This window comes from Mustela erminea, chromosome 12 (assembly GCF_009829155.1).
Source record: "Mustela erminea isolate mMusErm1 chromosome 12, mMusErm1.Pri, whole genome shotgun sequence".
Classification (NCBI taxonomy): Eukaryota; Metazoa; Chordata; class Mammalia; order Carnivora; family Mustelidae; genus Mustela; species Mustela erminea.
The window spans coordinates 84,236,553-84,524,910 of record NC_045625.1 but is presented as its reverse complement, the minus strand read 5'-3'; the positions used below and the strand labels follow the sequence as shown (position 1 = coordinate 84,524,910).

Below are 288,358 nucleotides of genomic sequence, written 5' to 3'. Positions count from 1 at the left end.
ACCAACCAGGAGAACGATGGTGGGAGACTGGAGTCAAGAAAATGCTGGAGATGGGGGTGAACGGTTAGATCTAGAGTATCTTTTGAAGTTTGAACTGAGACCTTGCCACAGGATGGACTTAGGGATGTAGAGAATTAAAGATGAGTTTTGGATTTCAGGCCAGAGCGACCAGATCATGGTCACTATCTGTTTCCAGGTTGAAGAACATTAGCAGAATGAGAGCGACTTGGAGGACAGAGCTGATAGGTAACCTTTGAAATCTTTTTTTTTTTTTTTTTTTTTAATATTTAATTTATTTTTTTTTAATTTTTATTTTTTTTATTTCCAGCATAACAGTATTCATTATTTTTGCACCACACCCCGTGCTCCATGCAATCCGTGCCCTCTATAATACCCACCACCTGGTACCCCAACCTCCCACCCCCCGTCCCTTCAAAACCCTCAGATTGTTTTTCAGAGTCCATAGTCTCTCATGGTTCACCTCCCCTTCCAATTTCCCCCAACTCCCTTCTCCACTCTAAGTCCCCATGTCCTCCATGCTATTTGTTATGCTCCACAAATAAGTGAAACCATATGATAATTGACTCTCTCTGCTTGACTTATTTCACTCAGCATAATCTCTTCCAGTCCCGTCCATGTTGCTACAAAAGTTGGGTATTCATCCTTTCTGATGGAGGCATAATACTCTATCCCCAGGGGTACAGGTCTGTGAATCACCAGGTTTACACACTTCACAGCACTCACCAAAGCACATACCCTCCCCAATGTCCATAATCCCACCCCCTTCTCCCAAACCCCCTCCCCCCAGCAACCCTCAGTTTGTTTTGTGAGATTAAAAGTCACTTATGGTTTGTCTCCCTCCCAATCCCATCTTGTTTCCTTTATTCTTCTCCTACCCACTTAAGCCCCCATGTTGCATCACCACTTCCTCATATCAGGGAGATCATATGATAGTTGTCTTTCTCTGCTTGACTTATTTCGCTAAGCATGATACGCTCTAGTTCCATCCATGTTGTCGCAAATGGCAAGATTTCATTTCTTTTGATGGCTGCATAGTATTCCATTGTGTATATATACCACATCTTCTTGATCCATTCATCTGTTGATGGACATCTAGGTTCTTTCCATAGTTTGGCTATTGTGGACATTGCTGCTATAAACATTCGGGTGCACGTGCCCCTTTGGATCACTACGTTTGTATCCTTAGGGTAAATACCCAATAGTGCAATTGCTGGGTCATAGGGCAGTTCTATTTTCAACATTTTGAGGAACCTCCATGCTGTTTTCCAGAGTGGCTGCACCAGCTTGCATCCCCACCAACAGTGCAGGAGGGTTCCCCTTTCTCCGCATCCTCGCCAGCATCTGTCATTTCCTGACTTGTTTATTTTAGCCATTCTGACTGGTGTGAGGTGGTATCTTTGTAAGACCTCCAAGCAGAGACACCGAATCAGTCTGTAAATATGGAGCTCGGATGAGAGCTGGCCAGTGATACAAATTCGAGGGTCAGTAGTCTGAAATGACAGGAACAAGAAGAATACCACGGTGGGACAAATAGGGGCAGCGGGAGGAATTAAGGATGAAACTCTGAGCCATCCCAGAAGGTGAAGCACATTTCTCAGCCTGACTCCACCTGAGTGTAGGAAGCCCTGATGATCCTGCAGCTATTAATGCCCACCCAGCCCCTGTTTTCTGGTTCTTCTGGTCTCTTCTAATTCCATGAGGGTCCCAATAATTGATTCCCAAAACAAACGAAGTTGGAGAATGGCTATTTGGAAACGTGATTATTTATAATGGCTTTTGCAAGAAGAATTTCTGTCCTTGGCTTTAGAGGATCTGGGGGTATTGGGTGGTGACTGTCAGATCATGCTCCTTAATGAACTTACATGACCTGCGAGCCTGACTTGTGTAGCGCGCTGGCAGCTCCTTAAACTCCCCAGGCCTAAGTGGGCTCAGGCTCTAGTTCTGAGAGCTGGAGAGGTGCTTCCAGTTCGAGAGAAGAAAGATTGTAAGGACTAAGAAGCACAAGTCAACAGACTTAGAAGAAAACACAGATATGCAAATTGGTATTAAAGCGTGTCACATGAGAATGGAATTAAAGCACAGATGAAACAAAATTATTCTGCCCAAAATGGGTTTTATGGACTCATTAATTCATCCAATACTTGATTTTCTGAGTAAGCTGTAGACTAGAAAGTCAGGCTGCTCAATTTAGCAAGCAAACATACAGGACCCTGGGGAACTGGTAGGTCACCTAGCCAGAGAGAGAAACTTAAAACCAGCCTCACCGCCAAGTGGTTCTGACCTCCTTCTTTATATTAACTACATATTCTTGTTTTCTGTATTCTTGATGCTCTGACATCCAGGACCTCAATACCAGAAGAGGAACTATCCCTCCCAGGGTCAGCTAATCCCTAGAGAGAGCTGAGCACACCTTTCATATGCAAACTAACCAATCCAGAGCCCCATCTAGAACCACTTCCACTCTCCACTGTGCCCAGATCACCCCAGGGGCAGGGGTAAGAAGGAGCAGCTCCTCTGCCCAGGAGCCCACGGAAATTATTCTACCTAAGCCCTGCCTTGCCCTTCCAATGTCAACCACAGTAAAGACTATTGCTTCCCTGCTCTTTTTTAGCTCCTGGCCAACTCTGGAGCCCTCCAAAGTATCCGAGCAGGGAGCAGTGAGCTTCCTCCCTTTGGAAACAGTGGGAAACCATCTCTTCAATGGTCTCCTGATCTGAATAAGCACCTGAATAATAATAAAACCTCTTTTAATAATAATTAATAATAATAATAATCAAAACACTCTTCCTCCAGATGCCTGGGGGGCTCCGTTGGATAAGAATCTGCCTTCTGCTCAGGTCATGATCCCAGGGTCCTGGGATCAAATCCAAATGAGGGGAGTCCTTACTCAGCAGGGAGCCTGCTTCTCCCTCTCCCTGCCACTCCTCCTGCTCCTGTACACGCGCTCTCTCTGACAAATAAATAAAATCTTTACAAATATAACATAAAACACTCTTCCTCTATAAGTGTTCAACAACTACCCTGGAGGGGCACCTGGGTGGCTCAGCAGGTTAAGTGGTTAAGCATCTGCCTTGATGATCTGGGGTCATGATCCAGGGTCCTGGATCCGGCCCTGCGTCAGGCTCCCTGCTCAGCGGGGAGCCTCTTTCTCCCTCTCTCCCTCTGTCCGGACCCCCTTTGTGCACACGGGTGCTCTCTCTTTCCAATAAATAGAATCTTAAAAACAAACAAGCAAACAAACAAAAAACCCTACCCTGGAGTGACTTTAAAACAATAAAATGTTTTCTTTCTTATCCAAAATAGTCAACAAATTAGAAAATTTTAAACGTCAGCTGAAGTTGAAAAGTAGTTCCTTAGACGCTGAGCAGACACACTGAAGGCAAAGGGTTCTCAAAGGGAAAATGATTTTGGAAGATGGAGAATCTGTATGAACCTGCCCCCAGGAGGGTTTCAGAAAGGTTTGCAGACCTGCCCCTTTAAGATCATTGGTGGTCCTGCTGCTCCATTTTACCCACGAAGAGATGAAGACCCAGAGGAATCAAGCTGATGTCCACAGGTATAGCAGGCTGGTGAGGGTCAGAGCCAAGAGCTGACCCTAGACTGTCTGAACGTGCACATCTAGCCGCAAACCACCTTTCTGTCGTTAGTAAGAAAGATGCTGAGCTGACTGCCTATGAGCCTCACAGCACATTATTTAAAACTGACTCTGAAAAGCAATAAAAAAAAAAAAATCCATCTTCCCTTTGAGACAGCTTGCCCAAAAGGCTGCACTTCTCCAAGTGTGGTTCTGAGACCAGCAGACCAGCAGCATCAGTATTCCTCCCGGACTCGTTTTAGTGCCAACTACATCCTAACCTAGATCCACTGAATCAGAAAGTGGGGGTATGGAGCCCAGCAATGAGAATCCGGATCCTCGGAGCGATTCGATGCATGTCAAGAGCAGCTCTCCTAAGCGTGCTTAGCTCACTGTATCAAGAAAGACTGGCACCCTTATCACAAGGCTCCTGAGAACCTTTTTTTAAACTGACTCCGTGTGTTTGTTTTAAAAGCGATTTCTAGGTAAATCCTAGGGATGACAGTGGAGACGGAGTTATAGGCATTCTAGAAAGGAGTATGGTAGCTGAAGCTTGGTACCCATCAGTGCTCAAAGACCTCGTATGGTACCTACAGTTCCAATCAAACCCTCGGAAAAGGAATAAAACCTCAACAGAGACCATGTCATTCTAGTATTTTAATTCCAAAAAGCCATAAAATACACAATTAAAATCAAATTCTTGTATTTTAAGTTAGCTGACTTCTTCCTTAAAGCCCACACTCTGCCAGCCCTCTGAATTGCCCCAAATAGAGTCCCTTTCTTTTGGGTCTTTGAGCTCCCTGAAGACAGTAACCATGTCTTGTTTCTTTATGTACCTCTGCACCAAGACCAACGCCTGGCTCCCATTTGATGCTCAACAAGAAACTCTCAAACATAATTGCAGCCTCCAATCCCAGATGTTCCACAGCCTGTTGTAAATCAAGCCATGAAATTAGCATTTTTTAAACCCACATTTACCTTTGGTTACTTTCTGTCCCTAGGGAAGGGAGTAACTGTAGAATTCACAATTTAACTTGGGGAGAAGACCATTCCTTCACAGGACACAAGCAAAGTTCTGGCCAAAGACCTTGATTTATTGGGCACTAGGAGAATCTGATCACTACATATTTATAGCAGTAGCTAGAGATAAGTACATTCGGAAAGTGCTACTGAAATGTATTTCCTTCATTTCCTTGACAGCAAAAGGAAGCAATGAATGCTTTAAATCACAGAAAATATTTAGAGTATAAAAGACAAATGCAAGTCACATCTCTCTCAACACACAGAACAGCCACTATTTTATGAGGTTCACCAAGAGTTTGTGGGAAACTTTGATCCCTCTTCTGGCTGCTTCTAGAAGAATCCATGAAGACCCAGTTCATTTACCAGGCACTGGTAAGAAGTTATCAACTAAAGAGATAAATCTCTTACTAAATGGATAGTCACTGCTTAAAGACAGGTTTATTCTTCATGCTTCTCTTACTCTTTAAGGACTTAAGATTCTTAAAAGGAACTAGCTCCCTGCTCATTTCATTCCCCTTGATTCACCTGTCCAACCTTTGAAACCACATATGTTAAACATAAAATGGGACTTCACTCTGAGTTCCACTGTTTTTATGTTTTCATGACAAAAAAATTCAAACAATATTGAAATATACCAAAAAAAAAAATTCTGGACCCTATCACTTTAAGCTCTTAAACTCAAACTCTTAAAAACTCTCAACAATTTAGAATGCACCTTCTAGTTTTTTCCTACAAATTGTGCATGTAAGCTTTTTCAGACACTGTATATATTTATGTACACTTATTTTTCAAATACCATTATATTTGTCAACAGCATCATGCTTTTTTCCTCACACATTTTATTTTAAAAACGAGATTTTTTTTACACTGAGGTTATTCCCAGCTTTCACATATAATTGAAAAAGAGCGTTACGTAAGTTTAAGGTACATGGCAAGATAGTTTGATCCCTGTATTAGCTTATGCAATGACTACAATAAGGTTAGTTAACACATCATTCTTCTCAAAGAAATACCATTTTTTTTGTGGACAGAACATACAAAATCTACTCTTAACAACTTTTAAGTATTCAGTACAGTATTAACTACAGTCACCATACTGTGTATCAGGTCCCCAAAACTTACTCATCTCATAGCTGGAAGTTTGTACTGTGTGACCAACATCTCCCCATATCTCCCAGAGCTTGGGCCTGGCAATCATCACTGTACTGTTTGTATCAGCTTGTCATTATCATTAAAGAATAGGACAAGTAACCACAAAATTTGCGGTGCGAATTATATGTGGAACCCCCATATTCCACATATAAATGAGATCATATAGTACTTGCCTTTCTCTTACATCTCACCTAACATGACATCTCCAAGGTCCATCTTTTGTGTTGTCCCAAAAGGTAGATTTCATTTGTTACGCCTGAATAATATTCCACAGTAAACTATCACCACACCTTAACCATTCATCTGTTGATGGGCGCTAATGGTGTTTCTGTATCTTGGCTGCTGTGGATGATGCTACAATGAACACAGGCGTACAGATCTCTTCACGGTCTGGTTTTCACTTCCTCTGGATTTTTATACAGAAAGTGGGACTGCTGGGTCATATGGTAGTTGTATTTTTAATTTCTTTTTTTTTTTTTTTTGAGGATCCTCAACACTGTTTTCCATAATGGCTATACTAGTTTCCCTTCTGAACAGAGCACAAGGATTCCCTGTTCTCCTACACTTGCCAACACTCATCTGTAGTCTTTGTCTTCGTCATCTTAACAGGTGTGAAGTGGTATCTCACTGTGATTTTGATTTCCACTTCCTGATCACTAGGGATGTTGAGCACCTTTTTGTGTATGTGGTGGTGATCTGTCTTTTGGGGGGGAAATGTCTATTCAAGTCTTCTGCTCACTTTTATTTTAATTACTTGGGTTGGTTTTTGTTTGGCTATTGTGTACATGAGTTCCTTACATATTTTGGCTATTAACCCCTTACCAGATAAATATTTTCTCCCATTCTGCATGTTGCCTCTCTATTGTTGAATGTTTCTCTTGCTGTGCAGATGCTTTTTGGTTTGGTACAGTACACCTCTTTTTTTTTTTAATTTCTTTTCAGTGTAACAGTATTCATTGTTTTTGCACCACACCCAGTGCTCCATGCAATATGTGCCCTCCTTAATACCCACCACCTGGTTCCCCCAACCTCCCACCCCCCTCCCCTTCAAAACCCTCAGGTTGTTTTTCAGTGTCCATAGTCTCTCATGGTTCACCTCCCCTTCCAATTTCCCCAAACTCCCTTCTCTCCATCTCCCCATGTCCTCCATGCTTTTTGTTATGCTCCACAAATAAGTGAAACCATATGATAATTGACTCTCTCTTCTTGACTTATTTCACTCAGCATAATCTCTTCCAGTCCCATCCATGTTGCTACAAAAGTTGGGTATTCGTCCTTTCTGATGGAGGCATAATACTCCATAGTGTATATGGACCACATCTTCCTTATCCATTTGTCCACTGAAGGGCATCTTGGTTCTTTCCACACTTTGGTGACCGTGGCCATTGCTGCTATAAACATTGGGGTACAGATGGCCCTTCTTTTCACGACATCTGTATCTTTGGGGTAAATACCCAGGAGTGCAATGGCAGGGTCATAGGGAAGCTCTATTTTTTTTTTAAAGATTTTATTTATTTATCAGAGAGAGAGGGGGAGAGAGCGAGCACAGGCAGACAGAACAGCAGACAGAGGCAGAGGGAGAAGCAGGCTCCCTGCTGAGCAAGGAGCCCGATGCCGGACTCTATCCCAGGACGCTAGGATCATGACCTGAGCCGAAGGCAGCTGCTTAACCAACTGAGCCACCCAGGCGTCCCGGGAAGCTCTATTTTTAATGTCTTGAAGAATCTCTACACTCTTCTCCAAAGTGGCTGCACCAACCTGCACTCCCACCAACAGTGTAAGAGGGTTCCCCTTTCTCCACATCCTCTCCAACACACGTTGTTTCCTGTCTTGCTAATTTTGGCCATTCTAAGTGGTGTAAGGTGGTATCTCAATGTGGTTTTAATTTGAATCTCCGTGATCGCTAGTGATGATGAACATTTTTTCATATGTCTGATAGCCGTTTGTATGTCTTCATTGGAGAAGTGTCTGTTCATATCTTCTGCCCATTTTTTGATATGATTATCAGTTTTGTGTGTGTGGAGTTTGAGAAGTTCTTTATAGATCCTGGATATCAACCTTTTGTCTGTACTGTCACTTGCAAATATCTTCTCCCATTCCGTGGGTTGCCTCTTTGTTTTGTTGACTGTTTCCTTTGCTGTGCAGAAGCTTTTGATCTTGATGAAGTCCCAAAAGTTTATTTACGCTTTTTTTTTCCTTTGCCTTTGGAGACATATCTTAAAAGAAGTTGCTGTGGCTGATATCGAAGAGATTACTGCCTATGTTCTCCTCTAGGATTCTGATGGATTCCTGTCTCATGTTGAGGTCTTTTATCCATTTTGAGTTTATCTTTGTGTACGGTGTAAGACAATGGTCGAGTTTCATTCTTCTACATATAGCTGTCCAATTTTCCCAGCACCATTTATTGAAGAGACTGTCTTTTTTCCACTGTATATTTTTCCTTGCTTTGTCGAAGATTATTTGACCATAGAGTTGAGGTCCATATCTGAACTCTCTAATCTGTTCCACTGGTCAATGTTTCTGTTTTTTGCCAGTACCATGCTGTCTTGATGATCATAGCTTTGTAGTAAAGCTTGAAATCGGGTAACGTGGTGCCGCCAGTTTTATTGTTGTTTTTCAACATTTCCTTAGCGATTTGGGGTCTCTTCTGATTCCATACAAATTTTAGGATTATTTGCTCCAGCTCTTTGAAAAATACCAGTGGAATTTTTATCAGAATGGCATTAAAAGTATAGACTGCTCTAGGCAGTAGAGACAATTTAACAATGTTTATTCTTCCGATCCAAGAGCATGGAATGGTCTTCCATCTTTTGGTGTCTTCTTCAATTTCTTTCATGAGTGTTCTGTAGTTCCTCGAGTACAGATCCTTTACCTCTTTGGTTAGGTTTATTCCCAGGTATCTTATGGTTCTTGGTGCTATAGTAAATGGAATCAATTCTCTAATTTCCCTTTCTGTATTTTCATTGTTAGTGTATAAGAAAGCCACTGATTTCTGTACGTTGACTTTGTATCCTGCCACGTTACTGAATTGCTGTATGAGTTCTAGCAGTTTGGGGGTGGAGTCTTTTGGGTTTTCCATATAAAGAATCATGTCATTTGCGAATAGAGAGAGTTTCACTACTTCATTGTCAATTTGGATACCTTTTATGTCTCTTTGTTGTCTGATTGCTGTTGCTAGGTACAGTCTACCTCTTTATTTGCGCTTTTGGTGGCATGTCCAAGAGATCATTGCCAAGAACAATGTCAAGGAGCTTTCGTCTTGTGTTTTCTGAGGTTTCATTTGTTCAGATATCACATTTAAGTTTTTAACTGATTTTAAGTTAATTTTTTTGAGTGGTGTAAGATAGGGGTCCAATTCTTTTCTTTTGTCTAAGAATATCCAGTTTTGCTCATACATTTAAATCTTAATAGCCCCAGTCAAGTTGAACTCCAAAAAAGTCATATACCAACTTACAGCTCCATGGACTGTGGGTAATACCTCCTTTCCTCCACACTGTCATATCTGATGGACACATGAGAGGTACCTTACTGGTACTTTTAATTTGCATTATCACCCAAGCTATTGGTTTATTTTTCCCATTAATTTGTAGAAATTTTCTTCTATCAGCTCATAGTGTTACCTGAACCCTCTTGGGGTTTTTCTTGGCATTTTAAGGCTTATTTGGACCAGAAACATCTATAACTACGTAATATTCTCATCTGGAAATGTAGGCATTTTTTATTCAGGACTGTTTTTGCTATCTTTCTAGAAAATTATCATTTTCCTCATGTAAGCCTTACATCCTCTAGTTTATTTCAAGATATTTGAGGGATTTTTGCTTGTTTTTCCTGTTTTAAATGGAGGGTTTTTTTCTGTTTTCTAATTAGTTTTTGTTAAAATGTAAGAATGCCATCAGTTTAGATATATTAATCTTCTACTTGGGCCTCTTGAACTCCCTCTTATTAGTTCTAGCAATTGCTAATTGGTTGTCCAGGATCTTCTTGCTATACTGTCAGCTGATATGTAAATGTAATTTTAATCTTACCTTTTCCCCCACCCATTGCATTGACAGTTACCTCCAGAAAAATGTTGAATCCTTGTCTTATTCTCTAATGACAAGATTTCTAGTATTTCTTTAAGTGTGTTGCTGACTCTAGATTTCTTATATATTCTTTTTTTCCAAATAACATTCCTTCTATTCTTAGATTACTGGGTGTTTGTTTTAATGGGAGTAAGTGTTGAATTTTAACAAATGCTTGTTTTATGTCTAATGTGGGATCAAACAGTGAAGTACACCAAGAAGTTTCCTAATGGTAAAACTTCTCTGTATTCTTAGAACATGTTTGCACTGGCTTCTGACTCAGTGAGGATGTCAGTATAGGGTAGACTTGAAAAGAGGAGTTGAGGAGAAAATTCTCCACCCCACATTTGGAAAAGTGCATTTCTCAAGACTCAAGGAAGGACCAGAGTCTGCAATTAGTCTTCCTAATTATACTGATTTCGGCTATATGGACTCTCCCATCTCCATGTCTTGGAGTAAAGCTGAAATAATAGGTCATGGGTCTACTTTACCATTAAATAGTGTGATCTTGGGAAAAACAAGGGGTAAAGTAATTGCCACTAGAAAACTTGCAACAACAGAAACCATACCAAGGGAAAAAAATCACTCAACTTAGAACACTGCTTGCTTAGCTCTCCTTGGTACCATAACCAATACCTGTGAAATCTTACCCCCAGAAACATTCTATCCCATCTTATTCCCTATCACAACTCTTCTCAGCATGAAGCTCCCAATGGAATTAGATTAATTTCTAATCTTAAGTAATCAAAACGTAAACTAGTGATGAAAGGATGCTGTTAATTTCAGAGGTGATGGGTTCAGAAATGTAGGCAGAAAAATGACCCCAGGGTACTTCTTCTCCAAAGCCAAGGAGGTGAAACAATCATGGGAGATAACACCTTGGGACAGGTTGGGCTAAAGTAGCCATATGTAGCAAATTAAAACACGAATATTCTATTTTGATTGACCCATGCAGTATTTGGCTCACACTACTTGTATTAAAAAGAAAAAAATATATATTGTTCACATGAAACTCAAATTTAACTCAGTGTCCTATGTATTCCAGCTTATGCTAGAGTAATTAACTTGTCTGAGTTTCCTACCCTGGTCCTATCACTTAGTATCCATATGACCCTAACAGGTTAGGAACCCAATCTAAGTCCAGTTTTCTCAATGGTAAAATGCATTATATTGAGTATTAAATTATTTGAAGCACAAGAAATACTCAGCACATCCCTTAGCATTTAGGAAACACTCAAAGGCAGACAAACCTTAAAGTTTAAGCAAGTTACACTAGGATGTTCAGGATGTAGTCACAAAAGTACTAGAAGAGTGGGGTGCCTGGGTGGCTCAGTGGGTTAAAGCCTCTGCCTTTGGCTCAGGCCATGATCCCAGGGTCCTGGGATCGAGCCCCGCATCAGGCTGTCTGCTCAGCAGGGAGCCTGCTTCCCTTCCTCTTTCTCTGCCTGACTCTCTGCCTACTTGTGATCTCTGTCTGTCAAATAAATAAACAAAATCTTTAAAAAAAAAAAAAAAGTACTAGAAGAGGGGGTGTCTGGGTGGCTCAGCTGGCCAAGTAGCTGATTCTTGATTTCAGTCTCAGGGTTGTGGGATCAAGCCCCGTGTCAGGCTCTGTGTTTAGCCTGTAGTCGGCTTGTCCCTCACCTTCTACTCTTCCTCCACTATTCATATTTGCTCACTCTCTCTCAAATAAATAAATCTTTTTAAAAAAAAAAAGTATTAGAGCAAGGGGTTAGGAGATGTGTTTTAGTCCTATGTTTCAAATTGGCTGTGTGCCCTTAAGCAAGTCCTTTAACCTCCCTGGGTCTCAATTTTCTCATGTATAAAATAAGAAGGTTGAATTAAATGGTCTCTTCCCACTCATAAGAGTCTCTGATTCCTGAACCCCTATTGCTTGGACTTTGGAGAAGTATCAGTGTTGTCAATTCCCTTTAAATGAATTCTTCCCATGGAGCCATATGTGATTAATATCTTTTGAATACCACTGAGAGTAAAAATATGCTGAGTTGATATTTTAGTAGCGTTTGCTTTGAGGAATACAGGTGCAATTGGTCATACTTGTTCGCAGACAAAAGTCCATGTGGTTTCATGCACTTAAGGCTTCACCTTAAGTAATAAATCAATTCCTGGAGCCTGAGCCTTATTCGACACCCTGAATGCAAGTTACATTATCTTCAGCATTAGAGCAATATGGTATCTTGGTTGTCACCGTATAGTGGTTTATGGCAGACAGAGGAATAAGTTGTAGGGTTTCCAAATAAAGAGCCACAATTTCTAACAAAGCCAGTATTCCTAACAAATACTACCCAGAAGTTTTACTTCAAATTAGAGTTAATTTTTTCCCTCTTTAAGCCACTGAAAGGCTTTTGATGTTTACGGAGGTATTGTTACTGTTGTTCAATAGGCCAACAAGAAACGATTGACTTATACAGCTGAAGAGCCATTTAAACCCATGTGCTTCTGATTTTCAGAACTAAAAACCACCTTCCCATATATCATGTCTATAGAGGACGCCAAACATACACATGTACATGCAATGTCTCCATCAAAATTATTATGGAAACATTTTCCATTTTTTTGAATCGTATAATTTAGCACAAGAAGGAAACAGGGATCTAGTCTACTGTTATTTTACAGATAATGAAAATCAGGTTCAGAACATTTTGATGAATTCTCCAGTATCAAAAAGTACAAAATGCACCTTGTCTCTGATGTGCTCCTTAATCTCATACACTCTGATCAGCAGCATTGAAGTTGTTAGTCACCAGATGACTAGTAAGAGTTTCTGCTGACCCTCTGAGTAGCTACTATGCTAGGCTACTAGCACTATGCTAGGCACTGGGATGTTGATCACGAATAACCCAAGGTCCTGTACTACTTCCTATTAACTGGAAAGAATCACTAAATCAAACCACTTGTTCACATCCACGGCAGTCCTATGTCACGGACTCCAAGGGTACTGTGGCTGTGAGTTCCCAGAGTTCATGGGAAACCACTGGAAACAGCCTTCCAAAGCATTATTTGAAATCCTATTCCTGAATGCCAAGTTTACTATTTCAATCGTTTCTCCTGAAACCATCATTTATGTTGTGGGCATGTGTCCAGGTAGCCCAGCAGAGTAGGAACAAACATGGCTTCCACTCCCAAACATGTTGCCAACAAAGTGGGTCAGTTGGACTAAATGACTCCGCTTCTTCGGTTACCAGCTTCCTCATCTATAAAATGAAGAGCTTGACCCACAGGACCCCAAGTCTCCTGTAAATTACAATAGTCTAAATTTCTCCCCAAAATGCAACATATACAGTCAGAACAAGGGTCAGGAAGCAGTCAGTGGGGCTCTGAATGGAACTAGACAACCCCGAAGCTCCTCCTTGGGACACTGAGGGTATGTCATGTAATTCCTTCCAAATCTCATCCCAGAAAGGAGTTCTACAATTAAAGAATGTTCTTAGGTCTAAGCAAATATGTGTACCTCCTTCAAGACCCCAGAAGGAGTTCGGGACTTATTAATGGCACAGGTGATGGGGAGAAGGCCGCTCTCTAGACAAGCCACACTTTACATCTCACTTCAGCACCTAGCCAACTGTGCTGAACTATCATATCATCCACTCTCTTCAGTAGGGGATTTTGAAGCTGTTTTCATTGTTCCAAAGATTTATATTAACCTAATGGGGGAAAACATTGCTCCTGGACAGCAAGCAACACCACCCCCAGATTACAATAACTATACCATGGTGCAAGGGCACAATTTGCCAGAACATTTTCCTCTTTGCATTACTATTCCAGGAAGGCATGTGATGTTCCCAGCCCTTAACTGACCCGGACCAACAAGTTCTTTGCATCCTACTCCAAGCAACAGCCAGTTTCATTGTGTCAGCCTAGCGCTGCCTCTGCCAACCAGAGACAACCGTATTTCACAATGAGGAGGCTGGATTTCTTGCTGGCTGCTCTTAGATCCAGGCTCGGAAACCCTGCTGATGGGGAACCAACTGTCTGTGCTTCATTAAAAATGTCATCCTCAAAAACATGGGTCTAATAGCCAAACACACCACTCTGAAGCCGCCAATATCAGGTGTTATTTTAATAACAAACCAAGTCTTTGCCACAAGATTGACAGTCCACTTTTCTTAGTGGACTCTCTTGCTCACAGGCAAGAGAGACGCGTCTTGGCCTTGAGGTCAGGGAACCTGATTCAAGGCCAGCTCTAGAAGCAAGTCGCTTTGTGACTTTGCAGGAGTCATTTTGCTTCTCGGGTCTCAGTCTCAGCCTTAAGAGTCAGGCGACATAATCTCAAGGACTCCCCCCACCACCTGCTCCGGCACGAATGTCTTATGATCGCACATTCTTTTCTCTCCGTCGCTGGCCAATTACCTGCTTTGGAAGATGTATGAACTGTCTTAGGCCACGGGGGTACGATATAACACACTCCTGATGAATAAATCAACAGTCCTTCCTTCCCTTTGCAGTAACCTCGCATTTGTTTCTGCCCCTCTGGCCATGGAGGATTCCATGGGAGCAGGTGTCCACAGTGGACCAGCAGGGCAAATCCTGGAGCTGGGACCCTGACATTGGCACGCTCATCAGTTCTCCAGGTGAACTGGAATCACTGTTCTGAACCTTCCTCGTCCATAAAGCCACAAATGACAGTCTTCTGTGAAATGATGTCACTTCACACCCCAACACAGGACACAAGGATGTGGTGGCTTGGGGTCTACCAAAGGGCTTGGCGGCTTTTTATTACTCGTCCTTTCCCGCTTGCCCAGGACTAGCTACATAATTTTTGGTACCCAGTACAAAGTGAAAATGTCACGTCTCCTATTTTTAAAAAGTGGGGGGTGAGAAGACAAAGCATTAACATTTCCAAAATTAAAGACGTTTTCTTTCTGTGGTCTTTCTCTTGACCGACCATGGTATTCTTTATTTGCTACTTGAGGTCATGCTCCCTTGGACAGGGAGAGTTGAACCCCACATCGGCTCTGGGGGAACTTGGAGCAGGCACAGCTGCTGGCTGCCAGTTTCCCCCTTCCGCCAGCCTAGGACCAAAGTGCCACACCACAGACCCGTTCTGGGAAGTCAGACTGGGCCCTTCCCCTCCCCACAACCTGCAACCCCAAACCATGGTGGTTGGGCCACCCCCGGGGCCAGGATGTGCTAGGTATCTGGATCCGGGGTGGCCGAGAGGCTCACCCAAGATGAGGAAAACGCACCATGTCATGCTGGCAGACCAGGGCAGAGACGGCCACTGCTATGCCCCACCCCAAAATGTGGTAGGGCCCATGCACTTACTCTAATCACTCGGGCCCCCGCTGGGGCAGGTGCACAGTGCTCCCTGACTGGGGGAAGAAGGGAGGGTGCGCCAGGTGGGCCGTGGAACCAAAATGTGGAAAGCAGGTGGCCAAGATTCTTCCCTTTTAGGGAGGCAGGACCAAGAGTCAGCCACCACACCAAGCTCCTAGCACACACTCTTCTGTCCCACTGACTTCACTCACAGAACACAAATTCAAAGAAACTATTACTCCCAATCATCCCTCAAAACCCATGAGGTCATCACTTCTCCTGTGAGGTCTTTCCTGCCTGCTGTATACCAGGCAGCCGATTATACTCTAACGCCATATTATCAAACTTTATTTCCATTTATTTCAGCCTGTCTTCCCCACGAGCCTAAGAAATTTCAAAGCCAAGTCTATAGTTTATGCACTTTTTATACCCCAAAGCATAGTAGGTGCTCAGCTCTCAGTCTCTTCCGGACTTTGCAGCAATCAAGTCCTGTGTTGCCTTGATCACTGCTCACCCCACGGGTATCTACTGATAAAGTCTGCGGCCAATGAATTCAGGGTCTCTTCTCTCTGCTCCATCAGGCTTAACAGGTCCTTTCTGTTGAAGTGGCCTTCCTTTCCTCTTGCTAGCACAATATATTCCTCAGAGGTCTGGACATGACTCCCACTTGATTTCCATTTCAGAGTTACCCCACAGCCCCTAGTTTCCACTCTTCAAGCTTGGCACACCTGTTCTGAAAGTGCTGCCTGCTAAGTACATCAGCCACCGTGTAGGTAATTCCACAAGGCACAGGGGCACTCCTGCACATTTCCATACCACATACAGGAAACAACTTAGACTCAGGAAAGCCAGCTTAGACCAGGGCCATCACAAAACACAACTCAAAGGGACAAAGCATTCGCAAAGTCTAAGCATATGGTGACCTGTGGAATTGTGCAGTGCACAACCTGCACAGCTATACTTAGTGTCTGTGACCCAGGTCTTCCTCTGCCTAATCCCACCATTGTGACTGTTTTCTCTGACACAAAGGGTGTCTTATCCTACATATCTGTTTACTACAAAACTCCTTCTTTCCACTTTCAGTATATTCACTCTGTTCTTTAAGATTTTAACCTTGGTTGGCAATGAGGCAGTCAGTGTATGGTCATAACCCAAGTGATTAAATGCTTTTCTGCTTTTGCCTACTTCTTCCTCCCTCCCACAGACGTCCATGGAAAAAGAGACAAATGTTTTTTTCTTCTGACTGTACTCCCTCTACACTGTGTCCTTTGCCTTCATGGGGCTGCTAGGCCTTAAGAGCGAAGGGGCAACCTCTCTGCATTACAAAGATAATGTCCAGTCTCCAGTCTCAGTTCTTAATATGCCAACAAGGACATTGAGGGATTCTCTAATACTGTGATACCGAAGCATACTATTATACTCGAGACTAATAAAGTCTTACTCTGCATGTCAGAAACTGCTGAAAGTTACCCTAAGGCATAAAGGTAAGCCGTGAACTATGACCAGCCTGCCTGGGTCCACGTTATAATTGTACCTGCCTTGGAAGGCTGCAGTGAGGACTGAATTAGCATATGTGAAGCACAGAGAGCAGGCCCTAAGACCCACCAGTCCCTAAGACCCACTGGCAAGCACCACAGGTGCCTTGGCTGCTCCTACAGACTCTTTCTCTTCCCAGCTCTGCCATCACTTCTCCATCCATCAAAGGCGAACAGATGCCTGTGGCAGGATAGAGAACCGGCTATTTCAAATAATGTTGTTCTTCTACACACACTACGTACCATGGGAGAGTTAAAAAGCAGTGGCAGGACAGAGACATCTAATCCTACACAACAGAGCTACTGTAAGAACTTTCTTCCACTGCTACCAAGAAGCCAAGAATGGTCTAAAAGGAGAACTAAATTATGCTGGCAAAGACCATCTTGTCAGGATGTTCACTGAGGCCCAGATCTTTCCACGGGGTGGAAGTCAAGACACGCAATACAAAGAATTCGATGGTGGGGGTAGCAGGGTCTGAAACAGACGGCAGACGCTTCCACGGGACCGTGCTGGTGGGTCTTTAGTTTCCGGATTGTCTGTTGTGATTCCTCCTTAGAGAAAGATGGTGTCAAGCTGGGACATTCGTGCCCCTAGGAAACCTCACTTTGAAACAGATGCAAGTGGATTCTTTTCCCATAAACCCCAAGGTGCAACGTGTCTTGTGCCAGGTGATGGATTAGAATTTTCCAGCATGGGTTTATGTTGTCAGTCCCTATCCATACAGCACCCATCAGAAGAGATTAGTCTGACATTGTCAGGATTCTTGTCCAACAATCGGAGTTCAGAACTTAAAAGTCTGCTGCCTTGTCTTATATCAACTTCACTGTACAGAAACTGGGAATCAACAGAGAACTGCAGACAGACTCATCTGACACCAACTTTCAATTTGACAAAGAAAGCCTTTTGAGATGTCACTGCATTGAGGTAAGAAAACATGTCTTTTGTCACTTGGACCATGTAGATGTGGACATTCAAGTATTCGAAAACCTCCTGGTAAAGTTCCTAGTTTCTCAAAAGAAGAAATTATTAACTCATGAAGGAGAGAAATTTCACTTTTCACCAGCTTAATCCAATGTGCTTTACAGTATTTGATACTCTCATTCATGTCATTCTTAGTCGCACCTCCACCAAGAGCAAGTGAAGTCCATTCCTGTACCAACACAACTTGGGTGTCTTGTTCCCCTAAGTTCCTTAATCCCTTGGAACTTCAGGAGGTGAACTCTGGCTTCTTGAGGAAGCTTATTTGGGTCATTTCACAAGCTTCTGTCCAGACATAGCCTCAGAAAAGTATCTTTTATTCTGGCCACAGGAAAAACAGACACTGCCCTTGGCTGCTAGCATCCTGATCAAAAGTCAGCCCTGGGGTTTTGATCTGGTTCAATACCATACAGCATTGAAGACTTCTTGGGGGGGGTGGGGGCACCTAGGTGACTCAGTAGTTAGGCATCTGCCTTCAGCTCAGATCCCAGAGTCCGGGGATCAAGCCCCACATCAGGATCCCTGCTCAGCAGGGAAGTTGCTTCTCCATCTCCCTCTTACCTGGCTTGTGTTCCCTCTCTCGCTCTCTCTCTCTCTCTCTGTGTCAAATAAATAAAATAATCCTTTAAAAAAATTTAAAAACCTTTTATGGCTTTTCTGCCCACAGGGTAGGGAATAACCTCCTTACCCTGCTCTAGAATGCCCTTCGTGATCCAACCCCTGCCTCCAACTCCCAGTGCTTCCCACCCCATCCTGCCAGGATTCCTGCATTCCAGCCAGTGGATTATAATATCCAGCAAGTGGATTATTTTTCCTCAGACATCTCCGTGGTCTTTAGGAGTTTCTCACTCTTGTTCTCTCTACCTCAAGTTCCCTTCATCTACTTCTTCAGCATAAAGGTTATGTCCTCCTCTGTCAAGGTTTCCCTTAACTTCCCTCCCAAGAATAGGTGTGTACACAGACACACACACACACACCCCTCTCTCAGGTGGTTAGCTTGAATGTCCTCCCTGTCACCAAAGCTCTTGCTGAAGCCTCTGATACAGTCACCACACTGTGCTGTAATTTTCTGTGACTCCCTGGGACCTAAATAAGCTAAATAATAACCTAAATAACCTAAATAAGCTGAATAATAGCTTATTTATCTTTAACCCCCAGCACCCAGCAGAGTACCACTTGGCATTCATTCAAAACATTTCTTGGGGCACCTCGGTGGGGGGGGTGCTCAGTCAGTTAACCAACTCCTGATTTGGGCTCAGGTCACGATCTCAAGGTCAGGCAATCAAGCCCCATGTCCGGCTCCATGCTCAGCAGGGAGTCTGCTTGGGATTCTCAGTCTCCCTTTTCCTTTCCCTTTCCCCCTCCCCATCCACTCACATGAGGGCACACACTCTATTTCTCTCACTCACTCATTAAAATAAACAAATCTTAAAAAAAACCTTTCTTAGCATCTAGGGGCATCTGGTTGACTCAGTCAGAGGAGCATGTGGCTCTTGATTCCAGGTTCATTAGTTTAAGCCCCACGGTGGGTGTAGAGATTACTTAAATAAAAATTTTAAAACATTGTTTAGCATCTGTGATAGGCCCTGCTCGGGTCCTTTCTCAAGCCTGAAGGCTCCACAGTAGATCACGTAAATCCCCTCTTCGGGACCACATGTGCAAGAAATATTTGCCTAAACTGGACAACAAGGCAACTGTGGAAATCCTCCAGGCTGAAAGTGATTTCAGGAATTGCTTAGAGTCACCCAACTCACATTGTAAAGATGACAAAACTGGGGCCCACAGAGAGGAAGCAACATCCTCCAGATCAACATGGTGAATTCGTGCCAGTTCTGAGACTGTAACACACATCCCGTGGCTCCTACTAGGTACAAGGTTTTCCCCCCTCATTCCACCGGAATCCCTCCTTCCAGGATTACTGAGCCACTTCAAAATACTCCATCTGTCCTTATGGGATGAAAATACTCTCCAGATTCAGAAGACTGTGCTTCCTATTCCACAGTCACTTCCAAACAGGACAACAAAGAGTAACATGCCGATCAGTTAAGGTCACCAGGTGTACACCAAAGCAACAGACCCTGGATGGTAGAAGACAAAGAAGCGATTGAGAGAATACAGGATGGCTCAGAGAACTGCCAGGAAGAGTGCACAGTCAGGCTCAAACAACAGGCAGGAACAATCGGAGTGATGCTGTGGCTGGCCCCAGCCAGTCCCTGCCCTGGGCGGCTGGCCCCACTGCTGCAGCTGCCCTGGACAGCGGTGTTGCTACAGCCCTCCGCTGCTCCCCTAAGTTCTCCCCTTGCCCTCCACCTTTTCTAGATATGATCTCTCAGGAGAGTGTCTGATAGGCCTAGCTTATGTACACTGGGTAGGTCATGTACCCAGGCCTTAGGGCCAGAGGAGGGAAGCCCTTGTTACCAAATGTCATATAAAGGATACACCCCGCCCCCAGCTTAGTGGCTTTAAGAGTTTATTATCTCTTACATCTCAGAGGGTTGATTGAGCTCAGCAGAGCCTCTCTTGTGCAATCAGATGTCAGCTAGGGCTGAGGTCATCTGAAGGGTGGACAGGAGGGACATCTAAGGTGGTTCCCTCACATACTAGCAGTCAATCCCGGTTGTCAGCCAGAACAACTACACATGACCTCTCAATGGTGCCTGGGGTTCTCACAACACAGTAGCTGGTTCTCAGAAAAAGCATCCTGAAACCAAGCCTTCCAGGAGATAGAAACACTCCCACACTGGAAGGCATGATTCACGGGGCTCATCGTTTGAGACCAGCTATCACAAAGAAAAAAATCAGGATCTGATTCTTACAGCTTTGACGGGTATGGAGGGCACATAGGAAATGATCAACAGAAAAATAATGAAAAGCCATTTCATTATGATAACTAAAGGATTTCTCAAGGGCATAGAGTTTCCAATGTATTTGTTAAAAGATCAGCCACAGGAAGTCAAAGCATCATCATAGAGAAGAAGCACGCTAAGTCTATTTTGAGCAGGAATTAGAAAAGCCGTCTGCACCCCCTCCCTTCAAAAATCAGGACTCTGAACAACTGCCCCAGCTTGCTCCATGCAAAGCCAGCCCTCCTGCAAGGCCTGCTGGGTGTTCGTGTTTGTCCTGGGGAGTCTGAAATCATAATCAGGGAAGCCTGTACCATCTGCTTATGGACGACAAAAGAGAAGAGAACAAACATGGAGGGGTGAAGGAAAAATAGAAAAGAGGTAATTTTATTAAATTTTATATATTTATAATTTTATAACAATGGAAACATTATCAATATTGTTTTCTTGGAAAAATCTGTGTTTGTCATGAAAGTCATCAAGGTGGTATTTGGAAGAAGCTATCTGGGAGGAAAAAATTCTGTGTATCCCTGTCACCCAGGATCACTTTCTACTCTACTCCCAGTGCAATGGAGTTTCCTGGCCCAAGTGAAGCTATACTCCCTTTTCTGTGATGACTGGTCTATGGTTGTTCATTCAAAGAACATTTATTTGATGAGAGCATTGTGGATTCCCGGTATTGTTCTCGGTCCTAGGGGAAAGGCTAATGAGTCAAATGCCCTTGACAACCGGTTAGAGAAGGAATATCTGTTCAGGGGACACTTCTGATAAAGATTCCTGCTGGGTTTACACATATCAGTGAAAACAAATACATGAGTATGCCAATAATAGCTATTTAGGATAATAGAATATTGCCTTCATCAAGGCTGAAAGTTTCTAAAGGAGAGCCCATCTGAAAAGATACTTTCACTATGAGTTGAATAATGTCCTCTAGAAAGATGTGAAAATCCTCACCCCCACTATGTATAAATGGGATCTTACTTGGAAGTGGGGTCCTTGAAAATGTTCAAGAAAAGATGAGGTCATTAGAATGATGACTGTGTCATTACAACAAGAGAAAATTTTAACGCATCGTCAAGCACAATGCGAAGACCACATGAAGACACAGGGAGAATACTACCTACAAGTCAAGAAGAACTTGGGCAACCAGCAGTTGGAGAGTCTCTCTCTTAGCCCCCCAGAAGAGCCAGCCCAGCCAGTATCTTCACATGTAGCCTCTGGAGCTATGAGATAATAGATTTCTATTATTCCCAGCCACCCAGTGTGTGGTATTTTGTTATGGCAGCCCTGGGAAACTTCTAGAGTTTTCATCATAAAATTTTGTTAAATCTTGGTAAAGATAAGGGGTTTGTCGTGTTTCGTTTGGGGTTTTTGTTGTTGTTTTTTGTTTTGGGGGCTTTTTTTGCTTACTCAACAAGTAGCTATCAAGAAAGCAACCTGAAAAGCAAAATGTTGGAGGTAAAAACAAGAGAGAAAGATGGGACAGACCAAGAGGAAGACCAAAAGCTTTATAGTTCATATTAAAAGTGTTCTCAAGGAGGGGCACCTGGGTGGTGCTGTTGGTTAAGCATCTGACTCTTGACTTTTTTTTTTAATTTTATTTATTTATTTTTGGAGAGAGAGAGCACTTGAGTGGGGAGAGGGGCAGAGGGAGAGAATCTCAAGCAGACTCTGCTTTGATCATGAAGCCCTAGCAGGGCTCGATCGACTCTTGACTTCTGCTTGGGTTGTAATCTCTGGGTCATAGGCCTGAGCCCCACATCAGGCTGCGCCCTCAGCATGGCATCTGCTTTACACTCTGTCTCCCCCTGTCCCTCCTGCTTATGTGCTCACACTCCCTCTCTCTGTCTCTTTCAAATATATAAATTTTTTTAAAGTGTTCTCCAGACAAAACAATTTCAATATTTTAAGAAGGCATAGGGCCTTGTTAGATTGTGTTTTAGAAAACTCGGTGTCTCAGTGTGCAGAAGGGATGGACTCAAGAAAAACAAGACCAGAGGCAGGAAGGCCAGATAGGACACTCCGAAGACGAGCTAGACAGGCCATGATGATGGCTTCAGTAGGGTGGAGCCAAAGAAAATGACAAGGAGAGAAATATGAAATACATTTAAGAAGGTGAGTTAATACAATGCAGTGGCTTATAGGTCATGAAGGTGACAACGTCAAAAATGACACCCAAATGTTTGGTTCTCATAGCTGGTTGGGCAGAAACCCACCTTTATTATTACTATTTCTGCACAACTGGTATGTTCTCTGGTCCAGTGCACAACAGGAGACCCTACTGCTGGACCAGACCTATCATTCACAGCCAGGATCCAAGTCTCCCCCTCTGGGGCATACAAGAGGACCTCATTTTTCACTGTCCCTCCCAAAACCAATTCAGAGCAAGAGTCACCTCTATTGACCCATCACAGCCTGGGGTCACGTGTGGCCCACCTGCCCTAGCATATTGCACAGAAGCTAGACACAGAAGTCTGAGCTTTGATACCTGCCTTTAGCATTGCAGGACCTCGGGCACATTACCCAACCTCTTTGTGCCTGTTTCCTACTGTAAAAAGGTGGTGATGTTACTAACCTCAGAACTGATGTTAGTAAGTCAGTCAATATACACAGAGTGACTCACACTTAATATCCAGTAAATAAAATTAATCAGTGTTGGTAATATGATGAATTTGATATTGTTGGTATCACTAACATAAAGCTTAAGTTCCCAAAAGCTGATCAGTAATGAAGTTTATCAGTCTACTGTAAAACTGTCAGTCTAACATTTCCAGTTGTCTTTTCTTTATCTCCTTTTATTTTTGTATTAACATATAATGTATTGTTTGTTTCAGGGGTACAGGGTCTGTGATTCAGTCTTATACAACTCAAACCACTCACCATAGCACATAGCCTCCCCAATGTCCATCACCCAGCCACCCCATTCCTCCCACCCACCCCCCACTCCAGCAACCCTCAGTTTGTTTCCTGAGATTAAGAGTCTCTTATGGGGGCGCCTGGATGTCTCAGTGGGTTAAAGCCTCTGCCTTTGGCTCAGGTCATGATCTCAGGGTCCTGGGATCGAGCCCCGCATCGGGCTCTCTGCTCAGGGGGGAGCCTGCTTTCTCTGCTCTCTCTCTCTCTCTGCCTGCCTCTCTGCCTACTCGTGATCTCTGTCTGTCAAATAAATAAATCTTTAAAAAAAAAAGTCTCTTATGGTTTGAAAAATGAAACAAGATGGGATGAGGGAGGGAGACAAACCAGTTGTCTTTTCTTTAAGAATTATTCTGTCTCTGTGATTATGTCCTTTCTATTTGGTCAGAGTTGGGGTTGTAAAAATATCCTTTCCCTTTAAAATATATGACGACAGCAGTGGTGCCTGGGTGGTGCAGTTGGTTAAGCATCTAACTCCTGGTATCCCCTCAGGCCATGACCCCAGAGCTATGACCCAGCCCTGCCTTGGGCTCTGCACGCAACACAGTCTGCTTGAGGTTCTTTCTCCCTCTCTACCCCTCCCACTTGTGTGTGTGTGCACTTTCTCTAAAATAAATACATTTTTTAAAGAAATGATGGTTGTAGAAGACCGCTGATTTTAATTATGGACATTAAAAAACACCCAGAGTAAAAATTGGCAGCCCTAGGTCAATCACCAAAACAAATCTGATATCTTACTCTACGAATTCCCGATGTCTGGGGACCCCTGATAAAGGCAACATTAGCACGAGGAAGTGAACATCACCAAAGCTGTACTATAGTGAGGAAGTGACACCAGATGATAACTCAAAATCAGATAAAGAAATAAAGATCAGAAATAGTTAAAAAAAAAGTTAACCAATTCAAATACCTATTTTCTCTCCTTCCTTCCCTCAGCTTTTTCTCAAGATCATATAAAATAATTCTAACAGTGTATCAATAGGTAACTTATATAGACATAGTATGTATACCACTAAAAGCATAAAGTATATTTTACTTAAATTAAATATAAACAAGATTTAAATAGTATAATACCCATCTGACAAGCCACAGAGCCACAAACAGGAAAACCATTCAAAAACCTGTAATTTAAAAATTCAGGGAATGACTATGTTACACTAGAAAAATCCACTTAATATGAAAGGAAGTCAAGGATAAACAGAGCAACAAAGATGCATGAGGTACAGAAGAAACAAAAATAGCCCATGTAAATCTGACCTTACTCATAACATTAAGTGGAATGGAACTCAACTGTCTAATGAAAAGGCAGAGAATACCAGATTAGGGGTATTCTCTGATACAAAAAATCATGATCCAGGGATGCCTGGGTGGCTCAGTGGGTTAAGCCTCTGCCTTCGGCTCGGGTCATGATCCCAGGGTCCTGGGATCGAGTCCCGCATCGGGCTCTCTGCTCAGCGGGGAGCCTGCTTCCTCCTGTCTGTCTGTCTGCCTCTCTGCCTCCTTGTGATTTCTGTCTGTCAAATAAATGAATAAATCTTTAAAAAAAAAATCATGATCCAAACAGGATGTCTACAGGAGACACACATCACTTTGAGAGATACAAACAGGATGAAAGTTAAATAATGGAAACAGATATACCATGGAAACAGAGACCATAAGAGGGTTGGAGTAGATGTACTAATATCAGACAGAGTGGACTTTGTTGTTTTTTTTTAAAGATTTTTTTTTTTATTTGACAGAGAGGCAGGCGGGGTCGGGGAGGCTCCCCACAGAGCGGAGAGCCCAATGTGGGGCTCGATCTCAGGACCCTGAGATCATGACGTGAGTTGAAGGCAGAGGCTCAAACTGCTGAGCCACCCAGGTTCCCCTATTTTTTTTAATTTTTTTAAAGATTTTTATTTATTTATTTGAGAGAGAGAGAGTACAAGCAGGGGGAGGAGGCAGAGGGAGAGAAAGAAGCAGACTCCCCTGAGCCCGATACGGGACTCGATCCCAGAACCCCAGGATCATGACCCGAGCCAAAAGCAGATGCTTAGACTGACTGAGCCACCCAGGCGCCCCCAAAGTGGACTTTAAAACAAATTTGTTAGAGATAAAAACATTTCCTAAGAGTTAATCCATCAGGAAAATATAACAATTATAAACATATGTGGACCTAAGAGACCCAAAAAATACACACATTGGAAACGAAGGGAGAAACAGAAAACAAAAGTGAGAATTGAAGCTTTCGACACTCTTCTTTCCGTAATGTATGGAATAAGTGAAGCGACTATGGAAGAGGAAGAAGACTTTCAAGTCATTATAAAGCACCTAGACCAACAGACAGCTACAGACACCCTCAGCACCACGTCCCACAACCACAGAATACACATTATTGTCAAGGGTACCTAGAACAATATATCAATTCGTAGAACAGTCTCCAGGAATTTTCAAAGGACTAAGATCATACAAAATGTCGACTCTAACTACAGTGGAATTAGAAATTAACAAAAAAAAGTTTGAGAAACTCACAAATATGCCAATATAACACCACACTCCTAAAATCAACAATGGTGCAAAGAAGAAACCACAAGGGAAAGTAGAAAATATTTTGAGATGAAAGGAAACAAAGATATGACATACAAAAATGTATTGGACACTAACACAGTAGTGCTTAAGGGGAAATACATAGTGGTAGCAGACTATATTTAAAAACAACAACAAAAAAAAATCAACAATGTTAGCTACCACCTCAGGAAACTAGAAGGAGAGGTAACCAAACCCAAATTCAGTACAATGAACAAAATAAAGACTAGTATAGAAATGAGTAAAAAATTTTAAAAATAGAGAAAGATCAATGACATTAAAAGATATTTGGGGAAAAAACAGATTTTACAACCCTTGAGCTGGACTGACCAAATAAAAGAAGACTGGAAGTACTAAAATTAGAAATGAAAACAACAAGAGCCTGACTGACAAAAATAAAGAGGAATTAAGAGAACTATGAACTGTATCCCAACAAACTAGACCACTCAGATAAAATGGACAAATTCCTACAAAGATCCCCACAACTGAAACTTTATTGAGAACCAGAAGATGTGAAGAGTGTGAATTATTAATTATAAAACAACCCACAAAGAAGAGCCCAGATCCAGATGGCCTCGCTGATAAAATCTATCCAGTATTTAACTATTTACACTAATGCTTCACAATCCCTTCTGAAACACAGTAAGAGGGAACACTGACCAACTCTGTCTATGAAACCAGTATATCCAGATACCGAAACCAATACTAAAGATATCACAAAGAAGAAAACTTCAGGCCAGTATTCCTCATGAATATAGGCATAAACATCTTCAACAATATACTAGCAAAATGAATCCAATATACAAAAAGGATTATATACAACAATCAAGTGGGATTTAGCCCGTGAATACAGGATTGCTTAACATCCAAAATAAATATAACACCACAATCAATAAAGAAAAACATGTACGACCATCTCAGTAGATGTGGAAAAAGCAGTGACAAAATTCAAAATACCTTCATGTTGAAAACAATAAACAAATTAGAAATATAAGAAAACTTCCTCAGCCTGATAAAGGGGATCTACCAGACAATAAAAAAAAAAACCCTATCATTTTTACTTACTTGTTCATAATTAAGAGTGAAATACTGGATGGATGCTTTCCCCCAAAGATTAAGATGAAGACAAAAATGGTGAACAACTTCTACTCAACACTGTACTGGAAATTCTAGCCAAGGAATTTAGACAATAAAATGAAATAAAACGAATCCATATACGAAAGGAATTTAACTATCTGTATTCATAGAGGACATGATCTTATGGGAAGAAAAATCCTACATAAGCCACAAAAAAATCTATTAGAACTAATGAATGAGTTCAGCAAGTTTGCAGGACACAAGATCAATGTATAAAAATCAGCTGCATTTCTACACAGCAGCAATGAGCAAACAAAACATGAAATTAAGAAAATAATTCCATTTGCAATAGTATCAAAGATAATAAAGACATTTAATAAATTGAATCCAAAAAGTACAGAGCATGTATTCTGAAAAATTCACCCTGCTGAAGGAAATTAAGAAGACATAAATAAAGGGAAAGGCAATTGAAATTAGAAGACATAATATTGTTACACATGAACTCAATACAATCTCTACCAAAATTCCAGCTGGCTTCTTTGCAGAAACCCACAAGTGATTCTAAAATTGATTTGGAGAGGCAAGCCACCCAGGATAGTCAAAAGAATCTTGGATAAGAACAAAGTTGGGGGACACCTGGGTGGCTCAGTTGGTTAAGCAGCTGCCTTCGGCTCAGGTCATGATCCTAGCGTCCTGGGATCGAGTCCCACATCGGGCTCCTTGCTCAGCGGGGAGCCTGCTTCTCCCTCTGCCTCGGCCTGCCATTCTGTCTGCCTGTGCTCGCTCTCTCTCCCTCTCTCTCTGATAAATAAATTAAAATCTTTAAAAAAAAAAAAAAAGAACAAAGTTGGGAGAGTCAGACTTACCAACTTCAAAACTTACTACCAACTTACAGTAGTCAGTGTGGTGCTGGCGTAAGGACAGACAATGTGTCTGTTCAGTGGAACAGAACTCATAGTCCAGAGATAAGTGGTCACATTTATGGTCACCGGGTCTGAAAAGAGTACCATGTCAGTTCCACGGAGAAAGGATGATGGTACAGAGATAACATGGAGAAAATGAAGTTGGACCCTCATCCCACACCATACAGATAAAACAGATCCAATTAGGGGCGCCTGGGTGGCTCAATGGGTTAAAGCCTCTGCCTGCAGCTCAGGTCATGATCTCGGGGTCCTTGGGATCAAGCCCCACATCAGGCTCTCTGCTCAGCAGGGAGCCTGCTTCCTCCTCTCTCTGCCTGCCTCTCTGCCTACTTGTGATCTCTGTCTGTCAAGTAAATAAATTAAATCTTTAAAAAAAACAAAAAACAGAAAACCATATCCAATTAGAAAATACTTTAATTGGTCATTTCATTAGTTCCTAAGGGTAATAGAAATCAAAACCACATCAGGCCTATTAGGATTACTCAGATTGAAAAAGACATAACAGTAGAAGGTGTCAGCAAGGATACCAAGAAGTTAAAACCCCTGTTCATTGCTGGTGGGAGGACAAAATGGCACAGCCGTGTCGGAAAACGACGAAAGAGAGTCACCATGTGACTCAACAATTTCACTCCCAGGTACACATCCAAGAGCCATGAAAACATATGTCCACACAAAAACTTCTATTTTTTGTTTATATAATGTTTATAGGAGTATTATACCTTTTTTAAAAAGATTTTATTTATTTGAGAGAGAGAGAGAGAGCACGAGCAGGGGGGAGGAGCAGAGAGAGAGAGAGAGAGGCTTGTTGGACTCGATCTCAGGACCCTGGGATCATGACCTGAGCAGAAGGCAGACCCTTAACCCACTGAGCCACCCAGTGCCCAGGAATATTATATTTTGTTTGTATGATGTTTACAGGAGTATTAACAGCAGCCGAAAGATAAGGACAACCCAAGTATCTACCACCCGATGAGTGTAAAATGTGGTACATCCATCACGGCAATGGAGAGAAAGGACATGTGAACACATGCTCCAACTTGGACGAACCTTCACAACATTAACACTGGGTGAACGAAGCCACTCACCAAAGGCCATGTACTGTGTAATTCCATTCCAATGAAACATCCTAAATAGGCCAGCCCACAGAGAAGTTATATACCCGGATATAGATAGATCTAGATATAGCTTGCTAATGGGTAACGGAGTTTCTTTTTGAGGTGATGAAAACATTCTCAGCTTCAGTTGAGGTGATGGCTACACACTGGATATGCTAAACAATATTGAATTACACACTTTAAATCGGAAAATTGTACGGTATCTGAGTGTTACGGACTGTTGGTGTTCCCTCGAAACTCCTAGGCCATACCCTGACCCCCATGATGGGATCAGAAGCAGAGCTTGTGGAAAGGATTTAGGTTGAGATGAGGTCATGAGGGTGAGGCCGTCAACGCGGGAACGGTGCCCTTCTCGGAAGGGAGACCAGAGTGTGCATGCTCTCGCTGCTAGGTGAGGACACAGCACAGCAGGAAAGCTGCCTTCTGCCAGACAGGAAAGCTCTCACCGGGAACAGAATCTGATCTTCCAGCCTCCAGAACCGGGAGAAATAAATGTTTGTTGTGTGAGTCACTCAGTCCGTAAGATATGTTATAGCTGCCTAAGCTAAGAGCATGAGTAATCGCCGTTAAGATTTTTCTTTTTTTTTAATGGACAAGAACCACTTGGACAGAGACAAAGGAGGAGACTGTGTCCTTTTCAGAGAGTTTCCAAGCAGAGACACGAGACAGAAATACCCAAGGGACCGATGAAACTAGCAGGCAATTAGCAAGGAAGCCCAGTAGCAGGAAAGGTTGGAAATAGAAGTTCGTGTCACAGACTTGGAGGCCCTGAAATGGCAGAACCCAGAGAGGTTCTGGGTCTCTTGTCCGTGAAGGGGAGCAGGTCGCTGATGCTTTCTCTCCGCAGTATTTCCTCCCCCAAACATACTGAGCACTTTGCTTTTGAAGGCCTAAGATCTAAAGACGTAACGAGGGTCAAACGGTCTTTCAGAAATAGAGTAAAACAATGTGCCTACAAACGAGTACATTTCCTGTAGTTGTTTGGGATTTATTTATTTTCCTTTTACACAGTTGCCCGGTCTTCTAAACGGTACCTTTCCCATACGGATGCCACGCCTGAACCCCTTGCTTTGAGCACGACACATTTCCTTTGCACTGCAAACGGCAGAGACAAAATATCTGGCTGAATGAAAGAGATTTTCTCTCTATATTCTCTTTCTGCCCTGCCCCCAGTACTAAGCTAGACTATATTGGCTTCATTTTCTTTTACCTCCCCTAAGAAATACCACCAGTCGTAAATATTATAGCTGTCCTCTAGACTCTGGCTGACATTTCATGCAAAATTCATTTTAGAGAACATCCACCTTTTTGTGATTTATAACTAGAGTGTTAGGGATTTCAGAGAGCCCACGACTTGAAATACTACCAAACAAAGACCTCACCTTGTCAGTCACTGTGTGCTCTTTTTCCGGTGGGTGGTGGTGCGTTAGAAACTTATTGTTCTGAAATTAGAAACAGAACAGAACAAAACCTCTGTGTTCTTGTGGAAAGGATTTCACGGTCATTATGTGAAAGATAGAGACCAAAGTGCCCGCCTGCCTTGCTATTAACCTGAAGGCTGAACGTTTCAGTGTGGGAGGGAAATACAGGACCTCAAGGGCAGCCCAGTTTTTTGAGAGGGGAGAAGACGCAGCTAGAGCGAACTCAGTGGAGGTTTCCCCACGAGTCGCCTTCCTAGGTGCCCAGGTGGAAAGGCAGGGGTGGGAATGGGAAGTGGATTCTGGAAGCTCAAGTCTAGGACTTCTTGTTTTCAGTTTGGATGCTAAACCACGTTCGCTTCTGGCTAGTAATTAAGTCTCCTCCAGCACAGTCCTTACTTGTGGAATGGAGATCATCGAAATAACCTATCTTATACTGCACAGAACATTAGTCTGGAGGGGAAAAAAGTATAAACATCCCAAAATCTGTACGAAGAAGCTACGGCACCCAAGGAGGCTTTGAGCAAGGCTAACACACGATTCAGGAGGAGTCTGGGGAGCAGCGGGATTACTTCCGTGCACCCCAAGTCCCCCCTCACCCACAGAGTTTCAAAGAGAGTTCCTATCAGGACGTTCCGAACCGCAGGCTACGCATGTGCTCTCACATAACCTTCCTCACCTTGACCTGTCACTTTAAACATTTCGCCACTGAGAAAAGCACCCGCACACCTGCAGTGCAGGGCGAACACCTCATTTCCCTACCAGAAAAACAATCAAGCAAATTTAACTGCATGACCTCAGTGCATCTCCAGCCACCGCCCAGCGGCCTGCTTATTTGTCCCCGACCTGCCACGAGATGTAACGTGTCCCTGCCCGGCCAGTCCAGCTAACAAAAGCCCCACGTGCTCTGGACGCGCGCTGTGTCTGCGAGGCCGTACCAGGCGGGGTGGCTTTGTGACGCCGAGAAGGAAATCTCTTTACCCCTCATTTGTTAACCCCCACCAGGCCCCATGCACGGGGCCCCGGCACCCAGCCCCCACCCCTCTGTCCACACATCCTTCTCACCCACGTCTATTCTTCTTTAAGATTTATTTACTTATTTTAGAGGGAGGGAAGGGGTGGGGGGGAGGGAAGGAGAAGCTCAACCAGACCCCCCGCTGAGCACGGAGCCAGGGCTGGATCCCAGGACCCCGAGATCCTGACGACCGGAGCCAACATCGAGAGTCAGACACTTAACTAATTGGGCCACCCAGGTGCCCCTCACCCACATACTTTCAACCATGCTGTCTTACAGGGGTTCTCTGGGTGAGGTTCCCCCAACCCGGCAGCATTAACATCACCTGGGAACTTGCAGTAATGTGAACTCTCAGCCCACACCCAAGACTTCTAAATCAGAACGTCTGAGCAGGACCTAAGCATCCACGCCTGAGAAATCCTTCCACTGGACTCGGATGCCTCCTCCAGTACAGGAACCACCGGGCCAGTTAATCACATCCACCCAGACCCTCGTTCCAGAATGCTCTCCTATTGAGCTTACCGCCCCGAGATCACTGCAGCTCAGCTTAGCTGGGAGAACCGTTTGCCCTTGTAAAGCAGTCCCACACCTGCTCAGAAGTCTAAAGCTATTTGGGTCATGCGGGGTTTGGGGCGGTTTTCCTGGTTTTGTAGTTGGGCCAGCACGCATGCTACGCAGAGACGTCGGGATCCCGTCAGGAGGGAGGCGGCGGACTGGGAGCCTCGCGTGCCGCTTCTCTGAGCACTAGGCCCAGAGTCATTTCTTGGGGGTCTTGCCATTTTGAGCATCTTCTCAGCGAGCTGTGGGCCTGGGCAGTGAAGAGCGGAGGAAGCCTGTACTCTGGAAAGCCTGTTCCATCCACAGGCGTCACCTAGTGGGCACTGCGGAGAGGGAAGTGGCCTTGGAGGCCCCAACAGGCTCCCATCCGGAGCCCGGGCTGCAAGCCCAGACCTCGCTCTGCGGCGGGCCTGAGCCTTCTCCTCAAACAGCACGGAGTCGCCAGTGTTCCCGGAGACCATGGCAAAGTATGTAAGAACACATTTTAAAGCCCATGTTAAAAGCAACATCTGACAAGTTTTACACCCCAACTTTCGGATTCCAGAAGGAAGAACTCTCACATCTCTCGTTCGGCTCGAGCCAAACGCCAGCCCTGGTTTTCTGTCAGTATTCGTCCTGTAAAAACGGCTAGATTCGGCTGGCCACTGTGACCTGGGTTTTTTAGGATGCTGTGACCTCTCTCCAAGGTGCCCTGACCCATCAACCCACGACCCCTCGGCCCTTGTGACCCCTAAACCTTGTGACCCCTTCCACCTCTCCCCCCTGCTTCTGCGGCTGGCTCCAGCGGCCGCCCAGACGTCTCCTCCGGGACTCCTCGGGCTGCAAACTGGTTTCACAGCGCTCTCAGACTGGACTCCAGTCGTGTGGACGAGGGTGGAACAGGCTTGAGTGATACAGCGGGGTTTAGTGGGAAGCCCTGGTGCGGCTCTCCCCACAAAGGTGAAGAGGGGACGTCAGTATGGTCACAGGCACGCCAGGGAACCGGCGGGGGGCGTCTGTGTGCTGCCGCATTTTCCTCAGGGAGGGCCACAGGCCACACTACCAAGGTCAATATTCAGAGCACCAAGGTCCCCTCTTCCTGCTCCAAATTTGCAAACTAGGAGCAAGTGAGCCCTTTCCTGTGGAGGTGGCTAAATTTTAGCAAGCCAGAATAGAGTTGTGACAAGCCGTTACTGGGGGACAGGGTGACCCCCTGCATGATGGAGAACTCTAGAATGATCAGCAGGAACCCTGGAAACAACCTGTGACCCGGAGTGCGGCAGCGTTCAGTGAAAGGAGCGCAGGTTGGCACAGAGGGGCCCGGGGGCCCACCGCAGCTCTATGCTAACTTGGGCAAAGGACTTCTCCCGGCTTCCACGTCCGGGGGAAAGTTACCTCGCAGCACTACTGAGAGGACAATACATGCTTCATTAATGGTGTCTCTTATCTTTAGTAGTTACACATGGAGTATTATCAAACACAATATTAAATACGAGAATACCGATAAGATCAATCCTAGTAGTCAGACTCGGGAAAAGAGGGTTCGCAAGTGCCTTTGCAAAGCTCTGTGAGCCCTTCTCCCTCTCCTACCCAGACGCCTCGAGCTGTTCTACTTATGCCCTCAAGTTGGCCCCATCCCTTAGATTAGCCATTTTAGTGCTTTAAATTTTAGCACCTGTTTTTTTCACCAACCCAGCAGAAGTCATAAGAGGCAGGAGGAAAAAAAACAGTCGTAAGAGGCTTCAAAGACAGCTGTGAGCTGTGAACTCCCCCATTCCTGGGCACCTCATTCCCAGTGTTTCCCCATCTTTCTGACCTCCTGCCTCATGTTGAGCCCCAGAATGTGTTCCTTGGTTTCTGCCCTAGGTCTGGGCCCTTCTGGATCCCACACACGCCTGGGTCTGGCTTCCCCTCTTTCACTCCCAGCCTTGCCCCAGTTTTCCCCGTGTCGAACCCAGGCCCCCCTCTATCCAAGCTCTGGATATAATGTGTACCAGAGGTGGGTGAGCTCTGCCCCCAGGCTGAGCGGACAAGCGACAACAGGGCGGGAAAAGCAATCCTTGGAGAAAACATGAGCCCAGTGACGTAGGCGTAAGTCCCCCCTCTCTACAGTCCGCTGGTATGAAGACTGCAGAAAGTTAACCCGACTCCAGCACCAGCCAGACAGGCCCCATCTCTCCCCTCTCTCCCTCCATCTCCCTCAAGCCAGCACCTCACTCGTATGTCCTTGGAGCCATTCACAGGGTGCCAAGCCCACAGAGCCAAAAGAAACCATCTGGTCCACAGTAATGAGAAGGCTGTTCCTAGCATCCCAGAAAACGCCAAAGGATGGGGGAGACCTGGCCTGTGCCCAAGAGATGTTTGCAACATACCAGAGGTATGATCAGCCTAACCAAGTCTGAGTGAGGACACAAATTATGGAGGAAATACTTTATATGAGATCAATTACGGTTGCGTAGTTGTTAAACCCTACGGCAACTGTGCTCCAAATGTGGCTCCCAGACCGCCACACCGGCGTAGTCTGAAAACTTGTTAGAAATGCAAATGTTCAGTCTCCTCCCACACCTACTAAATCAGAAATCCGGCATGGGGCAATCTTTGGTTTCACAAGGCTTCCAGGTGATTTTGATGACCAGTAGACATGAGAACCCACTGCTCTATAGCCAAGTGTCTCCAACTTGGCGCTCCGAACATTTCAGGCCAGATCGTTTTGGTTAACTGTGCCGTCCTGTACACTGAGTCATGTCCGTCCCTGGTCAGTCCCCACGAGGTGCCCGTAGCAACCACAGCCCAGTCGTGACAATAGAAACCTGTCTCCAGACAGGATGAAATGTTCCCAGGAGGAAAACTACCCCCAGTTGGGAACTATTGCTGGTGTGACTGGAATTATTAGAGACGATAGAGTTAGAGAGTATCCGTATCCGTGCCCAGGGCAGGAGTATATAGTTAGGATTTTCTATCATACTGAACAGAGACAAGCATCTGCAAAGACTCCCTCAAAACAGCAGATCAACGCCAGCTCCTAGAAAAGCTCTAGTTCCTGGTTATCTCTGAAGTATGGAGATACAGATGGTTTACTTTAGTGTCTGCAAGTTTGTTTTGTTTTCAGCTGTTCCACGCCAAGTATTAGAAGTACAGCAAAACCAAGGCCTTGAGCACTGCGATGTTTTTTCATCCACATACTCCTTCCTTTACTTCAGTGTAGCAAGGATAGGTAGGAGCCTGGAGTGTCATTTGTACTTTCTGGCCAAATCTGCTCTCATCGGACATCCAGAAGGTAACTCGCATTTGTGTATGGTGACTTATAAGTTACCCACTGCATTTACAGGTCTCCTCTTACGGGTTATCCCAGTAATTCTTCAAAAAAAGAGTTTGGAGCCCTAAGTTCCCTCTACCCTTAAGTTTCAGATCTTATGTTGAATAATTATTTCAGCCATTTCCCATGTCCAACACCAGGATCATTTTCTCCATCATGACAACTAAAAAGCTTTGCTGGTTTTGATTGCCCAGCCCCTAGAAGGCACATAGCGTCTGGCCCGGAGCATGGTCCCCAGAGCAACCGCCCAGATACCACCTCAGGGTCCCCTGGGACCTAGGTGATCATAGGGAGATGCCCCAGGTGATTTCTATGCATAGTCAAGTTTGGGGATCACAGCCTTGGACCACCGAACTGGTAATTATCTAGAGGCAAGCGTCAGTATCTCATTCACCTCTGCACTCCCCCATCACCAGCACATTTGGCATTTGTACAACATGCCAGAGTCACCACCACTAGTCCTGTTGAGAACTTACAGTTCTGAAGGCCTTCCCAAATGGTTTTCACGGGGCCCACATCAAGGTGAAGTCGCGGCTGCCTTCCTTCCAGACGCGGTAGAGCGGAATCTGCCCCCTTTCCCCTTTAGTTTCCGAAAGCCAACTTCATGCCTTGGCTTGCGGCCACAGCGCCCATTTCAACACTCTCACGAGACTCGTGCTCGTCCTTGCAAGGCCTCTGCCTGCTCTGGGGCCACCTGGGTAAAGCAAAACCCTCTCCCACCGCCACATCGTTAATCTAATTACATCAGCAAAGTATAACGTGGCATACATACAGGTTCTGCGGGTTAGGACAAGGAGAAAAAATGGAGCGTGAGGAGGGTGCCTGGGAACTGCTGTACCTATGACAAGAAATGTTTGCTGACTTGGATTCAAATGGAGTAAATTGACCTTCGGTGGCTCACTGCTTCCCAGACTCCGACTTTCTCTGAAACTCGGAGCTTCCCGCAGGTCAGTCCACCTCTGTCTCCTCCTCTGCCCTCCTGCCTGGCCCACGGCGCCTAGAGCTGCTCTGCCCTGCTCCCTGCCCTTCTGCCATCTCCAGAGACCTTGACCGTCAGCGCTCATTTCTCCCACTCCTAGCTCACCTGCCCAGGCTTGCTCACTGGCCACTGCCTATATTTCCGTCTTTTTTGTCTTCTTCCCACTGTCTTCCCCGGGATGCTGATGCCGGCCACCAGTCTGCTGGCCCAGCTACCCTTTTACCTCTTTCAAATCTTCCTGAATGTTCATTTCTTCAAAAAAGACGTTAAATGTTAACTTCCTGGTTAAGACATTGCTTCCTCTACTTACTCCCCACTCAAGCACAAGAAAAAACGAAAAAGAGAAATCACGAATAAGTATGCTCTTTCATATTTACAGAGCACAGGTCCAAGAAGATGCTCAGGAACATGGGATCTGGGCTTCCTTAGCCCATCTGCATCATGGCCAGTGAATTCGCAGACGAAGACAACGTTAACCTCTGGCTGAGAACAGACTGAAAAACTTGTCCATACAAAGACAACCAAAGTTCACTTTCCGGATTAACCTCTTAATGTGTCTTTGGCATGAATCAGTCCATCTGATTAGTTGGTCACCGCATGGTTCCCAGGGGCAATGCGGTACAGAAGCTAGAATTTTCACTAGGAAATCTGGAAAGCATGCTATCTCCTGGGAGAGGCCAAAGGGTGATGACAGGCTACGAACTCAGAGGTGAGATGGAGCTCGAGAGATACAAGGAGAAGCGAGGCTCTGTCCTCAGACACACAAACAGCAGAAGGGGTCTCCCAGAATGACTCAGAGAAACAACTGAGCCAAAGCGAGTAAAAGCAACCTCAGGTTTCAATCTCCCACACACATTAAAATAATAATGACAAAAACTACAAAAAAGAACAATTGAGTTACATGAGAAGAATAAAAGAAGGCAGACTCACAGTTTTGCCCATGGTGGCCTCACCACCTTCCCCTGAAATCACTAGAGGAAGAACAAATTTAAAAGCTGGAGCAGACATATTCCACCTTACTAACAAAATCCTAATTAATTTGGGGTAGCAATATGCCCAACAGAAACATTTCTCAGCCACGTTTGAAGCTATGAGTGGCTAAGGGACAGCTCTGTACATTGAGATATAAACAGAAGCCTGCTGAAATTTTCTGGGAAAGTTTGCTTTTCTGACATAGATTGACCTTTCCTCCTTGTCTTTTTCCATTTCCCCAGTATTTCCATTTCCCCAGTGGTGGACCTGTAGCAGCTATATTGTGCACATGACAGAAAAGGGCAAGAAAATGCAGATCTCAGTACTAAAATCCTTTAGCCACAGAATCAATAACTTCCTACCTCTAGGTTTCCTGTTGCATTAGGGAAAAAAAAAATCTGTAATTTTTTTTAAGCACATATTATGTCCATTCAGAGAGTTTTTCTTCCTTGCAGCCAAGGAAGCTAAAAAAAGCCTCAAAATAAAGCTAGAACTGGCCGTGGGCAAGTTTGTACATTAGGTAAAAAAAAAAAAAAAAAACACTTTTTGATACCTTTCCAGCTTCACTTATGAAGTCCATCTCCTTCTTTGTGCTATCTCTTCCCTGAAATGCTCAAGTCTCAAAGATTTTAGGGCACTCCTGGAAAGCACCCCTCTATTAGATTCCAGTGCATGTTCTAGGAGACCATTATACCCTCACATGATTAAATTAATCTCTAGCATTTCATAGTGTCTAACAATGGTAGAAATTTATTTTACTTACATTATCTCAACCCTAAAACAAGTCCTTAGAGCAGTAATTTTCAAAATGTGGCCCTTGGTCTAGCAACATCAGCATCACCTGCAGAAATGCAATTTCTTGGGACATGCCCGAGATGCACTGAACCTAGAACTTTGAGGGCAGGGGCAGGAATCTCCGCCTTATCAAACCCTCCAGGTGATCCGATGTGTGCTCAAGTTTGAGAACCACTGCTGCAGGGGATGGTGCACATTTTTCAGAAAAGGAAATTGAAGCTTTTGTGGGTTACATTAACTTATCAAAGGCCTCCCTGTAATGTGTTGGAGACGGGCCTTTTGACGCTAAGCTCAGAGCTATTTTTACTGCATCCATTCAGACACATTCGTCAACTGTCTCATTCTAGGGGGAGCTGTTATTTTGGGGAAAAAAGAGAAAATCTTACAAACTAATTCTCTGTAGAGTATTTGCATCTGATAACATTTTGGTTTGTCCTTCTCAAGGGAGTTTTAAAAGAACTACAGCTCAAGTCACCATGGAGCTCACACTTCACACCCATCGGGATCACTGCTAGCAAATAAAACAAAACTGCACGAAGTAACAAGTGGTATAGAAGGATGTGGAGAAACTCGAGCTCTTGTGCACTGCTGATGGGAAAGTATCATGGAACAGGTGCTATAGGAAACAGTATAGTAGTTCCTAAAACAATTAAAACGGAATTACATAGTACATGTATATACAATATTTTATATAGCGGGATCATATGATCCAGCAGATCCAGTTCCGGTTCTAGATATAGACCCAAAAGAACTGCACACAGGGACCAAAGAGATGCATGTATATCAATGTCCATACCAGCATTAGTCCCAACAGCCAAAAGGTAAACACAACCTGCGTGTCCATCAACAGGTGAATGTGTGAGTAGAACGTGGCACATATATACAGTGCAATATTGTTCAGCCTTGAAAAGAAAGTTGACACAGGCCACAGCACGAAGGAACCTCGAGGACAATTTGCTAAGTGAAATGCACCAGTCACAAAAGGGCAAATACGGTAGGATTCCACTTGTACGCAGGACCCAGAATAGTCAAATTCCTAGAGACAAAAAACAGAATGGTGGCTTCCAGGGCCTGGGGGAGAGGGAAGTAGGGAGTTATCATTTAATAGGTACAGAGTTTCTGTTTTTCAAGATAAAAAGAATTCTTATGGGTAATTGGTAAAGATGGTAACACATTCTGCATGTGCTTAATGCCAGCGAGCTGAACACTTAAAAATCATTAAGGCTTTTTATGTTATGTGTATTTTATGTTATGTGTATTTTATCACCATTTTTAAATGTATTTTAAAGAGAAAAAAGGAGAAATACAACTCAACTTACAAAACTCCTCTTCACTTCTGATAAGCAAAGTGTTAGAGATAAACAGTCAGGGTGACTTCCTTGATACCACTTAAACCACACCCCGAAAAGTAATTTTTTCTACAATTTATTTATTTATTTGACAGAGATACAGGGAGAGAGAGAGAGCACAAGCAGAGGGAGCAGCAGGCAGAGAGGGAGAAGCAGGCTTCCTGCTGAGCCAGGAGCCCAATGTGGGACTCAATCCCAGGATCATGACCTGAGTGGAAGGCAGTGGCTTAAACAAAATGAGCCACCCAGGCACCCCCAAAAGGTAATTTCTTAGAGTTTATTGTTATAAAAACATCGAGTTGGGAAAAAAAAAAAAAAGTCTTAACAAGGTTGAAACTGTTAGGCTTGGCATATAGCATTCTGAGTAAAAGTAAAGATAAAACCCTCTATTCACCAACAAATGCCTTACAAACCAGAGAACCAACAAGGAGGTCTCTGCTCCTAAGGAGTTAGGGTTAGCATTAGCTCATCTCAGGGACAAATACACCCACCAGGAAGGCTACTGATCCATTCTTTAGGTAAAACAGAGAAGGCATAGGTCAAACCTTGTTGCCAAAATCTGTCAGTGTTTTTGACAAAGGGCCATATTTACTAATCCCCCCCCCATTTCTTTTCAATTCTGAAATAATGTCATACTTACCAAAAAGATGTAAAAATCATACAGAGAACTTACAGGTTCCCTCCACTCAGAGTCATAAATTTTCACCCTATTGCCACATGACTTATTCACATCTTTACTTACGTCTTTTCTGACCCACTGGAATGCCCCCTTTCCTTAATATGTTGGCATATATCTCTTAGAACAAGAATATTCTTTTACAGTCCTGTAGTAGTTTGCCTAATTCAGGAAGCTCAACACAGATACAATACTTATTCTCGTCTACTCCGCAATCCAGTTTTGCCAATTGTACCCATTACACCTTTCGTCACGTTTCCTTCTCCAGTGCAGGATATCATTAAGGACCCCATACTGCATTTTTTTTTAATTTATTTGACAGAGATCACAGGTAGGCAGAGAGGCAGGCAGAGAGAGAGGAGGAAGCAGGCTCCTTGCTAAGCAGAGAGCCCGATGCGGGCCTCGATCCCAGCACCCTGGGATCATGACCTGAGCCGAAAGCAGAGGCTTTAACCCATGAGCCACCCAGGCACACCCCCCCTAATACTGCATTTTGTATCTCCTGTCCTTTCAATCTCTTGAAATCTGAAATGGTCCCTTCGTCTTTCTGCAGGGCCAACTATTATATCAAACGCTCCTCCATTCGGGTTCTGCTGATGTTTCCCTGAGATGGGTTTGGTTGCCTATGCGCAGCCAGAACACTAACGCAATACAGCCGCAAAGCATCCTATCTACAGGCACACAAGCCCATCTTTGGTGGTACTAACTCTTATTACCAGGCCAAGGTGCTTTCCAGCTTCTGCACTGTGTACTTATTATTTTCTTCCTTTGCACCTAGTAAATAACCCATGGAGAGACATTTTAAGACCATGCAAATGCCATGCTCCACATCACAATTTACATTCTGGATTTAGGATGCATTAAATGATTCAAGCCTAAACCAATCTTTGCTGTGATGGTTGCAAAATCAGGATTTTTTCCAACTACATGTTTCCCTTTGAGTTTATCAGCTGGCATTTTTGCCTTAAGGAAGACGACTCTTTTTCTCTCCTATTTTGATTTATCTATTTATTACTAGTACAGACTTGTGGATTCTTATTTTATTCAATGGATTACACTTAATTACTGTTCTTAGTTCTTTTGAAGCTCAACTTTTTCCAGATCTGACCTATTCAGGCTTGTTTCCATATCCTTTGACAGGTCCCCATCATTTTTTACGAGGACGCCTTTACTTTCTGGCATAATAACATGCTGTAAGCTCATCTGTACCTACACTGTTCCAGTCCTGGGATCACTCACTTCTCACTCATTTTCCTTTCTCCCAAATTTGTAACATATTGAGATGGAATTGTTTTCTTCTGTGTCTGATGACAAACTGGCTTTCATTTTCTTGTCTCTTTCATATTAGTGTTAGAGATCTTTTAAGGACTCCAGGAGGGTATGTAGGAAGGACGTGCACTTTGGGAAGAGACCCGAGTTGGAACCCTGGCTTCCTCACTTGTTAGCTGCAAGAACTCAAGTTAGTTAACTTCTTCAAGTATTTGTTTCCTCGTCTTTAAAACAGGGATGTGGGGGGGGTAGAATGTGCCTCTCAAAGCATTATTACGAGGCTTAAGGGACATAACATAACAGCTTTGAAATGACCAACTGCTAAATTGTCTACTGCAGGATCTGACATATAGCAAATAATTGCAAATAATTTGCAATAAATTTAGGTTACTTTTTACTCTTTCAATCACCGTACTGTACAATTTTAATGGGATTCTCTTCTACTCAATTCAGTTGTTTCCAATGAAGCCCTGGAGAACCACAGATCATCAGCTCCAATATTATTTACTGAAATTTGCCCATAATCTCCACTTCCCCCATTTAATCTATCAGGATTCCTTGGCATTATGTATCTGTCCTTGGCATAGGACAGATACATAATGATCCCACCTTCTCTTCCCTTCCTTATGCTCCTTAGAGTGAGAAGCAATGTGGTATTGAGGATAAAATTCTCTTGCTTATCAAAGAACATAAGAGACAAAGCATGTAGTAGTAGTAATGAATTAGAAAATAAGATGCCATTTACAATAGTAACAAAAATGAAAACATATCTAGGAATTTTAAAAAATGCATATAGCTTGTGTAGAATAAACACTAAAAAATCGAATAAAGGACATAAAGGAAAGTCTGAATAAATGAATGAAAACGCAATTATTCGTTTAGAGAATGACATATAGAAGTAATGATGTTAGCACTCCTCAAACAAACCTAGACATTCAAGGCAATCCCATCAAATTTCCAAGGAGATTTTTTTTTTAAAGAATTCCATGAACTTATCCTAAAATTTATATGGGAAAGTCAACTCCCACCAATAGCTGAGGCCATTTTGAACTAGATAACAAGGAAGCGTTACCCACTACACCAGACATTGAGACATACTACAGATCCACAAAAACAGCTTGGTTCTGAATCAGGAACAGGCAAATGGGCCACTGGAAAAGAACAGAGTTCTTAGAGGTAGGGCCACAGATGCACGGGAACTCCATCTCAGATGAAGTCAGTATCATAAAACAATGGGCAAAGGATAGATGTTTGTAAATTGTGATGGGAAAAGTGGATCCCTGTGATGAACCAAGCTAAGGCCAGACCTCAAGCGTGTGTGAAACTAGTTTTTTGTTTGCTTCCAATGGATTTGGACATAAATGTGAGGGCTAAACTTATACAGATAATGTGGAAGAACTATGAAGACACTAAAAGAAACATAAAGAAGATTTTAAAGAAAATGTGTAACACTATGTTTTTTATAGAGGGGAGGAGGAGGACTTGTGAACAAGGCCCTAAAAATACAAATGCTAAGATAAAAAATTAATGAATTTGATTCTGCTAAAATAAAGATCACCATAGACAAAGGAGCTAAGACATGAGAGTTTGGGGGAAAGTATTTGTGACTTACAAAACCAGCCAAGAACTCAATGCCCATAGTAGGAAAACAACTTCTGAAAATCAATAAACAAAAAAAATGGGAAACCCAATTATATTTTTCTTAAGGGGTTTTATTTATTTATTTGATGGAGAGAGAGCACACGAGCAGGGACGGGGCAGAGGGAGAAGCAGGCTCCCCTACTGAGCATGGAGCCCAATGCAGGACTCAATCCCGGGACCCTGAGATCATGACCTGCGCTGAAGGCAGCCACTCAACTGATTGAATCAACCAGTATCCCTGGAAACCGAATTTATAAAATGAGTAATGTATTGAATAGGTAACTCTCAAAAGGGATGCTCAGGTAACTGATAAGAATATAAGGAAATACCCACTCTTCAGTAAACAAGGAAATTCAAACGAGAACAAGACTATTAGAATGGAAAAAATTATAAAGTAGATAAGTCCAGAGATGACAGAATGTAGCAACATGGAAACTCTGGTATACTTCTGAAGAAACTGTAAGCTTTATAGTCATTCTAGAAAACTGTGTATCCTCCATGACTCCAAAATCCCATTCTGGTCCTCTATGTCACAGAAATTACTGCACAGCTTTACATGGGCATCTGTATGAGGTCATGTTGTGTTCCTGGGACTTGAAAGCAACCTAAATGTCCATCAGTAGGGGAATAATAAAGTACAGTGAATGATAAATCAGGAAAAAGTATTCAATGGAAAAAAGTCTCTTCAATAAATGGTGCTGGGAAAATTGGACAGCTATATGCAGAAGAATGAAACTTGACCATTCTCTTACACCATACACAAAGATAAACTCTAAATGAGTGAAAGACCTCAGTGTGAGACAGGAATCCATCAGAATCCTAGAGAAGAACACAGGCAGCAACCTCTTCAACAATTGGCCACAGCAACTTCTTTCAAGACACGTCTCCAAAGTCAAGGGAAACAAAAGCGAAAATGAACTTTTGGGACTTCATCAAGATCAAAACTTCTTCTGTGTACCAGAGGAAACAGTCAATAAAACAAAGAGACAACCCACGGAATGGGAGAAGATATTTGCAAATAACACAACAGATAAAGGGCTGATATCCAAGATTTATAAAGAACTTCTCAAACTCAACACCCAAAAAACAATCAAATCAAAAAATGGACAGAAGACATGAACAGATACTTCTCCAAAGAGGACATACAAATGGCTTACAGACACATGAAATAATGTTCACCATCATTAGCTTTCGAGGAAATTCAAATCAAAACCACATTGAAATACCACCTTATGTCAGTTAGAATGGCCAAAATTAGCAAGACAGGAAACAACATGTGTTGGAGAGGATGTGGAGAAAGGGGAACCCTCCTACACTGTTGGTGGGAATGCAAGTTGGTGCAGCCACTTTGGAGAACACTGTGGAGATTCCTTATGAAATTAAAAATAGAGCTTCCCTATGACCCTGCCATTGCACTCCTGGGTATTTACCCCAAAGATAGAGATGTAGTGAAAAGAAAAGCCATCTGTACCCCAATGTTCATAGCAGCAATGGCCATGGTCGCCAAACTGTGGAAAGAACCAAGATGCCCTTCAACGGATGAATGGATAAGGAAGATGTAGTCCATATACACTATGGAGTATTATGCCTCCATCAGAAAGGATAAATACACAACTTCTGTAGCAACATGGCGGGACTAGAAGATATTATGCTGAGTGAAATAAGTCAAGCAGAGAGAGTCAATTATCATATGGTTTCTCTTACTTGTGGAGCATAACAAATAACATGGAGGACATAGGGAGATGGAGAGGAGAAGGGAGTTGAGGGAAATTGGAAGGGGAGATGAATCATGAGAGACTATGGACTCTGAAAAACAATCTGAGGGTTTTAAAGGGGCAGGGGGTGGGAAGTTGGGTGAGCCTGGCGGTGGGTATTAAGGAGGGCACGTATTGCATGGAGCACTGGGTGTGGTGCAAAAACAATGAATTCTGCTATGCTGAAAAGAAATAATTTTTTTAAAAATGAAATTAAAAATAGAGCTACCCTATGACCCTGCAATTACACTCCTAGGTATTTACCCTAAAGATACAGATGAAGTGAAAAGAAGGGCCATCTGTATCCCAGTGTTCATACCAGCAATGGCCACAGTTGCCAAACTGTGGGAAGAGCTGAGATACCCTTCAACGGACAAATGGATAAAGAAGATGTGGTCCATATACACAATGGAATATTACTCAGCCATCAGAAAGGATGAATACCCAACTTTTGCATCAACATGGACGAGACTGGAGAAGATTAGGCTAAGTGAAATAAGTCAAGCAGAGAAAGTCAATTATCATATGGTTTCACTTATTTGTAGAGCATAAGGAATAGCATGGAGGACATTAGGAGAAGGAAGGGGAAAATGAAGCAGGGATCAGAGGGGAGAGGAACCATGAGAGACTATGGAGTCTGGGAAACAAACTGAGGGTTTTAGAAGGAAGGAGAGTGGGGGCAATGGGTTAGCCCTGCCATGGGTATTAAGAAGGGCACGTATTGGGTGAAGCACTGGGTGTTATAGGCAAACAATGCATCAAAAACTAATGATGTACTCTACAGTGACTAATATAAGATAATAAAAATAATAATAAGTAATAACAATAAAATAATGCAGTGAATGCAGTGAATGCAGTGATGGTTTCCAGGGTTTGAGGGGAAGAGGGAGGGGGAGTTAGTGTTTAACAGTTGCAGAGCTTCAGTCGGGAAGATGAAAAAGTTCTGGAGAATGATGATGATGACTATGGAAAATGTGGATGTACCTAATGTCCAAAGTGGTCTACACATAAAACATAGTAGAAATGGTAGATTTCATGTTATGTATATTTTACCAAAAATTTTAAATTATTTTTTAAAATAGAGTAGATACACACTACGGAATATCTTGCAGGAGTTAAAAATACTGAGCAAATTGTAGTTATAGCCTCATGATATTAAAAACAGGACGGAACGACAAATTAAAAACACAAACATGTCACAGGCAACACTCCATAACTTACTAGCACATATACATTTTTAAATACTCATTATCAACACATTAGTTTGGAAGCTTGTTAGTTTGGAGAGAGGACTGGGAACAGAGGTTGGGGATTAAGGGGAAAAAATAATAAAACAAGAGGGGTGTTACGCGGGACCGATGATGAATGACAAGAAGATATTATGAACTGAGAAGTTTGCACCTTCAGCTAAAAAGAAATGACATCATACACGTGAAAACACTTTGAAAGAACATAAAGTTTAACAGTTTATGGTTTATTATTTCCTTCCTTTGAAGAAGAATGAAATGAGCCAAAAAAGATTTGACTCCTAATTTTTTTGGATCTTGAGTGAATTCTGAAAAAAATGGTGATTTACACATTGGCTAAGCATCACACGTTGGAAGTTCATCTGTATTTTACGAGCTTTTAAATATTTCCAGTGATCTCTCATTACCACAAATTTCTTCTTTCCTCTCTTTTATATTCTATTCCACCCTGAGCCAGATGAAGAAGGGGGTCAGACAGGAGTTGCCTGGAGTGCTAGTATTTAAGAGGTGCTAAAAATATCACTAGAATGATGGCAAGATGGAAAACATTATTTTTTTTTTCCTAGTACTCCTATTATGGAGAGCACTTTGCAAGATTAGAAGGAATTCAGTTATAAATTGTGTGGGGTGGGGCTGTGTGGGTGGCCCCTCTCCCAGAGAGATACACAACTAATAAGATGAGTGATTTAAACTCAGGGACGCAAGGCCACACTGTAGAGTTGTGCACAACTCCAGAAGATGTCATTCACATATGACCACAAGATGGTCCATGGCGGCCTGTTTAAACAGCCCTCCTTTAGAGGGTTACCTACTTGGGGGAACAAATATCCCACTCGGTCAGAATGCAAGGCTTCCGTATCCACATCGGGTAAGCACATCTGGGGCTAGAGTTGAACTGTTTAGGAAAAGAGAGGACGTGCTGAGTGCTATCAAGGCACCAAGTTTTTTGATGGGTCGGAGAGTCACCTGTTCTTTGCTGGTTCTACTTCCAAGATGGAATTACTGAAGTTCCTTCTTTTTAGAATGTTGAAGCTTGATCGTCACTCCCATCCTGGCCGGGTCTTCAGAATTTAGCCATGTTCGTCATCTGGCCACCCTTCCCTGAGTGGCAGGAAGGGGTAGATGCAGCAGATGATGCACAGAAGACGGTTGTTAAGGGGTCCTCGGTGGATTCCGTTTGCGAATGGGGTAAGGTTAGCATGGCTGTACATACAACCAACCAAGAATCTTCACCTGACCCTACAAAAGGATATTTTTGAGAAGAGGGACAAGTCTTTATTTAACCCTAATTCTTAGGAAAGAGGGTTGGGCCATTACTAATTTCTAAAGGCATTTTGGGGATACCAAGAGGATTGTTTGCTCCTGTGTTTCTTTCTTTGTTCAAGCTTACCTCTGTGGGATGTTTGGCAATGGCAACTCTTTCAGCTTCCATTCTCAACTTAATTCCACACGATTTAATCCCAGGTGTAATGTAGGCATTTTTAAAAGTATTTTCTGACTGCTGAAGAACAAATTCGGACTGCATTTTTAAGAATGAATTTGGGCTGTATTTTCATACATCAATAAGAAATTTTCCTTAAAATGTCCCTTTTTCTTCTTTGCTTAGTTCATATATAAGCTGTTTAATAACTTGGATCATGCATTAAGCAGTTCACAATATTATGCCCATTGACTCTTCAGAAAGAACTTGAAGCAGAGACACTAAGCCAAAGCAATCTCTTCTGGTGACGTGTCCAGTATCCCAGACTTTCATGTACCGACCTAACAAACCTTCACTGAGTGCCAGGCACCATACCAGGGGCCGAATATACTTGTTAGGACCCCGCCCTGGGGGAGTCTGGAAGTAGCGAGATCTAGCAGAAGCAGCAGCAGTTTAAAACCAAACCGTGACCTCTTCCAGCCTCCTCTGGCTGTCATCCCTTGGGGAAAGCCACTGCCCCGCCTTGGTAGGAGGAAGTTGAACCAGATTGCTTCAAAGATAATGTCCAGCTTCTAAATGGGAAGTTTTGAGTGAAACTTTTTTTTAACCACCTTTCTTATATGTAATGAGTTTTTTAAATTCTTCTTTTTGTTTAATTTTATGTATTTGACACAGAGAGAGAGGGTACACAATCAGGCGGAGTAGCAGGCAGAGGGAGAGGGAGAAGCAGGCTCCCCGCTGAGCAGGGAGCCCTATGCGGGTCTCATCCCAGGACCCTGAGATCATGACCTGAGCCACGCAGGCGCCCCTATATAATAAGCTCTTTAAAGAAAAAAAAAAAAAAAGGCACCCACATTGGAGCATAACCTAAGCATTGTACACACATTATTTTCTTACTCATCCACCCAACAGTCCTCTGACATAGGCTCAGAGACGCACGCTGTTTGGGGGAGAAAACAAAGTACCTTCCCCAGGATTAGCAGAGGCTGGGTCAGTTCTGCGACAGATCTGCAAAGTTCACATTTCCTTTACCTCCTAAAACTGCCTCTGATCTTTGTCCCTAGTTACCTGCAGCCCCTTTTCCAGGTCTCTACCTGCGACCTACCAGCTGCCACCTCTTGGTGTTTCAGTTTTGTGCACTTTGACCACTTATTTCCACTCTGAAATGAACAACCTCCCCAAGAGGATCTGTTCGCCTAGTGCTCCCGCCAACAGAGCCAGCCCCGCCCCCCAGGGGGAGTGACCACTACCCAGGATGGGCGGGGTGCCGGGATGACGGACAGCCACGCTGCGCATGCTCCCCGAGGCTCTCCCCACTGAGCCACGAGAGGCGCTCTCGTAATTCACACTCCCCATTTGGAGTATAGATGCTGAAGTACCAGCATTATCCATCTGTTCCCTTGACTTTTTAACCAAAGAGTGTTAGTTTATTGCTGAGCTTAAGGATAAAAGAAGCACAAAATGAAAGTTGGGTTGTTGTGGGGTTTTTTTTAGGTTTCCTCCCCAGTAAGTACAATCAGATGTGGAACTCTCAGAGCCCAATGCTAGGGGGATGCTCGCTTCACTTTGCCTCTCAGTTTATCAGCTCGTTTTTTTTGCGGCAACACTTTTCATCACACGCACACACACACACACACACACACACACACAAAACCGAAGGGCCCTATACAAATATTTTTGTGTGAAATGCATCAAACAGCCCCATGTTGTGGTGCCAGAAAAAATAAAATAAAACAAAACAGGAATGATACCGAAACTGATTTATGAGGCTTTACAGGGAAACAACTGTCCTTTCATCTCTGGATACAGTTTATCTCTGGCCCTGGAGAACTCGCTGGAATTCTGGGCGAAGGACACCTATTCAGCAATAATCCATCCAAGACCTGAGGAGCTCCATCATGAGCCAGAGATCAAATGCCTTTTATGTCCTTTCTGGCCCAGGATTAAAACGGCAGACCTCCTATATTTTAATGCACAAATAAAGAATCGATCAGGGGAATCTGCTGCCTCAGCAAACACTTTCATCCAAAAGAACAAATTACTTGTGATATAAAATCCGGTGAGTGTCTCTGTTGAGCATCTCAAAGATGAAGAGATGGAATGAGTCTTTCCAAAGTTAGTCGGGTAAATGAATGACTAAGCAGTCTGACATGTCTTTTCAAGGGGAAAAGAAAATGTCAAAGTGCTCATGTTCACCCCTGGTTCTAAGAAATGTGTATTCCTATAGGATGCACAGCACAAGAAATTTCTCTGCACCTTTCCCACACTTTCTTCTTTGGCCAAAAGAATCTTTTGCCCTGCATCCAAGATTTGTATGTGGTCTCTGGGTGTAGCACCCAGAGTCCCACCGGGTTTTTTGCACTTGGAGGTCAGCACAGAATTATATCAGGTGCACAAGTTTGTTTTTGCAGGAAATACAGAGGTGCCCAGGCACCTGGAGAGAACAAAGACCAGCTCATTGTGAAGGGCACCGAATGAGGGTCTGCCTGGCTCAGGTGTCTCTTTTCTGGTCTCTAGTAGCCTTGCCTGTCCCTTGTGTCTTCATCTCCCTGCATGAGGTTTGCTGGTTCAGGGATGGTTCTCTGCTCGAGACTAACCAGTCAGAGCTCTTTCCCAGACTCTTAACAGAGACAAGAGCAGGCATTCTGCATTCTCAGGGGTAAAAGCTATGGAATGTATGAAAGGGACATGGTCTGCAGTGGGAGACCATGGAGAGAAAGAGTGCACGCTCTCACATGGAAGAGAGGGAGAGGGAGAAGCAGGCTTCCCACTGAGCAGGGAGCCCAACACAGAGCTCAATCCCAGGACCCTGAGATCATGACCTGAGCCAAAGGCAGTCACTTAACTGAATGAGCCACCCAGGCGCCCCTATGCCATATCTTCTTTATCCACTCATCTGTCAATGGACATTTGGGCTCTTTCCATAATTTGGCTATCATTGATAATGCTGCTATAAACATCAGGGTGCATATACTCCTTCAAATTAGTATTTTTGTATCCTTTGAGTAAATATCTAGGAATACAGTTGCTGGATGGTAGGGTAGCTCTATTTTCAACTTTTTGAGGAACCTCTATACTGTTTTCCAGAGTGGCTGCACCAGTTTGTATTTTCACCAACAGTGTTGGTGAAATCCTCACCAACACCTGTTGTTTATTATGTTGTTAATTTTAGCCATTTTGGGGGGCTCCTTGGTGGCTCAGTGAGTTTAGCATCCAATTCTTGATTTTGGCTCAGGTTATGATCTCAGAGCTGTGAGACTGAGCCCCGGGCTGGGATCTGCACTGGATGTGGACATGGAGCCTGCTTGGGATTCTCTCTCTCCCTTTACCTCTGCCCCACACTCTCACTCTCTCCAAAAAAAAAAAAAAAAAAAGTAGCCATTCTGACTGGTGTGAGGCGATATCTCATTGTAGGTTTGGGTTTTGTTTTTTTTTTTTAAGATTTTATTTACGTATTTGACAGACAGAGATCACAAGTAGACAGAGAGAGAGGGAGAAGCAGGCTCCCTGATGAGCAGAGAGCCCAGTGCAGGATTCGATCCCAGGACCCAGAGATCATGACCTGAGCCGAAGACAGAGGCTCAACCCACTGAGCCACCCAGGTGGCCCTCATTGTAGTTTTGATTTGAATTCTCTGGCCAACCCCAAGCATTCTAACACATCTCCCAATTCAGACTCCTATAAGCAGGAGTTGGGGCACAGATTTCTTCTCCCAGTTCCTATCAGCTTATGGAGGGTGGTGGTTCTGCAAGGCTGAACTTCCAGTTCACACCATGGGAGTAAATAAAGATGTCCTAAATCCACAGCATTCCCAGCCAAAATTATTCTAACTAGACTGAATTTTGAGAACAAGCGTGAATGGATCATGAATATGTGTCCCTCATACTCGTGCCCCCCTTCATTTCAGTGAAATTTATTTCGTATTTTTAGGGTTTGAGTCTTCCCATGAGTAAGAGACCTAAAAATTAGAGCAATAGTCTGGATATGAGGTTTATTTCCATCCTCTTCTCACTCAGGAACATCTAGTGTCTGGCCTTATCCTAACCCACGCTTCACCTTCACCTTGTGCGGAAGGGGATTTTCAATCACTAATTCATTAGCAGCAAGTTTGGTACTGAAGAAATGGAGTTCTTCCTCCTCTCTCTGCCTGCCTCTCTGCTTACTTGTGATCTCTGTCTGTCAAATAAATAAAATCTTGACAAAAAAATTTAAAAATAAATAAATAAAACAGCACAGTCTAAGAAAATCTGTCTTGTTTAAAAATCAGTAGTATGGGCGCCTGTGTGGTTCAGTGGGCTAAAGCCTCTGCCTTCAGCTCAAGTCATGATCCCAGGGTCCTGGGATCGAGTCCCGCATCGGGCTCTCTGCTCCGCAGTGAGTCTGCTTCCCCTCCTCTCTCTCTGCCTACTTGTGATCTCTGTCAAATAAATAATAAATTTTAAAAAAATCAGTACTATGTTTGGAAGGGAGGAGGGTGATGGTGGACATCCATATGTCAGGAAAATCTTCCTCAATCTAAAGGTGGGTTGTAAACCAAAAAACTTTTTTATGAAAAAGGCAGGTTAGAACATGGCATATAGCTGCCAGGAAAATCCATTTTTGGAAAATTACCAACATGGAAATAGTAACTATTTCAAATGAACTTATATTTATTGAGTACATCCAATATCAGACCTATTTTAATATATGACACGCCTGTAATGTATATATAACTATTTCCACTTTATAGACAAGAATAAAGAATCATAGACTATTAGCTGCTTGTACAAAGTGGTACAGAAAGTATATGTGTCCTGGGGCGCCTGGGTGGCTCAGTGGGTTAAGCCGCTGCCTTCGGCTCAGGTCATGGTCTCGGAGTCCTGGGATTGAGTCCCACATCGGGCTCTCTGCTCATCGGGGAGCCTGTTTCCCTCTCTCTCTCTCTCTCTGCCTGCCTCTCTGTCTGCTTGTGATCTCTGTCTGTCAAATAAATAAATAAAATTAAAAAAAAAAAAAAAGAAAGTATATGTGTCCTAATGAGAGGTTTATGAAAATTCTTCCCTTAGTTCTCTTACTTGAACAGAAAAGCACGCTACTCCATGTCCTCCATAGCTCGCTGGTGCGTGAGACCACAGCTGACCACCCCTAGAAGAACCAAAAGGCAGGTGGGGCTCTGAAGTTAAATCTGCAAACTCGAGCTCAATCATTTCCCAGTGATGGGGGAAAGTGGTAGGAGCTGCGAATGATGAAGATCTCAATTTTGAAAGGAGTTTGATGCCATAATTAAATTTTAAAATGGCCACAGCAGGGCACCTGGGTGGCTCAGTCAGTTGAGCATCAGGCTCTTGATTTTGGCTCATGCCCTGCTCTCAGGTCATGAGATCGAACCCCACAATAAGCACATGATATTGATTTCCAGTGTGGAACATGAGAACATCACCAATTGGGAATCAATTCAGTTACTAAAGAAGGGTACTGATCATCTTGCAAAATAATGCCAATATTCTATACGCCCTTCAATAGTGGATGATTCACACAAACTATGGTACCTCCAATTAGAAGAAAGAGAACAGATATAATATGCTGATACTGGATGTTCTTGTAGATATGTTATTAAATGGAAAAACAAGATGAAGAAGAATCATTTGATACTATTTTCATAGAAGAGGAAGAAGAAGAATGTCTACCTGTAATTTCTGTATATACTTTAAACAGGGGGAAAATATGGTGATCACACCTAAAGGAATGAACTGGGTGGCCAAGGGACACGGGTAAGAGGGCAAATTGTCATTGTATACACTTCCTTATGCTTAGGAGTTTGAACAATGGGAATGTATTACATATTAAATTTTTTACATTAAATTCACAAAAGAATGTATTGATTATCTACAGTGTACCAAATCTTGTCCTAGAACTTGCTGGCCTCTTTGAATATTCTCTTTTCTCCATTCTTTCAATTTCTCTATCTCTTTTGCCTGTATCATTTATTTGAATATTAATCATATTTGCCTCATATCTTTCACTTGCCTGGAAATGGTTTAGGGAAGTTGAAATGTTTATTATTTAATATTTTAAATACTTACATATTACCTATTAAACTAGTTTATTGGTTACTACAAAGAGACATCATTTTAGTATTTAAAATTTTTTCCTTTGTAAATGTTGAGAAAGAAAAACAAAATTGGGGGCATCACGTTGCCTGACTTCAAGCTTTACTACAAAGCTGTGAGCACCAAGACAGCATGGTACTGGCACAAAAACAGACACATAGACCAGTGGAACAGAGCAGAAAACCCAAATATGGACCTGCGACTCTATGGCCAACTAATCTTCAACAAAGCAGGAAAAAATATACAGTGGAAAAAAGTTTCTTCAATAAATAGTGCTGGAAAAATTGGACAGCTATATGTAGAAGAATGAAACTCCACCATTCTCTTATACCACACACAAAGATAAACTCGAAATGGAGAAAACACCTCAACATGAGGCAGGAATCTATCAAAATCCTAGAGGAGAATGTAGGCAGTAACCTCTTCAACATCGGTCACAGCAACTTCTTTCAAGACATATCTCCAAAGACAAAGGAAACACAAGTGAAAATGAACTTTTGGGACTTCATCAAGATCAAAAGCTTCTGCACAGGAAAGGAAACAGTCAACAAAACAAAGAGGCAACCCATGCAGTGGGAGAAGATGTTCACAAATGACACTACAGACAAAGGGCTGATACCCAAGATCTATAAAGAACTCCTCAAACTCAACACACACAAAACAGATAATCACATCAAAAAATGGGCAGAAGACATGAACAGACACTTCTCTAATGAAGACATACAAATGGCTAACAGACACATGAAAACATGTTCATCATCATTGCCATCAGGGAGATTCAAATCAAAACCACATTGAGGTACCACCTTACACCAGTTAGAATGGCCAAAATTAACAAGACAGGAAACAACATGTGTTGGAGGGGATGTGGAGAAAGGGGAACCCTCTTACATTGTTGGTGGGAATGCAAGTTGGGGCAGCCACTTTGAAGAACAGTGTGGAGATTCCTTAAGAAATTAAAAATAGAGCTACCCTATGACCCTGCAATTGCACTACTGGGTATTTACCCCAAAGATACATATGTACTGAAAAGAAGGGCCATCTGTACCCCAGTGTTCATAGCAACAATGGCCACGGTCGCCAAACTGTGGAAAGAACTAAGATGCCCTTCAAAAGACGAATGGATAAGGAAGATATTGTCCACATATACACTATGGAGTATTATGCCTCCATCAGAAAGGATGAATACCCAACTTTTATATCAACATGGACAGGATTGGAGGAGATTATGCTGAGTGAAATAAGTCAAGCTGAGAGAGTCAGTTATCATATGGTCATACTTATTTGTGGAGCATAAGAAATAACATGGAGGACATGGGGAGATGGAGAGGAGAAGGGAGTTGGGGGAAATCAGAGGGGGAGACGAACCATGAGAGACTGTGGACTCTGAGAAACAAACTGAGGGTCTCAGAGGAAAGGGGGTGAGAAGTGGAGTGAGCCTGGTGGTGGGTATTAGGAGGGCACATATTGCATGGAGCACTGGGCGTGGTGCATAAACAATGAATCTTAGAGCACTAAAAAATAAAATTAAATTTCAAAAAATGTTTTTTCCTTTACTTTAGGTCAAAATTTCCATCTCTATTCTTTAATGAAAAGTCAGTTTTAAATTTCACTAGGTACACACTAATGCTTTCCCCTTGTGAAACAAAATGATAGATTAGCATCAATATTAAAATTCCCACTGCATCACTCACCTTCATTGTGAATGAAATGTGGTAATTATTACCAAGTTGGGCTGTCCTTCTACACTATTCCTGTGCTTCTGCATCCACATATGTGTAACCTAGCAAACACCCAGCGTGGTGTGGGTGGGGGGTGTTAACCTACATATCACAATCTATGTCTTGTCCTGCATTATTTTTTTACTCAGTAATATGTCATCATGCTTGCACACACAGGTCAAGCTCAATTTTTTAAAAGTCTGCACAGGATCAGGGCGCCCTGCAGGCTCAGCTGGCTAAGCAGGTGACTCTTGATTTCAGCTCAGGTCATGATCTCAGGGTTGTGGGATGAAGCAGGGCATCAGGCTCCCAACTCAGCAGGGAGTCTGATTCAGATTCTCTCTCTCCCTCTCGCTCTGGCCCTCCCCCACTCACGGGCAGTCTCTCTCTAAATAAATAAAATCTTTTAAAGATAAGTCTATACAGCATCTTATAGTTTGGGTAAACTATATTTTCACCCATTTCTTATTTGTGGGCATGCGGAAATTTTTTCTCAATCATTTTGGTCTTAAATCACACTGCAATGAACATCCTTGTGGCCATGAGTATCCCTCTCTCTATTTCCCAGTGCCTAGTCTACTGTTAGCAACAAAGTAGGTTCTCAATATACATTTGCTGATTTGGTGACATTTCTCGGATGTATTGATCTGAATTTAGGTGCAAACAAGTAGCCAATAATTGTGTAAAATGATTGTATATTTTCATTTTAGTTTAATATGGCATTTTTTGAGGTATTAGCATGCTACAGAATCCTAATTACACACTAATATTTCTCCTAAGAAAACAGGATTTGGGATCAGGTAGGTTACCTGTTGAACATTAGCCATAAAACTACTGGTGGAACAGGTTATGCTTTGTTGACATTATTCCTACTAAATGGCACAGTTGCTTTGAAAAGTTCCTCATGGCTTTTCATCAGAACACATTCAGCCGGACTCAGACATGTTCTCCTCACTCCTCGATTCCCTAACTTTTCACTTTCATTTCAAAGTCTAATCAGCACAGTGGAGTCCTTTGCACATGCTAACTATTCCCAACAAACAGTCCTGCATTAGCAAAGACGGCCTTTGGACCCAGGTCTGAGAAAGCTTGTTTCCTTCTATGAGAACTGAAAATGAGAACATACGTGGGTATTTTAGGCAAAGACTCAGGCCAGGCAGGGGAGCGGAGAGTGAAGGACTCAGGCAGGGGGAGGAGGAAGCAGTGGGTTGGGGAAGGAAAGCCTGAGCGGAGCAGACTCCTCTGTAATGACTAGCCCCAACGAACTACCTGGTAGCTCACTTCTCTGGGAAATTTAACTGCGCCCATGGGACTACAAAGCAAGGGTAGAGGCTGACATTCCAACAAAGAGGCTAATAGTAGGAGCCCTGCATATAAGTCACCCTATGTTGATTGTTCCAGGAACCCAAGCAGAGCAGGGCTCTGCTCTGTTCAGACTCTCTGTTTCTGCTGAGGACTGGGCAGCACAGCCCTGACATTCATGTGTGAGCAGAACCATCTCTGGTCTTGGATGGTGGCAGCAACAGTGCAACCCCAGGGAGAGAGAAGTAACATTCTTACAGGCAATTCTTATTTCAAACCTAGCAACTGCTTGGGAACATAAGGCCTGATATGTAGACCGAGGGCCCTTGGAAAGAGGTCTTCAGAAATGGTGCCATGTCTACCCAAGAGGAATGAAAGACAGGTTCACACCAAAACTAGATCATGAATGTTCATAGGATAATAGCCAAGGTTCATAGCCATGAACCATAGCCACGTCTATCAACTGATGAATAAGCTGAAGTCTTATATCCATACAGTGAAATGTTATTCGTCAATAAAAAGGAATGAAGGACTGAGATGCCACCACATAGATGAACCTCGAAATCATGAGGCTCGAGGAAAGAAGCCAACTGCTGAGGACCACATACTGCATGGGCACATTTATACGAAATGTCCGGAATAGGCAAATCTATAGAGACAGAAGTAGATCCGTGGTTCTCTAGGGCTGAAGAGATGTGAAAGCTGGGAATGACACTTAAGGGGTGCGGGACTTCTTGGGGCTGGTGAGAATGTTCTAGAACTGGTGGTGGTGATGGCTGCACAACAAGCCCATAAATTATAAACTTCACGTGGGTGGACTGTATGGTATACGAACCGTATTTCAATAAAGCTGTTTAAAAAAATTAAACTACAGGGGTACCTGGGTGGCTCAGTGGGTTAAGCCTCTGCCTTCAGCTCAGGTCATGATCTCAGGATCCTGGAATCGAGTCCCCATCGCGCTCCCTGCTCAGTGGGAAGTCCATTTTCTCCCTCTGCCTGCGGCTCCCCCCACGCATTCTCGCTCTCTTTAAAAAACACATAAATACATACATAAATAAATAAAATATTTTTAAATTAAAGTACAAATCACCTGACTTCAAATCCACCACGCCCTCTGTCATCCCAGCCTGATTCTTGGGTCCTGACCCCTGCGGGGGCTGCTTTGCCACATGAGATGCGCAGTGGATCCTGATGCCGAGGGGATTATGACCAGGGATGACAGGGTAAGGTGGCCACAGCTGCAGTGGCCAGCCACCTCGTCTGCAGTCGGCCTGCTTCTGGCAGGGTGAATGTAGCCATCCCTGCTCCCAGGTAGTCTCGTGAATGTTCCCCCACCGCCCCCATTTGGCTCTGAACACGTTTGCATGTACACATACGTGCATATATAATCGTTGTGTTCCTTCCTGTCTTTCTCCCTTATCAGGTAACAGACGATGTGTTGATTTTATATCATAATAGTTAAGCATTGTTAACTTGACATCAGAGTGTTTAAGTTACAGGACATCAAGAAGAGTAAATCCGCGTCCACGGACTTCACCGCCTCCTCTCAAGGAGGGGTTAGTCTGTCTCTGACTGTACACGGGCTAGAGGCATCTTGTTGGACACAATTAGGACCTTCTTATCAACTTCATTTAGAGATTAAGTATATTTTGATGGGACACAGGTAGATGCCAGGCTGGCAGGGGTGGATTTGTGATGGTTAATTTTGTTTGCCCACGGGGCTAGGGAGCCCAAGATTAAGTATTATTTCTGGATAGTTTGGTGAACTATCCAGATAAGCATTTGAATCTGCGGACTCTGCAGAGGAGACTGTCCTCCCCCTGTGTAGGCGGACATCACCCGATTCATCAAGGGCCTGAGTAGAACAAAAGGCAGAGGAAGGAGGAAGGTGCCCAATCTTTCCTGCCTCACTGCTGCCCCGAGACACATGGTCTGCAGAACACATGGTCTGCTCTTCCCCTGCCTTCAGACACACCTGTATCTCTGGCTCCCCTGGTCCTCAGGTCTCCGGACACAGGTTAGGTTACACCGCCGGCTTTCCTAGGATTCCAGCTCGTAGCTGACAGATCATGGGACTTCTCAGCCTCCATTATCAGGTCAATCAATTCCTCATAATAAATTTCCCCATAAATCAATATAGATTTAGGTAGATGCGGGAACATGCATTTCCTACTGGCTCTTGTCTCTGAAGAACTCTGGCTAGGACAGGTAAGCAGTGTCCGAGCTCAGAGAGACCCACCATCTAGCTTTGCAGATGAGAAAGCTGCTTCCTAGGGAAGCAGAGGGATCTGTCTGTGGGCACAAAGCTGCTTAAAGGTGGACCTCATTCACGTTTTCCAGCAGTGTGCTGGGCCCTGGGGATGTAGTGGTGGGCCAGCCCACACACAGACCACACTCCATATAGATTACAAGGCTGTCAGTGGGAATTCAGACCCCTAATTTGGCATATCTTTTTCTTGAACCCAATCATCTACTGCCAGAATGTCCCCAAGTCCCCCAACATGTGCATTCAATTGCAAATGAACTAGTTCATACTCCTCGCCCTCATTCGGGATCTCCTCCAATTTCTCAGAGTGTTGGTCTGCCAGCACCTATATCAGAATCATCAAAGGGACTTGTCCAACAGACATTCCTACAAGTGGCCAAGAGACACATGAAGAAATGCTCAACATCACTCGGCATCATGGAAATACAAATCAAAACCACAGTGAGATACCACCCCACACTGGTCAGAATGACTAAATTACACAACTCGGGAAATAACAGATGTTGGCAAGAAAGGGGAACCCTCTTACACTGTTGGTGGGAATGCAAGCTGGTGCAGCCATTCCAGAAAACGGTACTGCGGTTCCTCAGAAAGGTAAAAACAGAACTAACCTAAGACCCAGCAATTGCATTACTAGATAAATATCCAAAGGACACAAACATAGTGATTTGAAGGGGCACCTGCTTGCCAGTGTTTACAGCAACAATGTCCACGATAGCCAAACAATGTCCACGATAGCCAAACTATGGAAAGAGCCCAGATGTCCATTGACAGATGAATGGATAAAGAAGATATAGATAAAGATATAGATACATAATGGAATATTACTCAGCCATCAAAAAGAATGAAACCTTAACATTTGCAACGATGTGGATGGAACTAGAGGGTATAATGCTAACAAAATAAGTCAGTCAGAAAAAGACAAATACCATTCACTCATATGTAGAATTTAAGAAACAAAACAGATAAACATAGAGGAAAGGAAGGGAAAATAAAATGAGATTAAAAACAGAAAGGGAGGCAAACCATAAGAGACTCTTAAGACTAGGAAACAAAGTGAGGGTTGCTAGGGAGGGGGTGGGTGGAGGCTGAGGTGACTGGGTGATGGGCATTAAGGAGGGCATGTATCGGGCTCTCTGCTCGGCAGGGAGCCTGCCTTCCTCTCTCTCTCTGCCTGCCTCTCTGCCTACTTGTGATCTTTCTGTCAAATGAGTAAATAAAAATCTTTAAAAAAAAAAAAAAAAAGGAGGGCACGTGGTGGAATGAGCGCTGGGTGTTATACCCAACGGATGAATCTCTAAATTCTACCCCTGAGACGAATAATACACTATATGTTGAGTAAATTGAATTTAAATAAAAAATTTTTTCTAAAAAAAGAATCATCGAAGGTACTTGTCCAAAATGCAGATTCCTGGTCCCATCCCCTGAACCAGAATTTCTGGAGCAGCATCGAGAGTTTGCCTTATTAACACAAACACCAAGTGATTTTCATACACCTGAAAATCTAAATACCTCTACTCTAAGGGTTCCAGGAGGCTTCAGTGTAGGGTAGAAGGTTACAGTTTCCAACTCTGTTTGCCTTCCACTGATTTTTGCCTGATACTCGCTGCTCTCAACTCATTTCTTGAAGTCCATATAACCAGAGGATGGAAAACCACCCTCCTTTCCATTCCAAGCCAAGCATTATCTGCACAGACTTGTGTATTTACTTCTTTTTCTGAAGACTTGATTTATTTATTTGAGAGGGAGAATATAAGAGAGAGAGCATGAGCCATGGGGAAGGCAGAAGCAGAAGAAGAAGCAGACTCCCCACTGAGCAGAGAGCCCGATGTGGGACTCGATCCCAGGACCCTGGGACCATGACCGAGCATAAGGCAGACACTTGACCGACTGAGTCACTCGGGCAACCGTGTATTTACTTCTTATAAAGACCTAGGAATAATGAAGATGGAGGAGGGCGGTCAAGCAGAGTATAGGGAACAAGAAACAACTTAACTCTCAACACCACACATCTTTCATTAATTGGCTGTAACCACCAGGGGAAGAGTAGATCATTGTTTTCCCGATGTTACTTCCTCCCCTCTCCCTTGCCCACCAGTGGAGGGTTATCCCTACATGGGGCTTTAGGTTTGGCCAAGAGATTTGCTCTGGACAATAGAGGGCGATGATACATATGCAAATAGCTCTTAATATCGCCAGTGGAAATGTGTTTGGAAAAGGGAACTTGGGTTTACTGTTACTAACTAGCTTTTGACCTTGAGGGTATGGGTTGAACCACATGACCCAGCTAAGGTCCCTTCCAGCTCTGAGGTCTGAGCCTGTATGTGACGCACACGACATCACAGGGGAGACTGCCCACTGCAACAGAGAGGGGCGTCATCACTGTAACATGAGACCTGACCTGGATGTAGCATGAAGTACGACACAGATCACAGATAAACTCTGGTCTGCTACCAGGTGATCTTGGCCTTTAATTCTTTCCTAAGGAACCCCTGTTTCCCCATACCTTGATCAAGGAGCGCTCTCTGAGCCGCAGTACTGAACAGCTCTTCCCTCCACTCAGAGGGAAACTGAGGGCCAGTATTTGGGACAGCGCCTCTCTCCTCAGCTTGTGGCATCAGCTCCACCTCCCAGGTGTCCCCGTTCTCAGCCTCCTTCCTGCACCTTCTGTCAGTACTCTGCTCCGGCACCTTCATTCAGTCTGAGTCATCAGTGAATTGGAGACTTGTCAGAATCTTCCAGGATCTTTTCAGAAACACCTTGTCCCAGGTCCCAAATCTACTGCACCAGCATCTTCAAGGATGAGCCCCGGGAATGGGAGTTTTGAAAAGCCTCTTAAGCTATCCTGATGGTTGGCAAGGTTTAAGGACTAAGTTCCCTCCCAGAGCAGAAACCCCAGCCCAGCACGTGCCTGTAACAACTAATCTGGCCAGTCCATTCCACTCCTGAACAATGTCAAAGTCAGAAAGATCTTCCCAAACCTGAGGTTATCTGGCACTTGTCCGTGCCCCTATGAATTCCATTCTGTGAAGCTACACAGAGAAAGCTTAACTCTGCTCCCAAAGAAAGACTTCAGATACGAGAAGGTAATTGCTGTGCTCTTACTCTCGTGTGATGAGATTTCCAGATCTTAGTCACAGCTGTACTTGTTCCCTGGATATGCCCAGTTGACCACTGTCCTACGTAGATTGTTGTGCCCAGCAAAAATACTGGTCTGACAAATATAAAAATGTGAGGGTTGACTTTTAAGTATTACCCTTCCTGGGGATACATGCTTTGTATCAAAGTTAGAGATTTGGGAATTCTCCAGCCAAAAGGGAAACCGGAGGATGAGTTTGAGCTTGTCAGTGCTCCTCCAAATCCTCCAGTCTTGGCTGGGTAATGATCTGCTGGTGCCAAGACATGCCCTAGGGGAAGTGTTCCCTACCTTGGGGGCTGCCTCAGCTCTTCTCTATTTTCATTATTCGAAATGAGAAGCAGCACTGACGCAACTCAGAAGGGGATCCTCGCACAGCGTCCAGAATACCTAGAGCGACATACATCTCGGTAATTCACAAATCATAGGAGATGAGGAAGTCTGCCAAGATACACACTTTCCTAAACAGAGAAGCAGGAGGAAAACAGCACGATCCTGGGGTCATGAGAGGCATGACTTCAGTTCTAAAAAGCTTACCTCCTGCCCCTTCAAAGCAGATACCATGCCCCCAGTCCTAAGGCCAGTTCATGCTTGTTGTAACGCCTAAACACCCTCTTAAAGAGAGGCCACCAGTCACTCTCGGATTTGTAAAGCTGTTGGACAGTGTCTTCCATACAAGAGGCAGGATATCTGTGGCAGTAAATTAAGAACCAGCCCAACCCTTATAATACAGAAGCGAAGTGCAATGATGTTTTCCCCAGATCAGGGCTGCCCCAGAGTGAGGACAGCTCAGATAACATTGTCTGCCAACCCCCATGAATGGAGCCCTTCCCTAGGGAAAGGGGAGAGGATTCATGACAGGCTGAGACGCCACAATGAAACTGGGTGGCATGTTCTTTGGTTTAAAAGAGTAAACCCGGTTGGCAGGTTGGTTCTTATGGAAATGAAGTCAGTTAGCCGTGTCGCCTCGAGAACACCTATGTCCCTGGGCTTGTACCACAGAGCTAGAATAGTCTGCCACACCTGTGGCTTTGAACCATCTCTCCTAGTGACTAATTTCCCAGTCACTCCTGCACAACACAACATGATGTGTCCTTCCATCAAGACTCAACAAAGTCATTTCTTTAATTGAAAGTACTTTATGTCTAATCAAAACCTATTCACTTTCCACAGCAATGACCCAGCCAAGAGCGAGAGAGAAAGTAGCAGGCAGCGCATGAGGGTATGGATTTTAGAGTCAAAGGAAAGCAAAATCCTTGGGCAAATTCTTGAACCACTCAAGCGGCACTCTCCTTATTTGTGTTTGTAACCCTTAGGACTTTAAAATGACTTAGCACGTCATGAGTAAATAAATAAATGTTAGCTAACTCACTGGCCCTTGTGCCCACACACATGTCTGCATACATTTACGGTCCTACACATCCTGCTAACACAGATCACTTGCTGGAATAAAAATCGAGAGATCTGCAAACTTGAACGATTCACACCCCATCTGTGGGCCACAGTGCCCTCGTCAGCACAGTGAAATGTGGTACCAGGTCACCTCCAAGAACCTGTCCAAGATGGGGAGCCCAGCAGTCTGAGTTGAATTCAAGGTTCACCTCTCTATGAACGGGCATGGAATGTTTTCCACGACAAAGCACTGAGTGAAAAGGGCAGGATGCAAAGCTGTGCATGTGACGTCTCCCACCCATGCCCTGGGGTCACTGACTATCTCAGCAAAGACAGATAAGGAGCTGGCGTGGTAGGTGCCTCTAGAGAGGGGATACAGAAGGCAGGAAGGAACTTAGCCTTGTTCGGTATAACCTTTGTGGGCTTGAGCCATGTGCATTCTTTACCTATTTTTTTTCAATAATTTAAAACCTAGAAAAGATTCAGTTACGAGTAGATACAAAACCTCCACTACTTATAATAGGGCATTTCTACCTACCTGTAGCTTGCTTTTTAAATAACTTCTGGGGTGCCTTGGTGGCTCAGTGAGTTAAGCCTCTGCTTTCCGCTCAGGTCATGATCTCAGGGTCCTGGGATCAAGCCCCACATCACATTGGGTTCTCTGCTCAGCAGGGAGCCTGCTTCCTCCTCTCTCTCTGCCTGCCTCTCTGCCTACTTATGCTCTCTGTCTGTCAAATAAATAAATAAAATCTTTTTTAAAAAAATTAAATAACTTCATATTTATTATCATATTTAAAAATTCCGTGACACAGGCTGCGGTTCCATAGAATCTTAAGATGAAACTTTTCCACCTTAATGATTAGCCCTTAAAGCCATTCAGTTCTCCCTGTAGGCTGGTTAATGTTAGGGGCGTTTGCTGAGACCCTTCTCACCACCATACCTTCCAGGGAATGCCATGGGTCAAAGGCGCAGAGAGTCATTTAATTATGGATCAGGGACGTGACATACATTTTCTCACGTAACCCTCGCGGCTGTAATTTCTCCATCACGCAGACAAAGGAAAGGAGGCTCACGAGAGGAGGCAGCTTGCGTGGAAGAGCCGAGTTTTAAACCCAGGTTTAACTTGACGTGGCGCCCATACACATTCCGACTTACCAGGCCGCCTCCTGGAAGCAATGCAGGAAAGAGGCTCCCATTAAAGCACCCGTCACTTAGGTGAGTAGGGAAAGAAGACGGACTAGAGCTGCCGCTGCCGTGAACCTTGTCTGTTTCCTGGCACAGGCTCTTCAGCTTCAGGGTAAACTTCTTAAAACACGTCCTCTGGTTCACGCCTCTGAAGTCCCCTGACAATTCAGATCTAGTCTACCTGAAGTGGGTTTTTTAAAGAGTCTCCTTCCGGAGGAATAACGCTCCAGATGGAGCCCACGCTGCAGAGACTGGCCGGAGCCACCACAGCCCGGATGGCCCCGAGGGTCTTGCTGCCACAGGACGCGCATGTGGCCCAGGCGGGACTTAAACTCAGGCCTGGGGATGCCGAGGTGGCTCAGGTGGTTGGGCGTCTGCCTTGGGCTCAGGTGTGATCCCACAGGCCTGGGATCTAGGCCCATGGGGTTTCCTGCTCGGTGGGGAGCCTGCTTCTCCCTCTCCCTCTGCCACGTCCTCCAAGCTTGCGCACTCGCTCTCACTCTCTCTCTCTCTATCAAATAAACAAATAAAATAAAAATAAATTTTAAAAAACTCAGGCCTGGGCGCCTGCGTGGCTCAGTGGGTTGAGCCTCTGCCGTCGGCTCGGGTCGTGATCTCAGGGTGCTGGGATCGAGCCCCGCGTCGGGCTCTCTGCTTGGCGGGGAGCCTGCTTCCTTCTCTCTCTCTGCCTGCCTCTCTGCCTACTTGTGATCTCTCTCTCTCTGTGTCAAATAAATAAATAAATAAATAATCTTAAAAAAAAAAAAAAAAAAAAAACCCTGACCAACCTTAGTTTCACTATCCACAAAAAAAAAATTACATTAAAAAAAAAAAAAAACCTCAGGCCTTTTGACTACCAAGTCCTTATGGCCCACTTCATCTACTCCCCTTGTCTTACAGAAGGAAAAAGATCTGAGGTCCAGAGAAGCAAACGGACGGAGAGGAAGACCCGCGTCAGCACTGAGATCTCCCGCCTCCCCGGCCCGAGTCCTTCCTCCTACACCAAGACGCTGCCGTGAGCATGAACCATATTTCATATCTCCGAGACGGCATAAGATACTCGTCCCATGGGTCTGGCATTCGGCTCTGCCCAGGCACTTCCCAGATGTATGGTACCTGGCCGGGAGCTTCACTGCTCTAAGCCTGTGTCCTTACGCGGCAAGTGAGGGACCGATCACACCTACTTCACAAGGTGAACTTTGTGTGGATTACAGGGAATAACGCATGCAAAATGCAAACAAACACCAAGGAACCACAGTAAGTCTTGGCATCTTTACTGCTGTTATTGCCTAACTTTGAGAGGGGAGAAGATTTTGCAAAAAAACATGAAGCATAGAGATGCTTCTCCTGAAGTAGACTCTGGGCTCGTGCAGTGCAGGGAGCATGTCCTGCTCCTCTATGAATGAATGTGGGAGAAGGATTTATTGTATTCTAAGAGCCCGCTACACCCGGGATTCCAGTGAGGGGCTTCACAGGTGGTTTATACCATGGGACTCCCCACAGAGACCAGACGCGGGCATCTTAACCTATAAGGCCTGGCTGAGAGAAGACAGCAGGAATTGGCCAAATTCATCAGCTCCCATTCTTAGGTTTGAATGAAAGGCTTAGAGTAGGAGGCGACAACAGATGGTAAAGAAAAAAGCCAAAAGAGGTGCATGGAGATCTTAGTAAAGAGAAGCCGTGATGGAGAGGCCCCTGGGTGGCACGCCAGACATCCCAGTCGGTCGAGCATCCGCCTCTAGGCTTCAGCTCGGGTCCCGATTTCATGGCTCATGGGACCGAGCCCTCAGTTGCGCTCCCCACTCAGAGGGAGTCTACTTGGATGTTCTCTCCCTCTGTCCCTTTCCCCCACTCGTGCTTGTGTATTCGTTCTCTGTCAAATGAATAAATAAATCTTAAAGTCGGGGGGGGGGGGGGCGCGGGTACTGGCGCCTGAGTAGCTCAGCCAGTTAAATGCCGACTCTTGATTTTGGCTTAGGTCACGATCTCAGAGTCATGAGATTGAGTCCCATACCCGGCTCCGGCTCCGGACTCGGCAGGTGTCTGCTTCTCTCCCTCTTCCTCTCCCTCTGTCCCTCCACAACCCAACCCCTACCCCTACAGCTGCTTGCAAGCACGCATGCTCTCTCTCTCTGAGATAAATAAGTCTTTAAAGGAGAAAGAAGCCATGATGGGAAGGAAAATAGAGAAAATGCAGTGAGAACCAGAGGAAAAGCAGATGCAGACAAGAGACACTTCATGGGAATAGAAGCACCCTCCCTCATCAGGAGAAATCACACCCAGCTGTTGGTGACCCAGAGCCAAGGACAAGAGCTGATGCTCATAAACAGTTACCATCTCCTGCACAAGATGCTAGCTGGCACAGCAGACCCTCATGGGGGTAGGCATCCTGGCTCCTCTGATTTCTCTGCTCCAACCTCCTTGGAACATGGCAGCCAACCTCAAGGTCAAAAGACGTCACTAGAATTTCAAATTCCGGGAATAAAGACACCGGAAGAGAAAACATCCAAAGGGGCTTCTCCCCGTCGTTGGGTAGGGATTTCCTGAAGCCATCCAGGGCTAGGCACCTGTATCTTGAGGGCTGTGGCTGATGCAAATGAAGCTGGAAAATGCTGCCTGTTAGCTGGGCATGTCAGCAGTCCCAGTGGAACCAGGGCTCTGTTACTGAGGAGGAGGAGCCGTTATCGAGCAGCAGCAGCTTCTGCCTTGGCCACAGGTCATGCCTTTACCCGCCGAGGGACCATCAAGGAAGTAAGTCTGCTCTACCAGGCTGTACCCCCTTCCAGTGCCCAGACCACGTTCCAATCTTTGTGAGACTTGCTAAGTATCAAGATTCCCATCTTCCTTATTTCTTTACCTCTCCTTAAAATAAACTGTTATTTTTCAAAATAAATAGGTCTGGGGAGTTTGGGTGGAATTTTTTTCTGTTTAAAAGAACCTAAATAACACAAGCCTAGCCTCAGGCATGTATCTGGCATGCAGAAAATTCTGTCGATGTTTACTACACTGAACTTAATTCCATGAACAATGACATAATGACAGAGCTCTGTGGTTTATGCACCTGCTGTCTGCACATCCTGAGCTTTATCTCAGAAGACGCTGCTGGGCTTTTTGCACTTATTTCTCCCTGGGATTTTGCCCATGTTTTATGCACAGTCATCATCACCAGCAAGCGTTTGGATGCTTTCTGGCTTGTGGATCACGAGTTAGTGCATACATTGGTGAATGAGGGTCCTTTGTTGATTTTAGGGCTGTCACCAAGCTGGAGTTTTTAGCAGATTGAAGCAACTGAGGCCAAACCCACTATTTTCCTACAAGGAACTCCTGAGTCTACAAATTTCATTTTAAGAGCTCTGATCAAGGGATGCCTGGGTGGCTCAGTCAGTTAAGCATCTGCTTTTGGCTCAGGTCATGATCCCGGGGTCCTGGGATCAAGCCCCGCATCGGGCTCCCTGCTCAGTGGGGAGCCTGATTCCCCCTCTCCCTGCTGCTCCCCTGCTTGGGCTCGCTCTCTTCCTCTGACCATGAAATAAAATAAAATAAAAGTTAAAAAAAGAGAGAGAGAGAGAGAGAGAGAGATGCTCTGACCAAAATAAAAAATAGAGGGAAAATACAATAGAGCTGAGTCACATCCAACCAACCCAGGCCTGAAATGAGAGGAAATGACCAGGGACTCTCTCCAAGGAGGGGACGGAGGAAGTGGGCAGTGAAAGGGCTGCCGGCATTCACAAGGAGCAGTGGACAGAGAATTAGCGAGTGTGATCTAAATTCATCTCAAGATCCCCCGTTTTTGAAAGGCCTTATCTCAGCTGTCTCACATCCCAGAGCTCAGTACTCCCGGCCCACTGTAGGTCCTAGTAAATGTTGAATTAAATAAAACAGTACTCAAGGGTAAGAATCGGATTTATAGACTGATCCACAGAACAGAGAGCAGAACTTCTACTTCACCATGCTTGAGCTGACTCCGACTTTATCGAAATCAGTAATCTCAAACCCCTTTTGGTCTTTTTAACCATATTGAACAAAATTTTCCATCAAAATTGACCAGCTATTAAAGTAGCTGAAGCAGAGAAGACACTTTCGAAATTCATTATTTGTTATCATTTAGACAATAATCTGAATCCAATTAAATCCCAAAATTTCATATATGAAATTAATTTCATTCAAAGCAAACCAATTACTTATATTTGTAATAAGACTTTCCATGTCATAAAACCTCAAAGACCCTCAATAAATTCAGATTCCAATAAATGCTTTTTGGAATAAAAGAAAAAGACTCAAAACAGATCACATGGGGAAAAAATCAACTAAGGGAATTTACCCAGTCTAGACTTTTTTTTTTTAATTTCACTACTTAGATTGGGATTATACAAAATAAAGGTGCAATGTTCTTATTCACAATGATGTTAGATGTAAGATATTCATGAGTTCCTTCTTCGTGCCATCTTTTAAATTAAAAGAACAAATTGGTGGTGGGATATTCTAAAAAGTTTGCCTGGGACAGAAAAAAATACCACCAGTTATATGTCATAAAATGAGGAATTATTGGAATTGAAAAATACTCTCCTCATTCAGCAAACACTTCTTGACTCCATTGTGTGGTCGGATGTGGGACACAAAGATAAACGAAGCTGATTCCCTGCTGGCTACTTCAACGTCATGCTCGATGCAAGGTTTCTTCCTGTGCCCCACATGAAGGCCTCCACATGCATTCAACTCAAGGCAGACCAGTCCATTCATGCACAACTCAGACTGCAAGATGGTCTCCCTTTTATTGAGCTGTATTTCACTTCTCGGGACATACTCTTAGCTCTGCTTACTTCTTCGGGAGACTCCCAGTGGACCTGAATTAAGAAATGCATTAATATGAAGACACAAATCAAGTGCTTTTTCCTTAAGACATCTCTTCTCCAGGTCATCACCCCCAGTGTCCTTACTGTCTGTAGTTAGACAAGATGTCAAGGTCTTCTGCCATCTTCATCCCTGGTTCCACTCCTTCTATGGAACCGAGTCCAGCGATGTCCCTTTTAAAAATATAATGCCCGAGGGTGCCTGGGTGGCTCAGTGAGTTGAGTGTCTGACTTTGTCTCAGGTCATGATTTCGGGTTCCTGGGATGGAGCCCTGCACTGTGCTCCATGCTTGGTGGGGAGTCTGTCTTTCCCTCTGCCCTTCTCCCCCTGCTCATGATCTCTCAAAAAAAAAATTTTTTTTTAATACGTAATGCCCAGACCTGGACATAAATTCCCAGATGTGATGTGACCAAGGGCAGTGGAGGAGTGGAGAGGAATAATAGTTAGCATTCCCCTTGATCTGGAGACTCTATTAATGGAATCCAACTTTGCATTAGTAATTCCTTACAGCCATGACTCATTCTTGGTTCCTTTTGAGCTCTGTGATCCCCTATGACTCCCAAATCATTTTCACATAAACTAATGTCAAGTCAAATCTCCCTCGACATATAGTTTCATAATTGGATGACAGTTGTTTTCAAAAGTCAGATATAAGATTTCCCATTTGATGTACAGTCCCAGTATAAGTCCAATTCTGCTATCAACATAGTGGTCCGACTTCCCAACTTAAATGTTTTCTACGTATTGATAATATACCTTTTATGTTTTCATTTGCTAACCAGGATCCAGAACAAGAAGACCCATGGGTCATAAGACTAAAAGCTTTCCTCAAAATTGGCATTGATTTGTTACTCAATGCTTTTAGAAAGTAGCTATTCAGTTACAAATCCACCTGACATCACGGTTTTCCATCCACAATTCCCTACCATGAAAGATTTTGTTAAATGCCTTGCTAAAATGAGATGCATTTGGTCTATGGCATTCCTTTGATACCTCTCTAGCAACCCTGTCAAAAAAGGAAATGCTATTAGTTCAGCTTGACAACTTCCCAACATCTCAGGTACCTTCCTATGCTAACTTAAGATGGCGCTCCAAGAAAACAATGTAGTGACGGCTGATGAAAGGAGAAATCCTCTGGGTCATGCCACTTACCAATACCAAATGATGTTCTCGTTAGTAAAATGAAACTTCAGCGCTTGCCAGCATGTTATAGTTACTGCTCTAGGTCTCACCTGGGGTAAATTAAGTCATTTCTCCTGTTTTCTTGTTTGTTCTTAAAAAATGCATATAGCTTTTCGTCTGCTTGCCCATATGAAGTAATCACACCTTTTCCCATCCCCTAGCTTGTTTCTTCAACAGGGACTTTGGAGGGAGAATAACTCACCTGATCGGCGAGTCTGGGACTGGGAGAGGAGTATGGGTAGCTCTGCCTATTCCTCTGCCCTTCCTTTTAAGAGCCAACTTGTGTGCAGGGAATAGAATCGGTCCATCACGCTCTGCATGCAGGAGAAGTGTGGGGACCACTGCTGACTATTTCTAGGCAGGTCATTCTACTTAATCCTGGAGCTTAATAGCAGAAGATCCATCCCAGAGATCAGTTCGGGAAGTCTTGCAAGTCCTTCTTACTGTAACCATAATCAGCAATAAAGGTAGCTAAGGTATATTCTAATCTCTAAATGCCAATCTTCTGTCTTATTTCTTGATCAAACTCCAGGCAAATAATAGAGGTGCTAGTTTTTAAGCTCTTCCAATATCCATAAGGAAATATTTGGATAGGGAGTCCCCAGCCAACGATGCCTGTTAGATGGGTCCCATATCAGGGCAGAAACTGTTCCGTTCAAACCACCCCGCTCTACCGTCACTCACTGGAAGCAGCCAAGGAAAGTGTGGCCTTGGCCTGAACACTGCAGTAGCCTGAAAGGCCTGACAGCTGGGGCTGTCAGTCAGTTATGCCCAGTAGACTCTCTTTCTCATTTTTTTTTAAGATTTTATGTATTTATTTGACAGAGAGAAATCACAAGTAGATGGAGAGGCAGGCAGAGAGAGAGAGGGAAGCAGGCTCCCTGCTGAGCAGAGAGCCCGATGCGGGACTTGATCCCAGGACCCTGAGATCATGACCTGAGCCGAAGGCAGCGGCTTAACCCACTAAGCCACCCAGGCGCCCCTCTTTCTCATTTTTTATCCCAATGGTTCTCACAACTCCATGGACCCTGTGTGTGTGTGTGTGTATGTGTCTGTGTCTGTTATTTTATGAAGTTACGACAGATATCCAAATATTTCTACATAGAGATACAGCCAGTCTTACAGGTAACATTTTTATATATATAAATATACATATATTATGTAGTATTATATATAACTATATGTAATTATTTATGTATATATAATTTATATCTGATGTACATATAATACATATTATATAATATATACATTACATATGATATATATTACATTTACATTAAGAAGTCTTAAAAACAGATTAGACTACATCAAGTCATATTGTATACTGGGGAAAAAAATTTTCCAAATCTCTGTCCACATACACAGAGATGAAATTAAACTCTTTATATGGCCACTTGACAATCTTACACAGAATTTTTATGTATGAGGAACAAAAGAGTTAAATATGAATGTGCTCTGTAACTTAGCAGGCACTAAATGCATGCTAATTAGTATTATGAATATTCACTACCACACCAAATGCCCACCTATTTCCAGCTATCTCTATCTCTAAATGTGTTGATAGATATAATAAGTTAAAAACCAAAATAACTAAGGGTCGTAAAGTGTGATAAAAGGTTGGTACAATCATTAAAATAAATACAAGTGGACCAAATTTTATTATTTCAGGATCCAGCCATCAAAAGAATTATTGGTCTTACAAACTGGATCCTAGAAGGAAGTAAGCCTGAATTCACAGATCTAGAATAGGAATTTTTTAAAGTTTACCAAAGAGTAAATAAAATCAGGTAGGCCAGTAAGAATTCTAGTCCCAAAGGCAAACCTAGCCTTGATACTAAGCAATGCCATTATTCTACATGGAATTGTGGCTTCATTTTTCTTCTTTATCTTGACCCTCAGCCATTTCTTTGGTCTTTAGCACCCCTGAGACTTGGGAGAAGGAATTCCAGGAAGTTTCTTAATACAAGTTAATACAAGTCCTTCATTTCTCAATTGGAATTAAGGTTTTAAATGCAAACGATGTGATAACACATGCACTTAAAGCACATCAGAAAGTGCACATCTGACATTGGAGGCTTTGGGTGGAGTTGTGTTGCCTTGGGAGGGAGAGAGGTGGTCCACACACTGGGGGGTAGGGACAGGATTGGGGTGGGAGGGATGTGTACTTGAAAAAAATGTAGTTCCTGAAGATGGGAAGAAGATGAAATCAGGAAGTGAGGACTGAGTGAAGAGATATTTGCACCCACTCTCACAGCAGCCCTATTCACAAGAGTCTAAAGATGGAAGTAACCCAAGTGTCCACGGATAGATGAATGGACAAACACAGTGTGGTGTATACACACAATGGCGTATTAGTCAACGTTAAAAAAGAAGGAAACTCTGACATATGGTATAATATAAATGAACCATGACATGAGATAAGCCCATCACAAAAGGAAAATAGAATGATTCCACTTAATAGGAGGTACCTAGTATGGTCAAACTCATAGAGACACAAAGTAGAATAATGGTTTTCAGAGCCGTAGTTGGGGGTGGGGGTGGGAGAGTTATTGTGTAACTCAGAGTTACAGTTCAGAGTTTCAGTTTTGCAAGATAAAGGATTCTGGAGATGGATGGGGTGATGATTGCACAACAGGGTGAATATATTTAGTATCAATGGACTGTACCCTTAAAAATGGTTACAATGAAAAAAAATGGTTACAATGGTAAATTTTAGGTGATGTGTGTTTCGCTGCAATCAAAAAAATACTTTGTAACTGAACTAAAAGATCTTCTAGTTTAAAAAAAAAAAAAAGGAGAAAGGGAAGCAATTTGTCTCCATCAGGACTATGCCTAGGTCCTACTTCTTTCTGCCACCAAAGGGTTAAGAAAGGACTTTTTGGTTTTTTTAAGAATAGTTTTAGCTTCATGGCAAAATTAAGAGAAAGGTACAGGGATTTCCCATATTCCCCCCCAACCCCAACACAGGCAGAGCGTCCCCCACTAACAGATCTTCCTCCAGTGCAGTGCAAGAGTCACAACTGATGAACTAGCATTGACGCTTCCTAATCACCAAAGTCCATGTTCCCACGTGACTCCCTCTTAATGTTGTACAGTCTGCAGGTTTGGAGGGAAGTGTTTTTTCAATGAGTCACTTATATTAAATTATTGATGATAACTCCATTGCATTAGAACTCAAAATCCACAGAAGAGTAGATTAAACGTGCATTGAAATAATCAAAATGTAAACATTTGCTGCTCAAAATGTGGGCTACAGACCAGCAACCCCAGTATCTCATGGGGGGGGTGGTTAGAGAAGCAGGATCTCAGACCCTTCCCCAGACCTACAGAAAACAGATTCTGTATTTCTCAAGATCCCCAGGTGATTCACTGGTTCATTCAAGTTTGGGAAGCAGTGTTGGAAACTATGCATGACTACAAACAGAGCAAAGAATCATAATGTTTGACTGGTTGAGATGGAAGGAAAATGTGTCATTAAAACTGGATCGCTTTGTGAGTCAAATGGAGGAGAAGGTCCATATTTTACTCTTCTTTACCTTCTTAAAAATAATGAAAGCCAAATCCATTTACTGCCTTGAACATAGAAAATGCTTAAATTGAACCACAAGTCTGATTTGATGTCGATGACAGTGCTTGGAAGGTTCTACAGAATCAAACAGTAGCTTTGATCGAAGTGAAATGATGGTAGGACGTAACAGGCCAAGCACAAATCTTTCACTGAGTAGCTGACGGTAGGTTTGAAATCCCAAGAACTCATCATTAGAGCAGAACTAATGCACGATACAATAATATTATCATTACTTTAAGTACTGACCCTTATAAATGTTCAAGAACAATAAAATTCTGACCGCTGGTGGGGTAACTGGGTGGCTCAGTGGGTTAAGCATCTGACTCTCGGTTTGGGCTCAGGTCACGATCTTAAGCTCCTGAGACGGGGCCTTGTGTGGAGGCCCTCCTGGAGCCCCGTCTCATCTCTACATAGGGCTCCACGCTTGCTGGAGAGTCTGCTTCTCTCCCTCTGCCCCTCCCCAGCTCACATGCTGGCTCCCTTTCTCTCTCTCTAACAGAAATTAATAATCATTAAAAAAAAAAAAATCTGGTCACTGGTAACGTGATAAAAACCGCCTATACCCACAGCCAATGGGATTCACTTAATGAGACTAAAATGATAGAAAAGATGTCCCAAAATGTACACTGAACACAAAGGGGGAGAGGAGGAATTGGCCAATGTTAGTATTCAAATTATTAAAATAGAGTAAAAAAAAAAGAGAGGAAATCCATGTTTGGATTAAGAAGGCCTTCTCCTTGGGATTTATTTTTCCCTGTTGGGATTTTTTTCCTGTGAGTTTACTCTGATGTGTTTTCCCCATTACCTCGGCAGTAGTTAGGTTGAATGCTACGTTTACACTTCACACCAGACACAAAAAACAAATTCCTGATAGGAAGACAAAAATCAACAACTCTCTGGATAAAACAAAGATGGCTGGAGGAGCGGGAGGGGTGGCTGAAGTCAGATTCTGTCCCAGACACCAGCATTCGTGACTGGAAAACATATTTCCACTTAATGATGATAATCTCCGTCATTGTGAGCTCTGTCCTCTTTCATTTTCTTTCCCTCTGGCAAACTGCCATTTGCTCTGGCTTTTGCCATAGTAAGAATAAGTAAATTTGACTCAATCAAACCACATATTATTTTACAAGAACAAACTGGAAATCAATCTAAGCCTTGGCTTGTTGTTTTTGAAATCGATTCTCATTTTAAGCAAGAATTCAGAGAACCCCTGGAGGTTTACATGAGCTCATCAGTAGCAAAATCATTTTTAAATAATTTTAAACGTTTTCCAGAGCAAGAAACTCTTTAAAATGCCAAACCTCTTGGCACATTCCACATGCCCAACGAGTGTTCTTGCTCCCCAAGTGACAGGAGAACTGGAAATAACAACTCACTCCATTGCAAAACCAACGGTGGGTTGTCTGGCTCTGGATTTTCGGGGGTGAAATGACTGTGGCATCCTAAAAACTTCATTTGGGGTTTGCAGATGAGGTCTTCAGAGATAAATTTAATACTCTCATTTTATCAATCATAGAGAACAACAGTTACTAACATTTTATTGAGCAAAACTAGAAGGTGGTAATAAACTCAAAAATGGAAGGGTGGGGTTAAGACTCCAGAAGTCACCCTCATGCTGTGAAGACTGAATGCCAGCTTCGGCCACTGTCAGCTGAAGCGATCTGAACGTGATTTTGTTTAAAGCTACGCCGAAAGCCTTTGGCACTGGTGACAATGTGGGAGCATCAAGCTGGACACGGAAGAGTCGTGACCGTGACCCCCTCTCGGTGTCTGCTGTCTCCGGTCCTTAGGAAACAGTGAAATAACAGAGCTGAGAGGGGTTCAACCGTACAGTCTGATGACAAGTGAATCTGCTCTGGGAGCGCTAGCTGCCTAGACGGCCTAGAAAGCTCAATCTGGAAAGGAAGCTTGAGGACCCAGATACACCTCCCGTCAGGAAACTGGGATGCCAAGAGCTAAAAGACATCCATCCCGAGAACTCAGATCACCATAAAAACAAGACCTTAAACTTGATCTTCCTGCAAATTAATTCCACTTTGTCCCATCACGCAAAATTATGATTCTAGAAACAGGCAAAGCTGTTCTATGCTCCTTAAAGCTATTTTTTGCCTCAATTTTGAGTAGCTATATTTACACAGCCTCTAAAATGCAAAACTAAGGCACTATAAGCTATCTCCTGTGGCCCCCAGGGACCACCACTGGGAGCATTTTAAACTATGCAGAATCACAGAAAAACAAGGAACATGTTTCATGGACACTAGTTTTTCTTATAGACAGAGACAACTAGGTAATTCTGCAAATACTGGGTCTTTGAGAAGACAGTGTCAACTTTATTGCTTTTTGAAATGCGGTGTAAAGCACGGAACTTTACAGTTTGCACGTAAGCAATTTCCATCTTTAGGTTTAAATATATTTATGGGAGAAAAAGTACATGCATATGAATAGATATCATTTTTTAAATCATCACCTTTTACATTAGAAATTTCTTTAGACAAACATCTTAGCTTTTTTTCTTTAAAAAAAAAATTAGCAACTGGTAAGAACCCTCTGAGACGGCAGAAAATCCAGCTTTCCCTGTAAGCAGCCTTTCACTGAGAGACGTGAGTGATGGCAGATGAAGGCCTCTTAAGAATAGACTCAACAGAAAATGACAGCGGCTCATTCACAGACAGTTTTGTTCCGACTTGTTTGGCTACGAAAAGGTCTTTGGCGTATCTGTCTATTGTAAATGTGTACCTCTGCTTCTCCTTGACTAGACACTCCCTGTGCTTCTTAGGGACCTCTTCAAAGGCCTCTTTGACAAATGGTGTTTGCAACTCAGGACCTGATTTGTCATGAAGAGTTTGCTGGAATAATGAGTGGAATGGATTATGTTTAAGTGGTAGAGGGTGCCTGGCGCTTTCTTTGCTGATCTTGGTTAAGACGTCCCCTTGAGCCGCCAGGGAGTCCGTGTCAACAAGGGCAGAGAAATTCCGTCTGGGTAGGGAGAAGGCAGACCTCTCGGGGATGGCCTGGTGACCCTGAAGGTCACTTCTCGAGGTCTGGACCTCCGCAGGGTGAGGCAGCAGCAGCGAGCCTTCTAGCTTGGGGGGCGTCAAGTCGTGTTCTGCCACAAGTCCGTCCTGGACCCGCACTCCCTTCAAGTCCCAGCCGCTGCTGGGCTTCAGGGCTTGAACCGAGGTGGTGGTGTTTAGCAGGCATTGCTGATACAGAAGAGTGTCGCTGATGGGGCCACACTTGGGCCAAACTAAAAATCTCGAGGACAAGGGATACTGCCTGTAAGTCGCGGCCACACTGACGTTGGAAGAGATGAGCTCCATATTCCCAGACCCTGAATACTGCATGGTGAGGTCAAGGCAGGTGGGCAGGAAATTGCAGAAGTCTTTGTTCGCCGGCTCCACTGGGGTGGGGCTGTAGGCGCTTTGGTAGGAGCTGTACTCGGGTCCGTGCCCCAGGCGGCTGGGCAGGAACAAGGCAGTGGCTTGGGACGCTTCCAGCATCTCCCTCTCTTTATATTCTCTCTCCAGCATAATGTTCTCCAGCTCTTTATCGGCAAAGGCCCGCCTTTTCCGCATCCGGTCACTAACCGGGGGAGGTAGGGGTAAGCCCCCTCCCACATAAGTCTCGGCTGGAATGGGGCGGTAGCCTAAAACGAGCAAGCATTGCACAGGGAAAGAGATTAACATCTAGGGAAGACAAATCTGGGAGCTGAGAAGGCAACAGAAACACCGCAAGTCGGCAGAACCAGAAAAATTCACAGTTCCAAAACACTCGTCTTTTACACAGAAAGCAAAAGTGTAGGCTCAGTTTAAAATAAGTCTCTCCGGGGAGCAGGGCAGCGATCCTGTAACTTTCTTTATTGTTCTGTCATTACGGGTGTGTTTGTTTACCTGTCCAGGCACACATCACTGGCTGAAACTGTCATGCACTTCCCAGACTCCTACATGTTAAGGGACAAGTCTGCCCATCATCTTGCTCAGTCAATGCTTTCTTACTATCCGTGTCATCTTTCTCCACAGTAAAAAAAAGATCTCTATTCCTAAAGCAGACGGCACGGCTATTTTCTAAAGATGGTTCATTACATACACATTGTTACAGGTGTAGAATAGTCCCAGGAGAGCTAGGGAAAAAGAGAAAGTTACAGCAGATTAGTGGGGAGAAAGAGAGAAGGGACTTAAGGAAACAGAGAAACATAGAAAATTAAAAAGAGCTGTTAACTGGTCGGACTCGACAGTGATTTCAGCAGGCCCCTCCCAAAGGCTAGAGGTAGAAACAAGCAAACAAAAGTACAAGCAGAGAGGACAGCTGCAGCTACATTGAAAATTACTGAACTAAAACATTCTTCCCAAGGTCTGATCACGCTGGCCAGATCCCAGAATGGCTGAACAAGCGATCATTAGAATAAAAAGTCAGTGCACATTTTATGAATAAGGACTAAGTATTCAAAACAACAAAACAACAATGAAGATGAACATGACATAAGTAGGATTCCTGGCACATAAAATACTTTGAGTATTTCACTAACCCTCAGGACTGGCTGCTCTCAGATTTGTTTGAAGGCTCCCCTGGGATGTCTGCATTGACACAGTGACAAACCCATCGTCCTCATTTGCAAATAAAATAAAATTTGAATATTAATGTTTCCCTCTCTCTGGTAGGTTTTGCCAGGAAGTTATTTACTTGAATTTACTATTCCATTTAGCCCTCCCACTCCTTGAGCTGCTTTGGCACCATTTCAAGTTATCCCTGTGGTCCCTATGGCTATAAATCTGTTTACCCAGTTTGCAACCAAATTCATTTTTAATGCATGAGAAACCATTCTAAGGTCAGAAGTATATGGTACAGAGTAAGACACGAACAAACTTTAAAACCTGCGTAGAACCAACTCCGTTCAGAAGCCACGTAAGAAAAGAAAACCAAAAACAAAAACAGAATTCAAATATATACTTTAAAAAAAAGCCTGCTTTTCAACCCAAATCTTATGAAGAGACAACGATTAGAACAAATATAAACTTTCCTTTATTTAAATGATGAAAGGTAGTCAATATATTATCAGATCAATAAATAAATTCTATTCCCAGAGTGGCTTTTTAAAATCAGCAATAATCTAAGAAGAATTCATGTATCCCCAGGCTTCAGACATGGTAGAGAGAAAGAATTCGCGCTGTTCAAATTCGACTTCAATCTCCACTTTCCTCCTTGGATTCAAAACCTCTTCCCAATTCTACAAAGTTCACTGTCAGAAATGGCCAACTGAGGTGCACAATAACCACAATTACACAGCTTCTCTGGAGAGGAATACAGTACGATGAAAAACAGTGGTGTTAGAGGGTGGATGAGCCCGACTAGAGGTCTTTACCTGCGTGGCTAGCTGTGACCTCCTCACTTGACTGACTCTAGCTCCAACGACAACCAAAGAAATTTTTTAAATTGATTTCCTTCCTCACCCCGTTATCAGGTGACAGTGGATCTTTGCACACCCCTCATGCTAGGGCAAATTTCAGACACACTCCATGTCCACCCCTTCACTATTAAGCAAACAACAACTACTAAGCAGACAGCAGAATTACCGGTGAAGAAAACCTCAGGAGGGATGTGAGATCCATTTTCCCACAACCTGATTTCCTCCCCAGAGCAAAACTTCCTAATAAAAAGCACCCTCCCCTCAGACTGCTCCTTCACAGGTTAATAAAAATGCCATATGTGTGAATAATCCCTCAGAACTTGGTTCAAAAGGCTGAAGAGTAATTCTGCATTGCTTTACCTTCTAAAATGCTTTTGGCCAGCAAACTGGGCGCCCTGACTTGCCTCTGATACACGGCTTTGCGCTCGAAATTATTCTGCTTCCCGGAAAGTCCCTTCTTGTCCTGTAAACACAAGAAACATAATCAACAGTGGCCTCAAAGAAATTGTGGGATGGGAGGGACTAATAAGTGGCATCAGCGACCCCTCCCAGCTAAGTATATTTACTTCACCATCCCATGTCAAAAATGACTCTCAACTAATTTACACCAGCACCCCTTAATTCCAGGACAACGAGCTGGAAGCTCTGTCTGAGGCCACCAACTTCAACTGATGGGGAGTGGGGCAGATTTTCCCTGGGTCCACTTTGGCTAGATTCACCCCAGATTCATCCCACAGCCAGAAATTAGGGGACATCCCACAGGAAGGCAAAAGGAGCCAGGCCCTTCTCGCCAAAAAGTAAACGCAAAACTCTGGGAGAGGGGACCCCGCGCAGCTTCCCTAACTCTGAGCTCTCCGTGCGCAGGAACACAAGGAAACCAGAAATCCGAAGTTCCAGAAGAGCCTCCCCCGTAAAGAAAACCCTGGCTCGGTGCGAGGCAGCAGGGATCTTTCCTGCGGGCGCCTCCTTCCCCTGGCCTGCGTGGTCTCATCCGTAAAATGGGCAGCTCGTGGGCCTCTCTTAAAGGGCCCGTGACAGCGGCAGCGCTGAGCGCACACGCCGCCGCGCGGCTCCCTGCCCGAGACCTGCACTGAAACGCGGGGGCGGACAGCAGAACCGGGGCCCTGCGGCCACCACCGTCCTCCTCCCCCCAGCAACACCAAAATAAGCCTTAACATTTAAAAGATTAAAAAAAAAAAAAAAAAAAAAAAAAAAAGGCTTTCCCACAAAGTTCCGAACCACTTTACCACTTTCAAGGTCTCTCCGCCTGCTTTTAACCCAGAACTTCCCCGGGCAAGTTCCCCCAGCGATGCCCGCGGCCGCGTCTCCACCCCGCCGGGCTCCGCGGGCCGCGGGGAGCAGAGAAGCGCCCTCCCCGGCCTCCCCGGGAAGCGCCGGGCGCCGCGGCCCCGGGGACGGGGAGCGGCCGCGTCCCTCCCCGCGCCCGACGCCCCCCCCCCCACGGCGGCCCGGCTCCCCCGCGAGGCGCGACCCCGGGCGCGGCGGGTACGCACCTCGGTGGCCTGCTGCCTCCGGAGCGCCACCTGGGCGGCCATGACGCGCTGGCGCTCCACCACCAGCAGGCAGTTGGCGCACTGGCAGTCGCGCCAGCGGCAGAAGCGCTTGTGGCCCTTGAGGCAGGACACCACGCCGTGGTTGCGGCAGCGCGCGCACTTGGGCGTGCGGCTGAGCTTGCGCGGCTCCGCGCCGCCGCCCGCGTTCGCGCCGCGCTCCGGGGGCCGGGCCGGCGCGGGCGAGGCCTGCGGCGCCGGGCTCGGCCCCGGCCGTGGGGCCCGCGGCTGCTCCGGCCCGCCCGGCCCCCCCGGGGACGCGCCCGCGTCCAGGCCGTCGCCCTCGTCCTCCGCGTCGTCGTCGTCGTCGTCGTCGTCGTCGTCCTCGCCGTCCGCGTCGGCCGACGGCGGGCTGGGCCCGGGCGGGGTGGTTGGCGGCGGCCCGCGGCCGTCCTCCTCCAGCTCCAGGCTCTCCACGTCGATCTCCCAGTCCCCGGCCGCCGGGCCCGCCGCCGGCCGGTCGGCCATGGCGCACTGCGCTCCGCTCCGGCCGACGCTCGGTGTCCTCCCGCGCTCTGCGGAGACACGGAAAGACCCCGAGAGGCACCGACCGCCGTCAGGCACGGACCCTCGGCCTCGGGCCGCACGCTCCTGGTCCGCCAGCCTCGGCCCCTTGGAGACCCCTGTTCTCTACAGGTCCCTCACTTCCACACCACAGCGCCGTTCTTGTATCTTCAGGGCCCAGAAATCCCCAACCCAACAAGGTTTTTATCTAGTGATGCTAAGTGCTCTATGAGCACCTGACCTTTAACCACAGACCTCTGGCTTTACACCCCCTCTCGGGACAAGTCCCTCGGAAACGCGTTGATCACACACACCAAAGTACTGTGTCCAACTAGGCCGGCCTAGTCCGCTCGCCGGGCTTCCCCACGTCCAACTGCTATGGCCATGATGAACAGGACCACGTCCATGGGAGAGTCCTTTTCCTTTAGACCACAGGGGCCCTTCAGACGCGGCGAAGTACCGCCCTACACCTTTCAAATGCCTCTCAAAAACAGGGACCCCATTTTGAGCTTGGAAAGGTCCTTTCATGTCCCCCACCCCCAGCAAATAATCAACTCAAAGCCAAAATTGTTCTTCTGTCAGATCCCCATAAGGACACGGGGCATGGAGCTGCGATGCTCTTCCAGTATCAATAGGCTGAGCCGCGCAGGGCTGAGCTGCAAGGTCTCCATATCGACATCAGGCACGGTTTGCACGTACAGGCAAGACATGCACGTAAAACACAAAAGATAAGAAAAGGGGATATTTGCCCTCCCTGACTCCCCAGCAACATCACGGCACTCACCAAGACTCTGAGGCCCGGGCCAGCAGCCGAGGCAAAAGTTATCCAGCCTTGGGACCTGGCTCTTGGGCTGCTGGCAGTGCTTGCAAACAGAAATCGGGTTCGCCACACCCTGCCACGAAATCGGGGGCTGACAGCTGGAGGCCTGGAGCCCAGTGGATGGGGAGCAGGGGAGAAGGGTAGAGAAGATGAATCAAGTCCTCAGCGGCCTCGCTCCGCACATCCCGGACTCTGCCAAGTTCTAACCGGTCCTCCGCACCCCCGAGCGCTTCACCCCGCTAAAGCTGCTTTCGGCTTCCTCTGACCCAGTCTGGGCGGGAAGGCTGGGCCGCCCTGGCCTGGCTCAGATCTCGGGCTCTAGGGGCGCGCGGGCGCACGCAGCTGCGTGCGGCGCAGCGCCCCTTGCTGCAATACTCAGCCTCTGCTCCCCTTCCTAGTATTATCGGCTCCGGGCCCCGAGCTCCGCGCCCTCTAATTGGACGGTTGTCAGGCGGTGTGCACGCTGATTGGCCGAGGCGCGCCGGCCTGGCGCTCTCCGCCTCCTCGCGGCCGTGGCGCCCCTCCCATCCGCGCTCCTCTCGAAAATGCTCCCGCGCGGCGTTCGGTGCAGCCGGGTCTTCGGTCCCAACATTACCTCCGAAGTGTGACGGCGTCTGCTGGGCTGAAGTCGCCATTTATCCCGCGGACTATAGGAAACAAGCAGAAACACACTCTTACGGATCGCATTGTTCGCAGAGAAGACTACAGCCAAGCCAGCGGTCAGAAAGGCTGGTGTGGATCTGCACGTTATCAGCATCGCCAGTATCTCCGCGCCTCGGCAATTAACCCAAAGCTGCGCGCGGAATGAGGCCTCTCCAACCCGGTGCGCTGCGGCATCCTACTTTCTCCTGCAACACTAACCCACGATACCTTGCACACACACACACACACACCCAGCGCCAGGTTGGCGGACAAATGATCTGTGGATAGTTCTGTGGCCAGCGCCGCTCATCCTTGAAGTGCAAAGTAGTTAACTCATTAACTTCCACCAAACCCGTGAGGTCGGCAGATGGCCAAGGCACCCACGTCACGTACCTTTTTCTCCGCTGTCAATTACTGTTACCGTTGATGGGGCGGGGGGATACATGCTATTAGGAAATTTAAGTGCAATATACCCAATCCAAGCATGTTTTTAAACGAAGTTGTTTTTTTAAAGGATGACTTTTTAGTGTGCATGGGAGCACTTATAAAGAAAAAAGAGAGACTTTCTACCGTCTGCCTCAAAAATCCCTTACACAAATGATTAATAACAATTAAATTTCCAACATTTTCGAAGAATTAGTCCCCTATTTCAACGTTACATTTTATTTCTTGAAATGAATTTAAAAGCCCTTAGACCCAGTTCTGGGAACACCTTTAAATACTCAGTGCATCTCAGGATCGGTTGAGGAGAGACTGGGAAAGCGCCACTGCACTGGGCACATAGTAGGCCTGCGGTAAGTATGTGTAAAGGAAGGAAATTGCTGAACTGATTCTAGCGTCTCTCTTCTCAGAGCCCGTGGAAAGAAGTTAACCAAGTTCTGAGCGGTGGAAAGGAGGCAGTTGATTACTGTCAAAGTAACGCGATCGGCCGGCGGGACGCGCAGGTACTCTCAAGAGCCTTTGGCGGAGTTGCAGAATTCTTTCCTAGTAACTAGACACTGGGATTTCCCTTTGTGCGGGTGCTTCTCCCCGAAGCCTTTCGCGATGTCCAGGGAAGGAACCAGAGCATCCGTCCTGATTATTGCAGTGCGCTGCTCAGTTGCTCTGGGGCGTCTCAGAAGGTAAATCAGGAGCTGTGCGCGCTCAGACACGGGACAAAGCGTCACGCAGACCTTTCGTGCCTCTCTCTTGGCCCCACTAATAATAACACCAGTGAGTTTTATTACCTTTTTCGTAGTTTCTTATATTCGTCTAAGTGCATTTGTTCACTTATGTTAGAGCGTTTGAATTCCTGACAACAGAAATGTGTTATTTTCCCCCATTTTTTCCAATGACGACTCTGAGGTTCAAAGAGGAGCCCAGTGGTCTCCGGGAGAGCAGTGGACTGGTCGGCCTCTTCTCTGAAGTCACAGAATCTTCGCAGAGCCCTTCCCGACCCAACCACAAAGACTCACAGTGGGTCCGCGCTTTTTGTTTTGTTTTGTTTTTAACTTTATTCCCCGGCTCCTGGTCTGACACTTGTACCTGGTGTTAAGAGCAGCCCTCCTATAACAGGACACAGCACGTTTTTACCAACTATTCTGCGACTATTCCTGCTAGACACATTTCTGCTTTTGCAAACAGGCATTTCAGTGCTTCTCCCCCGTGACCTGAAAGTGAAGGACAAACCTCCACCGGAGCCAGCGGCGGGTGCGCGCAGTTGGCTCCCTGGGCTTTTATTTCATTTATGGCTTTTAGGGGGGTAGTATATGAGGCCATTAGCCCTTCACTAGTTCTTTTAAATATTAAGAAACAAAATCAAGAAAGAAGGTTTGCTAATGTGGGGTAATAGATCGAGGGGAAGGGGAACTCGGAAGGAATGGGAGGGCAAAGAGGCACTGAATGGCAATTTCCTAAACACAAAATAAACCAGACAAACAGCCCTTGAACTAGCTGGGAGTTGTAAAAGCTGCTACATAAGGAGGAAACAAGAGGGATTTGTGTACAGTAAATCATGCGGGCGAACCTAGGACTGGAGCTGGGGACTGGGGGTGTAGGAGCTAGTAGGGCCCAAGGACAGTGGCACCGGCTCCCGGGACTCGGAACAAACCGAGAGAGCAAGGTCCTGAGAACGTGGGTCAGCAGGACCGGCCTCACCAGCCCCGAGATGGGGAAGGCGGTTCTCCGGCGCTTGCGGAAGGGACCTGCCCACAGGTTTCTGGTGGATGGGCCCAGAGCCCTTACTTTCTCAGCACTCCCCCAACCCTGGCAGAAACCTGCGAGACAGCCTCCATACCTCCACACCTCCCTGCCCAATTCCTCGAGTCCCGCTCCACCCCACCCCTACCTGTCCACCACCTTCCCTGCACCCCCATCCGCCACGGGAAGGGAAGGCCCGCAGCTGTAATCGCAATCCAGTTAAATTACACTCTATTCCCTGGCCCCGAATGCCCCACCCCCCTTGGGTATCCCAATTCCAACAATCGCTTAGAAGTGAAGTATGTGGGAAGGGAGTGGGGAAAGGGGTGTTTTTATCTTGGGATGAGCTTCAGGAAGTCTGAGGGACTCCGATATTAAACAAGAAATTGTCTCCATTTTTCTGGGAAAATGAAAAGAGAATCTACGGTTGCTCAGAGTGGCGAGTAAATAAACCGTGCGGAAGCAGCAGGAGCAGAGAGCCCGGGCTCTAGACGGGTCGGTCCACTGACCACGTGATCTTGGTCACTTCTATCTCTGCGCCTCAGTTGCCTCATCTGCAAGATGGGAAGAGAGGCTTTCCCCGGCAGTCTTCACCTAGCCAGAACAGCTCAACCAATGTTCGTTGGTTGGTTCTGGGCCCGGCGGCGGAAAGGCGGTGGGTATGCTCGACGGAAAGGCGGAAAGGCGAGGGGCCAGGGAATCCAGATTCCTTCTCCGGGTTCCTCTCTAAAAAGGAGTCAGGCCAGGAGTCTAGGACCTGTTAGGTGAGGAAGCAAGTCCCTTGCCTGGTAAACCACCAAATTACCAAGTGCAAGTCCGAGTCCCTCTTGTAAATGACAAAGCAGCGGGGTCGCCGGTGACGCGGCGGGTCTGGCTTGGTGGGCGAGGCCCGCAGAATCTCCTTCTCTCTTAATTGCTCAGCTCCTCTCTCGGCTTCCTTCTCCCTTGCCCCCCAAATCTCTCTCACCCTAACCCCTGCAACCACCTCCCCCCCATTCCCGCACTGCTCGGACCTACCCGGTGCGAAGACCCCCTGCCGCAAGTCCAGCAACAGAACTTTAACAAGAAAGCGGAAGGGAGGGAGGGTCATTTTCTTTTTTTTTTTTCCTTCCAAAACCGCTCCAAAAAGAAAAAGAGGGAAGCGTGTTTCGGATCAGCCCCGGCTCACGCGTGGATCCGCTGCGGCGCCCCCCGCCCCGCTGCCCGCGCCCGCGTCCCGCCCGCCACGCGCAGTGTCGGGCCCGCGTGGCCACGCCGGCTTGGGTGCGACTGGGGGGGCGCTTGGCTTCCCCTGCCAGGCCGGCCGCCTCTCGCCCGGTTCCTAGAGCCCTCGGCCGCCGGAGCGTAGCGGGCCGTGGGCCGGTTTCCGGGCGGTGTCTGGGCGCGGGCGATCCGGCTTGGAGGCCGAGCGCCGGGGTTTCGGAGCCGGCAGAGGGGGCGTCCAATGCGGGCTCTGCCGCTCCGCGGCTGGGCGGTAGCGAAGAACATCCTTCAGCTCCCTCTGCGCCTCCCTCTCCCCAACTCCTAAGTGAGGTTAACCTTAAAGGACAGGACACTGCAGATCCCCTGGCTCGGCGACCCGGCCCTACTGACCCCGGAGTACCTGGAAGTTGTTACTTGTGTCAGTTTAGGGTTGTCATTTTAACTCCGCGAACCAGCCCGCAGGAAGCGCGAGGCCCGGGGAGATTCCAAGCCCGATCTCCTCCGCGCCCCGCCCTGCCCCACTTTCCTGCTTCCCAGGCCTGGAGACCAAGCTGGACCCGGGAGGACCCCGGCCCTGCATCACCAGCCTGAGACGCCGCCCGCTAGATCAGCCTGCCGCGAGCGCCTGGGGTGGTGAAGAACGCTTGAGACTTCTGCTGGGGCGGGTTATGGCTCTGGTTCCTCTGGAGACGAACTCGAATCCACCTCCTCTCGCGGGAAGCTACTTTTAACATTGTATCCTCTCACAACTTTGACCGGCTGTGGACGCAGCGAAATAAATAATCCCAGATGGGATTGCAGAGATATGATTTCCCAATTTGCCTTGCGTAATCAAATATACGACCTGTCACAACAAGCAAGGGGGCGGGCGGGGGGCAGCTTTCGGGAGATAACTCTTCTCCTTTTCCTTTTTCCGCGAAAGAAGCTGAACAAAAGGACAATGCGATCTGGGTTCTCCTCCCTCCTCCGCATGAAGCAGGGTTTCAATCACAGGCATATGAAACCGAGAGGGACATGACTAGTCCAGAGAGGAAAACTGAGGCTAAGAGAAGCGCATGGGATTTGCTAGGGAGGCACACAGTGGCCGCCCAGGACCCACGGGCCCACAGTAACTTCTCAGGCTCCACGGTGCCTCCACACAATAAAAAAATAAAAAATAAAATAAATAAAATAAACAATGCCCTTTGCAGCGGGTGTGGCGTCTGATGCAATCCTCCCTCGCACATCTGAAGGATATCCCTCCCACCCACCCAAGTATTATCCTCTTTGCTGGGAAACGGGGCTCAGTTCACTAGAGGGTCACGTAGCAGCTAGAAGATGAGGCAACCACAGACGACCTTCACTCCTCAGTACCCATTCCAAATGGTGGGGAGGGGAGGCACACTCCAGAATGGTGGCGGAGCCTTGGTTCTGCCCCAGGGGCAGTGCCATGCTATAGGGAAGGTCACCAGGAGAGGAAACTCGGCCTGTCTCCTGCTCTGGAGCTCCCACTACCCCCAGGGGACCTCATGATTAACTGAAACAGCTCACCCTCAACCCTGAGACCTTACACACACCCCCATCCCATACTGGGGGTTAACATGGGAAGGGAGCAGACTTTAGCCACGCTCAAATCACTCTCAATATTTTCCCCACCGTCCAACTACACCAAGGAGAGAGAAAGCAAGAGAGAGAGGAGGAAGCAAAAGGCAGGGAGGGGTCAGGCACTATGGCGAAAATTTAATTTCATCCATGTGTAGCAGGCATTGGGCAAATTTTTTACCTTGCTGGGCCTCAGATTCCTCGACTAAAAAGTGAAGGAGTAAGATTCAGTGGTTTCCAGATTCTCTCTCAAACCTTAAAGGCTCTAACAGACTGTCACTTCTGTTGATGGACTCGTGAATAAGACATGAGGAAAGTCCACAGAGGACAAGAGGAAGAGGAGGAGGAAAAAAAATAGAAACAGGCTTCACTGTTAGTTCTGACATCTTGGTGGCAATTCTGCTGCACCATACTTCTAAGATTGATCCTGTCTGCTCAAAATGCAGGTCAAAAATGTGAAAGCAGTGGGGGCACCTGGATGGCTCAGTGGGTTAAAGCCTCTGCCTTTGGCTCAGGTCATGATCTCAGGGTCCTGGAATCAAGCCCTGCATTGGGCTCTCTGCTCAGCGGGGAGCCTGCTTCCTCCTCTCTCTCTCTCTGCCTGCCTCTCTGCCTACTTGTGATCTCTGTCTGTCAAATAAATAAATAAAATCTTTTAAAAATGTGAAAGCAAAACAAAAAAAAAAATAAATAAAATAAAGCTGTCAACTAGTCAAAGAAGGGAACATGGAGTAGTTTCAAGAAAGAGTTAATTCCTAGAGCCCAGATCCAATGAGGATTCATTCCGGTGACAAAGAGGGTACTCACAATTCACAAAGGTTCCAAAGTAGGATGTTAAGCAAAAACTTACAGGCCATCTAAACAGGCCTTCCTGGCCCTGTTCTGTGTGATATGCTCACTCTCGGGTCTGAGTATTAGCCCCAGGAAGTCTCTCTTCTCTCCTGGCAGGAGGCATCCTCCTAATTTCTACCAGAAACATCCTATGCTCAAGCTCTACCCCAGCCCGGCAGAAGACCCTGACAGAATGTCTTGCACAGCTCAGATGCACTATGATGTCTGCTCTGGATTGGGGGTGGGGAGGGAGTGGAGAGGAAGAAAGGACCAAACTGCACTGGGCTCTGTCTTGCTTCCCCGTGGCTGGCGAGCGACTGACTGTCCGTATTCTCCAGTGACTGAAGTGTGAGTCCCGAGCCTCCAGCCTCGAAGCCAGTTGGTGAGAACACCGACACCTCTACAAAGTACTTGACTTGGCCTGAGATAGTTCTGGGATTTTTTTTCCCCGTCTGTGAAATAAGTGGGGGGTGGGGGTTAGTAATGCTAAGGAACTTCCTGTTCTATCCTTGGTTTTGCCAATTAAAGTCACCCTTGACCTTGAGCCATTCTCCTCACCCTCCCTCCTGGAGGCTTCCATCTGTTAGTTTGCAAAATAAAAGACCTAAACTTAAAACAAAACACCCCTAAAGCTATGCCCCATTTTTTTTGTAATACTTCTAGGTGGGGTGAGAAAATGGGAAAGGCCTGTGTGGGGGGAAGGGGGGGAACAGGGAGAGAAGAAAGCCCCGCCTGAGGGCGCACCCCTTATAACAAAGTGCTACATAAACTTTTAAGAGCCCAGAGGAAAGAAATACTCTCTTTGAAAACGCTGACCCCACAGAGCAGGCCGGTGTTTAAAGAAGGGAGATGAGTTGTTGGAAGGGGGCAAGAGAGGGGGAGATGTCACCGGCATCATACTGATTTCACGCGGCAGGAACACAGGTGCGCGACCCTCCCGTCCCTTCGTTCCGGCCACCAGGCCCCCCCTTGGCCCTCCACCCCTGCCCCATCGTTTGCAGAAAAATTTATTGGTGAGGTGAGGCTGGGCTAACAAAAGTGCATCCCTCGGCGCTCCGGGCTCCGGAGGAATGCTTTGATCCTCCCCCAGTGTCTAGCGACCCCCAGGCGGTTGCAGTGTCAAACGCCAGTGACCCCCGGCGCGGGGTCTCTGCCCGGAGACGCAGCTTGGGGAAACCAGTGGCAAGTTCGTCCTCCCTGAGGCAAGAGGCCGCGAGGGGGCGCTGTGGAGCGGGCACGTGGACCTGAGACCCCGCCTACCCGGAGGCCGGGGTCCAGACCTCGGAACCGAGTGGCACCCAGGCACCCCCGACGTTACATCTTACCCCCGATCCCGCCCCGACCCGTCTGCTCTTCGAGGAGGGTCTGTGGTCCTAGGGACAGTGATCGGGTCGTAAGTTTGGACGGTCACTGGCAGAGGATGGGAAGACGGTGGAGGTCATTTGCTTCCCTGGGGGTTCCGATTCCTCTCCCTCCAGCCTTCCTTCAAGCGTCTACTGGGAAGAACAGAGTCCCGGGAGGATTTTGCCGGGAAGGAAAGGAGACGAAGGAATCGCACTGACGGAGGGTCCAGGTCAGATTCTGTGCTGGGCAGACCCTTCCGACTCGGCATTACTGACTCGTCCACAGCTCCTCATTTTACACTTACCGGGAGCCAGTCGGGAAGGGCTGTCCCAACCAGAGTACAAGGTTAGGACAACAGAAGCCAGGTCTGAATTTGAAGCCCCCCCACCCACCCATTTAGCACGCTCCCAACCAGAGTTAGTCAGAGGGGCCTTAAAGAAAAGGGACCTAGATCCCAGAGGCTTCTGCAGGAAATGAGCTCCCCACGTGCCCACGTGCCCACATGCCCAGGTTTTTCTCCCAGGAGAAGCCAACTTGATCTCCACAAACACAAATTTGGCAAGAAGGGCCCCAGCCCAGAGTTCTCAGTCCTTCTCTCTTCCCATACTCCCCGGCTTCCACCTTGCAGCTCTCTCCCTACAGACAGCCCCTGAGGAACAAAGAGCACTGTCAGCGAGGAACAGATGTTCAGAATTTGGCTTTGTGGCCAGTGAGGAAGACTGAAGTTTGGTGATAGGAAATGACCCAAGACACCCACATAATGCAAACGTTGACGGGAAGCTGCATAACCAGCCTGGGCTCCAAAAGCATAGAAGACCACAAGTCATTTCTGGAACCCCAGAGAAGTTTTAGACAAGTCATTTAACCTAAGCCTCCGTGGCTCGTTTGTAAATGGGCACAATAAATATTTTTCTTTACCTACTATCAGTGGTTACTTAAGTTCAAAAAAAAATTGGAATTCTTTGAAGATCACAAAGTGTTTTCAGCATTAATGAGGTTCTCCTTGTCTGATTTTGCTCACTTTCAAATCAGGATGATCATTCCTTGGGTAGCAAGTTAACAAGATCCAATAAGATGCTGTCTGTGACAGGCCAGAGAGGGAAGTGACAGGTGCTGCTTCATTCATGACTGTTGAAGCAATGCCCTTCTCTCAAATTAAGCTGCCATTATGTTCCTTCATCCACCGAACTTAAAAATCCAGTGCCTTCCCTCTCTTGTGGCCAACAGGGAACCAAGCTAGGGAGTGTAGATTTCTTTATCCCTGTGGAATCACTGAGCAGGAACTACTCCTTCCATTTTGAGAAGCAGGAGGGATGCAGAAAGGTAATAAACCTAAATAAACAGGTTGACTCGAAAACTTTTCATTTCTCCTCCAAAGAAATGTGCTGTTGTGTGGGGAAGGACAGGTTCACCTTCCACTCTCTTATCTCAATCAGCTACGGCTGGTTTCCAGCTGCAACTAGACGCTGAGCTGTGTTCTTCCCTTCCTCTTACTTACACTTGTAGCGATGGAAAAATTTTAAAGAATATATAAAAGCAGGCCGCGTAGTAAAATGTCCATTAGTATAATCCAATTGTATAATATCCATGCTATCCATATAGCCATTTGGATATACAATATCTATATATCCATTAGCCAGATTCAGCAGCTGTCATGGACCATTCTTTCTGCCCCTCCCTGCTCAGAGGATGCTTGAGAAAGTCGACTGCATTTTTGTCCATTAGAGCAGCAGCCCATTGGCTGAATCGGTATACCAAGGGGATGGAATTTCTTGGACCTCAGATTTGATATTTTCTAGAATTCACAACCTTGTGACAACTCATTCTAGCAAAATACTATCTGGGCACCCGGCTTGATGCCAGGGGACTGGAGACAGAGACACAAGTGGCAGAAGTGAACCATGCCGCTAGATTCGAGAGTCTAGAAATTGAATTCCATGCAGCCTGATTTGCTAACCAATGTGGAGGAGCCCTTCTCAAACACACAGCCATTAATTACTCCCTCAGAGCTTTAGGGCTGTTACCCTGTAAGGGCCTGGGAGCAGTTATTTCCCAGAGAGCTTACCTCCCCCTTGGTTTTCAGACTGTGCACCTGCTGGGCTCCTCCCCACTCGGGGACTTGTACTCTGCCCACTAATGAAAACACATCCTGAGCCCAAAGGCTTCTTTGCCTGCCCTGCCTTTACCTAAACAGACACCCTACCAGGGAGGGTCTCAAAGAACAGAGGTTTCTTGTTTTTTTCTTCTCCACGGTGTTTTGCTTCCCACTTGCACTGTCCGTGCAGACATCTGCCTGCTTAACTTTCATCTACCGAAGAGTTACAAAGTCAGTAGATCCCTGCTTATCTCTTCCAAAAGAACCAGGTCTGGCCTCCGTCCACAGAACAACGTATGAAAGCACATAACCAACTTCCAGCTCGGCACTCCGTAGAGTCTTCCCAGATGCTCTACGTCATTTGGCAAATCTATAAGGTAATAAATATTGATGGCTCCCTTGCATGTGGTGTTAAGATTCGCTCAGCCACATATTTCTTTTCTGCACTCTTTAAAAAATATGTCACTGGAGTTGTCGTCCTGAAAATTGTTTGTACTCTCGTGTCTTTATGTAAATGTCAACCAGATGCCGAGTTTCATTGTCATAGTTTCCTTTTGCTTTTATTTGTCTCTGTGGATTACTGGTGTTTGAAACATCTTTTAAGTCTTCCTAACATGCCAGTTCCTGACCGAAGATAAACTTTTTATATATATGTATGTATGAACTTCCTTGCTTAATATATTTTCATTGTCCTTTCTGACCACAGGACCGCAGTTCCTGAATTTCAAGCATTTTTCAAGTCAAGACACAAGTTGAGTAACCGCCTAATTGAGTGTAGCTTGCAGTTCCTGGAATGGTGACTTTTCACACCACAGAAGGGACCTGTCGATTACGGCCTTTCCCCCGCCCACATTCGGTTACACACATGCCTTCATTCAAAGCCCTGTTTTCACTCCTTTCCAAAAACATTTTCCTTCTGGGGAGAAATTTTTCATGCATAAACTTAGCTCAACCAGTGACTTTTCCTAAAGACAAGCCTGAGAACACCAATTCTTAGTTATCTGAGGGAGGTAGAGTATACACTGGTTCTTAAACCTAAATTTGTGGATGCAGATAATTAAAAATTGAAAGAGGAGAAGAATCAATGTGGTTAGCCTGCCCTGAGAAAGACTCTTGAGTCCTTTGGCGCTTACCAAATTAACTCTGTAAGAGCAAAAAGTGGTTTCAAAATTGTGTTAGGTTATAGATTCTGCAACATGACAGAAGAATTTCCATTTTTCTCATGTTCCATAACTGTAAGTGAGCATTTACTGTTACGGGGGTATGCATATTTGGTAGGCTCAGATAAATGTAATTTTGTTACCACTGCTACAAGAAAGGTTTTTATTGGTTTTCTTTTTTTTTTTTTTTATAACGCTTCTGTTTAAAAAAAAATAAAAAAGAAAGAGAAATAAAATAAATTCTGATCACCCTGTGCAGTACACAGAAAATAAGTATCAGGAAATTTTAGATTATTCACTTCAAAATCCACATTGTGTATAAATGTTCTGGAAAGATATGAATTCTTTTTTTTTTAAGATTTTTTATTTCTTCATGTAACAGAGAGAGAGATCACAAGTAGGCAGAGCGGCAGGCAGAGAGAGAGGGGGAAGCAGACTTCCTGCTGTGCAGAAAGCCCGATGCGGGGCTTGATCCCAGGACCCTGAGATCAAGACCTGAGCCGAAGGCAGAGGATCAACCCACTGAGCCACCCAGGCGCCCAAAGATATGAATTCTTTCTTTTTTTTTTTAAAGATTTTATTTATTCATTTGACAGAGAGAAATCACAAGTAAGCAGAGAGGCAGGCAGAGAGAGGAGGAAGCAGGCTCCCTGCTGAGCAGAGAGCCCGATGTGGGACTCGATCCCAGGACCCTGAGATCATGACCTGAGCCTAAGGCAGCGGCTTAACCCACTGAGCCACCCAGGCGTCCCCAAAGATATGAATTCTTAAGTGTGGAATTTAATCTAGAAATTTTGAGAAATCTATCATAATGACATCAGCCTCACATTTGTGTTTGTATTTTTGTAAAGCATTAAAGTTTTATTAACCAAGTTTTTGGTACTTGATATAAATTAGAAATAGCGTTTATAAGTTTTCTGAAAGTATAATTTGCTTTTGCTTCCATTGTAAAATTGATCTCTGAAAACTACAAAGCTAATTAAACTGAGGAACAGTATCTGTGGTGCATGGTTTGGGGAAGGAGACTCGCCCCAGAGGTGCTCACCATTTCATCATTTCTGTTTCTCATTGTCTGCAACATGGTACATGCAAACAGACAAAAGAGGCTACTTCTGGATTGTTCAGTAGTCACAGTATTCTCACAAAGGAAGTCGGGAACGTAATTTATCACGTGCGCCGGAGTTTTTCAGGAGTGACAGACAAGAGATTTTTCGTGTGATGCTGCTCGCTTTATGCTACTGTGTTACATGATAGCCATCCTCAGGGACCCTGGTCCCAGTCCTACCTTGGTTTTGAGTCTCACCCAACCAAGAAGTAATTCATCTCAATCCAAGTCAGCCCTACTAAGCTTCAGTGGCGTCACGGTGACCTGTGGGGCAGCTGCTTACAGAAACACCAGGATGGAGGGGAAGCCACTGAGCATCCTCTACCACGCCCTGCCTCCACGAAAGCAGATCTTAATGGGCTTCAAAAGGCATTCCTGTGAATCCGTTTTTTCCCTCTACTTAAATTCCTACCACCCAATCTACTTAATTCTGAAAAACACTGAAAGAGCGCCCTTCCTTTGTATGCAAGGACTTCTTTTTTACTCATCTGTCAGCAAAATTAAAGAATGCTCAGGCCATATGGGACGGCTCTCCAAGATTCCACGCCAGAGCTTGATGATTGTAACGTGTTTGAGATACAGTTATATCCATCACTTCCTAAAAGAACAGCCAGAGGACAGTGGAGGCCATGAGCTAAGTAATTCAAAGACTCAGACTGCTCTGCCTCTATTCGGGGAGTCAGGGAGCGGGTCATGGGAGCGGGTTCTTGTCTCCAAACAGACATGAACGGAAAATTCTTACCAGCATAAGCAAAGCCCACTAACCTGATAGGGTCTCGGCCACCAGCACAACATTTATTTAACACCATTGTTGTTCCTTGCCAGTGGAGGAGTGTCTAAGCTAAACCCATCTGTGAGCGCCACATAAGACAGCTGAAACCGTTTTCGGGAGGGGGTCCCCCTCCATCTGGGCACTGGGGACTAGGGATGTGCCGGCGAAGTGAACTCATCTTGCTAAACATGCAGCCTGATGTAATTAGTGTTTATAAGACATTATAAAACATTAAATTTAATGCTCACAATATCTTTTTTTAATGTTTATCAAAGCCCAGAACCCAGGTTGCGCTCTCTCTGAAAACCAATTTTAAAACAGGGGTTGAGAAAGGTTTTAAAAGACTAGATTTCAGGTGCCTGGGTGGCTCAGTGGGTTAAGCCGCTGCCTTCGGCTCAGGTCATGATCTCGGGGTCCTGGGATCGAGTCCCGCATCGGGCTCTCTGCTCAGCAGGGAGCCTGCTTCCCTCTCTCTCTCTCTCTCTCTCTCTGCCTGCCTCTCCATCTACTTGTGATTTCTCTCTGTCAATAAATTTAAAAAAAAAAAAATCTTTAAAAAAAAAAAAAAAGACTAGATTTCACCCTTCTTATCTAGTGAAAGAGGCCACGAGCCATGAAAGGACCAAAAAGCTAAATGTTAATAAAAGGAAGATGAAAAGTGATAGTAGAGCCTAGATAATGACCAAGCTTTCTAGCCAGCCTCTGTGGGCTCAAGGGTTTATTTTCAAAGCCAGCCTTCTTCCCTGGTGCATGGCTCTATCTCCCATGCCCTCGGCCTGGCCTGCCTCCACAGCCTCCTCTGCGGGCAAGCCGCCCCGCTCAGCCCTCCCGCACACATCGGCAGGTGCGTCACCAGGCGACACTGCCACCGCCCGCTCTCCGAAGCCATCACTCCCTCCTCCGTTGTCCCCGGACAAGGCCACCCGCCCTGATGCTTGTCCAGTTTGCAAAGCCATCCACAACCTCAATCCCCACTGTGGCTGTGAGAGTAGCCAATGCGCTCTCACAGTCCTGCTGGTGCTCACCGATGCCTTTGCTCTATCCTTGAACTGGAGCCGGCGCCTCAGTTCTCCACCCAACTACCCTATCTTAAGGATTTGCTCAGATCCCTGTTTTAGGAAAAACCATCCCTGCCCACCCTATCCAAGAAATCCTTTTCTCCTTTGACCTCCCATTCACCTTAATGTCTATGTCCTTTATAATCTACCATTGTGCATTTTTAGTTACGTTTATATTGTTTTATTTAGTTTTTACCATTTTGGCCTGAGTCATTTTTCCAAATCTAGGCTGTCAGCTTCTTAGAAGTAGGGTCCATATCTGAAAACTCGTTTCCCAATAGCACCTAGAACAATACCTTAAAAAAATGCCTGGTTAGTGGATATTTGTTGATTGAATGACTAATTAAGCTGTTAATTTGTGAGAGGCAATTAAAAGTCTCTCAATTAATTTAACAGATATTTACTGAGTACTTACCATGTGCTGAGCCCAGTTCTAAACCCTGGGGACACCAGAGTGAACAAAAATAAGGCTCCCAGCATCATGAGGGAAAGAAGGACAATAACAAATAAACCAGAGAGCCGCCTGGGTGTCTGACTTCGGTTGAGATGATGGTCTCAGGATCCTCGGACTGAGCCTCAAGTCATCCTGCTCCCTGCTCAGTGGGGAGTCTGCTTCTTCCTCTGCCCCTCCCCCCGCTCATTCCCTGCTCATGTTTCTTTCTTTCTCTCTCAAATAAATAAAATATTTTTTAAAAATAGAAAAAGAAAAAAATAAAAATCCAGAAAGCACATAATACAGCAGATGGTGATAAATTACATAGGGAAGAAAAAGCCCTGAGTGAGAAAGTTAGGAATGGCTGCAGGAGTGCTGTCTTATATACAAAGCCTCACAGAGGAGGGGCATTTGAGCAGAGACCTAAAGGAAGTGTTGAAGATGTCTGTGGAATACCATTCCAGCTGGAGAAAATGACAAGTGCAAATGTCCTGAGGTAGGACTGTGTTTGGCTTGTTTAAGGAACAAGAAGTGGCGAGTGCACCTGTATCAGCGTGAGTAAGGGAGACAGTGGTGGTGCACAAGTGTTTGAGACGTGGGGAGGGTCAGATCATACAGAGTCTAGAGGACCTGGGTCCTCACTCTGATAGAGATAGGGAACCCTAAATAAACAGAAATGTAAAACACAAACTCAGTCTGTAGCATTCGGCATGAATGCCAGTGTCTAAGATCAGACCAGCACTCCAGCTATTTGTGTAAAACAGAAACACCACAACATTTATAGGGCACCCACCTGGACCAGATGCATGAATGGATTACCTAATTCATATCTCAAAACAGTGCTTTGAGTCAAGCATTATGTCTACTATTTTTAGACTTAAAGAGTTTTAAGAAACTTGCCCAAGGTCACACATATGATAAATTAGTGGGGAGAGGGGCATTCAAACCCGGGTAGATCTGATGCCAGAGCCCAATCCCTTCACCACCACCTGTGGAAGTGGCAGAAATCTCCAACATCTACTACCTTTGCAAACATGCTCTTGAGTACAGATGATTTATTTATAAGATAGTCAATGTCAGGGGTGCCTGGGTGGCTCAGTGGGTTAAACATCTGCCTTCAGCTCAGACCATGATCTCAGGGTCCTGGGATCGAGCCACGAGTAGGGCGCTCTGATCAGCAGGGAGCCTGCTCCCCCCTCTCTCTGCCTGCCTCTCTGCCTACTTGTGATCTCTCTCTCTCTCTCTCTCTGTTAAATAAATAAATAAGATCTTTAAAAAAAAAAAAGATAGTCAATGTCAGCTGTATGAGCATCTCCTTTTACTGCACTTGACATTTGAGAATCTGGATGCAGATGTTGGCAAGGGGCACTAAACAGGTAAGTGATAATTTATCTGCCATTAATGTGTTACTAGACGTCCTCTCGTGGAATAAAGTTGCATGAAGGACCTGAGGGTGACAGCTCTGTATTGAGAAGCCCTCCACGCCCTGCGACTACAGCCTTTCCACTAGTCTGGACAATACCCACAGAGCCAGATACTGACCACACCTATCCCCCAGGGCAGAGATTCTCGACTTCCAGAACAGATGACAACCACCTGCGAAGTTCTGGCTCTTTCTTCCCCCTCCAAAAAGAGTGCTTACTGCTGCAGGTGCTGAATCAACAGATCTGAAGGGAATACCAGCCGCTCTGATTGCCCACTGAAGATTAAGAGTCACTGACCTATCCTTGTTGATGCAAAAGCTGGGCATTCATCCTTTCTGATGGCTCAGTAATATTCCATTGTGTATAGAACCACACCTTCCTCATCTGTGGGACTAGAGGAGATTATGATAACTGAAATAAGTCAAGCAGAGAAAGTAAATTATCATACGGTTTCACTTATTTGTGGAACCTAAGGAATAGCATGGAGGACATTAGGAGAAGGCAGGAAAAAAAGAAGGGGAGACATGAACCATGAGAGACTATGGACTCCGGGAAACTGAGGGTTTGGGAGGAGAGGGGTGTGGGCAGATGGGTGAGCCCAGCGATGGGTATTAAGGAGCACATGCATTGCATGGAGCACTGGGTGTTATACGCAGACAATGAATCATGGAATGCTGCATCAGAAACTAATGATGTAGTGTTTGGTGACTAGCATAACATAATAAAATTTTTTTAAAAATGAGTTTCCACCAGCAAAAAAAAAAAAAAAAAAAAAGTCACTGACCTAGAGGCACAAGTGTTCTATTAGAGCCCTGATATCCAGAGAATTTGTCCAGCTCTGACTTCGTAATTGAAAGGCTTATAGGGCAAATATTGATCTAACAAATTCTTTTTTTTTCTTTTTCATTTTAGAATCATAAAGCATTGTGTCATTCAGATGAACTTCTAGACATAGTGTTTAGACCCAAATATGTCACAGGAGGAGTTACGGACAGGTGGTCTAGTAAGCAAAAAGGGAGTAGGAAGTGTTGTCACAGCAAAGAGAGGTACCCACTGGCCACCTGGATCCTAGAATCATCAGGAAGCCGTGGTGAAACCATATGATGATTGTCTTCCTCCAACTGACTTATTTCACTTAGCAGCATCCCCTCCAGTTCCATCTATGTCAATGGAAATGGTGGGTATTCATCCTTTCTGATGGCTGCATAATATTCCATTGTATGTCTGTAACACATCTTTATCCATTCATCTGTTGATGGACATCCGGGCTCTTTCTACAGTCTGGCTATTGTGGACATTGCTGCTATGAACACTGGGGTACACGTGCCCCTTCCTTTCACTCTATCTGTATCTTTGGAGTAAATACCTAGTAGTGCTCTTAACTCGGGAAACACACTGAGGGCTGCTGGAGGGCAGGTGGGCAGGGGAGGGGATAACTGGGTGATGGGTATTAAGGAGGGCACGCGACGTGATGAGCCCTGAGCGTTATGCACAACTGATGAATTACTGAACACTATATCTGAAAGTAACGATTTACTATATGTTGGCTAACTGATTTTAATTAAAAAAAAAAAAAAAGGAAGCAGCGGCAGTCAGAGGCGGGATGACAACTGGGTCTCCGTCCCTGCTCCAACTCACATGGCCAGTCTGTGGCTGCCACGATCATGGCACCGTGACAGGGAATCGGAAGGGGGCAGGCCAGAGCAGAGTGATGGATTAGCAACATCTGTCACGAATGGGCCGTGCAACAGCCCAGCTTATACGACAGCCAACCGGGAGACCACGGCAGAGAGAGGCATCCGACCCAAGCCCAGCAAGGAAACGAACTGGCAAGAAACAGTAGCCCTGATATTTAGCAGGTAAAAAGCTACCTATGCTCTGCTTAATCACAGGGGTGTGCCGACTGAGATCTCAAGAGAAAGCCCAGTCTTTAATATTACTTGTTCATTAGCTAATAATGTTCATGTTTCAGAAGAAGGGTAAACTGAATTATCACGTGGTTTATGAAACAGGTCATGGTTAATGAAGCTATGTTTTACTGCAGTCCCATGGCTGGATCAAAGCCACCAACAATGAGCAATTACCAAATCGCCAACGTGCTGACGCCACAATTCTTAATGGCTTGTTTATTTAACTGTTGGCTACTGTTTCTCTTAAGAGCTTTTAGCTTCTTCCTCCAATGTTTTCTGAGCCTGACAGTGGGACACTTTTTGTTTCTTTTTGTCTTTTTTTCCCAAATTTTATTATTGGTTTAGTATTTTCTTGAGTGGCCAACTTGTTGGACAGTCAAATCCCTCCGCTGAGGATATGTGAAAAACATGCTACTGTTTACCAGCAACCTGATCTTTAAAAATATTTAGGCAGGGAGGACACAAACAAGCCGTTTTCAGGTCACCTTTCTCTGTCTACACAATACAAGTCTCAAGACTGTTTTTATTATTTTTCTCCTATTTGTACAAAACAATTTGGGGTGCCTGGGTGGCTCAGTGGGTTAAGCCTCTACCTTCAGCTCAGGTCATGATCTCAGGGTCCTGGGATTGAGCCCCGCAATGGGAGAGAAGCAGGGAGACTGCTTCCCCCTCTCTCCGCCTGCCTCTGTGACTACTTGTGATCTCTCTCTCTGTGTCAAATAAATAAAATTTTTTTAAAAATTTGTCATATGTAATATTTAACACATTATAATATTTTAGATGGTGCATAGTTATTATTTTCTTTCATATAACTATTAAGTATATATGGATTTTTTAAACAACATTGAACGTCTTACATTCCGCATAACTACCATTTTCCCTACGTTACGTGTTGGGCGTACTTCAACATGAAAAGATTTGTTGATTGTGGAGGGACACTGAAGCACAGCTCCCGTGAGATGTGTGCTCAGGCGAACATCTCCTCATTGTGCTATAGAGTGACGAGACATTAAGAACTGGGAGACACTTAGGAATCATTTACTCCAGCGGTTTTCAAACATATTTTAGTGTAAGACCCCTTGCTATCCAGGAGAGCATCCGAGAAGGCCCCAGAGTGAAACGCTCAAGTCCAGAGCAGCCCTGACTGAAACAGGAGTGAGGACCCTGTGTTTCTCGACTTCCCCAGCCCAGCCTGGTAGTCTCTAAATCATGGAAACTGAGGAAAGGGGGGATTAGTCGGATGCTCTCTTACGCAGGACTTGTTTGCTGAGCATTTCAACACCAGACAGCAGACGCTTTATCGGGTTTTCCCTGGATCGTCCCTTTATGAGGGGTCCCGAAAGCAGGAATTTGCCACATTTTATATACCAGCCACTGCTAGAACATGAGGCTCCACCATGAATGGGCTCTGAACATACCCTTCCTTTTCTGTTTCTGAAGTAGTTTATAAGTTTACATCCATAAAACTTCTTAATGAGAATAATATTATCGGGGAATAACAACCAATTTGACAGACAAGTTATGGGCCCTATTGTCATATTAACCTCAGCATCTGTTTATCAATTTTTTTTTAATTTTTTATCCATTTACTTGAGAGAGAGAGAGAGGGCCCGTGGGGAGAGAGGGAGAAGCAGGTTCCCCGCTGAGCAGGGAGCCCGATGCGGGGCTTGATCCCAGCACCCTGGAACCACGACCCGAGCCAAAGGTAGACGCTTAACCAACTGAGCCACCGCAGTGCCCTGTTTCTGCATCTCATCTCGATTGTAAGACATTCAGATAGGATTAAGCAAGGGCTATAAAGTATAAGCAAGAGGTAATTTTTTAAACTTTTTAATCGACCTGGAATTTATATCCAGTGAAAGATGCCACGATTGAGTGTACGATTCAATGATTCACGTGTATGCCCACGTAACCAACACCCCAACGGAGATGCAAGTGCATGTCTGTCTGACTGCCCTCGGGGTGACAGAGATGCCTGATGCTGTGTGCAAGTAAGCCGTTCTCCGAAAGAAGTCTTGCTGAGAGCCTCGGGAGCCAATGACCAGGCAGGGGCCAGAAGTCCCAGTCGGAACAGTAGCCCAGGCGGCTGGAGAAGTAGTCCTGGTCCAGCGCAGCCGGAGAGCCCCACACCACCCCTCCTGGAACTCGGGCCCTGTCTCTGAATCCCAAGCACCAAGAGGCCAGTGGGCACCGTGCTTATAATACTGCACAAGGGCATTTTTTCACCCAATGGGGCAGGTCTGGCCAGAGAGAAGAGGCCGGAGCTCCGTTTCCCAACCTGGGCTCTCGCTGGGTCAACAGCAAGACTGTTAGAGAGGGTAACCCGAGCCGGGTAATGTGCGTAGGATCTGCGGCTTTATTGTGTCCCTGCTATGTTAATTAGCACTGGAAGCATGATGGATGGGCAACACGTGTGCGCTCGGACTCCGAAACCAGCGCTGAGAGTTCGGCACCCCATTAGTTACACGTCACAGAAACCCAGGGGATGTTTACTCTAGAAAGAGGATCACTTACAAGAGGGAAACATGCTAATTCATTCCTGATTCCGTCTGGGGAGAGGGACACCCCACCGGCCTGGGAGTGGTGTAACCTGTCATCCAAGACAGAGACGCAATGAGAGCCTGGCGGGAAAACCCAGAAGGCCCCGGCCCCCCGGCCTGGGAACCCTGAAATCTCAAATCCTCACTTGTTCCTACATGAACCCTCTGAGACAGAAGTTCCGAGAAGGCTCTGTGTTGACATTTCAATCCATTACCCCGTTCCAGAGGCAGGGAATCTGGGGCCCGATGGCCCCCACACCCTTGCGGGGCCACAGGGAGGCTGCTTCCCTCCCCTCACACCAGGTTTTAGGCCGGCTGCTGCCTCTCAGGCCTGGGCCAGCTCTGTGCACCTCCACCTCAGCCTGACAGGAACCAAAAGAACTCAGGAAGGATGTCGAAAAACCTGGCACTCCTCGAGGCACGTGATTAATACAGGCCTGTTTTTGTAAACTCCGAGCACGCTGGGAAGACAAATTTCAAGTTCCCTTTCCATGGTAGGGTTCCAGAGTTCCAGTATGTCAAAGCCATTGTGTCCACGTGAGAAAATACAGTAGTGGCCAACAAAAGTTTTTTTGGAAGTGGCTAAAATGTGAATGACTCACTGGTGCTTACTTTCGATTACCCCGGATACCTGGAACGTAGTATCGCCTGGGAACAGGGAATACGTGTCGATACGTTTGGGCAGTGGGGTGCGGGGGAACGTCCCACAACTGCCCGGGGATGGACGGACGCCGCCGTGAGGTGCAGGGCCTGGTAGTTTCTGGGGTGTGAACATTCCCACCACGGCCAGTCTCAAGCTACGACCCCGGCACCCCTGAATGTAGGGGCGGGAAGAGGTGTTCACACGTGTTCCTCACACGCCAGGAGGGACAGGCCCCAGTACGTGGTTGCAAGTTATGTGAATGCTTCTGAATAGAGACCATCCTTGCTCCTCATGACCTGTAACACTGGCCCTCTTCTTCCCTCCGTTACCGTCCACACATCTCGGCACAGTAGGTAAGGGCTTGCGACCCAAGTCAGCATATCTGGTTCAAAGCCCACCTCTGCTGCTGTGAAACCTACTGCGTCTTCCTTTGCCTCTTCCCTCATCTGTAAAACTGGGACTTTTTATGGACTTACTCATTCATTTAGAGAGCAGGGGGTGGGGGGAGAGAATCTTCCAAGCAGTCTTCCTCCTGAGCACAAAACCCCATGTGGGGCTCGATCCCATGATTCATGAGATCATGACCTGAGCCAAAACCAAGAGTCCTACGCTCAACCAACTGAGCCACCCAGGTGCCCCCAAATTAAGATTTTTTAGAAAGAGGTTCTCCTCTACAGGGATGCTGTGTGGATGAGATAACTCACTTAGTACACTCTAACACAGTGATATTCAAACTTCAGTAAGCTACAGGATCACACAGTCCAAGCACTAAAACACGGATGGTTGGGCCACACCCCCAAACTTCCCAATTCGGTGTCTCAGTTAGGGCCTGAGGATGTACATTTCTAATAAACTTCCCGGTGGGGTCTAAGTTTAGATTTGTAACAAATTCCCAGGTGATGACGACATGGTTGGACCAGAGCCCACACCTGGAGAACCATCCATAGGTTTCAGCATGGTGTCTAAAACCCATTTCATACTGACTGTCATTACTGTCAATTTCAAGAGGTCAGAGCCTTTACCCATAAATAAGGCAAAGAGACCCCAGGTCCTTCCTAAATGAGCAAACTACCCCAAACGGTTCCTTAGGATCTAAGAAAAACCTCAGCTCCCCTCAAATAAGGAATAGCAGGGAGGGCATTCACTTTTCTTCCTCTTTCCATAAGTAGCTCAACCAATCCTCCCCACCTGAGTCTTCACGATGGACCAGCACCAGGCAGGAAGGATCAGGTAGGGCTAAAAGGCACATATATTAAAGAACCAGGAATCAAAATTTGGATTACTCCCTGAGGACACCAGCCAAAAGGAGAAATCCCTAAAGGGCAGCTGTGCTTCCATCCGGCATGCCAGCTGGCATGACTGTCTTTAAGTAGCTGATCCCACATATGCCTGGCCAGCACTTGTATTAACTGGTGAGGACGGGGGCTGATGGCGCAGAGCTCTTAGCAAACTTAGACATGACCAATTCTTGAGCGAAGCACAGAATTTATGTTCTGTGTCACTCATTCTTTTTTTTTTTCTTCCCAGGTTTTTGCTTTTATTTTTTTTTAAAGATCTTATTTATTTATTTATTTGACAGAGAAAGAGATCACAAGTAGACAGAGAGGCAGGCAGAGAGAGAGGGGGATGCAGTCTCCCCACAGAGTAGGTAGCCGGACGCAGGGCTCCATCCCAGGACGCTGAGACCATGACCTGAGCCAAAGGCAGAGGCTTTAACCCACGGAGCCACCCAGGCGGCCCCCACCCAGGTTTTTGCTTTTAGTAATGAATTTGATTCTTTTACATTTTGGTGGAAACCTCAATAAAAACAAAAAGCAAAACAAACCAAAAATATATCTTGTTTTCCTACCTCCTTTGTTTAATAACTTTCCAGTTCACCTTTAATTTTTTTCTAGTTTTTACCTGCTTTATTTTTTTTTATAAATTTTATTGTGTTATGTTAATCACCATACGGTACATCTGTGTCCCTCATTCTTCATCAGTCTTGCATTGTGAGTCTCACACGTCAACAACTCACAATTACGTGACATCTGACACTCACCTCTCATTACAATTACTAATTAATTGCTCTAAGCCCAATACGTTCTCCATATAACTGAGAGTGGAGGTACCAATGGCTAACCCTTCATGGTTTTTTAGGTCAATGATACGAGTAGCTCAAATAATTGTGTGTTGCTAATAGATGTCACACAAGCCACAGCCTGGGGTCAGGCCATAGGGCAACAGTAGCTCAATATTTACAATAACATCAGGGAAAGTCAGATTCAGCAACTGAGGAAGAGAATGTTTACGCCCGCCTGGTTCCCATGTGAACTCTCTGGACAGCGGTTCCCGGCGGCTGGGGAGTTGGCACGCATGCTCTGTTTGATGACGGAACAGCTAGCAACTTCCCTGCTCTTCACAGGGAGACCACAAGAAACACAGAATAGAAAACCCAGATGGGAATCCCTGGGGAGGCACGTGCTTCAGGATTTTTTTCAGGACTGGCCTTTTGGAGGCTCAAGTATTCTGAATTTTGGATATGCCCAGAAGATGCCTGACCCAACATTTCCACCTGATTTTAATATGGCTCATTCGCATCCCTTTCGTGTAGCAGTTGAGCATGCGTGTGGGCAAAGTCTGCCACTGCACACACACCCCCTAACACAACCCTAGAAGCCAGCTTTGCCCGAGCCCAGAAGCACAGACTGTATCCTTCCTCTTTTTCCCCGGTTTTGCTTAGAAGGTAGTTGGTCCCTGCAAAGGCATTCCACCACGGTAATCCTCCTCTTTCCTCCGACAACGCGAGCCGGCTGCTGTCCTTCCCTCTTGCCGTCGTGAGTCTCCACACAGGGAGGATGAAAGAAGGAGAAAGTGAGCCTCCGGCCTAGTTCCTCCTAAATCCCACTGAACAAAAGCACAGTGCCAAAGGTACTGGAACTGCGGCATGCCCTTCACGCTAGGAACGAATTACGTGACCCCAAAATTCCTAAAGTAAATACGGAGTGAGGTGTGAATAGCCAGAAAAATAAAACTAGAGACATTTTCCCAGCTCATGCACTGGGTGCCTGTCTTTCCCCTGTGACTAGTATTTAAGTTCTTACAGCTTATAAGCAAAGAAGTCACCGGAAAAGATCAACAGATTTGATGACCTGAACATTAAAATAATGGAGGAATGGAAGGAGGGAGAGAGGAGAAAGAGAAGGAAAGGGGAAATAACAGACTAGGGAAAACATTTGCAGCAAACAGGATAAAGGGTTAATATCTTAAGTAGATAAAAATGTTATTTACTTGATAACAGAAAAGAGAATGAACAGAAGTCACAAAATAATAAATATAATGAGTAATGGATATAGAAAAATGGCCTCATTGGAAATCAAAGAAATACAAAATTTTAAATATCAAGATACCATTACTCATCTAATAAAGCAGCAAAAAAGAATGTGATGTCAACGCCCAAAGCCAGTGGTGTGAAACGGGCCCCGAAACATTGCTGGGGGTATCCAAAATTGGTACAACCCTTGAGCAAAGAAGCTTAGAAACCTATCAAATGCCATAACATTGTTTATACCCTCTGACGCAGAAATCCTACTTCTGGAAGGAACTAACACAAAGGAAAGAAAAAGCTACATATACAAATATATTGAAGGCAACATTATTTATAAATTTTTTTAAAGGGAAGCCACCCGAAAGCCCAGCAATACAGACCAGCTAGGTAAACTACGGTACATCCATCCATTTATTCAAAAAACAACTTTTTAATTTTTAAAAAAAGATTTATTTATTTCATTTTGGAGAGAGACCCTCTGCATGAATGGTGGGAGAGGCAGAGCGAGAGAAAGAGGGAGAAACCTCAAGCAGGCATGAGTGCTGTGCTGCCATATCATCTCATCTTTGAGATCTTTGAGATCATCATTTCTCATCTTTGAGAAATCTCAAGCAGGCGTGACTCTGTGCTGGGCGTGGAGCCCGACAGGGGGTGGATCCCAGAACCCTGAGACCCTGACCTGAGCTAAAATCAAGAATCGGATGCTCAAACAACTGAGCCCCCCAGGCGCCTCATTTATTCAGCAAACATTTAATTATCCCCCATGTACTAGTCACTCCTGCCCCACTCTCACAGTCTAAGAGTAATCAGTAACAGATAAGGAAGGTAAAAAAATACGTTGAGATAATTTCCCTTTAAATCAAGAAAAGTCAGCCTTCCACAGACCCCTGGTATGTCTATTACACCCAGATCATCGGGGAATAAAACGCCCGTATCCTGTAAAAATGGTCATCCTCGGAAAGATAAGGGGTAGTAAGTGCTGGCAAGGATGTGGAAGAAAAGGAACCTCGTGCGTTGTTGGTGGGGATGTGAATGGGCGCAGCCGCTGTCGGAAACAGCACAGAGGTTCCTCAGAACATTCAAAATGGAACTAACCTATGATCCAGCAATCCCGCCTCCAGGTATTTATCCCAAGGGAATAAAAGCAGAACCTGGAAAAGATATCTGCACTCCTGTGTTCGTTGCGGCCTTATTCACAACAGCCAGGAGATGGAAAGAACCTAAGGTTCCACCAGTGAATGAACCAATCAAGAGATTGGGGTACGTGCATTCAATGGAATACGATTCAGCCGTGAGAGAGAGAGAAATCTTGCCATTTGCTACAACAAGGAGGAACCCTGAGGGCATGATGCTAAGTGAGAGAAGTCAGACAAAGATGAATCCTTCATGAGATCACTTACATGTGGAATCTAAAAAAGCCAAACTCACAGAGAGACTAGACTAGAATGGTGCTTGCCAATGGCTGGGGAACAGGGCAAATGGAGAGATGCTCAAAGGGAACAAAGTTTCAGTTACAAACTGAGGAAGTGCAAAGCAGAGCAAGGTGATTCTATGTAACAATACTGTATCACATACCAGAAAGCTGCTAAGAGAGTAGCTCCTCAATGTTCTCACCACAGAAGAGAAATGGAATTATGTGATGTGACAGAGTGAGCTAACCTAGGGCAGTGATCATTTTGTAATATACACGTGTATCAGATCAATAGGTTGTACACCTTAAATGTACAAGTTATATGTCAATTATATCTCAATAAATCTGGGAAAAAAATAAATTTTAAATCAAATGCTCGGTATTCATATCAAGGAAGTTGGTGGCCCTTGTATGGGGGCTCACTTGACTATTTAAAGGCATTTGATGAGAGCCTTGGGGCAATCATGGGAGACAGAGGTGCCAGGGCCCCCTGTGCCCAGAACTGATAGCCCACCGCTTTAAAGACTTGAACTTAAGTGTTGTACTGGAGCCCCCAGGCCTCAGCAACCACTTGCCTTCAAAGAGCCCTATAAACGTTTATGTGATGCCTGGGTGCCAGGGGCAGTAGAGATGATGGACAGAAGCAGGTGATGAAGCAGTGTTGTTCCTTTTCTCAAATGCAATCTCTCAGCCTTTCTGCTGTGCGTGCCACGGTCCCTCTAGGTCTCTGGAGGCATGGTCGGAGGGGAGCAAGCTTGTACTTGAGGGAGCTGGTTTGCTTCAGATCCTGGGCTGTTGGGCTTGGCCACGCCAAAGAGAGCTCCCCGGGCTGCCCTACTTGCCACTTGCCTCTGACGCAGACCCATGTCCCCGACAATACGATTAGACACCTGCCTCCCGGAATCATGTAAAATGCCTCCCTCTAAAGAAACCACTTCTCTGGGACACCTGGGTGGCTCAGTCGGTGAAGTGTCTGCCTTCAGCTCAGGTTATGACCCCAGGGTCCTGGGATCGAGCCCCGCGTTGGGCTCCCTGCTCAGCAGGGCGTCCGCTTCTCTCTCTCCCTCTGTCGATCCCCCTCACTCATGCTCTTGTTCCTCTTTCTCAAATGAATAAATAAAAAAATAAAATAAAGGAACCAGTTTCCTACCACTCCTTAACACTGGAGATGTTTTCCAAAAAGGGACAACCTTCATTTCACAATCAGAGACAAGGCTTAGAAGTGACACCATAATAATAACAAATGAAGTATCAAATATAGTAACTGCCGTGGCCCAGCTATTCTGTGTTTTGCATATGCAATTCACTTACTGCTCATAACAAGCCTGTAAGGGAAGTAGTACTACTTTCGATCTCGCTTTCTAAATGAGGGAATGTAAGCTTAGAGTAACATGCCAACACACGAGCCAGATGCCTTCTGACCCAGCAATCCCATGGCTGGGAGTAAATTAGCCCACAGGAATGAAAATCTCTATACACAAATACATGTGCGGAGGCATTAGGGGGATGGGGAAAGTCGGAAGCGATCTGAAGAGCGTAACAAGTGGAAGACAGCTAAGTAAACGCGTTCATGTATTAAGGGATTTGAACTCAGGCAGGCTGATTACATTAACCAGGACGACACCGTGCCTCCTTAGAAAGAGACCGACTGCAAAATTTACATCATGGGTTAATGACTGATAGACAGAGGCCGTCCCAAAAGCAGGGGGAGACACTAATGCCTGAGAGATGGGATGTGGGGTTGGTGACCAGGATCCAGGCTCAGGCAATACATTTTACTCATGTCTCGGTTCTACGTATACTAGGTCTGGGAGCCCAAAGTCCAAGTACCCCCTCCTCTTCCTCAAAATAAAAAATGAGCAGGCACTCATCTAGGTACCGACCTATCTTAAGAAAGAAAGAAATGAAGAAAGAGAGAAGTGTTCATCTATTTTGTTTCTTAAATTCCACATACAAGTGAAATCCTCGGTATCTTTCTCTGACTTACTTCGCTGAGCACTGTGATACCCTCTATCTAGTTCCATCGAGGTCACTGCAAATGGCAAGATTTCACTCCAAGGAAAAATAAAGTAGGATGAAAACTGAGAGGGAGGGCAAACCATAAGAGACCCTGAACTCTGGGGAACAAACAGGGTTGCTGGAGGGGAGCTCAGTAGGGGATGCGGTATGGGGGAGGGGCATTAAGAAGGGCACGTGATAGAATGAGCCCTGGGTGTTGTAATGCAACCGATGAATCACTAAATTCTCCCTCTGAAACTAATAAAATAAATTAAAAAACAATAAAATAATAAAAACTCAAAGTAAAATTAAAAATAAAACAAAAAAGGAAATAAGTGTGCTTTGGATCCCCACCCCCCCAAAAAACAAGCCTTAGAACCAGCAAGCTAATCGAAACCAAAGCAAAACTTCTCTGCACCGCTTCGGGGCTGGTAAAGGAACATGGGAACAGCTTTGGGTCTGAGCAGTGATCCAAAGCCTCGAGCCCAGCTACCCGAGAGCGCGGCAGATTCCCACAACGGCAGCCTATAGAGAAGGGCTCCTGAAGTGGCTTTCCTCATATTTAAAAGCCCTTCAGTCACGTCAGGGGCCAGGCCAGGGCACAGAGCGCAGCTTGGAGGGGCACGCCATCTGCAGGAGCCACTAATACACACACACACACACACACACACGCACGCACAGGCTTCCTCCCTCCCCACGCTCAGGAGCGTGTGCAGACATGACGCCCGCTCTTTCCTTCCCCGGTTTATCTCCTTCCTGCCTCCTCCATGACTCCCACTGCTGCGAAGCCCACCCCCCTACCCCAGGGTTCTGCTGAGAGGTGCCTAGGGATGCAGATAAGGACGTTCTGAGCCTCAGTTTCCATTATGGACTTGGGTATTCCTTTCCCTCTGGAAGGACAAGCCCTGACTGCTCTCATTTACTATCGCAGGATATGGACAGAGTCATTTCGCAGAGAAGTCGAGGGCTATCCTAAGTAGTGCGCACTCTTGGCATTCCCAGTTTCAACCTTCGTGGTTCCAACTTGAGCTGACTTGAAGATCAGGACACGTGGACACGAGCGATTTTTCTGGGGGACGAACTTGAGTCTGTTCTCAGTGGCGTGTGCGGAAGCGAGCTCCTGCATTATAGTGAGCATCACTAAGCACCCAGTGTATACATCTCAGCTCATCTGTGAGCATCACTAAGCACCCAGTGTATACATCTCAGCTCATCTGTGAGCATCACTAAGCACCCAGTGTATACATCTCAGCTCATCTGTGAGACTCTCTTCTCAAAACCTAGAATGTATTTTGTGGAAGAAGGAAAGAGACTGATACATGCGGGGCTCTCACAAAGGCCCTGGAATGCGACCGCAGAAGGTCTTGGGTCAGCCTCCTCTCTCCCTGTCACAAAGAAATCAGAAAAGAGACCCTTGGCGTGGTTGAGGAGAAGGACTTGGTCCCATGAGCTGTGTTCACAGTACAGTCTGCATGGGTCAGTCAGTAAATCAGCTCGGAGATGATGCAGAGAGACCTCCCTGTCCCCTCCTGCCCCGGGAATCCGGAATTCTGTTCTAAGCAAAGGAGTCAGGAAAGAACTGGGCCCTACCCTTCCCTCTGGGAACGTGTAGGGTTAGCAGAAAGAAGGCAGCCAGAAAGACAAAAGAGAGGGTAAGCTAACAACACAGACTCAGTCCTTCTCTGTCAGGGGGAACGTTCCAGAAGTACCTCAAACACGGGCTGGGTGGTAGGCATGAGTCAATGTCCCAGCTCTGCTGTTATCAGTTATATGGTCACTTTAAGATTCCATTCCCTTCTCTGAGATGAGCATAATAAAAGTGCCTTCCTCTTTGGGTTCTTATGAAGATTCAGTGGCATCTGTGGGAAGCGCCCATCACGGTGCCCAGTGCCTTGTCTGTGCTCCAGGAACACTCACAGTACGTTTATGACTTTACTCTGTTACACAGTGATGGGAAGGACACACTTCCGGACTGCCTCCACCTCCACTTTCCCCTTTGGCTGCTTCTCCTCGAGAGGTTTATTTTCCTGCTCTGAGAAATGCCTTCTGGGTTTTACTCCATGGGGCTCGAGTGGCCTCCACTGCCCATCCTCTAAGCCTACAAGAGTAGACAGGACCTACCTTGCGCGTCTTGGATTCTTTATCCAAGAGGCCAGGGACAGCCCATCTGGTCAGACTGCTTGCTAATAAAAGCCAGGACGCTGTGGAGAAAGAGACAACTTTTCAGAAATGTGACAGACCCCCTTCTGTGATGGACAAAACATCTGTTTGTTCCATCTTGCAGATTCGGGGATGCTGGGTCTAAGAGCTGTTTCTTCTGACAGCATTAGATGGATACTGTTTCTAGCTCACACGGGGTGTCTTTTCAACTCCAAACGTAAACACTGAGCTCCAAGAGTGGAAGAAATACCAGCTTGCTGGGACAAGCAATGACTTGGTGTTTCTTTAAGGATCCCCTGGTTCGGGGCTACTTGCGGGTGAGTTAGCTCCTGATCAACAACCAGTACTGCATAGAAGGAGGGGACTTTTACAATGAGATTAGAAGAAAATAGTCATAATACGTCTAGTTGACAAGGGAGTTGTAACTAAATTATATAAAGAACTCTTGCAAATAAAAGGCAAAGGATGCAACCTAAAGAAACATGGGTAAAAGATTTCAACAGAGACTTCACCAAAGAAGACATACACACTCTTAATAAGCACACGAGAAGATGCTTGTCGTGGTGAGTCACCAGTCACGTAATGGAACAGCACTCTCTATTAGCATCGCTAGAAAATGCTTAAATTCAACAATGCCCAGTGTCAGTGATACGAAATACCCAGAACTCTCATCCTTCACTGATGGGAATGAAACCAGTACCACTACTTTGAAAAATGTTCCGGCAGTTGCTTATTCGGTAAAACATGCACTGGGCATATGACCCAAAAATCCCATTCCTGGGTATTCACTCAAGAAAAAGGAAAACATATGTCTCCATAAAGACGTGTCCAAGAATGTTCACAGTATTATCGCATTGAGAAGAGCCCAAACTGGAAATAAAACAACTGTCCTGGGGCACCTGGGTGGCTCAGTGGGTTAAAGCCTCTGCTTTCAGCTCCGGTCATGATCTCAGGGTCCTGGGATCGAGGCTCGCCTCAGGGTCTCTGCTCAGCGGAGAGCCTGCTTCCTCCTTCTCTCTCTATCTGTCTGCCTCTCTGCCTACTTGTGATCTCTGCCTATCAAATACATAAATAAAATCTTACAAAAAACAAAAAACTGTCCCCCAGCAGGTGAATGGATACACAAATTGTGATGTGGCTATGTCCCAGCCATACCCAATATGTCTCAGCAATAAAATGAAAGGAACTAATGCCTACACCAGCATAGCTGAACCTGAAAAACACCACGTTGAGTGAACCGAGTCAGACACAGAAGACTATAGCACACTGTAGGTTTCCATTTACACGACACTCTAGAAAAGACAAACCTCGTGTGGGGACAGAAAGCAGGACAGCAGTTACCTGGGGCTGGGGTTGGGGACACTACCTGGGAAGGGACAGAAGAATGTCAGGGCTCCCCAATCTAGGTCTCTCTTCAGCCGCAGGAACAAGTTATCAGTCTTCCTTAGCAAAATACCTCTGACCTTGGGGCGCCAGGGTGGCTCAGTGGGTTAAAGCCTCTGCCTTTGGCTCAGGTCATGATCCCAGGATCCTGGGATCGAGCCCCATGTCGGGCTCTCTGCTCCGCGTGGAGCCTGCTTCCTCCTCTCTCTCTCTCTCTCTCTCTCTGCCTGCCTCTCTCCCTACTTGTGATTTCTCTCTCTCTGTCAAAATAAATAAAATCTTTAAAGGAAAAAACAAAACAAAACAAAAAAAAAACCTCTGACCAGTAAGACTCAGAAAGCAGCTGCTAATGAGAATTTAGTCTAAGAATAGATGTCCCCTGAGATCCACAGAGGAATAGTCACAGAGAAAATGCATATGATACTTATTTTGTGCCGGGGCACCCCTTAGACACTGCAGAGATGTAATCCTCCCAGGAGCGTGGGAGAAACATACCGGCAGGAACCTGACGGTTGAGGGAGAAAGCAGATGCCTGGTGCCTCTGCTGGTAATTGGCCAAACCCGCATTTGGACACAGGCAGTGCGTCTGCGGGAATCTGCTTCCTCAGCCACTTTGCTAGTACTGCCTCTTGGAGCAGGTACTATTTTGACCCCAGAAACTTTAAAAAGGATCTTCTAGAAGCATTACTAAGAATAGCCCCAGAGGGCACAGGGGGCACATCCCAATAGGGATAAATAGGTTTTCCTGTTTTCTTAGAGGGAATGGGCATCTCGACACCCAGGCAATTTTCTTCTGGGGGCAGCAGCCTGGATTCGAAGGACATCTGAAAGCCCCCCGAGCCCTTGGCGCCACCGGCAGTTCTTAAGACGGTGTATTTGGGTGCCGGGTAAGGTAGACATGCGCTGAGGCCAACACACTGAGTCCCAGGTTGGTTCATCCAAGGGGGCACAAAAACACACTCAAGGGAAAACAGTGAGAAGGGAAGGGGCCGCCAGGTCCCCACGATGGAGAAAATACAGGGAGGTGGCCCTCTGACGGCTCCTCTCCTTCGGGAGCAGAGGGGTCTGAGAGGGAAGAAAAGAAAATACACCGTCAACGTCCTCTTCTGCAGGAGCACACAAAGCTTCGCTCCGGCTAACCCCTCGGGGCAGGGACAAGGCCAGGTCAGCCTTGGCGCCAGGCGGCGCCAGTTCCACACCCAAAAAATCACCTGACAGCAGAAATCTTGCCACTCAAGCCATGCGTGTGGATGAATCAGCCTCTTCCCAGAGCAAACTGATAACAGGAGGACCTCCTTGGGGTCTCTGTTCCCTAAATCCTGACTCCGGACTACTAGTCCCCCTTAACAGTCTTGTCCTCACCAACCTGAGCCGGCATCCCTGCTCGGGACACATTTTTAGAGTCTCGAGGTGCTTCGCAGGTTCCATCCTACACGCATCGAGCATCTTTTATTTCCCACTAGAACGAAAATTCTAGGAAGCCAGGGACCCTGCCTAGACCTCCATGCATCCACCACGGCATCTACTACGCACGAGCGATAGGCCATATCTTACCTGATGGACGGAAAGAAGGCAGGAGGGAGGAGGGAAAAAAGGATGGGGAAATGAGTAAGTGAGCGAAGCTGTATTTTCCTAAAACACAAAGGCTCATAACCAGAAGTGATAGAAGCACACCTCCCCAGCCCGCTACGGCCTCGGGGCTTCAGCATGTGAAAACATCCTTGATGGCTTTATGTGTTCTAGAAGCCCCACTGCTTCAGAACCAAGTGATGACTTCTGTTTCTGCCTTGCTCGTTTGCAACCCCAACCCTGCCTAATAGATAATTCTTTGGAGTGTCATCAGTGAATAATATCTTCCAGGTGCCGAATGTTGCATAAATACATTTGTCTTATAGAAAGCTCAAGAGGTTCTTTTTGGTTGTGTGTTGTTTTTTTTTTTCTTAATGGGAAACTATAAAACTCCGAATGGGTCTGCTTCTACTGGGTTCATCCTCCCCGACCGTCCTTATCCTGGGTTGAGTAACAAGGTCCAGATGAACTGTAACGTTAGTTAATTTCTCTCCGGACCCTGATTTCCTATGAGAAAGGAAGGTGAATGACATTTCAAAAGAGCTCTGTGAGATTTATGTTTTTGTATCTGTGGAGGTCTTTCAAGAGCCCAGGCATTTTCTCATAACTTGTGGAAGCTCCTTTTGTCTGTCTTTGAAGCTATTTATTAGCTGGACAATATTTTAGGTGAATTGAAAAAAGAAATAGTCTTCGGCGAGATATAGAGAGGGGTTAGGAAGAGTCATAAATCAGGTCTGGATCGCCAGCAGTAAGAAACGGTCTCACTTGAAGTGTGTACACATGCGTACATACGTGTGTGACGTGTGTACAGAGAGAGAAGCATTTTTCCTTGTAGTACACTGAGAGAACTCTAGTTTTCCAAGGTGGTGTTACAGGGAACATGGATATTCTATTTTTACCAAGCGCAACAAAACAAACTTTTGAACCTAAAGTTAAGTGAATTCCTACGTGAACCATCATCACAACACACCCTGCCAGGCCCCAGGGATGCACACAGCATGGTGCTGACTCTGCGGAACATATAAAGAAACAGAAGACTCTGGCCCTGCTTTAAAGAGTTTACTGTCCTCGTGGAGCCCCGCAAGACGTGCATATAAAATCAGACTGTACCACTCCCCTCCTGAAAATCCTAGAATGATTTCCTGCTGTCCTTAGGGTGGAAAGTCAAAACATGTAGCCCCTCCCCCACTCTCTTTCAGTCTCATCTCCTTGCTCTCTGCAGGTTCACCCAGGCACAGTGGCTTCCTCAATTCCTCACAGGCACCACGTACGTTCTGACCCCAGGCCCTTAGCACCTACCGTTCCCTCTTCCTAAAACTTTCCTCCTCCCCATGGGCCTCCTTTATTTCTCGTCTGTTCCATACTCTGTATATTAATCAGAATGCTCTAGAATAACAATCGATAGGATACATATATGTATAAAGAGGTCAGTTACAGGACTTGGCTAGTGCAGCCGCAAGACTCAGAAGTCCCACAGTCTGCCACCTGCAGGCTAGAGACCTGGGAGAGCCAGTGGTGTTATTCGGTTCGAGTTCAAAAGTCTCCAGAACGTGGGTTGATGTTGTAAGCCTGAGAACTACAAGCGCCCCAGTCTGAGGGCAGAAGGGAAGGAGAAGATATATTTCTCAGATGAATCAGAGAGAGCACGCATTCACCCTTCTTCTGCCTTTCCATTCTAGTCAGGCCCTCAAGGGGTTGGGTGATGCGCACCCATGTTGGGAAGGGCCCTCTGCTTTCCTCAACTCAGCAATTCAAATGTTAACCCCTGAAACACCCCCACCCCAGACACACCTGGAAATAATATTTTACCAGCTTGGTCTTTGCATCCCCTAGTACACTTGGTCTTGGCATCCCTTAGCCCAGTTACACTGACACATAAAATGAACCATCAGGGCGTATTGGCTCACTAGGCCGCACGCCTGAAACTAGTGTAACACTGTGTCTACTACACCCAAATAAAACAACTGATTTTAAAAAGTAGCCAACACCCTCAGAAAGCCTTCCCGGAATTAACCAGCCTTTTGCTTGTGCACCCCTTTAATTTCTTCTTCATAGTTATGTTTGTAGTTTATCTATATTTATACTTATATTTGTTTCCAGACTGATATCTATCCAGATTTCCCCCCACTGGACCATAAGCCCCCCGGCACCTGAGCTCTTTGGCCCTTGCTATCTCCAGCACCAAGCCCAGCACACAGTAGGTGCACAAGAAGTATTTGTTGACTGAATTAAGAACCGAAGGAAGGGGCACCTGGGTGGCTCAGTCGGTTAAGCCTTTGCCTTTGGCTCAGGTCATGATCTCAGGGTCCTGCGATCAAGCCCCGCATCAGGCTCTCTGCTCAGCAGGAAGCCTGCTCCCCACCCCCTGCCTGCCTCACTGCCTACTTGTGATCTCTGTCAAATAAATAAATAAAATCTTTAAAAAAAAAAAAAAAAAGTACCAAAGAAAAATGAAACCTTACCAGAACTTGACCACAAGGTACAGGGCTAGATACACAGTAACTCAGCAAATGGTCCAGGTCAGCCACATTTCCTCAACTTGATACACAAGATTTGTCTCAGTTTGTTGTTTTTCCCCTTGCCTACCTCAGAGACACAGCAGCGAGGGACAGAGACCCCACAGCTCTGCTGCCCACCGGTGAGGCTCGGAGCCTTCAGAATAGCAAAGCCCCCGGCCCGGAAGGGAAGTCCTCCCTCTGGTGGCTGAACGCCCCCTCCAGGTGCTGATTCTGCTTTCTGCTTTTTTCAAACAACGCAGGAAGATTAGTAGGAAGGAGGATGTGGCCCTTGCTACATGAGGGGTCTGTGTGAACCTTCCAGAGGAAGAACTATTGACAGCTGGTGCGTGACCGTTGAACATGGAGCCAGGAAAGACACCGCAGGAACCCACCACGTCGTCTGCAACAGGCTACCATCCAGATGTCTCTATATGTTTCAGGAACAGTGTTCAGGGTCAGGGAGTCTGTCCCACCTGTGAGGAGGGTAGCATCCATTTTGTCTCTATGCGTAAAGGCAGAGACTATAAGCCCCTACTTTGCAGAAACGGAAGCAGAAGCGGCGTGCTTTCTAAGGCAGGTGGAGATTTCTGAAGAGGATCAGAAAGCAGAGCTCATGGTGGATGGGCTTTGAACACGGTGGAAACCTTCAGGCACTTGGTTGTATTTATGGTGTTCCTTCCGGGAAAAGAAAAAAGTCATTTTGTTTTATTGCCCTTAGTGGGAAGCTTTAGAACCCCATCTAGAAGCTACAGTGAGGAAATGGGCGGGGTGCCAATTCTGCAGAAAGGACAGAGTGGCAGGTGTTGGAGCAGAGCAGTCTCTGACTGCCAGACCATGGGTTTTCTTCCACCAAAGGAAACTGGGGGCCTGTGGGATGGGTCTCTTTTATAAGCTAGTAGTCTGACCAAGATCCTCCCACGAAATTACATGTAGTCCCTACTCTGTACCAAGTCATGAAGATAGCAAAGCTAAAATTGTCAACTGAGGCAATCTCTAATTTACTCTAGGTCCTGCGGAACAAATGCATAAGCACTAATTGCATCATGAGGGAAATGTCCCGGAATCACCAGGCTGCGGGAAAGCATGAGGTCATGTAGGAGTAAGGGTCCTGGAGTCATTGTGGGGAACGTGATGAAGGGATTTTGCAGAAGACATGGGGAATAGAGCCGGTGAGACAATGGATATCTGCATGCAAAAGAATGGTCTTCACACCATATACAAAAATTAACTCAAGACAGAGCACAGATCTAAATGCACAGCCAAATGTAAGAGCTTAAACTGTGAAGCTCTTGGGAGAAAACATAGGAGGAAAGTTAGGTGACCTGCCATCAGGCAAAGCCTTCTTGGGTACAACACCGAAAGCACAAGCAACAGAGGGAAAAAGAAATAAACAACTTCATCAAAATTTAAAACTTTTGTCTGCACAAAATACCATCAAAAAAGTAAAAACATAGTTCACAGAAGGGGAGAAGATATTGGCAAACTGTGTCTGATAAAAGACTGGTATCCAAAATATATAAAGAACTCATACTGTGTGGGCACCTGTGTGGCTCCGTTGGTTAAGTGTCTGCTTTCGGCTCAGGTCATGATCCTGGGGTCCTGGGATGGAGCCCCACATCGGGCTACCCACTCAGGCGCAGTCTGTTTCTCCCTCTGATCCTCCCCTGTCTCATGCTTTCTCTTTCTCTCTCTCTCTCTCTCAAATAAATAAATAAAATCTTTTTAAAAAAGAACTCGTACAGTTCAATAATAAAAAGGCAAACAGCACAATTTTAAAATGGGCAGAGGATCTGAATAGACTTTTCCCCATAGAAGATATACAAATGGTCAAATACACACATGAAAAGATGTTCAGTATTCACAGCCATTTAAATAAGTGGAAATCAAAGTTATAAGGAGGTACCACCTCACATCCACTAAAATGGCTACAATTTTTAAAATAATAACAGAAAGCAAGCGGAGATTTCTGAAGCCAAGATCCCAGAAGGAAGAGCAGCACGGACGGGGACCTGACACTCAGCTCTACTTTTCCCCTCCAGCATTTTCCAATACAGAACTAGGGTCCAAGAAGCTAGAAGCTAAACAGAGTTTTTATTGGGGTTTAGGAGGAAAGGGTCTGTGAAATACCCAAGCTCTTTTAGGACCCCTAAAAGCCTCTACTCCAAGATTTAGGACAATGGAAATAAGCCAGCTCTCACAAATTCAGAAATGGAGCTTCTAATGACCTCCAATGACCCTTTATAACAGCATAAAAAAATCAAATGTCTGGGAATGAATCCATCAAAATGTAGGCAAACATTGAGATATCACCTTACACCAGTTAGAATGGCCAAAATTAGCAAGACAGGAAACAACATGTGTTGGAGAGGATGTGGAGAAAGGGGAACCCTCTTACACTGTTGGTGGGAATGCAAGTTGGTGCAGCCTCTTTGGAGAACAGTGTGGAGATTCCTCAAGAAATTAAAAATAGAACTTCCCTAAGACCCTGCAATTGCACTACTGGGTATTTACCCCAAAGATACAGAGGTAGTGAGAAGAAGGGCCATCTGTACCCCAATGTTTATAGCAGCAATAGCCACGGTCGCCAAACTGTGGAAAGAACCAAGATGCCCTTCAACGGACGAATGGATAAGGAAGATGTGGTCCATATACACTATGGAGTATTGTGCCTCCATCAGAAAGGAGGAATACCCAACTTTTGTAGCAACATGGGCGGGACTCGAAGAGATTATGCTGAGTGAAATAAGTCAAGCAGAGAGTCAATTATCATACGGTTTCACTTATTTGTGGAGCATAACAAATAGCATGGAGGACATGGGGAGATGGAGAGGAGAAGGGAGTTGGGAGAAATTGGAAGGGGAGATGAACCATGAGAGACTATGGACTCTGAAAAACAATCTGAGGGTTTTGAAGGGGCTGGGGGTGGGAGGTTGGGGTACCAGGTGGTAGGTATTATAGAGGGCACAGACTGCATGGAGCACTGGGTGTGGTGCAAAAATAATAAATACTGTTATGCTGAAAATAAATAAAAAATAAATTTAAAAAAATGTAGGCAAGACCTCCATTCAGATAACTACAAAATATTATTCAGTATAATTAGAGAAAACTTAAATAAACAGAGAGATCTCCGGAGTTGGAAAGATAGTAGTTCTCTCCAACTCATTTATAGATTCAATTTATTCCCAGTCAAAACCCCGACAGGATTTTTTCCCCCCTGAAGAAATTAACCATCTAAATCTAAAATTTATAAAATGACCAATAAAAGTCACTAAAATCTTAAAGAACAAAACTAGAGGACTTATATGTTAAGATATCAAGAATGATTACAAATCTACAGTAATTAGGGGCACCTGGGTGGCTCAGTGGGTTAAAGCCTCTGCCTTCGGCTCGGGTCATGATCCCAGGGTCCTGGAATCGAGCCCCACATCGGGCTCTCTGCTCCGTGGAGAGCCTGTTTCCTCCTCTCTCTCTCTGCCTGCCTCTCTGCCTACTTGTGATCTCTTTCTGTCAAATAAATAAATAAAATCTTAAAAAAAATAAATCTACAGTAATTAATATAGTTATTGCCAAAGGGATAGATCATCCAATGGACCTAAAAATCGTCCAGAAACAAACTTTTTAGGCAGTCATTTGATTTATGATGGAATTGCAAGGCAGGGGAGGAAGGATGGCCTTTTCAGTCAATGGTGTTGGGTCAACTGGAAATCTCTATGGGGGAAAAAAAATGAATCTTGACCCTTACCTCACCTTATACATAAAAATCAGTTCCAGATGGATTGCAAATCTAAATATGAAATGTAAAACAACCAAGCTCCTAGAAGAAAACACAGGATTACCTTTATAACCTTGGACTTCATTAAAATTAAGAACTTCTGTTTCAAGTACATAAAATAATAAGCTTAGACTCATAACATATAAAACCTTCTCCAAATCAATTTAAAAATACAGATAACCTTATTTTTAATTTTAAGAATGCGAGTGGACACTACATAAAAGAGAATACCCAAATGGTTAATAAACATGTGAAAAAAAATGCTCCCCATCCTTAGTTGTCAGGGAAATGCACATAATATTACAATGAGATAATCACTAAACACTTAGCAAAATGGCTAAAATTAAAAAGACTGACAGTACCAACTGTTGGCAAGAATATGGAACATCTGCAACTTTCACGCACTGCTGGTAGAAGCAGAAATTGCTACAATTGCTATAACTGTTTGGCAGCATCTGCTTTTAAGCTGAACATATGTATACTCTGCCTGAGCAACTCCACTTCTACCAATATACATAATGGATACATGTACATCTGTTCACCAAAAGATGTGTAAGACTGTTCACAGAAGCACTAAGAATAGTAGCCAAAACCCAGAAATCGCTCAAATGCCCATTATGGGCAGAATGGATCATTGTGGTGTATTTGCACAACTGTATACAATGCAACATGAAAATGAGCTACATCCACATTGCAACAATGTGCATGAATGTCACAGATGCAAGCTGAGTGGAAAGCAGCCAGTCACAAAAGGGAGCCACATCGTAGGATTCTATTTTTAAGATCTACTTACATATTTATTTGGGGGAGGAGAGGCGGAGGGGAGGGGTGCAGCGGGAGAGAGAATCCCAAGCCGGCTCCCGGATGAGAACGAAGCCCAGTGCGGGGCTCAATCCCACCACCCTGGGATCATGACCTGAGCCAAAACCAAGAGTGTGTGGCCGGGCTGACGGGGCCACCCTGGCGCCCCTGTATAATTCCATTTGTATAAAGTTCAAAAAAAAAAAAAAAAGGCAACATGAATCTAGTGTTAGGAATCAGACTTGGGGTTACCTTTGTTGGGAGTGAAGATGAGTGGCGGAAGGAACAGGAGGTGGCTTTGAGTACTGGTAATATTTTGAATCTTGAGCCAGGTGCTGACTGCACGCATGTGAGGTCATCTCGTGAAAATTCGCGTGGCTATGCAATGATTTGCCAAGATTTGTGCTCTTTTCCATACCTACCGGATACTCAAAATGTATTTTTAAACTGTTGCGGGGGAGGGGTTTCTGGCTGACTCAGTCAGTAGAGCATGTGATTCTTGATGTCTGGTTCATGAGTTCAAGCCTCAGGCCAGGCATCCAACTCACTTAAAATAAATTGTTGTGTGGGGCGCCTGGGTGGCTCGGTCATGATCCCAGGGTCCTTATATCGAGCCCCGCATCGGGCTCTCTGCTCAGCGGGGAGCCTGCTTCCTGCCCCCCCTGCCTGCCATTCCCCCAGCTTGTACTCCCTCTAATAAATAATTAAAATCTTTTTTAAAAATTGTTATCCAAAAAAAGAAAATTAAAAATAAATTGCCATCGCTGGTATGATCTTTACTAGTTTTGTGTGTATTTGCTTTGTATGAGACCACGAGGATTTGAGGACACCCAGTCATGTGGGTCATAATTATAATAAAAATAATTTAAGAAAATATTAGGCGAGTACTCATGGATTAGAATCCCTTTTTAACGTATTGGTTGACTTTTAGATACTGTTAAACGATGCCAGGTTTAAAAAAAAAAAAAAATCGGGAAATCAAACGCCTGTTGGCGGTTGTTTCGTTCTCACCAGTTTCATCTCACTTCGTCACCGAACGACATCCCTCGGGTGGTTTTCTGATCAGTCCCGGTTTGCACCGGTCACTCACCGCAATGTCTCTATTTTCCGGCAGCTTCTTCATTAGGGCGTCGTCCAACCACGAGACCACCCGTCCGTGTCCGAAATAAAAAGACAAACCCTGAGGTCCCGCTCTCTCAGTGCCTCCGCAGCAGAGGGAACTCCTGACGTCACCCGCAGTTGAAGGGACGCCAGCCCTTGCATGACGTCATCGGATGAAGCGGTTGTTGATTGGTTGGCAGTCAGAGGCGTGTTTAGTACAGTGAGTCCCTTCCTGATTGGCTGGCTTTCAGAGAGGAGGCTGGCCCTGATTGGTTGGCTTGTAAAAGCCTGTCCTCAGAATTCCAGCGCTGTTGATTGGTTGGCGGGGTTTTAAGCCCGGGATGCACGTGTACCTTGCTTTCGGAAAGTTCGCCTTCCACCACTTTGCTTCCATGGAAGACCTTCATTAATATGATCAGAGCTTTCTTCCTATTAGTGAAAATCTCCAGATTTCTTATGTTGAGGAAAAGAGGTCCTAATGGAGGCAAGTAGAGCTACTTTCTGAAAGCAGGACAAACCTGTATGTCTCCGGGGTCTTTAAAGTGCGATAGCACCTTTTTCTTGACAATTTGTCATCCCATTTTTTAAGTATTTTTCCCTTGGGTGCTTATGGGTATTTTTTTCCTTCTAGACTGGATTGTCTCTCTTATTCCTTTTCTGTTCTGCAGTATTTTGTGCATTTGCCATGTCCTTTCATCTTTACATGCTTACCTTGGGCAATTCACCCAGACATTCCACATCAAACAAACTTTCATCCCGTGAAACAAACATGTATTTTGTTCAGTCCACCCAGCATTTCCTGCAAAAATGCAAATTTGTCACCAACATTAAAAAACCGGGAGCTTCCACATGAAATTGAACTTGTAATTCTCTGGAAAACGACCAGGAAACATGACAACATTCTCTGATAGCAACAATCACCAGAGACGTTTTACATTGGCAGTTCTTAAACTTCAATGAGTATCGGGACCATCTGGGGTTGGAGGCATTAAAATCATTTTTCCTAGGCTCCACCTCCACAGTTTCTTTAAGAAATATGTGTTTCTAATGAGCTCCCAAGTGATGCTGCTGATGATCTGAGGACCACAGTTCAAGACCCATTGCTTGAAATGATGCTTTTGCTTTCTAGTTACTACCCCACTCCCTGTTGTCGCATATCTAACCCGTGTTCACTTACTTATGGCACCTGCCTGGTCCTGGTAGGAAGTTACAGTGATAAAACCTGTGATCTATTTGATCTGAATTTTCCTTGACCACCTGAGACCTGGTTGTCCACGGTCCAAACTTCCATTGGAAGTCTGCATAGTGCAGTATGACCCACTTATCCCAGCCTACAGGCATAGAGGCTTTGCTGGGACAGTGCACATCCTTACAGAAGGTCCTGAGCTCCCTGGCCAACACGAGGTTTTATACATGTTCTATACAGGGAGATGAATCGCATTCCCAGGATTATTTGAGTGGACATTTGCCCAATTCCAAAGCATCACTGTAAAACCACTAGCCAGATCTGCTGGTTTTCTTTCTTGCCTCTGCTCAGGTCTCTAGAACACACAACACTCAGAACTTTCTTTATACCGCCTATTTATTTTCTAGGAGGTTTTGTTTTTCATTTTTTGTTTTTCCTTACAGTGGTAGATAATAGTGAAAATTCTCAAGATTTTTGTCACCAGCTTTCTTTCTTTGAAATATCTTCTGGTGGGAAAGATGGAGTTGGTACGTACTTCTCAGTTCCACAGGAGACGCTTCTGTCTACCACATTTTAAAATTTCTAGCAAGGATTTGTATCTCTTTGTTTCATTTTTTGTTGTTGTTATTGTTGTTTTTTGGTTTTTGGTTTTTTGCTGGTTTGGACACTTTGTGTCTTTTTGTGAGGTCTTCAGGAAGGAAGGGTCTGTGGTCCAGCTTCCCTAAACCATCATTATGGGGAAGTCCAGCACTGGGTAATTGTGTGGTTCTGTTCTAAATGGTCAAACTTCTTTCTAAATGTGTGTCCCGCCACCAGAAATCCCATTGGAACCAGTCTGGTCTGAGGCGTGAGTTTCAGGATCTTTTAAAGTTCCCCAGGTTATTCTAATACACAATGAAAGTCGAGAAGCACTGCTGTAGCTCAGTGCATTTTGAATGTTACTGTGCATACCGACCCCCGCAGGGTCTTGTTAGACCTCAGATTCTGGCTCAGCAAGGCCGGGATCACTCTAGAGTCTGCATAATTAACTAGCCTCCAGTGCTGCTGGGGCGATGGCTCTGGATCCCTGGACCACACCTTGTAGCAAGGTTCCGGGATGCCCTTAGCTAACACTCTTGCCTGGGTCCTCCAGATCCCTCATGTCCACCGACAGCTCGGTCAGGGCCAACACATGACACAGTAAGAGGCACAGAAATACGGGTAGAGCCAGAAGGAGAACCGTGAACAATGTTGCCATCATCTCCAAAGCTGATGAAGCCCAGACACCCGGCTCTGTACTTGCTTTATGATGTGTGGAAAACAAGAGGATGTCATAAAAAAAATAATAATTTTTTAAAACCCAGAGGCTCTTGGGAACCTTCATGGTAAATCAGAATTTATGCAAAACCCAGGACTAGAGCCAAACTGTGTGTTAGCACCATATCGCCACAAGATGGCGCTGTTGGCTCGAGGAACATAAAGCATCGGTAACCTCAGGGTGTGGATTTGGTTTCAGCCCTACTTTAGGGAACAATCCTTAGACAGGTGGAAGGAACATGATACGAGAGAAAACTGAGGGCTGCTAGAAGCTGCTTTTCATCAGGCCAGGAACCGTTGACATTTGGAACAATCTAGCAATGTCTAAGAAGCATCCAGCTGTTGGGGGCTGACCAGGTCACTCTTATTGACATAAGACAAAGATCCCTGGAGGAATTGTGTGCCCAGTGGATTAGTGAAAATGTAATCGCTTTCTACAAACACTAGTAGAATCCTTTTATGCAGTGAAAAAGAAAAAAAAAAACCTCTCCTATTTTTTAAAACTTTTTCCCAAAATTATTGGGTATTGGGAGCTTATGTGAATGCAAATGTATTTAGTACTTTAAGTGCATTTTTCTCTTAATATTAATTTCATCCCTCTGGCCTTATTATTATTCCCATTCTACAGGTGGAGAAGCTGAAGGAATTAAAGCACTTGCCCAAATAATGAAGCCAGGACTTGAACCCAATTTGATCTGTCGCAAATCCTGCGAACTTGACCAGTGCCCTGTACTACCTCTCAATCAATATCCATTCACAAATGCACATGTTCCAAAGCTGGCCTTTCTTAGTCTGGTATTCCGTGACTTGTAGCCAAAACATCTTACATGATACGGTGTCATAAGGGAAGAATGGGTATTCTACGTGCCCAAAACAGGAGCACCTAACCCATTCTTAAGCAGCAAAAGTTTCTGGGAACACCTTTGTCTCTTTCCCTCCTTCCTAGTACTTCTTTAGTCCTTTTTTTCTAAAGTACTTCCTTCCCAGGGCTGTTTCTCCCCCACCAACTTTCAAACAAATTTATTCTTCCTCAGTAAGCTGTGGAATGGAAAGCAAGCCAGTTGTATTAATTCTCGCTAAAGTGTATATGATTGATAGTCACTGTATTATATTACCCAAATAAAACCCGCTTGGCTTTAGACCTAAAAGAATAATTCAGTGATGATAGTTCTGCCTACATGCTTGTTCATATCTCAGTACTTTCTTTATTTGAGGAGACAGACCCTGAAGAGGAGACAAGAGGCAGGGAGAAAAAGTAAGACTAGTGGTTAAAATGAATCAACTAGTAATTGTGAAGTTTTACACATATTCGGTGCTGAATGTAAAACACTAAGCTAAGCTAAGAAAACCCTCTCCCAGGACCATTCCATGGCCTGAACACCATTTGGTCCTCTTGTACTATTTTTTGTTTTTCTCAACTGGAAAATGTTGGACTAATTAAGGACCAAAGAAACCTGAGGAGATCCTTAGCCATTTTACAAATAGCATAAGCTATTCCAGAGTGACCAAATCACCCTGGTTTTCCTCATATTTAAAAAAAAAATCTAGGTAATAAATGTGGGAAAAAATGATAGAAATGATAAAACTTGGGCTGCCTGGGTGGCTCAGTAGGTTAAGCATCTGACTCTTTGATTTTTGGTTTGGGTCATGGTCTCTGGGTCATGGGATCAAGCCCCACGCTGGGCTCTGCCCTGGGCATGGAGCCTGCATAAGATTCTCTCTTTCTCTCTCCCTCTGCCCCTCCTTCCTCAAATAAATAAATAAATGTGGTTTTTTTTGTTTTTTTGTTTTTTTTTTAATGATAGAGCTAGAATATCTCCATTTTTGCCCCCACTAGTGAAATAACTGACTCGGGCACCACAGTGGGCTGATGAAATCATTGCGTGAAAGGCTGAAGAGGAAATCTGCAATGGACGGGTCTGGCTGACGTCACTTGACCCCACCGTTGTCTAGTGTGAAAACAGGCCCGCTCTGTGCCTTCCGTATCAATGCAAGAGGAGGCAAGCAGTACATCCTGTGAACTCTCACCCAAAAAAAAACCAAAGAAATCAAATGAGTTTCTAGCACTAGCTTCCACACCACAGAAAAAAACAAGGGCATACAGGAACAAATTAAATGGTACCACAAGAAAGCAAATATGCAAATTCAGAATGAATGGACTCGGCGTGACGACCTCAGTTCCTCACAAAGGCAGAGAGTGTCTGCTCTGAAATCAAGCAATTCAGAACCAAAAGAACCAAACGCAGCATGTGCCGCATGAGTGAAACCAACCGATGGCAGAGAGATCTTTGAGATGGTTGGGGGATTTTTACAAAGATGAGGTATCTGATGAGACCACGGAATTACTGTTAATCTTGTCAACTGTGGTAATGGCGTTCTCGTCATGTATGAATATATCCATTCCTGGGATGTATTTACTGACCCATGTAAGGGGGAATTGATATTACTTGCCTTAAGCTCTGAAGCAAAAGGAAGAAATGAATGTAGTGGCGTGATCACCATGACAGCTGAATCACGGCCGTGTGTATTTTAGGGTTCAGTATTCTCTGTGTATATTTTTTGTTTCATAGCATGAAGGTTTTTAATAATCAAAAAATAAAAAGGTGTTCCTATCTCTGTGACAGTCTGTGGGACAAAGGAAAATTCAGTAGGTCAATGAGATCGTTTTCAGCCTTGATGGGAAACACCCACAACCGGTATGGGACCTCCATCAGTGTTACATTAAGACCCAATGTCCCCCTCACAAACCCCACTGCACTCTGTTTATCCATCTCAGAAGGACAGAGGGCGCCACCTGCCTGGTTAGGACTGGATTCCGTGCCTCCAGCCACCTCCAGTGGGACGCCCTACCTAGAAACTTCACCTAGGAATCCAGGCAGCGGGCCGCAGGGGGTTCCGCCAGCTCTGAGCTGGGGTCAGGCACCTGTTCAAACCCAAGTGTTGTCCCTGTACGCCAGGAGACACCGCTCACTAGACGCAGAGGGCTCTGAGACACGAAAGATGCTCACCCTCGTTCATAATAACAGAATGCAAATTAAAACACAGTGAGATTTCTAGGTTGTGGAAAATCAGAGCACCCGAAAACATACTTGCTACAGATATAGGGACACGGATGCTTTACTAGTGGGAGTGTAACCTGAAGCAGAACCCATCGGAGGATAATTTGGCAGCATCTAGTACAGTTACAAACACATACGCCCTTTCGCCCAGGAATTCCATTTCCTGCGGATTTATCCTGCTCACACTTGCTCCCACCGTAAGCAACATGTGTCTGTTATTCATTGCCACGTTGCTTGTACTAGTAGATGATTTGAAAACTTAAATACCTACCAGAGGGGAGTGTTAAATAAATTATGCAACAGCCACACACAACCGAATAATATGTAACTTTTTTTCAATGAAAAAAACTACCCCCCAAGACATATTAAGTGAGGAGGGAAAAGCAGGACAGAGAAAGCAACCCTGTTTATAGTATGCAATCATTTGTGTAGAGAATGAAAGAAGATTACCTCTGCTTGTGCATACAGAGAAGCTTCTAGAAGAATGCCCAACACATGAATGGCGTTGGTTGCTTTCGGGTTGCTGGCAGAAGGGAGAATTTTCTCTTGACTCTTGAACTCTGTTATGTGTAAATACATGACCTGTTCAAAAGGTAGAGATATAGTTAATTTCCTAACAACATAAAGCAAAAAGGAATCAGTTGACTTTCAAACCAGACTTCAGGAAAACAGAAGGGACCCGGATTCAGAGTGAGGCTGGGGCAGCCCGTGGGAAAATGTGCTGGAATATGGGCCACCGGGCAGCAAACATCACAAAACATGGCTCATGCTCCCTGTAGTGGCAAAATAGAATCCCTTCTAAATCAATTAAAGCCGAGTCCCTGTTGGGGCGCCGCCAAGCTGGCTCAGTCAGTGGAGCCTATGGCTTAGTCTCGGGGCCATGAGTTCAAGCCCCACACTGGGTGTACAGATTACTTTTAAAAAATTTAAAATGAGGGGCGCCTGGGTGGCTCAGTGGGTTAAGCCGCTGTCTTCACCTCAGGTCATGATCTCCGGGTCCTGGAATCGAGTCCCGCGTCGGGCTCTCTGCTCGGCAGGGAGCCTGCTTCCCTCTCTCTCTCTCTCTCTGCCTCTCCATCTACTTGTGATCACTCTCTGTCAAATAAATAAATAAAATATTAAAAAAAAAAAAAGAAAATTTAAAATGAGGCCAAATCCCGGAGGCTGGTCCAACGATCTCAGTTCCATCCTCCATGGAGGCTGAAGTCTTCAGATGAGGTGGTCTCCGAAACCCAGAGGAAGGGGCTCTGGAGGTAGCCGCGGCGTGTCAATACCCCCAAGCCCCCCAAAGTCAGTGCCAGCACCGGCAGAGCCCCCCAGGGGCCAGGCTCCATGCTGCGGCTCTCAGGGAAGGAAGAGTCTCGTCCCCACCAGCCAGCTGTGTCACCGGAGGGAGGCACGTGGGGACTCCTGGCGTGGTGCTGGGGGGACCCTCACATAGAGAACAAATTGTGAAACCACGAGCTGTGGGGTCAGTAGGTCAGTTCAAACACAGACAGTGCCTGTTTTTTTTTAATCCATAAAACACAGACCTATTTAAAAAAAAAAAATAGTGACTGGAAAAAAATACAATATCCATCTGGTGAAGCTGTTGTGAGTCCATGCACGTAAAAGAGTTAGAGTTATCTATCCTGATGGGGAAGGAAAAGATGCAACTCAGAAATATTTAAAAGCCAGAATATCAGGGCACCTGGGGGGCTCATTCTGTCAGGCAATTGCCTTCAGCTCAGGTCATGGTCCCAGGGTCCTGGGATCGAGCCCCACATGGGGTTCCCTGCTCAGCGAGGAGCCTGCTTCTCCCTCTCCCTCGGCTGCTCCCCCTGTCAGATAAATAAATAAAATCTTTAACAATTAAAACCAAAAAAGCCAGAGTATCTTGAGCATCCATTCTGCCTGGAGCCACCAGTCATCATCCCGCATGGGCCAGCAGACCTGTGACCCACACCGGGGGACCACTCTGAAGGGGGACAGGGTGTGGGATCTTGGAGGTGAGGGGGTGCCGTGGCTCATCGCGTGCGTCCCCTTTCGTGCTCACTGTGTGTGTCTCTCTGCTCCTTCCCATCCCCTTCCCTGAAGTGAGGCCCCGGGGGGCATCCAGCCAGTGAAATGCGAGCAGAGGCAGGTTAGGAAAAGCCCTTCTTTCTGCTCGCTCCTCCCTCACCACAAAAGCCTCGTGTTGAGATGATGGCAGAGCCACGGAGAGAAAGAACCCGAGCACGTGCGTCACTACCCATAGAGCCCGCCGCATGCTTTACGTGGGCTTCCCCTTCTCTGGGTCCAGCCTTGGAAATTCCGGAGTTGCTGCTGCAGCGTCCCCGAGACCAACGTGACTGAGCGGGACCCCAGCCCCTCGCGGCTCTGCAGCTTACAGAATGTGTTTGCTTTTAGAGGGAATTTGATCAATGAGGTGTGGTGACATCGGTTCGCTGGTGAGCTCTCAGGCTGACCAGAACTCGCAGGCTCTAGGTGGTACGTGTCATTTGCTCAGGGAAACGAGATCTTTCAAAACATTGGGTCTGGAGTGGCACGGAGTTGACAAAACAGAACTCTGGGTACAAAACAACAACAACAACACAGTGTTGGGAAACCTGGATTCACCTCCCTGTCATTTTATCCTATTTATTTAACTAACCTCTACCCCCACCGTGGGGCTCGAACTTGTGACCCCATGATCAGAACTTGCATGCTTCTCTGCCTGAGTCAGCCGGGCGTCCCACTTCCCTCTCGTTTTAGAGGTGAAAACAGAGACCCAGAGGAAGGGGTCAGGGATTTGTGCTACATCACAGCTCAGCCCTTCTGAAGAGCAGCTTACCAGGTCAAAAATGGAGGGTGAGAGAGACAGAGCCCCCCAAACCCCCAGAGGCACCGAGTCAGGGCCACAGTCACTCAGGGCTGCACGACCAAAGAAAACTCCTCCCCACCTAGGGCAGGATTTAGGATCCCAATGTTCTCAATGCATTGGTCCCAAATTCAGCTACAGGAACCAGGCACAAGTTAGTGAGCCCATCAGGGGCCCCAACCACTTTGCTTCCACGTGAAATTGCCAGATCTCCCACTTTTTCCAGGAAAGCCCTGAACCCCGGCGTACGGGGGAGATCTGCCAGTCTTTCAATGTCAGCAGTCGGCTGAAAGGAAAGTAAAAACTCTATACTGGTCAGACAAAATACATCGGAGGGCTGGCGAGGCCTTCAGTTCATCGGGTCAAGGCTCTGGCGGTCCTGTTGCCTTGACTGTAGAGACAGGACCACAGCCGTGGCCACAGGCAGGCCACAGGAGCCCTGTTCTCCAGGTAGGGCCACCAGATTTAGCAAATGGACACAGAGGACACTCAGTTCCATTGGACTTCAGACAAACAATGGATAATTTTTTAGTATAAGTATGGACAGGCAATACTTAAATTCCAGAATAGAAATATGCCGTAGGCAACTCTCACAACATAATATTGTCTGGGACATACTTAGAATCTATACTGTGCATACGGATATACGCCAACATAGATACGGATACAAGTATCGCCTGGGACATACTTACACTAAAAAAAAATATTCACTGTTTATGTGAAATTCCATTTTAACTGGTATATTGTACCTGGAGCCTAACCAAGGAAGCTCATCAGTGAGCTTTCCTTTCTCTGGTCTCAGTTGTCCAGGAAATCTGAAAAATAAAGTAGACTTAATCCCAGCCACACCGACACACTCCCATAAGCAAGTGGGGCCCTTGACCGCTGGATCTGTCTGTCTGGTCAGGCATCCCTCAGCAAGCTGAATTCTGTCCAGGTGACAGGCCTTCAGGTCACAGTGGGCACGTCGCATTTTCCCTTTGATCCCCTGGGAGACAAGCCCACTGCTCATGGGTACATGGTGTCTGCCGTGAGGACTGAAGCAGGATGCTTGGAATTCCAATACACAGGTTTGCTCACCTCTACTGCCCTCTGGACCTTCATCATCTAAGTCCTAGCAGGGGGACCGGTGGTGCTGCGGAGCTCCGCTGGGGCTGTTCTAGTCTCCCCCTCCCACTCCCACAACCCCGAGAGGGAGCTCAGAAACCACCATCCGCCCCCCTTACCGTGAACTTCATTGTCTGACACTGTCCACGGTCAGGAAGGAAAAATTCTTCCTCTACCCTCTTATGTTCAGTAACCGGGGGTCTGCAGATTAAACTAACGAAAGGCAGATTAAGAGGAGAAAAGGCACATAATTTTAATTACTATTTACATGCATGTCAAAAAATACTTACATGCATGTCAGTTCACAGAAAACAAGTGAAACTCGAAGTGGTTAAGCTTGGGGCTTATATGCCTTTTTATAAGAGGAAAGAAAGGATTTGTGTGTCAAAGGTGATAAATTACAGGGAAGTGACTAGGATGTACATAGGGGAAACTAATGGAAGACAAGGGCTATGTTTATGCAAGCTCATCGGGGTGTTGATTGCCTATTTGCAGTGATAAGAGATGCTCTTCTATCCCTGATATTGGGCAGGCAACTTCTTCAAAGGGAAATGTATAATCTGCTTTTAGGCAGATACAGGGCGGGCAAAGACCTCCTGCATCTCTTGATTCTCAGTTGCCTTCAGCTCAGTATAATCCTTGCACCAAAGTGGCCCGTTCGGGGTGACACACTCTGATCCCCTTCACCGTCTCGCTCCTGGGAGGAGCTGGGCGGATGCCGCTGCTGGTCAAGAAGCCAAGCAGAGGTCCCAGATGCTACCACCACCAGCCCCACCCTCCGGCTCAGACCACGGACCTTCCACAGTTCAGCAGGGGCCCTGTTCTGTCCCAGAGGGTCTCCATCTTCATCGCCTCCTTCCTCCTCTTCCTCCTGCCTCACAAGGAGCCGAGGGGAACCGCTGATTGCATCCGTTTTACTCCCCCTGGCCTCCAGGGAGCAGCAGAGCTGGGAAGAACATTCACCAATGCGGCAGCAGGTCATGGTGGGTTCAGCGAGCCGTACTTGACCAAGGGACAGGGAAGGTCCTGGTTGTCCCACAGCCCCAGACTGCAGCCACAGCTGCATTTCCCATCTCCGGGGAAACCCAGGGAGCTTGACAAAGAAAGGAGCAGGAGCTCTAAAAACCCCTACAAACTCTGGCGGGGTGGGGGGATAGGGGGTGCTGACTGTGTCTGTAGAACAGGCAACACTTGATAATCCGGGTTGTGAGTTCAAGCCCCACGTTGGGTGTAGAGCCTACTTAAAACAATTTCTTAAAAATAAACCCCCTGTGGGGCGCCTGGGTGGCTCAGTCAGTTAAGCATCTGCCTTCCCTGCAGGTCATGATCTTGGGGTCCTGGAGTCAAGCCCCACATCTGCCTTCTGCTCAGCGGGGAGCCTGCTTCTCCTGCTCCTTCTGCCCCTCCCCCACCGCTCCTGCATGTGCACCCTCTCTCTCAGATAAAAATAAAATCTTTAAAACTGAAGAAATAAACAATGAAATAAATAACACCCTGTGAAGTCTAAGCCCATAGAATGAACCCAAAAGGGTGAGCCCCACATCCACCACTTCCTGGCGATTTTCCCTGGATAACTTGCTTCCTTGCTTCCCCACCCATCAGAGGGAGACAGGACTGCTACTGACCTGATATGATTATTGAGAGATGAAATGAGCTAATAGGTGCTAATCATCGTGTAGAAAAACGGCTACAACAGAGTAAGTGCTTTACGAATGATCGCTCCTGAGTCCCTCTTAACTCCCAACTATTTCTGAAAAATACTGGATCCTGGGTAGCATTTTTTGTTTTTGTTTTTGTTTTTGTTTTGTTTTTTGAGAGATAGAGAGAGTGCAGGGGGCAGGCCGAGAGTATGGAGAGCAAGCAGAGGGAAAGAGAGAGAGATCGTGGGGGGCAGAGGGAGACAGAGAGAATCTCAAGCAGGCTCCACACCCAGCGTGGAACCCGACGTGGGGCTCAATCTCATGACCCAAGATCACGGCCTGAGCTCAAATCAAGAGTCAGGTACTTAACCAACCGAGCCACCCAGACACCCTCTGTTTTTAATAAATTAATTGGCATTTGGATTGGCTCTAGACATATTTTAAACTAATTAGTAGCATCTAACAGGTACTTTGAATTGTTAATTTGAATAAATCATGTTGGATTGACAATATTTTCTCTATGGGTATAAACACAGATTTTTGGAACACGTTTCTGACATATGTACAGGGGACTCTGGCAAATCAAATAGTCCATTTAACAGGGAGCTAGACACACATCATGCCTAATTGCCAATTTTTAAAACCCTACACACAATATCTTTAAGACTAAACCACAAGACGCATGCTTCTCGAAGAAGCAGGGTCTGCAGTGAACCTTGGACGTGACCGTATTAGAGAGAGGCAGCCGGGCTGGTTCTCAGTGCGCCCCTGAAGACAGGACGCTGCATCTCACCCAGCTTGCTGCCGGCAGTTTTCATTCATCAGCTTTGTTTTCCCTACACTGTTGCCCACTCAGGCAGCCCCAAATGACATCTGTCTGCTCAGCTGCTGGTGGCCTGAGCTAATTTCAGAACCAGGACAACCCTTGAGATGTCCTGGGCTCTGAATGGAGGCTGAGATACATGCCAGCGACAGGATAACTCAACAAAGGCTCATTCTCCTCCCTCTCCAACATTTCCCTTTTTTCCTTTCTTTTTTTTTAAGATTTTTTTTTTTTTTAAAGATAGTGACTTATTTTAGGAGAGGGGAGAGAAAGCACTACGGGGGAGAGGCAGAGGGAGAGAGTGAGAGAGACACTCTCAAGCAGACTCCCGGCTGATCATGGAGTCTGATGCTGGGCTCGATCCCAGGATCCCGGAGATCATGACCTGAGCCAAAATAAGAGTCTGATGCTGAACGAACTGAGCCCCTCAGGTGCGCCTCACATCTCCCCCTTCTAATCTCAAATGCAGGAGCAGAATTTTCTCACACTTTAAATGACCTCCTAGTTCCTGAACAGGGACAGGCTGAGGGAGATGCCGTGGCAAAGACATCACTAGCGTCCACAGCTAATTCTTGGAATGCTCAGGCTATTCACTTGCAACTCATTCACTCTTGTCCGTTCTCCTTACTTTTCCCCGGGGTGCTTGCTACGCTTGACTCTACCTTCATGCTAAGTCGAAAAAGGAACCTCCCTCATCTGCTCTGGCCAGTCAGAAAAGAGCATGCAGGCCAGAGCTGAGTCCCCCCTTGCCCTCTTAGCCAAACTCTCTGGGGCATCACACAATAGGCACAACCACCCATGGCAGCCAACGTCACCGTGTGCTCCCTGGAGGCAAAAGCCAGTGAGGAGGACCAGGGCTGGCTCAGGGAGTCCGGAGTCGCTGGTGAGCCAGAGCCCATGCAGATCGCCATGGTGGTTCTGGGTCCCAAGTCCTACCCACCAACCCTCCCCCCAGAGAAGAGAGACTGAGGCTCCTTCTCCTCCCCAAAGAACCTTCCACAGACCTTTGGAATCTTTCATTTACGTTGCAGTGTAGGGGCACCTGGGTGGCAGCAGCATCCAGGTCCTGATCTCAAGGTTGTGAGTTCAAGCCCTGCACTGGGCTCCACACCGGGTGTGGAGCTCACTTTAAAATAGAAGAAGAAGAAAGAGGAGGAGGAGGAGGACCAGGAAGAGGAAGAAGGGAAGTTGTTGTTGTTGAAGTTGTTGCAGGGTAAGTAAGGAGGAGGTCAGGCTCTAAAACAACCAAGCCGCCACTCAGGTCGTCTGGAGGTATAATTTTTCTGCAACTACTAAATTTACTTTTGGTTCAGTGCAGTGGCTTTGCCCGTGGGACACATGAAACTCTTGACACAGTCTACCAACCCCCACCCACTCTCAGAATCTAATCGCTAAAAAAATCTCCATTGTACTTTAGGAAAGCCACGACCCTTTTCATCGCAAATGACACTGGGGGGACACTAAAGGCACCTCACCGAACCGACGACCGGCAAGAGGCAAGATGGCCCCTTGCAAGCCTCTGCCCTCGGAGATTGGACTTCGCGGAGGATGCACTTGGAGATGATTTTTTTTTCCGGTAATGACAACGTTCGGTCCCGCATAAGAAATGAAATTGAAGCATTGATCTTATTCTTCAAGTAGAGGATGGCTTCAATATGAAAATTAACATATAAATTTAGCATCCATCTTATTTTCAACTCACTTCTGCTGAGTAAATGCGCATATAAAGAATGAATGGCTAAAACAGTACGCCCTGAAATCAAGTCCATTTTTCAAACATGTCAGATCAGAGGCAGCCAGTGCCTGTTTTCTGGGGACCCAACAAATGTTCCCAGGGTTCCCCCCTTCCCATCGCCTCCCACCAACCTAGCCACAGGGCCACTTGGGGACCTCGGACAATGAGTCTCGAAAGAGCAGACCCCATAACACATGACTGCTCTGAGGCACACCTCCTCCTCCGGTCCAATCTCTTTCTGTGAATCTTAAATGTTCTCAGGCTCTTAGAAGTCTGCAGTTAAATCCAACAGCCTGGACCAGGGGGTCCAGAATCCCTGCCCCTCTCCCAAGTCCCTGTCACCTGTCCAGGCACTCTGCTATTAATTTCAACCACAGCCACGTACCCAGCTAAGAAATGCCTTGCTTCTAGAAATGTCTGTGCAACTACTTTTGTTTTTCCCATCATCAAGAGCACTGATTTTTCACAGGAGGGCATCACCTCACACCTGTTAGAATGGCTTTTACCAAACAGACAAGAGAAACTAAGTGCTGGCAAGAATGAGAAAAGAAGGGAGTCCTTGAGTGGCTCCGCTGGTGAAGGTCTGCCTTTGGCTCAGGTCCTTATCCAGTTATCCCTGGGTCCTGCCTGGGATCAAGCCCCACATCAGGCTGCCTGCTCAGCAAGAGGCTGCTTCTCCCTCTCCCTCTGCCCCTCCCCTGATGCATGCTCGCTGTCTCTGAAACAAATGAACAAAATATTTTCAAAAAAATGAAAATAAAATTTTTAAAAACAGAGCCCTTGTGCAACATCGGTAATTTGCAGACTGCTGCAGCGTCTCTGGCAAACAGGCGGGAAACACAAAACGAGAAACAGAGCTGCCCTGTGATCCTGCAATGGCCCTTGAGGGTACATTTCTGGAGAAGATGAAGTCAGCATCCCGAATTGCCACTCCCTGTTCCCTGGAGCATTTTTCACAATAGCCAAGACATGGAAACAACCTAAGTGTCCCTCACTAGGCCCAGAGAGAAAGCAGATGTCACATACTAACTGAAATACGCCTGTCCCACCAGGACAAGTACTGTGGGATCTCGCTTCTACATGGAAACTAAAAATCCAAACTCACGGAACCAGAGTAGAACCATGCATGCCATGGGATGGGGAGGGAGGGTTGGGGACATGTGGGTCAAAGGAAACAAACTTATAAGATGAGAAAGTTCTGGATATCCAAGTCACCGCACGGTGACTATAGCTACATTGTGCACTTGGAAGGTACCAAGAGAACAGGAGAGAGATGTTCTCTTTGATACGATGTTGTATTTCAATTCTATCTTAGTCCAACAGGGAGGGCTCGGGGAGGGAATTATTAATGTTTCTTACAACTCGGAGCTCCAGCTCCCGAGCGAAACCTATTTCCAGGTGTCACTAGTAAACTTGGAATCAGGGCACACCTGAAGGGCCGGCAGCCCTGGAGAATAAAGAGAAGCAGCAGCCTCCCTGAGGGAAAGGGGAGCGCATCTGTGCTAAGATCAGGTGCTTTACCCATCAGGGGTTTCCAAAAACAGGCACTTCTGATCCCAAATGTGTCCTTGAGTCCAACATTAACCTTGGCCCTGAAGTTCCTTGAACTCCATGGAGGGCAGGAGTGAAGGTCGCGGGCGTTTCGACCTCTCCCTCTGCCCCTTTAGGGCGCATGGACCTGAGAAGAAAACCTATGGATGGAATGTTCTCCCGTCGCTGTGATTTAACACCTGGGGAGGACAACAAAAATGGAGGTGCTGAGGCTCTCCGAGATCCTGAATTCAACAAGCAGGGCTCAGGAATCTAAACTGGAAGGGGAATCCTTGGGACTCGGGGAGCACACTTGCAGGCGAACCTGTAGAAGGTCACTGCCCACCCACACTCTCATCGCGGATGGACAAAGCATTTAAGACCAGCTTCTGGCCGGTCCTCACTAGTGGGGGAGGCGGGAGGCCTGGTTTCCTGTGGATTAACAAGCCATCGCCAAGCACCCCAGAAGGAGCTGGCTGACTTGTTTCTCTTGTATGCGAAGGAGTAACTGAGCGCCCCTGGGCTACGGGTCTGACCAGGGTGGTCTTCCAGAGCTGAGCTAGAATCTGAGAGGGGGCTCTGGCCACAGGACAGCGACTGTGGGACGCAGGATCTGAACCGATTTCTCCCATCTGACCCCCGACCACACTTACCCCCCAAAACAAGCAAGTCCTGCTTCAGAAGACTGTACAAGGATCGAACATACCTGCACTAGCCTAGGAGGTCGCTGCCTTACAGGTGACCCCACGCTGCCGGCCATTGTCGGGAGTCAGTAAGTTTGGAGATCTGCTGGGGGCGGGGCAATCGCGCTGGAGAGACACTGCACCTTAGGGCGGGGGCTGCTCCATCCGGGGCCTTCACCCTGAAGAAGGAACAGCTGCAGACAGATTTCGAAGCCCCATTGGCTCAAGGGGACCTGTTCCCGCTGTTGCTTGTTAAATGAATGCAGGTAAGCGTTTGAGACCAACACGCCTTGGGAAATACGCTCGGCCTGGGTAGGCCCAGGCGAGCCCAGCACCACGACATAAACTGTCCCAGACAACAGGGGTCCAACAGTTTTCTTCCTCAGTCCCTCACTTTCTTCCTTGACCCATAGGCTAATGTCACGATACAACCCAAACAACAAGAGTATGTACTTTTAAACTCTCTGGTGGGGACTCGTGTCCTTGAAACACATATTAGTCGAATTAACATAAGATTTTTCCCATCAGAGATTCTCATGCCTAAAGTGTTCCATAGAAATAAAGATGAGATGGGGGGGGGGGGTTGCTCCTAAGTAGCGTTTGTATCCCTCTGGGACCCCTTCCCGGAGTGGCCGGCAGCGGATAGGAGCTCCTGCCCCCCAGCTGAGGGCGGAACTGAGGCCAAGAGGACCTTCTGTCCTCCCTTCCAGACTGAAGCGCCCTTCGGACCCCTCCGGCCCTGGGAGCTCTTTCTGCGCCCCATTTCCTTCTCCTTCCGCCGCTCTAAGTTTACTGTGACTTAAGGGGTCATCCTTGCTTTCAGGCTCTTGGAAGAACAGACGTAGCAAGAGAAGTGGCTGTAGTGGGGCACCACGGAGCATTATTGTTTAAACACTCTCTTTTTAAAATAATGGGATCACGACTGCAAAAGCTAGGGAGCTCAATTAAAAGCAATCCCCACTCTCACCAAGCGCTTTCTCTGGGTCGGGCACAGTGCTAAGTACTTAACGCCTCGCGGTGCAAACTGTTTCATTTTTACTTTTTTGGAATGGGACTCTCCATGATCATCCCTGCTTAGCTCGGACTCGCGCACAGGGGACTCGGGTAATAGCAGACCAAAAGCATTCTCTTACACAGGCGAGGCCCTCACGACGCATCTGCTGGAGCAGTGGGAGGTGCGGAAGGACTGGACTGAGCTCTATTCTGAAACAGGAAATCCTCCTTCTGAACACAGCCCCCAAAGTCTCATTCATATTTCTCAAGAAATGTCCCCATTCAACAGACCCCTGGGCCCCCCGATCCATGTGCTAGGAAGCAGCTTTTACATCAAATTTCTCTCTTTAGAGATCCTCTTTCCACAAGCAGAAATGACATAAACGAAGATCGTCTCCTTAGTTTATTTTTTTTTTCCTAGAGCCCTCAGCATGCTACATTCACCTGACAAAGCTTAACCTTGTGTTCATTTCACAATACAATTTCATGCAGTTCACAGCTGGGATGGGCTTTACACGGACATCACGCATGTTTCAGTTCAGCCATGTGGAAAGTAAAGGAGTTGTCTCTGAAAACTGTCCGAGCTTACACAAGCACGTGAGCGGTTCACTCCCTCCTGAAGTGCAGCGTCTCTCTAAAATGCAAGAAGGAATTTTAGCATAAGAATATAAGGTCCATTTGCAACCGAAATCGCTTGCTTCCGTTTTTACAGATCCTGAGGAATCCTCTTTCACAAAACCGCATTCAAGTATACTGTTTTGTCGGACATTCCGGGTCGAGTTTGGGAGCAAAGCGGGCCCCCAGCTTTCCCTCCCCAAATAAACCTTGCGCTGGACCCGGCTTTCCCAAGACTATTCTTAGCATCAGACTCTCTTTGACAATAAACATTCAGCACTAAAGCCACAGAGCAGAGCTATTTGGCATTTTTTTCCCAATGAAGTGCAAGAAATTAAATAAGTTATGCTTTTTATTGCTAAGGTATAGAATCAAGCACAGTCACTTTGTCAAACAGAAGGAAAGGGCGGACACAGGAAGCGGCCTCTCCTGACGGGCCCGGGGTTCGAATGCACAGAAAAGGTCACCTGGTCACGCCGCCCCACAGGGAGCGGCCTTTAGGAGGACGTGTTGAGTATTCTAGAGTCTGAGGAGTCGGACCTCTCGTCATAGTCCTCCTCGGTGTAGAGGGGCTGCTTGGCCACGATCGGGCAGCCGTCGTCGGGGATGGAGATGCGGGGGTCCTCGGGGGCGCGCGCGGGGAGGACGGGCGAGCTCCGGAAGACGCCGGCCGAGTTGGCGGGGAAGGGGCCCACGTACTGGGACCTCAGCTGGTACTGCTGCTGCAGGGTCATGGTGTTCCACAGGGTCACGTCGTTGGGCAAAAAGGGGCTCGACTGGTTCCTGGCCAAAGTATTCCGCAGCATCAGCGGGTAGCGGGGCGGCTGGGGGAAAGGATGCTGCAGCGGCACGGCCAAGGGGTTGGGGACAACGTTACTGGAGTCGGCCGAAAACCTCAGCGTGTCCGGGACCCTGAAGGCCGAGCCCACGGACCACTTGGAGGAGGAGATGGGGTAGGAGCTCAGGCTGTGTTCAAAGATGTGGCCGTTGGAGGGCAGCACCAGCCCCTCGGGCTCGGCGGCCCGGTCCGCGGCAGCCGCGGCGACAGAGGAGCGGCTGGACAGCAGGACCTCCACGGCGCTCACCAGGTCCCCGCCGCAGCCCTTCAGGATGAGCTCCAGCACCGTGGGCTTCTGGGCAGGGAAGATCTTTTTCAACACTTCCAGGGGCGGCCGGTTGGCCTTCAAGCTGAAGGGCAGGGACACGGTCCCCGAGGGGCCCTCGATCAGCAGGTGGTTCTGCTCCCCGTGGTACTTGGGGCTGTCCGGGCGGCTCTCCGGGTTGCCTCCGTTTTTCTGCACCGCGTAGCCCCCCTCGTCCACGGACACGATCTCGGGGCTCTCCGGGGTGAAGCAGCCCTTGCTTTTGGCCACATCTGGGGAGCTCCTCTGGTCCGCGTCTTTGTCGCTGAAGGTCTCCGTGTTGTCGGCCGAGCTGCTGTCCCCCAGCCGCTCTTCCGTCAAGTCTGAAAAGCAGAGAAGAGCTGGGTTAATCCTGCCCCGGTGTGCATGAAGAGGAACAGATGAGCTGGGGGAGAGCCGCACACAGGCCGTTTGGAAGGGCGGATGCCACTGGGTGGGTATCAACCCACGGAAGCCTTGCTTTATCTTTCCTTCTCTTTTCGTCCTTTCTTTAAGTCATCGCTACACCGAATGTGAAGCTTGAACTCATGACCCTGAGATCAAGAGTCACAGGCTCTCGGACTGAGCGAGGCAGGCACCCCCTGTTCCGAAAGCCTTTAAGAAGAATCCAAACCATCTCGTTGGCCAAGGTGGGGGGAGGGGGCAGACTACATAAAAATCTAGAAATTGGAATGATTTCTCAGACTGAGGTGCACAGAGAGGCTTGCCTTGAACACAGGACAGGGATCCGGTACCTATAACCATAAAAGATGTAGCTGTCATAGCAGTCACGATCTAAATAGGGACCTCTGCAGGTTTAGGGATCAACACAGCCCAGGGAAGAACGGGAAAATGAGCTCAGGTTTGTCTCCTGGTTCTTTTTCTGCAAACGAGGGGGCTGGTGTTACCCAGGGACATCAGCAGCGGGTGCAGGACCCTTTATCCATAGAAGGGGATTTTCACATTATAAATGCATTTCCCATAGGCAGATTTTGCATTACACAGGTCTTGTGAACTGATCCTATGTTTCTTCGGGTTACCTAGTACAATAACTAATCAGTAGAAGTGCCAGGAAGAGGCCTCTCTTCATTGAAATCTTTCTTACAAAGCCACTCCAGGGAATGACAGACCTGACTTCCCTGCACCTTGCACTAAGGGTCAAGCAAAACCAGCTGTGAATTCTGAATGGCAGAGTAGGTCACAGGACAGGGAGGAAATGGCTGGAGAGATCTGTCAAACTGCACAGGGGACATGACCCACCCATGAAACAAGGAGCCATAACTCCAGGACCGTAGGGGTAAAGAGGTAAAACCATTTCATGAACTGTTTTATTAGTAAGGTTCATGGAAAGGATTGAAAGACACGTTCTTGAATTATACCAAAAGGCGGGGCGGGGGGGAGCGTCCCAAGATTTTTGGAAGATTTGCTGAAAACCAGAACAGCTCCAAATTTAGCATTTTGACCTAAGACATTGCCCCCCCAAAGGGCTGGTATCACAGCGCCAAGCAGGCAGAAGGGAGTAGCCTGGATTTGCTTGCAGTAGGAAATGCCAACAGACCTTTATAAGAAAAGGATGTATTCTTTACTAGCACACTAGATGCAAGTAGATTTTTATCCTTTTGAAAACACTGACTGGCTGTCTCTACTCAGAGCCAGTGTAACTGATCTAAAGATGAAAATTATTAATGACCCAGTTGTCAGGTTGTAAACATTTGGTCTGCGTGTGTTTTCTACAGCCCAGCCTGAATGGCTTCCTTGTCGCCTTCTCTGTGGGCACACCTGACTGTACTTAGAAAGCCAGCGGTGACATTTCATCACTGCAGCTCCAAAAATCTCCCTCCTCCAATGTATTGTTGTTTGTTTCAAAAGCCTTAAACAAAGGCCCATTTAGGAACATTCTTCTAATGTGGGATTTATTTTCAATATGAAGGAAAAACAAAATGTTGATTCTTCACAAAGCAACCAGTGTGTGTCTGGCAAGGGTAAATGCATTTTAAAAACAGGCTTAAACTCTTATCAGTACGACCTGCAGTCTTAAGCCTGATATAAATTCACACTTAACCCAAATCTGCATTTTAAGTCAACTACCGCTTTTTCCAATACAAGGTTTCTCCGCAGGGGTCATCCTGGGCCCACAAATACAAAGCCGACTTTGCTTTCTGCAACCCCTCTGGGACGTGCTCAAGACCTATTTTTGTAAGAGAAGTTTGCCATCTTCCCTCCTGCAACTCCCCAGGACAGGGGACCCTGATGCCATCTCCTCAGCCAACAGGTATTTGTTTTTCATCCAAGAGAGTAAAGCCACAACAAAAAAGCTTCCACAGATTCACATTCTAATCGGCAGAGCTATCTACGTTATCCCGACTCCTGACCGGTCCGTACCTCCTAGCGCTTACTCGATTATTAAGCCCTGGAAAATGAGTGGACAGAGACTGTGTGTTCACCCAGCACCGGCCTCAACACACGACTGGACTTCGCCCCCCTCCTCAGTGGAGCCTGGGAAACAAGTCAAAGACACGCCCCAGGTAAATATTAAACTAATAAAATTGTGCTTTAAATACTGTGTACCTCTAAGCTTTCTTTACCTAGTCTTATCAGTATCAAGTATTTGCATCCTTGTAATATGCAAGATACTCAGGGAAACAGGAAAAAAAAGGAGGTGAAAAATACCAGGAAGTCTAAGACTGGTCCCCACCTGGGGGGACTCAGCTCGTTGGGCAGAGGAGATGCTCGTACAAGCAGAAGAGCAAACACAGCCAGGAAAGAACTTGCTTCCTATCCAGCAGGATGCGTAGTGCACACAAAGGTTCATCGTAGCATCACCCTCAGTAGCCAAAGGTGGAGCAACTCAGGTGTCCACGGATGGACAGATGGCCAAAGAAAACCTGGTACGTCTATACAGTGGAATATTACTTAGTCTCAAAATGGAATGAAATTCTGACCCATGTTATGATGGGGCTGAACACTGAGAATGTGCCATGTGAAGTCAGTCCGTCACAAAGGACAATATTCTAGGGTTCCACTTAGACGAGGTCCCTAGAACAGACAAAGTCACAGAGACAGACAGTGGAATGGTTGTCAGCAGGGCCGGAGAAGAGGGACTGGGACTTACTGTGTCACAGGCTTTCAGATAAAGAGAAAGTTCTGGAAATGGACAATGGTGGTGGCACAACACTCTGAATGTACTTAGTCCCCTTACACTGTGCCCTTAAAAACAGTTAAGATAGTAAATTTTATTGCATGTATATTTTACCATAATTAAAAACAAGAGAGAGAAAGAAATAGGACACACAGTGTCACCGCAGTGTAAGTAAGGGATGGTGACATTTTTTTTGGAAAGCAAGAGAAACAACTGGTTCTTCTAGGAAATAAAAGGTACATAAGTACAGCCAGGAAGCTCAAAACCTAGCTGTTTTCTAAATGAGTGAACCTAAAAATGGCTTCCTATGCTAAAAGATAATTTTTCCCAGGGTATCTGGCCAGCTCAGCCTGTGGAGTACTTGACTCTTGATCTCCAGGTTCAAGCCTCATGTTAAGGGTAGAGTTTACCTTAAAAATAAAATGAAATATAATATAATGTGATATGATATAATATAATATAATTTTTCCCACCCCGTATGAGCTGCCAAATGGAAAAGAAGTTTTCCATTTATGGAAAGTGTGTTGAGGTCTATCACCAAATTCACTGTTTCACAGAACATGCCAGGCTCCAGAAGAAAGTGATTCCAAGAGCAAAGGTTTGGCCAGACAGGAGCTAGAGAACAATGTTCTGGCAAATCGGACACATCCACCATTTTTCCAAAATGGCCAAGGATACAGTATCCCAGTCTCCTCGACCCTGGGTGACAGGACGCTGAATCTGACGATGCAAGATTCCACCTCGGTACCTGTGTTCCTGTTCTGCAGAAGAGGCCGCAGGACAATCGCATATGGGCAGCTTGTTCACCAGCTGGGAACCCCCAGCCTGCAAAAAAACCCGGGCCTGTCTGATTTTCTTGGTTCCCGGTTGCCCTCCCCCACCCCACAGTGCCACAGTGGCATGCCGGGAGCGGCACGTGCTTCTGGCTGCTTCTCTGGGAGTGGTGCTGACTCATCCAGGCTGTCTTCTCAGGTTTCAGTCAGGCTGGCCTCTCCGGGTGTCCAGGCTGGGGCCACATGGTGAAGAAAGCAAACCGGGTGTCCCAGGAATCAAATCTACAAATTCAGGACATTCCAAGCACCTGAGCTCAGGACTCTTCATACCACATTCAGGGGAGGATAGGAGACCTTGAAGGAACCAAGGAGTGGGGCACAGCCAATGCTCTCCTGCTCGGAATCAGCCCATAAAGTCTTGCCCCAGGCTGTCCGGGGAGCAGGATCCCTGTCCCCTGCCCAGGCTGCTGGGGTTGCAAACCTGGGCAAGAGTAGACTAGCCTCTCACCTTGTGCCAAGAATCCTTCCTCACCACCACCATTTCTGAAGGGCAGAGCTTGGAGCCCACGCGATTTTGTGGCACGACCTACTAGTGGTTGACCTGTTGCACCTAAACTAGATGTACTGTACATTATTCTATAAATACAGACTTTCACAAGTAATTATAGAGGGTGGGTTTTGAGCCCAGCGATAAAATGTAATTTAATAACAGGTGTTGCTTTACATCTCTAGGGTTCACCCCCCCAAAATGAACTTTATAAAATGTTCATGTTGTCTTGAAACACAAAGGCCTTTCTAGATACAGAAATGTGACACGGCCAACCAACAGAATGAAAAGGGAAACGGTCCCCCAGACATTTTACCTTCTTTCTTCTTGAAACTGACACACTAATTCCTAGAACATAGAGAGTAAGAATATACTCCAACTGATAACATTTTTACCCCTAGAATATGGGTGCAGATACCCAGACCTTCTACCCAAAAAGTAGAAAGAAACCAATTTCATGGGAAATTCCAAATCCCCTACTGAAAGTTATACAGTCTGCTGTTTCTCATGTTTAAACATCCAGGAATTTGAAAAATCTTACTACTCACTCTTCAAGTTCATATTTTTCATGATAGAGAAATATTCCTAGTCACCCAGGAACTAAACCCTTCACTCAGGTCAAAGTATGTAAAAGAAGGAGATATTTGATATTTGATTAAGAAGGAAACTTTTTCTATCAACAATAATACTACCAACTTCAGAAAATACATACATCAGCCTGAAGATAGCTACAAGACTTCTTTTTCCCTTTCACTTGCGACTTTAACAAGGGAGAGAAACTTAACACTCACACAAAAGTAACTTCCAATCTAAAACTACAGTTTGCAAAATCTTTCCTCCTTTAGAAGACGTTTTTATGCGAAAATGTAGTCACATATTAAAAAAAAAAAAGCTAGGTATTCTTTTCAAATATTTTGGGGAAGCCTACCACATATGTGGAATAAACATACACATAAAAATGGAGACTCTTTCAGACGTGAATGTGGTGGGTTTTATCCATTCTATTCAATTATATCTGCAACACCCAGGGGCACCTGGGTGGCTCAGTGGGTTAAAGCCTCTGCCTTTGGCTCAGGTCATGATTTCAGGATCCTGGAATTGAGTCCCACATCAGGCTCTCTGCTCAGCAGGGAACCTGCTTCCTTCTCTCTCTGCCTGACTCTGCCTACTTGTGATCTCTGTCAAATAAATAAACAAAATCTTAAAAAAAAAACCCAAATATTATCTTTAATGAAAATACAAAAGCATTGGTATAGAGAGGAATGTTTCCTAGTACAAAAGTCACTGAACTTTTTTTTTTTCCTTCTGAAATCATGTCACACAGTTTGGAACATGGATTGTATGTCCTCTACTGTTGACAAGCTTTGGGGACACACCTCTAACTGTTCCCTGATGGGTGGTTTTCCAAGCACACAAATCTTACAGCAATGACAGGAAGGAGCCCAAGCAGGACCGTGCTTCTAGAAGAGATGTCAGAACACTAATCGGAGACACACTTTTTTACATTTTCTGTTATCTTTATCTCACACTGGAAGTGCTGACTCATTAAAAAACCCCGAGTAGCTGAAAATCTTAAGTACAACAGGGAATGAGTATCAGTGGAAAATCTTTCTTTTTCTTCCTGGGTTGAGAGGTGGGGGGACTTGTGAAAAGTACACAGTTGTCATGCTTTGCTTTTTAAAAAATCGTTAACAACAAGGGGTGCTTCCTTGGGATCAATGTTTGGGGGGGAACCTTGGTATAGAAAGGTCCTTAAGGAAATAAGACTCACAACTGTGGACTTTGTAGGTCTTGCAAAAATTTAGTTTTGAACCCTTCGGTGACTCAGGAGCACTTTTCAAGAAGCAGGAGGAAAATGATCTATAAATCTCCAAGTTTATTCAGAACTGATAAAAATGCAGCTGGCTATTCATTCATCCATCCATTTAACAAAAACCCTTACATCTCTTACTACGTGCCCAGGCAATGTATTATGTAAGATGATACAGAGCTGATCAAAACATTGCCTCTTGGTCCCTGAGACGCTCACAGTATAAATCTTCTTCTGTAAAAGTTCCACGTTATCTGCGTGGTTGGTCAAATTTTACATTGAAATACAGCCAGTAACTCAAAAGCCAGCAGCTGGGCGGACTAGGGCGTATTCACAGAGTTCATACTGCTGTAAACATTCCCACATAGAGACAATGGTTGCAACAAACACACATAGCGAACTAATAAAAGTACTAAAGGGGGGGGGGGGGCAGGAGCCTAATCCCAGCTTCATAAAATGTAGTCCTGCCTAGTCGTTGCCATCCAAAAAAGAAATTAGAGATTCAGTACAGAACTGACCCATTCTGAACGTTCCGTTTTCCATAATACTGGTGAGTCGGTAGTTGACTGTGCTCATTTTTAAAAGAGCTGTTTAATGATAAAGTCAAAAGGGAACAAAAACCCATACAGGTTTTCCTTTCCCATTAGTTGCTTTGGAGAAAGCAACTGTGGCACTCGGACAAGCCTGTGGGACTGGAGAGTGACAGGATGATCCCAGGGTGAAGGACCTAGGACAACCGGACCCGCTGTTCACTCGTCAGGCCCCCATCTCTGCCCAGAGCACTCACGGGAGCCCAGTTCGAGGCCCACGTGGGACGCAGTGCGGAAATCCGGAGACCCGAGGCGCCAGCGCAGGTTAAAAAGCCCAAGAAAGGAGGAAGACAAGAGGGGAGGGAGAAAGGACGGAGGGAGAGGAGAGGCAGGCAAGCCGAGGAGGAGCTCCAACCTCCACACACGCACCCTCAGGAAGAGGAGCAACATTTCCAGAAAGGGGCTCCAAGTCCTGCCCGGAGCTTGATTTATGAAGATGTACTCCCTCTCTCTCTGTAAAGCTGTTAGCAGAAAGTGCTGACTGGCGGCAGGAAGAATTTCTCATCAGTGCTCTTTGATTGTATTTTGCAAACAAAATGCCTGTTGCTTGGTAACATTTCACTTGAGCCTGACCTTCCCCGAAAGTTATTGCTATCGGATTCGATTTACACTGTCCTCCTGTGATTACTGTAATCTTTTAAACCCGGGAGCTCATCCATCAGGGAGAAGAAAAGTTGGTTGTGTAAGTCCTGGGCCCGGCTATCCGCCAGATTTATAACCCAGAGGAGCGAGCTGGGGTGGGGGGGTTCGCTCCTGGCTGGCAGCGGACCTGCGGTTCCCAGACGCGGACGACGCGCTCCTCTTTCCGGCCAGCCCTGTCCTGGCGCCGCCAGAGGGACAGGAGGGCCCCCACGGACAGCGAGAAGCTGGCGGTCGCACTGGAGCCACCCCACCCCCAAGGGCACCCTTGGGGTGACTGGGGCTGGGGAGGAGGGATTGCCTGGGCCTAGGGTTGCCGGACAAAACGGCAGGACGCCCAGTTAAATCTGAACTTCAGAGGAGTACTGGAAGTTTTTCAGTCGAAGTGTGCCCCGGGCAATAGTGACATCCTATTTTTGGTTTGCCTGAGTGCACGCTTTTGTGGTCCGTCTGGCCGCCACCGAAGCCGCGGCGGCAGCAGGGACGGAGCGGGAAGGGCGCGGAGGGGCCGCCGGCTTCTGCCGGGGGGCAGCGCTCAACAACCGGGCCCTGCCCTCGCCGCCCCGTGAGCCTGGAGGGAGCCCGCGGCACCCGCGGCAGCCCGGGAAGGTGCGGCTGGCCTGGGAGCGAGCCGGAGCCGTCGCCTGCAGTGTCCCCGGGACACAGACCGGGTGGTAGGGGACAGCGGCCCAGGACAGCCGTGCCGCCACCGCCACCGCTGCGCACACCTTTCCTGGGGTGCCCGTTCCGCTGCCCTCCGAGAGGAAAGCGCAGGCATGGGTGTCGCGGGGTGGGGGCCTCCTCCCAGACGCTGCCCCGGGCCCACCGCCTGCAAGTTCATGCCCCCACCCCAGCTGTGCGCCCTGCGTCTCCCCACCCACCCCACCCCCTTCCTGCACCAGCCTCGGGGAAAGGTTTGCGAGGGACCAGGAGTAGGGGACCGCTAGATTCTCTGCAGTGGGTCGGTGTTCCAGTTTCAGAGGGCAACTGTGAGTCAGGCTCCTCGCCCCAGGTCAAGCCGTCCTAAATAACCAGATCCCCCCTCTCCCCGCTTTTATTTAAATTCGTAACTAGGCTTGATGAATGACTCTGAAGTCTTTCCCGCTTTTTTCGTTTTCTTTTAGCCTAGGATCACCAGAGTTTCCTATTCCGGCCTGGACCAGGGATCCGGCAACAAGCACTACACTTGCAGGTGCTTCTGTCTCTTCTTCAAATACATAAATAAATAAATAAAGAGTAAAATTAAATATTAGGAAGCAGATGGGACAGGACCCAATCAAGCTGGGGCAAAAAAACACAGAGCCAGCATTAAGCTGCTAAGAGGAGTCCAGCAAGAGGTAAAATTATTTAAAGACCGTTTTCCACACTGTCCTTTTCTCCCTACTGTTTGCTCCTATTCAGGAGAAACGCACAGAAAAGGAGCTCCTTCTGTCCTATCTGATCCTGTTCGGTTCCTAACCAATTATGCCGTTTTTTATTTCTGTTCCTTTAAGAGCATTTCAAAGAACCTGTGCACCTACTTACTGTGTAGACAAATGTAGGAAGACTCTATAGCCACAGGTCTTTCCTTGCACAGCCCTGGGGGGACTCAGGACACGCTTCTGGGGGGAAAGCTGGGGTGGGGGAAGGGAGGAGAGCACAGGACTGTAACGTAAGCTCCTCACCTTGGTCGTGACCCTTAACTTGCCTCGGCTCTTGAGCCCAGGTCCTGAAAGGCTGGCTTGGCTGGTTGAAGCTGCTGACTCAGATACACTAAGAGCTGAAGAAGGTTCACACTTCCCATGATATTTTCATGAGGGAGGGGGCAGAGGGAGAAAGTGAAGAGGACAAAGAGGGAATTTAGGAGAGTAAGTGAGTCAGTGGTACAAAGAAGCTTAAATTAGAATTTGGGGCTCAATCAAAACCGAGTACTATGAGGTCAGTCCTAAACGATAATCAAGGAGCATGGGAAATGCACACCCAGAAGGAAAAAAGAACGCTCCAGTCCGGAACTGGAAGTCATCACGTTAGAGTGTGCAAAGTCTCCTGAAGGCCACGGCCATATTGACAGGGATGCTCAGCGTTCTCCGCTGTTAGATAAAATAACCCCCCTTCCCTTAGAGAATCTGAAGCGGAATTTTGGGATAGAGATTTCTTTCAGCAACACAACTGAATTGTGGTGTGACCGTGTCACTCCCCCATGGATGTTTTTCTTCCAGCAGTGCCCAAGAAACATACACTTCTCTAGGGCGGGCGGGATTCTCAAAGATTTCTGGAGAGGGAGAGACTCCTGAGTTTGTGCACCTGTGTTTGTACCCAGCAGCAAAAAAGCCTCTGTGTCCATAGCTATGCACTCAAGAGGCCCTTTGCAAAAAGAACCAGCGGCATTTTTGGCACAGATATCACAACAAACACAGGCCTATAATGCACCAGGAGACATGGAGGTGCCTAATGGTCTGTGAACTTAAGTACACGTGGACCTACTATTCTAACAGAGCGTCTCTTAGTTCTCTAAATGCAGAGAGCTACTTGTCCAGGAGTATCCGAGAGGCTGCTGAATTCGCATAGTATGTTACTTACAAATACATTACAAGAGGAGCTGCAAAAAGGCACGATACAAACAGCAACCGGTCTCCACACTAGACAGTTTTTCCTAACTTAAACCCCAAATGGGCTTCCTCCATATGAAGCAATGCATGGAACGGGTCCATCTGTAGGCTTGCTTTCCTAATGGGAAGCATTATCTGTTCTTCTCCTGCCTGCTCCCACCTTTGGATTGGTGGCCGGCTGCTTTTTAAAAGCATGGAGCTACGGGGTCGGACCGTTGAAAGAAGAGAGCAAAAGTTATATAAATGAATGTGCAAAGTACGAAGTCCGAGGAATGAGGAGTTGGAAACTGGGCTTTTAGTTCCTGATGCTCGGGTGCCCCAAAGCCTGGTCTCCTTTTCAATTACTTGTTTTCGATTCAGAAGGCTCAGGCCATCCCCCAAATAATTGGTTTGGAGGAAGAGGGAGTGCACCAGGGCTGGTTTCTCCAGTAGAAATCTGTCTCTGTCTCCCTCTTTGATTCCCCAAAGCTCACTACTACAGCTGCTACCCTGCCCGCCTTCCTTCCTGCTCTCATGACCCCTCCTCCCCCGGGTTGTTTTGGTTTTGCGACTCTTCAGAAGACTTGAACTCTGGCTATCCCAAAGACCGGTTTGAAGACCACAGGGTGTGAAAGAATCCCCTTTGGACAAAGACTCCAGAACCCAATGCCCCTGGGGTGCCCCTCCCTTGGGTGCCCCCCTCCCACGGCAGACGGCCACTGCAAAATCCTACCAAGGGGACAGACTCGCTGACTCCTGCTAGGCTGCTGGGGAACTGGAGCCAGGGAAAACTGGAAACGGAAAGGTTAAGAAAAGTTACTGGCATGGGTCAGTTTCTGGAACTGAGACACAACTGTCCTGGTTACTTGTCCTAACTTAAAGGAGAAAAGCGAAAAGAATCTTTGTGACCCTCTTTCTCCCCGCCTCCCCTGCCTCTACGGCAAATGTATAAATACAAAGGGAGGAGACGGACAAAAGATCGCCAAGGCATGGGGGATGGGGGCCGCCCATTACTCGCACTTATGCTTCTACCCTACTTTGGATTAAATATCCACAAAATCCAAGTTCAGCAAACTGTCCTCCGTCCACTAATGCCCAGTCCTCCTCTTCACATAGATATTCTCAGGGCTTCAAGCCTGCAGAGCGTAACTGAGCAACAGGACAGCCGACAGACCTGTGCCAGCCAGGCTGCCTATCCCCTTACCAGTGAGTCTGCTCCTGAAGGCGTCTCTCCAGAAGCCAAGGGCAATGTCTTTTGGGGGGAAAGGTGGTGTAACCAGAAGCTCTATCAGAGGTCCACCTACAAGAGGCCTCTGGCCCTTCCAGGGCCTGCGCTTGCCAAATTTCACTATAGCCCCTACTCCCCTTCCTGGGAAGATGTGCTTTTTACCTGTGTACAGTTCGGTTCCAAGGGAAACATCAAATACGTGTCCACTGAACTCCAAGAGCCTAAAATCACAGGAGCACTTGTGCTAGGCAGGACAGCAAGCTAGAGATGCCCCAGGAGGAAAGAGACTCATCCGGGGTCTGCGGCCCGGAGAGAGGCAGCAGATGGAAGCAGAGAAGTGGGGGTGTGAGACCCACCCTCTGTACAGTAGCCCCGCAGAGGAGGAGAGGGCTGGAGGGGAGGTAAGAGAGCCCTTGCTCCCAATCTGCCGCTTGGTAGCAAGAGGCCCACATGGCCCGGAGAACTGAGAACCCCTGGAAAAGCTCTGGACAGAGTTGCTCTTCCCTGCCGGATGACAAGTCTCATTTGTACTTCTTTAGACCCGAGAGACCGCTCAGGGCAGTCTGAGAAACTGCGTTCAAAGATCTGAGATCTGTAAGAGCTGGGTGCGCCAGATTTGGGGTCCCCCATACCAGCTCAGGAAGCTTTCTGGTCCATTTCACTGAGCTTCTAAATAGGGCTTCCTTCCACACATCACAAGAAGCTGGAAACCATAGTCCGCCCCTTACTAGAAAGGCTTCGGGTTCACTCCAGCTTCCTGGGGCCAGAGAAGCAGGCCCAGCTCGGACTGGGCCAAACCCTGGCCTAGCCTAGAGTGACCTGCCCCTGTCTGTCCCAACCTCCCAAGGCAAGGCCCTCTATGGCCGCAGCCAGAAAAGCCCGGCCGCGCCGTGGGCTGTGTGCCCGCCTGGGTTTTAACTTGGTCGTGCTTCGATCTCTTTATTTACTGGCGGCTGCGGCCACGTTCCCCCGGGGAAGGCGTTTGGCGAGCCCGACGCCCAGTCTCGCCCGCCGTGTGCCTCGCCCGAGGCGCCTTGCCCGCGGGTGCCTGGGCTGTGCCGGCTGCGGGTCCAACCGGAGGCCGGCCTGCGCCCGGACAGTGAGAACCGGCTCGGCGAGAGCGGGGCGGTGAGGCCCGACGCTTCCCGCGGGCCTCCCAGCCAAAGCCGCCGCAGCCGCTGCAAAGTTTTCGCCGACGCGCCGCGCCCGGCTCCCGCCCCGCAGACACTCTTACCTGGCTTGGCGAGGGGCGCCTGCAACGCCCCGGCCTGGGGCTCCGCGGCCCAGCGCAGCGCGGCGGCCGCAGCCAGCTCGGCGGCGGGCCGCGGTGGCGGCGGCGGCGGCTGAGACGGCTGCGAGGTCGGCGGCGGCTGCGGGGCGGCGGCGGCGTCCCCCGGCGGCGGGGGTCCGGGCAGGGCGCGCAGCGAGTCCGGGATGAGGCTCTCGAGGCTCTCGTTGGCCTGCTGCCGGCGCAGCGCCACCTGCGCGGCCATGACCCGCTGCCGCTCGATGATGAGGATGCACTTCTCGCAGGTGCAGTCCTTGAAGCGGCAGTAGCGCTTGTGGCCCTTGAGCCAGGACAGCACGCCGTGGTTGCGGCAGCGCGCGCACTTGGGCGTGCGCTGCAAGGGCGCCCGCGGCGGCTGCGACACCGGGCCGCCCATGTACAGGTAGGGGGAGCCGTAGCCGTTCATGTCCCGGGCTCCAGGGAGAGCAGGCGGGCTGGCTGCGGCAGCGGGCCAGGGGGCGCTGGACCGCGGGGCAGCGAGGCCGGCTCCGGGGCGGCCGGCGGGCGGAGCGCTGCTCGGTCCCGCAGCCCCGGCGGCCGCGTGCGCTCCGAGACGGCGGGAGGTGCCGCCGCCGTCTTCACGGATCCCCCGGCGCCCGCAGCCTCAGCCTCCCAAGGGTGCTCGGCAATCCCACGCGCGTCGCGCCTCCGTCAGCGGCTGCCTCGGCCAGCACGTCCTCCCTCGCCGAGGCGCTGCGGCGGCTGCGGAGAGCCGGCGGGAGCTCTGGCTGCGGTCTGAGCCAGCCGGTCTGCAGCTCCCGCGCGCGCAGGCCGGCCGCAGCACCTCCTCCGCCGCCCTCCCCCCACCGCTCCTCCCTCCCACTGCCACCCCCACCCCCGGGGTCCCGATCTCCTTGCGCTCCCCACTCCCCACCCCACTCCACGCCTTCCTCCTTCCCTTCCGCTCGCGCCCCCAGAGTCCCCTGCACTTCACCTTCCTTGCCACCTGCAGCCAGGCCCCTCTGGCGGGGGCGCTCACGGCCCCCTGCGCCAAGCTGCTTACGCTTTGCCGGACAGCAGCGCTCCGGGACGCGGCGGTGCCCTCGGGGCGGGTTAGAGGTGGACCAGCCGCGGTGAGGCCAGTGAGGTGGCCGCTCCCCTTCGTCCCCCCCCGCCCCCCCGCCCCGCAGGCCTGCTCTGGCGGCACCCAGCCCGAGGCCGCTTTCAAGCCCACGCCTGGCCGCAGGGAGGGCTCCTCGAGATCCGGAGCCTAGCCGAGCGTGGAGGGTGCGCTCCGGACTTGGCCAGAGCCGAGAGGGTTTTTAATTGGGACGAGTCCGGCCGTGCGGCCGCTGGCGAGTAGCATCGGGTTAGGGCGGTGGAATTGGTTCGGGAAATTTTGGTTTCCTTGATTTCCCTTTGCAACATTTTTTTTCTCTTTTGCTGCTGTGGAATAAAATGTTGATGAAAACCTGCTGGCCCAAGGATGACCACCCATTTCAACACAACAGTCCTCCCTCTCGGGCGTTTGATTCTGTTTCTCTACCCTCCTCCCCAGGTGTTAGTGAAAAACAGCTTCTGTCCTGAAAGGCCGGAAGTGCTCTTGTGGAAGGTTTGCTTAAGAGCCGGGTCTAACCCTTCCGAGAGCGGACGGAGGAGCCACGCTCGCGCCCCGCGAGTTAGCGGATGTGAGGATCCCGGCTCCGCTCTGCCCAGCAGCCGCCGTGCCACCAAACCGAGATCTGGAGTCCCCTCACTCAAACCCCCGCAGACTCCGCGACTGAGTTACGTTTGCGAGATGGGGCCGTTCTCCCCTCCCCCCACCCCGGCGTCTTCGGCGGGGACTGGAAGAGCGCCCGCGCACGCGGGGGCCGCATCACACTCGGTGGAAGCTGTAACCGGCGCGTCTCTGATCTACCAGTACCGGTCTGGCCTAATGCAGACGCCAGCAGTGCACCGGGAAGCCTAAGCAAACACAAACACACACACAAACACACGCAAGTAAACAAACAAACAAACAAAAACAGGAGGGTGTGGCGGTGCAGGGAGCACAAAGGTTCCGCGCAAAGCGGCGGGAGACGGCATTCCCGAGCCTTCTTTCCGCAGGCTCCTGAGAGGACACTGAGCTCATCTCCTGGAGGTCGGGCGAGTCGAATTCGAGGCCAGTCCTCAGCCAGGGCCAACCCTTCGGCCGCACAGCGCCCCTTGTCCCCTCGGGGAGGCCGTTTTTCTCTGCACTGCCCTGAAAGCAAACAAGCAACAGGAAAACGTCCCTCTGTGTTTGCTGTGAATTCAAGTAAAGGGTCGCCAGGCGTCCTGGCGGCCAGCCCTCCGCCCTGTAGGGTGATTCCGGGAAGGGAGCAGGATTATAAAGCGAACTCGGTTGGGTGCGTTTCCCTTGAAGCCCTTAGCCGTCCTTCTTCCCAGACTTGTTCTGGAGTTGGGGATCGCTGGATGCTAGCTTGCTGGTGGGGCGTGGGCAGGAAACCCTGATGCTAGAGTACTACCCCTGGGAGGCTTCCCCCCAAAGCTGCGTCAGCACAGACCCCTCGGGCGCCTCTCACCCCATCCCCCACCTCGAGCCCTCTGCCTCCAACCTTCGCTAGGAAAACAAACCCTAAAACACTACAGCTGGAAGGAACTTCATAAGCTCTCGGGATTGGAGGCAGAGGTCACGGGAACAATTGGGGGCCAGGGGCTGGGAAGTGGGATGTTGGCAGTCCCTTCAGGTAAAGACAAGGAGGGTCTAAAATGACACTGAACCTGGGAACTTTCGCGCGGAAATCTCCGGGTCTCTTGGGAGTGAAGAGACCATGGACCTTTTTTCAGACCCGACTCCCAATTTTCTCCAAACGGTCAGGGTAACTAGGGCGTATAAGTAACTTGGGAGTAAAGGATTTTTTTTTTTTAAAAGGAAATGAACAGTTCTCAAAACATTTTTTTGGGGGGGGGAGTCATTCCCACTACTAAGGAGATCTCCTTTCCTCCGTCAGTCACCTAGCCACCCTATCCCTTCGCCACTCGAACAGTCCGGCATTATTTGGTCCGGGGCCCCGTTTCACTCCAGTGCACATCGGGGACTGAGACCTAAATACTCATTTGATATAGCGCAATAATCCTTTTCTCATATTTGATGGGAATGTTTTCCATATCCCAGTATTTGACAACATCTCCCTATAGGAACAGGTTTGTATTTATGTTGGTAAAATGTCCCCTGCCTCAAAGTCTATTGTAACCCAACACCTGACAACCCCGAGTCCCATTTCTGTTTGCAGAAAGGGTTTATTCAAGCACATAATGGGATCCCAGCAGAAAGCCTTTCAGAACAAGGGGCTATGGTAAACTTCACCACATGAACTCCGTTTCCAGGGCTATTAAGCTTTTAATTGGAAAATAGCAGAGGAAATTTCAAGGTGACTATAACGTGTTAGCAGTTAGTGCAGAGAAGAAAAGCCCAAGCGGGAATGAATGTAGAAAGCATATGGTCTGAATCACGTTTAGGAGGAGCGGCCTGTTCTCCTGAAGTCCCCGCCACTTACGCACTTATGGGAAAAATCATCAAAGAAATTGGAAAGGGAGGGAGGAGGATTACAAGTCAATGTAACCTCGCTCGATTGGATCCACTCCTGTGCTGCTCTGGGTGGTGCATCCGCTCAAACCACAATTAACTAGGTAGAACTGTGACAGTTATTAACAGCGGAAGGGTGAAAGAGAATGTGCGTATGTCACTCTTTCTCTTGGCGCACAATCTCGTGGTGTGTGTATTTAAAAGCTGGGAATGCAGACGCCCTAGCTGAGAAGCCAAGGATGTTCTGACTCCAAGTCCAGGAGTCCTGGGGGATGTTCCTCCCCGCAAAACGAAACAAAACAAAACAAAACAAAACAACAATAACAACAAAAAACCAAAACAAAGAAAAAACCCCACTTAATCAAAAGGACAGTTTCACATTGTCCCGGATGTAGAATGCGGCAGGAAATTTTCTGCTTTGCTGGCTTCTCATGGAGGGGGAGGTCAGGGTTCTTACTTTCCGTTTCAATCGTGACCACGGTGACGCTGGAGGCCGGGGGCGTGCAGAAAGCCCGGTGCATGCAGGAAAATGAGCCCCCTCTGCCCGCGCGTGAACTTCTCGGCTCTCATCCCGTCCACGCCTCTAGGCATTGCTCTCTCTGGCCAGCTTCAAACTGAAAGTGGGGAACGAATGTCCGGTGAGGCGGTGGGGCAACCAGCAATTGATCGCTTGAGGTGACAATAATGCCCTTGTTCTCCCTCAATTAAATGGGGGAGAGACTCCGGCGCGCCTCTCACAGCATCCCCGTAGCCAGCCTCTGGGGCGCAGGGTCGAGGGCAACGCCGCGCGCGGACTGGGGGTGGGGTGGGGGTGTTGAATAAACACGTCTGGCGGGCCTGGAGACAGGGCTGGGCACAAGGAGAGTTAAGGACGGTCCTGTCCCCACACCATTTGGCAGTTGGCAGCCTGAGGATCGTTAAGGGCCAAGGCATTCTTAAGTAAAGGGGTCATAGACCAGCCCTCAGGCCCTGTGCAGACGGCAGGTGCTACTGCTGGCTCCGTGCTTCACGTCCTCGAACTTTCGAAACCATCAGGGGCTCACGCCTGGGCGCGAGCACTCCCACTCGCGCAGGTGCCTCAGACCCCGTCCAAACACTAGGCCGTGCCCGCCGCCACCCTTTCGGGGTGGGCTGGGGGGTGTCGTTCCAGCTTTGCTGCATCCGAGGGGCCCACGGAGCGCCCACCTCTGCCCCGAGCTTCGCAGGGGAAGTGGGAAAGCGCATCCTCAAGGCGCTCCCCAGGAGGACAGACCCCGGCCCGCTTCCCCAGGAGGCCCTGGGCAAGGCCTCTCCCTCCTCGAGGGCGCGCGGGGGATGGGGCTCCCGGGCCCATCCGGAACCCCCCCCACGCCGGGCAGCAGGGCCCGGGGTGCCCTTGGGGCGCCGGTGCTGTCCCTACAGCACTTTGTCGAAGGCTCGCCGTGGGCGGCCTGCAAACCCTGTCCGCCTTCTGAGCGAAGGGGGAAAAAAATAGCATGTCCTCCCCAAAGGAAAATGCGAGCAGCGCGGGCCGAGAACATCCTAAAGACGTTTCCCCTGAGCCTTCAGCCTTCAAAGCAGAACAGAAAGGCCACGGAAATCTTTTTAGGTGCTCTGAGCAACACCGAAGGGGCATGGAAAGTTTCTTTTCACCGCTGCTCGCTCTCGGGGCCTTGGTTCACTCCTTCCCCGGGACCAGCAGCTCAGCCAGGACACCGTTCTCCCCCCGGCCTCCCCTCTCGGAGGGGAACTAAGTCCCTCGGCTGGGGAAGCGCGCGACGGCGCGGGATTCCGGGAAAGACGCCCCAGCTCAACGCCGGGGGCCCGGGGATAGTGGGAAACGGCGGGCACCACCCACGCCCCAGGGGCCCTGGCGGCGAACTGCACGCATGAAAGGCCGGCCAGAGGCGGGAGAGTAACGCTGGGAGACGCGGAGCGTAGGCCTCGTAAGGCGCCCCACGCCCGGGCCTAGGCCGGGACACTCGGCTCTCACCGCCTGCTCCGGAGCCTCGTGGGCGGGGCGACTTCCGGGGCGCTTGGGGCTCCGCCCACCCAGCCAGCGCCCCGCCCGCTGTGCTCTTCGCCCCGCCCACCCGCTCCCGGCGCTCGCCGGCCCGCGGGGCCGCCTCTCCGAACCCGTGGAAAGTCAGCGGTAGAGAAGGGAGGGGAGAGGGCGAAGTCGCGGCTGAGCGAGATCGCTCGTGTTTCTGTGAAGGGGCGGCCGGCAGACAGGGCCGAGAAAAGTCCCTCTTTCCACCCGCTGCCTTCAGGCATTTTTTGAGTCGCGTGGCCCTTTCCACAAAGCTCTTTTAATACAACTTGATGCAGAGCGTCAAAATGCGGGCGGTGTGCGCGTACGTGTGAGACCGGTCCGGCTCCGAAGTTCCCGGGAAGCGGAGAGGGGCTCGGTTTTTAGGCGTGCGCAGGCATCTAAGTTCCAGAGGTGCGAGGGAGACCGTGATGACGGCTCGGCGGGTCTGGCTCACGCCCCTGCCCCGAACTGCGGTTTCGCGCGTGGGTTTCGGAGCGCGCCCCCGCTATGACTGTGGCAGTGGCTGTGACAGCGAGGAAGCGGTGTCATCAGGGTCGCCCCGGGCCTGTAAGGCAGCTTTCTCTGGTGCCCTAGTCCTGCAGCTCATTAGGATGAGTGCAGGGGGCACCGGAGTGGGGCGCCGCAGGTAGTGGGGGGGGACGGTCGCCTCGCCCGAAGCCCCTGCAGGAGCCCGAGGTGGCCTTGGGGAAAAGCACGCGCGTTTCGTTTGTCCACTGCCCCACGTCGCGTGGCGGCAGCTTACCCAGCTCCTGGGAGGGGAAGGCTCGGTGAGCCTGCCTCAGTTTCCCCGTGATGCAGCAGCAGAAACTCCTGGAAAGGTTCAGGTCTGTCCCGAGCCAACGCCAGACGCACAGGGGATGCCCGACATGCCCAGACTTGCACACGCGTGTTGGGCACACTCGTACACCGCACACTCCATGGATATCGCACGAGGAAGCCGCCTTGCTGTTACAGGTCTCCGTACAAAAGGGGGCAAAGCTTTAGAAAAGTGATTTAAATACATGTATTCAGATAGGGTTAAAACCTAGCCACAAGCCTTCCTTCTTTGCTCTACCTCGTGTTCAGAATTTGCCAAGTTCCTAACGCGGAGCACCTGCTGGGCCAGCCTGACTCCCTCCCTAGCCGTCAGAAATCACCACCATGCTGGGAGGAGTGGACCTGGGGCCCGGCCTTCCCTCCAGGACTGCCCTCCTGGGGGCAGGATAGTGCAGGCTTCAGAACCCGATTCAGCACTGGGCACTGCAGGCCAGAGGAGTCTCTCTAAAGACACGAGTTGCCCACCCGACCTGATCCCGAGAAACCAGAGCCCGGCCCAGGGTAGAGTGGGGTGGGCGACCGGGGCCTAGAATAGCCTGGGCCACGTCTTTGACAGCGCGCTGGCCATGTTTCCCCAGGCTCCCCTGACTTTTCAGAAAGGCAGGGGCACTTAAGGGGCAGCCCCCACCAACCCCACGGAAGGGGTGTGTACAGCTTCTCCAACAAAACCACCCTGCAAAATTCTTGTGTTGGGGTTCTCTCTAGAATGGCTGAACTGGAAGAGTCCTGGATCCGCAAAGCCAGGATTATTTTAAAAAATGTAGGGGGCCCGGGCTGTGGGCAGCAAGGGCACGAAGTATCTTCAACTTGGGAAAAGCCACCATGAAGGCCTTGGGAGGCTGCGACTGTGCCGCGCACCCCGCAGCCTCCTGGCGACGCCTTCACAATAGCTACAGCCGCCCCGAAGGGCACACGGCCCCGCAATAGCAGCAGCCTGACAAGTGTGATAAAATGATCTTCCTTAACTAAACTCGTAAAGCACTGGGCAATAAAACTCAATCTTCTGTAAAATCCAATTAAGTCATTATCTGACTGATTGTATCTTTAATTGAAAACAGAAGTGACAGTAAATTTCTGTGATATATCAGGATCAATCGATACCACTATACGATTCAGCCCCAAGAAGTGATTTATAATGTCAAACCTATATAGGTAACTCCACATTATTCTCTCTAAAACCACTGGTGGATGAAATTAAGAGTAAGTGCATTTAATAAAAAACAAGATGGTCAGGTTATTGATTACAACAGACGGGGGTGAAATCAAATAGATGTTTTCAAAGCACAGAGCGAAGAAAATACAAGTAATTTCTTTTTTCCTGTTTAATACCGCTCACCAAATATACACACAAGGAAATTCAGTCATCAATAACATTTTTATTTCAGGTACAGCTGCAACTACACAGAACAATGAATTTTTTTCCGACTAGTTTCATTTCAGGATGGCTTCTGTTACATAAGGAAGTACTCCACAAGCAATTTTTAACAAAATAATGAACTCAGAAATCCGTAGTAACTTTTAAAGATGTACTTATTTTCAAATCAGATTACAACCTAAGGTTACAAAACAGTCTAGATTGCATCCATTTTTTTCCCCCTGTAGTAGAAAGAATGTGTAGGATAAACTCTCCTATTATTCTAGAAACAAACCCAGGAATTTTGTATTGCTGAAGTTACTTTAAAATGTTTTGTTTTGAAATTACACCCTTTCTAGAAAATGCAGTGGTTCTTTAGGACTTTAATGTCTTTTTCCAACTGTATTTCAATCATGTTTTTGAGTTGGGAGGATGGAGGAGAGCTTGGCTTTTCCAACAGCAACACAAACACACAGTATTTCCAATTACTCTGACCTATAGATTTCTAGAACAATCACTAAGTTTGTGTTCTTCTTCTCACTGGTCAGGCACTTGGCTAAATTTATATTTTTGCGGTTTTATTAAAATAGTAAAATAGAAACATCTAAGGCACCTAAGATTTCATTTTAAAACCAGAAGTAATATCTAATTATGACACATTTAGATGCAAATGTACTCCCTGACTTTAGTGAATTATTGTATTTTTTGAAAACTACATGTAAACCAGAATCATGAAAAATGGGGGGGGGGAGGATACTACTATTTAACTCCATGAACAAAGCACTTAGTTCTTGCAGATGGTACTCATGGATCCTAAACTATTCCAAATGTATTTTAGCCTCTGGGCTAAGCTCTAAGGAGTATAAACCAAACACGCTCTCAACAGTTAAGTCGACAGGAGTCAAGGCAAAATATTAACAACAAACCCCGCGTCTAAATGGAATAAGCCTGCTATTCCAAGTGAAGGAAACCGCCAAAGGCACCAGGCATCATTTACTCGTCCTCTTCGATGACGGGAGTGACGGCGAAGCTGCTGGGTTCGGAGGCAGACTCACATTCAAGCACTCCCTTTGTGCTCTCGTTACTAATAGGAGAGCTGCTGGAGAGGGAAACCAAGCCAGAATCTTGACTGCTGGGCGGCGAGAATACTGGGACGTGGGGAGAGACGGGGAAGAAGAGTGTTACAAGCGGCTAGTCTGTGCGCATTCAGTCTTCAATTAGGTTCCAACAAAGATAGAGGCACTGTGCATTTCTATTCTGAGTTGAAAGTGTTGTTCTAGGCACTCATTAAAAACCCCAGTGTTTCTTTAGGAAAACACACACACACACACACACACACACACACACAGTATTTCTGCACAACATCTATTCAGTTATCGGAGTTGAAGGGGAAAGTTAGGTAGCAGAGTTCTGAATTTACGTGCATAAAGAGGAAAATAAAAAAAACCCAGTCTTTTCCTCCTTCCCCCTCTGCGGAAACTATTTCCTCCCTTCACCGAACCCCTCCCCTTTGTGTAAAGGACGCTAATAGAACTTGTCTTGTCAAATGATCCGTCTGACAAATTACCCCAAGCAAGGCTCCGGGCATGTGTTCTACCGTTTGACAGGTAACCCTAAGTTTTCCAACATGTAGCCAGCGAAGGTGATAGATTAATATACCTGGTATTTCTCTTGGGACTTACAGGGCCAAACACTTGCTATTTACATAACTTTTGAAAACTAAAGAGTTTTGGGGTTTTTTTAAATATAAAAACTTAAAGGAATACCTTCACTAAAAGAGGAGTCAGGTAGAGATTTTAAAAGCAAATCCGCGAATGTAAAACTCTACTAGGACTTGACATTAAATATGAAGGATGGTAATGTGCTGAGCAATTTCTGCAACCTTACAAGCCACAGTAGATACAAAATTTAAGCAAAAGGGTCTCTGACCTTCTTAACCTTAGCCGAGTTCAGACCCACCCCCAGAACTCCCTTCCTGCCTAGAGTGAATGTAATTAAGGGGAAGCTGCAGTGGTAATTTCTCTCCTCATTAACTTCCTGATTGGTTTCAGCCTCAGGATTCTGCCGGGCAGTAGTTTGTCACCAATTCCAAATGGCCAATCGTTAATACTAATGTTTGTGTAACTAACTGCCAGCATCTGCCACGGCTTCTTGTACAACAATAATGGTGAAAGGGTACATTAGTGCTCCTGTGTTAATTCAGTCTGTGTTCATCAATAGGGAAATCTATGATGTAATTAGCAAAATGCACTGGGAGCTGAGTGCTGGAGTCATTTGTAGAGAACTAAATCATAGTAGAAGCTGTACCGGGTCCTGATGTGTTTGCCATCAATACTTATTATGTTTGGGATTTAATAAGGTATATTACCATGCTGAAAAGAGACCTTTTTACAAGAGAACACTATTTACGCTTGTTATGGGTTTGGAAAAGGTTTGCTGCAGCTAGTGGAACCACACAGAACTAAAAGAACAGAGCTGGGATTTAAGAGGCAGACCTTGAACCATACCACTAGACCAACGTATTTCAGAAAGCCCCTTTCTTCTCATGTGACATACAGATGGACAGACAGAAGGACAGAGAGTTTTATATGACTACCTCAAATACCTCCAATAAGGAAAGGCACAGATCTGAGAACTTAATGAGTACATCTGAGAAACAATTAAGGCAATTTCCTGACCAGCAACTATCTTTGATATTGATAGTATTTGTTTAGTCATTTAAATAAAAAGCAAGAGTAAAAGTGTGTAAGCTCCTTTTTAAAAAAAATTTTTAAAGTAGAACGCTGTTAAATGTACTTTACAGTCACCAAAAAGCATACACATGCTTATATAAATACATACGGCAACCAAAAGCCCTGTGAGCCTATGACATCTGAAGCCTTCATCTCACTGCAGTTCATAGAGGCTAAATTCAAATTGTTCAATGGATGCAAAGTTCCCTGCAAATTCAAGATGATTTATGAATGGCGCTGTGTGCCCAGAATGCTATATATATATACACACATACACACACATACACAAAGCAGCAGACTTTGCTCTGACATCTTGGTCCCCTACACAGATCTGGACAGCTAAGAGCCAACTGCAGAGTCCATGAGCTGATCAGCCCACTGCCCCATCCCACCTCAAACCAGTGACAGAAGGTCCTCTGTCACAAGCAACGGGGACAGGAGGGAGACTTTACTGCCCACTTCCTGCATGCCACAAACCTTAACGAAGTATGTAATGCTCCAACCATTCAAGGGAAGAATTATTCTCAAGGGGTGACACAGGGACCTTCTGGAAGCTGAAGGGCAGTGTGGCACCAGCTAGCTTGACCCGCGGTCTCACTCTCCCTGCACCGTCCCCCACCCTTGGGCACCACGTTTAGTGACTGGCCACGGAAAGGTCCTAGTCTCTGAGTTTAAGGAGGCAAAATACCTGACCCTTGTCAGACTCAGGCAGCAGCTAAGGAAGGGGTCAGTGAGTGCTCCCCTGACATGTCCTGGGCCCCCAGACTGCCTCCTGCCTTCGGTCCCCCTCCCCATTACCCCCCAGCCCTACACCATCCACTCACAGTTAACTGATCTGTGACCGAAAAGGGGAAGGGCAGGAATTCTGCCAAAGGAAGAAATCAGGGGATAGCCCCCTTTGCCCTCAGTTGCCTTGTGGGTGTTTTCTTGGGAAGTATTGCTGAGCCTCTGGCTCCAGAGACACAACAGGATGTCACCTGCACAGACAGGGGCAGGGCTGCAGCCGCCTTCACGCGTGACTGCACTCCAGAGAAGATGCAAATAAATGAACGCAACCTGTTTTGAAAAATGCCAGTATTTTTCACTGTCTCTCTATGTTGTCTATGTTGTTCTTACTTTTGTCGAGGCTTAGCAGGGTCTTTGAAAAGGGGGCTGCTGAGGTTCGGGACAGTATTTGCTGAACTTAGTTAGTGTGGCCCCTCCCAATAGTAATTACAGTAAAGATTTCCTCAGCATTCTCTTGGGAGAAAAATGTCCAAACCCTATTTTACTACCACCCTCAATGGAACCCTCTCCATTTTAATGCAGCTTCATTAAATGTTGTTGGGCGAAGAGTAATCATTGACCACTATAAATTATTCTATACCAATTAAAAATTCAAAAGTCAGAATTATTTTGTGGAAATGCTAATGCCTTGTGTCAGTGGGACTGTAAGAAAAGGTACACTGTTGGTAGCACTAGCAATTGGTTCAGTCCTTCTGGACAGCAATCTAGGGACATGTAATAAGAACCGTAAAACTGTTCATACCCTCTGACCTGGTAATTCCACTCTGGGGAATTAGCCCAAAGAAAGAATAATTGGCCCAGAGATGCTCAACACACAACTATTTGCATCACTGAAGATGTTAGTGCTTTGCTAGGGTGCTGGGGGGTGGGGGTGGGGATGGGGGGCAGCTGGGCTTGGGGTAGGGGCTGAGGGGGGAAAGCAGCGAGCATTCACAGGCAATAAACAATTCAGGATTCTGCTACCCTTCCATAGATCACAGACAGGCTCCCAGCATTTCCCAGCATTCCCGAAATGGAAGAAATGACTTCTGGACACCGAAGTAGAGACTAAAAAGTAAGAAACAGAAAAACTCGCTCATTTGATTTCTTGTATGTGTTTCAATAAAAAGTGGGTAAACCTCTTCCAGGCTGACCCTCGATTAAACCAGCAAGCCCAGTATCTGTTTTCTCTCAAGTAGCCTGTTTGTCTAAAAAGCTAAAGGGGATTTCTTTTACAATTATTTAAAAACAAACAAAAAAATCTTATACGTAATCACTCTAATCAGTGCTGGGAAAGAAATTTTTTAAAGATGATTCCAGCGATACTATCTATCTTACTGCACTCCCCTCCTCAAAAAAAAAAAAAAAAAAAACCAAAAAACCTCACCTCAAGAAAAAACAAAACAAAAACCACTCTAACTGCTAAATCTTTCAACACTGCAAAGACCCCTGACTTTTAACTTGAATGATCTGTTGGAAGTCAGTGGGCTGGAACGAATAATTCTCCTCCAGTGATGTGAGAAAACAGGATATTCATGCTTGAGAAAAATTTTCTTCCTCTCTCTGTTAAATGCTGTTAAACGCCCACTAAGAAACCATTTAGAAATAAGAATATGAGTGGCACTCCTCAATTGTTAGCAGCTCCACGCCTCCATGTGGACAGGAAGAAAACAAAAGTGCTGGCCTCTGGTCTCCTGAGTTTGCAGGCCTCAGAGTCTGATGAAAAGCTAATGAAAATTTCTCAAACAACAAATTCTTCCGCTCCGTGATAACTGCCGTGTTTGGAAATAAAATCACGTCCAATCAACACCACTTAGCAGATATGTAATGTTTCACAATGGGACTCTTTTCCACAGTGGCACTGCTGCCCTTCTCACTCACGTCTAAAATAATTAGGATTATCGGAGCCGTCCAAAGCTTGGCAGGTTCAGTCTGTACTTTCAAACAGCATTAATTCTTGGCACTTGGAACAAGGGATAAAAGGTAAAGATATGAATGGAGATCTTTATTCAACCCGATCTATCACGGATTAGCTCATTCTTTTCCAGTTCATGCCTGCACTCTAGTTAAGGGCAGGGCTAAGCTGTAACTGATGTAATTAGAAACCACAAGCTGAGAAAAATAGCCCTTTATTAATCCCCCCCCTTTACTATATATTTGCTAAAAAATATATATATAATCTTTGAAACAATTAAATGTGTTGTTTTTTTCCACCTACGTGTACTGAAAGGGCAGTGGCAATGTGACAAAGAGGGGGGCTGTTAGGAGTATGTTCTTGGAAACACATCTTCGGGGCAGCGATAAAATGCAGGCCCCATTTTGAGAGAGGCCAGCTGTGCGCTCTGTGTGCCGCGAAGAGAAGCAGCCCAGGCCCTGTACAGGGGTTGCTGAGGCAGGAAGCAGGCCCACAGCAGTCCTTCTTGCCCCACAACCGCACCATTACTGTGCCATTACGGGACGGCCACTGCTAAAAACTAAGTGACCTCGCAAGAGAAAGAGCGTATTTATGCACTAGTAACAGTACCTCTGTCCCTCTAAACGTCGTGTATGACACGGATCCACAAATCCCAAAGTTAACACCGGGACAACTCGTTGGTTCTCAAAATCAGCAGGAGCTGATCCGGCAGCCTGCAGAAGGGCGGTGCAGAAGCCTCCCCGGGGCTCACAGCCTGGCCTGCCTGTGGCTGCAGCTCGCTCTCCTACTGCTTCAGGAAGTCAGGGACAACACACCAAAGGCATTCCCTTACTGACCTACAAAGTCCAACAGAAAGGGAAGAATCCTTTCTGGATTGTTTTAATATAGCACACACAAAAGGAACCTGGATAGCTCAGTCGGTCAGGCGTCTGTCTTGGTCCCAGAGTCCCGGAATCCAGTCCCACACTGGGCTTCCTGCTCAGTGGGAAGTCTGCTTCTCCCTCTGACCCTCCCCCATCTCATGCTCTCCCTCACTCTCTCTCGAGTAAATGAAATCTTAAAAAAAAAAGTGGGGGGCTGCCTGGGTGGCTCAGTGGGTTAAGCCTCTGCCTTCGGCTCAGGTCATGATCTCAGGGTCCTGGGATCGAGTCCCACATCGGGCTCTCTGCTAGGCAGGGAGCCTGCTTCCTCCTCTCTCTCTCTCTCTCTCTGCCTGCCTCTCTGCCTACTTGTGATCTCTGTCAAATAAATAAAATCTTAAAAAAAAAAAAAAAAGGAAGAGCGAGAAGGGACACCATTCAGCCTCTTACCCCTCACCCCCAACCTGGGACCCAGGTAGAACCCTCTGGGACCAGATGCCCTCCTCGGCCCCCACCACCACCCCCGCAAGACAGACACTCCTGAATTAAGGCATGGCAGCCTCTGGGGCTCCCCATTCCTTGTTTATTCCTTAGAGGGGGAGTCAGAAAACTGGAGCGTCAAAGCAAGCCCATGAATAAGCAAAGCGCCCGACAACAGCCCATCCTGATGGGTGCTCAGTGTCCCCAAGGACCTTCCTGCTCACCTTCCCAAAGCCCCCTACCCATCAGCAGTGGTGATACTGCTGGTGGCTCCCTGACCCCGAACTGACTCCTTCATTCCTGAACTCTCTCTGAAGGGAGCAAGTGTGCACATGAGGGGTTCACTCCTCATCACGGGCCCACAGACTTCTCTCACCCTGAGGCATCACTCTGGGGAGATATACCATCCAAACGTTCACACTGCCTCACTGGGTTTTCACCAAAATATACTCGGTCTTAAAACCTACATATACTGTGACTTTCACTTCACTTAGGTAACAACCCCCTGAGATGAATCCTCACACTGGCCAACTCTGCTCTACTTCAGTGAACCAGACACTAGGCTGACTCTGAAGAAATCCCCTGTATTACCTGGGGGATGGACAGAAGCATCCTGTGCCTTGGTTTCCCCATTGTGACATGAGGCTAACCACAGGCCACTGTGCTAATTAGTGAGTAACAGTAATTAGTTTCCTTATTTCATTGGTCAGCAGTCTAAGTCTCGGTGTGTTAAAGTTAGAAAGTTCTTGCTTTTGGGGGTGTAGGAAGTCACGGGGGATTTGGTACAAGGTCTGCTTACACATACACGTCCCTTCCTGAGAGAGGGGAATGAGGAACACACTTGTACTTCACGGGGCCTAGAGCCTAGCTGGGGTGTCTCAACCAACCTAATCCTCACTTGGACAATAGGCCCCTTGTGACATAAGCTCCTGGGGGGGGTGTGTGTAACAGGATGGCTGGTGTCAAATCAAAATCAAATAGCAGAACGTCTGTGGGCATGCTTTATAAACTATACAAAAAATAATGTTATCATCAAACGATCAAGGAAACCATCCCTTCAGACAGTAGTATCCGGAAGCAGGAAGACTCTCTTATGTTTGAGCCTAAGTTTGTCTAAGAGGTGGGAACTCTGGGAAGTAGTGGGCAGAGGCATTCATGCTCCAGAAGTAGGGTCTCCCCAGTTTCCAGTCCACAGTCACTGGGTGCCCGGAGCCCTGAGAATGGAGGCTTGCTGGGGCAGCCTGAGTGGATCTGCAGACAAAGGCAACAGGGCACAGCCAGGAGAAGGTGGGCAGGCGTGGTCATTTTCACACTCTCTCCATGCCTCAGTGTCCCTGTCTGTAAAATGGGAATAGAATAGAGCACATAGGATAGATGTTCTACGTACACTGGTGGGGCCCCATAAAGCCCGATGCAGCTGAAAAGCCCATGTTCAAAACACATAATGTGCCACGATTTGGTGATCCGCACGTGGGGCCTGGCCACAGCAGCACCTTGGCACTATCTGGGCTCCGCCCCTAGCACTACTTCCCAGCCTCCCGCCTCCTCTCCGCTGCCCTCAGAGGCCTCTAAGAGAATGTTCCGAAAGACTGTGGGATCTGACATCAGACACTAGCACCTCAATAAACAGTCTGGGTTTCTTTAATTGTCAGAGGACTTATAAAGAATAATTATGTGTCTCACAAAGCTGCTCTGAGGATTGAGATGATATATGACAAAACAGCCTGTAGACTTGATGACTCTACACACTTGTCAGTCATTATACATACCCCCCACACTGAGTCTGAAAACCAGAAAAAGTGAGTGAGTCTATGTACGCCACTGTCTACACAGAACCAAGAAATTAGTAAGCCTTGTAGTAACACTGGTTGAGAAAGGGGAAAAAAATGATATCACAGGTCAAACATCCCTCAGTGTTCTCAGATGGGGTTCAATTCTGATGTAAAGGAAAGGGGACTTGTATTTTGTTCATCTTTTTTTTTTTTTTAAGATTTTATTTATTTGAGATAGAACAAGAGAGAGAGAGCTAGTGGCAGAGGGAGAAGCCAGATCCCCAACCTGGGGCTTGATCCCAGGACATGGGGATCATGACATGAGCCAAAGGCAGATGCTTCATGACTGAGCCACCCAGGTGCCCTCTTTAGTCATCCTTCTTTACACATCTGAAGACTGACAGTTAAATTCCAAGTTGTTAGTCTGTGCCTTCTATAGCGCCAAGTTCAGCACCAGAGTCACAAGTAACATTTCCCAAGGTTGTGCCCAGGGTCCAGAAATGGACTCTCAGCCAGCGGAGCCCTCAGGCCTCCTCGTGGCAGAAATAGGAAGTCAGCCTACAATCTGGAAGACAAACATCCGGGAAACTGAAACAGACTGAGGACAACTACCATCCGTGCTCTAGCACCGTGCGGGGCACACAGCGGGTGTTTAATTACAGATGAACGTGTGGGAAAGGCCACGGCAGTCAGTCTTCGCAGGACGTTGCATAACCGAAGGACAGGGCTCACCCACACACCAGCAGGAGAGTCGCAGGCCTACTGCCAGTCTGGGGGACTAGAGCGTGCACGGGTTTTAGGTGCTTCCGTCTGTGTGTCCCGCACAGACTCCAAGCAAAGCCAGGGCACACACGTTTCTGCAGAAAGAAGCCGCAGCAAACACACCCTGGGTCAGGCAGTGGATCTGGGATCTCAGCCTGGACCAGGCCCAAAGAGCATGGCTCCTGGGGAGCACATGGGACCCTGCTCCCCAGGGACTCTGTAATGCCAACATTACTTGGGTCCACGAGTAGTGCCTGACCGTGTGTATGGGGTGTGTGTGTGTGTGAAACACGCGGCTGCAGCTGCAAACACAGTTGAAACACACCCATGATGGCATCTCAGAAACTAAAGCCGACCCAGCAAGCAGGATGCTCGAAAGTCATCTCTGCAGTTGATTTCCCATTCGATCCTGGGACCTGAGAAAATGGCAGGAATCAAACCCAGGACGCAGGCTGTGTGTGGCATCGATCATGCTAAAAAAAACTGGCCTGGCTCTGTTCAGATGCTCTGTAGCAACAGAAGCATTTCACGGAGCCCTGCGGTTTTCTGTGCACTGAGAAGGAGGAAGGGTCACAGATGTTTCAGCCTTAAAGGGTAATACGATGCACCTTGTGAAGGCTGAGAAAAAGGACTCGAGTTTTGGAGGCAACACCTCTGCCAGGAGGGCAGGTCCAAGGAGGCAGAACCTAGCACCAGAAGGAGCTCAGTTTCTGACTAATCCACCAGCCTGTGGCCTGCCTTTCACTTTGGAATCCTATCATCTTCCATAAAACATACTCTTTCACAAAACAGTCTAGATAATCTAGTTTCAGCCATGTGCTTTTGTTATTTTTAAATTTTTCTTATTTTTTAAAAAATTATTGTACTTATTCATTTGAGAGCGAGCGCATGAGAGACAGCATGAGCAGAGGAAAGGGGGCAGACAGAGAGAAGACTCCACCCGGAGCAGGGAGCCTGACACAGGCCAGGCTCCATCCATGACCTGAGATCACCACCTGAGCCGAAGGCAAACACTTAGCTGCCTGAACCACCCAGGAACCCCTAGCCACATGGTTTTAACGAAGTTCTTCATTTAGAGATATCCTGACACTTTGCTATTGAAATGGATATAAGAGAAAGTCTGTGAACCATTTCTCAAATAAAAGTCGTATAAAATTTGCAGCTTGTAATTCAAAAGTAAATATTGTGCCCCAAATGGTGTATTAGAAGAAGGGCAGAGGGTGGTGTCCGGTAAATTATTTCATCCTTACTACCCGGGGACTCCGTCTTCTTCAAAGGCAAATACATAGCCTCAGGCCTGATAGCCCCAGTACTGGCTATCATCCCATGCCGGCTTTTCATCCTCCTTCCTAGCTAGCATTACAGGAAATCTAAGACCAGTAATTATTAATATTTTCCTCTGATACAGAATAAGGAAGCAAATGCCAGGATGCATCTAAAAAAAATACACCAGATGAAATCAATCAGGATAGAAAATTCCAGGCATTTCCGGACAGGAGGATACATGCCTACTCAGAGCCACACAAGCTACTTTACCACCTGAATACAACACGGTCATCGTGGATGGACAAGGTAAGTTCAGGTTACAGGAGCAAGAACACACTATTTTGGAAAGGTTCATGCTAAGGGTGAAGAGAAGTAACAAAATAATAGCACAAACTGTACATTTTTCCAAAAGACAATTTCTACACGTACCCTAAGACCCCAAAAGCTAAAGGAAAGAAAGGAAATTCAATATACATATTTCTTTTTTTTTTTTCCTAAGATTTTATTTACTTATTTGACACAGAGAGATAGAGCAAGAGAGGGAACACAAGCAGCAAGAGTGGGAGAGGGAGAAGAAAGTTTTCTGCCGAGCAGGGAGCCCGATGTGGGGCTGGATGCAAGGCTCGGTCCCAGGATGCAGGGATCACGACCTGAGCTGAGGATAGAGGCTTAACCACTGAGCCAACCAGGCGCCCCTCAATATATGTATCTCTGATATTAAATTTTTATGTAAAGTACCATCTTTTCATTTAGCCCCCAGGAAAGGACTTCCACCTTTTCCATGGGTCCAGTTAATCTGTGAATAACAGAAGGCCCTCAGGGAGCACAGTGGCACCTTCTCCCCTCCAGGTGTCTGTGGTATGTTTTAACTGTTTCAAGAGAGAAGAGTTCCTGTGTGGCAAGGATTTTAGTTTCCCTTCAAGAAAACGGTTTCCTGGGGCACCTGGGTGGCTCAGTGGGTTAAAGCCTCTGCCTTCGGCTCAGGTCATGATTCCAGGGTCCTGGGATCGGGCCTGGCATCAGGCTCCCTGCACCTCCCGCCTCCTGCCTGCCTCTCTGCCTCCTTGTAATCTCCGTCTGTCAAATAAATAAATAAAATCTTTTAAAAGAAAGAAAGAAAGAAAGAAAGACAGCCAACATTTTCCTTTTTCTCCTCAACTGCATCCCATCTGAAGCCAAAGCTGACAGCAGCCTGTACTTGGGGGCTCCACAGAATGACTCTCTCCAGCCCCGTGGGGTGAGACGCTCCTGCCCAGGGACAGCTGCTGCTGGTCCACTGAGGACAGCTCGGAACTGAAGGAAACCAACCCTGGCAAGGAGTTACCAAAGCACGAGATTAAGTTGTTACTTTACTCTTCCTTCCTCTGGTCAACAGGCTGGTTTTCCTTTCAGGATTTAGTTTTTGGTTTTGAATTTTTTTTTATTGTGGTGAAACACACATAACACAAAACATACCATTTTAACCATTTTTAAGTGTACAGCTGAGGGGTATTAAGTTTAGACATGTTGTTATGTACCTGCCATCTCCAGAGCTTTCTCATCTTCCCAAACGGAAACTCCATACCTGCTCACGAGGAACGGTCTTTTCCCTCCTCCCTCAGCCCCAGGGATGGTCCTTTCCCTCCTCCCTCAGCCCCGGGAACCATCCTTCTGTCTGTCTCTGTGAATGTGACAAGTCCAGAAAGCTCCCCTCAGTGGGGTCATGCAGTCTTTGTCCTTTCGCAGTTGACCTTATTTCAGTACACATCGTGTCCTCAAGGTTCATCCATGTTGTAGCGTGGGGCAGGATTCCCTTCCTTTTGAAGGCTGAATAATATTCCACGGTGTATAGATACCACGCTTTGTTTACCCGTTTGTTCATCCGTGGATGTGAGGGTTGTGTGTGTCGCCAGCATGGTGAATAATGCTGGTGTGATCGGTGGTGTTCAAATTATCTGTTCAACTCCCTGTTCATATATCTTTGGGGTACAACCCCAAAAGTGGGATTGCCGGATTATATAGTAATTTTACATTTAGATTTTTTAGGAATTGCTAGACTATATTCTACAGCAGCTACACTGTCTGACATTCCCACCAGCAATGCACAGGAGTTCCAATTTCTCTGCATCCTTGCTAACACTATTTTCTATTTGAATAATAGCCATCCTAAGGGAGATTTGGTCTTTTTTTTTTTTTTTAAGATTTATTTATTTGAGAGAGTGAGAGAGAGAGCACACAAGTGAGAGGGCAGAGGGAAAGCGAGAGAGAATCTCAAGCGGACTCCCGGCTGAACATGGAGTCCGCTACGGGCCTCAATCTCATGACCCTGACGTCACAACCTGAGCTGAAACTAAGAGCCAGCCACTTAACTGACTGTGCCACTCAGGGACCCCGGGTCTTTTTCCTATTAACCCCTTCCCTCAATTTCTCCCCACACTTCTTAATGCTGACTTACTGTCCTGTCTCCACTGTATTACCACCAAACGTGACTGAAGAACTGCCCTCACTGTCCACCTGCTGGGTTACCCTGGCAAACTGTTGGCCGTCTTATTCCCAGGCAAGTTTTCTTCAGGTCACCCATGATGTGCTGATCACCGCCGCCCAGGGATGCTCGCGTCCCCTGCCTCCCCCCAGGGGCACTAGACACTGGACCTCGCCCTTCCCGCGCCACGCTCCTCTGTGGCTCTCCCAGCCTTCTCTGCCTTCCGTCTCTTCACTAGCCTCTACCCTGCAGGCTTTCTCCAAACTGCATGATTTGTCTCCCCCTTGCCACACAAACTTTAAATATTACCTTCTTGCAAATGACTACTTCAATTTGTATCTCTTGCCCGATTTCTGAGAACTACTTCTGTATTTTCAGTATCTGCTGGACATCTCTACCTGATGAACTCCCTGCAGTGTAAATTCACAATGTTTAAAAGTAAACCCACAATCCTTCCCCACAGAGTAAACCCAACCCTCTTCTCTTGGGTCCTGAGTCCACCCACTTTACCTGCTCAGGCTCCAAGCCTCAGGATTACTCTAGGAAACTTCTCCCATCACCTTCCTCCTGCCTCTAAGCACTGGCAAAGCCTTGCTTATGTGAGCCCCATGGAGCTCTTCCACAGAGCTCTCCTTTCGGTGACCCCATCCCTCCACTCCCCAGACTGGATCCCACGCTCATCCCCTTGTAGCTGATCTGCTAGCGTCTGGTTGTCCTGCTCGGGCCTCTTTCTTGGACTTCACCCAGGATGGCCCCTGTGCGTGCTTCCAGAGGCCCATCACCTTTCCTCAAGCAATACCTCTTGTGGTATCTGGAAACGTCCAAACCTGCTGGCCTGGCATCTGAGGAGCAAGCGGATTCCCCACGTCCCCTGCAATGGACCATGCTCCAGACTCCTCCCACTCCCCACCCTGCAGACCCAGGAGCATCTGATATGAACTCGTGCTGATCCCACTGTCCCCCAATCTCCACAGGTCAAACCCAGCTCAAAGCCACTTCCCTGGTCGCTTTCAGCAGAAACAATGCCCAGGCTACTTTGTTGTGGCCTTTCATGTGGTTCTGTCACTTCCACCTTCCTTTTCCCTTCCCCTTCCACAAAATTAACCCAACAACTCTCCCCATAGAATAGGGTAGGGAGTGCCTGGCTGGCTCAGTGGGTTGAGCATCTGACTCTTGATATTGGCTCAAGTCTTGACCTCGGGGTTGTGAGTCTGAGTCCCATGTTCGGCTCTGTGCTGGGCATGGAGCCTACTTTAAAACAAAAACAAAAACAGGAACAGGGTAGGATCCACTTCGTATTTGTCTTTTGGGGCCCTTTGGCCACCAGTTCAAAGCCTTACATCTGGTAAGTACTCAACAAGCAGTGGTTGATGAAGAAATGAGAGAATGAATAATTCACTGGTTAAAGCCAGCTGAGCTGTTTCCTGGACCCCAAGCAGTCATGACTGGCATGAGAACAATGGCCCAGAGGCAGCTGTCAGAACAAGGGCAAAGGGACGGCCGCCGGGCAAAGGGACGGCCACCGGCCCCACATCCAGGAAGGGGAAGGGAGCCAGGAGAGCTGGGAGTCCAATTATAGATGTGACAGTGAACCCGAACTCTCAAGGAAAGTTCAGCATCCTGAAGGCAAGAAAGAAGAGAATCCATTTATAAACCTCCCTGTTGTCAGATGGTGGGAGGCAGGAACTTTGGCAACAGCAGGAGAAATGATCAGTCATTTGGGAAATTCATTTCTGTGAAATAGCTGATTTCTCAAGGACGGAGATTTAATGAGGCATCATAAATCAACTTTTTCTTTTTTTCTTTTTTTTTTTTTGGGGGGGGTTGGGAGGGAACAGAGGGATAAGAAGAGAGTATCTTAAGCACGTCCAGCCCAATGCAGGGCTCAATCGCATGATCCTGAGACCATGACCTGAGCCGAAATCCAGAGTCAGATCCTCACCCACTGTGCGACCCAGGCGCCGTACATCTACTTTTAAACTCAGTCCTGGACACCGCAACTTCACTCTGGACAATAACCAAGATATCAGAACAATGAAACTGGAGGACAGGAAGGCATATGGGTACTTGTTTTCTCTGCAGTGAAAGAACCTTATGAAACTACTACCTTCAAGAAGTAGGTAATGTGGTGCCATCAGGTAGGTTTCGGAAAGACTGCTTTTATTATCGACTGACTGAAGATGTGAACACCACAATAAATCGGCTTCATTCAGCAGACCTACAGAGAAGCTGGCCCTCAACATGCCTCACAAGCAGCCCTGACACACACATCCGCAGAGGCCAGAGGTCAGTGTGCAAAGCCAGTCTCGGCTAATCTCAGAGATGTCTATCTTCCAAACCTGGAAGTCTTGGAGATTCAAGTCTGTAGTCTATCAGAATAACAACTAAGATAAAAACAAAACAAAACAAAAAAACAAAAAAAAAACCCACCTTTCAGCTTAAAAAAAAAATGGTCAACAAGAAGCATATAAATTTCACTGACTCCGAGTAACCCACAGGGCAGCGTTCGGTCACAATATAATTGATTTCGCCCTTAATGCTACTGTTGAAAGTCTTTAAATGCCCCAGCACTGACTTCAGCCCACACACTCCTCCTCGAGCCCCCATTGCAAGTAGATCAGGTATTTTCACACTTGGTTCATCTTCAGTGAAGACTGTAATTAAATCTTTAATTTGAAAACAAGAGTGAAAGTCCAGCACTCTGCATGATAAGCTGCCCTGGGAGCTTGGAGCAAAGAACAATCAGGTAACGAATGGTGACCTCAGCTCCTTCAAGCTCAAGCGATCTGCTAATTTCAGAAGGTACCAGCTCATCTCAATAGTGACCAATTTACACGTGGAAGTGCTTTCCATAGTCACCTGTCCAACCTCGTGGGAATCAGAAACGTTATTTAAAATTGCAAAAACTGTCAAGTTTATGTGCTGCCTGGCCTTTTGATGACACCATCATTGTTAAAGCATAAGTTTCAGAACACGTTTTATTTCACATCCAAGGGGTAGGAAGAGTTCTGTTAGGGAGCTGGGTGTTCTCAGGAAGGCAACGACTTCTGGTCCTTTTTACTTCCTCAGCCACCTCCAGAACTTGCTGAAACTCTTCTTAAGCAGAAGGCAAGGCAGTGTGGTGCAAACCGGTTACCTAATTCTTAAGAGTATTTATAAGCATCTACTCTGTGCCCTGCATGGCAGTAGCCACAGGGAATAGGGCCATGAATAAAACCAGTCTCTGTTCTCATAAGGAAAACGCCAGGCACACCTGTAACCAGAGACACCTGGGACCGGATTCCAGCTGGGTCACTTACTGGGGATGTGACCGTGGGAATAATGTGACAGCTCTGAACCTCGACTCCTTATCATGCATTAATGAAAAACAATAACGTTAAAGCCTGTTGCAATTAAAAAGAAAACATACCAGTACTCGGTCGACATGAGTGTCCTCCCCCCCCTTGCTCCTCTCTGTAGTAAGAGAGCAGATAAGCAGTACGGGCTTCAAGTGTACACTGAGGCATGTGAAGCAGAATCAGGAGGAAGGTGGGGTTTTCTTCCCCATTCTGTTTGTCTGATCCTTTGCGTCTCTCTCACCTGCTGGCACGTCTTCTCTGTTGTTAGGAATCTGTGGGCCCTGCCCCCTTCCCCGGTCTCCCCTCTGCCACATCACCCCTTCCCCTTCACCTCAACCTGCTCCAGAAACAGTTCTAGCCATTCAGGAACCACTTGGAGCTCTTAACAAAAAGGTCCCAATTAAACTAATTCATGAGGTAAATGCAAGCTTCACGCTTTGACCCTCTATGTGAGTGTTTTCATTTTCTTGGCACTGCAGGGATGTCATCTGGGGGCAGGGAAAATCTCTAGACTGCTGCCTATATGGCTCAATACCCAGAACGTACTATTATCAACTGGGTACATCCTGAGTGCTCTTTGAGGAGGTCAGGGTTTTGTACTGTGCAGCAAAGACGCACTTGCTGAGCGAGGTTCTGGCCCGCGCACAGCCGGCGGCCCCCTCCGGGAACGGAGTCACAGCCTTTAGAGAGTCTACGGTGAGACACTCTCCTGTTGATAATAAGCTTCCCTTCCTGGAGCTTAACGAGAATGAAGTCCTATGGCGAACCAGAAAACCATTGGTATTTTAAGAAACGAAGTTAGAAGATAATTGCTTTCCACTAAAAGTAACTGTTTTCTAGCACTTCACCGGACACTCCAGAATCCTAATGAAGTACTTGTCGGAGCACTGAATAAAATGAACTTCTCATTATTTTTGTTAGGAAGTGGTGTTAGTTTTCACACTAAAGCAGGTAGAATTGAGAGAGAAGGAAAAGACACAAATATTAACATTAGCTAACCACGTACTTGGGAGGTAAGGGGGGAATTTATCAAGCTAAATCAAGGTCACCCATTTATGTAAAAGTACTTAGAAGCTTCTGTGTCAAAATAAGCTATCAAATGCCAAAGGACTTAAGTTTGTTAAATGTGTTTAACAAACATGTATTATTTTTGTAGTAATAAAAAGTGATATAAAAAGGCAGAAAGGAAGGATAAGAGGAAATGAAAGAAGACAGAGGCCACGCTGGAAACCAACCGCGCCGCCACGTGAACCGTAGGAGGGAGCTCTTTAAGGAGCACAGGCCGTGGACACTGGGAGATGAAGCAGGGATTTTGAGGAAGGCTGGACCCCTAGCCTCAGGCACGGGCTGAGTGCTGACCTAGGTAAGCAGGCCTGTGAAATGAGCCTCAGCCCACATTATTTATTAGTATAATTATTAATAATAATCACTATCATTCACTGAGGCCCTATTGTGTTCCAGGCTGTACTTTGCTTATCATCTGAACAGAACACCCTTTGGGGAGGTGAGTAGTAATAACCTCACTGGGCACATTTTACAAACTGAGGCCCAGAGATGGTGATTAACACCCAAGGTCACACAAGCGTGGAGTGTCAGAGGTAGAATGTCCTCAGGCCTTGAACCAGGTCTGACGACCACAAGGCCACAGCCCCCACCGAGCGGACTGCAGGCTTGCTGTCTCTGCCCGCCTACGGTAGACCGCACCCCAGGAGCCCGCTGCCTGCCGGCTATCCCCTTCTACATGGTCACAAAGTTGCTGCCTGAGTTCCTTCCCAGAAAGCCACAGTTTTGCTCAAAGAGACACCTCTGATGTCCAAGCATCACCTGAGCTGGAGGTCTGCCTTCTGAAAATGAATCCAGGAAGAGGTAGCTACCCCAGGGACCCCATTCCCACATTTTAAAAATCTGTTTTCCAAGCAAAAGAGATTTCAGGAATCCATCAGGCGATTTGGTGGAGTGAAAGGTTGGGGACAATTTACCTGTTTGCAGCTGCTTGTCAGATGCTGAGTGTTTCAGAAAATGAAGTAGGAATCACTTGGCAGAACCCTCCATTCTCTTCCAAGGCTGCCTCCTGCTGAGAGCCTTGTGGGCTCCAAGCAGCAGAGCCAGAAGGGACCATATGCCCTGGGCCAGCAGGGAGGCTACCAGGAGCCATGGAGTGAGCACTGACTTCTACCAAGATCCCCGGCACCTGGGAGCAGAGTCTGACACAAGCCTAGGATCTGGGAATCTGAGAGCTACCAGACCCGGATGTGTCCAAAAAGTGCGCAAAGGATCTTATTTTTCCCAAATTACATGTGCGTCAGGAGAGGAGAGGAAAGGGGGACAACAGACCCTTCCTAATGTAAGCGCTTGCTCTCCCCCGCCTCTAATCTAAGAGCACGTCGACCGCTCAGCCAAGTACACAGGTGAGCAAGCAGGGGCAGGCAGACACCAAGGGGGGGACACACCCCCACAGACCTCACGGTCCCAGCATGTCCCCAAGCACGGACAGGCACAAAACAGCCTAATTCTGGGCAGATCCACAGAGGTGAGTGTTCAGGATAGGTAAGTAATTCTCCAGTTCCAACCCTCATGAGCTTTTGTGAAGTCAGGATGGAGACAGGGAAAAATGAAGCACGTCACCCCGGCAGGCTCCGCACCTCACGGTCAGCAGTATCAAGGCTCCTGATACATCTAACTGAAGTGCCACAGCGCCCGACCGGGGCCAGCGGGCAAAACCTATCTATCCATCAGTGAAACTCACCCAGAGTCCTGCTCAGATCGGAGACCAGAGCGTCAGGAAATGGTTCATGGTACAATAAATCATTCCTGGATTCACACAACATCTGTCCTTAAAAGCAGGTCATCTTTGGGGCCTCAGTTTCCGTATCTTTAAAGTTCGGAGGTTGGGCTCACTGACTTGGGCCTTTTCTCCCAGAATGAAAATTCTGTGTTATGATTCTCATTGTGCTACCATTTCTCAAATCTCTGTTTCCTTTAAGTTCTAAAGGGTTAAATGCCCAAAAGTCAGTTAACCGAGTACGAAACAGAGCTGGGGAGTTTAACATCAAGTGGTTACTTCCGAAGCAAGGAATTAAGACCTTTTCTCCCCTAATAAAGACATAAACATTTTCTGTCAATAATGGATGAAGTAAGTTCTTTCCAATCACTAGGATTTGGCCATTAAAAGAGATGTTTAATCTCTCCAACCTTGTGCTGCTAAAGAAAGTGGCTTCAGGTGACAGGTGACAGTGTCTGCCTCAGAATCCAACACTGATCATGTTATGAGGACTCGGTAGAAACCGCACCAGCTAATTTCTTCACAACCAGTCTCCTAACACTACTGGTTCCTCAGTACGCTGATGGATGGACTCAGTCTGTGAATCCAGTTCTTGAGGACTGTCAACCGCTGCTCTTGTGGGACTCTCAGCTGTCGTCCACATGACCTCTTGGGCCTGGACACACACCCCTTAGCTCAGCGAGGGTGTATCCTCAGCCTCTCCTACAAAGAAGACCATGCATTTTCAGCTGCACTGAAAACACAGTGGTCTCTACACCATATCAGAAAGAAGGCAGGTGGGAGCACTTCCTCCTTCCTGTATTTTGGGCTGCCTATTAGACTGGGACCTCTAGTGACAAGAAAACAGCCACAGAGACAAGAATTGCTGGGGTGTTTACAAGCACTTTTGCTTGTCCCGGAGCTGGTGTTCTTATGTGACACTGACTGGGATTAGGAGCAAGCTGGCCGTAGACAGACCATGTAGAGTGGTTTGGCCTGGGATCTGTCCCCTGCTCTTGTTGACCAGATAGTTGACAAGAGCACCCTCTTCCTGCCAGGCCACTGAGGGGCTCCGGTTCTCTGATGGAAATGAAAACCACTCAGCTCCATTCTCCACCCACCAGAGTGACCAAAATATGAATGTTAATAGTATCATGCTAGCAAAAGTTTGGGGGAAGCAGCCTCTTCATACAATGCCACTAGTGAACCAGCACAGCTCAGTGTGGCAGTTAATGGGACAGCATTTAATACAACCTGAGATGTAGGTTTCAAAGAAGCGCCCCTTCTTAGTATCTCCCCAGAAAAACTACAGCATGTGTGTCTAAGGTTCTGCAACACTGGTACCAAACAGCACGGCTGTCAATCAACAGAGAAATTAAGCAGTCACCTGTAGTCCATCCAAACTGTAGAACTGCATGTGCCAGTTAAAGAAAAAAAAAAAGCAGGGGTGCTGGGGTGGCCCAGTCAGTTCAGCACCCAACTCCTGGTTTTGGCTCAGGTCATGAACTCAGGGCTTGTGAGACTGAGCCCCATGCTGCGCTCTGTACTAGGCGTGGAGCCTGCTTATGATTTCTCCCTCTTCCTCTACCCCTGCCCTTGCTCACGCACATGCTCTCTCTAAATAAGTAAAATCTTAAAACAAGAAGAATACAGCAGATTGACATGAACCAACATGAAAGATCTCTAAGGGCAACTGATGATTGAAAAAAATAGATGTTAGCAACAATGTGTTTGCTACAACCCACTTATCTTAAGAAGCCAAGCAAACTGCATATTTCTACAGAGACTATATCTGCACTGACTGAATTCACAGCTCAAAGTCTGGAAGGACATATAGTTAAGAATTTAGTTTTTCAGGCAACTGTTAAAATAAATGAGGAAAAAGATCACAACACAGCACACACGCTGAGACTACAACTGGCTAAAAAATATGTATGTGTATTTTTAAAAAAGACAACTTACAATCACAGACAAAATAAAAACATCAGTGTTTTGTTCATTTAGGAAAAAAATAAACTTATTTTAACTGTTCTCTCAGAAACATGTTCTGAGAAACCACAATTTTCCAAGTTATTTTTAACTGGTTTCTTTTAAATCTGACTTTAAAAGGTAGTTTTTAGATGAATAAAGCATGAAACATAGCTGTGTGGCAAGTTTCATCTTGATGGAAGAATGAAATGCCTGATTGCAAACTATTTTGAAAGAAAAAACATCTAACTAGAGAGTCTGGTGATGATGTTCTTATGAGCTACTTGAACCTATTTTGATTTTTGGAAATGCTACTTCACAGAAGGTCTAATATGCTGACAAAATCTGCGGTGTGTCATTACCACCAATTTGTTGTAAAACAGCAGGTTTTACAATTCAGCAGCCAATAATTCAGGTAATTCCTTTGGTTAAGCTGGTCATTTGGAAATGTGTGCTTTAGACAACTAGAGCTACTAAAGTAATCTTGTTAACTTAATAACCTTCTAAAACACAATTTTATACACTTCCAAAAGCAAACAAGGGACTAGAATAAAAAATATACCATGATGTCTATGTTTGAGACATTACAGAATACTAACACTTTATGACACATTCCCTATTATTACAAGAGTGATATTATAATACAGGCACAAATAAATGTTTGGAATAAAGTCAAATTTAAAGCATGCTAAAAACCCAGATGCCTGAATCAGCCTTGGCTCCATGGACACAAAAGATGCAGTGACTTATAAACAAATGATTTGAGATTCAGGAAGCAAAGATTCTGTCCTCAAAATATACCTGCTACCCACAGACTGAATACCTGAAATGCCACCATTAGAGATTCACTTCTTCAGAATAAACACTGATGTTCCCTGAAAATGCAAATAATCAGGAGAACTAAGACATAAAACTGATATTATTGTACCATGTTATTTATCAGACTGTTTTCTCTCAAAAGAGGAGAGCCACAGGGGAGCAGGCCCCCCAAAATAAGAACAAGGCCTAGATGTGTGTGTGCCCAGACTCTGGGAAGAAGTTGGATAGGATGTTGAAAGCCAACCTTACTAATCCCTCCATTTCTGTCCTGGAATTGGTCCTGCCTACAACACTGTCAACTGTAATCTTTCTAAGAATTTCAGCAGGCACAAACTCCATCAGGAACATAGAATTAAGAGCATGGAGTTTCTAGGAAACCAGTAATAGTAACTACAATTTACTGAGCACTGGCCATATGCCATAGGTGATAGTAATCCTTTGTCATACATTACTGTGCTCGATTCACACTAAAAAAATACTTAACAAGATGCATACTCTCACCTCCAACTTACAGGTGTAAAAATGAAAGTTCAGAGGAAGGAAGACACCTGTCCAGGGTCATAAGGCACTAAGTGACAACCCAGGTCTGGCTGACACCAAACTCAATACTCCATTATTCACTTGTGTCTCACAGCGCCCTCCCCCAAAATTACAAAGGAAAAGAAAGTAATTTGACCATGAATCCCTGTTGAAGCCCCCAAACCAACCAACTTCTCTGAATGGTCACTCACACTTTTAATCTTTCTTTGAATACATATATTTTGGTTAAGAAAGATTAAAAGAGCTTCTTTCCCATGGTGACTTTCCTGCCTTTCTTACCACAATAAAATCTTCTCTAGAATGGGGTAATTCATCAGTAAGTTGGAAGCTGCTGGTAAATCTTCAACATGTTAATTTCAACCGGTCTTTCCAGTCCCTTTCTCTGGTTGGAGTTCCCAGGTGGGAAGGAAGGCCGTTTGGCCATGAGCCATGGATCCCACCATCCCAGTGACTTCTGCACTTTAAGGAAATAAAAATAATTCACACTACTCAAATCCAGGAATTAAGGGTCAGGCAGCTATGTGTTTGCTTTCATGGAAAACAGAGCTAAATTAATTCGTTGTCCTGTGTGAGTTGAAATGAGATTCCTATAAACAAACAGAACTAAACGCCTCTGGTGCCTGACTTACATCCACACAACTTCATGTTGGCTTCTGACCCTTCCTTCACTCTTCCTCCTCGGAACTACGACACAATATACCACAGCACACCGGTCCTTGTTGTTTTGAGCTCTGGTCTTCAGTAGAACCCAAGATGAGACAGACTTACTTTATATTCCACCAGGTGTGAACCTGGAAGACAGTTCTGAGTTCAAATCCCGACTCTGCCGTTCATTGGCCCCAATTTTTTTTTAAGATTTTTATTTATTTGAGAGCGAGAGAGAGAGAGAGAAAGAGCAAAAGTGGGTGCCAAGGGAGTGGGTAGAGGGAGAGAGAGAAGCAGACTCCCCGCCAGCAGGGAGTCTGAGACGGGACTCCATTCTAGGATCCTGCGGTCATGCCCTGAGCTAAAAAGGCAGACATTTAACTGATTGAGCCACCCAGGTGGCCCCCACTGGCTTCATTCTTTGGGAAAATGACTTCTTGAAGGCTGTTGGCTTTATTACCACAAATACCCATACATATTTTTTGGTTGGGATTAAAAGAAAAATCTGGAAATAATTTCAAAAATCTCTTTAAGAACTTGAGTTATGTCAACCAAAACCTATACATAAGCAAATAAACTTGTATGATGGTGCTGGAAATGACCAATAAAACCTGTGAACCTTTGAGAGATCTGACCATGAACACAAGAAACATATAAAGAGAAAAGCATTAAACAGTATTGTTTTTAAAATTTTAAAAATCATTTTAATTTCATATCATTCTGTTTTATCCTATGAACTTATGACAACCATGATGCAAGGAACATGAGAACATGATAAAAATACCACAAAAAGAGGTGCCTGGGTGGCTCAGTCAGTTAGGCATCTGCCTTTAGCTCAGATCATGATCCCGGGGTCCTGGGATCGAGCCCCACACTGGGCTCCCTGCTCAGCAGGAAGTCTGCTTCTCCCTCTCCCTCTGCCTGCTGTGCCCCCTTGCTTGCCAATCTCCTTGCTTGTGCTCATCCTCTCTTTCTCTCAAATAAAATCTTTAAAAAAAATACCACAAAAAAGGAAAGTAGGTTGAACTCACTTAAGTACAGAAGTCCTAAAAGTGAACCCAATAAAATGCATTAAAAAGATGACCAAGTAAGATTTATTCTAGGAATATAAGGATGATTTTACATTAGGAAACCCATTAGTGTGACTTACTGCACTAAAGAGAAAAATCACATGGTTATTTTGATGGATGCCGTAAAGACACGTGATAGCAAGGTAGAGCCCACTCTTGTAGGTATTCATGGGTATTACCACAGCACACACCGCAGAGGGAAGGAACAGAAAATATGTAAATCTATATGAAAGAAATGAAAAAATTTCACTCTGAAACTTCTGCTTTCATGTATTTCTTGATTTCTGTATTATTTGATTTCCCCAATGATTTTGTACTACTTTTTGTAAAAATAACAATACTAATGGCCCCTTGAACCAGGAGTTATGCAAAGAAAAACCCAAAGCCATCTTCAGGCAGCTGTGGTCTGTAGTTAAGTGCCAATAAAGAAATAATAAACTTGAAAGAACGGATGAGGAGAAGAATATTAACAGAAAGGGGTGCTTGGGCGGTTTAGTCGGTTAAGTGTCTGCCTTTCCTTCAGGTCATGATCCCAAGGTTGTGGGACGGAGCCATGCATCAGACTCCCTGCTCAGTGGGGAGTGTGCTTCTCTCTCGGGCCCTCCCCTGCTCATGCTCTCATCTCTCTCTCGGACACACACACACACAAATAATCTTTTTAAAAAAAGAATTATTAACAGAAATAGGAATAACTATTTTCAGCATGTGTGTAGAAGTTTCCTTCTCCAGCGACCAGGGAAAACTAACCTTGTTGTAATTCATTTTGGAGCACGTCGTGACCTAGGAGTTCTAGAACAGCTATTTCAAGAAGAGAATTCAGCCAATGAAGGTGCTCCCGGACATGGGACAACATGGGAGGTAGTTCCACAGCAAGGAGTAATTAAAAGGAAGTCCCTAGTAGCCTGGTGAGTGGCTCCTGGCACCTGGCAGAAGGTGAGCACCAGGGTCACCTCAAAAAGAAAGATCTTGAACCATCCAGGACATACATACGAGCAAGAGAAAGGTCAGGACCTGGCAGTTAGAAAAACAAAAAGGATTTTTAGGGGAAAGGGTCCATGAGGGATGACTGTGGGATCACTGATGTCCTGAGGGCATCCCTAGACTGCTGGGGCAGCCCAATCAGGGAGGGGTCTAGGGTGGGGGGTAGTTAGAAGGCCACCTCGCGGCTGACAACCCTCACTGCCCCTCATCTACCAGATCAAGGACTGCCTCTGACCTTGGCCTAAACTTAGACTGTTATATGACCCTATAAATATATATTTTTTAAAAAGATTTATTTATCTTTTTTTTAGAGAGAGAGAGAGAGAGAGAGAGAGAAAGCATGTGTGTGAATGGGGAAAGGGCAGAGGGAGAGAGAAAATCCTAAAGCAGATACCTCAAGGCATGTGCAGCCTAAGATCACAACCTGAGCCAAAACCAAGAGTCAGCTGCCCAACTGAATGAGCCCCACAAGAGCCCAATCCTGTGAATGTACTGGATGCCACTGAATTATATATTTTAAAATGGCCAATTTTATGTTATATATGTGTTTAGCATCATAAGAAAAAGTATAATCATATATAAATGATAACTAGTGCGTCACTGAGACAGGCGTTGCTGACACGGCCCAGCAAGTTCTGTGGAAGAGGTAAATGGAAGAAGACAGTGGCCCGACCAAAAAGAAAACAGAAGAGAAGGAAGGCAAGCAAAGGAGACAATAAGATGGTTCTTTCAGCTGGACCGACTGAGAGGAGGGCTCACGGAGCCAGAGCCAGCACTGGCACACCCACCAAGTCTGCAGCTCGACCAGGTAGGTTGAAGCCTGCGCCCTTCATACAGGAAATCATGCCCAGCAACCCAAGGTGAGAAATGTGTTTTCCAAAGCATGGTTCTTTTGCCCAGGAAGGTCTGGGGTGAGACAGCACACCCTCTTCCCAGGGCCCGTGCACCACTGGCTCACAGAGGCACTGGTCTGAGCAAGACTGACGCCCACAGCGGGTACAGTTACCATCAAGTGTTCCCAGCCCTGAGAATGATTTGGGGATAATTTCACTTGCTGCGCGGGGTCCCTTTCCTACCTATCAATACCCAGAACAATGCACAATAAACCGCCCTGGTTTAACAGCAGCAAAGTGCTACTCACAGGATTAAAAAATGAGCAAATCATTTGCCTCCATTTCCTGGAGACAAACATTCTGTTTGATAAGTAAACAAAAAGTCATTTATACTGAGAAGACCACTCGCGTGGATATGAACAGTTCTGATTTACTCCAACGGGTCTGGAGGGGGTGTCATTTATTTCAGTCCACTTAGCGCTGTAACAACTGCTTTTCAAAAACCGACATTGATTCATGAAAATGAACATACGGAGTCTCTTTGCAGCATAAACCCCGACAGCCTCAGGCGACAGAAATGTAGTACAAGGTGCTGGAGGCCGGGCTGAGGACGCGAGCAATTACGCCGGTATTTAACACAATCTACTGCTCATCAGAAAAGCGCTTAGCACAGGAGTCAGACCCAGACAGCCACTTAACTGTCCCCTCCAGCGATTACACTCTCTCAACCCAAGAGTGTGTCAAATTAAAACAACTACACATTGACTTTTTGCTTCTGTAAACATTAAGGGGTGATTGACAACTTCAGGCTGCCGCCAGCCAGGCATTAGCACCCGCCCTTCTGGCTTCTCTGCTCTGCACTGTTTCCTTAGGAAGATTTCCCACGGAATTGCCAGAGGGTTTCAGGGCTTTCCCCCCAGGGGCTCAGCTAAGGAGGGTCTACCATCTCTTACATAGGAAAGGCTTCAGATGACCTTAAAAAACTGGGCATTTTAAAATTTAGTATTTGTCACTATCCTTTACGAGAGTTCTACGCACTTCCCTTTAGGAAAATGGAAAAACAGCCAGTCTTCCCCACACTACTATTTTCACTGCTCTACTGTGATCCTGGTTTTGGAAGGATTCTTTCTCTTACCTTATTCTCGTTTCACAACTCTAAGGGGTGGAAAAAAGGTATAGTTGAAATAGCAGGGAAAGTAAACAAAAGTAAAAAAAAAATAAGAAGATCTATTCGCCACTGATATCCTGGTGAATCGGCAACTGGCAACTTGACAGGCGTGTTCTGTGCCGTCAACACACAAGGCCTAATGTTCTCTGATGATCACAGAAAAAGGCCACAGGCAAGTGTGGAGCATTAACCCTTCTGATACTCTTCCCTCTTGGTGCCAAGATCATTCAAAGGGCGAAAGGAGTCTTCAATAAGGGAAAACTGGATATCCACATGCAAACAAGTGAAGGCGGACTCTTCCTTACCTAATACAAAAATTAACTCAAGATCAATCAAAGACCTGAATGTTACAGCTCAAAGCCCAGTACTCTTAGAATAAAACATGGGGGGTGGGGAGCTTCAGGATGTTAGATTTGGCAATGGCTTCTTGGTCACGACCCCAAAAGCATATGCAACAGAAAAAGACAAACTGGATTTCATCATGATTATATATGTTTTTTTGGTATCAAAGGATACAACACAATCCACAGCGTGAAACTCACAGAAGGGGAAATCATATTTGTAAATGGTACCTCTTCTCTGACCGGGGATCCAAGCCACCTGTCCCCTCCTGCTTTTAATGCAAGAATCTTTGGCGAGTCCCCACAGACTCACATGCTCACATCCCACCCCAGGGCCAGAAAACAACTTTTCCACCCATTCTTGGACGAAGATCAACCAAGTTCTAGTCTACTCCCTCGCTTTCATCTATTTAAAGTTAAAAGTGTGCAACACAGGTGAATCAGCATTTGATTATTCTTCCCCTAATTAGTCCTCCTCAACCCCACAGGTTATTTGAAGAAAGGCTGATGTTGCCACAAAAGTTAGGCTTCTACCTTTGCTGAATATTTATTTATTTATTTAGAAATTATCTCTCCACTCAATGTGGGGCTCAAACTCAGGACCCTGAGATCAAGAGTCACACTCCCTTCTGACCTAGCCATCCAGGCACCCAAAAAGTTACCTTCGAAATGGTGTTTATTGAACTTGTGTTATTCCTTTGTCTCAGGTTTAAGCACCACGCTGCCCCTTCTGTAACAAAATAGCCCCCACTTGTCCCAGATGGAACTATGTTCAAGAGAACACCTGTGATGACAGACAGGTCTTATTTCTGCATTATCCAATGTGGCAGCCACTAGCCACACATGGTTGCCGAGCACTAGGAATCTGGTTACTGTGCCAGAAGAACTCCATTTTAAATTTTAGTTCGTTGAAGTTAAAATGGCCCTATGTACCTAGAAGCTCCTATTAATAGGCCTCAGAGAGCAGGCTGAAGACAAGAGTTGCAATGCTGACAGTCTGAGGTTGGACAGACAGAGACATGGAGTCAGGAGACAGGCCAGGCTGTGTCACTTAGTGTCTGTTGAGAAGATTACTGTGTTGTAAGATAAGGTCAGAGATTTTTGCTCTACCTGCCTGTGGATTCACAGAAAGATACTCGGTCTTTGTCCCTGGTTCCCTACACAGGGCTCCTAAAAGCCCTGGAACCTGAGTGATAAAGGGTGACAGAAGCTTCTTTGATTCTGATAAGGTGGCGCTTGGTGGGCCCTTAGACAGCTTTGGGATGGGGGCTGAGTACCAGAGAGAAGCAGCCTTAGTTAGAAGTTAGGAAATTCCAGCCATACCCCATCAACATCCAGGGAGGGGAGAGGCACCAATGGCCAGTGAATCATGCCTCATGGTGAAGCCTCCATAATGACAGCATTCAGACAGCTTCTAGGTTAGTGAACACATCAAAGTGCTGGGGAGGGGGTGCCCCTGAAAAGAACATGGAATCTCTCCTCCCACCCCCATTCTCTGTCCTACGCATGTCTCCCACTTGGTCCTTACGGAGTCACGTCCTTTATATTAAACCCGTAATGATCCTGCATGTGAAGGCCCCAAATCTCACTTGCCGGGAAAATAAGCAAAGACTAACTTTGTAGCATCACCCTGGCATGAGTTGTTTAAGGTCAGGCAGAGCACTACAAGGGCAAAGAGGACAACAAATCAGAAATCATTTTCCCAAAAATCAGAAATAGGAAAAAAAAAGAAAAAAAAGTAAGTAACCAAATTCTAGGGGGGAAAATGTGGGAAAGAGAGCAACAATCCGGAAAAGAAGTGCTCTGGGTGAGTGGGGTGTGCATGACCACGGAGCTCTCCCATCTCTGCACAATACCTCTGGCTCTGGGGATCTTCTCACTGTTAGACGAGGGCCTGCCATGGGCTGGGCTCGGCATGTCGGTCTGGAAGGTGAGTGAGCAGTCAGTAAATTCCAGACATTCCATACACGACCAGGAGCACACTGGCTCATCAGGTCTCAGCATCCTTCTGTGTCCCAAGAACCTTGGCCAGAGGAGGCACTGAGAGACAGTGAACTCTTCAACAGTGTCACAGTCCCCCCAAAGTCCTATATTGACCTCCTAGTCCCCCACAGAGACTGCACTGGAAACTGCACTGAGAACTGGGCCCTTAGTGAGATTAAGTGAATTCAAATGAGGTCCTGTGGGTAGAGCCTGGTTGGATAGGACCAGTGTTCTAAGAGGAAGATGGGGGGATGCCCGGGTTGAGGAGGGGCTCGGTCAGTTAAGCATCCGACTCCGGATTCTGGCTCCGGTCACCATCTCAAAATTTGAGCCCCAGTAAGGCCTCTGTGTTCAGTGGGGAGTCTGCTTGGGCTTCTGTCCCTCTGCCCCTTCCCTCGACTCACGCACGCCCTCTCACACATTCACACATGCACACGCGCTCTCTCTCAAATGAATAAACCTTAAAAAAGAAGAAAGGCAAGGGAGATGAAAGCTCATTCTCTTTCTGACTCTGCCCCCAGAGAAAGGCTGTGTGAGGTCACAATGAGGCAGTGGCTCTACCCCCAACCGCACCTTGACCTGGGGCTTCTAACCTCCGGAACTGTGAGAAAATCAATGTGCTACTTAAGCCGCCCAGTGTGTGCTCTGCTACGGCAGCCCTAGCAGAATAATGTAAATAATGTTAGCACAGAACAGGAAAACCGCACAGCCCTGCTTGTTCAATGTCTGTGCACATGAGCTCCTCTCCTTCTACACGGTAGCAGGCGCTACTCGCTACAGGAATTCGTGTGTCGAGATGGAAGACTGGAGATTTACTAAAATAAAATTACACACATATTTCACCTTGAGAATCTTGTGGTTCCACAGTTTTTGTTGGGCCTTGCAATAATTTTCCAGTCAAAATAAACCCAACCCTTCCACATGATGGAGTATTATTTTGCCACAGAAAGGAATGAAGCACGGTTGCATGGGACAATGTGGATGAACCTCAAAAATGTACTACTAAGGGAAAAAAGCCAGACATGAACGGTCACATAGGATTCCGTGTCTATGAAATGTCTAGAAGGGGCCAATCCACAGAGACAGAAAATAGAACAGTAGCTTTCAGGGGCTGGGAAGGAGGGGCAAAGGAGGAGTGACTGCATATGGGGAACCCTTTTGGGACAATGGAAACATTTCTGGGATTAGGCTGTGGTGATGGTTGCACAATTCTGTCAATATACTAAAAACCACTGAACTGTATGCTTTAAGGAGATGAATTTTATGGTGTGTGAACTATGTATCAATAAAGCTGTTATAAGCAAACAAACAAATCAAGCCCCAGGCCACCTCTCTAAGCATGTAAGTAACAAAGGCAAAACATGCCCGGACAGGACTGTGTATCCGCCCACACAGTTTGGCTGTAACCCTGGTTTCTCTAACTGAAGAAGACTACCTTTCCCTTGGGTTACAAAAAGACCATGACCAAGACCTACGTAAGAGCAAGATAGCCGGGCACATGGCTATACCTTCCACAGCACAGAGAGGGAAGCCTGCTGTCTGTGGACACGAAGGGAAAAGCATGAGTCTCCAGGATCTGCTGACATTCCCACGCTCCCTGCCGTGTTCATATCCTAGGCATGATGCCGGTCCACGGAGAGCTGGCTCTCCAGTTTGGTACCTGTGTACTGACCGAGCCCTCAGCTTCCATCCTGGTGGGGGTTCAGGATGGGGCCTGAGAGGACCCGGTCCTGCTGAGAGTTTCCAGAGTCACTGTTCTGTCTGGAGAAGTTGTAGGAGGACAGAACTGAACCAAATGCACAGAGAGTATAAATTTCCATTTTGATTCTGAGCAGCAGTGGGTTAAATTTTATTTGCTGCTGTATTAATGGATCTAACCCATAAAACATGAAAAAAGAAATGTGTGGACCCATGAATTATCCAAACGGAGGAAGAAACACTGAGAAAGCCATGAAAGGCTTTAACCAAAATAAGAAACCGTTCTAAGCATCATCAGCCTGCTTATTGTATGATTTTTTTTAAAAAAGATTTTATTTATTTATTTGACAGACAAAATCACAAGTAGGCAGAGAGGCAGGCAGAGAGAGAAGAGGAAGCAGGCTCCCTGCTGAGCAGAGAGCCTGATGCAGGGCTTGATCCCAGGACTCTGGGATCATGACCTGACCTGAAGGCAGCGGCTTTAACACACTGAGCCACCCAGGTGCCCCCTTATTGTTAGATTTTGACAGAAACACAAATGAAGCAACTCCTTAAAACTGCTGAGTATGCTTCCAGAAAGTATTGCTGTCCTCTGTCCACATTTTGTTTTTGTCTTTTACCCCATGGCCTTAAAATTGTCGTTCAGAGAAGACTCGAATGGAGTATAAAATCGCCTTATTTCCAAATAAAAACACAGGACGCTACGATTTGAATTTCAGACCAAATAAATAATTTTTATAATAATAAGATACTGTGGACATAATTATATGGAAATAGTTGTTTGGGGTTTTATCTGAAATCGAACTCTCGCTGGCCATCTCGTGTCTGATGGCGTAGCCCTCCCAGAACGGGCGCATCGGGCCAACTCAGGGCCCTTCTCTCCCTGCCCTGGCAGCGGAGCCAATGGAAGGCTTCTGGCCCCTGTCCCACCTCTAGAGGCCAGCACCATAAGCCTGCATTTGTGTCCTGTGCCGCTCCAGGAAGCTGGGAAGTGGCACCGTTAATCAATCTCCAGTAAGAAGACATTGCAACTAAGAGGGAACAGCCAGAAAAAGAGCAGAGGGCAATGACAGGAGGGCTGTGTGCCCCTGTGTTTCAAGTGGGGGATGCCCTGCCCTAGACTTGGTGTAAATGGGGGAGAGACCCCGGATTCATTGTACCACCAGAAACGAAAAGGCCACCAAATGGTTCTCCTAACTTCCCTGCTACACTGAAGAGAGGATTTAAAAATAAGTGTTAAGAAGATGACTGTGGGGCTGCAGGGCCTGAATATTATTTTTTATGGAACTCATTTTTAATATCAGCACTTTTAGGGTGAATGTAAATAAACCCTGATCATGCAATAAATTCAGTGTGCTCTTTTATTTTGCAGATTTAAGTTAAAACACCATAAATCTTTTCTTGGAAGCAGCATCCTTCAAGATAACAGAGGCAGCACCCGGATTTTGATACCCACTGAAAAAACAATAAATAAGCAACTGACTTCAGAGACCTCCCTAAGTGCATCCGCTCGGCTGACAGGTGAGGCGCTTGACAGCGGGTAGGATGGTCCTGCCGGGTTTCTTCGCTTGCCCTATATCACAGGGATCATTCCCACGCACCACAACAATCCCGGGAGAGAGGGTTCCCTGGATTTGCAAGAAAGGACAGTAAAAATGACCACTGCACACGAAGCAGAAGCAAACCCACTCCTACAATGAAATAACCATCCGCTCTAGTTCCCCCCAAAGAGGCCGGTTGCACTGATTTCAATGAACCACCATTGGGTGGTACATAAATGCCAGTCGCCATTCTTCACAGCTGAAGCCCGGCTGGAAGCTGACCTCAGCATATACGGTGTACCCGTGTATATGTGCAAGGTGGGAAGTATATGCCCGTATATAAATACATATAAAGCTAACTTTCAGTGTTCAGAAAACAAAAGCTATCCCCATATAACAGCCAAATTCTGACATAACTCAATTTGGACACCTCATCTGGTGTGCACTGCACTCATTCCCAGTGTAAACCCCACCGCGCCGGGCAGTGATATACTGTAATGTCACGGCGCAATCTGGATTTACTATAAAGGGCCGCGGACGAGCTTCAGAGCAGTAAACATCGCGGCGAGGTGTATTTCACACTGAGCTGGTTTTTATGAAGAACACTTCACCGCCCAGGCACGGCACCTGGATGATGGATAGTGAAAGATGCATGACAAGCTTCATCATTGTTTGTAAATCTTAACTGTTCCTGCTCACTAACTCTGGAGGCAATTTTCAAAGACAGCGGCCGACAGAAGGACAGCACAGCTCTCCTGAAGGTTATTCAAGTTGTACTTGGCCAGGGCCGGGCCTCTGAGGAGCCGAGGAAGGAAAATAAACTCCTGAGTTGAGTCTATTGCGCCCGAAGAGCATGGCCGAGGCCCAGTGGATCCCGACCAAGATGAGGAAACCTCCTGCATGAGGACATACATTGCTCCAACCAGAGTGGCCACTGCCACCTCCAAGTTAATGCCTGTGTGGACACTGCCTCTTTAGGAATTAGAAATGGAAGTGGTCTCTCAATAAGTAACAGAATGGGCAAACTCGCTGTGTGATGTGCTCACAAAAGTTCAGGTTCCCTGCGCTGATCGGGCAGGCTGGGGACCAGACATCACCCCTGAACTCCAGTGAGAGAAGATCAGCACAGGCGCCCCCGGGGAAGCACTGACCCCCTGTAACTGTGTGCAACTTCGTTACGTCAGGACATGGAGGAACTCCCAGAAGTGTGGTTTCCAGAGCTAACACTCTGTGTGCTGCTCTAGACGGTCTTCTTTAGCCCAAAGGAAAACCGTTGCAAAGGCCTTGAGTTTTTCAAGAATAGGTTAAAGATGTATAAGCAACCTCATAATAAGCCAATGACAGACTAGGCAGAGCGTAAAATACTGCCTTAAAAATTATCTGGAGGAAACAAACAGGCCTTTTATTCATCCTAATTTTTTTTTTTCATTTTTTAAGGATTTATTTATTTGGGGGGTGGGGAGCAGTGAGGGGCAGAGGGAGAAAGAATCCTCAAGCAGACTCTCCACTGAACATGGAACCCAACACGGGGCCCGATCTCACGACCCTGGGATCATGATCTGGGCTAAAATCACAAAGTCAGACACTTAACTGACTGAGCCACCCAGGCCCCCCTCACCTTAATTTTAAAATAACACAGAATAGCCACAGAAAATAAAAACAACTATAGGGAAATAGTTGATTGTGTTTCTATCTACACTTATAATTTCCAAGCTGGTAACTCTTTAATTTATTTAATTATTTATTAACTAAAATTAAGTTATTTAATTTTCTAATGTCCGCCTTCATCATATATTAACACTCTCTCCTGTTAAACACAAAGAAATGCACATATAGCCACAAAATTAAAACTTGACTTCTCTGTGTTAAGTCATAAAGATATTCTGAAGTTTATACTGAGCTTTGGGAAGAGCACTGTAAATACCACGCCTGATAAGCTGATGGGTTTTTTCAAGGCTGCTTTTCAGGGTTTTTTTGTTTTTGCTTTTTCTGTGACACCAACACACTATAGAAAGGCACCCTTAGAAGGGGTATTTCTACATGACGCATATGCTAAAGAAGTAGTTTCTAGAATTTTATCATTACAGAAGAGTTAATATCACATGTATATCTTCAGACTCAGCAGATAGAACCCAAACCCCAATCACCGCCATCATTTCCTTGAAAATATTTCACACAGGAACGCCAGACTGTTGCCCAGTAAGGCCTTAGACAAGCTAAGTAAGGCATCACTGGGCCTCAGTTTCTCTCTCTGCCTCTCAGAAATGGGGACCTTTCTCCTCTCATTGTCTCTGTGCCTTAGTGTTCTCATCCATAAAATGGGGTAATTATACTACTATTAAGAACTAAATGAGTTATCCCCACTGAGCGCACAGAACCTTGTCCTACAGATGCTGTAAGAGCCACCTGCTTGTGAGGAGAGGAAAAGGAAGGGAGGGAAGAGAAATCAAGGATACAACAGCAAAAAGAATGCCCAGGGGAGTGGTTTGGAGACCTGAGTTCCTGTGCTGGCTCCTGATCCCCAGCACTAGCAATAAGGCTCAGAGATGTCACTGCGCTCTGCCTGAAACCTCCCCACCCTGCCCCAGCCTCTCTGGTTAGTGTGCTTAGTAAGGAAGCCCCTCTTGACCTTGCTCATAGGGCTGTGTTATTTGTCGAAAACTAGTATATGCAAAGAAGGAAGTCTTTAAAATTTGAGTTTTCCAAAGGGAATATATGGAATATTCTGATTCCAATATGGATCCAGGATATGCAGTAGCCTGGAGGTCGTAGCCTATGTCTGCCCATGTCTGCTTTATTTCCATGCCTGTTTTACTGAACTCTAGACTCTGGGCCAGTGAGGCACAGCAGGAAGGATCTAAGGTTTCTTATTCATTTAAGAACCATAGACCATCCCAGGAGCCCTCTGGGAACATGGCAGGATGAGTGCCCCTGGCACCTGGCAAGGGACAAAGCTGAATGAACATGATTCCCGCCCTGTGTGTCAGACCACAGCTCGATGACTCTCGCAGAAGGGCCGCACACGTGAACCTCTTCCTTATGTGAGTCTGACAGCCCTCACGTGGGTCCCTGGGCAGTGTTCGCTCTTTCCAGACTGGTGGTGGCCTTGTCGAAGGGCAGTGTTTTACATACAAGGCATGCTAGGGGCCCAACCAGTCTCAGTCTTCCCACAGTTTGCCTTGTGCGGTGCTGTTCTCATGGAGGGAGAGAAAGGTCTGAAGAAACCAGGGAAAACTGTGTGTTCTCGTCAAACGGCATTTCAGCTCTCCTTCAGCCACGAGGGCACCTGCTGGTGTCCTTCCACACTCCTCTTCCCTCATTCCCTCTGCTTTACTTAGCAAACACACCGCATGTAATATAGTAAAAATATACCTCCACGGCCGCCTGTTATTATATGCTTAAAATGATTACACTTCAAATTCTTCACTCAGAAGACCACAATGTCTAGCTAATTTCAAAATCCCAATACACATATGATTAGTTTCAAACAGGTCCCCTGGAGGGCTAAAAACAGGCCATCCTTAAGGACTGTGGTGTCATTTGCACAGCCCCCTGCCAGGCACTGGCAGGAAGAGAAAGATGTGTAAGACATGGTGGCAGGTCTTCATATGGAAATAAGGGAGTTGACAACTTCTGCCATGGCTTTTTTACATAGCTTTTATGTAAAAAAATTTTTGACCCAAATGTAATAGGTAAGGCTGTTATTTTCTTTCAACTTTCCAGATAATGGAAGTGAGGCTGGAAGAGATGAAGCGAGCATGTTATAGTCAGGCCCAGTGCTGGGGATCTGAGCTGGAGCTCCTCTCCTGGGGTGGGACCCATCGCCTTGCGAGCACTAGCCTCCATGGTCATGGCCAAAGAATCCCCCACTTACCTCTCTGTTCAAAGCTGGAGCTGAGGGCGCCTGGGTGGCTCAGTCGGTTAAGTGGCTGCCTTCGGCTCAGGTCATGATCCCAGGGTCCTGGAATCGAGTCCCATATCAGGCTCCCTGCTCAGCGGGGAGCCTGCTTCTCCCTCTGCCCCTCCCCCAACTTGTACATATGCAAGCGCGCCCACTCTTTCTCTCTAAAAATAAAAAAAAATAAAGAAATAAAAGCTGCACCTGAAAATAACAAGGTCACTAAGGAAGACAGGTTTAGCAGTCAGGTGCTTTTCTTTGAAATTCAACCCATTTCCTGAAGAGTCTGACCTCCCTCAAATCATCGCCTAAAGAGAAGTTTAAACTCAACATTCTATAAATGTTGCATAAAACATATTCAGCGTTCCTTAAAGCAGAAGAAGAAAAAGGTCAGTGTTTTTCTCCCCTGTAGGCTTGCCATATGCTTCAGAGAATATACACAAAAAAGCGAGCCCTCAGATTCTTTGGTCTGCTCTCCTTCCTGTCTGAGCAGGACTCTAAAACATTTCCAGAACATCTTTCTCCCTGACAAGAAGAACTGCCTGAAATGTCAACACACCCCTTACAGAAAGGAATGGTGGAAGTATGTACAGTATTTTCCCATCTCTTGCCATATTTGGTGATTTATAGAGCTTGTTTCCGTATGGGACATGATTTCACCCTCACAACACCTACCTCCTCACCCTGTGTTAAGGGGTGACGAAAGTAAGGGTCTTGTACTCCCAGGGCTACACAGTCGCCGAGCGGTGGCTCCATTACAATGCTAAGCACAGAATGCTTCTACCACCCCAGCCATGGGCGCTGGCAGAAGGTCACCTCACCTCACCAAAGGGCCGTTCTGGCCTCCCAGATTGTGAGCGAGGGAGACCTGTGGGTGCTTCCAACAGGGAGTGCGTGCCTACTGTTCTCACCTGCAAAACTAGATGGATGGTCTTTCACTAGAATCCCGTATGCGGCATGAAGCAAATCCATTCCACGGAGGGAAAGCTTAGCCATTTAGTCATGGCAATTGCGGGGAGGGTGGAGGAGGGGGTTAGCATAGGCCCTCAGTGAAATCAGGCACTTCCAGATTCACTGGGCTACAAAATTGCTAATGTTGCATGGATTCGGAAAGCCACGTTTGGGAACACAGATGCTTCTGCAAGCTGCCCAGACATCACAGAAAGAGCACAGGCCCTTCGACTCAGAGAGACCCTTCCCCGGACTTGGGCCATCTGACCTTTGGAGAAAACATAAAAGCTCTGTACCCTGCTTCTGCATAAATGCTCTGTACCCTGCTTCTTGGAGCTGCAGACATCCTACGTGCGCTAAATGAATAATACAGGAACAGCTCATAATACATGACGAGCACCTCAGATGCTGGCTTCTAGCAAGAAAGGGAGGATGAGTATGCACAGGGCCTGCCGCTCTATCCATGCTGGAAAGGGCCGAAGACGGCAAAGAAACTGGCTGCAGCAGCTCTAACGTTCAAACGGAGACTGTAGGATAAAGAGACGAAAAGATCAAAAGATAGCTTGTCTTTCTCATTTTAAATTGAAACCTTTTCCCAAGGGCTGGCCAGCCACGTACCCTCCAAGAACTTCTATGCAAGAATTCAACATGCAGAGAAAGATGCTTGTTTGTGACATGAAATGCCGCCCACCCGTGAATGTGAGTGTATCTGTTAACACAGGGGCATGGCTGTGGAGATGCCCCTCTTTATCCCGAGTGCAGGAGCCTCATTTCTAGGGTGCTCCGACCACCACTTTGTGAACCACTGGCATCTGTTACTAAGAGGCCAGAATCATGTGTAAGCCAACCTTCTGCGCGTATACTAGGATCAGTGCTTCTCAAGCTATCTGTGGGGAGGGACCTGCTTTGTTTTGCTTAAAATTTTAAGACTTATGTTTAAGTAATCTCTACATCCAACATGGAGCTTGAACCCACAACTCCAAGATCGAGAGTTGCAATGCTCTACCCAATGAGTCAGCCAGGCACTCCTAGAATTTTTTTGTTTCCAATCCACCAAGGTCTCATACTTTCATAAGATACAACAAATGTCAATTACTAGAATCATAATTTAAAAAATGGTAAGTAAGATGAGATGGCCAAAAAATGGTAAGTAAGATGAGATGGCCCTCACACACTGGCAGGAACGTATAATGGTGCGGGCACTACAGAGAATAGTCTGGTAGCTCCTCAAAAAGTTGAACACAGAATTACCATACAACCCTGCAATTCTGCTGCTGGTATGCTCACAGAAGAATTGAGCACAGCTCTCCCAATGGAGAACATGAAAGTTCACAGCATAGCTATTCACAATAGCTAATAAAAGGTTCAAATAACGTAAATATTTATTGACTGAAGAACAGAAAAGCAAGATGTTTGGTTTATCCACAACAATGGAATCTTAGTGGGCCATAAAAAGGAGTCCGGTACTAATACTTGCTACAACCTGGAGGAAGTTCAAAAACCTGAGTTATGCTCAGTGAAAGAAACCAGTCACAAAAGGCCACATATTACAGGACTCCATTCACATAAAACATCCACAATAGGCAAGTCCATTAAGACAGAAAGCAAATCAGTGGCTGTCAGGGGCTGGGGGAAAGGAGAGTAGGGAGTGACTGCTTAGGTACGCAGTTTCCTTTTGGGGTGATGAAAATGCCTTTGAACTAGATAAAGGTCATGGTTGCCCAACACTGCAAAGGTCCGAGTGCTGCTTAACTGTACACTTAAAATGGTTAATGGTTCATCTTATGACAGGTGGATTTTACCATGATAAAAAAATGAATTCCTAGAAAAATGAAAGACAAAAAAATATTCAAACCTCAATTTTCGAATTAGATTCAATAGACCTTAAATCATGGTGTCGAACTGTTAGTAAGTTTTCCTTTATGTTTAGTTCCTTTACTCACTTCCTCTTAGACCACTAATGAAGCACCCACACGCCCCCATGCCAGGGCCCGCTGCCTGGACCCTGACTAGTCTTGCTTACTCAGCACCCCACTAGTGTCCCTGACGATGGTGGCCCCTACCCCACACAGCCGGTAGGGCAAACCTTCCCTCTACTGGACCACTCCCGTCAGCATACAAACCTACTGCGCTATCTCCTTTCTTTGAAAAAGAGGAAAAGATCTTCCTTGAACTTGGCTCCCCTCCAGCTGCTGCCCCATTTCATGACTCCCCCTTACAACAAAACTCCGTAAAGAAGCGTCTGTGCCCCGGTCCCTATCTTCTCTCCCGCGCACGCCCAAACGTAGTCAGGCTTTCACTCCCCCGTCCGCACCCAAATGGCCACCTGTCCAGATTCCTCCATCATTCCTACCATATATACCTAGTCGGTGGTTGATTCCATCCCTCTTCTCACCTGACCTATCGGCTTCTTTGGCTATGCTCACTGAAATGTTTTCTTTGCTCAGCTGCAAGACAACATGTCCCATTAGCTCTCCTCCTACCCGCCAGCCGCTCCTCATCACTTTAACCTTTGCTGGTCCTCCTCAACTACGACACAAGTCCAGACCCCAGAGGGCCTTGGGGTTCAATCTTCGGTCCTTCATTCTCCACCATCTACACTCAACTCTCCAGGGGCTCTCACCAGACTGGCTTCAACTAACATCTATGCACAGGACCCTTGAGTTTTTATTTCTGACAAGGATGTCTCCTCTCAACTTGAAACAGAATTTACACATCCATTCCTATTTGATGATCCACATGAGGACTCTCGAACACCTCAAACTTCATGTGCAAACTACTCCTAATTCCCACAAACCAGGCCCATCCCACCATGGTCTTCTTTACCTCAATAAACAGAAACTCCAATTTTCTACTTGGTGAGGTAAAAACTATAGTCATCCCCTCACTTCTCTCTTACTGGCACATCCCAAATCCATCAGCAAATCGTGTTGGTTCTACCTTCAAAGCAGATTTAGAATTAAACCGCCTGTCAGCACCACCACACTTCTACCCTCCCTAGGTCACTGCCACCTTTTGCAACGATTACTCAGTGCCTTCTACTGGACTCCCTGCCTCCACCCTGCATTCCTACAGTCTGGTCTTACAAGCAGCCAGAGTGAGCTTCTAAATGCACAGGACAGACATGTCTCCCCGGCTGCCCCTTTGCTGGAAAGCCTGCAATGGCTTCTCATGTCACTTGAAATAAAAGCCACAGTACTTGCAATGTTCTATGGAGTGCTACATGCCTGGGCCTCCTTGTCTCTCTAATCTACCTGCTGATACTTTTCAGGATATGGAAGGGGGAGGAAATGCCTCCTAGCCTCTTTACCAAGGAGAACATTAAGCAGTAGTGACACAGCAAAAGGAACTTTCCCTGGAATCCCTATGACATTCTATTTGCATGTTGCCATCTTCAGCAAAAGCAGAGGTAGACTTTGAACCAGGACTCTTTTCTTTACTTGGTAAAGACAGGTTAAACTTCTCTTAAAAGAAAGTGAAGAAATACTGATTTAATGGACAAATTTACACTTTAAAGAAAACATTAAGCCTATGGAAAAACACTGTTTTTCAAATTACTTGTAAGTCCCCACTTAGATCTTCCAATCATAATTTATTTATTAAAACACAACCAACCCAAGGAGCTCAACCCAAACCTGATGGAAGTGATAAATGCAGCTGGTTACTGGCCAGCCTGTCACCTTGTCACAGATGAATATACTGCTGTCCCTCTCCCTACCCACTCAGCCCTGCCACCAGCCTCAGCCCTACTCAACACAAGGGCCTCTGCTGTCCCCAACTGCCTCCTTGTGTCAATGCTAATGATAAAACGGAGGATCCAATGCTCCAAGAGAGGACCCTGGAGGTGTCCCTTTGATCCGCAAACACAACCTCCTCTTCGCTTCCCCCTTGCTCTGTGAACACTCCACAGACCATAGAAGCCCCACCATGCATTTGGAAGTCATAAAGCCACATTTCTTTAAATAATTAGCTGCTATTTGGATTTTCTATTTATCCATATTCTCCTTTTGCCATCGAAAGTAGACATGATAGAGTTCCACTAACAGCTCTTCCTAGCTAACTCCCTCAGGTATGAGGCTAGTAGTGAGGGAGAGGGGCACCAGGAGGGTAAGCCTGAGGCCTCCTCATGCTTTCAAACACACGTATCCCCAGCGAAAATGTAAGAAATCCTCGCTGCTATTCGCCCTGTCTTTCCTGGTGAGCACTGGTGCAGCCAGCCGGTCCTTTCTGTCCTAGACTGTAACCTCTTTCCTTCTGAGCCTTTCCTGCCATAAATTCAAATGCCTCCGGCTCCTCTTATATCTGTTCCTTTCTGCTCTAATAAATTTCCTCTTATCTTTTTATCTTACTGCCCTGCTCTGAATTTACACCTTTCTCTCAAGAATGTGAGTGCTTCTGGAAATATTCCATTATTCCTGGAGCAAGAAGCTTAGCCAATTTCTTCCCGAAAGAAAGTTTCACTCCTAATTTTCTGTATGAACAAATGTTTCCTTAACTGCTTCATCGCTACAATCAGCACTAACTCCACAGACAATGGGTTAGGGTCCTGACCTTCTAGGCTGGTGTTTCTCTACAGAGTAGCAAGCTCACTTAAAAAATAACTCATTCATTCATTCGCTCAAACAATAAATAACAAATAAAAGGCATCATGACAGGTAAAAAGGTAACTAAGATGTGTTCTCTGTCCCTAAAGAGCTTAAAAGCCAGATAAATATATAGAATCAAACAGAGTGTGAAAGAAGGACCACATCGGCATATGTTCTGTGGTATGAATATTTATCATACGGAGCTGTGCTTGTCCATTCCTGACAATAAATGGTCATTAATGAAAGTCAAAGTGCAATCAATAACGGGTACTTCAGCCCCTCTTCAGTTCCAGTGGATCCGTTCCCTTGTCCTCTACGCTCTGCATTAATGAAATCCTCTATTTCACTTCAGTACAGCATATAAAACATAACTTGCCCAGCTTTTTTTAGACTTTCTTATTCTGAATTTGGAAATCAAAGCATGGTTTTGATTCTCGTTGTCTCAACGCCTGCTTTACAAAGAAACAAGTTCTCCGTAGAGTGTCAACTTACTCAGAGAACAAACCTCTTCTTATTTGGCACAGGCCAAGGGCCAACTGTTGGTTTACTAGCAGGTCACACACTATTACCCTGATTCTTACTTACAGCCTTGACTGTAATCTTCTCACTTTCCTTGATCAAAAGATAAAGCTTAAATATAAAGAACTTAAAAACAGGGCCTACAAACACAGCAGTCATAAAAGACCTGCCCATCACCACAGTGTAAATGCTTGGGAGAAGGTTAAAACTGAAGGTGAGGAATTGTGTATTTCAAACCGCTTTGGTTCATTAAACAGTCATTTTTTATTTTAAAGCTATTACATCAGAGTTATTTGCATTGCTACTGCATAAACTCCGAGATCTATTGTATTCAAAAATGTTTTATTAAGTTATTTCATTTCCTCCCCCAAAAGATGAATATGCCTTCAATTTTGAAATGGAAAAGTTTTCAATACAGTACAAGTATTCAATACAGAGAAATTTACCTCACCCAAAGTATCAGGGTTTGAGCCACATTTTCCTCTGAACCTGTATTTCATAGTGCTCCACCAGAAAATACATTTGTTTAGGTTCTGATGGGAGCCTCTCATTTTATTCTTGTCACTCCAGGTAGTCCAAAAAGACGTGATGTTAAAGCGAAAGCATTCCCTAACGAGATACCGTAAAGGATGCTCACAGAGGAGTCACACGGTAAGCTCCCACAAGCTACTACTTGCAAGACCTCGGAGTGGTCCAGGGACCCAGCATTGGCCCCACATCCTCCCACCACCCCAATCCAAGCTGTGCGTCCAGACACCTACCACTGGCTTTGGCTTCTGAGTAAGAGGGGCCATCCTCGAAAGTGAAGATCTGGGACACGCTCTGGCCCAGGTAGGAGGGAGGCGGGTAGTAAGAATGCATCCTGTACTGGGAACTCACTGCGTGACGGTTCTCCGAGTTTTTCATCTGCTTGAGAAAAAAGAAAGGAATACATTGAGCCCAAAGTTGCATTTTACAATGATTACAAGAACTACCTGACTCTAAGAGAACAGACTATTGCTGTTGGAAGTTACCTTCAACCATGAAAATGCACTCCACCCCTAGCACAGTGACCCTAGAAACTCTAACTGTGCATCCTTTAGGTGACTTTTCTATCTTGGGGTCCTTACTGGAGCACTCCTGAAGCCCCATTTGGTCACGTGATACTCAGTTGACAAGCACTAAAGGACACAGCAATAGAGGAACAACAGCCCAGGAGCCAACACGTTGCTGCAGCTCTGTCTAGTTACTTAGCCATAAACAAGTTATTTGTTTCCTCACTTTCCCTCACGTGTAAAACAGGCATCTCACTTTGGTTACCTCACTGTGTTCATATAAAAAAGAGCATTTAAAAAAAAAAAAAAGACAACACGTAAAGCTTGTGTAAGGGTAAGCTGTTGCCATTCATGCAATGACGTGCCCGATACCGTCCTCAACGTCTCTTCCCAACCCCCTTCCATGCTCTCCCTATAGCAAAAAACCCAAGTCTGGGATCTCCACTTCCCAGACCCTCTAAGGTGATGTGGATTCTGCAAACAGGACATGCAGGGAGACATTGAAGGCTGACTCTGCAGTCATGTAGACACATGACTGGCAAATGAGACTCTGACTTTGGGACACTGGGGCAGCTTTTATGTATGGAGCAGCTCTCCATTGCTTCCTGACCTCTCATGTAAAGGTAAGGTGATGTGACCCGAAGACTTAGAAGCTCCCCCACCCACTTCCACAAAGTTGTGGAGCTGTTCTATTTCTTGCATGACCCCTGGTACAGACACTGAGATGTGATCCTGTCTTCCCAGCAAGAACAGCTAGACTTCAATTATTTATACTACATTTTTGTTTAAGATTTTATTTATTTGACAGACAGATATCACAAGCAGGCAGAGAGGCAGGCAGAGAGAGGAAGGGAAGCAGGCTCCTCGCTGAGCAGAGAGTCCGATTCGGGGCTGGATCCCATGACTTTGGGATCATGACCTGAGCCGAAGGCAGAGGCTTTAACCTACTGAGCCACCCAGGTACCCCTATTTATACTACATTTAAAAAATTAAATTTAAATGATATTAACTTTGTTTAAAAATTCAATTTAAGGGAATGTTCAGGAAAAATCAACTCTGTCCGTGAATTAAAGAGTAAGTTCAAAATCGTGTTTTTCAATCCAATAATGCTACTTGATTAAGAAACTCATACTAACATGACAGAGGCTGACAGGGCAATTTTACATACTGGGCTTCCCCAAGATTATCTACGAATATTAAATTTTGGACAATTTTCCAATGACTACAGGCCTGTGTGTACTTTTTCAACCCTCGCAAGTGATCCCCAGAACAAATGAATGCTCTGATGGGTTGATTACTTCTTCTTGGCAAAACAAAGACAACTGTATTCCAATTGATTATTTTCTCTAAATTGAAGTTTATCTGGCAAGCTCCCTTTATCCTTCCCACTGTGTTTCTCTGAAGCATATTAATTGGTATCTCTTCCAGTTTAATCACACCATTTTCATCTCCTATCATCACATAAATCCTTATTAAGTAAGAGGCTGAGCAGGCTATACTTGGAAGTAGCCAAAAGGGAAAACCTGCCTGCCCATAATGAAGAACCCCAGGTCAGGAGAGCCATTAAAGGGCCATGAAATCACTGAGGAGGGTAGGGACCACTTAACTGCACAGAAGCCAATATTGGTTAGACCAGTACACCCCAGGGCTCTCTTAATATGTATGCAAATGGCCTGGGGCCAAGCAGATTCTGATTCAGTAAGTGTGTGGTAGGGCCTCAGTCTGGCACAGGAGATGCTGATCCTTCTGGCTCAGAAACCTCATGCTGGTGACAAGGGACTAGAGTAAATGATCCTTTCTCTCATACTTCACACCTTCAGGGCCCCACAACCAAAAAGGACCTTCTAAAAAACTCTTTTGATCCATTGTTTATCACTGCCAACTTTCCACCTGAATGGAGGGATGATGGAAATCATGTAAATATCACTGTAAGTTTTCATGATTTTTCCTTTTATACAGGAGATTCCTCAGAGCTAAAGGAATTTTCTCAGAGGTCTGCCACCATCTAAGACCAAACTCCAACTCTCTTCAAATCAAAGAGCCATTGCTGCCTCTACAGACCTCCCTGAAGTTCCCTGCAGTCTACGTAATGAACTTTGAGCAAGAAGCCAACTGTCAGCTTTAACACACACAACATCACAACAAATGGTGAGGCTTCCCCTGACACCCACAGCAGGTGCTAAGCTGGTTACATCTTCTGGTTTGACATCTGCAAGTCAGTTCTTCAAGGAAAATGCTTTTCAATGTTCTCTGTGTACAAGTAAACTGACAGGTTTTGAGACCTGCAGGCTCTGCAAAATGCTGGATTTTTTTTTCTTTTACTCTGAATTTGTATAAAGCCTCTTTTCAAAATGTTGAAAAATGTTCACTTTGAGTCCAGAGCAGGGATCAGCAAATGTTTTTGGTAAAAGGCCAAACAGGAAATATTTTAGGCTTTGCAAGCCTGAAGGTCTCTTGACAATCGGTAAATGAATGGGCATGGCTATGTTCGAATAAAACTTTATGTATAAAAAAGGTACACAGGTTTACAACCTTCACTCTCACTGGAGGAAAGGGAGGAGATCACCCAGCACTCAGGTCTGCGCTCCACCACTAGAGTATCTGATTTCAGTGGTCTGGGAGGTGGCCTGGCCCTGGGCTATTTCAAAGCTCCCCAGGTAACTGCATATAGTACATCATTAGTATTTGTTGTAGAGTTCAGCGATTCATTAGTTGCATGTAACACCTCGTGCTCATCCCAATAGGTGATCTCCCTAATAACTACCACCCGGTCACCCCATCCCCCCGCCCCTCCCTTCTGTAACCCTCAGTTTGTTTTCTGGAGTCTCTCATGGTTTGTCCTCCTCTCTGATTTCTTCCCATTCAGTTTTCCGTTCTTTTCCTTATGATCCTCAGCACCATTTCTTATGTTCCACATATGAACAAAACCATATGATAATTGTCTTTCTCTGCCTGACTTACTTCACTCAGCAGAATCCCCTCCAGTTCCATCCATGTGGATGCAATGGTGGGCATTCATCCTTTCTGATGGCTGCATAATATTCCATTGTATATATGGACCACATCTTCTTTATCCATTCCCCAGGTAATACTAATGTGATGTCAGGATTGACAGCCAGTGACCCAAATGTACTGACATATTTCCCACACCCCCAAGAAGTATGAAACCCCAAGTATTAACTAAAAAATGCAGAAGGTTAAGTCTGACAGACAGGTCAACTGCTGCCAATCTCAAGTTGTATTGTATTTGCAGAGATTCAAATAAACTATAGAGTTTTTTCCCTTAAACTAAAGCTTATCAAAAACTAAACAATTTCAAACCCATGCATGTTAATTTTCCCCTTTAATTCCTGCTATTTCTAGAAAGCATCACATAACAAGGATTATTTAGAACTAAGAGTTGAGGGATTTGAACTCAAACACTGAATTTCCCAAATGAATCCCAAGATCACTGAGCTACAAAAGACTTCGAGGAAAAGAAAAAGATATGAAGGGCCAGACTCCAATTGAGGTTATTTAAATACGAATTTGCTGAAGCCATTTATCACATCAGCCACATTCAACGTGAAGAATAACACAAATAACCATCCATGTGATCACCTGGACCGAAGGATGGTTCTACGCACAGCTGACTCTTCAACGACAGAGGAGGGCATCGACCTCCCCATGCAGTCGAAAATCCACATGTAACTGCTGACGCTCCCAAAATTCAACTATTAAATAATCTGCTGTTGACTGAAGTCTTACTGATAACATGGTAAAATTAACACACACAAAGAGTATCCTTAGAATGAACTAAGCTAGGGGGATAAAACACTATTAAGAAAACATAAGGAAAAGAAAACACATTTACAGAACTGTGTTATAACTGACCAGGAAAAAAATTTGCATAAAAGTGGATTCATGCAGTTCATACCTGTTCCTTTCAAGGGTCAACCGTAGCATTTCTAAGCATGTATGTAAGTCTCTGAAATGTGAAGCCAATATCAGATTGTGACTTGTTTAGGAAAAGGCATGGCAAAATGTGATTTCAAACGCTAGGTCCCTTCTAGTTACCTTCTAACCACTGCCCCCCCCCCCCCACCGCCTCCGAAAAAGAACAAGAAACAAAAGCCACAGTCCTGGCTGCTTTGGGATTAGACAAATGGGTAAACAAGGAAATGTTTGAAACTTGCTTTACTTGAAAGCAGTAGTACTTACTGGGGGCAGTGTGTCCCCTGGGAACATCTGGTGACTTGGGGAGACACTTCTGCCAGTCACAGCTAGGGGAGGGGAGGGGAAGGGTGTGCTGTGGGCATCTAGTGAGCAGAGGGGGATGCGATGCACAGGATGGCTCCCACACAGCAGGAACTAGCCAACCCAGCATTTCAAGAGTGCCAAGGTTGAAAAAACTTGCTTTAAACACCCCTAGTCCCTGCTTATGCTCAGCCCCTCACCTCCGGCTCAAATGGCCAACTGAGGACAGAACTTGTACACAAATTAGAGGCAGTGTTCAGTTCTGCTAAAAGGATCTAATTTTTTCCCCTTTATTCAGGGAAGCCTTGTTTTCTTCTCAAGATTTTATTTTTTTGTTCCTTTAAATTAAACAAACGAACCAAGTAAAACCTAAAAACCCAGTATCCAGTGAATTATGAATCCCATTACTATTAGCATGTGGTAGCTGGCAAGCAAGAGACATGTTTTATAATCTTATTACCCACTCTACGTCTCTGAACCAGAGTGTGACCCACAGATAGAAACTGGGCTGGTGGGGAACGTGCATGGTGTTAGTATTAACCCCAGAGGAACACCTAAGAGCTTTGGGTTTTCTTTTATTAAACTGTTGAGGACATACAGCACAATAAATCTGAACCACAGGTTTCTTTTTATATACCTTAGTCACTCTTTTTTATAGTTACAATAAAATCCCAACAAAACATAAAAATATAAGACCCTACTTCCTTAAAAAAAAAAAAAAATCCTAAATACTGTTCCCTGGTTGTCTGGGGGCACCCGGGCCGGGAAGAGCGTGATCTTGCGGAGAACAGCCCGCCCCATCCAGGCTGAGAGGGGTCTCTAAGACCACACCGCAGACCAGCTGTTCACAGAGCCCCGCTCAGCTGCAAAGCAGGGCTGGCCAGGAAAGGAAACGGCCTTCTGGAGAACCGTACAGGATAAAATTCCCAAGTGCAAACCCTGATATTAAAACGAATAGTAAGAAGATAACCTTGGCAGTACCATGTGCTTTATAGCTCTTTAAGGCGCAAAAGCCACATTTGGGAAGAACCTTTGGTTTTATGAACAGAAATGTATTTCTGAAAAAAAGGCAGGGCTCTTCACACGCTGTGGAATTCCAGGTCTCCTGGTGACGTGAGGAGTGAAGGCTGGGGGCTGAGTTTCATCCTCATTAACGGATTTCTTCGGCTTTAATAGAAGCTTCTTTTCAAACCCTTGGATGGGATGCCTGCTCCCACACTCCCCTCACCACACCCTGTGAGCCCTCCTCGACCACAGACCTCACCTGCGTATGTGCTTTACCCAAAGGGCAAGTGCCCATTCACCTCCTGAAACACACGCCTCATTCATCCTCTGGGATGCCACACGTCACAGCTGGAAAGGATTCTTCTTAATACACAAGCTAAAAATGATGGCTCTTATGTGCACATTTCAGAGATGACTGAAATATCAACATGGCAAATGCTGACTCTTGGGACACAGCCCGTCCTTCCCCTTTTCCCTCCTTGTCCCTCGGGTCCTCTGGCGGTCAGCTTTCTCTAACCCAGCCTTAACTTCCTCTGCTGTGTCCACCTTGCGTTCTCTCTGGGGCTCATGTTCCTGGGATGCCCTCCACGTCTCTTCTCAGTGCGGGGAAGACAAGGGGACAGCACGTCGAGACTGGCCTTGTGCCACCTCGGGCCCTTGCAGGAGATTCCCCCAAAGCCTGGGTAGATCTGTCCAGTGAGCCATAGGGGAAGGGGCTGGCTCGGAGGGTCAGCTGAAGAAGCTAAGAGCTATGTGCCCAAAAACAGAAGGGAGGCTCCTCAGAGAGGAGGTGGGAGAAAAAACAGGAGGAAGAGGACGGCCACGCAGTAGAGCAGGAAGGACAATCAGTTAAGCAATGACACCTCTATGACACCTGAAACCCCACAATTCCCCAAGCTCCAGGAAGTCTGTGACAAGACAGGCAAATGCAACATGAAACCTGTGTGAGTGTGCCTTCTCAGAAAGAATGGAAGGAAAGGAGCTCGATGTCAGGTCTGGATTCACAGCAGCAGATACAAAACACAGGAAAAATAGCCATAAGATGCACCACAAGATGCGTCACCGAACAATAAGCAAGTCGTCTGGATACACAGAACCAACACAGACTGTGAGAACATACAGTAAGCCTCCCTCGACTCCCTCGTGCCCAGAGAGGGCATGAAGAGCCACACCACTCCCACACACAGTTTAAGGAGTGGACACTCTACAGGGATCAGGATAAGCACATTTGTCACTGGTCTGTTATGCTTGTCCTTATACAAAACAATTAAATAGGATTATTTCCACATTTTAAAAAACCCAAATTAATTTTTAACTTGTGCTGCTCAGTTGGTTAGTTTCACCATGTGCATCTGTGGTGTTGAGAGAACAGGGTTTACTCCTTAGACAGTATTTTCCAAAACGCAGCACTGTGACTGCAAGTGACCTAATTCAGCAGGTTGCGATCAGTATAAAAACAAAACAAAGCAAAAAAAAAAAACAAACAACAACAACAAAACAGGGGTGCCTGGGTGGCTCAGTCCTTAAGTGGCTGCCTTCAGCTCGGGTCATGATCCCAGGGTCCTGGGATCCAGCCTTGCATCAGGCTCCCTGCTCAGTGGGGAGTCTGCTTTCCCCTCTTCCACTCCCCCTGCTTATGTTCCCTCTCTCCCGGTCTCTGTCTCTGTCAAATGAAACTGAATAGAATAAAATAGGAGAAAAATCTGAACTCTCATTATCTATGGTATGAGGGAGAACTGTTGTATGAAATGTTTCATTTTGTGTTTGTGTATATGTGTAAACATGAACTCAATCACAATATAAAACATTAAGTTCTTACTCTGGATCTGTCTAAAATGTTTGAAAGACACTGGTATATAAATCTGGTAAAAGGAAGCAAGGACTTTCAAAAAACAGGTGCCACAAGAAAAAAGCCCATTTTATAAAATGGTTCCTTTCCTGGACCCTGGAAAGATTCAGATGCACTTCAGGGGGCTGGGGGTGCTGGTCTGCCTTCCCACAGTCTGGGCTACAGCCAGCCCAGCGCCTCCCTCATCTTCCCAAGCCACGCATCTCTGCTGGACTACCCAACTCCTGGGTCAGTATTTCCATCTGTTTTGATTCACAAATCTAAACCACCTGAAGTTTTCCAGAGCTAGACAGAAAAGCATTTACATGAACGCCAACAGAAAACACAGCTTCAGCAAAGTAGCTGGGGGAAAAGGGCGTGGAAAGTCTGCATTTTGAGAACCAGGCTGGTAACTCTCGACACAGGACTCCCCGTTTCAGCAAATATGGTGAGTCTCTGAAATCATTACAACCCCTCTTCAGCAAGGCGGTGGGGGCTTGTGACAGCGACTTTCTTTCTTTCTTTCTTTTTTAAGATTTTATTTATTTATTTGACAGAGAGAGATCACAAGTAAGCAGAGAGGCAGGCAGAGAGAGAAGGGGGAGGAGGGAGCAGGCTCCCCGCCAAACAGAAAACCCTACTTGGCGCTTGATCTCAAGACCCTGAGACCACAATCTGAGCCTAAATCAAAGGCCTCAACCCACTGAGCCACCCAGGCACCCCTCATGGCGACTTTCTTAAAGTAATTTTCTTGAGAAAATGGTTGGGTTTTTTTTAAGATTTTATTTATTTGACAGATAGAGATTGCAAGTAGGCAGAGAGGCAGGCAGAGAGAGAGAGAGAGAGGAGGAAGCAGGCTCCCTGCTGAGCAGAGAGCCCGGTGTGGGGCTCGATCCCAGAACCCTGGGATCATGACCTGAGCCAAAGGCAGAGGCTTTAACCCACTGAGCCACCCAGGCACCCCGAGAAAATGTTGGTTCTTGACCACAGGACGAATGGACTTTCAGAGGAGGAAAGGAAAGAAAAATTGAGTAAATTCATTGAGAGATGCTGGAGAGACCTGTCCTCTCTAGGACCTGTCCTCTCTGCTCTCTGGGAGTCCTCACAGTGAAATAATCATTAACATAAGAAGAACCAACAGCTCAGGGGGATGAAGTGACCAGCTTCCACTCATAAAGAGATTAAACAGAGAAGCAGGATACAAACAGAGCAAGTCCGCCTTGGAAGCTTCTCCACTAGCCCTAGCCGCCCTGCCCGCTGTAAGTTAAGACGTCTGATTATAAAGACCTCCTCACTACCTTTGGCTTTTACCAGTTCTTCTGTGTTTTCCCTGCTTCAAGATCAAATAAGAAACTTTTTGGTAGGGGTTGTGCAGAGGGGGAATGTCTGAAAATGAGAGGAAAATGAGCCTATAATCACACATTTGGGAACTTTGATTTTAGGACCGAAAGCGTTAGAGGCATCCATATCTGTTCCCATCTTGATGGACAAACTTAATTAACCTTTGCTACTCTGTTCCAACCTACTGTTTTAGACAAAACTAGTGACCCACAAACAATATGTTACCATCAGAATCTCAACGGCTGTGACATCAAGAGATATAGCCCTATCAGCATTATCGGGAAATAAGCCACTTGGATTAGCTGCTCTAAGAAATATGGATTATATTCATGTCACACATGAGCTGTCAGAAACATTAGGATACTTTTAGCATAAATCAGCAGTGTGAAGGGTATCTTATGAGTACTGAACATGACAGACTGCTCGGAGGGCAAGGGGAGACTGTCTGGGGCCTGCTTCTACACGCGAGCACACGCACAGACACTCACTTCACCTGAGCTAGTATGAAAAATTCAAAGGCAGGCTGCTGAGGGGTGATGGGTCCGCCCAACTCCCCCTGGGTTAGCGGTATGGAAGGGCCACTCCAAGACTGTGATGGACAGCCCACCTCTAAGTAACCAAAATGACACAAGAATGACCAGAAATCTATTTCCCTGAAGTGTACAGAAGAGGGAGTGGCAGGAGAGGGGACAGGATGGGGAGTCACAGAACCATGCTGAAGGACAATAAACTCCGAGATTTAAATTTGGTTAATCTTATGAAGACATAAGAGTCTCCACTTTCTCTAGTATAACCAGTCTCGGAAAACATCACCTAAGGTATGTTACATCCTCTAAGATCTGATAAGACATATCCTAAGATATAAGAAAACATCATGTAATACCTGTCAAGTCTTCTTGCAAGGAAAACCAAGAATGTGAGCTGCCCTACTAGGAAGGCAGAGATATAAGGGAACAGATGTGCCCTCTGCAGTCAGGTAAACCTTGGCTCAAAGCCAACCCCACGCTCCGCAGCTGTGTGATCCTGGCAAGTTACTTCCTCTCCCTGAGTGTCCATCTTCTTACCCACAGATGTGGTAGCAATCCCTGAGGGCTGCCTGCTGAACAGACAGCAGATATGAAGTGCTCAGACTGTAAGGCTGTTCAACACCGGCCCTGCTGCACCTTCTCCATCCCTTCCCCCAACGGGTGCACTAGCGGGATGGCAATGTGCCCACTCCAGGACCCCTCTTTTGTGGTGCCCCTTCCCAGGTATACCAGGGGTCTGCTAAAAAAGAGGGAGACAGACAAACCTTTTTATCACATACATAAGTTTTTTAAGTATATGGATCTTTTGCTTGGTATTTGAAAGAAAACTCCCTTCTCTGAATTTTTTCTACTTTTCAAATCGTAAAAATTTGGAAACCCCACTCCAGATGCTACCCTGCCACTGTTACATACACAGTGAGAGAAAAAGAGCAAGAGCGAAGAATGTGCCTTCACATTTTTCAGAGCCCATACCATTACTCAAGACGGGATTATTTTGTCCTCCTGCATTCTCCCAGGACTGGCTGATAAGAATGACTAACTGCCAAAAAGAATGCTCATGAGAAGGAATGAGATGAAGAGATGTGAAAAACAAAATAAGGACATAATCCCTTTTCCCCGGTTTCTCTTTCTTCTTATGAACCCCCTCGCCAGAGGCTGTGCATGACCAGGGTGATGCCCGCAGGGCCCTGGGAGCAACCTTTCCTGGGGGTGCTCAGTCCGGGGGTCTCCTCTCTGCAGAGAGCGGTTAAAAATTAATAAAAGTCACTGGGCACCTGGGTGGATCAGTCAGTTAAGCACCCAACCGGATTTTGGCTCAGGTCATGATCTCAAGGCTTGTGGGATCCCATGTTGGGATTTGTGCTCAGCAGGGAGTCTGCCTGAGATCCTCTCTCCCTGCCCCTGTTCCCCCACCCTCACGCTCTCTTACTCTAAAATGACTTAAAAAAAAAAAAAAAAAAAAAAAGGTAGTAAAACTCGTTTAAGTCAATCTGCTTTGAATTGTCACCATCCAGTGGCCGTTCTCAACAACAGCGGTGATGAGACCCCAGCCTCGCCCCGCCCCCGCACACCACTGCACAGGGAGGACATCTCCACTGCCCTCCCCAGGAGAGCTCCAGGTTCAGTCACAGCAGCACCTGAGAACTCCGTGTGTCCTCTGGTACTCCTGTAATCCACTTCCCTGCGACCTATCCCTGGGGGTGGTGAGCGAGGCTAGCACAGCGCCGGGGCAGAGCTGGGACTCAGTACATGAACGGTAATGATGAATGGGTGAATGCATTTCTCATACACTCTCTGTAATACGGTGGAGATTTTTTGGGGAAGATTTTATTAAGTAACCTGTATACCCAACAACGTGCGGCTCAAACTTAAAACCTCAAGATCAAGAATAACACATTCTACCAATCCAGCCGGCCAACCAGGTGCCCCAGAGATGTTTTGTGACCCTGTTCTTTCAACCTTTCTACTGTCATATTCCTAATACAGTTTTCTAAAAATAGGGCAAACTAGCCTCTCCCATGCATTCCCTTGATTTCGGTCTTTATTTCAATTAAGGAGGGACACTTAGCAAGCCATATAAAATGGGCTTGCAAGAAATTTGAGCCTCACCCAGCCATGTACTTAAACACTCTGAAAAGCAGCTGATTTTGTATCACATTCACATTGCTTAGGAAAAAATGTAAGCTAAAAGGGCAAATATAAACAGATAAGATTTTGGCCATTAGCCCAACCAAATCAAACCTGAAAGCTTTTAAGAACTGTGATCTAATTATCTGATGTTCAAGCAGACTACAGAATCCCCAAATTACTGGATTCTTTACTAACCTGGTGCTACTGTGTCAGAGATCAGGTTATGTAAAAATCTTGCAACAGACCAATAATGTAATTCTTTCTGCCCCCAACTGAATACAGAGCAGTCCCCGGGGTACCCCAGCACTGTGCAGGGTTTTCCAGCTCCATCCAGGTGACATTGAACTTGTGTTAGAACGGACATGAACCTGCATGTACCAGAGTCTTCCCAGGTTCCTAGACACCTGAGCCCCCCTAAACACGGGGGCTGCCTGGATGCTACTGGACTGCTCCCTGCAGGCTATCAAACAGCACCTCAGGATTTTAAGGGCCCAGTCCCTGGTCAGCACTGCCCGCCCCCAGGGCCAGGTTTCCAGAGGCCACTTCTATCTCTTCTGTCATCTGCACCAAAACACTTGGCATAAATGCCCGCCCTGTGCCCTGCCGCCCTTAGGAGAGAACCCTCAGCCCACCTCTCACCATCTCTCCGGGTGCAGCTTCCAAAATGCCCACTGCCTCACTCAGCTCTGTTCAGGCCCAGAGCAGCCCCCCCCGCCCCCGCAGGCACCGATTCCTTCTCACAGTGCCCTCACTGCAGGCTCAGAAGCATGAAGGCCACGAAGCCTTCATCATCTTTGAGACAAATCAGCAAGTCCTTCAAGAAGGAAGCAATAAACCCCAGATGCTGACCACCATGCCCATCGCTGATGATTGCTGAGAGGCAGGGAGTGGGGGTTGCACTCATGCAGGCCTCAGGGTTCGTGCTGCCTGCAGGAGCAGGACTGTGCTGAGAAGGCCCCTGAGGGCCGGAGCCATTATCCTCTCCTTCCAAGAGAAGAATCTTGGGAGGAGGTATGCTTCAGAAAGGTATAAATGCGACGAAGATTTCGACGAAGATTTGACAGGCTTCTGAAGGGGAAGTTCACAGCAAAGGCAAGGTAGCCCCAAACTTGGAGAAGCCGCATGCCTTCCCTTCTCTGGCTTTAAACTTCCTGAGGTCTGTGGGGACTTCTGTGTTTCCTTAAAGAGAAGATTCTCTGAGACTGACCCCCTGACCTGGCCGAGTCCTGAGTCCTCACTGAGCCAGACAGCAGAGCCTACCTGGGGTTCATGGGAAGGAGTCCCACAAAATGCTGCGTGTTCACAGAGCTGCCGCAGAAAGGAAGAAGGAGACTAAACCACTCTGTCCGCAAAGAGTTAAGCAGCGTGTAAAGTGGACACAATCCCTAAAAGCAGCAGCAGAAGACCCAGGGAACCCTGCTGTTGTCATGGTGACACACAGTGACTGACGCAGAGGTTTCCAGACTCTCTCTGGACTGCAGGCTCGTAAGATGGAGAAGAGACAGAGACGGGGAGGGGCAGGGATGGTGCTGAGTGAGGGCATTTACACAAAAGAAATCCTGCCACCTCATAGAATCATTTTATTTTCACAAAACGTTGGAGAGCATAGTCTCAATAAAAACAATTTAAAAAAAATGTTTTGTTAAGGTAAGCTCTTCTCCCAGTGTGGGATTTGAACTCACGACCCTGAGATAAAGAGTTGCATGCTCTACCGGCTGAGCCAGCCAGGCGCCCCTAAAAGCAATTTTTTGAATTGAGTAATTGAGCTTTATGAAAAATTCCCTTGTCCTTCTTTTCTCATTTCTCTGTAAAAACCAGCACAGGTAATAACAACCCTCACGGAGGACAGTGAAGCACTAGACACATTCCCAGTAAAATAAGATGACTCTAATATCCGCTGCAGGTATCGGAACTGAATAATGCACCAGGAACATATATGAGAACTGGGGGCATCTGGGGGGAAACAGCAGTACCAACATTTTTCTGCATCTATCCTGGATACCCCAAAATAAGCAACAACAAAATGACCAAAACTACAGATTTCACGGGAAGTGGTTAGATACGAAATAAATATACCCCATCTCAGCAGAACCCGTCACACTTTCAATCAACATGAACTTAAATCTAATTCTCCTTTAAAAAACCAAATAAAGGTTGTTAGTACTAACAGCCTCAGGCAAATACTGAATCTATTGAAATTACCTTTTCCTAAGGAAAGAAACTGCTTGAAATATTTTAAATGGTATCTGCTCTCACAAACTCTCCTTGTGTGTGTGCTGGCAAACTTTGCCGGTGTTTCTTTCTTGAGAAAACAGGCAGTCCGCGTCCACCCGCCAACAGACAGGGGCCAATACCCAGCTTGCTCTAAGAGGAGAAGCGTCGGCTAGTTTTACCGGCTGGCATGGGACAGTTTGGAGAAGGCAGCCCCGGCAATCACAAGACTTGTTTGGGGAGAGAGCCCCTGACCAAGGGTAGAGGGCCCAGTGCTCGGTCCTGGCTCCCCTGTACCCAGCCGTGTTCCACTGATCCCTTCAGCCTCCTCAGCTCAGACCTCACCTGGAATCTGAGGTGGCCAGATGTGTGTCACCCTGGGGTCCCTGATGGTACAGCTTGGTGGCCCGAGGCAAACAAAGAATGGATCTCAAGTCTGTTAAACCTTAAAAGCTGACATGGATTTTACATTCTACTTCCTTTTCTCTGAATACTGTTTTTTAGGTTTAAGAGTATTTTAAAATACTGACTGTTAATGAGAACTGTCTCCCTGGGAACAAGAGCCAGATTTAAGCCACCCGCACCCCCACTGGGCCCTCCTGTGGGATTTCTAGGAGGTGGGGAGGGGCTGCTGGCTGCCCCCACATAGCGCAAGCTCCGGAAGTCACTTCCTCCTAATCTTTTCGCTAACACGTTGTTCTGATGCTGAGCAACTCGAATGAAAAGAGGAGGCAGTGTGAAAAGGGCCCCATCAGGCTGCTTGTTGTAGGACCTAGACCATCACAGTGCAGGGGCTTCTGTAAGGCCCTGCGTGGCCCTGCTGCACTCCACCTCCCATGGAAGGTGCTAGAGGGCCATCCCAGGAATGCTCACAAGGGGGCACCTTCTCCAAGTTCCAAGTTCCAGATGCCGCAATCAGCTTTCCTTCCTGCTTGTAGCTCAGTTTCAAACACAGGGCTACTTAGATGACCCTCAAGTTCCTGTCACTTTGTCCAGGTGACAACAACACGATCGCCCCCCCCCCCCCAAGACCTGCATTTCGCATGTTTGTCTGATTCAGTGGCAGATGCCTACCACACAGCAGGCTCTCCGTGCCTGCTTATCTAATAAGCGAACACACCCAGTGAGAGGCATCAGCATACATGGGCTAAGACACTTCAGATTGGGCCCAAAATAACCACCTGAATGAACAAAATCACCCGCGTTGCCACTGTGACCGCACCAGAACTGTGTTCCAAATGGGAGTCTGCCTGGGAGTCTACACATTGGTGGCCCCAGCTTCTGCAAAGCAATCCAGAGGCCGCCTGCCAGAGGGACAGAAAAAAGACCCCAGTCCTCCCGTATTTATTTCTGCTCACTTGATATGTACCTCTCCCTTGTCAACCTGGTACAACATGTTTATTTAAGAGATAATGTTGCTGTGGAGGAGTGCACAAGGCAATAAACAGCTTTTGCAGGCAATTAAATGCAGAAGTGAAATTGAGCTGCTGGTCAGCGGAACTAGCCATTCATCGTGAGTCTGTTCCAGTGTCACAAATGTTATTCCTGTTTCACAGCAGGACAGGAATCTGTGATTGGGCCACAAATCTCCAGAGGCTGGAGGCAGACCCTGAGGCGATTACAGCAGCTCTCAGCATGTAGGGCATGAACACGGAAGAGGCCTGAGATGCTGGGATGTTGACCTACTACGCTGCTCTATTTCTTTTAGTAGATTTTGCACTTAGTAGGTGCTCAATAAATATTTGTGGCTTGCTTGATTTTATAGGGACACCTACCGGAAGCCTCAGCTTTACAATAAAAAGTGAATGATTTCTTTCTGCAAGTAACTCAATGCCCTCCCTACTGATCTCTTAGAAGACTAGCTTTAAAAAATGATGCTGATCTGCAGTTCTGTCAGTTCTTTCTAGGAGTCAAAAAGTCAGCTCTTTGTTGAGAAACGTGTCTTGCTCCCTCAACACACACTGATCCACTGAGCAACAAGGGGAGGAGGATAACAAACAGAACCGTGGCTTGCTCTGGCGAGGAGTGAGGAAGGAAGTCAGCTCCTAGCAGCAAGTCAAGAAGGTAGATAGAGGAGATGCTACCAAAGGTTTGGGCCCTTGAGGTGGAGCCAGGGTCTGACCAAGAGAAGACGCAGACAGGAGAAGCTAGCGCGGGGCTCTCCAGATGCACATGTGGGACACCTGCCACAAAGGAGATGAAGAACATGACGACAGGCATGGGAGCACCCACATGCTGCCCTCCCCTAGGAAGCTTCCACCAGGAGGGCACAGGGCATGGCCCAAAGAACAGAGCCAGGGCACCTTCCCGAAACTGTGGGGCCACAGCTCAGATGGCTGTTCCATACACGCCTGCCCTAACAACTTGGTTTAGGAAGTGAGTCGTCCAGGGCGCCTGGGTGGCTCAATCATTAAGAGTCTATCTTCTGCTCGGGTCATGATCCCAGGGTCCTGGGATCAAGCCCCACATTGGGCTCCCTGCTCAGCGGGAAGCCTGCTTCTCCCTCCCCCACTCTCCCTGCTTGTGTTCCCTCTCTCGTTGTCTCTCTCTCTCTGCCAAATAAATAAATAAATAAATAAAATCTTTTAAAAAACAAAAGGAGTGAGTGATCCAGTTCTTATAAATAGCAGTAACACTTACTACTTGTAAGTACTGCTTGAAGGTGTTCACTATTTAATTAATGCTTCTCTATAACTTACACATCTTAAACGTATGTTGCATCATTATAATCATTGTCTACGCTTTTGGTTTTCTCTTTGCTAAGTGGAACACATTCTTTCTCCCCCAACCCTGATAAAAATTATTCCCAATACTTTCATACTTGGCCCCTACTCACAAGTCAGTCTTTTAACAGCAACTAAAATGTGCCTTATGTATTCTGTATCTTGTTACAGAGGGGATCTGAGATAACTAAGTAAAATACATATGAACAGAAGACTAAAAATGGGTAGATTTTAAAAAAATAATGCTTAATGAAAACAGGTCACTGTGGTTCACGCTGGCATGGCCCTTGGTGTGCCTAGAAGCTTCCCCATGCAGTAATCTCCTCACTGCAGGTGCACTACCACTGTGTATCCAGGCAACAATGAAGGCAGGACTATGCCCACTTCACAGACAAAAACACAGAGATTCAAAGGCTGTTTTGTATTTTGCTCAAAGCTTCAAGAACAGTTAATCACACATTAGAAACGAATATAGATGTTCCAGCACGAGACTCCAGGTTCCTCTAATCCAACAGACCTAGCTGTCAGTCTAGCCTCTGCCATCACTGACTGTGGGTACAGAGTGAATCCCTTCTGCTCTGGATCTCCATTTTCTCTGCAGCAGGATGGGCTGAACTGGAACCGAACAGGACCCACTGCAGCTCTGATCGTCACTGGCTTGATGGTCACCTCCCACTTTGCAAACTGATGGCTTGCATCTCTATAGGCTCTTGCATTTTATTTTATTTTTTTAGATTTTTATTTATTTATTTGACAGAGAGAGAAATTACAAGTAGGCAGAGAGGCAGGCAGAGAGAGAGGGAGAAACAGGCTCCCCGCTGAGCAGAGAGGCCAATGCAGGGCTCGATCCCAGGACCCTGAGATCATGACCTGAGCCGAAGGCAGAGGCTAAACCCATTGAGCCACCCAGGCGCCCCAGCTCTTGCATTTTAGATGTTAGGAGTTTATTTCCAAAAGAACTACTTTTTGCGGGTCTCACACCAAAGTTGTAAGTCAAGCTTGTGTTTATATCTGGTCATAAGGTTAATCCAGACTCCTACGGCATCAGACTTAGAGGGAATGGAGAAGCCCTATGGTCAAGTTCCCTTGTCGCAATCATTAGGATCATTTTCTAGGTTACAGACACATTGCCAGGTGCACCTAAATATGCTTTACTGATAATCATAGTCAAAGGAAAGTTGTATGCAGATTCCAAAAACAACTTTCAGACAGCAGGGAACTCAGCATATTTTAAACACTTAACTGCCAAGATAGCATATTGCAGGAAAGCTTCAGAGGTCCCATTCTCAGCCATCTGAAGTAACCACACACCCACACCACTCTAGAAGTTTCTGCCTAATTCCAACCTCCATGAGTGAAGAAAGAAAATCAGAAGAGCGTTCCAAGAAGATCCCCAGTAAAAAGCAAAGCACTTGGGTAGAAATTCTAAGCCCAAAAGAACTAAACAGGGTGGCCTTAATGTTCATATTAATTGATGGTGGTTTCCGTGGCCCTGAGTTTTTGGCAGACCCAACAGTAACTAGTGCTGAGAAACACTGTGGAGCCAGAACTCCAGCTCTCCTGTCCGGTGCTGTGTGACCTTAGCTAAGTCAGCCCGGAGTCTCAATGTCCTTCTCTCTAAAAAGGAGACAACATGATCTGCTTCCTGAGGCCATGAGGAGGACTCACTGGCCAGCAAAAACTGGCTGTCATCACTGCTGCTATTACTTACTAAGAGGAATGGGAATCAACTACAGCAGCAGAAAAGGACCTGGTTCTGCAAAAATAATTTGTTATATGAGAACAGATTACCAATGGCGACTGGCTAGGAAAGAAATTAAGCCCAGCCTCCTTAGAAAATAAACATATATGTTACACGATGTCTTGGCATCTCTCCTGGGCAGCTAACCAGGGAAACCTCTCTCCATAGGTGATGGTGCAAGAGAAAGCATGAATAGCCTCAAAGCTGCCTGGCCCCACAGGACGAAGAAAGTTTGGGCACAGTTCTTCCTTCCCGCTTTGCTAGCCAGGGTGCAGGAACTTGCCCTAGGGGTACTCTCTCCTTGCACATAGCTCCTGAGATGTCTCTCCAAGACCAGGCAAGGAAGATGGCTGAGGGAGCCTGTCTCCTCTTGGCTGTCCCTGGGAGGGAGGGACTTGGCAAGAGTCCTCCAAGGAAATCCAAGACCTCTGTCACCCCGTTCCCAGGTTTTCCAGGTGGAGTAAGAAGACATTAGGGTGTCCAGCATCATACGCCAGCTCCCATCTTACGCCTGCTGAACGAATCTGATGAAGCAGATGTTAGACTTCGCTCTAAAGCTGATCATGAGCTCACCAGCTTTCTCTCAGAACACACTTAAGATGTTTTTTGCTCATCCGTTTTCTCATAAGCAATAGGTTCACCTTCCTACTTTATCCTTAAAGCCTGGAAGTAGCCAGGAAACCAGGACACTTCAGTAGTAGTCCCTGCTTCCCGGAATCTATAGGCTGCACTGTATTTTTTGTTTTTTGTTTTTTTCAGAATTACAAGATACATCTTTCTCCTTCCAGAGAAGAGAGTCTCTGATAGAAATCAACCTAAAACCTGCCCCTACTAATAAAGTCCAGCCGGCATGTGGAGAAGCTTGCAGGGGTCCAGGCTGACTGATCCATAAATCACTGCACTTCCTCTACCGCTTGTTACTCTGAGTTCTCACACTCACAAGGCTGTAAGGTCTCTTCTTAAAAAGTATGATTCTAAAAAATAAAATGTGTTGAAAACATGAAAATGTGTAGCCCAGCGGATTACAGCAGACATACTGATGGGCTGAAGAGGTTTGATCCCGAACTGTAATGAGAGAATCCACAAAGTGGGGAAGCGTGAATATTAAGAACTTCCCCACACCTAAAAAATGCAAAATAGAATAGAATTGCTCAGAGGAAAAGTTCAACTCACATTTTTTTAAGGTGCACATAAGAAGGTCAAAGATTTGCCCTGAACTCTCAAATATGTCTGTCCATTGTGCTGGAAGCCCCACTGACAAAACCTGAACATGGTAAACATACCCAAAATACATTCTCCCACAATCATAACACTGAGGTCAGAGGGGGCTTGGCGGGGGTGAGTGTCAGCACCTGTGTGTCCACACTCCTGCAGCAGGGGGACCCAGCCTGGGAATGCTTTCCCTGCCTCCACCTGCCTCACACGTACTCTAGGATTGAAATGGTTAAAGCTGAAGAAGCAGGACAGCTTCTGGTACAACACTCCTTTCCTGACAATGCAAAACGCTTTCTTTAACCTGAGATGTTAATTTAAAAGTTCTTGGTTAGGGGTACCTGGGTGGCTCAGTCGTTAAGCGTCTGCCTTTGGCTCAGGTAATGATCCCAGGGTCCTGGAATCAAGCCCCACATTGGGCTCCCTGCTCAGCGGGAAGCCTGCTTCTCCCTCTCCCACTTCCCCTGCTTGTGTTCCCTCTCTAGCTGTCTCTCGGTATCAATTAAATAAATAAAATATTAAAAAAAAAAAAAAAGTTCTTGGTTGTACACTGAGTATGACTGATGATCTTCATTTCCAACTTAAAAAAACAAAAACAAAAACAAAAACCAACAATTTGGCCCAGAATGACAGTGATCTAATTCCTTTTCTTACCTTGCTTCCACGGAAACATACAGATGATAACCCTTCTCCCTCCCAAGGTGCTAATTCATCACTAACATTACTGCCAGCCAGAAGGCTGCACCCACCATGTTCTAAGCTGCTCAAAGAAAGTGGGGATGATGAGCCTGGAGGGGGAGAGACCTCACACAGTGAACCCCTTGTGAATCTGACTCTACCCAACGGGGTCTTTATGTAAAATGATAGTGAAAAATAAAATGAGAAAAGTAAAACTTCAAACGCAAACGAATACAAGCATACTCCCTTACAATCCCTGCAGCCAACCTCTGGGGTCACATGACATCATGGGAGCGTGAACCCCTCACAACATTGGCATAACGTGCACACACATGTGTGAGCTGGTCATGGGTACGTCTGTGTGTGCTCTCGACACATCCAGTCGCTCTGGGTAATGCCTTACCTGCCACTGGTTTCCTGTCTGCCCAGGCACATAAGGTGCTGGGAGACTCCGAAGGCTGTTCTTCACGGGAGACCCGCCAAGGGGGCTTCCCACGTCCCCAGAAGAGGAATCCGCAGCCAAGGCCATGGAGTACTGCGGGTAATTGTACAGATTGTTGTAGTAAGGGAACAGAGACGGCTGGTAGAAGCTGCTGTAGTAGGTGGAGTCAGACACCAGGTCAGGTGTGTTCTCCACGTGCCCTCTGCTGGTGACAGCAGGAATATCCTGGATGACCATGCGTCCCTCTAGAAAGAAAGACAAAAAGACCATACAGTATTAAATGCGGGAGCGGGGGTGAGGGGGTGGTCCACAAAACTTTAACTCGAAACCCTGGCCACCTATGGCCTTCCTCATCTCCAAAGGGGTAGGGGAAGGGTCTGGAACACGCTGCTTCCTCCTAGGGCTGAAATACAGGATAAGTGTCTAAGGCTGGCCAAACGAGTAACACAGCTGGGTGACCCTTGCTGGTCAGTTCTTTTTACTGAGAATACCAAAAACATTTTACTAACATAAAGCTTGACCAGATTTAACTTCTCCCCAGAGAATCCTATTCTAACATCAAGAAATTAGAGAGCAACTCTAGTTAACTTGGCTGTCTGTATCATTTCTACAACCAAATTAACTGCACTTCACTCTAAATAAATAGAAAAATCCCACTGCCCTAACTACAGCAGTCACACTGATATGTCAAAGAGCCAAAGTGAAAGGCTGAGAGTTGAAGCAAACATTGTTTCCTTCACTGCCTTCCACAGCGGATACTGTATCCTTCAGGAGTCTTGACAATGGTATATACTGGGGTAGACAAACCTCTTCTGTAAAAGGTCAGTTCCTAACTATTTCAGGCTTTGTGAGCCATTCAGCTGCAGAGTGGCTGTGTTGCAATAAAACTTTATTCATGAGCGCAAACATTGGGCCGAAGCAACCTAAAGGCTACAGGTTCTCAACCCTGGGTCTAGATATTAAATTGTGTCGATGGCAATAAATAAGCAGACTTCTAAGTCATCTCTCCAAAGCACATCCATTAAACAATGTTCAAAGAGTGGGTCCACGTGCCTGAAATGGCCGCAAGGTGTCAGGATGCCCCTCCCCAGGAAGTCTACGGTCGAGGGTGAAACATGTGATGGGATTACAAATAACAGCAAAGATGATCACACAGGAAGACCCAGAAACTTTTATGGAAACCCAAAGACTGGGAAGATGACATGCAGCCTAGAAAAGATTACATAGATCTTGGGGAAGAAAACTGTACACCAGCTGCCCTTTAATGGAGGAGCAGAAAGAGGCATAAACAAGGACAAAAGACTAGGAGCAGGAAAGGGGGAGGGCTTGGGAGTGCTGGACAGGGCAGTGGGGTTGAAGAACTGGGTGCAGGGAATGGGAAAAAGTGGAGCTGGAGTGAGGGGTGGGGAAGCCCCTTCAGACCTTGCAGGGTACGGCCGGTCCTCAGATGATTTCCAAGCCAGGAGCTCATGGTCCGATCTGTGTTGCAGAGTGATTTACCTGATGGCAGTCTTAGGACAAGCAGAAAGAGAACCCTGAAGTCTGCGAACAGAAGTGAGAGACCTGTGCCATGCATGGGGAGACACCTCAGCAGACCTGGAGGGGCGGTCTGGGGAGAGGGAGAAGCCTGGTGTGGCAAGGGAGAGGGAGACGGTGGGTTCTGCTGAATAGAGGAGATGCTGGAGGCACGTGCAGGCTACTGGGGAGGGCGAGAAAGTGCACTCCTGGCAGAGAAGAGGCTGACAGCAGGGATCCAGGCACCCAGGAGGTGCCAGCTGCCTCTGGGGAGAGGAGGAGGGAGTTGTTAAAAAACAGTGTGTTCTGGGAGAAGAGAAGGGATCCGGGGGTAGAACTGGGACAACGGAGGAAAGAACACAACGTCACACAGGCCAAAGTTGATGGGGATCCTGGAGGGGCCAGGATGCCTTGTCAACTGCAGCTAAGACATCAAGCAAATCAGTTCTGGAAAAGACCAACCGAGGACTAGGTAAGTCTTCAGGGCCTTGTGGTTTTTGCACAGTGGAAGGAGCAGGAGCTTCCAAGAGATCAAGGAGCAAGTAAACAATGAGACAGACAGACCACATGAGCACGGACAGCCTTCTCTTCACCAGAGTGCTGGTCCAGCAAGCAGGCAGCACGCCTCCGGGTTCACCTGCGCGTCCCCGTATCTAGCAGTGCAGGTCATGCAGTGGTCAGTATTTGCAGAAGGGATCAAGGTGTAATGGTTTTCCGAGTAGCCAGGCATCAAAATAAATGTGAGGAAGACAGAGAAGCTCCTAATAAGATGTTATCTCATTTTTAAACTACAGAGAAGGGTTGAGCATAGATAAGTGGGGAGAAGCCAGCGGACAGAAATTCCCCAGAGTCAACACATGGCCCAGAGCAGATGCTCAGATGTCCACTGGCTAAATGTGGAAGGGGGAAAAGAAAATATAAAAAAGGTACAAGTTCTGTTTTACAACCTCATTTTAAAGTCAGTACTAACTTCTCTTTTCTCTCAAAGAACACCAAATCCATCCCCTTAAGCTCCTGCCAATGTTCTGTCAAGCCAATTTTCATTATAATTCTTCCCTTTCTTCTCTCCTCTTCCCAGATGGTGAGATGAGAAATTCCAGTTTTGTTATTCTACACCGCATCGAGAGAAGACCCATGCCTGTTCTCTCCTCCTGAACTCCCCTACTTTTTATTTTAAACACCAAACTCATGCCATAACAGGTGGTTTTCAGTAGTTAATTCAAGTGTTTAATGTTGTGTCTTCGTTGTTTTCCTGATTAAATTAGCAATTTAAGTTTTGCAAAAATGATAAGTTGTATGGATATTTAAATCAGAGAATGAATGACATATACTTTTTAAAATTTTTTACTTAAATTAGATTTAGTTAACATATAGCCTATCATTAGTTTCAGGGGCAGAATTTAGTGATTTATCAGTTGGGTATAACGCCCAGTGCCCATTACATCACATGCCCTCCTCCTTAATGCCCATCACTCAGTCACCCCAGCCTCCCCACATACCTCCCCTCCAGTAATCCTCAGTTTGTTTCCTAGAGTTAAGAGTCTCATATGGTTAGTCTCCCTCTCTATTTTTATCTTATTTTTCCTTCCTTTCCCCCATGTTTATCTGTTTCGTTTCTTAAATTCCACATGAGTGAAATTATATGGTATTTGTCTTTCTCTGACTTATTTTGCTTAGCATAATACCCTCTAGTTCCATCCATGTCATTGCAAATGGCAAGATTTCATTCTTTCTGATGGCTGCATACTAGTCCATTGTACGTATGTATGTACGTACATACGTACGTACATATGTGTGTGTGTATATGTGTATATATACCACATTTTCTTTATCTGTTAATGGGACATCTGGGCTCTTTCCACAATTTGGTTATTATGGACATTGCTCTATAAACATTGGGGTGCACATGACCCTTTGAGTCACTATGTTTGTATCCTCTGCAATACAAGAATAAATACCTAGTAGTGCAGTGACTGGGACAGAGGAAAGTTTTATTTTTAATTTTCTGAGGAACTTCCATACTCTTTTCCAAAATGGCTGCCTCCGTTTGCATTCCCACCAACAGTGGAGGAGAGTCCCCTTTCTCTGCATCTGTTAGTTTCTGAGTTGTTCATTTTAGCCATTCTGACTGGTGGGAGGTATTATCTTGTTGCAGTTTTGATTTGTATTTCCCCAATGCCAAGCGATGCTGAGCGTTTTTCCATGTGTCTGTTGGCCATTTGTATGTCTTCTTTGGAGAAATGTCTGTTCATGTCTCCTGCCCATTTCCTGACAAGATTTTTTATTTTTTGGGGGTGTTGAGTTTGATAAGTTCTTTATAGGTTTTGGATTCTAAGCCCTTTATCCGATATATCACGAATGACATTGTCTTAACCACTCAGTCACAAGCAGTGATGGGACATCCATACACAGTCTCAGACATTTAGGAAGGAATTTTAGATGTTCATCTGTGTCCCCGCAGTGAGAAACCTGGATACCCCTTACGACCTGCCCTTCAAAAGCAAGGGTCTCAATACAGAAAACAAAGTACTTTAGTGGATAAAGAGTTAAATAGAACCCCAAGAACACTAGCATTCTACGGACACAGGTTCATGAATTTCTGCATCACAACTCAGTCAGGATCTTTCAGCAGGTCTCAGCTCTAACCAGCAACAAAATGATGCTGGTAATAATTCTCAAGGCAACAAGAGGATGGCCTGAACAAACTGCACAGGAAACCTCAAATGACATGCTATGTCAGGTCAGAGCAAGGATTTGCTTTGCTATAGCAGACTGTCATTAGCTAGTGATGCCATCACTTCCCACCCACCCATATTTTATTTCTTCTTTCAGATTATAGAATAAATTAAGATACATGTTGGAAAAGCTTCATTTCATACCACTATTCAAATAATAAAAATCATTTGAGCTCTTTAAGAAGAGATGCCTTAATATTTTCCAATCCTAAAATGTTTAATTACTCTTAAGTGACATTTCAGGGATGCCTCGTGGCTCAGTTTGTTAAGCATCCAACTCTTGATGTGGCTCTGGTCATGATCTCAGAGTTGTGAGTATGGGCATGGAGACTGCTTAGGTTTCTCTCTTTCCCTCTCCCTCTGCCCCTCACCCCCCACTCTCTCTCCCCCTCTCTTAAAGAAAAAAACAAAAAGTGACACTTTAAAAAGGGACACGTGGAATTACCAAACGCTATATCTTATAAATCACACATTTCATTTTCAAGTTCACATCAAAATTCTTGGTCAATGTTAAAAACAGCTTTATGACTCCCAGCCTCTATGCGCATGCTACTAGTACATGGAAATTTCCCAAGGTTGAAATAAACATCCATCATACAGCAGGTGTCTAATCCAGCAGCGCTCAGAGTGTGTTCCTTGCACTGGCAGCATGCGTACCACCTGGGCACTTGCAGAAATGCACACTCTCGGACCCCACCAGAGACCCACTGAATCAGAAACTCTGAAGGTTGGGCCCAGCCATCTTGAGCTTTAACAAAGCCCTCAGGAGGCTCCAATGCACTCAAAGATTGAGAATCACTGGTCTATTTTAAAGATTCAAAGCAACTGCTCCATAAGTTATCCCTAAAGATGTGACCCCTGACTGCATTATTGTGACACTCCTTACTGGCTACCAAATAAGAGCAAGCAAATCAATACGACTCCCACCAAATCTCTGCAGAGCTCCGATCACAAGCGGTGTGTATGCTGCCGCCAAATGGTTCCGATCCTCTCGGCCTACACCCAGCCTTTCTTTGTGTATTCTAACCACAAAAGCTTAACTCGATCTGAGCATCTATCCCCTTTGGAAAACTTTAATATTCTACATAGGGCTTCTGGAAAAATCAAGAGGAGCAGTTAATACAGAAATCATTTATTCTTTCTTTTTTTTTCTTTTTTTTTCTTTTTTTTTTTTTAGAAATAATTTATTCTTGACCTTAAATTATGTTTCTGTATTTATATTTGACTCATTCATTTGTTATCCTAGAACTATGTTCAAAGATTTGCTTTAGTCGTAAAAGGCAAAAAGAAATATTCAAAATGTTACACTTCTTCTTAAGAATGTGCCATCTAGGGATGCCTGGGTGGTTCAGTCAGTTAAGCATCTGCCTTCGGCTCAGGTCATGATCTCAGGGTCCTGGGATCGAGCCCCATGTTGGACTCCCTCCGCCCTTCCCATCCCCCACTCGTGCTCTCTTTCAGCTTCTCTCTCTCTCAAATAAATAAAATCTTAAAAAAAAAAAAAAGAATGCACCATCTACTTGGGAAAATAAGCACAGATTGAGAAATCTACAAAGCATTCAACTCATTGCCACAATGACAGTATAGGCAGATGTCACCATCAGCAAAAGTAGTGGAGTTGGGAGCCAGGATGGGGATTTAGACAAGATGGCATGGGGACACACTCGAAGGAGAATGACAGCAACAGGATCACGAAGGAGAAGCACAGGAATGTTGCAGAGACAGTGCCCAGAGGAGCCTGGCAGGAGTCCAGAGTTGATGTCAAAGGCCCACAGGTGATGAGAATGGGAAGTTGCGTTGGCTCAAAACCATGGAAAGCCTTGGATGTGGAGGCCAGCCAAGGACTTCAGGTTTCTTCTCAAGCTATAGCGAGTCAATGAAGGTTCTCAGAGTGAGGGAGCAACATAAAAACATTTTAGGGGGGCACCTGGGTGGCTCAGTTGTTAAGCCTCTGCCTTCAGCTCAGGTCACGATCCCAGGGTCCTGGGATGAAGGCCCACATCAGGCTCCCTGCTCAGCGGGAGGCCTGCTTCTCCCTCTCCCACTCCCCTTGCTTGTGTTCACTCTCAGACCTCTGTGTTTCTATCAAATAAATAAAAGCTTAAAAAAAAAAGTTTTAGGAAAGGTGATCCAAGCACAAACAACAGATCTATGAGAATAAGGAGGCAGGAGAATGGACTACACTAGAATCGTTTCTTCTGAATAGATGGCCTAGAAGTTAGGCTATGCTACACTTTTTAAATAGTCAGGGCCTGGAGAGGTAATGATGAGCTTGTACAGGGAGGCTGCAGTAATGCCCGGAATCCCCGCTCGTCTGTGCTGCGGGCACTCCCGTCAAACAACCAAGTCACACCCTGGCACCCAGGGAAGCCACCCAGCTCTGCAGTCAGACCCCTGTTCTGCTGCCGGGTGATCATGTGACACTCCAGCCTGTGAAGAGCAGAGCTCTCACCCGGACTGAGGAAGAGTAAGAACAGAAGCAGAACATGCCACCTCTCCTACCTCCGCTCCAGCCTAATTCCCAAAAGAGTAACTAGAGACCTTGTCTGGAACGCTGGGACGTCATCGTCAAAGCTGGTCGGTTGGGCCAAGTGTCAGTACTGACTGGCAATAAACCCAGAGGCAGAATTTTAACTTCTAAATCACAAAACTCATATAAATTAACCATGCACAATTTGAAATGTATATGTATGTATATATTCAGAAAAGTGGTTCCCCACGTACGAACTCTTAATAGGCTATTCCCAACACTTTTCTGAGCCATAGAGGCAAAAAAGGGAAACACTGGCAGCTGGCTCCACAGACTTGATCTAAACACTGTGAATTCCTCCTGCCCAGCCCCATACCTGACACACACTGTGATAGGGGCATTTTACCTGCATGGCCAGGATGACGAAGCACAAAGACAGGGGAAACATCTTACTGAGTTTGCTGAAAATTCTTAAGCTGGATCTCACTTTATTTTTTGAGAGTAAACACGGCCAAGATGACTTAAAATGGGATTCGTAATAAGAGAAAACACAGCAGCGTGTGCTTTCCCAAGACAATGTGGTAGCTTTCTTAACCAGCAGTCTCTTGTAAAAATCACCAACCTCTAGGTCCTCTGCCAAGATGTCAATGGAAGAATGAAGTCAGACCTTTTCAGTGCTGGTATTTATTACTGGTATAGTGCTAATTTGTGCTAGAAGGAAAACAGGTCAGCAGGACTAGATTCAACAACTCAGAAAGCAAGAAGGAGCTAGAGGAGCATGTATCTGGAAAAATGACCAATGGCATCCGTCTGACAGAGACGTGTGCGGAAATATTGCCTGCAGACTGGATCCCTTTTTATTGCCATGCTCGTGTTCGTAGCTCAGTACATTTACCTTCCACCCAGCCAGTTCTTTGATAAGGCTTCCCAATGCCTCTGCTACTTTTTTTTTTTGCACTAACATATGCAGCGTGAAATATGATTCACTCCTTCATGAAAGATCGATACCCACACTTGATAAATACCCGTATTGATCTTGCAGTGTTATATGCTGGTCTCCGGGCCCATGGCATATTAATAGTAGTTAACCAGTAATTCATTTTAAGGTATGTGAAGGCTTTTTTCCCTACTCTTCTCTAGTGTCAAGATTCTCAGAGTTGTTGCACTTTGAGTCCTTTACATTCAAACCAAGAGTCAGACTCCCTTTTCAATGACAAAACCAAACCCCAGTTTCCAATATGAAAGATCACACAGAAAACCAGAATTAACAGTTTACAAATAATAAGACTATTTATGATTCAGTCATCTCAGTTAATTTACTGAGAATTGTTCATTTACATATAGCGGGTTTTATTTTTCTTTGTGATCCCATGCCTTGCATGGTCCCTGTCTTACTTAATTAGCTTCTGGTTCTAAGTTACCCACCAGGCAAAATTGTTCACTGCTAAGTTTGAGATCTCAAGATTACCCATCTAACGTGTTGTGCTGAATATTAGGAGGATACAGGAAAAGTGTCAGTCATTTTCTCTATTTCCTTGTTTTTTGTTTTTAAGGAAAATTAAGGTCTTAAGACTGTGTTCAATGATGACCTGTGAGGGAACTGGGAAGACAACGGGGCTACCTCCCTGGGATAAGAAGACTTGCTCAGCAACTGGCTTTTTTTTTTTTTTTTTTTTTTTAACACCTTTCTTGTCGGCAGGGCTACCCCTATGTCGATTATCAGCTCCTGGCATTTCCTAGACCTAGGAATAATGGACAGACCCTGAGAGATGTTTCCAGTCTCTCTCCATCAAGGGGAGAACCTGAAGAAAGACACAGGATGTCACGGACATCCTGTGAGCTGATCGCTGGAACCTCTAAGCACGCACACAATTCCAACACAAGCCTGCCATCCTGACAAGGGAATGGGTGGGTTTGCAGAGGGAGCGCAGAGCTGGCACAGCGGGAGACCTAACCATGGAGGGGGCCGTGTGCCCACGAGGTGTGTGTGACAATGAACAAGGGACCATCACCTCTGCTGGCACCTTCCCCGGATGGAGACACAATTCATGTTCAACATAAGAAACTTACTGTGCACAAGGCAACCTGTGTGGGACCTCGGGGCACATAGGCTGCAGTCCCTGGCGCTGCGGGACTCACAGGGACAGTGTGAGACAAACACACAGAAGGACAGACTGGCCAAGGCTGTGGGAAAACACAAAGCGTGCGAAGGGAGGGAGAGAAGAAGTCCAGCCTTCCAAGTACGTGTTCTGCTGCTGCTGACGCACTCACGTCACTCTTGTGCACAAAGCAGGGAATGTGCTTGAGCCAATTTCTCTTTTTTCCCAAGGGGTTTTTAAAAAAATGTAATCTGGTCCTGGAGGAACTGCCAAGTTCAGTGTTCTTAGGGTGAAGGCTTTTCAAAACAAAACGAATCTGAGGTTGGTCTTTCAAGCCAGGAGCAGGTCTGGTTCAAAGGTGTGTAGAGTATCAGTGTGGGATACAAATGGATCTGAAGAGACATAGAGAGGGAGAGACAGAGGGAGGGAGAGACAGAGAAAAGGAGGAAGACACTGACTGATGAACATGACCACATCAGAGAAACCAAGCAGCAACTACAAGAAAAATGGAGAAAATATAAAGAGAGAAAGGCCTTCCAGGGGAGCTAGTCACAATTTGCAACAGGCTGCACTGGGGCCATTGAAAAGCCCCGGGAGTAACACATCCATTGTGTGGGGAATCCCTGAACTTGGGCTTCAAGGACCTCCTGACCTCAAATTTTCTCTTGAGTATGTTCTTCTTCCTAGCTGACCTCTTAACTTAGGGCAAAGACCCTGTGGGCGAAGCTTCCCTGGAATAGGATCTGACACTCAACCCCTCAAGCACCCAGGCTGCCCTGAGCGAGCAAGACCCCCAAGAGACTGACCACAAGACAATGCTTGACTTGACCTTTGCTGCTCACCTGTGGGGACCCATCTACTATTGCCCCTCATTTTCCTTTGGTAACCCTGGAAGTATTTTGGCACTTCAGAGAGTTTATGAGGCATTCATCTGCTGTCTTCCAGGTGCCGGCCTCACTAAAAGAAATGCCCTTCTTGCTTCTCTTCCACTTGGCTCTCTGAGTGAGGATTTTTGACAGCACCAAGTGGTCGATCCTGGTCTGTGTGGGACTCCCAGAGCTGGCTGCTTCTGCATCCCCACACCCCAGCTACAAGCTCAAGTGCTGGTCAGTCCATCCCTGCCTTCAAGCTGCTTCTCTCTATGGTGAGAAAGAGCACCAAGGAGAAATTAAAGAATCACAAACGGTTTTCATAAGAGTCTTTAAAAAATACATATCTATACAAACACACATATATGTACACACACACATATACATATATATAAATACACTCTCATACACACATATCCCTCCAGCAGGAGGAGAATGAGGGTGCTGCCGGCATAGGATGGAGTTCAGGCTCTCCTCCAAGAAGAAAATCCTAAGTGGATCTGAAGAAGACTGGCATCCCACAGCGCAGGCTTCCCCATGTGGTCCCAGAGAGCAGCTGATGGCATCGCACAATGTTCCCTCCCACACATGCACATCTACCTGTGTTCCCATTCCTGGGTTTCCGCTCTCCCTTCCCTCCTCCCCCTGCATGTTCCCCCTTCTACATCCCCTCCCTGTGTCCCTCAGAACTTCAGGGGGCCACCCAGGAAAAGTGCTGGCTGGCAGAGAGAACGAGATATGGAGAAAATGCCATTTCTCTGACTTCGCTAGAAAATGTCCCATGCCATGAAAGTTTTCTCCCTTTTAGGCTAGCACAGAATTCCGGATCACTGGCAAGAGGCCTGGGACAGCACGTGTCTCTGTTGATATCGCCAGTGGGCCTGACGAGTAGCAGGGCCACCAAGAGTCTCCCAGCCAGCCCGGGTCTGGGAGGGGACGGAGAAGAGAGGAGGGATGCCCGCTGCTCTGTTCCGAAAGAGACCTTACAGGGCATCCCTTCCTCCCTCTTTTTTGTATCCCTTGCTCTGGGAAAACTTGAAGTTAGGAGCATTTGTGACAGACTGTGAACACAGATCTGTGTCTGCTCTGGACTGTGTTCAGACAACTTCAAATGCAGAGGCTTTGTCAGGCTCTCCCGCTTGGCCACCAAGGATGCCGGCCACTGGGGTGTGTCTGCAAGTTTGCTCCCGGCCAGCATCCTTTGGTTTGGGATCTAGATTCCTTCATAACTTTCTCTTTAAAAATAAGATCACAGGGGCGCCTGGGTGGCTCAGTGGATTAAGCCGCTGCCTTCGGCTCAGGTCATGATCTCAGGGTCCTGGGATCAAGCCCCGCATGGGCTCTCTGCTCAGCAGGGAGCCTGCTTCCCCCTCTGTCTCTGCCTGCCTCTCTGCCTACTTGTGATCTCGCTCTCTGTTGAATAAAATAAATAAAATCTTAAAATCACAAATACTTCCCCCAGTATTCCTGAGCCTGAGCTGCTCTGTTAAAAAAAAAAAAAAAAAATCACAGAGGGTGGTAGGTGAGGGATGGGCAGGATGGATGGTGGGTCCCAAAGAGGGCACTTGCAATGTGCACTGGGTGTTGTCTGGAAGTGATGAATCGCTGAAATCTACTCTAGAAACCCATACGGTGCTAACTCACCAGAATTCAAACTTGAAAAAATTACTGAAGAATAAACACAAGGAGATCACAGGTGTTTTTGTCTTTGCTCCTTCAGGTCTCAGATGGTGATGGGGAGTTTGGACGTGGACACTCAGTAAATGTGAAGAAATAAAACACCAGTTTCCTCTCATCACATTGTTTCACATGGCTTTTGCTCAGCTTGAGGTTCTGCCTGGTGCCTGTGTCACTTCAATGAGGAATCTGTCATGCACTGTGCTTCTGGTCTTCAGGACCGATCCCTGAGAAGGCCTGCCCCCAACCCCCACAGCCTGCCTCTCAGCCAGCTGTCACCCTTGGTGGCAGGGGTGGTCTAGGGGAGAATGCCTTAGGGCCAGGCCACACCACAGCCCCTGTACACAGCAGCCTCCTGCGAAGACCGACCGTGGGCACCCACGGTGACGCCGGGACCAGCAGTCGGAGCCCGGCTCTAAACCCAGCACAGGCTGGCGTGTTTGTGTCAAGTCACACCTCATGTCTGACCGCAGCAGTTCCACCAATGCAGAGACTCCCAGCCACAGCTCCCTGTCAGGGGTCCACGAGGTCAAACCAATTTCCACAGTAATATACAGATGTTACTTGCCTTCTCCACTGTGTTGACCGTTGTGCTGGTGATGTGGAAGCAGTGGTGGGGACATCAAGGCAGTCCTACCAAACTGCTCCAGTGGTCACTGGGTCCCTCACAGCCGTCCTCATTTGTAATTTTGTAAAATACTAAAGAATTTAAAAATTTTATGTCATCTTGCTTAAGATGCCCTTGATGAAGCAGGAAAAAAAAAAAAAAAAAACCCTTGATGAAATCTCTACCTTTGCCCATCCCTTTTTAATATCCCGTGACAAAGTGGGAGGGATGCATAAAGCACTTCTCTGCGGCAACCTGAGGGTGATGGTTTCCTTGAACGAGGTACTTTGTCCAAACGTCTGAATGAAGAGCTAGACGCTGGGCTTTTTTTATGGAACACATATATACTTGAAAGAATGATGACAAACTGGCTACTGGGGCTTGGGTGCTTGGCACGGTCTTCAAAAGGAACAAAGCGAGCCTGTCACTTCAAGGAAAACAACTGACAGTATTTACTGCCCAAAAATCGAGCTTTCAAGTAAAAATCAGAATTTTTGGAAACTTAGGTCTGCCACCATGCACTTGACAGCTTCCCAAATTTGAAGACTGTTTTGACAAGCTCAGTAGCGATATTAACAAATGGGATTTTTCTGATATTTTGCAATGAAATAAGGCCTCTGGAAGATCTGTACAACTCAGTGAACTCGTATTTTTCCAAATGACCAATGAATGATGTTATAAAATAATGCATGGGTGAAAGGTCCATCTAAAGTGCAGGATGGCAGGTGCCTGGGTGGCTCAGTCCGTTCAGCATCGGAAACTTAATTTCGGCTCAGGTCATGATCTCGGGGTCATGACAAGGAGTCCTGTGTTGGGCTCTGCACTCAGTGGGGAGTCTGCTTGGGGTTTTGTCTCTCTCCTGTCCCTCCACCTCTACCTTCACCTACACACGTGCACAACCACTCTCAAAATGAGTAAATCTTGAAGTAAGTAAATAACTAAAGTGCAAGATGGACCGATGGGTTTTAATTTGGAAAGAACAAAAGGCTCATTAGCATGGTTTCAGACTTTACCCTGCAACTAATCTCTAAGAAATCATCACCAGGACACCTGGCTGGCTCAGCTGGCTCAGACTCTTGGTTTCTGCTCCGGTCACGATCTCGCCGCTGTGAGATCCAGCCCGGCCTCAGGCTCTGAGCTCAGTGCAGAGTCCGCTCAGGTTCTCGCTCTCCCTCTCGCTATGCCATCTCACCCTCTCTCCCTCTTTCTCTCTCAAATAAATAAGATATTTAAAAATAAACAAATAAATCACATTTCAAGTTTTGGTCCGCTATCAGAAAACAGGCACAAGGGTCTCAAGAGGCTATTCAAACACTACTCTCCGTTCTCCAAATATTTATCTATGTGAAACCGAATTTTCATGTATCTCAATCAAAACAACAAGCTGAAGAAGCAGATGATGGGAACTCAGCCACGTCTCACTAAGGCAGACTTAAAACAGTTTGCAAAAACGTCAAAACAATGGCAATCTCCTTACTAAGTTTTAATTTGGAAAAATATACTTATATTTTTCATTAAAATATGTTGCTTCTGCTAACAAGTGACAGATTTATTAAAAGAATTAACAGATATGTTTTTAATTTCTCGGTTTTGGGCTTTAATTCCACAAATGTTGATAGATAAAATCCACATCTTTACGAGCTCCTTGAGGTCCTTGATGATTTTTAAGAGCGGGAAGGGATCCTTGCCCCTGAAGTGTTTGCAGGCCTGGGTCTTGTGAGTCTTCTCCTTCCAGAAGGACTGACTTCAGAGCGAATGGAGTCCGGGGTCCCATCCTGAGCTAACTGCTGCCAGAGTTAGCAGTTAGCAACGAGTCCCAGGGGGCACCACTGGCTCTGACCTTAAGCCAGAAACTCTCTTTTCAGTGGAGCGGACACTAAGCGCTGCCCCGTATGGCCAGGCAGCAGCACTTCTGGGTGAGAGCACTGGCTCCCACGTCCAACTGCTCCATCAGATCTACGCTCTACTGCCCCAGGACCCGGGATCCAGGCACTTTGTGCTCTGCGCCCCATGTCTCCAGGTACCGTGGGGATAAGGCTGCCACTGACACCAAAGAGGGCCCAAAAGGCTCTGACGCACGGTAAGTGCTCCAGAGATGTTAGCTATTATTCTCATCGCTGTTACAACATAGTGGTGGCCTTCTCTGCCATCAAGCAAGAGAGCCGCCAAATAATTCTGGAAAAAAAAAAAAAATCCCTGCCACACATGCTCATCTTTGGGGTACCACAGAAGGGCTGCGCTGCACCTGGCAGAGGCTTCCTGAACGCAAATGAACTTGGAAAGGAACAGAATCCTCCGCGCCTGGCCTTCTCTGAGGTCAGACGGTAGCCTTGAGTACAGGCGGTGTGGTATCACTCCCTAAAGTCATAATCAGGAAATGCGGGAACAATTTGTTTCTCCCACAAGGCAATCATGACAGGGCTATTTTAAACGTCAAACACGAACCTAGAGCCAGGAAAGCAAACGAACTCTTCCTGTGTACCTGCCACGGGCCTGAACCCATCTCAATCCAGTTTAGTGAATATAGCCATGGAGGGGTGGGCAGAGCTGACCCCTGCTTCCTGTCCTCAAACTCTCGTCCCCCATCCCCACCACCTGGAGTACTCCGTTCTGCTTCTGAGAAGCACAGCGATGATGGTGCCGCTTCCCTTAAGTCAGTCATGGATTTTATTTATTTGGGGGGACCGCTGCTGTTCCAAGGCTGAACTTTTAGCTTGCTATAAAGTTAATGTGCTATTCAATGTTCATTCCAGGCAAGACTGTGGGGCTGTGTATTTTCTGCCACCCCCAGAAGCCCATTATCCGTAATTGCCCATTACCATGCATAATTATTTCTCCTAGCCTGATCCGTGACCTCCAGGGCTGCAGGCTGTTACAGCTCATGCTCCATCTCACCAAATTTGTGAAGGCAGCTCTCCTGACCCGTAGTACCTGCAAGGGGCTGTTCCGAGTCAACACCAGAAGCGTCTGCAGGCGCGCTTACCTCGAATCAGCGATGTTTCAGATTTCTTCCCGATGCACCTTTCCCACCTCCATGGAGTCTTACCTCCCCACGAACAACAGGAAAACGAAGCATAACCCACTCTCCACTGTGTGGGAGCTGGAAACCCAAACCAGGACTCATCTGCAGCCCTTCGTACTCCCTTTTCTTTGAAGTTGGCTATTTAGTTGTATCACACTTTTTAAAGACTGCTAGTGGGAGAAGGTGGAGGTGAGGTTGGGCGAAACTTTAAATCTTAAATTCAATATATATGCTACCACAATTAGTGGGGGCTTTTGTTTGTTTGGTTTTTGAGTAGGAAGAGGTGCTGTGCTCTAATCAGTGATGACAACGGACCTCGGGGATTCCATGTGCACTTAAGACATTACTTCTAGAATGGACATTTGGTCCCCCCACAGCGAGTCACTCTACAGCCATCCCACTTTCCAGCGTTAGCAGGGAATGGGCGGAAGGGACAGGACGCTGGCTGCATGTGGCGTGGGGCCTGGGGGTGCAGCCATCCCTGGGCACTTCCTTGGCTTCCCCACAACGGTCTCCTTCCGGAGCCCTGCTGCACAGTGTCAGCCTGACAGTGGGAGATGCGCCTCTAAGCACGGATCCAGTTCACACCAAGACCCAAAAGAGCAGCGCTGTTAGAAATGAGACCACTCAACGGTTGCATGGCCACTCGCGGCTGTTGCCCCCATGCTGTCCACCAGCACCTCCTGGATGTGTGGCCTTTCAGCGTTTGCCATCTTTATCCTCCCTTGGTCTTTCCTTCCTTTTCAATGAAGCTCCTCTAAAATTAACAGAAGTCAGTTCTAAGTATAAACCCCTCCATCTGCTCAATGCTCTTCGTTACCAAAGCCAGGTCGGGTGAACTGAGAAAAGGAAGCCTAACAAGTTTTCATGGAGTCGGGCACCACGGAAGCCTATGACGTAATTCTGCCCCTTGTTCTGATGTCTGGAGAAGTAAGAGGGGTAAGTCTGAGCACGTGTGCACAAGAGCGGTGGATAAGGCAGAGGCTCCCGCACTTGGCCACAGGCCTCATCGTTAGGGGAAAAGGAGGCCATGCAGACACCACCAGTGAATGTGGCAGGTTTAAAAATCATCTGTTGCTGCTGAAAAAGAGTCAAGCCTGACAATTTCCTGGGGGAGCACGTAAGTGACTGTTCATGGTTTAAGTGATGACACGGCGATGCACCAAACACAGAGTCTAGAGTTCTCAGATTCCAAAGACAGAGACCTGGTCAGAACCTCATCTCACCCCACTAGGGAAGGCCGGGCAGGACAGCGACTGAGAGCTGGGATCTGGTCTGAGGGCACCACCCCGGTCTGAAGCCCCTAGCTTGTGGCTCTTCCGACTCCTCCCTGAGACAGCTCACCAGCCTCACTTCCCAGCTGCTGCCAACCCAGCAGCCATGCTGTTCTCCAAGTGTGCACGCAAGTCACCCAGACTGGCAGTGACCTCCTCGCAGTTAGGCACTCCACCAAACGTGTCCCTAACCATAGGGACAGAAGGTCATGGCAAAGCACAGTGTACTTGGGCCAACACCTGCCTCCCCGATATGGGGGCCAGGACCCCACCCCCCAGCCTCGGTGCAGTGAGGCCTCATTATGCACAGAAAGCAAGCTCTGCCAGTCCTCTTGCCCAAATGAGACTTCCACTGTGACAGTGCCCTTTCCTTCCTTCCTTCTCTCTGGCTGGAGCGAGAGGCTTCTGGCTTTTAGTATAACGGCAGAGACAGCAAGTGCAAAGCCCTGAAGACTCAGACCATGTGGAATATGGACTTGTGTATTCAGACACACAGGCACACACACACATATAAACACACATGCGTACACACACACAGATCCATATGCACACCTGTATCTGTACCTATGTATCAATCAACATCCTAACAGCAAAGAAAGGCAAATTCTAACTCCAGGAAACCCTTCCGCAGAGTTAGCCAGAATGCCATCCGGCAGCTAAGACACGGCAGGACAGGAGCTACGGAACTGGCCAGCTCGGCGCACCTACAGGCACATCTGCCCCCATCCATCTTTACCGTCCTGGCCGAGTTGTAGGACTCCTTCATGTCTGGAGCACTGGAGATCTAACTTGCTTTCAGAAACTCTGCTTCGCAGAAAGGTCTCCACTATCAAGAGCTGGCTGCCGCCACAGAAAGCACACTTAGCCCCTAGGGACATGTCTGCAGTGGGGTATAGCCCGGGGTCCAGCGGAGGGGCACACGCACTCTAACCCTGGGGGCCTGCACAGAAGGGGCTGTGTGCAGCGAAGGAGTCGGCCGACTCTATGGGCAGCCCCTGCTGTCACCTGTGGCTGCCTCACCCACCCACCTCAGCGAGGCCTCTCAAGGTTTATTCTGAGATCACTGGACTGACAAGAGAAGATGTTGTTGTTGAATTCAACAGTGAGACAAGGTTAAGTAACTGAACAGCAACAAAAACCGCACACACTCCTAGAAATACACAGGTTGTAAAAATAAGTTGTCCTCCAGCCCCAGGGGGAAAAACGACAGAACAGACAGAGCCTCGAGCCCCAAAGGGATCCTCCTTCATCCTGGACTAGACACCAACCAGAAAGGCAGCAGGAAGGCTGTTCTCCTGAGAAAAGACTGCAGCACTGGGACCAGATGCTGTCACAGGAAGGATTCGCCAAGGAGTCAGCCAGAGAGGAGGAAAGAGAGCTCTTCTTTCGTATGAGCTGAGCGCTCCCGGCCATTTGCCCCACTTAAGTGTAGTGGTAAGTTCACTTGTAAGAAAAAGCTCTCAAAACTCAGATTCATTCGGGGCTCCTGAAAGGCGGAGTTGGTTAAGTGTTCGATTCTTGATTATGGCTCAGGTCATGATCTTAGGGTCATGAGATCAAGCCCTGTGTTGGGCTCTGCCCTGGGTGTGGAGCTTGCACAGGATTTTCTCTCTCTTTCTGCCCCTGCCCTCTGCCCACTCCTACATTCTCTCTTAAAAAGAAAAACAAAAACCCCACCCAAACTCAAATTCATTCATTCATTCATTCATTCATTACCAGCTGGCTGCTCACCTGCTTATCTCCAAGGTAGGAAGGGTCACTTTACCATGACATTACACGTGCACCTGCAGGTGCCTTCGGGTTCAGCCTGAAACTAGGAAGCCCACTCGCTCCTCGTTTCCTTCACTGCAGCTTGCTTTACTGCAAGCCAAAACACACACCATGCTGACCTGCCTGTACAACTGAAACAAACACTATAGACAAGGAGAAAAGACTAATAAACAGTGCGACAGAAAATATGACACCTTAGGTAAAAGTAAAACTAAAGCAGTAATAAGCAACAGATTATTAAATTCTCAGGGACTGGAAAACCGAAAGTAGGGAGGAGAAACAAAGTCACTGTAGATTAAGTATGGTGAGTTTTAAGCCAATTATAAAAGATCAAAGAGAACATGAGAGGGGAGGAGTAGCCTTACAAGTAACCGAGACAGGAGACCTTGGGAGAAATATGACCAGAGTAAAATCATTACAGTTTACAGTAAAAGTAATCTAGGAATGACTTTAGAGAAAGAAATTCACTGGAGACCACTACTGGGTGAACAGCATGGGGACAGAAATCAAAAAGCCCTTTCTTTAAAAAAAGACACACGACTCCAAGGAAAGTACCTCCTCTATAGAACGAATAGGACTGGCAATATGGAAAGTATGAGTAAAAAATGTCAGGACCATGAGCCACATTTTGGGTTTCTATGGCATCAACATCTGGCAAGGAAATTGGGCATGAACTTCACCCAATGTCTGCATGAACAAAGGGAAGAGGGAATGTTGTAGTATCTGCCGGGCAGCGTCCTTGAAAGTCATCTGACACTTGCTGTGTTGTCCCCCAGTAAAAACCTGACACTGCCCTCTCTGACTAATGTCAATTGCTTCGAAAAGTCTCAATCCTTACTAACTCTCCCTTAACTAGCAGAACTAAGAAAAGAGCTGCTAATACAAATGATGCTAACTTTTAACTTCAATATCAGCATTCATTTCTAGAATATCCTCCAATTTACCAATTTACATACAGTCTTCCAGTTGCTACCTGCGAGAGCTCTACACTGACCCTGAGGGGCTGAGAGAGCAGGAACCAGGTTGCCCCGTGGCAAGAGGACTCACCTGCGGCTTAGCAGGGGCCCTGCACACCAGGGAACAGAGCAGCCACTGGAGTCGGGATTCAACCCAAGCCTTCTGATTCCAGGTGTGAACCCCTCCACTGCCCCAAAAGCACAGAAAAAATTCTGACACCCAATTCTTCGCCCTCGTTCTGAGTAGTTAATTCTGTGTGTTTTGTTTTGTTTAGCAATCATCAACACATTGGATACTACAAACATCAGGGCCAGAAAGCCAAAGGAGGCACAGAACATGGCTTAGGGATCCCCAGGACAACAAGCACACAAGATTAAAAGTAACACCTGCCTTATAAAGTTTCTCTTTCTTGGGTGCCTGGGTGGCTCAGTGGGTTAAAGCCTCTGCCTTCGGCTCAGGTCATGATCCCAGGGTCCTGCATTGGCTCTCTGCTCAGCAGGGAGACTGCTTCCCCCCTCTTTCTCCGCCTGCTTCTCTGCCTACTTGTGATATCTGTCAAATAAATAAAACCTTAAAAAAAAAAAAAAACGTGAAATTCTACAGGTCACGTAGAACTGTAAGGATGATTAAAAGCTTGTGTGTAACTGAATTTATAAAAACGAGAAAATGTAAAATAATAACATAGCACTTACTGACACTGAGAAAATGTATCTGAAGAAAACAGGGAGAGAAAAGAAAAGGAGTTCTGGACATCAATTACTTTATTCACCCCACACCTGGATACAAACTGTTTACCTAGATGAGCACCCTGTCTCCCCAGTGGGTCCCAAACGACTCCTGTCACAGCCAAGCACGTGAGCCTGGGCTCTGAGTCCTAGACCTGGGTCAGAATCCCGACCCCAACACTGAATACACGTGTGATCCAGAGCACATTACTGTGCCTCAGTTTCCTTCTAAGTGGAAGAAACAGTTCCTATTTTACAGAGTTGCTGTAGAGATTAAATGAGAATATAAATAACAAAGCAGCGAAGACCACACCCAGCATGAGTCCGAGCTCAGTAATTGAAAGCTAGTGGTAGCTTAAGGATTATCACCGTTGCCACCTCTGAACACACAAAGCCAGAAAGCTGGGAGTTAACCCCCCCGCCCCCCCCCCCCCCCCCCCCCCCCCCCCCCCCCCCCCCCCCCCCCGCACTCAGAAGGCAAAAAACAAAAGCAATGTCCTCCCTTCTCATGGGAGAATCAAGGAAACGCTATCACAATAGCGTGGATCCTCCGTTTCAGAAATCTCACTTATTCCTGCTATTCGGGTTCCTGGCAACACAGGCTAATGGGAGAATTACATTTCTCTGCTTAATCACCCTCAGAACGCGTGGTCTTTCCGGGTCTACCCAATACCCTCTGCTCTGAGATGCAAGCTTGTGTTCCCTGTCAAACTCCTCTCCGCTGCTGTAAATAATCTCTCTCCCTCTTTTATATTACCTTTCAAATATTTATAGACTGTTATTCTCCTCCTCTCCAAGCCATACATCATTTTTGTTGTCCTTCCCCTGGATTCTCTCGAGTTTATCTACATCTTTTAGAGAAAAACAAACCCCAGGTGCTCCATGATGAAAACAGCACAGCCAGAGTGAACAACCCCACACCGGTAAGGCCCCTTCTTCCAGAGCCACAAGAAAATTCTTTGATGTGCTTCTTACTCCTTTTCTCCTGTAACTCATAACTCCATCTCTCAGATAAACACTGAGGCACCGTGTGATAAGGGAAATGAACACCACCCTCGCCAAGAGGATGGCTGGGGCTCTAAGAGGTGGCAGCTCCCGGCTGGGATGCTGAGCGGCCTTCTCAGTCAGGCTCCGACTCGCTAATGAGGAGCCGTAAGCTCCTGCTTTGATTCGCTCTTGCTCCCCCGTCCGCTGCCTTCCACACTTGTACATCAGAACAGTGTCCTTGATGCTTTCTTTGTTCTACCCCTAACAAAAACATCTGACACTGTATTTTCAAACAGTTGATTTTGTTTTCGAAAACTGTTTATGTTCAAACACAAGTTTTGTTGGAGTTTTTAAAAATAAAAATTTCTTGGCCTGGTGGCTCAGTCGGTTGAGCATCCGACTCGGGTTTCTGCTCAGGTCAAGATCTCAGGGTCCTGCGATCCAGTCCTGCGTCGGGCTCTGTGCTGAGCCCAGACTGCTTGGGATTCTCTGCCTCGCCCTCTGCCCCGCCCCACCTGCTCACTCATGCATGTGCTCGCACGCTCTCTCTCTCAAATAATGAAATAAAAAACTCCTAAAACTAAACACACATAGACTAAACGCAGCTCAGCCTTCTCACACTTCACCTGGAAGGTGGTGATGCCAGTGTCTCCTCCCCCTGGTCCCCGGCAGGTCTGTGCTGATGCCCTCTGCTTCTTACGCTAACATGTAGCACATATGGCCCAAGGTTTCTAAAATGTTGTGCCTTCTGTCCAAACTGTGAAGGGCAATAAGATACCGCAGTGCTTTCCCTATTTTGCTGGCGATAAGTTCCTTGTCTCTGACTCCCGAGTATTTCTGTGGCGACACAGCATTCCTACACCCTTAGGAAGGATAAGAGAGGCTAACACGAAAGACCTAGATCAGTAAAAGTCACTAAACAGAGAAAAGTAAGGCCAAGAAAAGAAGGGGGAAGCTTACTCATATTCTAATGTGAAGACACCTTGTATTCACTGTGTGTAAGCATGAAGGTGCACCCCTTATTTGGAAGAACCAATATCGTCAAGAGGTCCCTACTATCCAAAGAAATCTACAGATTCAGGGTAAGCCCTCTCAGAATACCAACAGCACTTTTCACACAACTAGCATAACCCTAAAATTTGTGGAACCCCAGAAGACCCCAAATAGCCAAAACAATCCATCACAACCCCAAACTTCAAGATATACTGCAAACTTCAAAACAGTATGGTACTGGTGCAAAAATGGTTGGAGATCAATGGAGCAGAATAAAGAACCCAGAAATATACCCATGATTATACTGTCAATCTTCCACAAAGCAGGAAAGAATATGCAATGGGAAAAGAGAGCCTCTTTCCAGCCAGAAATGGGCTGGGAAAACTGGACCACTTCCTTACACCAAACACAGAAACTCGAAATGGATTAAAGATCTAAATGTAAGACCCGAAACCATAAAAATCCTAGAAGAAAACATAGGCAGTAATCTTTCTGATCTCAGACTTATAGCCATATATTCATGGAGATGTCAAGGAAAACAAAAGCAAAAATCAACTACTGGCAACACACTGAAATAAAAAAAAATCTGCAGAGCAAAGGAAACCATCAACAAAACAAAAACCCAACCTGAGAAGATATGTGCGAATGATATGTCTGATAAGGGGTTGATATTCAAATCGCATAAAAAATGTATACAGCTTGGGGCACCTGGGTGGCTCAGTGGGTTGAGCCTCTGCCTTCAGCTCGGGTCATGATCTCAAGGTCCTGGGATCAAGTCCCGCATTGGGCTCTCTGCTCAGCAGAGAGCCTGCTTCCTCCTCTCTCTCTCTCTCTCTCTCTCTGCCTGCCTCTCTGCCTACTTGTGATCTCATTCTGTCAGATAAATAAATAAAATCTTTAAAAAAAATTCAAAACAGAATTACCATATGATCTAATAATTCTGCTCCTGGATATTTACCCCCCAAAAACAAATATAGTAATTCAAAAGGATATATGAACCCCTTTGTTTACAGCAGCATTATTTATAATAGCCAAGATATAGAAACAACCCAAGTGTCTCTTGATAGACAAAGGCATAAAGAAGTGGTATAACTACACAATAGAGTACTACTCAACCATAAAGAAGAATGAAACCTTGCCATCTGTAACAACACGGATGCATCTAGAGAGTATAATGCTAAGTGCAACAGACCAGAAGGAAAGACAAATACCACATAATCTCACTCATGGAATTTAAGAAACAAAACGAATGAGTAAAGGGGAAAAAAGAGAGAGAGAGAGGGGCAAACCAAGAGATCTTAACTACAGAGAACATACTGGTGGTTGCCGGAAGGGAGGGGGGAAGTAGGAGAAGGAGATGAAGAGTACACTTACGGCGAGGAATACTGAGTGGTATACAGAACTGTTGAGTCATTATACTGTATACTGAGGCTAATATACAGTCCACGTTAACTATACTTGAGTAAAAATTTAAAAAAAAAACTTGTTTAGAGATGCATTCCTGAGATTCCTGGACCTGGGGTACAGGTGGGGTGGAGGGAAAGGTGAGGGGCTGCATAATCTTCACCCAGAGACATAGTCCTTGTCCTGTCCATCCACGTGGCTTCATGTGCAGAAAAAACCAGCTCAGGGCTCCAGAGCTGACAGTATCGAGGCTCACCCTCTGCCCCCACACCAGTACCTGAGCCTTGAGTGCTAAGCATGTTTCTGCCTTCCTCAGGGCTGACAAAGACCTTTCACGCACGTTTCTAGGCAAGCACTGTAAACTGGGCAAGCATTGCCACTTTCTCCACTTTACAAATGAGCAAACAAAGGGAAGTGGACGGCTCAACCTCAGACAGGGGCAGGTACCCGAGCCAGGCTTTGGACTCTGGGTTTTAGGTTCTTTCAATGACATGGAGCTTCCTCCCCAGGTGAAGTTAGGAGATATGAACAAAACCCTTTCCAAATGTCTTTGATCTCCAAGACCTCTGACCAAGCTTCTGCTGCCGTGTACCCTTCTCACAGGGAGGAGCCCAGCATTGCCATGTGGTGGTTAACATCTCACCCCCAGGGGAAGCAGGACCCTGGGCACATTCCACACCAATCCAAGAAAGCAGTAAGTATAGAACGGGTAACGTGCTTTGTAATTTCACTAAGTAACTCTGGTAATCACGAGATTAGTCTCCAGTAAGCAGAATATCTGACACGACGGTGTAATCCCACTCCCCAGTCACAGCCATTCCAGTCTGTCACCCACCAAACAGTCACACTGAACCTGCCGGCCCACAACACTGGGCAGAACCATGAATGGTTTAATCCACTGGGGCCATTAGCTTAGCTTCAGATCTGCCCAAAGTTAAACTGGAACAAGGAGCCGACGCTGAGAGAACAGGAAGGACCCAGCGGACTTAGCTCTCTGCCGTGGCCGTTTTCACTTGGCTAACGGTCTCCTAATGGGAACCAGAAGAGCCACAGGCTTCCACTCCTCCACCTGAGCTCCAGAGAGTGCAGTGACCAGGGGTCAGTCCTCAGGCCCCACCGCTCTGCCCTCTGTGCCCAGTTAATCCCATGGGTGAAAGCCCAGGCAGTCCGGGAGGTGGGAGCTGCCCCCCATAGCACAGCAAACCCATCCCCGTAATACATGAGGAACTCAGGTGTGGGGGATTCGAAAGAGTAATGGGCAAAGGACATACACACAAAAAAATTAGAAACGGCCCTCAAACATATGAAAAGATGTTCAATTTCACTAACAACAACAAAGAGTGATTACAAACCGTACTTTATTTCGATTGTTATATAACAATTACCACCACCTTTAAAACTATAAATTTATCATATAATTCTGTGTGCCTAAAGTCTAATACAAGTCTCTAAAACACGTGGCGTCAACAGGGCTGCATTCCCTTCTGGAGGCTCTGGGGGAGGGTCCGGGTCCTTGCTCAATCAGGGAGCTGGCAGAATTCAGTTTCTTGCAGTTACTTACAGGATCGAGGTACCCGTTCCTGCTGACTGTCAGCTGTGGGCTGTCCCAAGCTCCTAGAGGCCTCCTGCACTTTTTGGCTAAGGGCCCCTCCCTCTGCCTTCAAAGCCAGCAGCAATAGGTCAAGGTTCCTGCTTCAAAACCCTCCTGCAGCTCCTTCCACTTGGCATCTCTGGGGAGAGCCGAGAAGGGTTTTCCAGTTCTAGATTCACGCCGTGAGGACAGACCTACCTGGAAAACCCAGGGCCAACTCCCCGTCTCCTGGTCCTTGACGCTTCATCACATTTGCCATGGATGGGGACATCTTTGCAGGTACCAGGGACTGAGGTGGAGACATCTCTGGGGGCCGTTATTCTAATGACCACCCCAACATACAATGCTTCAACTCTCAGGCCAGGAAGCGCCGAAGGCAGCCTCATCCTGGCAATGCTGGGGCAGCCACTGTCTGCAGGCAGTGCTGTTGACGAGATCCCCCGAAGTTACATGTAAATTTACCTCCGAGAGAAACCTCTCGTCCCACCGTTTCTTTCCACCTCTACTCCCACCAGCTCAGGGCAAGCAGCTCTCCCTCTGCCTGGGCACCCGCACAGTCTTCCCTTTAATCTCTCATCCACTCCTCCCCTTCAATCTCTACCCCAGGCCTCAGCAGAGAGACCTTTTGAGAAAGTAAATCAGATCATGCCATTCACTGCTTCAACACTCCACTGACTTCCCATTGTACTTACAATAAAACCCAAACTCTCCCCCATCCTACAACGACCCCCGAGATGCAGTCCCCAGTGACGTCAGCCCCTGCTCCCAGCACATGGGCCTCCTCCCTTTTTCAGGTGAGGTGTCCCTCCACTGTGCATTCAGCCTGGAAGCCCCAGACCTTGAGCACCAAGGGCTCACAATCACTCAGGACTCTCCTTTGAGAGGCTCCCTTTCCTTAACTACCCTAGCAAACAGCCGCTGACCCTTTGGACACGTCTATCATATCATTTTGTCTTTCTTCATAGCTCTGACCACTTTCTGAAAATATCTTGTATTTGCTGGTGTACTTGCTTATCAGTCACCCCTGCTGGTGATGTAAGACCCACAAGAGACACGTTTCCCGCCCTGCTGTATTTCCTAGACCTGGAAAGGGGTCTGAAACAGAAGTCACATGGTGAACATGTGTTGAATGAATGAAAAATAAGATAGAAAAGCAGAAGGAAGAAAGGCAAGAAGGGAGGGAGTGGATCTTGTCCTGAAGGCAGACTCCCTAACCAAGATGAATTCAATTCAGTTCAACAAACACTCCATGGTGTTTGATAAATTCAATCTGCTTCCCTGAATTTATTCATAATCTACGTTTTAGATAAACTCCAAAAACTCAGGACTGGAGTTAAGGGGTGGTGCAAAAATAGTAGTTTTGTAACTGTTGAAGTCCACAGAGAGTCATTTGTTAATATACAATGAACTGACATTGGATGGTTGAAACAATATTTAAAAATTCTTACTGCTTGGGTGCCTGGGTGGCTCAGTGGGTTAAGGCCCCTGCCTTCAGCTCAGGTCATGATCCCAGGGTCCTGGGATCGAGCCCCACATTGGGCTCTCTGCTCTGTAGGGAGTCTGCTTCCCTCCTCTCTCTCTCTCTCTGCTGCCTCTCTGCCTACTTGCGATCTCTGTCAAATAAATAAATAAAATCTTAAAAAAAAAAAAAAGAATTCTTACTGCCAAGAAACATCAGAAAAGTCTGCTATAATACTGAGTGGCATCTGAGTGGCTCAGTCGGTTAAGCATCTGCCTTTGGCTTGGGTTGTGATCCTGGGGTTCTGGGATCCCCTGGATCTGAGCTCTGCATCAGGCTCCCTGTTCAGTGGGAGCCTGCTTCTCCCTCTCCCTCTGCCACTCTTCTGTTTGCACTCTCTCATTCACTCGCTCTCTCAAATAAATAAATCTTTTTAAAAAATGAAAGAAGAATCTGCCATAATACTGAATCAATATTTTCTTTTGACAACTAACCAGCTACTTACTGTACTTTAGAGTTTCTTGTGCATTTTCTTCTGAAAAGCATGTTCAGTAGGATCGTACAGTACGACCAGAGTGATGACGGTTAAGTCCACACGCAGACATAAGAGACTAGAGTAAACTGGGGTTTGAAATGTTACTTGGTTCAGCCACAGGGATCAATATTTATGTGATTTTCCTTAGGAGAGTCAGAAAGGTTATCACACTGAATATTTTTGTAAGTTGAAAAATAAGAGAAGCTGAGACAGAAACACAGATCTGTACTTAAATAATTGAGTGTGACAATGACAGAAGGGACCGTGACAAGTCAAGACCACACAAGACAGTGTCTGGAGCTGCAGGGCCGCAGGCATCCCCGCCCTGCTTCCCCGGCATCCCGGCACCACACGGAGCAGCACTTGAAGAAGCTCTGATGGGAGACTACCTGGCAGAGGTACAGAATTTACAGTGTCCTGCAGGAGGCGCACTTCCCTGCCGCCCGCTCTACAAACCTCATCCTTGGAGAAACTTCAGATCTCATCACGCTAGCGCTACAGATTAGACCCGCATATAAAACAGACCGAGAAGTCAGTAATAAGGCGGAACTGGAGCAGCTGGGGAAAGAAGAGAGGAAGGGAAGGATGCTGACGGAGATAAAAGGGATCACCTTATCTCAGGGGAGTCTGCAGAGCTTTGGAGACAGCTCTGCTAGCAAAACAGGCTGTTCTGAGTCCAAAGCCAGTTCCTGAGAGGGAGAGAATGGCGAGTTACTGCTTGGAGTTACTGCTTCCCTTTGGGGAAGATGAAGAAAATCCCTGGTGTAGGACAGTGCTGATGGCTGCACAGCGGCACGGCTGCTTCGGCTTCAGAACGGCATGCCAACCAGCGGTTAAAATGGCCAGGTTTATGCTATGGATACTATGACATGATGAAAATTTCACTTTTTTTTTTTTTCAAGGAGACTCCATGCCCAGCGTGAACCCCAGCATGGGACTTGAACTCACAACCCTGAAATCAAGACCTGAGCTGAGGTTAAGAGTCAGAAGAATCAGGCATCCTGATGCCATAAAAAATCTTTTAAAAGTTAGTTTATAAAATAGCTGATGGGACCAAAAGGCATCCACAAGACCCAAAGAACAGCTGAGTGGTGAGGGGGTGGTTCATGGACAGAATCCTTGAATCAGCAGATAGCCGGGAATCCGTGGGATCCTGGGATCGTGACTTGAGCTGAAGGCAGACGCTTCACTCACTGAGCCCCCCAGGTGCCCTAAAAGAGGAAACTATTTTAAAGACTGAATGTTGATATATATCCAGGAATAACAAAACACAAACCTAAAGAACCCTTCATGATGTAAACTTCTAATCTTCAGAGAGACTCTCACTGGGTATTAGATCTGCAATGTTTACTAGGATGAAAGCATCTTACCTTTTAATTTTAAAAAACTGAAGTTTGAATTTTCTGGAATCCTTATACCTTGTTTATGGGAATGTAAAGAGTGCAGTCTCTTTGGAAAACATTCTCAAAAGTTCCTCAAAGGTTAAAAAAACATAGTTACCCTATGATTCAGCAATTGGGACTCCTTGATATATAGCTAAGAGAAGGTTCATACAAACACTGATACAGTGGAGCCCGGGCTGCACAGTCAGTTGAGCATCTGACTCTTGGTTTTAGTTCAGGTCGTGATCTCAGGGTCATGAGACTGAGTCCCAAGTGAGGCTGTGCGCTCAGCATGGAGTCTGCTTAAGACTCTCCCTCTCCCTCTGCCCCTCCCTTAAATAAGTAAGTAAGTAAAATAAGTAATAAGTAAATAAGTATTACTTGCTACTTAATTAATTTACTTATACTTACTTATTATTACTTAATAAGTAGTAATTTACTTAATTTTAAGTTTAAATTAAGTAGTAATTTACTTAAGTAAATATTACTACTTAATAAGTAATAATAGTAATTATTACTTATTACTAATTACTTAATAAGTAAAATCTTTTAAAAAGGGTATAAAAATGTGATAAAAGAATTATTCTTTTTTTTTTTTAAGATTTTATTTATTTGACAGAAATCACAAGTAGGCAGAGAGGCAGGCAGAGAGAGAGAGAGGAGGAAGCAGGCTCCCTGCCGAGCAGAGAGCCCGATACGGGACTCGATCTCAGAACCCTGAGATCATGACCTGAGCTGAAGGCAGAGGCTTAACCCACTGAGCCACCCAGGTGCCCCAAGAATTATTCTTTTTTAAAAAATATTTTATTTATTTATTTGACACAGAGAGATGGCAAGAAAGGAAACACAAGCAGGGGGAGTGGGAGAGGGAGAAGCAGGCTTCCCACTAAGCAGGAAGCCCAGTATGGGGCTTGATCCCAGAACCCTGGGATCATGACTGGAGCTGAAGGCAAACATTTAAAGACTGAGCCACCCAGGTGCCCCAGAAGAATTACTCTCAAAAAAAAAAAAAAATTACTCTCAATAACCAAAAAGTGTAAGCAACCCAAACGTCCATCAGTTGATGAAGAAAAAAAACAGGATGTATGCATATAATGAATTTTTTTTCTTAACTTAAGTAGGCTCCATTCCCAGTGTGGAGCCCAATGCAAGGCCTGAACTCATGAACACTCAACTGACTGAGCCACCCAGGAGCCCCTGTATATGATGGAATATTAAAGATTTTATTTATTTGAGGGAGGTAGGAAAAAAAGAGAGAGAGAGAGCACACAAGCAGTGGTGGGGGGAGGCAGAGGGAGAGAGAGAGAATCTCAAGTAGACGCTGCACTGAGCATGGAGCCTGATTTGGGGGCTCGATCCCATGAATCTGAGATCATGACCTGAGCCAAAATCTAGACTCAGACACAGCTGACTGAGACACCCAGATACCCCTACTGAGTTTTAATTTTAAAAATGAATAATAAATGCATGCTACAACATGGATAAGCCTCACTAACAGCAGGAAAAGCCAAAGAGAGAGAGGGAAGCAGGCTCCCTGCTGAGCAGAGAGCCCGATGCGGGACTCGATCCCAGGACCCTGAGATCATGACCTGAAGGCAGCGGCTTAACCCACTGAGCCACCCAGGCGCCCGACCTGAGCCAATTTCAAGAGTCAGACACTTAGCTGACTGAGCCCCCCAGGTACCCCAAATAAAGTTTATTTTCTTTTTTAAAAGTATCTATAAACTTGGAGCACCTGGCTGGCTTAGTGGTTTAAGCATCTGTCTTCAGCTCAGAGCATGATCTCAGGGTCATGGGATCGAGCCCTGCATCGGGCTCTTTGCTCAGCAGTGAGTCTGCTTCTCCTTCTCCCTCTGCCTCTCCCCCTGCTTGTGCTCTCTCTCTTTCCCTTTCTATTAAATAAATAAATAAACAAATAAAGTCTTTTTAAAAATCTATAAACTCAGTATCTTTTAATTGTTCATTAGTGACCTTTCTTACCAGTAAAAACCGCATGGGCACAGGACTTCATAAATTTTCAAACTGCCTCTTTTCATATCCATAAAGCACAGACTAGTGCGCTCCTCGACCAGCCTGTGCGCTGTCTGTCTGTATGCTGAAATGATAAATTACTGCTAAAGGGGAGACGCGAAGGGGGAGGTCCCGTCACGATCAGACACAGACCTGACTGACCCTTCTGACAGGGGCAAGGCGAGGGAGACCGGGCCACTGGCCCCAGGAAGCCTGGCTGCAGGGGGAAGGCCAGAGACCGTAGGAGGCAGTTGGATGTGAGGGAGTGTGAATGTGAGTGTGTATGGAAGTCCAGGGTGCTCCAGAAGGGAGGGCCTCAAGGGCGATAACATTCAGGTCCTTACTTACAAAGGGCGCACAGGCAGAAGCAAGGCTCTACAATGCAAGCCTTCATCTTTGCCGGCGGTGTGCGGAACAGGAGAGGCCAGGAGCTACACCGACCTCAGTGGGAACAGAGGGTGAAGCCGCCTCCGGCTGGCTGCTGGGGTTGAAGAAGGGGAACAGCAAACAAAACAGAGGAACCTAGGTTTCAAAGTGGAAGAATGTCTGTGAGAGTCTTTTTAAAGTTAGCGGACACTTTGGAAAATTAAAATATATCAATCTTTTGCTAAGATTTAAAATGTAAAGCCATGGAGATAATGTGGATGTTGCTTTAATTTTATAATAAAAGAAGCTCACTTTTTTTTTTTTTCTTTTTTTTGGATCCTACTAGTGTGAGAAATAGCAATGAACGGGGTACTGCTTCAGAAGGCTATTTCTTCCACGGTGATACCCACAGTCGTAGATGACAGTAACAGTAAGAATCATTCACACCCACTGTTCCAGGAATCTTTGGTCAGTGCTTTGATTTTAGTCAATCGCTGGTTAAAGATGGTAGAGATGTTAGGTACTTTACCCTACTCTGAGGAAGTCCATTCTCCAATAAATGAAATGATAGCCTGGTAATAAACCCGATTTCCTTCACAGTGTCCTCCGCATTCAGCCAATAACCTCAGCAAGAATTCTTGGGCACTTTCCACTCTACTTGGGCACTTTTGGGAGCCAAAAGGAGATAACAAAGAAACTTCAAGGACATAAAAATCTACTGAATTTCACTAAGCTACTGCCCTTGTGGACACTTAACATTAACGATTAGAAAGAGAAGGGAAGCAGCCTGCCCTGTATTTGCCAGGTGGGTAGGGCCCCATCGTCTGATCCCACGGACAGCTTTCACCCCTCCTAAATAATCTCAAGGCCTAGCCTTTCACATCCATATAATGGAATATTAGCCCATTATAAAATTTCAAGCTCTTGTAAGTGAACGAAAAAACCCTACTGACACACCCGTGGGAACAGTACACTGCCGTTATGTTCAATACATAAATAATATACATATCTGGAAAAGCGACAAACACATGAGCCTGTCCAGGGAGCTAGTAATCCTGAAATGCCAGACAGAAGGGACTTGCAGGCTGGAACTGGAAGGACAATCCCATTTCACATGATGTGTTATTTTAATAATCCCACTCTCTGGAAATACAAGATTTACCCGTTAGCAGCAAACTATTTCCAGAAGTTGGGCCCCATGTGCTGCATGAAACTTTAAGGACACACTTCAGTCTGTCTGTCTTTTCTACCTCTCCACTTTACCACCTCCCTTTCTTTTCCTCCCTCTCCCCCCCCCCCCCCCCGCCCCATTTATGTAGTTTATCCTATTGGCCCAATCTGGAATTATTGATCTCAACTCAAAAGGCTTGGCGCAAGTCCTGGGAGTGAGACCATGTGTCTGGGGCTCCTGCCCCATGGCGGTGGGCTGACAAGGGGAGAGCCCCCTGCCCGAGACAGGCAAAGCCTCCAGAGCCATGCCTCCAGAGCCCGAGAGCCCAGCACAGAGCTGGCTTCCACGTTCCCCTCCCTTTGAGTGCTGATTCAAGAATCCAAAATGACTCTACGTCTACCAGCTCCGGAGGCAAGGAAGGCAATCTGGTCACATCCTCCTTGACCCTGAACCTTCTATCTTGCTCCCCTGCTGCTTCTCTTTGTTGCTTTCCCTGGTGCCGAAATACTCTGCCCCGAGGCCTTTGTCAGGCTGAACTCCATCTAGCCTGAGATCCCGATCCTGCTCTAAAGCTCCTAGCTTGGGGTAGATGATGAAACTGTGGCATCCCTTCCCCTGAGGCGGAACGCAAGACGGAAGGAAGGCTAAACCAGGTTTACCCAAGAGGCCCCCCACACGGCCCAGCCTGGACGTTTATCCATCACTGGTGGTTCATTCCCTGTATTCCTCCCCAAGCTCAGTGGCCGCAGCCTTCTAGGACAACAGTGAATGGGAGGGACTTTTGCCCCTAATGTTGTTCTTATTTGCCAGGTGGCCCTAAAGCTCTTCTGAGGATTAAACCACAGCCTCTGATTTTAATTGTCCATTACTTAAGGAAACAGGGCAACTGCTCCCAGTCTCTCTCCACAGGCAGGTAAAATGGAAAATCCAGGGGCTCTGGGACCACACAGCCCTGGACTGAACCCCAGCTCAACTCAGCTTTATTCTGGGCACCTTCCTTACCACTGGTTTCCTTATCTGCAAATGGGAATAGTTCCTACCTCATTTGTAAAAATCCAGTGAGTCGCTCCCCTCTTTATTCCTTGGACACACCCCTTTCCCATTTCAGCCCTCCAGCTAAACCCACCAGACCAGCCGGGACCTGGTGTTATTTGGTAATCAACCTTAAACACAGTGTATAATCTTGGAGTGTAAAGATCCTATTTCTGATAGATATACTCCACCCTTTCTATCAAAAGGGAAGTTTGGAAAGCCTTGTAAGCCTATGTTATAAACAATGAAACAAACAAACAAAAAATGTGATTGTCCTTGATAACTACAGAACCTATCGCCCCAGCAACACACAGAGTGACAGGTACACACACACACACACACCTACCTGCTGTCCAGGGACCAGGATTCCATCCCTCACTGGCTTTCTTTGGTGCCTGCTAACCTTTACGTTCACTGTCATGGTCAAGACTCAGTCTTCAAAACCCTCAAACACCACCTCCCTCATTTTTGATAAGAGAAAAGCAAAGGCCCAGAATGCTAGTGACTTGTTCAAAGTTGCACATGGTGTAAGGCGCAGACAGCGGATTAACTGCTACCCAGCTGGTGCGCCCAGCAAAGGGAGTAACTCGAAGGGAGTAACTCATGAAAAGCTTGGTTAAGAGGAAGCACACGGCAAGGCTGTATTTCATCCTCAGCAGACTCTGAAGATATTCTGCGACTCTCCGCATGTGTTTTTAGGATGACACACAGAGGACTACTGAACAACACAGACCTGAACTGCAAGGGTCCACTCCATGATGATTTTTTCGATAAATATGGCAGTAGTGTTAATGTATTTTCTCCCCCTTATGATTTTCATAACATTTTCTTCTCTCTAGCTTACATGGTTGTAAGAATACAGTGTATAATACATGTAACCTACAGAATATCCATTAATTGACTGTTTCCTGTTATTCCTAAGGCTTCTAGTCAAAAGTAGGCTATTGGCAGTTAAGTTTTTGGAGAGTCAAAAGTTAGCAGGTGCATTTCTGACTGTGTGGGGTTGGGGTGTTGTTCAAGGGTAAACAGTGTGAATATTTATTTGCCAACAGGATTTCACAGATCTTTGGTGCATTTCTTAGAACTCCTGTGCTCTAAGACCAGTGCCATTAAATGGAACTCTGTGAAAAACAGAAACACACACTTCCCAGTAATTTAAATAATTAAAACCTGAGCTAGCTGTGCCTACAGGGCTCTTGAAACGTGGCTTGTGCAACTGAGGAGCTGAAGGTTTTAAATTTTTCAACATATTTCACAGTGGCAAAATACACGGAACATAAAATTTACCAACTTACCATTTTTAAATACACCCTTCGGCGATAATGAGCACATTCACACTGTTGTGCGAGTGCGACCGTCGTCACATCATCCATCTCCACAGCTCTTTTCATCTTGTAAACTGAGACTCTACCCCCAAGAAAAGGTAACTCTCCTTTCCCTCCACCTGCCCCCCCAACCCCTGGCAACCACCATTGTACTTTCTGTCCCCATGATCTTGATGACTTTAAGTAAGTAGGTACAACCATATAGTATTTGCATTTTTCTTTTTTTTTTTTTAAGATTTTATTTATTTATTATTTGTCAGAGAGAAAGAGCACACAAGCAGGCAGAGTGGCAGGCAGAGGTGGAAAGAGAAGCAGGCTCCCTGCTGAGCAAGGAGCCTGATGCGGGACTCGATCCCAGGACCCTGGGATCATTACCTGAGCTGAAGGCAGTGGCTTAACCACTGAGCCACCCAGGCGTCTCAGTATCTGCCTTTCTGTGAGCAGCTTACTTCACTCAGCAGAATACTCTCAAGCTGATCCAAGCTGCAGCATGTGGCAGGATTTCCTTCCTTTTGAAGGCTGAATAATATTCCACTCTATGTAGAGACCACATTTTGCTTATCCATTTGGAGGTCAGTGGGCCCTTGGGTGGCTCCCACATTTTAGCTATTGTGAATGCTACTATTGACACGGCTGTACAAGTATCTCTGTGACCCTGCTTTCAACTGTCTTGGGTAAACACCCAGAAGTGGAATTGCTGAGTTGTCTGGTAATTCTGTATTTAAGGTTTTGAGGAAGCGCCATGTTGTTTCCTAAAGCAACTGTGCCATTTTATGTTTCCACCAAGAATGCGCAAAGGTTCTGATTTCTCCCCATCCTTGTCAATACTACTAATGTCTGGGGTTTTGTTTGTTTGTTTGTTTGTTTGATAGCAGCCATCCTAATGAGTGTGAAGTGGTATTTCACTGTAGTGCTGATCTGCATTTCTCTTGTGATCAGTAATACTAACCATATGCCTTCTTTGATTTGATGTTTTCATTTCATTTCACTGTAATGAGATTAAACTCAAATGGCCATATGTGGCTAGGGGCTGCCATACTAGACAGTGCAGCTCTAGACCACACTGATTCTTAGGGTGATTTCAAGACCCAGAGCAGTAAGCACAAGGAGCTCTGGATGCCAACGGACCAGTCAGATACTTTCTAGTTCTGTGGACCTAACAGTCACTTACACATCCCGTACCTCAGTCTTTACATGTGTAAAACGGGGGTTGTACATCCAGAATGCTCTAAGAATGAAATGAAATGAATCAGTATGCATGTAGCCCCTGGTACAGTCTAAGCACACAGGAGAGAATCGAAGCTAATGGGACATGCCTCTCCTCGTTTCCCAGTTCCCACCAAAACTAGACATCTAGGAGTTGGCCTTTTCAGACACTTTCCCCAAATAGACTGCAGTCCTTTCCAGAGAAATGGGACTTTCAGTTCTAAGAAACAAGGATCGGTATCTCCCACCAAAAGAACCCCAAGATGGAGGGTGGACAGAGATGAAATCTGTAATCTCAGCCCTCTGATCATCAAGGAGTCTGACTCTATCCAGATTCAGACTTAGCTAATAACCAACAAGAAAGTGAAGCTACCAAACTTCCAAATCTAGAACTCCTGGCCATCTCCTTCAGGAAGCCCCCAGAAACAAACCTGCAGAGGGAGAACCCTTTAGGAAAACTCTGTAACGGGCACCTGGTTGGCTCAGCTGGTTAAGCTACCGCCTTCGGCTCAGGTCATGATCCTAGAGTCCTGGGACCGAGGCTCACATTGGGCTCCCTGTTCGGCATGAGTCTGCTTCTCCCACTGGCCTCTCTCCTTTTACGCTTTCTCTCTCTCATTCTCTCTCTCTCTCAAATAAATAAATAAAATCTTTATTTAAAAAAAAGAAGAAAAAGAAAACTCTCTTAAGTCCTGAATGTGAGGCATGGTTCTGGACAGTCTGAGACCGTTTTTTTGTGGCCAAGGCCCTCCTTCTGTCCTGGTTGGCGACCACCTGGGTGAACCCCAGGCACCTTACCTGACGCTGCAGTGGTGGGGGTGCTGGCCGGCGCAGGCTGCGAGGGGCTGCTGCTCTCGGTCATCAGGCACGGGTTGCTGCCATTGCTCTCTCTCTTGACAAGCAGCTCAGCAGCGCTGGGCAGCGGGATGGGGTGGCTGATCCCCAATTCTTCCTCCTGGGCCTGCTGCCTTCTCAGGGCCACCTGGAAGCACAGGGCAGCAGGTCAGCCCCCCATAACCAGAATCTCTTGCACGGCTTTGCCAAAACCCCCTGGAGTCCCAGTCACCCAAGATATCACGATCCCTGAGCTCCAGGAGTAAGGTCTAGGATTCTCTCACTCCTTTTGAATGCTACCCAAGTCACCAGGATGTGCAGCCAAAGCTGAGAAACGGCGTCAAGCCCACAGTAGATCAAATAATGTCCGTTACACTAATGAGTATGTAGAGCAGGGAATAAGGCTGGCTGCAGAGGATCCAGAAAAGCTGTAGAGTCAGTCAAGCAGAGGAGTTCCATCTGAAGGGAAGTCAGCATTGACAGATTAGGAAGGAAGGAGAATGGGATGTCTTGCTCTTTCTGGCCACACGTTTGTCAAAGGCTACTGTACTGGGGCCAGTGACCAGCGAGATAAAGTAAAATTAGATTAGATCCTAAGGTAGTCACTGTTTAAACGCAGGAAAAGGAGGCAGGCACAGATGCGAAGGCAACTCACCACAAAATGCGGCAAAAAACCATAGGAGAGGGACACAGCAGTCTCACAGCAGGACTCTGGAGGCAAAAATGGTTTTAAGGGTAAGAATCCGCCAGAAAAGGTACTGTTCTTCAGCCTTGAAGAATAGATTGAGTAACAGGCACACAGGCAAGAATGAAGGAACCCATCTAGAACAAGGGAGCAGGGTGGGCAGGAAAGGCAACGGCTGCTGAGAAAACCCCGCAGGGCCAGGCTCTCCGGAATGAGGGGAGCATGTAGAGCGGTAATGGGGGAAAGCTTGGAATAAGGTGTTGGAAGTCCCTGGAGAAGGAAGAGGCTGCAGGTAGAAAGAAAGTCAGAGGACAGGTCCTTCCTCTATGCCAGCAGGATGGAAGGAGCCGGAAGTGAGGGTATAAGGGACTTAAACTACCTAAGAGACTCCTCATGGTCCCTCTTCAACTTATCTGCTTTTAAATAACATTGTTAAAGGTTGCAAAGAAAAAAGTAAAAAAAAAAAAAAAAAGAAAGAAAGAAATTGTACTTTGGTCTACTACATGTAACAAAAAAGGAGACTTTCTATTGAAACTTGACTATTAGTGACAGTGAAATGAGAAAGTAAAACATCTGTACCTCAGAGGCCAAAACAGAAGCCAAAAGTTGAAATCAAAATGGTAAACTAGAAACACAACGAGTATTTATTGTTTTAGGAAAATTGTAGTCCAAACTTAGCAAGCTGATTAACTTACAACTGGATTTTTCTCATAACAAGAGTTTTCAACTTAAAAAAGCATCCTTATTAAATAATCAATTAACATTAAACGATTAAGCACCGCTCTTGGATTTTTTTTTATTACTAACCAAGTTTAGAAACAGAATATTAAGGATTTGATCAAAAAATACCAACAAAAAAACCCCACAAATCTCTGAAGTGTATCAATGCATGCTTATGTCCTGATTCACACAAATTCCATGCGCAAAATGCACAGGGTATTTATTATATGAGCCATAAACTAAGGACACTTTTATAAAGGTCTCTCAAGGATTTTAAAGGAAAGGTATTCAATAAGGGAAGGTGGGGGCAACTGATTAAAATGCGGTAATTTTAGGGTTGTGTCAAAGATCAATTTCACACTAGTTCAGAAAGAAAAAAACAGCCGGTAGACAGAATTTTACAGGATTTCCTTTAGCACCACACAAGACGTCCAGCGTAGAAAATGTTGAATTTTCCTATTACTGAAGTAATCCTGAGTCGTTTTTTTTTTTTTTTCGTTTTTGTTTTTAACATAGCAAACGGGCTTTTTGGAAATTGGTGCCCCAACTAATGAAGCTTATACAAAATGAATGGCCCTACTTCAACCCATGTTTTTATTACATTTTAAGGAAAAGTCCCCTCCCAAGCATACATATTCTGCACTCGATATTTAAAACAACTCGATGTTCAGAAGATTTTTCTAGCTACAAATACAACTTGGGGGTCCCTAAGGCTTTTTCAGTGAACTCACTGTAACGCATTTTAACGCTACATCGGGGAAAACTCTCACCCACTACGGAGGACGCCGCAAACCCAAGACAAAGCAGCTGTACGCCCCGGCCGCTCTCGCAATCTGCGAAGCCAACATACATCCAATTTCAGACACATTTGTAAAAAAATGAGACGCATAGAAAAAGCATAATCTTCAAGCATTCACTCAGTCTTTGTTAAAACACTCTCATAGGAATTATACACGGAGAATATGTACACGTCCCCAGTCCAAAGCAGCACGTCCGTAGCAAACCCCTCTGTGGTATCTTTTCAACTTAAATAAACTGCCTGAAAAGGATGAAACAGATTTTAGCTGGGAAGAATGTGTATTATTCTCTCCTAAAAAATCCTTTCAGTTTAAAAAAAAAAGAAAAAGAAAAAGAAAACTTAAAAAAAAAAATCGTTTCAGGACGCCAGACGACTTGGGGAATTTCGGCTTAAGACGCTACGTGCCTGTCTTCCTCAGGACGTTTCTTTCTTTCTTTCTTTCTTTTTTTTTTTTTTTAAAACCCACGACAGACAAGCCCTCAAAGCCGTGCCATTTCCCCCCTCGCGCTTCCTTTTCTGAACTCGCCCAGCGCGCGTGAACACACGCCGAGTAACCGGTACCTGAGGTCCGGCCGAGGAGCGGGAGCCGCAGAGCGAACGCTGTTCCCGTCGCGCTCAAAATGGCTGCGGCGCGCGGCGCGGACCCGCGGGCGGCGAGCTCGGAGCCGGCGCCGGGAGCTCCGCGGGGGCCACGCGGCCTCCGCGCGCGCTGCCGCGACTTTTCCAGAAGCACCACGCGCTCCGCGCGGTACCCGGAAGAGCGGCGGCAGCCGTTCCCGCCAGTCGCCGGAGCGGGCGCCCTCCCGCACCCTCTGCAGTGGGAGCGCCGGTCTCTGCTCGGGGGCCGGGGTCCCAGGGCCTCCCGAGGCAGGGGGGCGCCCCAACTCTCCGCTCGGAGAGCGAGGTTCGGGGTCCACGAGATGCCCGCCCCCCCACCCCCCGCGCGCGCGGCGGGGCGAACCGGCAACTCTCCGCTCTGAAAGCGGGAGCTGAGGTCCCGGGGCGCTCGGAAGGCGCGAACCCTGCAACTCTGTGCTCTGAGAAAGCGACCGGAGAGCCCAGCAATGGTGGGGACCTCCGAGGGTGCGAACCCCGCGATTCTGCAGGAGGGAGGGACCAGGGACTCCCGAACAGAGCGAACCCCGCAACTTACTGCTCCGGAAGCAGGAGCGGAGACCCTGGGGATGGATTCGCGGGACCCCCGACGGGGTGACCCCCCCAACTCTCCGCTGGAGGGCGGGGTCAGGGATCCCGGGACTCCCGACAGAGCGAGCCCCGCAACTCTCTGCTCTGAAAGAGGGATCAGAGGTCCTGGGGAAACTCAAGCGGCCGGCCCCCGCCACTCTGTCGAAGGTCGGGGTCAGGGATCCCTCCGAGGCCGAGCTAACCCCCCGCAACCTCCCTGCTCCGCGGGCCGGATCCCAGAGGACTCCGGCCCTGCGAGCCCGGCGTGGCGCGCAGCTGGCAGCCGCGGCCGTCGGCGAGCTCCCCCGCCGGTCTCCGGAACCCGGCACCGCGTGGCGCCCGCCCGGCCCGAGGGCCTTTAAGCTGGGGGCGGACGCTCGGTTCCCGGCCGCCCGCACTCACCTGCGCGGCCATCACGCGCTGTCTCTCGGCGATCAGGTTGCACTTCTTGCACTGGCAGTCCCGCCACATGCAGAAGCGCTTGTGGCCCTTGAGCGGCGACGCGTAGCCGTGGTTCCTGCATCGCGCGCACTTGGGCAGCCGCGGGGACTTCTTGTTCCCGGAGCCCATGCCCGACGCCCCGGAGCCCGAGGAGCCGCCGCCTCCGCCGCTGCCCCCGGCGCTCGCGCCACCACTGCTGCCGAGCAGCGCCCCAGCCGCTTTGCCGAAGCCCCCGGCCTTGCCCTGCGGGGGTGCCCCGGCGGCGTGTGGGGCCTCCGAAGGGGCAGACGGCTTGCTGAACGCGTCGTCGTTGGGCATGGTGCCCCAGCGAGAAGTGCGAGGACCCGCCGGGCCCCTCTCGGGTCTGGACACGGCTGCGAGCGGAGAGCACCGGCGAGGCTCCCGCGGGGAAGGCCCAGAAGCCGTGTGCGCTGCAGCCCGAGGTGCAGCCGGAGTGGCGCGGTCTGGACACGGAACGCCTAGACTGGTGGGGGGTTGTGCCCTTTCTTTTGGCGCGCGCGCCGCGCAGAACTTTTAGATACTTTTCAGAACGTTCCCGGGACTGCCTGGGCGGGAGAGGGCGCGAGGGAATGCGGCCACGCCCACCGCCCCCCAACTCCAGCCACTGCGTTCCCGCCGGGAGCCAGCTTGCACTGGCTGCAAACACTGAGGGCGTGGCTGCAGGTGGCTGCAATGCACCTCGAGGTGCAGAGCCACCGGGGACAGCGTGATCTCCGCGCTCCCCCAGGCACCGCGGCCCGGCTGCCGGGAGCACGCTGCACAGGGAGGGAGCTGAGCTCCTGGACCGGGAACGTAGCTGTGCACCTTTGTCGTGCACGCCGCTTGGAGGAGGTGCAGACCACCCTGTGGGATCCTTTAGCTCCCTTCCCCCATTCTCCACGTTGGCTCCGTAGGGCAGAGGTTGCCAGAAGCCAATTCGAAAAGCGGTTTCTTACTTAAGAGGAGGATGAGATTGGAGCCTTGAGAGAAGAAAAGGCTCTGCCCTTAAATCAGCATATAAGACCCTCACTGTGGGGCTGTAGCGCACCCAAAATTGGGTCTTTCTGTGCATTCAGCCTTTAAAAAACCGCACTGGGGTGGGAGAGGGGTCGTACTTAACAGATGTAGATATCTATCCAAAATTCATCCCGCATTTAAGATCTGTGCATTTGTTGTGTGTAATTACACCTCTAAACACCGTCGTGGTCTTACAGCCTTCCACCCACACCCCGACAACACCCCTCTGAGCTTCTGTTCACTTACAGGGCAAATCCGAACCTAAAGCCTGCTGATCAGATCATTTTTCCTACACACCCACAATGTCCCTACAACACCAGCCCTTCCCATGTCTGGATCTGCAGTAGCTTCCAAAGGGGCTCCCTGTTTCTTAATCTTCAGTGTATTTCACATAAAATAGCAGCTGGCCCCTGCAATGGCCTGGTGTTGTTCGCCTTGTGAAAAGCAAAAGTTAAAGACCCAAGGCTGTGTTTTAAAGGACTTCAGTGATCCCTCCCCCGCCCCCCACACCCCGCCTTTCTCAGCCTCACAGAGTTTCCAACAAGCTTGGAAGCACTCACTGTTGGCCCTTTATCAGTTTTGTTCAGTGCCACTTCCCTAACCTCGCCATGGGCCATGGCCGTTGTCCAGCCAGGGGGCTGCCCTAACATCTTTCCCCGACTCGCCCTGCTTTTCCCCAGTATTAGCTCTCAGGTTCCAAATACCATGCCCCCATCCAGGGGGTAGGTCCGCAAAGGATGGAGGTCACCCTGCTTGGCTTCTCACCAAGGTGGTTACTGGCATTTCACTGAGCTCTGAAATCCTCCAACCTACTCTTTGCATTCTTATTCTGAAGCCCCCTTCACAGGCTTTTTCCCTGAGCCTGCATTTTCTCCATTAGTATTCTCTGGCCAAAAATCATTTCCTAAAGAAGCTTCTAGCTTTACATAATACCTCATATCCTTACCACCAAGCCCAGTGAAGCTCTACTCTGGACGGAAGCCAGGATGCAACCATTTATCTCATTCTGGAATCTGTTAAATGATAACTACTATTTTGTTGAGCAATACTCCTAAATCTTCTACTGAAACACACCTGCCAATTGCAGTTACCTACAAATGATCCTTTTCCATATATTTATACTTGAATACATTAGCTAGCGCTGAATTATTCCGAAGGCCCAATCCAGTTGAAGAGAACGAAGTCAATGCTGGAAGCAGCAGCTGTCGAGTCCCAAATTATAGGGGAGCACATGTTTCTTAGGGGCCTCCCATCGCTAGAATTTGTGATGGAGAGATTTAAGGCTACAGACAGTTTGGGGCTAGGAAGCTGTGTGACCAAGGTACAAAAACATAAAATGTGATGAAGTTAATAGCCTAATAATAAAGTTTTATTATAAAGTTTTATTCGCAAACTACAGAGGAAGTATCAGGCACAAGATGATCCAAAAGAGAAGTCAAGGAGCCCTCAAGGACAAGCAGAGTGGTTCTGGATATTTTGAGCAATCTGGCCCTATTTTCTCCTTTCTTCACCGCCCCCCTTCCAGAAACCAGAGCTCTGAAGGCTGATGATGCAGTTCTGTATGCACTGAGTTGGACAGATGGCCAAGACATGCTGATGAGTGGGGTGGGGGCAGAGGGAAGTCTGTTCCAAAACTTAGCAGGGTTGGGCAAAGACCTCTCAGATATGACACCAAAGCACAAGCATTAAGAGCAAAAAATGACAGACTGGCGTTATCAAAATGCAAAAACGTTCATGCTTCTAAAGATAGCATTAAGAACCTGAAAAGCCACAGACTGGGAGAAAATATTTGGAAATCATATATCTGATAAAGGACTTATATCTAGAATATATTAAAATTCTTGTGATTTAATAAAAAATAGACAACAACCAAAACAATGGGCAGCATTCTGAATGGACATTGGACTGAAGAAAATATTTGAATGGCCAATAAGCACATGGGAAGATGCTTGCTATCATCAACCATTAGGGAAATGTTATGTCTGAGCAATAGTGAAGAATTACAGCACACCCACGAGGATGGCTGTGATCAAAGACAGAGACCAGGGACACCTGGGTAGCTCAGTGGGTTAAGCCTCTGCCTTCGGCTCAGGTCATGATCCCAGGATCCTGGGATCGAGCCCCGCATTGGGCTCTCTGCTCTGCAGGGGGCCTGCTTCCCCCTCTCTCTCTGCCTGCTTCTCTGCCTACTAGTGATCTCTGTCTGTCAAATAAATAAATCTTAAAAAAAAAAAAAAAGACAGAGATGAGTGGAAAGTATTGGCTAGGATGTAGAGACACTAAAATTCTCAGCTACTGCTGGTGGGAATGTAAAATAACACAGCCATTTGGGGAAATTTTACCATACAACTAAATAATTCACTCCTAGATAGCCACCCCAGAGAAATGAAAACATCTGTCTACACAAGCGCTTGAACATGAATATCCGTGGCAGCATCACCCACGTGAAATAATCCAAATTCTTCAATGCTTGAATGAAGGTATGTACATATGTATATACAAAATACGGCATATACATACCATGGACTCTCCAGTCATCAAAAGGGATGAGCTAGGGCTGCATTCATAGCCAGAATAAAACTTGAAAACGATATGCTAAGGAAAAGAAGCCAGATTCATAATATTGTACATTCCCATTTATATCAAATGTCCAGGAGAGGCAAATCATTACAGAGAAGATTGCCAGGGCCCGGCTAGGAATGGAGAGGAAATGCAAATGGGTATATGGGATCTTCCTGGGGGTGAGGCCATGGTCTAAAATTGTATTGTGCTCATGGCTGCAAAATTCAGCAAATTTATTAAACTTATTGGTATAACTAAAGTAAGAGAATTTTATGGTATATAAATTATGCCTTGGGACATCTGGGGGACTCCGTTAAGCGTCTGCCTTCGGCTCAGGTCATGATCCCAGGGTCCTCCTGGGACTGAGCCCTGCTTTGGGCTCCCTGCTCAGCAGGGACTCTGCTTCTCCCTCTGCCTCTGCCCCTCTCTCTGTTCACACATCTCTTTCTCTCTCTCCCTCAAATGAATAAAATTTTTAAAAGTTTTGCCTCAACAAGCAAGTAAATAAACAAAAAAGCACCACGATCTACAATGCGATTCCATCTCTGAAATAAGAACTAATGTGAGTTTATAGCTGGATAGGCTATTTAGCTCTCTCTGGGTTACCGGATTATGAGGGATAATCTCCTTATACTTTGTTTTTATTTTATGTTTTTGCAAAGTTAATCCAAGTTCTGGCACCCCCCTCCATTCTCTCTCTCCCCCCATAGCTGTGTGGGAAGAGCTGACATCTGGGTTGGGCCAAGTCCACCCAGCCTCAGCCCTGTGGTCAGCCTCAGCTTTCCAGCATTCTCAGCACCAGAATTCAGAAACCAAGCTTATTGTACAAAAATTATTACATGTTGTGCTTTCCCGTCGTCATAGTTCTGTGGTGCTTATACTTACTATCTGATTTTTAAAAACATTTGGCAGGCATTACTTCCACCATCAGTAAAAAACCAAATACACTAATTTATTAGTGAGTCAATATAGCACCATATTTAAATGCCTGGGTTTGAATCCCAGCTTTGTGAGCTTAGATGATTTCTTAACTCTCTGTGACTCAGTCTGTTCATCTGTAGTAGGAGGGTAGTAATAATATCTGCCTCAAAGGATTGTTAGAAAGACTAAATCAGTTAACACTCATCGAGTGATTAGACAAGTATCTGACACCCAGTAACACGTCAGTTGTCGTCATTATTATTTCCATATTGGAAAGAAAAAATGAGTGGGCGAAAGCAGGGTACATATACATATAACCTTCCACATGTTAGTATAATTTAGTGGAGGGGCATAGAAAGCTCTATTAGAAAACATCAATGATCAATTTCATCTACTTTGCATTCTGTCCATGGAAAACAGTCCTTGCCCCAAGTCTTGGTGCCACAGGTCATGGGGAAAATTCTCTGGTGCTTCTGACCCTCTACATGAAGCTACATACTAGGGTCAAGTGTGAAGCCCTGAGTTCGCTGGCCTGAACTAGAGACTCAGTGTACAGCTGTGTGGAGGCAATGGCCGGCGGTATGAGCAGTAGGAATTTAGGGAGGAGAGAGCACGGTAGAGCCTCAGGCCCTGCATGTAGGAGGAAGAGTCTATGGCCACAGTCTCGCAGGATCCGAGCAGGCACAAAGGGGAAAACGGGACCTTATAGGTCATGGGAACGACTGATGGAAGGCTGGACACTGGGAGTGATCCTGTGGGTTGGGGGAGAGGGCCCAGGTCTGCCAGTCTGGAACAGAGGAGTCAAGCTGGAGCCTAGCAGGAGATAAGGTTGAAAAGATAGGGTGGCACCTTGCCTGCCAGTGAGGAGTTTGGCTTCTATCCTATAGGGAAATGAAGAAGGATAAAGGTTTTCGTCCTTGAGGTGTTTGAGGAATGAAAGTGGTAGGTCTGCCAATTGCTGGGTGATTTGAACAAGCCACTTAACCTCTCTAGTCCTTATGAGGAGAGGACAATATCGGAGGGATCAGAGTTCTGTGCAAGATGCCCAGCCGCATGCCTGCCACACACAGATGGGGGAGGGCGGAAGGCAGAGCGTGGGGTATAGGGACGCAGGCTGCCTGTGTTAGAGGCCTGGCTTTGCCACTTACCAGCGACGTACTGCTCGGGGCAAGTCACTCACCGCTTCCAGGCCTCCCTTTCTTTATCTGGAAATTGGAAAAGACCTGACAATTGTCATAATGCAATTATGAACATATGTAAAGGGCTTCGATCCATGTGTGCAAGAGATTAAGCATGATCTTAGTGTGAGGGGTTGTTTCAGAATCCTAGAGGAGGAATCTTGAGCCACCAGTGGAAGGTGAGGGGAACTGAGGCAGGTTCTAGGATCTGAGCAGTTGGCTCGTTCTTCTTGAGTCTGTTCCGGGCAAGGTCAGTAATTAGGAGTCTAGCCTGGAACTTGGAGATTAGGGACAGAAACTGAGTAGCAAACATCAATCACAAAGCATACTGTCCCCACATTATCTGAGCACTTGGGGCCAGTCTCAGGCCCTGAGGGAGACTGAAGGATACAGTAAGGTGGCCCATCAAAAGCACCAAGCAGGCTGAGTGGCACGTGTGGGAGCCCATGGGTGGGAGGAGTCAGCACCCAGGGAGGCGGGGCTCTGTGTCACTAGAGGCAGATGCTTATTGCCTGCAGAGGACCCTGGGGTCATCCCTGTTTCTAAGGTTGTGCAATGATTGACTTTCACAAGCAATGCCCCTCATGAGTTAGCAACAGAAGTTTAAATCAGGTTCTATTCCTTACCCTTTAAGAAAAGGATATAAATATTTTGTCATTTTTCCCAGGAAGAATTGTTAAAATGTAAACATTATGACGTTTAAAGGGAAACCTTAAGTTATCTAGAAAAAAGAAAAATCACTGGACCTGAAAGTCAAATGAAGTGATTGGGAGAAAACGTACTTGGCCTCCAGAGAAAATAAAAAATGTATTCGGAAGATAATAGCAGTTGACGCTTCAGTATTAACTGCTGTTCTGAGACTGTCAGCAGCATACTGACTCTTTTATATTAACCTAAAGAAAAAGAAATAGTTTGCCATCATAAGTTCTTTTGTAGGATCAACTGCCTAAAATTTCAAGAAGAATTTCAGTTAAGAATACTTATTGTAGGGGCATCTGGGTGGCACAGTGGTTAAGGCCTCTGCCTTCAGCTCAGGTCATGATCCCAGGGTCCTGGGATCGAGCCCCGCATCGGGCTCTCGGCTCCGCAGGGAGCCTGCTTCCTCCTCTCTCTCTGCCTCTCTGCCTACTTGTGATCTCTGTCTCTCAAATAAATAAATAAAATCTTAAAAAAAAAAAAAGAATACTTATTGTAGGGGTGCCTGGGTGGTTCAGTGGGTTAGAGCCTCTGCCTTCTGCTTAGGACATGATCCCAGGGTCCTGGGATTGAGCCCCGCCTCCGGCTCTCTGCTCGGCAGGGAGTCTGCTTCCTCCTCTCTCTCTGCCTGCCTCTCTGCCTGCTTGTGATCTCTGTCTGTCAAACAAATAAATAAAAATTTTAAAAAAAATACTTATTGTAGGAGCACCGGTGGGCTCAGTTGGTTAGGCTCGGATCCCTGGTTTCTGCTCAAAGTCATGATCTCAGGGTCCTGGGGTCAAGACTCTCCTCTCTGGACTCAGTGGGGAGTCTGCTGGAGATGCTCTCCCTCTGCCCCTCCCCCCACATGCTCTCTCAAGTGCTCTCTTTGGAATAAATAAATAAATGTTTATATATTTTTAAAGATTTTATTTATTTATTTGTCAGAGAGAGAGTGTGTGAGAACCTAAGCAGATGAGTCCCTCCTTGGGGCTCATTGCTCAGTGGGGAGCCACAGGCAGAGGGAGAAGCAGTCTCCCCACTGAGCAAGGAGCTGGAAGTGGAACTCAGTCCCAGCATCTTGAGATCATGACCTGAGCCAAAGGCAGACACATAACTGACCGAGCCACCCAGGTGTCCCAATAAATAAATCTTTAAAATATATACTTATTTGAGATGGGGATTAAATAGTATGCTTATTATAATAAGCATGGAGTGAGGTACAGGATTGTTGAATCATTAAATTCTACACCCAAAAGTAATATTATACTGTGTGTTTACTAACCGGGATTTAAATAAAAACTTAAAAAAAAAAAAACCTTAATAAGAAAAGTAAAATGTTAGGCTCAGAAAAATTAATTTTAGAAAGTTTAGTTAGGTAGAGAAAGAATAAATAACATACAGGTTTAATGTTTGAGATTTGTAAAGAGCAAACACATTCAAATCGCTCTTCTAGGATTTAACTTACAAATGTCTTATTTTAACTAACCATTTAACGACAAAGGTGTCTGCTTTTTAATTTTAGCAATCCCCCTGAAATTACTGTCTGTTTATGTAATTACTTCCTCGTACAGCTAATGCTCTGGTAAACCGAGGCTCTCACAGGCTTTCCTGCGTCTTCTGCTGCGATAGTGTTAAAAGACCAGAGGAAACAGTGAACACAAATCCTGAAATAACATTTAAGAGTTTCAAATGAATTGGAAGTTAAAATGTATACCAACAGAGGGGTTCCGATACATCTCCCATTGGGTTCAATAGCCACTATCTTGCCGATTTCTGAGTTTGCTAACAAAATAAAAAGAAGGCAAACAGAGAGTTTCACAGTGCTAATACTACCAAGATAAATAACAATGTAAGTATGCCTGGGTTTTTACCGTGGGCCATTCACACGAGGCAGAAGCGCTGAGAATAGTAAAATGAATATTTTGTGGCTGATTCCAAGTTTAAAAATTGAAACCTTTAGTAGACACATATATCAGTTATTATGTGGCTCAGTGAGCTTTTTTTCCCCCCCAAAGAAGGCCTTGTCAGGTTTCCACTTTCCCAACAAATGCAAGAAAACTACACCAGATACATTATAAAAACAAAAATTCGTCTAATCCCAGAAGAAAAAATGATGGGCCAAGAAGCCAGAGAGTGAGGATGGCTAACACTAATCATTACAATTACTGGAATAAATTATTTAAAAATAATTTATACCCGTAGGGGCGTCTGGGTGGCTCATTCGGTTGTTCCTGACTCTTGACTTCCACTCAGGTCGTGATCTCAGGGTTGTAGGATCAAGTCCCATGTGGGGCTCTGCACTCAGTGCAGAGCTGGCTTCAGATTCTCTCTCTCCTTCTGTCCCTCCCCTGCCAATAAACAAACAAATAAACAAATAAATAAAATTAAAAAAAAAAACAAGAAAATCTACCTGCAACTATAACAAGAAATAATTATTTATACATTTCTATACTACTATCGATGAATATTGCTTCAAATTGATTCCTGTAATTTGTCATTGTCCGAGTTGGCACCCCTAACCAAACATGAGTTCAGGAACACTCTAGAACATGTTCCTGCTGCTCAGAAAACAAGACAAACGTGTGTAATATCTCGGCAAAGAAAATATCAGTAACAGTTCAGTTCAAAAAGTATCTTGAGTTAGTGCAGGATTCATCCCCAACGAACCGTGACGTTAAGCATGAAGGAGTTTCGAAGAGAAAACCCTGAAGACTGAAGGGGGCCTTGGAGGCTTCTTGGAAGAAGCAAGCTTTCAGGGGAGCAGTTTTTGGACTCATGAACCAAGTCATGAAGGGAAGGTAAATTGATACAAACTCAAATTACATCTTCCAAAGGGGGAAATGGGACCGCCTCAAGATGGGGACATTCAGGCAGACTCCCAACTTGACCTTGAAATGTTCATCCGTGGGGTGCCCATGTCCCTAGCCCACATCATTCCTCAGTGCCTTCCTTGGATGGCCATTCCTTTTTTTTTTTTTTTTAATATTTTATTTATTTGACAGACAGAGATCACAAGTAGGCAGAGAGGCAGGCAGAGAGAGAGAGGAAAGGAAGCAGGCTCCCCACTGAGCAGAGAGCCCGATGCAGGACTCCATTCCAGGACCCTGGGATCATGACCTGAGCAGAAGGCAGAAGCTTAACCCACTGAGCCACCCAGGCACCCCTTGGATGGCCATTCCTAACGGATGCATTCCGCTTGCTTTAATAGACTCAATGAACACAAAGCCTTTCTTTGCTTTGGGGAAACTTTTTGAGACAAGGGTGGATTTTTTTTTTTTTTTTTTAGTTGTTACTACTTAAAAATATTCATAAAAGCAGAGAAAAGCAACAAGGAAATAATCCCAGAGCGCCATGCGTGGACATCCTGCAGCCTGCAAAGTGAAATCCCCTATTCCTCTTCCGGGAGATGCAAAGGGGAGTGTCATTGGTTGGGGATCCGCCCGCCCATAGCCAGATTTGCAACCACCGGGCAGGCGCCATTTGCAAGCGGCATGTCTGTCCCACGTGGCCGCCATCTTGTAGACACGCACTGGTGTGGAGCGGGTCCTGGGCAGGGCAAGGAAACTTCTCCCTGCTCCCTGTCAGGCCCTATTTCCTGCGCGGAAGACAGGCAGGGTCTGTTTCCCCCTGCCCATCCCCTCACCCTGTGAACTTGAAGGGGGTCTCCATACAGGAATAGGCATAATCAGCTGTTGTGGTAGACACCGGCCCCGTGGCGTTGGAGGTGGTAGGTTGTAGGAGTAGAGCGCGGGATGGGTAGCCTTGTACTTAGTGAATACTACTGATACTCTCTGAAGTAGGGGTGCCGCATAAAATACATAAATATTGCATGGGACATAATACACTAAAAACTATTTTTCCTTGTTGATCTGAAACTCAAATTCAACTGGGTGTTCTGTACTTTTTATTTGCCAAATACGGCAACCCAATTTTTATAGGTTCTGGGAAACACCATTTCCCTAAGTCCTCTTAGGAATAGGAAAAAAAATAAAACTTTTTTTTTTTTAAGATTATATTTACTTACTTGAGAGAGAGAAAGAGAGTGCCAGTGCTCCCCGAGGTTCAATCCCAGGACCCTGAGATCATGACCTGAGCTGAAGGCAGACGCTTAACCAAATGAGCCACCCAAGTACCCCACCCACCCTTCCCCAGAAACCACCTTTTGTATCATCAGCTCTGTCTCTGTAGTCCAAATTCTGATGACTGTATGTTTGCTAGAGCCTGTGGGAGAAGCATGGCTTCTACATTTTTAAATGGCTGAAAGAAAATGAAAAGTTGAATTTTTATGACATGGGAAATTATAGGAAATTCAAATTTTGGTGCCTTTAAATAACGTTTTATAGGAACACAATTGTACCTGCTCCTCTATGTGCAGTCTATAGCTGCTTTAAGATAGGAGGAGGGCCCAGGAGTTCCAACAGAGCCTGTAGGGCTCACAAACCTTAAAATATTTTCTATCTGGTCCTGTTACCTAAAAAGAGTGTGAATCCCTGCTATGGGCTTCTATTTGTTTTTGAGGCTCCCAGAATGATTTTTGTTTGTTTGTTTTTAAGACAACAATTCAAAATGGGATATGGGATAACACATTTAGAAGTACATTCCGAGTCTTTTGTGGACAGCAGGCTTGGTCTAAAATGATGGACCTGTCCTTACCCTTCAGGTTCCCCTCCTCTCAGCAGGCCCCGCCTGGCTGGTGGGTTAAAGGAGGAACATGACCTAGACCCTCTCTTGCCAGAGCTCAGGATTACCAGGAGAGACAGCCACGTAAATACAGTGTTCGGCTGGACGTGTATGGAGGAAGTGTATCAAGTCTGGGGAGGAGAGGAGTCACACCAGGCAGGCAGGGAGGACTATGTCAGCCCAACAGGAGGATAAAAGAACAAATGCATGCAAGCCTAGGGTCTACTCCAGAAAAGAAGGGAAGGGAAATTAAGCAACAATTAACAAAAATTGCATAGCGCTTTCCTCATGTCCAACACTGATCAGTGCTTTCTCTGTTAATTCACTGAATTATCACCAGGGCTTTTGACCTAGGTCCTGTCATTATCTCCGCATTGTAAGTGAGAAACCCGAAGTCCATGGAAATGAAGTGGCTTGGCCAATAAAAAAAAAAAAAAAATGTCAGCAGGTGGACACAGGCTCACATTCTCCAAGTTAAGAAAGATCCAGCGGCTCCTCTGTTGTCCCTCATAAGGGGCACAAGGAACAAGTGGGTCATGGGAATGGGGAGGGGCGGGATGTTTCTGGGACCCAGGCCTACGGTGGACAAGGGTGCTGGGAAAATTAATAAAGGGAAACCTCATGCAAAATGGATGTGGGGGAGCACCAGGATGGTGCAGTCAGTTAAGAGACCAACTCTTGATTTTGGCTCATGTTGTGATCTCAGGGTCCGGAGATAGGGCCCTGCAACGGGCTCTGCTTGGGATTCTCTCTCCCTCCCCCGCTCCCTCTGCCCCTCCCCCCACATGCCTGTGTTCTCTCTCTCTCTCTCTCAAATGAATAAATAAAACTTAAAAACATTAAAAATAAAATAAAATGGAGTAGGGACGCCAGAAAGGAGAGCTCTGCTGCCCTACCACTTCCAGACCCCGGTGGCAGGAGACAGTACCTTGCATGCGGAGTAGGAAGAGGCCTATCCTTGAGACTCTGACAAGAGGAAGGAAGATTTTCTCCTTGCCCAGGAACAGCCCAGCCAACGCGAGACAGTCACAGTCCGGCCAATGAGAAACCACTATACTTGCAACTGCCAGTTTACTCCAATGGATATTTTGCTTACAACAGCCCCTCCCAACTTCCCCCTACCCTTTATAAAAAGGTGTTGCTCTCTTTTATTCTCAGACTTGCCTATTGTTTTCGCCTAGCTTGTGCGTGCTGAATGCCATTCTCTGCTATTCCTAAATAAACTTGGTTTTGCTGGTAAAATAACTGACGGTTTATTTTTTAAGGTGAACAGAGTGAACCGTGATAGCAGCTTAATTAGGGAGACCTGCACTGAGCACTCTTGTTTGCCAAAGCAAACAAGACAAAGGGGTAGGTCATTAACAGTAATTTGCGATGCAGATGAGGAAAATGCTGTAGAAAATCAGGCAGGAAAGGAGGGGAAGATTCCTGTTCATCAAGGAGTTATGATGGGTGTCAGGGCAGCTGGCTTTGAGCTGGTCCTCAGAAACCAGGGCTGCGAAGTGTATGATGAGAGTCTTTGCCACGTTTTTGTTTGGTCTTATTCACAGCTGTATCTCTCCCTGCTAGCCCAGAACCTGAGATGCCCTAGTAGCTCATTCATGTTTGTTGAATGAACGAGTGGATTTTTAAAAAAGATTTATGTATTTCAAAGAGAAAGTGAGAGAGTACGAGCAGGGAGAGGGAGAAGCAGGCTCCCCTGCTGAGCAGGAACGCTGGGTTCATGACCTGAGCTAAAGGCAAGTGCAGGTCCCACGTAACAAGAGGCACCAAGCTAAACCTCAGTCCTGGCTCAGCCTCCAACTGCTGGGTGACCTTGCAAAAGCCCCTTTCCCTCTCTGTGCTTTGTTTGCCTCATGAAATAATAGAAATGAAATAGAAAGAGGTAGAATTTAATGACCTAGGGTCTCTTTGCTGCCTAAAAGTCTGCAATGGGCCTCCTGTCTCCGGCTGGTGGGAGGGAAGAGGGGAAGCCAGAGATAGGAGAAGAGCAGAGATACTGGCTGGGCCTCTCCCCTCCTCTCTCTGCCCTGCTCCGCACCCTGCCCTCCCCTTGAACCCTAGGTCTTTGTTCGGCCTCCCTCAACCCTGGAAGTCCATGCAAGCAGCGGAGAGTGTGAGGGCTGGGTCAGGTCAGGGTCACGAGGAGGCCCGGACAGGAGTCTCACCCACAGATACGAGTCCACTTTCTGGGAGAGATGATCGACCTTGGAAGGAAGGAACTTGGGAAAACAAATGTAGAGCCAAGGCAAATTTCCCAGGCAAAGAGGTGGTTTTCCATCTACTCATAAGGACAGCTTGGCCATCAATAAGTTTAATTAACATCTTTTAATATGAGAGGGACCTGTACCAGATGACGTAAGAGCATTATTTTTATTGCGGTAGCATTTACATAAAATGCACCATTTTAACCATCTTTGAGTGTGCAACATCCCCACCGTCCATCTCCACTTTAACATTTTCAGATGGAAGCGAGAGAAACAGAAACTGCAGGAACCCTAAGTGTTCCCCTCCATGCAGTTTACATTGTATATACTCAGATGACGGCCATCCAGGTCAAGCGACATGCTGCTTCTAGAACTCCAGAAGGCTACCTCTTGACCCCTCCTGTCATCGATAGTTTGTTTTTGCTAAGTTTAACTCTTTGTGGGGAAGGAAAGGTCTACTGCAAACAACCTAGGTGGTTTTGCAAATTGCATAGTCAGTATCTCCATGTTTCATTCCTGAAGGTTCAAGTCCCCGTGTGCTGGGGCAGGAAGACGCTGTGCTAGGTCAGTGAACATGCTGCTCTCCAAGAAGGTTTGCTCGCCTTCAGCCCGCTGGAATCCCCAGGCCGCGCATCCAGGGGCCAGTTCAGGGATGGAAGACAGGCAACAAACTTTCTGGGAACCAGAATGCAGAGAGGGTTTCTTCTTGCTGCAGGTAACCCGTCGGGGGAGGTGTCCCAACCAGTGACCCATCAGGGCCATCAAAATGTCTGTTTGTTCTGCAACTGCTTTATTTTTTTTTTTAAAGATTTTATTTGTTTATTTGACAGACAGAGATCACAAGTAGGCAGAGAGGCAGGCAGAGAGAGAGAGAGGGAAGCAGGCTCCCCGCCAAGCAAAGAGCCCGATGCGGGACTCGATCCCAGGACCCTGAGATCATGACCTGAGCCGAAGGCAGCGGCTTAACCCACTGAGCCACCCAGGCACCCTGCAACTGCTTTAAAAGGGACATCGCCTCGCCCACTTCATCATTCTGTAGCAGAAGCTGAAAGCTAAGGTTAACATTAGGCTAAGATTTCTTTTTTCAGACCTTAAAATTTAATTTTCTCATCGTGATATAATTGACAAAAGCATTTGTTTTAGCCATGTGCCCAAAAGTTTCCAAGTTCGTCCACATTGCACAATGGTCACCACCGTATGTCCGGTTAACGTCCATCGCCACACACTGCTACAGTTTTTTTATTGTGATGGGAACTCTTATTAAGATCTACTCCCATAACAACTCTCAAATATAAAATACAGTATTATTAACTATAGTCACCATGCTACACAGGACATCCCCAGGCTTACTTGGGTTATGAGCGGAAGTTTGTACCTTTGACCACCTTTACCCATCTTTGTTTTCAGAGAAATCGAGGCCGGCTGAGGGAAGTAGAGGAGTTAGGGCATAATTTATCAGGCTAAGAAAGCAGCCCATAGGACACTAGGGAAAACAGATGACGAATGACACTTGAAGGACAAATTGGGGGAGGATCCTATCCAGCCCAGAGAGAGAAAGAGATCACAGAGCTCTGGTCAAGGAACCCAGAAGAAGTCAGCAAGAACCCCCCCGCTGAAGGGCAGCGCCAACCTTCCTACCTGCAAACTGGTTTTGCATTTTGTTACCTTGGCCAGAAGCGCCATGTGGGTTTTACCCACCACCGAGCCTCACACGGGGCCCTGGTATGTGATGAACAGTGAAGAACCAGGAATCAAAAGAGGAGAAACCAGCTGGGATGGCTTCTTTCTAACTAGAGAAAAGGGCTAAGGCAGGGAGTGTGGGAGGCAAGGAGGAAGGGTCACCAGGATCGCTGTCACACACTTAGACTGAACTGGACTGGTACTGGGCTTCCCGGAGTAGGCACAGGGTACATGGGACAAGAAGGAGATAAGCCTTAGGATTCTTTTTTTTTTTAAAGCTGGGGGGGAATCGTGTAGTTATGTGTGGGGACGGATGATAACTAGACTCAGGTGGTGATTGCCTCACAGTTCACAGTATATGCAAATATCGAACATTCTGTTGTACACCTGAAACTCATAGAATGTTACCTGCCAATCACAATCAAAATAAGAGAGGAAGGGAAGGAAACATTTTTTTTTTCATATTTCATTTTTTATTACCAATCAAAAATAAATTCCATATATTGTTTAGCAAATATTATCACTGTCTTGTGACAAAAGACACAAGAGTCATAACAACAAAACTCCCCGAGAGTCAAACTCATAACAATGCCAAAATAAATCACAAAAATATACAAATTAAAATCTTATGCAAAATAAATATGAGTTATTCGCTATGGTGGCTGTGACTTGCCTACCCACTTGGAGGCCATCTGCAAAGGTCGAACGATGCAGAAGTACCCAGGGAAGATGGGGGGAAAAGCTCTTTCTTTAAATCAGTGGGAAGGGGCGCCTGGGTGGCTCAGTGGGTTGAGCGTCTGACTCTTGATTTCCACTGGGGTAGTGATCTCAGGGTTGTGAGATTGAGCCCCGAGTTGGGTTTTGCCCCAAGCCTGCTTGAGATTCTCTCCCTCTCCCTCAGCCTCTCACCTCTCTCTAAATAAATAAAATCTTTAAATCAATGAGAATAAGGCAAAATAAAAATCTAAGAAAAATAAAGAAAGGGGAAGCAAGGCATATATTGAGGGTTTTGGTTTTTTTTAAGATTTTACTTACTCATTTGACACACAGAGAGCACAAGTAAGCTGAGTGCAGGCAGAAGGAGAGGGAAAAGGCTGCCTGCTGAGCAGAGAGCCCCACATAATCAGGCTCTCTGCTCAGCAGGGACCCTCGGATCATGACCTGAGCTTAGGACAGACGCTTAGCCAACTGAGTGCCTTAAGACCCGTTTCAAAATTTGTTGTTGTTACTTATTTTTCAAAGAGAGAGAGCACACAAGCAGGCAGAGTGGCAGGCAGAGGGAGAGAGAGAAGCAGGCTCCCCGTTGAGCAAGGAGCCTGATGTGGAACTCGATCCCGGAACCCTGGGATCATGACCTGAGCTGAAGGCAGTGGCTTAACCCAGAAAGTGGGAAGTAAATGGAACCACAGCCACAAGTGCTGAATCTCCTTGGCAAATCAAAACCACGGAAACAGGTTTTTAAAGTGAATGCTATAAGCTTTCTGGCGACAGCAAAATGAATGTGATTTGGTTTTCCTAAAAATAAATTCTCATATTTAGAATGATTTAAGCTTTTCTGTGTGACTTAATACATGATCAATTTAGGAGCATGTTCTACAATTATTGAAAAAGACTGTGTTCTCTCTACTGGGTATTTACCCCAAAGATACAAATGTAGTGATCTCCAAGGGGCAACAGCACCCCAGTGTTTATAGCAGCAATGTTCACAACAGCCAAACTGTGTGGATAAAGAAGATGTGAGACACACACACACAGACACACACACAGACACACCATGGAATACTATGCAGCCATCAAAAAAGAAACCTTGCCGTTTGTGACGACGTGGGTGGAACTAGAGGCTATTATGCTAAGCAAAATAAGTCAATCAGAGAAAGACAATTAACATATGATCTCACGGGTATGAAGAATTTGAGAAGCAAGACAGAGGATCATAGGGGAAGGGAGGGGAAAATGAAACAAGACAAAGCTAGAGAGGGAGACGAACTTCAAGGGACTCTTGGTCTCGGGAAACAAACAGGGTTGCTGGAGTGAAGGGGGTGAGAGGGATGGGGAGGCTGTGGGATGGGCACTGGGGAGGGCATGTGCTATGGTGAGTGCTGTGAATTGTGTAAGACTGATGACTCACAGACCTGTACCCCTGAAACAAATAATACATTATATGTTAATTTAAAAAAGAAAAAGCCAAACTGTGGAAAGAGCCCAGATGTCCAACTGTGGAAAGAGCCCATATATACCACAAGAAGATGTGGTATATATATACAATGGAATACTATGCAGCCACCAAAAGAAACGAAATCTTGCCATTTGCAGCAACGTGGATGGAACTAGAGGGTGATTAAGACGATTATATGATTTCCCTCATATGTGGAATTTAAGAAACAAAACAGAGGAGCATAGGGAAGGGAGGGAAAGAAGCAAACAAGATGAAATCAGGGAGGCAAGCAAACCATAAGAGACTTTTAACTGTAGGACATAAACTAAGGGTTGCTGGGGCTGGGGGGTACAGGCACGGGGTAACTGGGTGATGGGCATGACGGAGGGTACATGATACAATGAGCAATGAGTGTTGTATGCAACTGATGAATCATTGAACTCTACCTCGGAAATTAATAATACACTACATGCTCATTTAATTTAAATAAATAAAAAAAAGACTGTGCTATTTCTGGGAGGTGCAAAGTTTGAACATACACTCAAGCATAAATGTACATACAAATTCATTTTGTTTTCATTTATTCCCCATCCTTACTTTATGCCCTGTGATCTGTTGATGCCTCAGTGTGCTCAGGTATCCCTATAACCACATACACGTATCTGTTCATTTCACCTGTTGTATTTGCTGGGTTTTGCTGTATATAATTTGAGGCCATGGCTCTGGAGACGTAAAGACGCGTGAACTCATGATTATTACATCTTCTCAGTGCTCTGTACCTTTAATGGAGAGTGAAATATCTCTCCTGGTCTTGCAATGATTTTTTTTTCTTGAATTTTATTTTCTCTGGATCAAAATTTTCTACACCTGATTTTGCTGTCCTGGCGTATCTTTTCACGCACACAGTTCTTTCATTGCTACTTTATAAAGTAAAGTGAACCAACATCAACAAACACACCCACAACTTGAAAATTTCCATTAATTGTTTTTTTTAAGACTTTATTTATTTATTTGTGAAAGGGAGAGAGAGGGAGAGAGAACATGAGCAGGGGGAGGGGCAGAGGGAGAGGGAGAAGCAGACTCTCGCTGAGCAGAGAGCCTGACACGGGGCTCGATCCCAGGACACTGGGATCATGACCTGAGCCCAAGGCAGACGCTTAACCCACTGAGCCACCCAGGCACCCCCCATTGTTTTTCAGTACAACTTTATTGAGGTATTATGAGGTATAATTTATAAGCCATGCAATCTGCCCTGCTTCAGGGTACAACTGAGTGATTTTTAGTGAACGTGCAAGCGGTGGGCTCATCGCCACAATCCGGCTTGAGAACATTCCCTTGTGTCCATTTTCATTCCCCGAGCCCAAGGAGCTACTAATCCACTGTCTTCACAGCTTTGCCTTTCCTGGACGCCTCACAGATGGCACTGTATAATATGTGGCCTTTTGAATCTGTCTTCTTTTACTTAATGCAATGGTTTTGTGGTTCAGCCACACTGAATAGGATTCTGCCGTATGGAACCGTGTGGGACACCGCTGTACTCAGACGTAGGCAACATTGCCAGTCAGTGGACGTTTGGATTTTTGGACTATTGTGAGCGATCCTGCTATAAACTTTTACATACAAGTCTTTGTTAGTGCCTATGTTTTCATTTCTTTCAACAGATCCTAGGAGCGGAATAGCTAGGTTACATGACTATTTTGTATTTAACCTTTTTTTTTTAAATTTTATTTATTTATTTGACAGACAGAGATCACAAGCAGGCAGAGAGGCAGGCAGAGAGGCAGGCAGAGAGAGAGAAGGAAGCAGGCTCCCCGCTGAGCAGAGAGCCCGATGCGGGGCTCGATCCCAGGACCTTGAGATCATGACCTGAGCCGAAGGCAGAGGCTTTAACCCACTGAGCCACCCAGGCACCCCTATATTTAACCTTTTTAAGAAATGGGCAAATTGCTTCCCAGAGTGGCTATCCCTGTTTTCCCTTCCCATAAGCAGTGGAGGAGGGGTCCGGTTTTCTACATCCTCTCCAATGCTTAATGATTTCTGCATTTATTATTATAGCCATCCTAGTGGGCGTGAAATGTATCTCATTGTGGCTTTAAATTTCCATTTTCCTGCTGACTAATGATGTTACGCATCTTTGTATGTGCGTATCGATTATTTTTCTACCATCTTGGGTGAAATAACTATTCAAATAATTTGCTCATTTTTTAATGGAGTCATTTGTCTTCTTATTATTGAGTTTTAATAATTCTAAATCTGAGTTCATGTCTGATGAGATATCATTTTTTAGGCTCTTTTGCACCCCTGGAGATTTCCCAGGTGCTTGGCCGGCTCATTTGGTAGAGCATGTGACTCTTGATCTCAGGGTTATGGGTTTGAGTCCCAAGGTAGGCACAGAGCCTATTAAAAAACAATAAGTCTTATTCTGGATGCAAGTCCTTTAGGAAATACATGATTTGCAAATATTTTCTCCCAGTCTGCAATTTGTCTTTTCATTTTCTCTTTTTTTTTTTAAAGAGTTATTTATTTATTTATTTGACAGACAGAGGTTACAAGTAGGCAGAGAGGCAGGCAGAGAGAGAGAGGAGGAGGCAGGCTCCCTGCCGAGCAGAGAGCCCGATTCGGGGCTCGATCCCAGGACCCCAGGATCACGACCCGAGCCGAAGGCAGAGGCTTAACCCACTGAGCCACCCAGGTGCCCCTGTCTTTTCATTTTCTTAATGGTGCCTTTGGGAATGTAAAATATTGAATTTTGGTCAGGTCAAATCTATCACTTTCTTTCTTTAATGTCTTGTGCTTTTGAGTGCCATAGCTAAGAAATTTTTTTTTAATCTTTTTTTTTTAAAGATTTTATTTATTTATTTGACAGAGAGAGAGATCACAAGTAGGCAGAGAGTGAGAGGAGGGAACAGGCTCCCCACTGAGCAGAGAGCCTGATGTGGGACTCGATCCCAGGACCCCAAGATCATGACCTGAGCCGAAGGCAGTGGCTTAAACCACTGAGCCTAAGAAATTTTAATCTAGATCAGAGGAAGACCTGGTTCATCCAGTTGGAGGGTAAGTTACCTGCAAATAGGTGACATTTCTAGGTATTTTTTTTAAAAAAGATTTTATTTATTCATTTGAGAGAGAGAGAGCACAAACAGGGGGAACGGCAGAGGCAGAGGGGAAGCAGGCTCCCTGCTGAGCAAGGAGCCCGATGTGGGGCTCAATCCTACGATCCTGGGAACATGACCTGAGCCGAAGGCAGACACTTAACTGACTGAGCCACCCAGGCGTCCTCATTTCTAGGCATTGATGTGAATTTAGACCTAGGGTTTCCTGAATGCCTTTCGAAGTCAAAATCTGAGTTCATGCCTAATGAGATATCATTTTTTAGGCTCTTTTGCACCCCTGGAGATTTCCCTTATTTTCCTGGTCGGCTATGAAATTATAGGATACCTATAATATTTTACCCAGAATTTATAAATTTTTCATTGTGGGAAGTTGTTTCAATATGTATTCTGCCTTTTCTTTTCTTTCTTCGTTTTTGGGGAGATGGGTATCAGCCAAGAACTGTGTTTATCAGCCTTTGCATTTTCCTGAATACTAAAGCCTAAATACTACACAGAGGCTGGATGTTCAATCATAAGTAATGGCCAAGTGAATGTCCATGCTCTTGCCAAGAGAAAACATATTAGCACAGGAAAATGCATTCGTGTGTCCTCTTTTAATTCTGAACTGGTGCCAAATTTATTCTCCCAAGGGAGGCGACACAAGGTGGGGGTTTAGTGAACAGTAGGGAAGACCAGGGGGCAGTGAGGAGGTGGGATTCCAGAGCAGGGAGAGCCGCTCAGGAAGGCCCCGCCCTGCCCAGGCAGGCTCCTCAGAGGCCCCGGGAAAGGGGTGGGCATGTCCCAGGAGACAGGTCACTGCAGGTCAAGGTCACTGTTGTTCACGAGAGGGACTTATGTCAACCCGGCCCCAACTTTTGCAAATTTTTGTTCCAAGGGCAGATTCTTGAGCGTCATTTTTCCACTGAGCCCGTCTCTGAAGTTTTATTAAGAAGATTAAGCAGGGTGTGAACAGAAGTTCAGTGTTCTTTCCTCCTTTTGTGTTTTTAAGAATCAAGGATCCTTCTGAGGAAATTAGGAAGGGAAAATCAACCCCAGATTTTTCCTTCAAGTTTTGGGGAAGAGAATCTTAGGAGGGACAGGCATGTTAATTCACTTTTATTTATTTATTTATTTATTTATTATTATTATTTTTAAAAAAGATTTTATTTATTTATTTGACAGACAGAGATCACAAGTAGGCAGAGAGGCAGGCAGAGAGAGAGGAAGGGAAGCAGGCTCCCTGCTGAGCAGAGAGCCCGATGTGGGGCTTGATCCCAGGGTCCTGGGATCATAACCTGAGCCGAAGGCAGAGGCTTAACCCACTGAGCCACCCAGGCGCCCCATGTTAATTCACTTTTAATAAATATTTGTTGAACACCTCCTAAGTGCCAGGCCCCATGCTGTGAACACACAGACGAGGAACAGGCCTCCTGGAGCATTCATTCCAGGAGCGGAGACAGACATTTTACCAAGAATCACAGAAATAAACATCTGTGTACAGACTGTGAGGAATGAATCCACTAAAGGGAGCAGGGACAGATTGTAACCAGGGATTTAGACAGATAGGAAACCTAGGAGGGCTTCTCTGAGGAGGTGACTATGCAGAAACCGGAAGGATGAGCCCAAGTGGTCAGGCCGACTTTGGGCGGAGGGAGGGCACAGTGAGAGGAACAGCGTGTGTGCAGTTTCTCCTTAGTGATGACCTCTTAGCGGAAAATACTGGGGCTTTTGCCCCATTATAATAAAACCTGACATTTGGTGGCACTTCCTGTCTTCCTGGGTGTTTTCCTGGGGTGGGACAGGCTGGCACGTGGTAATCTCCACTTTCACGATGAAGGAGCCCAGGCTCTGCGTTGTCCCGTTCCCTGCCCCTGGCCGTTTTAAAGTAGCTCATGTTGAAAAGGAAACTCCGAAAGGTCCCCAGACACGAGTGCTTTTATTTCAGGCAGCAGTCTGGCAGCTCATTTGACGTGCAAAGAAAATAACTAGCTGTTTCTCGAAATAAATGGCATTTTGAAGACGACAGGGGCCTAGGAGGAAGAGGCCCGGCTGCGGATTTAGCTGTAAGTCATCATCATCAACAGAACTTGTTTCATCAGGGCTGTGATACGGTTCTTCTGGGCAGAATGAGCGAGGATGCGGCCGCTGCGGGGGGAGCTCTGAGTCATGGGCCAGAGCCCCGGGCTCCTGACAACACCACAAATTTCTACAGAAATTAATTTTAGGATTGAGTTGCTACAACTGAATGGCCACATTTTTCTAAAGATTGGCTAAATCACAGAACACAAACGCCTCACGTCATTCA

At 46.4% G+C, this 288,358-nt stretch overlaps 3 protein-coding genes and 2 long non-coding RNA genes across 8 annotated transcripts; 1 reads left to right on the top strand and 4 right to left on the bottom strand.

Moving 5' to 3' along the window:
* Positions 1-52,263: 52,263 nt before the first annotated feature.
* On the bottom strand, positions 52,264-65,000 carry LOC116570606. Its single transcript, XR_004277491.1, has 3 exons — positions 64,939-65,000; positions 61,108-61,111; positions 52,264-52,277 (listed from the first exon to the last, which is right to left on the bottom strand). It is a non-coding gene; the product is annotated as an uncharacterized LOC116570606 (long non-coding RNA).
* A 9,852-nt stretch (positions 65,001-74,852) lies between these two features.
* Positions 74,853-82,828, bottom strand: DMRT2 (doublesex and mab-3 related transcription factor 2). Of its 2 annotated transcripts, none has more exons than XM_032307895.1 (4): positions 82,405-82,828; positions 81,060-81,631; positions 79,906-80,008; positions 74,853-77,787 (listed from the first exon to the last, which is right to left on the bottom strand). In XM_032307895.1, the coding sequence occupies exons 2-4, from the start codon at positions 81,582-81,584 to the stop codon at positions 76,730-76,732; spliced, it is 1,686 nt and encodes a 561-aa protein (XP_032163786.1). In that variant the 5' UTR covers positions 81,585-81,631; positions 82,405-82,828; the 3' UTR covers positions 74,853-76,729. The 2 variants fall into 2 exon arrangements, with proteins under 2 accessions (XP_032163786.1, XP_032163787.1); XM_032307896.1 differs by lacking the exon at positions 74,853-77,787 and adding an exon at positions 77,826-78,261 and having other exon boundaries at positions 82,405-82,489.
* Positions 82,829-140,648: 57,820 nt separating this feature from the next.
* On the bottom strand, positions 140,649-155,315 carry DMRT3 (doublesex and mab-3 related transcription factor 3). 2 transcript variants are annotated; one of them, XM_032308715.1, is made up of 3 exons: positions 154,514-155,315; positions 141,333-142,330; positions 140,649-140,884 (listed from the first exon to the last, which is right to left on the bottom strand). In XM_032308715.1, exons 1-2 carry the CDS (start codon positions 154,971-154,973, stop codon positions 141,363-141,365), a joined length of 1,428 nt encoding a protein of 475 aa, XP_032164606.1. In that variant the 5' UTR covers positions 154,974-155,315; the 3' UTR covers positions 140,649-140,884; positions 141,333-141,362. The 2 variants fall into 2 exon arrangements, with proteins under 2 accessions (XP_032164606.1, XP_032164605.1); XM_032308714.1 differs by having other exon boundaries at positions 140,649-142,330.
* Positions 155,316-162,220: 6,905 nt separating this feature from the next.
* On the bottom strand, positions 162,221-266,380 carry DMRT1 (doublesex and mab-3 related transcription factor 1). 2 transcript variants are annotated; one of them, XM_032308884.1, is made up of 5 exons: positions 265,845-266,380; positions 262,018-262,201; positions 226,000-226,283; positions 205,692-205,839; positions 162,221-163,425 (listed from the first exon to the last, which is right to left on the bottom strand). In XM_032308884.1, the coding sequence occupies exons 1-5, from the start codon at positions 266,199-266,201 to the stop codon at positions 163,271-163,273; spliced, it is 1,128 nt and encodes a 375-aa protein (XP_032164775.1). In that variant the 5' UTR covers positions 266,202-266,380; the 3' UTR covers positions 162,221-163,270. The 2 variants fall into 2 exon arrangements, with proteins under 2 accessions (XP_032164775.1, XP_032164776.1); XM_032308885.1 differs by having other exon boundaries at positions 162,222-163,425; positions 205,692-205,836.
* Positions 237,100-245,776, top strand: LOC116571116. Its single transcript, XR_004277714.1, has 3 exons — positions 237,100-237,244; positions 237,348-237,358; positions 245,764-245,776. It is a non-coding gene; the product is annotated as an uncharacterized LOC116571116 (long non-coding RNA).
* Positions 266,381-288,358: the final 21,978 nt, after the last annotated feature.

Bases quoted from the DNA above. Each gene is read 5' to 3' on its own strand.
- DMRT3 (XM_032308714.1), bottom strand. From the start codon at position 154,973: ATGAACGGCTACGGCTCCCCCTACCTGTACATGGGCGGCCCGGTGTCG. The intron at 142,331-154,513 runs GTAAGAGTGTCT...TCTGCTTTTCAG, and splicing joins GGCGCCCCTCGCCAAGCCAG to ACTTGACGGAAGAGCGGCTG.
- DMRT2 (XM_032307895.1), bottom strand. From the start codon at position 81,584: ATGGCCGACCGGCCGGCGGCGGGCCCGGCGGCCGGGGACTGGGAGATC. The intron at 80,009-81,059 runs GTGCGTACCCGC...TTGTGTTTACAG, and splicing joins GGAGGCAGCAGGCCACCGAG to GACAAGAAGGGACTTTCCGG. The intron at 77,788-79,905 runs GTAAAGCAATGC...TGCTCGTTTTAG, and splicing joins GGCCAAAAGCATTTTAGAAG to GCTACCGCCCCATTCCAGCC.
- DMRT1 (XM_032308884.1), bottom strand. From the start codon at position 266,201: ATGCCCAACGACGACGCGTTCAGCAAGCCGTCTGCCCCTTCGGAGGCC. The intron at 226,284-262,017 runs GTAAGGTGCCTG...CTTTCTTTCTAG, and splicing joins CCCCACCACTGCAGCGTCAG to AGGGACGCATGGTCATCCAG. The intron at 205,840-225,999 runs GTAAGGCATTAC...TTTTTTCTCAAG, and splicing joins AGACAGGAAACCAGTGGCAG to CAGATGAAAAACTCGGAGAA.